Genomic DNA, 288,358 nt, shown 5'->3' on the forward strand with positions numbered 1-288,358 from the left:
CAGGCCTTGGGCTTCTGGCATCATTAGTTACAGGTCTGCCAAGATGCTTTGGGAAACATTTTAATTTAAATGCCAAATCCATTTCAACGAAGTCTCTCTGGTTTGACCTGTTGGGAGTTCTAGAGTGAGATGGATAGGTGCTTATTTTGGAGGGCACTGGGGAATTAGATGGTGGTTCCATAAAAAACGCCCTGGGTGTTTTTTCCTCAATACATCCCTACTCAGCCCAGGATGCTCATGATAAGAATTGCAGGACCTATGGCTGTCATCGCATTTTACTGGTGATTGGTAAACTCAGAGATGATTAGGTATTAACACAGAAAGGGGAGGGGTCCCTTAGGGTGATTATTCAAAATATCACAATTAGAGAACTTCAAAAATAAAGGCCCAGTGTTTTGCCTTTCCTCCCTTACAACATACTTGCAGGCCATTATGACTACAAATTTCATCAAGCAAATTAAGAACCGGATTTGAATTATTTGAATGTATTTTTCTGCAAAACTATCACTAGACAGAAAAAAATATTTTGAAACAAAACTAGAAAAATGAAAAGGGATGGGGCTGAATAAAATATTCAAACATTGTTGTCTATCGATGTGAAAATATTTCTGTTAGTGTGTAGGCCCAGGTTGGCAAGAGATGTATAAAAGCTTGTCTGATGAGTTAGAAAAACACGAATCCAAAAGATCAGAAGAATTAAAACAGTCCCAAGAATAACAGGAAGGTATTTGAGGTTGCTTCTAGGATAAGGGAGATATGTATATGTATGTAAAGCCATTTCCTCAGAGGCTTTTTGGCAGTTTGATACAACACCATGCTAATAAAGGCAAGGTCTTTAAGTTCACCCCCTCCCCCCATGGCTCTTTCTCCCTTGCGCTCTACGGGGGAGGATATTCCGGGAAAAGGACACACACTAGTGGGAAGAGCTTGGGTACTAGAGAAGGGCAGAAGGCTGGAGCCCGGGAGCCTGGAGAGGTACGTGGGGCCAGGCTAGAGGGGCCTCAGGTACCAAGTTGTGGAGTTCAGGTTGTCTGGCTCCAGAGATGGAGGTTCAGGGGAGGTTATTTGCACCTGCGAGCGACAGGATCTTTGTTTTTTTTAAGCCACTCTGCTTCAGGGTAGGTAGGGGGACCAGAGTGAAAAGAGACCATTGTAGAGATGCTAGTAGTATCCGGTCCCAAACACCGAGCCTGATTTAGGGTGGGACTCCTAAATCAGGAGGCATCCCCAGGGGCAAGATCAGGAAGGACTTTGGAGGAAAGGATGACTGTGATAAACCTCTGTGGGGTGACTCAGACAGCAGGGAATAGGCTCTGCGATGTCTTCTGCCCCTCAAATCCTGCCAGCCATCCCCCTGGTCACCCCAACGCCAGCATCCTTGCAACCAGTTGAATCAATTCACAGTTCCGGAGCCCAAGGGAACCGAAAAGAATCGGTTTCAGTATGTGAAAAGGGTCTGATCCACTGGGGAAGCCCAAGGGGGAGAGTCCGGTTGGCTTTTTCCCGAGTTGGGTGGGAAGGACACGAGTTCGTGTGCGCACAGTGGCCGAGTCCCTGAGCCCCAGGACTTTTGCTCTCCGCCTGCGCTGTGGTTGCCCCTCCGGACTTCGGGCGGGTGATTGGCAGTTGCAGCGGCGGGGGGTGGGGGTATCCACGACCCGCGGCAGCCGTCCGCTCGGCCTCGAGGTACTCCTGGCCCGATGACTGGCCGTGGCGACAGCAGCCGCGAAGGCGACCTCGAGCTGAGCCCAGGCAGCTCGCGGTGGGTCAGGGGGCGGCAGGGAAAAGAACTCGCGGCCTGTAGGGGGCAGTGCCAAGCTGGGGAGGAGACAGCCTTGAGAAGGGGTGGGTGGGCCCGGGCCACCCCTGCCAGGAGCTGCCCACCGGGTCGCACCGCTACCCTTGCGGCCCGGCCGCCCTGGCCCGCGGTGCGCTTCCCGCCGGCGCGGCGGGCCTCTGCGGGGACCCTGAGGGGACGTGACGGGGCTCCGCACGCGGCAGCCTCTGGGGAGTCGGGGCTGGAGAGCCCCTGGCGTCTCCGCCGCCCACCCCGGGCCGCGAGACCCTCAAGAGACGACTCCGCATGGCCAGAGAGCGTCGGGGAGCCTGCGGGAGTCCCCTAGCCCCGCGCCGGAGGCGGGTGCCTGGGTCCCTGGGTCCCCGGGGTGGGCGCCCTTGTCCCTCGTGGTGGGTGCTACATCCCCTGGTGGGTGCCCCGAGGTAGAGCGCCTCGAGCCCCTGACGTGGACCCCGGGTTACCTCGGGGTGAGCGCCCCGAGCCGCTGAGGTGGGCGCCGGGCTGCCCCAGGGTGGGCGCCCGGCCCGCGCGGGTTATTTTTGGCGCCCGCAGCGGCGCGTGTGTCGGGGCGTGTTTTCCTTCCCCAGGTGCCGGGAGCCGGGGCTCCGCCGCCGCCCGAGCTGACTTGTGTCTCTTTCTCGCCTCGCCCCTGCAGGAATCTCCCGATAATTCTGCCGCCACGACTTTAACCGTGCGTGAGGCGAGCTCGAAACAAACAGCACATCTACATTAAAAGATAAAAGAAAAGGCAGAAAAAAAGAAAGAAAAGGAAAAAAAAGAAAAAAGAAAGAAAAGAAAAGCGGAAGAAGCGGCCGAGGCGGCGGCGGCAGCAGCGGCGGCGGGAGGAGGCGAGGAGGAGGGGCCGCGCGCGGCGGCCCAAGGCGGCGGCGGGGACGCGAGGACGCGGGGACGCGGCTTTGTGCAGGCGGGTCGCGGGGCGCCCATGGCGGAGTGCGGCCGGGGGGGCGCCGCCGGCGGGGCCCTGCCCACCTCCCCGGGCCCGGCCCTCGGCGCCAAGGGCGCCCTGAAAGCCGGAGCAGGGGAAGGCGGTGGCGGCGGGGGAGGTCTCCTCGGCCACGGGCGGGCGCGCTATGACAGCGGCGGGGTTTCCAACGGAGACTGCAGCCTCGGCGTGTCCGGAGAGGAAGCCCGGGCCAGCCCTGCCAGGGGACCCCGCGGCGTCGCTCTCGCCTCGACCCCCAGCCCGGCCGCCTGTCCCCACACCCGGGAGAGCAAGCAGGGCGGCCTGCCCCGCCGGAGCAGCATCATCAAGGTAGGTGGGAGAAGGGCGCTCATTGCCCACCCGCAGCCTTCCTTGGGGTCTGTCTCTCCCTTCTCCTCGGGCGGGAGTGGTGGAGGAAGGGGATTGAAGGGGAGCCAACTGCTAACAGGAATCATGATGCACGGGTGTTTGGAGTGGTTGAACAGGGATTGGATGCAGATGGCATTTGGAAAGAATGGAGAGGTGATCCCGAATGTGCGGGGGAGCTGTGCTCATACATCCCCAGCGCAACTTGGGGCTGTCACCTCTCCCAGGATTGGCTTGGAATGAGGGCCTTGTACCTGCCTGGGCAGGGCAGGCTTTTCAGTGGAAGCCTAGGCTGGTGACAGACTCCCTGTAAGATTGCTGTTGTATTTTAAAGACAGGGGTTGTGTGAAAACATCTTCTTAAAAATCCTAGCCAATGCACAGAGAGTGTTTAATAGGCTTTTTGTGATCTATATTACAGTTAGTTGCCTCTTGCCAATGGTTATACTTGGAGAGTGCAAAATCTCCCCTCACATAATCACAGGGAGAAATGGAGTAGGTTTCTGAACATAAATGCAGATTTCCGCTTTCTTAGGCTCTAAAGCTCTGAGAGATTACAGTTCCGCACGATTTAATCTTTTGCTCGCTGCAGTAGGCAGGCCTCCAGATCTGTGGAAGTTCTTTTGGACAGTTTGCTTGGTTTTGATAGCTTTTGCACACTTTTATTTAGCAGAAAAAAGCCAACAATTGCATTGTGGGTTTAAACTCAAGAAGTAATATTAGGAGTTTGTTGGTGGTTTCCTTCTGATATTACATTTTAGTCTGCAATGTAAAAGTGAGTCTCGTGACATGAAGTAAAGTAGAAAAAAAAAATAGTTGATGAGCTAAGAAGAGCAGAGTCTTAGGCAAGACTAGCCCAGTAGGCTTGCTCAAGTTTGGAGCAAATATGAGAATGTTGCTTTCTCAAAATCAAGGGGTTATCGGGACAGTGAGCAGCAAGGCACATTGACAGGGTTGCACCCACCCTTCCTGTGGCTGATAACCCGTGGGAGAGAGGTTAGAATGTGCCCCAGTGAAGAGAGTTGGACTGGTGGTGTTTGAAATTCAATGGGACCTACAGAAATCTTCAAGTGCTCTAAAAATGTCCACTGGTGTTATCAACTTCTGCAGTAATCTTCTAGTGAAATATACCACCTTGCTACTCTATGTAAGAGGCAGTTGTGAAACTGCATTTCGCTTTGTCATGTTTGTACAGTTTATGTCTGGGTAAGGGCACAGTTGAAGGGCTTAAAGATCAAGTGTGCTAACTACCTGCAGCTAACCTTTAAACTAAAAAGTTTAAAATACCATGTCTTTTTGCTGCATATGTAGCTTTTAGTGACATGTATTTTCTTTTACTATGTAGTTTGTTTCCATGAAAGTTGCTTTCAACTGTACAAGATAATCAAACCTATTGACAGATACATGACAATTCTTTTTTTTCCTTATCAGATATTTGTGGTGATTTTGCATTGTGGTGTTAAGGAAATTTGAGGTGAAAATTTTAGCAGCCTCTCCCTCTATTTTGCGGGCCTGCTTTTGCACTTAAAATCAGTTTATTAGTGTCTGTAGTGGGATTCAGAATATAACTTAATGAGGGGCTGGGTTGTGCCTCAGTGGTAGAGCTCTTGCCTTGCATGTGTGAGGTACTGGGTTCGATTCTTGGCACCACATATAAATAAATGAATAAAATAAGGTCCATCAACAACTAAAAAATATTTTAAAACCACAAGACTATAACTTGATGAATGACAGCAGCATCTGTTTTAATTTTACACTCATGGGAGATAAGGAAGAAGGATGGTTTGTCAATGTTTGTGATATGTAGAATTGAGAACTTGTCAGTAGATATAATTTCTTCATTAAAGCTGTAGAAACACTTGGGGGAAAATGATTAATTGTTCAGAAATCACTGGCTTTGAAAATGATAGTTATATTGATACTTATATTGAGTTCTGAAACTTGCAAAGGTAATTTTCATTTTTCTAATGAAGGTAGTTGGCTTCTTGTTCACCATCATGTGTCTGGATACACAGTGCCAGGAACATAATAGATGCTCAATAAATTGCTGACTGTTTCAATGGAGGAATAATAAGGAAATACATGTGTTTTTTCCCTCTTAAGTTTCATTAATTTCTGAAACAGGTGGTTTTTGGATATACCAGTCTTGTATATGGTTCATTATCTTGTACCTCCTAAGATGACTTGATAGACACCTTTTCTCATCTTTCTTTTCAACTTGCATTTTCTTAGCCACTTGAAAATTACAAAAGTAATGTTGAAAGTTGATTTGAGTTTAGAATATAAGAAAGAGAATACTATGTTCAAATAGGTTACTAGTTGGTATGTTTCTCCTTGAATTAGTGTCTTGAAGTATCAAGATTTTAGGAATTTAGTGTGGTATTTTCTAAAGACATAGCATACAGCATCACAACAATACCTTAATGGAATATGAAAGTCTTTTTAACATATTTCACAAAGTGAATACTGCACAGATACTTTTGTCACTTGAGTGGCAGAAATTATATTTCACTTTTGTTAAGAAATAACAAAAACTTGAATAGAAACCCATGTTAAAAAAGCAATAATGACATCTTTCCTTGGTTTCCTTGTGTTCTTTCTAAAGGATTTTAAAGAGTGAATGCAGTCAGGTGGTTTATGAGTAGAGGTGGGAGTAGATTAGTAAGCAAGGTGGTAATTGGGGACAGGGGAATAGCAGGGAGCAAAAGAACAGAGGCTGGTATTTTGGGGATTGTATGAGTTGAAACATCTGGCTCATGCTCCTTTGCTAGCTAGCTTCCATCTTCATTAGCTGTGGATTCCTAAATCAGAGCCTAAATGTGATAAACAGTAGGCAAAGAAAGGGAATTATTGCTAACACATAGGACATATGCAGAAATACACTTTAGGCTGATCAGAATTATATTTCTCATTTAAAATAATTTCTTTGGTTCTTCATCTGTTTTGTAAATATGGCATTGAGTAAGAAATTGTTGTAAAACTCCATTTTCTGCCAAGATAGATGCGCAGAGCTATACTAAAACAGCTCTTTAGTTATGGTAACAGTGTTGATGAAAATTCAGAGTGAGCAGCCTTGTGGAACCTTTCACAAATAGCTTGAGATGATAAATAAGTCATGGAAATCATCATCAGACTTTTAAAAAACATTTCTTTAGCTTATTGAAAGTAACAATAGACTTTTAAGATGACTTACAAAGGCCCATTACTGGATTTTTAGGGAAGAAGCCATTACGTTTGGCATCTTAAGTAATCTAGTAAACGCAAACATCACTTTCATTTTCTTTTTCCATAATTCACTTCATCACACTATTCAATACAATCTATGCTTTATTTTGAGACAGTTAATTTGGTTAATTGTTCAGATGGCATCCATTTTTTACAAATAGCTCTATCCTTTAATTAGAGAACTTGATCTAAAAATACGAAGTAGCATTTTAGGGCTTAGATTTCTTTTTAACTTCAGGAAAAAAATGAAGTTGAAATGTTAGTTTGGATGTTTTATTTTAATCAGAACTAATTAAATATTTTGGGTGATCCTTTTTAAAACATGATATCATTACATACAGTAAGATTTGTGTTGTCAATTTTTAATGTTCTTTTTTTTTCTTTTTTTCTTGGTAATAGGGATTGAACCCAGGGTCGCTTTACCACTGAACCACATCCCCAGCCCTTTTTTAAACAGTTTTTATTTTGAGACAGGGTCTCATTAACCTGAGGCCGACTTTGAATTTAAGATCCTCTCTCCTCAGCCTCCGGAGCTGCTGGAATTACAGGTGTGCGCCACCACACTCAGCTCATGATGTCAAGCTCTGTGAGCTTCTAGAAACACATAAAATCACCTAATCCCCACACCACAATAAAAATACAGAGCAGTTTCACCACCTAAACCCCCTCCCCAAGGTCTCTTTTTAGTCTTCCCTTCCCATATCACCAGGCAATGGCAACAATTGAACTTGTCTTTTTCACTACATAGGAAATGCAGCCATTGCATTATTTGGGTATTTAGACACAGTAATGCTAGTGACCATTTATTAAATACTGACTACATGTAAAACATGTGAAAAGTGCTTACCATAATTCTCTGAGTTGGTCCTGCACCAACCACAGAGGCTAGAAGAAACCAGAGTTCAGGGAGGTTAACCACACATCTAAGGTGCTGGAGCTGGTTGCCAATCCTCCCTTGAATAGACTGTGCTCCAATGCCCTCCACCTTGCACTTGCTGTTTAAATTTTCTATGTTAAGTGAGGGAGCACTGGTGGTTTGGAATACCCTATTTGGTTTTCTCCTTTAAATGTACAGGCCGTTGGAGAGGGAAAATAATCTCTTTCTGCTGGCAGAAGAAGTTGACAGATAATATAGCCAGGCAGCTGTTTTGTCACCTGTTGTTGCTGCTTGACTAGGCCATCCACCTTCACAGAGCCAAAGGTTTGACCTTGTTCAAGGTGGCAGCTCTTGCTTTTCTTAATATCATTATTGCCATTATCATAGTATCATATTGTGAAGAAGAAACACTCCTACAATCTTTTTACCAACATACATACATATGTCTTGATGCTGGGATTCCCCAATACCGAAACAAGCAGACTTTTCCCATCTGTTATACACATTCAAAGAAATAATGAAGACTTATGTAGGTGTATTATATTAGCCCATGTATTAAGTACACTGTTTGCATACAAAACTTGCCTGTGTTTACTAGTTCTGCACAGATATCAAGCCTTCCATGACCATTTTTTAAATTGAATCTTAAAAATATGTGCATTAGACTTAAATTCTTTTGCATGGGAGAAACAGGCAGTTGTTTGTGGGCATGTTGTAAATCTTAAACAACAAGTAGCTGGATCACAAAGTGAATTTTTCTGGATAGATAGGCAGATCCTAATGGATCATTTAGATCAGAAAAATCTAATGGCTGATTGGCACCTGTCCACTTGACTTTGTACTGATGCATTTCAGACCACATAAGATAACTGTTGAAAGATCAGGGCATGGTTGCTTGTTTAAAAACCACTCAAAAAGCTTTTGTCACAACTCAAGAGTTCAGTTTTCAAAAATAATCACAGTATATTAATTTTCATATGCAAAATAATCTGCCCTTTTTGCTTTTCCCTTCTCTCTTTTTCAACTTCTCCCCCAAAAGGATTGCATTTGATTTGCATTGTTTTTCACCAGATCCGTAAAGACAGCTGACAGGAAATTGTTTGTTTTATTAATTGCTGATATTGGCTACTTTAGTTATTTTCTTAGAATGTTCTCTGCCAGAATCAGTTCACTTCCTTTTATAGTTTTGTGTGCTCTGCAAGGGGCCTAAACTAGATTATTATTATTTTTTTCTTTTTTTATGCTTAAGTTGTAATTGCCTCAGTATTCAAGAAAACAGGGCATGTTGTTTACAGCCTAAATGCAGATATAAGTGAAATATGAATGTTCATAGTTTCATAGTTTCTCTTCAGACTTTTTACATATTGTCCAAAAATAGTTGCTCTATTCCTTATTAATACTAATTTTGGTATGCCACTATTTACTCATTTATTAGACCTTTAGGTTAGTTTAGATTCCTTTTTGTTCTTCATTAGTGGGATTCAAATATTTTTACCAGTGGGCCACTAGATCTGAAACTGTTTGCAAGCCCTTGCCAACTTTTTTCTGTTAATAATATAATGCTGAACCAGGAGGGTTGTGCTTGGCATAAAGGTGTCAGTCATGATGTAAACTCAAGTCAGAGTCACCAAATAAGTTTTAGTCATACTTATTTTCTTCATATCTGAATAATTCATTGACAGTGGTGAGAATGGTTCAGCCTGCTGGCAGGATACTTGGCACCTGTGCATTCCAGAATGGCAGAGCAGGACAGGCAGCTGGGTTCTCTCTGGCCACTAATGCTTGTTCACATGGTAGGGTCAGTTAAGTAAAGCATATTCTAGCTAATTATCTTGGCTTGGCTGTCCCTGCCGTGGAGGACTATAACCAGCATGTTGCATGTCTGCATCGTTCAGGAGGCAGAATAGTGGAGGGAAGAACAGAGGGTTTGGAGTTAGCTGCTTGAATTAGATTCTGGCTCCCCTTCATCTTTTCTGTGTAGCCTTGGTCAAGATACTAAGGACTGTGTGTCTAGTTACCCAACTCTAAAATGGTAGACTAAAACCCCATCTCATAGCATTGTTAAGATTAAATAAGACAATGTGTGATCAGTGTGTGGCATGTAATCACCACCCAACAAGCATTATTTAATATATTTTTCTGATCTTTAGCTTCACTTTAGAGAGCATCCTGAGAAGAGCAGACTCTCTTAGTTTCATTTGAGTTGGAGATCACTAGCACTCTTACTCCCATTTTGGAAGTTTCGTCTTTTGAAATATGCAGAATGTGCTAAGAGACATTTCCCAGATATATTCCATAGATGCTCTCAAGGATGATTTGTTGAGGTGCATTTTTGAGTCTGATACTTCAATACAATGGCACACATATGTAAATAGCCCCAACTACACGACCAGAGAGTAGTGATTTGACCAGGAAAATTCAGATTTACATCTCTGGTCATGACAAAATTATTAATAGTGCTTCCTTTCATTCTCAAAGGTGCCCCAGTTTGGATGATAAATAATATAGTCACTATAATCTTCTTTTTACAGTCTCCATTACTACACATGCTGGATCCCCATGAGACTGTTTTCTATGCTGAAACTTAGCCTTTATATTCCTAGCTCTCTTTTCTAAACTTGGAATGCTTTTTTTCCCCTTCTAGCCATGTTTAAGGTCTTCCTTGGTTAATCACCTCTCAATTAAAATAAAGTGTTTCTTTTTCTGTCTTCCAGACATAACGCCTTTATCTTTCTGCTGCCCTGTTTTCCTTTGCTTCATAGACAACTGCATCTTTATTCACCTTGAGTTTATGAAAACATCTAGTTTAATGTCTTGTGGAAGGCATATTTTTAAATATGCATTTGTTGAATAAGTGTGTGAATGAATGAATAAGTAGAAATGAATGCCAACTCATTTAATGAGGTTGATGAAGATATTATTTAGACTCAACTCCAACTGATTTTGTTTGGAATATAAAACTCTCTGGGCTCTGTACTTCAAAGGAAAAATTTATTTCATATGAGTAATTTTGAAAACAATCAAAGGAAAGGAAATAACTTTATTTAAAGTTGAATCCAGGAGTTTGGTTGGTTCTAGAATTATTGTTCTACAAGGTGTTAAGTGGTTTGCCCATTTTGTGCTCCTAAAATAAAAGTGGACCTTTGAAAATTTCTTTTGATTTGTGTATTATATATCAAAATTGAAGAGTATGGCAAGAAAGTGTTATTGTTTTTTACAACACTTAATCTCTTTGCTGGTATTCAGTTTCTTTAAGTGACAGGTATAGGTTTTGCTTTTTAATTTTTAAGGAACTAAATTACCTAAACTTTTATTGTCACTAACATTGGATTGCCAACTGGTATTCATTGTTAGTGCTGTAGAATTAATAATAAAAAAGAAAAAGGAATCCAAAGTGCTGATACATAGAGTGGCTGAAGTGACATCTCTAATCCCTTAGCACATTTTGTCATATGCTATTTGAAATTCTGCGCTTTGTTGCAATGCAAGGATCGGGTGAAGAAGAGACACGCAGAAATATTTTGTACTTATTGTTTTAGTCACCTCTCACCAGAACCTGCAAGGAGACATTATCATTCCTTTTATAGACTGGAAACCCATTCCACAAGTTTTGAGAATTTCCAAGCAAGGTCACAGAGCTTCTAAGAGGCAAAGCCAACATTTGGACAAAATCTGTCTGTCTGAAAGCCCATGTTTTTTATTGGTCTACCACTCTCTTCTATTTCAGCTTCTGAAATGTATTTTTGACTTTATTTGTTTTTTTTTCTCCTCTTTGCCCAAGCCATTCTGGCTCCTTAATCTTAGAAATTTCTACCAATCCTAAACTAGAAGACTAATTTCTAATTAGATGAATTTGGCTTCTTGTGGCTGAATCTTGGGGTGAAACCAACATGAACCTAATAATATGAAGCCATAGCCATGGTCTTGTCAGCCATGCCCCAGGTTTCTGTCTGCTCCACAAATCAGGACTTTGACTTTTTCCTTTCCATTCTCCTTTGATAGATTATAAACCCTTTTTAGGGTCTCATTTTCCATTTTGTTTCTTTATTAACATAAAGTTGATTTATAGTTGTATACATTCTAGGGTTGTAGAAGGTAAAGAAGGTAATAGTGAGTAACATTTTACTTTTTTCAGGTAGATTTCTTCTAATGGCATCTATCTTATTGTTTTGGAATTGTCTAATAATTATAGAATAATATAATATAGCACATTACTGTGGAGTTAGTATTCATGTATCTTTTTGGAGTTGGAAATTGCAAGTGTTAACATCCCAGAAATTAAGCAGCTGAGTTTAAAAGTGATTAATAATGTAGATTCATGGGATTTGAAAAATGGAGTGAAACCATGTAAAATTCTTTTGTAGTTAGAGATACACAAGGCCATCCTGATTAGTACATTTAGCTCCTAGCTATGGTTGAATTCATTTATTTGCATATTAGCATAACAGAATTGGAAAAAATTGTTATGTAATACTGCAGTATGTGTGTATTAATAGAACAAGATGTGGTCTTACAGATAGCTATTTTTGTGGATTTATTTTTTGCTATAGATAGCTGCATGCATACACATGCTGCCTTGTGCATGCATATACTCTGAAAACTTTGTTTATAAGTAGTAGAGATCAAGAGCTAACCAAATAATATAGTGGTAGATTGGCATGAGCCCTGTCTATCTGGTGAGAGATTGATAGGTAGCAGGTGTCAGCTTTATGAATTGAAAATGCCCAGGAAGGGGTAGGCAGTTTTTCTTTTTTCTTAGCATTGCTGATGAAGCCTCTGTTGCTTTTGACCAATTAGTGTGGCCACAGAGGGATAAGTGACCTTGTTTGCAGCTACCATTAGAAGTACAAGCCCTATGACTCTCCCCATATGGTTTTCTGCTGCCTTTTTTTTTCCATCTTCTTCTAAACTCTGGTATCCTGTGGGCATAGTAGATGTAATTTTTCAAATTGTTGTGCAGTTTAGTATTTATTCTTGAAGAAAAATAAAGTGAGTTGCTTTGATTTTTATTCCTATCAATCCATGCTAGCAGTTTATATTTTAAATGCCAATAGAATCATTCAGATGTTTTCATATTGGAGCTAATAGAATCCCTGATGAAATGCCAGTTTTAAGGATGTGTTTATCTTGGGAGTATTTTGTGGTTTGTTGAAAAATGTTTGTATATTCTTTCACTGCTGTCTCTAGTTTTTGTATATCTTCATGAATAATGTTCTATACATTAAAAAATACTATTAGAAATAGAACTGCTATGTCATAGGATTTGTGTATGTTCAGCTTTAGTAGATATGATTAAGCAATTTTCCTAACTAGTTAAACCAATTTATATACCCACCAAGTTATGTGAATTCTAATTGCTCTGAATGTACATATTTGGTATTGTCAGTGGTTTTATTGTTTTGCTTTGTTTTTTATTGTAACCATTGTGATGGCTGTGTGATTAATTGTTCCTTATTGTGGCTTTTAAGCTGAGTTTCCCTGATGACTAGTGATGTTGAGCACCTCTTCATGTGTTTCTGGGCCCTTTGGATGTTCTCTTTCATAAAAATGCTTGTTCAAGTCTTTTTGCTCATTTAAAAAATTGGGTTTTTAAAAAATTTCCTTGTATCACTTCTTTACATCTTCTGGATATGCCTTTTGTGTGGTATAGATATGAAAATGTCTTCTGCTGGCATGGTACTTGCCTTTCCATTGTCTTAAAGGGCATCTTTCAATGAGTAACAATTTTTAATTTTAGTGAAGTCCAGTTTATCAATATTTCCCCTATGGTTATTACTTTGTGTCCTGTTTAAGAAATCTCTACTTAAGACCATGAATGTATTCATTTATTAACTTCTACAGCCTTTATTGCTTTGCTGTTCACATTTATATCTACATTATATCTGGTTTTTATTTTTATGCTTGGTGTGAGATAGGGGTCCAGATATCCTTTTAACATAAATATTAAATTAATTACTTCAACACTATTTATTTGAAAACATTATCTTCCCCCCACTGCACTACATTGGCCCTTTGTTATAAATCAAGTGACTGGATACGAATACATGTGGGTCAGTTTTGCCACCACTGTTTATTTGACTGTCCTTGTGTCCATTCTATCCTGTCTTTCCTATTAGGTATATGCCCAACAGAAGTTATTACAGATGTGTACTGACATGTGTGAGTACTTTAGCAGCATTAACTGTAATGGCCCCAAATTGGAAATAGCAACCAAATGCCCAGCTTATAAAATAACATATTATACAAAGGAATACTATAGAAAAAAAGAAAAGGCCAGAAAGAAAGAAAGACAAATGATTGTTCTATGCACCACTGAGTCCCTCAAGCATAATGTTGAAGGAAAGAAACTGGATACAAAAGGATATAGTTTTTTTACTCCACTATATAAATTTCAACAGCAGACAAATTGATTTGGGGTAATAGAGTAGTTACATTTGAGGTGATGATTGAGAGTGGAATCCAAAGGGCCTTTTGAATACCAATATTGTTTGGTTTCTAGATTTGGGTGGTGATTCCAAACTTGAGTTTAATTCATAAAAATCCATCAAACTGTACACTTAGGACTTTTCTGGACACATGTCATATTTTGCTAAACAATTCATTGTTTAAGTCAACTTATTTAATTTGATTATTTAACTTCAATCAAATTCAAATACTTACCAATTATTTCCACAGCACTATTTAGGGACATGCATTTTACTGTTTGCTACTGTAAAATGCTACTTTCCTTGGGTCAACATGTGAAAGGTGCTTTTGCTGCAGAATTTCTATAGAAGAGGAGCTGCAGATCTCAGCCACAGGGTCACTAACTGTCTATCCCCTGCTTGTGTATGAGGAAATCTGCTTGAACCCTGAGCGAGAAGGAAGAGAGGGGAAACTTGCTGGAAATCCATGTGTATACACTTTGTATTCCATGGCATGGAGGAAGAACCTCCCTAGGAGGAAGAGTGTGCAGAAAGAACTACTTTGACAGAGGCACAAGCACTATTTCTAGAGAGATGTGATTGAATATTGCAACGTTACAGAAATAAGTTCTTCCATTTCCTTACCATCTCATCTTGCACTTACATGGCACATTTTACATGTAATAAAAATGCTGTTTACTCAGAGAAGATTGTACATCTGCATTTGCCAAAGAGGCATCTCTTAGTAAGGGAGATTTATACTGGGAGATAGAGAACCAGTCTAGGGATGCTACAGTCCCTTTGCATGCTGTCTGACAGGCTGGTTTGGTGTCATGACCTGTGGGGTAAGTGTATACTTTCTAAATTCTGGAGCATTTCTCTCTTGCAACATAGATCCTTGTGGTCCAGAAGAATAAACATTGGATTCCCAGAGCATCCATAAAATTTTTTATTGGCTGCAAAGCAGCAGCATAAAAATTTCAATTGTCACATGTTTGTAGCTTTAGTTACATGGTGAGTATTTGACTGTTCACCTTGGAGATTATCATTATTCCTATTTATTCTCTTAGGTCATTCTTTTTTTCTCTTCCAAATTAACATGAATGAATCTTCTAGCATAGAAGCTTTTATGTTTCTCCCTTGTCTTGAGTAGATACCAATGAAGAAAAGTGACTTAGTGGGAATGCTGAGTGTTGGGGGACTCCTGTCTAGTGGCTGCAGGAGCACCCACAGTTTGGCAGCTGCAAAGGTGTTCTTAAGCTGTCCTGATCTTGACTATGACCTGCTTTTTAAAATATACACCTTTAATAGGAAGTTGTATTTATTTATATCTAAATAGGAGGCATAGTAGCAAGGAGGTTTAACATTCCTTAGGAGGAAGTCTACAAGCTTTTCGTGAAAATTCAGAACTCAGTAATATTTACTAGGTTGAAGAGTCAGGTTTTCTTTCCTCCAGAATCTTTAGCCAGGTCTTCTTACCTGTCTTTGTTGAAGCTATTTGAAAATATTTTTAAATTGTTAAACAGGCCATTTGTCTTAAAGTCAAATACTCACCGTGTAACTAAAGCTACAAACAAGTGACAGTTGAAATTTTTATGCTGCTTCTTTGCAGCCAATAAAATTAAAGAATAGCTGTGATTTGTGAGTGCTCCTGTGAGGGGCCTGGAAGCAAGAAAGTGCAACAAAGTGAGAGAAATACGATCCATAGCAGGTACTCTGCTGGCTCCTCCCCGAGGAGTCCATGACAGGTGATCACAGGGCATACATGTAGCTGTCCTCATCTTACTGGTTGCCACACAGCAAGGTAAAAACAAGGAGAACGATGACTTAGAATTCTCTCAATCCTTAGAAAGCTCCATCCCCCAGGGTAACTCTCAGGCCTGTCACTCCTGGGAATATCTGGGGCCACTGGATCCATAAATTATATACTCTAAAACATTGCTTCCAGGGCTGGGGTTGTGGCTCAGTGGTAGAGTGCTCGCTTAGCATGTGTGAGGCACTGTGTTCGATTCTCAGCACCACATGAAAAACAAATAAATAAAATAAAGGTGTCTATCTACAGCTAAAAAAAAAATTAAAACAACAACAACAAATACTGGGCTACACATCAAAAATCATATCATTGTATAGCTAAATTGAGGAGATTACACCCAGCTGTGGAAGGGGTGTAATAAGTTCAGGCCCGCAGTTCCCTGGTACACACAAGGGCACAAGTTTCAGGAGGCTATGCTTTCAGGAAGGTGGATAAAAGAGAGAGAAAAGGAAAGGTACAGTAAGCTCTGAGCTACTCTGCCTCTTCCACTGCTGAGGAGCTGCCTTTCATGCAATGAGTCTAACCTAGTGAGGGATTGAAGTTGGGCTCTGAGGCATGCCACAGATCTGCGGCCATTGTGGAAACAGTAGCAGGCAGGTCAGCCTGGCATATGGATGGACATGAGACTTAGCTAGAATGGAACATCTCATGAGTAAGAAGAACAATTAAACATCCACCTCCACACATGGCTGTTTTCATATGCAGAGAGGACTGGCAGTCTAACCTTTAGCTTTTCTGCTGCATCAGAACAGAGCAGACCTTTGGGTTTGTATTTAAAAACAACAAAGGAACATTAAGTTGTTAGGGAAGCTGAACTCTGAATTCTTATGCAGAGGTTCAAACCAGGACCAGAACGCCAGTTCTGGTGGCTGGGGAGCTGGCCTGGAGTCCAGGAGCTGCAAGTGGAGAGCCTTGGGCTCTGAAAAGGACCGTGCCTTGCTTATACAAAGGTTAAATGTGTCAGGAGGACTCTGTGTTGTCCTTTCTGCTATAAAAAGTACACAAATTCTTGTCTCCAAGATGTTTTTGTGTCTTTTGAGTACCTGGGCAAATACTTTTTGCATGACTGATGTGTTAAGTAAAACCCATATAGATCTTGGAAGGATCTGTTTGTCTCAATGACTTAGTTTCTTCGATTTTATTGTTGATTCAGTTCTTTGTGTGAGAAAGATCTCTGCTGTTCCTAATAAAGTTATTAAACTACCTGTCTCCCTTCAAAAACTCTATCCTATTGTAAAATTCATATTTAATTTTTTCCCCATCTCCTATCATCCATAATTTTAAATTGTTTTCTAATACTCTTTGGCTTACCTTACTTGAGTATCGTGTTTGATTTGATATTTTTGTTCACTCTGGCTTAGGTTTACTTGTTATTTCAAATGGAAGCACTTAGCCACAGGTTGTGTATCCTCCCCTAGTCCATCATTTTTATCAGCTTTCAGCACTGAGAACTGGTGGGTTGGCACAATTGTTTTAGTCACTACTAGGAGAGACTCACTGAGTCTTCATCTCAGAGTCTTCGAAGATCTTGTTACTGAAGTAGCAGTGACTGTGATACTAAAGAAAATAATCTCCATTTTCTTTTTTGGACAGAAATACAAATTCAGAGACAAATTCAGGAGGTCTGTTATGGGAATGAGAATAATTTAAACCCAGTTATTTCTGTATGTTTAGTATTTTCAGTAGAGTTGAACAGTCAGTGAAAATTTTAGTTGATGAAATTACACATTATCCAGATTTTTTTTATAATATTTATTTTTTAGTTTTCGGCAGACACAACGTCTTTGTTTGTATGTGGTGCTGAGGATCGAACCTAGGCGGCACGCATGCCAGGCGAGCATGCAACCGCTTGAGCCACATCCCCAGTCCTACAAATTGTCCAGCTTTTTTCATAAAAAAATATCAAACTGAGAGGAAAGATGATCTAAACTTTGTATCTAGCACGTACTTTGACTTTTAAGGATATCAGTTAAACTCTTATACCTCACTGTTTGTTTGTTGAAGTAAAGCTGTATGTATACTCTGCTTATTTCATTAAGGCAGTTATCCTATTCTGAAGCAAGATGTTGTGAAAATGTAAAATAGTGGTTACAATGCTTCATAACAAAAAAATAATAATCTGGCAAAGTTCATTTGTGTGCTAAATACACCTTCAACATGCATACTTCTTTCATCTCTACAAGCCACTTTTAACCTCAACTCACTGTACTCTCACAATGATCCTGTGTGGTAGACAGCATTGGTAACCTTCATTTTATAGGTGAAAAAGTTGAGGCTTGTGTGTCCAAAATTGCAAATAGTCACACAAGATGTTAGCCGTGTTGAGCGTGGACCTAGGTCCCCTCCTTGCCATTCAGATCCCTTCTCACATCTTATACATCCACTGGGGAAGGTGGCACTTTTATTCCTCACCTGCTGCATTTAGCAAGACACAAAAATAGAAATCCAGGGTCATCAAAAGGAAATCTTGAGGCAGCATCCATTTGAGGTATGAACTGTTTGGTCCTTTGAAAAAAACCAAAGAGTTGTTTTTCTGCTTTGAAAGACAAGTTTCACGCCTTGGTTATGTGTCACTGGCCCATTATTACATAGAAAAATTAACTGCTCCACATTGCTTATTCCAGTGAGGCAGAACATCTGTGTGTCCTTGAAGTTTAAAAAAATTTATTCATGTACAAATTTATTTGGCAAGTCAATTTATTTGTTCAAAGAATGCAGCAATATCTAGCTGGGCCATCCTGGAAGCCACCTGTTGTCTTGAGAGTCATCTGGAAAGTGCTGCTCCTCAGTGACTAAAGACTTTTAAGACTAATAACTAAAACTGCTGAGGCAGTTCTTTTCACATGGCCTCATGACCTAGGGTGGAGCCAGTGCCCCTTAGGCCAAGGTCACAGGCTGTCCTCTTCAGGGAGCTTCACAGAGAGAAAGAGTCCACTCCATAGTTCATAATTGCGTCCCTGACATGGGCAGTCTCTATACAAGTGGGTGACTGTTGGAAGGAAGTATATGGATGTCCATCCTGTCACTGCCTTCTCACCATCTTTAGCATGTGGTTTTTCCCTCTTGTTCTTTACAAAAACCCTTCATCTTTTGTATTGAGACCTGCACTTTGGGCCTCCCTCTGGTTACCAGGGGGAACTGTCTCTCCTTCCTCCTCTTCCTGTGCTCCGGATCTCATCCCCTCTCTCTTGCATTTGTCACATTTCCATCCGTTCCTGTGTCTCCCTCACCAGTATGTAAACACGCTCACATTGATAAAAACAGGAAAGATAACAGTAACCTTCCCTATACCCTCCTCAGTTCCTTCTCTCTCTCTTCTCATTTGCAGCTGTATCTTTTTTTAAATTATTTTTTAGTTATGGATGGACACAATACTTTTATTTATTTTTTTTTAAATTTTTTAGTTGTAGATGGACACAATACCTTATTTTTATTTTTATTTTTTTAATGTGGTGGTGGGAATCGAACCCAGTGCCTCATTGGTGCTAGGCAAGCGCTCCACCGCTGAGCCACAACCCAGCCCTACAGCTGTATCTTGAAAGAGAATCTGTGATCTCCTTTTCTTTTATTCTCTTCTTTACCCTCTCCCACTTGTGAAGATCATCAGGGCTCCTTTTGCCGCACAGTTAGTGGCCCATCCTCCTCCTCCTCCTCCTATTCCAGGCCTCATCCTAGACCACTTTTCAGTTGCCCAGGTTGCAGTTAACCATGGATTCAGTAATGATTCCCAAGTTGATGTGTCAGCTTAGATTTTTCTCTCCAAGTTCAAAGTACAATTGTCCCTCTAGCAATTCACCCAAACACCTCACTGTAGCATATCCAAATCTAGTCTTCTCTCTCTTATCCTGTTCCCATTCTCCTATCTAGTTCTTTTCAGTAGTTATTTATTTTGGTAGATGGCACCACCATCCATTCCCTTTTTTTTTTAATGGCCTTTGAATTAGTGTGGGTGAAACTGGGAGTATTTATTGTCTGAAAGGAGTTGACAAACTCAAGAAATTATAGCAAGCTCATTTTTCACAAGAAAATAAAAAGCTTTGACATTTTTTTTTTTTTTTTTTGGTGGGCTGGGGATCGAACCTAGGGCCTTGGGCATGCAAGGCAAGCACTCTACCAACTATATATCACCACCCCTGTATTGACCTTTTTTAAGAGAGATGATCAGTTCTGGTATATGCTGCTTGCTATAGTTTGGATGTTGAATGTCCTCCAAAGGTGTTAAAGCCTTGGTACTCAGGGTAGTGCTATTAGGAGCTGGGGCCTATTGGGAGGTCTTTAGCTCATTGGGGTGTGCTTTTGAAAAGGATTAAGGCCCTTCCTTTTTCTTTATTTGCTTCCTGGCTATGAAGTAAGCAATTTGTTCCCCTAAGTGTTCCCTCCTATTGCTATCCAGCATGCCACCAGAGGCCTAAAGCAGTGAGTCCTCCTGATCTTAGAATGCAGCCTCTAAAACTGTGAGCAAAATAAACCTTAAGTTAATTATCTCAGGTAGTTTGTTATAGTGATGGAAGCTGACTGATATATTGATAATAAATTTGAACAAGTACATGATTTTTATAGCAAGAACATGAGCTGAACTGAACTAAAACAATGTAATGCTTAAGTATAACTTTCTAATATTCAGTCTAAAATAGTTTGGAAGGAATCATACAAGTATGTAGGGGCCGATCTGCCTTTACCATTAATCTCCATTAATCTTTGAGAGTCTCTTTTCATCATTTGCCATGCATTGGTTCACTTAAAATTACAAAGCCAGGTTTAATTGGGCTCTGGCTCAGAAACATTTGTTTCTTATAGGAAAGGAGTTACAAGTTGGGAATGAACATATTTGCATGCCAAAAAGGAACAAGTTTAGAGCATTTTGAAAAGGAGTATTCCCATGAATTTCTTTTTTTTTTAATATTTATTTTTTAGTTCTCGTCGGACACAACATCTTTGTTTGTATGTGGTGCTGAGGATCGAACCTGGGCCGCACGCATGCCAGGCGGGCGCGCTACCGCTTGAGCCACATCCCCAGCCCCAAATTTATTTTCTTTTAAGATTTCAGTTTTAAATTTGATCATCTTTAATCTGAGGTAGCACTTCTTGTCCTAGGATCTATAAATTACATTTTTTCCCATTAAGTTTTTTCTTGTCACTTTGAAATTTATTTCCATAAAAATCCTTTTTTTTATGTCAGAGATGTTAGTAAGCTGTTTTTCAATAGGTATTAGGCATGCTACAATAACACTATGCATGGTCTAGAAATTGCCATTAAGGTTATGGACATCATGTTATGGGCTAGTTTACTTCTCCTTTGATAAGCACTTAGCAGGCTTGTCCTACCATATGATTATAGATATCAGTCTTTTCTTATATTGGAAAAATGCTAAGAAAGCAAAGTCCATCAGAGCCTCTGACCTTCAATTTTACTTTCATTACTGAATATGATGAGACACAAAACCCCAGTGCTGATTTTACAGCAGGGATCTTGCCAGTGAAAGTGTGGAATCAGTAAGAGTTCCACCATGTCTGCGGATGGATGCTCACATGTGAGAGGACAGAGTTCTGAAGGCTCCTCCAGGTTGTGTGTCACATGGCCAAGTGGGAGAAGTCCCACCCAGTGGGAGAGACACTGTAAAACTTTATTTCTGGGAAATGGTCAGCCTGATTTTGTAACTGAATATAGAAGAAAAGACTGGAAGTAGATCATTAACATGGCACCATTTACTCAAGATTGCCGACGTTTCTGATATTCTTCAGCAGGTTTTTGGCAGGACAGACCCCTTTAGCTTGCACCTTGGAAAGCCTGTTGGTATCCTTCATTATAACCTCCTGGTGGTTTCATCTGTTATGTGCATGTGGGGACCTTCAAAGAATATCTTTTGTAATCTCTTTTTGGAAAGCATAGTGTCCACGGACACCTTTGAGCAATAGAACTGTGATGGTAAGAACTTGTGAAGGAGGGAATACTTGGATGTGAGACTGCTAATGTGGCTTTGCTGTTTTGGTGAGAGAAGTCCCATGTGTCCTGGGAACTTGTAGCATTCTATGTCTCTGCTCAGTTTTGTTAAGCCTGCTGGCCAGTAATCATGAAAATTGGTGGATGCACTTACTGACGGCACAGTTGTCAATTTGGCCAGAGTCACAGAAGTGAATTTCACTCCTTATTCTTTCCAGAGGTCTTAGGAAAAGAATCAGAAGAAGAAGAAGACAAATTCATTTTGTAAACACTGAGGTTTAGTGGTTTTTAGGAGAACAGGTGTGTGGGTGGATATGTAGGCTGTGGGGGATGGTTGGGGCATGAGAGAATGGCTTACCTGTGCTTTTAAAAAGGGAAAACTTTTCACAGGGAAGAGCTTGCTGATGGGTCAGCTGATTTGGTGGCTTTCTGGTCCTTTGAATGAGGTCTTATAATTCAAGGCTTTACATCACCACTATGGATGCTGCTGAAAAACCAGGGATGCTTTAACCCAGCTGCCATCCTGGAAGCACAGACTGGAAGCAGACAACCAAGTGCATATACTAGCCTGAGTCAGGAGTGGTACAGCCCTGGAAGTCTCTTTGTAAGCAGAAGCCATAGACTCCAGGGAAAACTACAGAATGTTTTTGAAGGTTATTTTGGTTCTGACAACCTCCCATTGAAATGCAAACTGAATCCTTTCCTTCGTGACACAGACAGCATTGGTGGTGCCAGCTTGCCACAGAGGGCCCCAAGGATGCATGGGTATGGGGGACTGGTGCCGCAAGTGAATGTAACCAGAAGAGATTTGGGGAATTTTTAGACTGCTCCACCCCTGCCATTCCTGGCCTGGCAGAGTGGTCTCTGATGCTTCACTTGGTATTACATGTCTCCTTTTTATCATTAAAACCAAAACTAGAAGTCAAAGACTGGGCCCCAGTTTCAACCTCTGTATCAAACCAAAGTAGCAGGCTTCTAATGAAATTTTTCTTTTCATGTAAAGTATACTTTCTGTTTTATCTACACAATTTTGATTTATTTTTTTGAGGAGTAGCCATTTAATTATTTATAAAAATTTTAAAATCTTCTATGTAAAGGAAATGAATTTTCAACTGTGAAATTGTGTGCAAAAAAAATTAATCATATGCACGATTTTGTGGGTATGTGCATATTTCTGAAAAGTTTTCATCTGAATTTCAGAGGGATCTGAAACCAAACAAGGAACCAAATAATTGATTCAGAGAAAAAATCTGCAGTTGCAGCAGCTCCAGCTTTTTGTTTAAGCCTCCCCAGAAGATGTACAGCATGTAGGAAGCTTTTTAATTTTGCACCCCTGTCTTTGGGGAGATTGGAGGAAGACAGGATGGGAGAGGGGCCATAGACATGGAGGAGCAGTTGCTGCAGATGCCCATAACTCTTCCTACTCCAGTCTAGCCGTATTTGGCTTTGCCAAGGATAATGTGGATTGGCCTAGGGAAGCTTCTGGGATAGAAAGGGCTTTATATGTAGTTGGGATGACTTTCACTGGCATAGGCCATTTTCTGTTTGTGAATCCATTCTTCCATTAAAACAAAAACAAAAGTTATATTTAAAAGATAAATGTAATTAATATTACATATTAAAACATTTTATTTGTTCTACAGATCTTTTTTTCTTCTCATGTGAAAGAAATTAAAACATTTTCATGTACACTTAAAAATACCATAAACCTCAGTTTGACATTGTGCTTGCTGTGCCCAGTAGGCCCTGCTGTGTACAGACCATCTTCTGATTTTTCTTTCTACAGTATAAGAGGAAGACATGGTATATACAAATTAATATGTTCTTTTCACTTCTAATGTATTATTTTTAATACAAAGTTGAGAGAAGTCATTCTGCATATTGTGAATTTTAATTCTGAAGAGAGAGCTTTGCATTAGTTAATATGTAACTTGTGTCTTCAATTTAGATTTATTGTGTTGTTAATGTGTGCCAACACATTCATTAAAATTTTAATCAAATTTGAGTTTTTAAAATTAAAATTTTATTGTATTAACATCAGTAATGAATATTCTACAAAGTTTGAGAAGGTTTATCTTTCTAATTTACAATGGAAACTATTTTAAGCCTTCTTTCTAATTCAGTTTTGTGAATGTGTAATATTTTTACATTAAAATTATTTTCTAAAATAAATTAGCTTTATTTAAGAACTTACAAAAGTCTCTTTCCAATTCTAAGATGTTTTCTATGAATTCTTTGAGTAAAAAAAATCTATTTTAAAAGGTAACAGGCCATAATTTGTGACTAGGAAATTTCAGAGTGGCCAGGAAAAGCATGCTAAGAATAGAAACTGTGTTTATTTACTCTTTGCTCCACCCAATCCAAAACACAGCCATGTGGTTGCAGACTTGGGGAAGGCCAGTGGTGACTAGGAAAGTGGTTTCCCCCACTGGTTGCGAGTTGAAGAGATCATTCTTAACTTCTGAATCCTGTTTCCTTTCCTTAGTAACTCAGATAAATTATTTCTTCAAGCTCTTATCTGAACAGGAGTTTGACCACATTAACTTAGTTTTCAGCTCCTTATCATCCTCCTTTTTACTTATATATTTAATCTAAACTTTGTCCCATGGAAGGAAATTTTGAGATTATAGATTTTACTAATAATTATACCCAGTATATTTTCTGTTTTCTGCTATTCTTTGTGATAGTCTAAAATGATGGCTACTTATTTTTTCACTGTATTAAAAAAAAAGTCTAGATTGAGAGTTTGGTTCTTGAAGGCCTATCACCTAGGAAAGACACAATTTTATGGTACTGAATGTCATTTGTTTCAGGAATTCTGAGAATCCTGAAGAACCACACAGCTAATGCAAAAAGCCATCACTATCTGATAGGCAGCCCATAATACCAGTGTTGAGGCAACTACACATTTTGTTAGTCCTTTGCTTGAAGCATCTCCCACTGTTCCAGACCTCCTGTCTATACATTGTAGCTTTGTTAACTCCATGGCAAGGTATTAGGGAATTGAGGAAGCTGGGTTCCACAGAGCACTGGTTCAGAGGAAGCTTAATGCTTAGGCTTTGGAGTCAGTTAGCCTGGGTGTGAATCCAGACTGGAGGTCACACTAGACTTAGTTTTCTCATCTCTAAAATGAGGATAATGATGAGATTGACTTCATTGGGTTTTTGTGAAAATTAATTGAGTTCATGCATGTAAAGCATAATTTTCAAGAATATTAGAGATTTATTTTGGATTAATTTGCAGATTAGCAAAAACCAGAACTTACTTCAGGAATCATGCCCTTCAAGTAGAATTTGACCGTTTGCTGTTCCTATTTTTATATCACTGCGTGAAAGAAATGAGTTAACTTAATCATATTTCGATCCATTTTACTTCAGAACATGCTTAATGAATCATCACATTTTTATTCTGATAGCTATTAATTTTAATATTTTATCACCAATAATGTTTAAGCAGATTTAAGTGAAAACAATATTGTGGGCTGATTTGGCACTATCTGGCTGTTATCCCTACTGTATGGTTGACTCCTTCTTTTTTGTTTCTTTTCTCTCACTCTTGAAATGTTTTATTATGGGAAAAAAATAGACACAAATAGAAAGAATGGTATAGTGACCCTTTTGTACCCATCACCTTGCTGTAATAATTGTTCTCTCATGGCTAGAGTTGCATCCTCTGTACCTGCACCTGCTTATTCCTATCCGATGTTATTTTAAAGAAAATCCCAGGCATCAATTTATCCATAAACTACTTATGCAAATGACAATATCATTATTATGCCTAGATTAATACTAATTTCCTAAATGTCAAATATCCAGTCAGTATTAAGATATTATCTCACTTATCTTTAAAAGTCATAGCTTTAACCAAATTACTGTTTAATTCAAGATCCAGATAAGGTTCTACATAATTTAATTAGTTAGTGTGTCTTAAGTGTCTTTTAATCCACCTCCATGTCAGTCAGTGATTGCCTGTGGACAGCAGGGCATAACATCCCTGGGGTAGTTGTGAGCTGTTAGCAGCCAATCCTTTAGCACTGGAGGATTTGGAGAGGGGATCTGCTGCATTCACTACTTGAGGGAAGTGGATGGAGAACTTCCAGGCAAGGGAACAACATGGGCAGAGACCTTAGAATGGCATAGCACAACATGTTTGCTGACTATCTTAAAGGGAGCCTCAGAGTGGAGATGTGGGGATTAAGGCTGTACCCCAGCTTGTGATTTATTATACATTTTTAATGCAGAGTTGGAAAGTAACTTATTTATTCAAATAAAGATAAAGTTGATTAAAAAGCAATGCAGCAGAGACTACATGAACTATATTGTCTATCAACTTACATCTATTTTTGATAATGTCTAATTTAGAAAATTATGGTAAACTATGAGAAGTATTTTGGCATCTTAAGTAGATATTTGAACAAAGTAGTCTTCAGCCTTCTTTTTAATTTTCCTTTTATTGTAAAAGTAATGTTAATATATGATGACATTCCAGAGGGAAACTATGTTTATCACTTTGTCCCAGCAAGAAACTATGGGCGCTTATGCTATTCATTTGCTGTACTTGGTATAAAAGTAGAGATATTGTGCTAAGTCAAGAGATCAGGATTTCAGGGCTGGGGTTGTGGCTCAGTGGTAGAGGACTGCCTAGCCCGTGTGAGCACTGGGTTTGATCTTTTGTACCATATAAAAAAATTAATCAATAAAATAAAGTTATTATGTCCATCTACAACTAAAAATATTTTTAAAAAGAGATCAGCATTTCAGTGTTTTTTCCTAATACATTTAAAGCATTTAAATAATTATTATAATTTGTTGATGCTCTTGGACTGAATTCTTGAGTGATAACTTTCTCAACATACAGGTTTTTATTTCTTCTTGATAGGGAATTCTAGCTCTGCCACTTACTTTTTTTTTTTTTGGCAAGTTGCATACTTTCTTGTAGTTTCCTCATCTCTTTAAAGGGAATAATAATTATAGTGTTCCTCCAGAGGACTTCTGTGCACATGCTTTGGCACACCAATGGAAAAAGATACCATTATTTGTATTCTTACTAGTAATGTTTTCTTACTAAATATCTTTCAGGATCATTGATTTAATATGTCCTAAGAAAATTAGGAGCCTTTGTGTTTTCTGTAGTTGAAATTTCCACATTACAACTCAGATGTTCTTCTTTTGTATTCTCTAACTCCCTTTATATTTGGTAATAGATTTAATATTGCTCTGGAGTTCCCATTCCTACTAAAAGGCATGGTTGTGTCAAAAATAATTCTGTCTTTTTTGGTTAAAATGGTCTATATTTGTTAAATATTTAGGAAATTTAAAGTTCAGGGTGGTTTCTTTCCTCTTTAAGAGATCTTCCCTTCCCGTCCCTAAGAAACAATAGAATTGATCTGACATTATTGTTACTGACCTTGGCCCACTATAATATCTACCTATTTATTAACATGTACCTACAGATCCTCCCTTCCTCCTGTTAACCGAGATGAACTAGCTAGGGTCTTATCCAAAGCCAGTCTCTCCATTCAGGCAGATCTCATCTCCTCTTGCTTATAGAATTTCTCTCTGTCTCCCCTGTAGCACCAGTTTTCATTCTCTAACTGGATTGTTCCCATCAGCATTGAACATTGTGACATGTCTTTCATGTTCTCTTGATGTCATTTTTCTTGCCACCCCAATGTCTTGCCCTCCTTTTGTAGCAAAAACAACTTGAAGAGTTGTCCATGTTCTCTGTCTCCATTTGTTTGCTCCTATTTATTTATTTTAAATATTTTTTTTAGTTGTAGATGAACACAGTTCTTGATTTATTTATTTTTATGTGGTGCTGAGGATTGAACCCAGTGCCTCACACATGTGAAGCAAGCACTCTACCACTGAGCCTCAGCCCAAGCCCCTCTTATTTATTTTTAAACCCACTCTTTTCAGGTTCTCACTTTAGTGTTTACAAGGGCTGCTTTTGTTGAGGTCACTAATAGCCCACGTACTTGCAGCCACCAGTCAGTGTATCCATCAGTCATGTTCAAGATAGCTACTCATTTTTCATCTCACTTGGCTTCTGGAGCTCCCTCCTCTTCCACTTTCCCGCTTGTCTCACTTTGTTATTCCACTTTGCTGATTCATCTTTTTCTCCTTGATCTTGGCATATTGGAATGATCCTGGCTTTCTATAACCTGTTCTTTACTATCTGTCCATTCCCTTTGATGATTTCATCCTCTCTCATGGCTTTAAGTGCCATCTGTAGGCCAACCAGTCCCAAATTTATATCTCCACGCCAATTCTCTTCTATGCTGCAGGCATGTATATCCAACTACGACTAGATCTCTTCAATTATCATGTCTCAAATACACCTCTCATTTTCCCCAGCCCAGCTTGCTCCATCTGTGGCCTTCCCTATCTTAGTTTGATGTCATCCTTCTAATTGTTCAGGCCTTGTAGTCATTCTTAACTCTTCTCTTTATCTCATATACCACATAAATCTTATCAAAAATACTTTTGGCTCTATTTTCAAAATATATCTACAGTCTGACAATGGGATAGAGATATTATCCCCATTATTAAATTAGTAATGGGCACAGATCTTGAATGCAGATTTGAATGAAGATTTATCAGCTGCCAAAGTCTTCACTATTATTTTATATTAGTATATTTTTAAAAAGTTTACATGGATAATTATTTTATTTTAATGTCATAACAATAATGGGAAGGTAGGAAGACCATTGGGAACTAAGGTACAGAAAAATAATATTACAAAGTATTTTTAGAATTTACTTAGTTTGTCTCCACAGTTCTGAAAATTTTAAATTGAATTATGTATTAGACTATGGTTTATTTTCAACACCCAGTCTTTAAGAAAGGCAGTTAGGAACCTCCTTCTCCAATTAGCTAAACACCTACAGCTTCACTTTTGTAGATTGTAGGTACTTGACTCCTGAAGTTCATGCAATTGCAACCTGGACAGAAGGAAACCTAAACTTTCTCCAGTGACTGTTAGGTATTCCTTGTGATCAGTTTTCATGCAAAATGTAAATGACCTTATTTTTTTTCATTCCTTTGTTTTTGTAAATAGTATATGGTTGCCTTGCTTTTTAGCGCAACAACAAATTATTTTTGTTTTAAAATATTTGATCTGTATTTGAATTTATGGAAACACCCTAGATGTCAGTTTTTAAAAGTGGCCATGTAGTGTTTCAAAATTGTATCAAGACTGTGATTGATCTTAACCCAAGAAGCAAAAAACAGATATGTAAGGTTTTAAAGTGATGAATTTTGGTATTGATGTGTTTGGACATCTGCATCCTCATCAAAAAATGCACCCAGTTGGGTAAAACTGAAGGGCCATCTGGTATCATTTAGAAAATATTACTTGTTAGTGGTTTAACATTTGTATAGTGGTTTTACACTCAAGTACTTTTATTTCACAGATTGGAGTTTGTTTCTCTCTGTGTAACACTTCACAGGTTGTATCAGTTTGCTTTACCATTTTTCTTTGAAGGGAACTGAGACCTATTCTGTTGTACAAGGTGATGAGCAACATTGTTCAAAAAGCCAAAAATAGATTTGTGGGCTCCTGACTGTGAGACCAGGTGCTCTCTCCACAGGGTTATTCTGCTTCCTTTGAGTTATTCTGCTTTCTTTGCTTTTAAAAATGTTAACCCAGGGGTTGGGCGCATAGCTCAGTGGTAGAGCACTTGTCTAGCATGTGAGAGGCCTTGGGTTCAATCCCCAGCACCACAAAGAAAAATTTAAAAATAAATAAAAATATTAATGCACTGTTGAATTATTGTTGATTGTGAGTTGAATCCTAGTTAGATCTATAAGTAACTCACCCCTTAATCAAACCAGACCAAACAAGACTAATTGTACCAGTTTAAACAAATGCTTCTCAAGGCATTGGTGCTGGAAGATGGCTTCCTTCTACCAGCTGACTATTCTCTTGGTTCCCCACATCTGTCCTGTTCTTTCTAATGCTGGTACCAGGATCCTGTCAACACCATATGCTTGGATCATTACAGGAATTAACTTCTCTTCTTTCTGTTCCTCTCCTTTCCCCCCAAATCTTTTCCCACAGTTTCCAGATTGGTACTCCTACAGTACTACTTTGTAAAATTCCTCATGCAACAGTTCTGTGATGCCCTTTGCTTTGAGGCTGAAGCTTTGATCTTCATTCTGGTTTCCAGAACATTCTCTTTCTGTGCTCTGTGATCCACCAGGATCCTCTTTGTTTCTCACCAACCCCTTCCCTATCCTGGTGAAACTGGGCCATGAGGCTGGGGGTCTTTTACGTCTTTATTCTTGTATCAGGCACACTGTTCTAGAAATGGCTTTCTTTCCTGTTTGTCAGTAAGCCTAGCCCTTCTCTGGCGGCATTTCTCACCCATTGGCTGGAATTTTGCTTGTCAAAGTCTTTAGCTAGAAACACTGTTCTATGAGCTTACAAATATCTTCATTTTAAAGGTAGGCTCACTGCCTGGTATGGGCTGTAATGTAAAGTTTTTCTTAATCATATTATCAGATTATGCTAGGATTCCATTATGATTAGTAAGCAAATAATACTATGAGGCTTGACTATTGTCTGATATGTTCTTTTCAAATAAAATCATTTTATATTTGGCTTAAGGAAAACAAAGTTTAAGTTTGGTCAAAGATTTTATGAAATGTAAAGTGACCTTGTTCTGAGAAAGGGAAATGAAATTCGATTACTTAAAAAGATATAAATATATATGTTTATATATAAATATAATTGTGTATGTAAAAACAACTTTCATGTAGCCATTGTTTTTATGACAGTATGGTGCTAATCATTTTGAATAGAGTACTTGAGGTGCTGGATTTAGAGATTCATGATTTTGTGAAAGAAAGATCTGCCTGGACATTTGTTCCTGTTTTAAAAAAGTATAGGAAAACTTTTATTTCAAATTATTGAAATTCAGGGACTGTTGTAGTATATTACATCTACCATAGTGTTTTTCTTTTTAAAATGTTTTCTCAACTCTATGATATATGAATTTCCAGATTCCTGTGATACTATGAACTTTTAGTAACTATAGTATGTATTGTCATAAATGCTTCTAATTTTGTGACTGTAAAATGCAAACCTCCAGGGCCAACTTACTTGTATTTAGCCAATGTTTACCATATTCCTTATTTTTGTTTAATGCAGAAATTTTGGGATATGCTATTACTTATGAGATATTGTTTTAGTATGAGTTGGAGAGAAAGTAGAGAAAAAATTAAGGTAAACTTTCATGCGGATAATAAAGTAAATTTTATATGTGGAGAAATATATATAATAGTGAGCAGAGGAAGGAATTAGGGAACAACATATTCAATTAAATTTTCTTAAACACTAATATTTTTTAGGAGAAAGATGAATTTTCAAAGGATGCATTCCTTATATTAATCCATCATTAATATTAGTAATTTGAATTAGATTCTCAGGAGACATTTACTGTTACAATCTGACATTTTTTTCAGTGTGTACTTCCTGTTTAGGTTATTGATGTTCCATAATTCTTGGGTTCTCTTGGTTCTAGAAGCAGTTACTTCCCGGCCGTTTAGATCTGTTCTCTTGTTGTATAGGTAGAATTCTTTGCCGCCCTAGTATTTCTTTTAGTTTTATGACTTTTTCCTCGTATTATTCAAACAGTCTTTCATCTCTTGTAACTAGGAAATTCATTCTCATTAATTTAGTTTATTCAATTTTTTTCTCCCAAATTTATCAAACTGTGAAAAACTCATTATTTCTGAAGAGATTATTTTGAAATTAGCTGGGTCAGGTCAGGTTTGATGTAAGGAAAAGGATGATGCCCCTACTATACCCACCCACCTGCTTACTCAAAGCTTTGTAAGTGGGAGAGAGGTGAGGTGGGAGGAAAGGTGAGAGGAAGGAGGGACTGCCCATTCAGCTTATGTCTCATAAGCTTGGAATGCCTAGTAGACATAATAAATAAAGTCGAGGGCGAACTTGCTCGCAATTGAGGAAACAATTCATGAACATCTAAAATAGTCTGCTAATGGTTCCATTATTTTTAATTAGTTAAATCAAAGCATATTTGGTAAGAGCCTGTAATGTTGAACAAGCATTTTGTTTTGATGTGATTAAAAGGTTTTTTTCCTTTTTGCAGATGACAGCTTCCTTTAATACTGTTGCAATAGGATTAAGAGAAGTACGATTGACTCAGTAAACCTGCCATACTGGAGAACAGTCACATTAGAGAAGGGATGAAGGGAATGTGGAATATAAGATTATTCAGCCTCTTACACTATGAATAACGAAAACTTTTGCTTTTAAACTAGGAATTCCTTACATCTTTTGGTCAAGAAAATTTAATACCCCTTGTTGAGTGAGAAATTTGGTGAAGCTAATGAGTTTCAGTAGTGAACCACTTACTCCCCACATCTGTTGAGAAAGTCTCTTTTTCAGCCTGGAAGAAGGAAAATAAGAAAATGGCCCGTTGGGAAGAAATGGTTGGGTATAAAGTAGTTTCTCCTTAAATTATTTATTTTTTTTGAAAATGTATTCTTTTTAGTATGTACAACACCAGGATATGCCCTGACATAACCACAAAAGCACGGAATACAACCTATTCCAGTTCAGTCCTCAGCACTACCCTTCCACTCCCTCCACCCCACTAATCCCTCTTCAGTCCATCCTTAAATTATTTATGATGGAAAAATAAATTCTGGAGCTTGGCATTCAAATTTGTTACTGCCCAAATTCCAGTAATAACTTACCACCAAGAGCATCTTGTATGCTGAAGAAAATAGCCTAAAAGAAGTTAGCTCATACCATTCACCTAAGAAAGCAGTGGTTTTGTGGCATCAAATGAATGTGCTTTGTGAAACTATATTGATAATCTCTTTTATTTAGAGGAAAAATCCAAATAGCTGATTACGAATATTTGGAATAATTTTGACATCAAGCATTTTAAAAGACTTTAATATACATGTGTTATCAACAAAATTTTGAAGGAGAACAGATAAAGATAGTTAAAATACTTGACTTTTCCTGTTTGGTATTCAGGATAAATGATAAATTATATCTTAGGCTTTGTCTTTCTCTCTCTCTCTCTCTCTCTTTTTTTTTGGTCATACATTATCATTTGTCATCAGAGAGCAAAGGAACAACTTGTATGTTCTTTATCTTCCCTTTTCCTCTGGCCTGTGTTCTTTGTCTTAGGAGCCCCTTGGAGACTCATAGTTTCCTCAGTAGGTTGCCTGGCAGTAGCTGGAGAATAAGATAGCTGTGCTATAAAAGGCTCTTCCTTCCATGGCCCAACCTTTTCCTGGTACTTAGCCCCTTTCTGTCTTTTATAACCTGGACATGCACAGGACACAGTCCCATTTTGTAAGGACATGCATCCTCTGTGTACCAGTGAATGGATCTTTTTAATGAGAGCCAGGTCTGAAGGGTCTTTTCAACCTTCTGGTCTGTCTACCTAACAAATAAATATAAGAATTAGTGATTTTCCTCAGTGGTAATGTAGTCTTAGCAGTTTGTTTTTGTTTTGGGACAAAACATGCTCTTCTGGTTATTTACAAACTATATAACCTTGAACTTAGCCACATCAAACAGTGACTATGGATTCTGTGGGTTTGGCAGTTTGAACAGTATGTCAGAGATGGCTTGTCTCTGCTCCCTTGTGTCTGGGGTCTCAACTGATAAGATCCAAATGACTGGGGTGACTTAGACACCTGGGGCTTAGGCTGGAGGGTCCACTTCCAAGCTGGTTTTGTTTCTCACATATTAGGCACCCTTGCAGGGGTTAATGGGAAGATTGGGTTCATCTGGGACTGTCAACCAGAGTGCCTACCTGAGCCCTCTCCAACATGACAGTCCAAGGTATTTGAATGTCTCCCAGGTAGAAGTTGCATGGCTTCTTCTGATCTAGCCTTAGAAGTCACATTGAGTCACTTCCACTAATTCTTTTAGTTACAAGTGAATCACTGCCCAGCCAAGATTCATGGAGAGGGGAATGGGACCCTACTTCTAGATGAGGGAGAGGAAAGTTCACAATGAAGATCATGCAGGATGGGAGATATTATGGTAGTCATCTTGGAAACTTGTGCAAAAGGAAAACTGCAGACATCGATATTTTGATTCCATAATGCCAAATTTCCATTTTCTTATATGGATCACTCAAATGTCTAATTATTTGAAAATATAGCATTAGGTAGAAAAAATTGGGGTAAGTGCCTAAATATTCTCCTCTTCACCTGTGTGTGTTACCATCTGACATATGACTTTTTATAACTGTGTGAATCAAAGGAGGACTGTTTAGCATAGTCTTGGTTCATACCCTTAATCTGAAAAACTAAAATAAGACTATAAGATTGTGTCAGGTGAGTATAAGGACGAACAGATTGTCACCATAAACTTTACAATCGACAAGGCATTCAGCCAGGAAAATGAAAGGAGAGAAATGCTGAAACAATAGAGATTTTTGTGTGTTGAATGAAAATCTTATCATTTTAGTAGTTTGTTATTGAAAAATTGTATATTGATGACACAGAAAACTTTATTAATCACAAAATTCAATTTTGAGTATCAGTGGTAAAACAGTTCCCTTCTTTTTCTGTTTTGTGATAGATCTCTCTTTATATATGAAAACAGTTAATTTTAGAAAATAGTAGAAAGACCCAAGAATTAGATAGGAAAATAATCTCTTTAGGTAATATATGAAAACTCTCCTTATCTCTTAACACCTGTGCTGATTCTAAATGCTATTTGTATTCTAAATAGTATGCCACAGGGAGATGCATGTTGGGTTTGAGCATAAACATTGTTTTACCTTAATGGTGATGGTAATTGGGCAGAATTGTGTTCCAGAGGCCACAGAGTTATCATAACTTTCTGTACTGGAGGAAAAAGACTAAGCAAGCCCATATCACAAACTGGGTAAGTTACTTTGCCTGGCTGTCTCAGTTTCCTCATCTTTAAAGTATGGGGTTGAAATCCTTCCTAGTTATATCATTCACTGTGTTGCTCTTTGCACTTGCTTTGCACTGAAATAAAGCAATTCTAAGGCAGCTCAAAGTTAATATTAAATATACGAGTACAAGGGTCATTTAGTTAAGTCTCAGAGTGTTTATAAGTCCTCATCACTTTATACTTGGCAACATATATAAACTGGTATTAACTAACCCCAAAAGTTAAACAGAAATACCTTAGGAAAATTCTGGATGAAGTAAGTCATTAAAAAAGACATTGACAGATATATTAAATTTAGAGCATTTACAAATGATAATACTTTAGAAATTTTTTATAAATTTGCTAGGTTTATTCATTTGAATCCAAAACCTAAATTTATTTCTTTGAAACCAAAATTTGAATCACTAAATAAAAATTTAATAGGAAACAGTGCAATTGAGGTTTCAACATTTGTTATATTTTTCTGAGCAGTACCTTTGAATACTAATAGCTAGCTTGAAGTCTAGACATTGCATTATTTTTATAGTGTTTGGTTATAAGATTCTAGGAATTTTGCCCAAGTTTCCAATTTATTGGTGTAATGTTCATCATATTTTCTTGCTTATTTTCATTCCACTGCATATGTAGTTATGTCCCTGTTTTCATTATTGGTATTGTTTATTTGTATTTTTTTCTCAATTAGGTGTGCCAGAGGTATATCAGTTTCACAAGCTTTTTAAGAACCTACTTGTGACTTTGTTGACATTCTGTATTGCTGTATTGTAGTCCATTTCAATTTCATCAATTCCTGGTTTTGTCTTTATTATTTTCTTTGGCCTTATTATTTCATGTTTTTTTTTGTTGTTGCTTGTTTCATTGCTTTTTCTAAAGTTTTACAGTTGTATATTTAGCCCTTCAATATTTTGCCTTCCTTCAGGGTATAAATTTCACAGTTCATAGCTGCCTTACAAGAAATGTGTACTTTTTTGACTGACCTTTTCTGGAGTCTGGTTGAAGGGAATCTTTTTTCCTGAAAGTGCTTTCCTCAGAACAAGAAAATCTTGAGGGGAGCTGTAATCCCAGTGCCCGGAAGACTGAGGCAGGAAGACCATGAGTTCAAAGCCAGCCTCAGCAACAGCATGGCACTAAGCAACTCAGTGAGACCCTGTCTCTAAAAAAAAGTGCAAAATAAGGCTAGGGATGTGACTCAGAGTTCAATCCCTGGGTATCCTCCCCCCACCCCCCACCCCCCCCAAAAGAAGAAAAAAGTAAAAGAAAGTTGCCTTAGGAAGTAGTGCACATGAGAACTGTTATCAAAACAGTTCTGTGACTATGGACTTTGGAATAGTCTTTTCTGGAAGCTGTGGGGCCATAATTAGTAAAGCAGTTAAAATTCAAGCAAATTATAAAATAATGAATGCCCATATTTGCACCATAGATATACATTTGTCTAGAACTTAGTCACCAGAATATACCCTTGTTAGTCCAATCCCCACCCCCACCCCCTGTCACTGCCTCTGAGGGCACGTGAAAATCAGGCAGAGATCCTATGTACTTTTTAAATTAATTGAAATAATTTGTCCATAATCTTTTGTTAATGATGCCATTTATGGTTTAGTTACTTTATCATCTGTAGGTGTCTTCCACAGGCAGCCTATGAATGTGATAACTTAAATCACTGGATTATGGATTCTAGATTTTGGAGAGGCCTGTTGGTTAGAAGACAGTGAGGCTTTTATTGATTGAGTGGCTTTATAATATCGTTTAACTTTTTAATGTTGCATGTATTATATAAAATGCTAAGCTTGATATGTTTTTCTTATTTTGTAGATGATATGATAATGCATTAGCATTATATTAACTGCTAAGTTTATTCTTCATAAATGTGTTATTTTTTGCTTGCTATGATAAGATGCTAGATTAATTGAGAACCTGAATAACTGGAAAATCAGCAAAAAGTTGAAAACTAGTGAGGAAGAGAAAGTGAATGAGAGAGAGCAAGAGAGCAAATGCTTTAAGCCCCAGGAGAGGCTGCTGCATCCTGGCTTGGCTGTGGAGGAGGTAGAGAGGGCTGGCCTCTAGGGAGGGCAGGAAGGGAAAAGCTTGTGTGTTGTTTTTATTTATTTTAAAAACAGATTCTCTTCTCATTTAATAGGAAGCCATCCATTTTCTCAAATATGTCTGTATTTGTGTGTGTGTGTGTGTAAAATAATCACTACTGAGAATACAATTAAATATTTTGCGTATTAATTCTTGAGCACCAACCACAATTTAAACATTTGTTTTGGTAATCCCACATTTATAATTTTTATTTGTCTTTGACCTTTGGAAGAACTTGTGTGTGGTGGCTGACATTACATTTTACCTTTAATTAAAGTTTGAATTAGGAATTTTATTCAGATGAACAGAATAGCAAGGCCATTTTTAAAAAGGTGTTTAATATTTTCACTTAAAATAATCCTATTTATGGGGCTGGGGATGTGACTCAAGCGGTAGTGCGCTCGCCTGGCAGGCACGGGACGCTGAGTTCGATCCTCAGCACTACATAAAAAAAATAAAATAAGGAAGTTGTGTCCAATGAAAACTAAAAAATAAATATTAAAAATTCTCTCTCTCTCTCTCTAAAAAAAAATAATAATAATCCTATTTTTCCTTTGGTGCTAGGGATTAACCCAGGCCCTTATATATAGTAGGCAAGTGCTCTACAAGCCTCAGTCCTTTAAAACATCTTTAGATGTTACATGCTTAATTTGTGGGCCTATCCCACATAGTAAGTTGTCCCAGAGGGCAAGGGGCAAGGACTTCTTCTTAACTGTGTATTTATAGCAACAAATACTTGCTCTATGCTAGGTAGAGGAAGAGACTGGCCAGACATTCTTAGTTACATCTTTTAAAATGGTTTATTCCAAATTAAATTTGACTTTGAAGAGAATCTTTTAAATAACCAGTGACAAGTAGATAGTTTGGTTTTAATTTATTCATCTGCCTTCTCCATCTAAGGTATCTGTCTCTATCTATATTTATATATTTATCTCAAATATAGTGAGCAAGGGGTCAGGGGAATGATGATACATTAGTGACTTACTTGCTTAATTGTGCACCAGGCACTTGGAGAACTGTGAGTTGGTGAATCTCACACCCATTCTTGACAAGCTAATAGAACATCTAGTAAAGGGTAAAATCACTGAACACTTGAGCTGGGAAGAATCTTTTGAGGAAAGCAACATCCGGATATTCCTATAGTGGATCCTATTTCACTAGGCTTTCAGCATTCCTCAAAGGCTGGGTCAGGATGAGGAAGAGAAAAACAGGAGATGTGCTGTGCTGCCTATGTCTTAGAAAAATGTGAAATAGAATTATGGCAGACTTTGAGAAAGCAAAGTTATAAATGTCCAGAATATTGCCTCTTCATTTTCATATACAAATGCAAGATACTTTTTAAAGATAGGTTAAATCACTTTAGCATCTTTGCTGCTGCCCCATTTCTTTTAATAAGGTAAATATCAAGGAAGAATTTGATTATGAAGGGTCCAAGTAGAACTATTCTCTAAGTAAGGACACAGGAAGTATAAAGATAATTGTGTGGAGGAATTTCATCCAAAAAACTGGAAGCTGTGGGGAAAAGAATGTTGAAGATGCTTTGATTTTAATAGATTGGTTGAGTTAGGCTTATTTTTAGCAGAACAACAACAAAAGACAGGAAAGAAGAAAAATGTTGCATGCAACTATTTAAAAAGAATGTGATACCACAAAAGCTATTTTTAATCTATGTCAGGGTAGGAAGAAAATTTAAACTTTTTAATGGTTATGAACTTTTAAAACAAATTCCTATGAAGCAGAATCTTTACTGCTCGAGAAATTTGGCCCTACAGGTTTTTTTTAATGTTAAAACTTATTCAGGAAGAATTTTAGTATTCAGATTTCAGCCCTGTGATTGAGAGTTTGTAATAGAAATGTTCAGAAGAGCCTATTTTAAGCATGTGATGTCCCTCAAAGCTTTAAAACAATTCTGAAATTCTATAAAGCTCTAAAAATGGTAACTTTAAAGATCTGAAATCTCTTCATGCTTTTTAACTAGAAGGAACCTTCTTTGATAATGATTATATCCTTTAACTCTCATGAAAGATTGCTTTCTTTATTAAAATAAATCATTTCCAAGACCTCATTATTATACTATCAGTTGCTTTCGAGGGGACCTATCCATATATTTGTTTATAGTTTTTAAAAAAGAGCTCAGGGGCTCAGCTTGTGGCTCAGTGGTAGAGTGCTTGCCAGGCATGTGTGAAACACTGGGTTTGATTCTCAGCACCACATATAAATAAATAAATGTCCATTAACAACTAAAAAAATTCTAAAAAAAGAGGACTCAGAAATGATGATAATAGGTGCCTATTAAACATATCCTGTTAGGTGTGCTTATGTCAATATACCAACATAATTGGCATAGGGCAAGTAATGTATCTGTAAATGGGCACAAAATCCTTTACTAGTCCATCATAATTAAAATTAAAATGCTATGCTTTAAGAGAAAAAGTCATTTCCTCAAAGAGGAGTAATCAAAGTATAAGGTTCAATAAAGGACAGCCCTGCTCCACTTGCCCTACATCAAAGCTTCTGTTAATATTTATGACAAAGCAAAAAGCTTCTGGAGGCAAAAATTAGTCTAGACAACCCTAATTTTCCTACCAATACTCATTATAAAAGTGAAAACTCATTAAAGAAAACAATATCCCTTCTATAATAAATATTGAAATTATAGCAAACTTATTTTTAAGGATGAATTTAAAAGATTATTAATTGTTAGAAAACATTTCAAATATCAAAATTAGCTCACCTCTCCCTATTCCACCAACCAGTGATTAAAATGTGATTTATGTTGGACTTCTCCATAAGACAGGGGATAAAAGACTACAACATCCACAATAGGATTCTCAGCCTTTTGTATGCTACTAGAGAGATAAGGCAGAGACCTTGGTCCACAACAGTGGCTGATCGCCACCCTTTGATTTGAGGGTGGAGTTGGGCAGGAGAGTGTCATGTCAGATGATCTGGCAGTAAAGAGTGGGAAAGACCAGGGAGGCAGTAGCGGATAGCTATAAAAGGAGCAAAAGAGCAGAATCTTAAAGGCCAGGCTGCTCAGATGAAGGCCTGAATTTCTGCCTACCATTTCCCCCTTTCATCTTGAGGATCCTTAGCATATGTTCTGTTAATCTCACCACAGCTCACTGGACTTTTATTCATTCACAAGGCATTCTATTCTATTAGATTCTATGTTGGTAACCCACAAATTTCGTAGACTCTGTTCAATTTTCTTCATTCCTTTTTCTTTCTGCTTCACAGACTGGATAATCTCAACTGACCTATCTTTAGATATTCTGATTCTTCTGCATGTTCAAATCTGCTGTTGAGCCCTCTAGTGAAATTTTCATTTCAGTTATTATACTTTTTAACTCAGAATTTCTGTTTGGCTCCTTTTTTTAAAAATCACTTTTATCTATTTATTGATATTCTCTATTTGATGTGGCATCATTCTTGACATGATATTCTTTAGTTATTTGTACATGATTTCCTTTGAGCATATATAAACTAGTTAATTTGAAGTCTTTGTTTAGTAAGTCTAATGTTTAGGCTTCCTTAGGTGTAGCTCTTATTAATTGTCTTTTCTCCTGAGCATGAGTCATACATTCTTGTTTCATTACATGCCACATAATCTTTTATTGAAAACTGGACACTTTTAATTTACTATAGCAACTCTGTAAACCAGCTCTCTCTCCTCACCAGAGTTTCTTTCAGTGCATTGCTTTTTGTTTGGCTTATGACTTAGCTGGGCTGTTTTGTGAGTCTGTATTGTCTTGTCATATAAGGCCATTGAAGCCTCTTCCTTGGCAATCAGATAGTGATTTCCATAAATAGATGGGGAAATAAAAGCAAAAACACCATCTTTCCAGTTGGATTCTGTGTGTGTGTGTGTGTGTGTGTGTGTACATGATTTAACACTTAGCCAGGCAGTTTACAATTCTTAGTCTTCACTTCCTGTTTATGAAGAGCCTGAAGGTCAGCCAGAGATGAAAGTTTAAAGTTATTTCAGGTCTTTCCTGGGCATGTGCTCAGCTCTAGCATATTAAATTGCTCTACAACCTATAGTCAGCCTGTTTGTGTCAGTTCAGGGTTATTGGCCCCCAAAATGAGAACAATAGATTTTACCCTCAACTCTGTAAAGGTTGCTGCTGTTTCCAGAAGCAGTGTGAAAGGCAGTTTACCAGCATTGTTTAGTATAAGTCATTGATTGGGAGTAACTGTGATATGCCTGAAGCAAGTATTTTTTTTTGGGGGGGGGGTTATTAACATATGCCTCTAGGTCAGAACTTAAAATTTTACTCACTTTACTTCATTTATGTGTAAATCTATACAATACAAGGATGAATTTTTTGTTGTTATTTGGCTTGGTTTTTTATTAGATGTGAAATGACTCAAGTCAATATGTCTAACCAAAATATCCACTTAAAATTCCAGAATCCTATTGGCATATATATATTAGCCAACTCAAGTTATAAACATGTGCTTTATGGTTCATTTTCTTTAATGCAACTGTCCAACATGATTTTTTTATTGAGGTATTATTCACATACCATAAAATTTACCTTTTAAAGAACACAATTCATTATTTTTTATTATATTCACAGTTGTACGACCATCAACACTATCTAATTCCAGAACATTTTCATCTCTTTAAAAAGAAGCATCTTGCTCATTAGCAGTAACTTCAAACCCCTGACAACCACTAATATATTTTCTCTCTGAATTTGCCTGTTCTGAACATTTCATATAAATGGATTTTTACAATGTATGGCCTTCTTTCACTGACTTTGAACTGACTTCATTCACTCTTCTTACTGTTTTAAAGGTCTATCTATGTTGTACTTTAATCTTTTTGTGGTTGAATAATATTCCATTGTAGGGTATACCACAGTCTATTCATTCATAAGTTAATGAACATGCATGTTATTTTCATTCTTTTGGGTATTACAAGCAAAGCTACTACAAACATTTGTGCCTAATTTTTTGTTTGGACGTATGTTTTCATTCTACGCAATTCCTGAAAGTGTTGATGGGTTATGTGGTAGCTCTAAATAGCCAGATAGTTTTCTAAAGCATTCTGCTTAGAAGGTGACTGTTTCTAGTTCACAAAGCAAAGGAGTGGGCCTTATAAGTTCACACTTGTATAAATGATAGATATATTTTAAATGCTACAATTTTCAGGGAAAATGTCTGCATGAAAATAGTAAAAAAAAAAAAAAATTTCTTTTGATCCTTCTCCCCAGGGCTTCTTTGTATTACCTGCTGATTCTTCATGATAGCTGGCATTTCTGCTTAATCAGCTTTAATTTGTTCTTATACAAACAAAAAGAGACCTGTCATTCATAATCATAAGTAGGCAGATTCAACAGCTGGCTCTGCCACTTCCTAGCATTGTGACTTCGAGGAATAAATGCCTTTCTTGAAAAACCTTAGCTTCCTCCTCTATAAAATGGGATTAATAATAATGCCTACTTCCAAGTGTTCTTGTAAGTATGGGAATGAGATCATGTAGGAAAAACACGCATCTGGCACTTCCAAGTGCTCAATAAGCTTTAACTATTATTATCATTATTATTACTTTTATGTCATTTTTTAACTGCAAGAATTTGCTTTGGAAAAATGAATAATGTTTTAAAGTACAGTGATACTACTTAGAAATGAAATTTATTTTAATATAGCAATTATTTTGCTTTAACATATCAATCATATTTTTAACTTAGCAAACAAAGTCATTTACAATAAAAAACTTTTTTTAAGGTGGAGAAATAATAGGGTAGCTATAAAATCAACTTGAAATTATTGTTTGGTAGTTATTCATTATATCCTTAATAAGTGTTAAATTAAAACATTTTTTTCCTTTTCTTCTTCCCCAAGGCAAATGAAATTTTGAACAATTTTTTAAGTTAAAATGAAATGTTTAAAAAATCATTATTCCTCTTAGCACTTCTTATAAATTATTATTTAAGGAAGAACTGGGTGAACTCTTCACAGAATGTTTGCAAAACATTTGATTGCACAATATGGTGTCAACTGTCACATTTCCCTTTAATTTTGTTTGCTTTTTTTTTTTATAGCTAGTGACCAAATAAAGTGAAAATTTTCCAGTTGTATTTTTCACATGCTATAGTGCTACAAATATATAGCAAATAAAATATTGACAACAAAATGCAAAATTTAAGCATATGAAATAAATAACTGAAGACAAAAATGAAAATAGCTCTGAATATTAGTAGACATAATGATCAAACATTTTTTGTTAGAGTAAAAAGAGTGCATCCTTGCTCTGTCTTTGTTCTAAATAGGATGTTCCATTGTCTACATCTGGATCATCTTGTTACAATAAAGCTGTAAGGGATTCTGATAATAAAGCTTGGTCTGGCACAGGGTTTCTCAACCTAGGCACCCTTGATATTTTGAGTTGATCTTTCTTTGTTGTGTGAGCTTTGTTAGAATATTGAGCAATATCTCTGGCCTCTCCTCATTAGACATCAGTAGCCTCTTCCCCATATATACCATGAGAACCACTGCTCAAATGTTTGTCAAAGTGTGCACCCCTTGGAACACCACTCAAACTTAAGGGAGTCTGGGGTCCCCAAGGAAGAGAAGATTTTGTGTTCAAGTAAGTTTGGGAAACCCTTATCTAAACAACATGTTGTTAGAACTTGTAATGTACTACTTGTTATGAATTGCCAAGGGGAGAATATGCAGCACGTCCCAACTTATTTGACCACAGTTCCTCTTTTAAAGGGCAGCTTGCAGGGTGGATACCTTTCCATTCCCCCTTTTCAGCTCCATCATTTTCCAAATGGGGAAATGGAGATCTAAGGATGTGATGTGATCAGCCAGAGGCTGCACTACCTAATTTTATAATTGCCAAGGAAGCACCTACCTCATATCACTAGCTCCTGCATTAAGCACTGAGAAGACAATGACAGTTGACAGGATAGGCAAAGACCTGGTAACTACAGCAGTGTGGTTAGTGCTAGGAGGGAGGCACTCCTGGATGCTGAGAGAGCACTCAGGAAGAACGCTTAGCTTGAATTAGGTTAAGGAGCTGAATCTGTGTTGGACATGTTGAAGTGGAGGCATCTGTTGGAGGTATCAAGTGTGGGTGACAGACTGGCATAAGGGGCCAATTTTGTGTTATATTGCATAATAATTGAGGAAGGGACTGGATGAGAGCATCGCAGGGATGAGAAGCCAAGGATGCAGCTGTGGGAACATCAATATTTACGGATACACTGAGGAAGAGCAGACCTAGAAGGAGATAGAGCCAGGTGAAGGGCACAGTGTGATGCTGCAGAAAGGAAGCTGTAAGCTGTAGTGGTTAAGGGCTTGGGCTGCGGAGCTGCAGGTGTGTTCAGACCCTGCATGCCTAGCTCACAAGCTGTGTGGCATTGGCCACATGTTACCTTATTTCTCAAAGGCCAGATTTATGAAAGGGGAGAATTTATAAAATTGGAGGATCTACTTCTTCAACTTGTGAAGCCTAGCTAAAGTATGAAAGTATGGAGTCCTGTGCTTGGCATAGAAAGAGTGCTTGATAAATATTGGGTGATGTTATTATTACCAAATAAAACAAGGACTCAGAAACACTTAGTGGAAGGTGTGGATAACCTTGGCAGTGGAAGGATGGTTCAAGGAGTGAGTAGGAGGTGCAGCAGTAGAGCCTGTGAGTTTAGAAATTTTCTCAGTTGTGAATGGGATGGGGAGGACTGTTTCTGGAGAGTTGGAGTTTGAGGACAGGTTTAAAGGGAAACAGCAGGAGAGACTTAGGCAAGAGTGCCGAGGGTCAGAAGCCAAGAGAGATGGAAATGGTGAAGCAGAAGCTCATAAGAGCAAAGAGACAGAGATGCCTAGGAAAACAAGGCACTTGGAGAGGTAGGCAGGAGGCGATCAGAGTCGGGAACTAGGGAAGAAACTCCTTTGAACTAAGAACTTGCCTTAGAGCGTGTACAGACTGCTGGAATTGAGATTTGTAGGTTCCTGAAAGTCAGGGTTTAGTGAACCATTCTGACATTCTCTCTATAAAAATAATGAATTTTCAAATCCTCGAAAGACAAGGAAAGAGAAGAGTCTCCTGAGAAGACAGGCAAGAATCAGAGCATCTTCATAAAGTTATGAAATACCTTGTGAGTCACTTTGGAATTCAGACTCACTCTACAGTCATTCTTAACATTAAAAAAAAAAAAAAGCCCTCAAACTTAACTGTTTTGAACTATAGCCATTGTCTCTTATTTTGATTTCTATGTACATAGATGTATATGCCAGCATTTCCTCCTTCTTTGCTAGCCATTGATAGATTGTTTTTCTGACTAGTGATAACAGACCCTTCCTCTTTCCCAATCTCCTTTACTGACCAGGAGGAATTTCCACCATCCTAAAATACTGGAGGTCTGGGGAAGCAGAGTCCTTCTGAAACTTGAAGAATGCTCTCCCTTCCCCGATGTAGGCACTGTCTGAACTAGGAAGGCTGTCTGCATGAATTTAAAAAAGAGCATGGGCAGACCGCTGATGTGTTGATACTGTGTGTGGCTGACAAGTAACCTGAGCTCCTTGGGCGTAATGGACTTTTCCTTCGATTAAGTACGGCATGTCACCTCCTCAGGCTCTCAGAGACTCTGCAGAAGGCAGAAGCCTCTCCACACACACACACACACACACACACACCAAAAAAAAATACTGTGGGAAGTGACTTGCCCAGGGATGCAGAAGAATCATGTGACACTTAATTTAGAATGTCATTTGTCTGGCCAAAATTTGCCTGGTGTGTCTTCTGTCTTGGGACCTCGAAGAGAACTCTTCTACAGTAAATGTTCCTAGTTTATTTCCTTTTCTTTTAGCCCAAAAAAATATATAATGTGGGTGAGAATATGCTTTTGATTATTTCTCCATTAACTTGAGGAACTTCGGTTCCTATTTTTGTTCCCCTCATCTTGAAGACAGGCAAGATTTCATGAGTAGATGGAAGAACACCCAAATTTGAGGGAATGCTCCAACAACATAAATACTTGTGGCTGAGAGAAAACAATGGCCCTCCCTCGACTACTGTGGGGAAGATCTAATATTGTGAACAGCTGTGTTTGAGAGTTTCCTAATTGTTATTTATTCTATCTGTAGATCTACAGTCCCACAAATGTATGAATAGGACCTTTGCTGATCATATCTCTGTGTTTTGATCAGAACTCTGCTACAAATAAAAGAGCTGTAGTGCATTGTTTTCTTAAACTCCTGGGGCTTTACCACAATTCACTGATTTTTTTTTTTTCCTTTGATACAGCCTTCTTCAGCTTCTGTTCCTTTCTAAGAAATTGAACCAAGAGTAGTAAACAAGAGATACTTTGGTGAACTTCCTTGGGGACTACTCAAATCTGTGGACCCTGTCATCTCTCCTAAACCCAAGTCACTTATTTTCTTGGGCCTTATGGAAGGAACTCTTCTACAGGTGCCTGAGATTCAGTGTGTTCCAAATGCCTTTCATAATTTTCTCCTGAATTCTGTTTTTTCTTTATGGCCTCCCAAGAAACCTGGGAACCATCTTTATCTCCTTGTTAGCTTACCTCCAGTGGCCATGGGGTTACTTCATTTTCTGAGATGGCCGTTTAGGGTGGTCAGTCTCTACTGGTTCCTCTATAAATGCAGCCGTCCCCAGCCCAAGAAGATGAATTCACCACTTCCTCTAGATTGTCATTTACTTTTCTACTCTACAAGTCATGAAAAATTGTTTGGTAATTTTTTGTTTTCAGGTCTGGTTCTTCTGCTAGATGATGAGATCTTGAAAGTAAGAACCCAGTTGGTATTTAGATCCATGTCTGGCACATATGTAAGCAAAAGTATTGGCTAAATTAAATTGACTTGAAACTGGAAAAAGATATGTGGAATAGAAAAGGAGCCATTAAGTAACCAGTATTATCTTTTGTTTGATCTCTTTTTAGCATTTTATTTATCTGTTCCCTCTTGTTTTTCTTACTTAGGGGATAAAAACACATGAAAAAATCTGTTCCTCTAAAAATAATTTTAAAATTACTTTTAGGGGATAGGGTAGTCTGGTTGCATTGTCAGTGTTCTGTCTAAATGCGATTTAATTAATTCTTATTGACATAAAGAAACAGAAAAGAAAATCTCACAAATATTGTTTATGGAGAAAAGGAACTGGAGTCTGAGGGGCCAGTTCCAGTTTGATTCTTGCCACTTAATTACCTGATTGAACCCAGGCAAGTATCCAGTACTGGATATTAATGCATTTTACACAGTGAAGACATAGAGTAAATTCTAATGTAGAATAAGTTGTTTTGTAGGTTGAATGTTTGTGTCCTTCCTTCCCCACCATTCATATGCTGCAATCTAATCCAAAGTATGATGATTCGTAAATCAATCATGAGAGTGGAGCTTTGGTGAAAGGGATTAGTATTCTTGTAAGAAGAGGTCTCTTAACTAGCTTACTCTCTTTTCACTATGTGAGGATTCACGGAGAAGGTAGTTGTCTCCAACATGGAAGAACGCCCTCACTAGAATTCAACCACACTAGCACACTGTACCTTGGAATCCCCAACTGTGAGAAACATATTTCTGTTGTTTAAAAATCCAGTCTATAGTTATAGCCATCAAAACTTAAGGAGCTCTCAGTTAATGTTTAGTTGAACCTGAACTTAGATATGTCTGATAAACCTAGATTTGAAAATTATTCTTCTAAGTGGTTTATGTAGTATCAATTATAATCATATGTGAGGTCTCAAGACTAAGTTTTCAGTATCTTTATTTCAGCTTAGTAATTTTTTTTGGTAATAACTTATGAATATTATTTCAATTGATGGCTCCATGAGACAACTGGGCTGAATCTTTCATTTTCACTTAATTTTTTTTGAATATTCATTATTCTTCTCCAATGTTTTGGATAATAATAAATTAAGGGTACCCTTTAAAAAATTAATGATTAGATTTAACAGCTTTGTTTTAGAGGTAATTTATTTTCATCAAGGGATTAGAACAAGAAGTAGGATTTTCATAGTTATTTTGTTAGGAATTCTGCAGAATTTGCTCTCTGCATTGTAATTCTCCTTAAGGAAAGGTCCTTCTCTCCACAGTCAGAAGCTGGCTTTCCTGGGGAGCATGATGCATGATACCCAGTCAGTGCTAGCAAACATAGGAGCTCCAGAGCCTATTATGTGTCTTTAAGATGTAGGAAAAATAAACCTCAGGCATGAATTTTAACTTAGTTGTGGATGGAGCCTGGAAGCCAGTACTAATTAAGAGGAAAACAGCCCCACCCTCTCAGTCCTGCCATGATGGCTGAGCCAAATCAAAGAGAAAGAAAAAGCCCATCAGAGTGAAGGTTTTCTCTCTTTTATTTCTTCTTTTTGTTTTCTTTAGTCCCTCCCTTAATTTTTTATAGTAATATGAGCCATGAAATTAGAATTTATAGTTAGTATTTTGTTCTGCACAAATTCATAGCTTTGCTTTTCCTTTAAAGCTGATTCCAGCACCACTTTCAGAAAAGAAACTGTCCTAGTTTCACATTGCCTCTAAGAAAATGAAATGTACTTAAGTATAGTTAAACAGCAGGCGTATATTGTAGAGTGGCTGCTGCTCTGGACATTGGGGTGAAGGACTGAGAAAGAGGAGCAAAGTTGGCCCAAGAGAGGAGGCAGCAGTCCCCCAGTGAGATACTGGAAATCACCTAACAGGGAATATGGCACTACTGCTGCCATTGGGCACCTTCATTCAAGAGTTTTCAATTTCCAATTTCCAAAAGAGTTCAATTTCCAATTCTGAAATTGTAGGGTTTTTGTTTTGTTTTTGGAGGGAGGAGGAGAGTAGCCTTTGTGCTTTATATCTAAACAGTTTTGTCAAACATTTATACCTGTTTACTTACATAAAAATCAAAATAAGCCATTATTGAGATATGTAGTGTACTAATAAGGCTGGATGGCAGATTATACAGGAGATTATACATTCTTCCTCTTCATTCTAATTATTTCAGTTGATGGCTCCATGAGACAACTGGGCTGAATCATTTTCACTTAATTTTTTTTTTGAATATTCATTATTCTTCTCCAATGTTTTGGATAATAATGAATTAAGGGTACCTTTTTAAAAAATTAATGATTAGATTTAACAGCTTTGTTTTAGAGCCACCTAGCTTCCCTCCCCCACAAGACAGAGTCAGTGCATAAGCCAGGATATGTATGCATGGGCCTGCTTTTTTTTTTGGGGGGGGGAGGGGTAGGTACTGGGGATTGAACCCAGGGATGCTTAACCACTGAGCCACATCCCCAGCTCTTTTAAAAAATATTTTATTTAGAGACTGGGTCTCACTGAGTTGCTAAGTGCCTTGCTAAGTTGCTGATACTGGCTTTGAACTGGAAGTGATCCTCCTGCCTCAGCCTCCTGAGCCACTGGGATTACAAGTGTCTGCCACCACGCCCAATTTGTGCCTGCTTTTTATACCAATGACAGCATATCATAATAATTGTCCAGCACTTCACTTTCTTCTTTTTTTTTAACCTTACATTACTTCCTGATGCTTTTTAAGACAGTACATAACTGAGTTTCTCATTCTTAGGGCAGCACAGTACTCCATTGTATGTTTGAATGATTTACTTAACTAGTTTCCTCTTGAGGAAGATTTAGATCGCTTTCTATCTTTGATTATTACTAAAAGTGCTAGACTAAAGGAACTATTTTTAAAATTCCCTTCTTAGTTTGTGAAAGTAGACCTATAATGTACTCTGTTGATAGGATATATAATTTGCCCAAGATAAAAGAACAAAGAGAACCATGTAGGATCTCTGCTTCTAAAACAAAGAAAAATCACATCCATAAGACTTAAAGGAGGGGATGAGGTTGTGGCTCAGTGATAGAGCGCTTGCCTAGTATGTGTGAGGCCCTGGGTTGGATCCCCCATAACACATAAAAATGAACAAATAAAATAAAGGTATTGTGTCCATCTACAGCTAAAAAAATATTAAGAAAAAAAGACTTAAAGGAGAACCAACAAAGATAAAAGAATCATTAAAACTGTCTATAAAATGGATAACTTCAATACATCAGGCAACTGCCCCCCCCCCCAAAAAAAATGTTCTGTGGTACAGGATAGTTGGATATGTCATGTGTAAAGGAAATGTGATTGGTGGTGTGGACTCAGGGGGACTCTGTGTAAGAACAAGGGAAGGAGCTGGCTATTGGGCTTACTAAGAATTTTATGTCCTCTGAGAAGACCACCAGTGAGAAAGCTGACCTGAGATGCCTATAAACTAATGACTCACAGCTAAACGCCTCATTCTAATGTAGTGTGGTCAGTGCTGTGAGTTTTGGATAAGTGCAATGTGCAGTGGACAATAGGTACCTAGCTGCTACATCTCCCTAAAAAGGCTGACCTCAGGGAGAGCCTACTAAGCTGAGCACCGAAGAATGTGTTTTGAGGAGGGTAGGTAGGAAAGGGTGGAATAGTGTGAGAAGCCATGTTCTAGGATAGGGAATAGCAGTGCATCCAGAGACCAGTGCAGCCTCTTTGAGGATCTTCAAGTGTGTCTGTGTGGGGTGGGGAGATGAGGCTTGCAAGGTTATTAAGGGTCAGGAGAGCCATACCTCTCCCCAAGCATTAAGAAGTTTAAATTTAAAGCTGTGGGAGGCTGTTAGAGGTTTTTTTTTTTTTTTTTTTAACCAGGGATATGAAGTTATCTGACTTCTGTTTTTAATATTTCACCCTGCCAGGTGGAAAATGAACTAGAAAGGGATATGACATTATTTAGGAAACTGTTTCCGGTAATCCAGGTGAGAAGTGATTGTGACCTGCATTGATAATGATAATGAGGGTGGAGAAGTAGGAGTTGAAGAGCCCTTGAGGCTTCGGACTCATCAGGGTGTAGTGGTTGTGAGATTCCAGTGTAGAGGCAAAGAGACAGCCCTCTCATTGCTCAACTTTAACAAAACCATATAAGCAGTGGATTATTCATGCATCTTTATGAACCTCTCCATTATTTCTTTTGGATAAATGCTGGAATGAAATTGCTGAGTCAAAGGAAATAGATTTTTGAAATTTTTTAATAATGTAATCAGAATGCCTCCAGAAAGGCTAATGTATCACTTTTACATGTCTACTAGCAATTAGGACTCTGCTTCAAGCTTACTGTTATTGCTATGAATTGACACTAATTTGATACGCAGAAAGTACATCTTTTTTGATGTTTTAATTTGCATTTCTGTATATTCTGGTTTGGTTGAAGTTCTTCATGTTTATTGACTATATTTCTATGAATTGTATATTTCCAGGATTTTTTGTTGCTTATTTTTTTTTTGAGATGTTTTGTTTTCTTGATTTCTAATTGTTTAGTCCTTTGTTTTTTCTATTTGTTGGAGCATTTCTCTAGCTTGTTATTTTGTTTACTTTTTTTTTAAACTTAGGGAATACTATAACACTGAATTGTATCCCCAGCCCTTTTTATTTTTACACTTTTTTTATTTTGAGACAGTCTCCGTAAGTTGCTGAGGCTGGTCTTGAACTTGCAATCCTTCTGCCTCACCTTCTCGAGAAAGTGGGATTACAGATGTGTATCACAACATCTGACTTACTTTTGCTTATGTTATTTTATTGATCAGAAAGTTTTTTTAATGTAATAAAATGTTTTTCTCAGGATTTTTGCCTTTAGAGTCAAGAAAGTTCTTTCTCAACCCCAAGTTGTATAAATTTTGGGATTTATATAAGTATTTACATTTATTTCCATTTTTTACCTTTAAATCTTTAATTTTTTAGACTTTTTAAAAATACAAAGTATGTTTTATGAAAAGTACTTTTTTTTTTTAGTTTCCAATAGTTTAAAAAAAGGTAAAAAGTATATATTTTTTGTGAACCCCAAATCAGGACAACTTGGTATAATGAGTTTTATGCAATTTGTGTGAAGGAGACAGTCTTTGAAATTAAATGTGAAAATATTAGAATTTTGGAGGCATTACTAGTTAAACATAGTCAAAAGAATAGAATGTTTGAAATCTGGAGTTTATGAGAAAATCCAGGTCATAAAACATTGCCAATGGTTTGTGTGGTTGCAACTTAAAGTTCAAAATTATCCTTCTGCTTTGAAATATAATTAACATTGAAATAACTTTTCAGGTCCATGGTAGCTATAATCTTGGTCCTTTTGGAAGATTCTTTTCTATACAGAACATACAAGATGACCATTGGTGGTACCAATCAGAACAAGACCAAAGATGGTAGAGTCTTGACCCAAAGCCTCACAATGACTTAAGGAATCTTAGGAAATAAAATGCCACACTCACTGACATTTATCATTTGACAGCAAGATAAACATTTTCTAAACATTTAGAAAAATTTTAGGTACCTAGTGGAAGTTTATTTATTTATTTTTTAAATCATAGAGCTTGATTGGGTTTTCCTGAGAGAAAGCATTGCCCTGTTTTGCCTGTTTATGAGAAATTTTAGAGATTGAAGCCTAATGATAGGACTGTTTTTATGAGCTTGGCTCAGAGGGGCTGTGTTGTCCACATTTAGCATGTACCATTGGCTCTGAGTGAGACCTTGGTTCCTAGTAAACGCTGTTTGCAAGAGTGAGGTGGGGTTGGGTGGCTTTCAGGCCACCCAGAATGCCATGTGTATCTGTTTGATAAACTCTGTGGTTCATCTGTTCTGTGTTTTTGCAGGCTAGTTTAAAAAAAAAAAAAAAAAAAAAAAAAAGGTGGAAAGAAATAAAAGCAAACAAGCAATCATGATGTGTTAAATGTTTATCTTTTTACTTGAATGTTTGGAAAGTTGAAGTGTAATTTCACTCCTGAAAGAACAAAAAGTTGTATTTTCAGGGGGGCATAGGTTTATTTTTTAAGGCGGTGGGCTAACCATGAAAGTGAATATATGACTTTGTAAATACATTTTTCTCATTGGGCTATTTTTTTCAAAAAGCAAGGCTGTAATTGCCTACTCTTGGCATACAGAGATCAGGAAAATATGGATGTTGGTAGTCATTTTTTTTTTCTTAAATGGCATGGGTTTTCTCATGTTGTCCAGGTGTGAGTATTAACCCTTAAATCTTATCTTTATGGCCCAGGAGTTTTTAGCCTCAGCATCATTGACATTTTGGGCTGAATAATTCTTAGTGGTGTGGGTCTGACCTTTGTTATTATAGGATGTTTCGTGACATTACATTACTGGTCTCTACCCACCAGATGCAGTGAATCTTCACCCCAGCCCAGGCAATTAAAAAATGCCCCCAGATATTGCCAGATGTCCCCTTGAGGGCAACCACTGATATGATCAATGCAGAAGAGGTAAGATTGGTCAGCTCAGAAGTTATGTTTGACTTTTAAATATATGGTCTACTCTCAAGTCAGATAGTAGTCTTCAAGGTAAGAATAGACTGCTAGAAGGAACACTTTAACTAAACTTCAATTAAATTTCATAGCACTCAGAGTCACTAACCAAATTTGTTGTATTGAAAATGAAGCCAGTGAACTGAGACCTAAGGACATGCTGAGAGTCTGGGAGGTGATTTTCTAGAAATAGTGTTCTCAATTCATACCAGGTAAAGGGCAGGAATCACATGGTACTTCTGTGGTGAATCGGTTATGGTCATTACGTTTAGTCGTTTGCCCTGCTAATGGCCTTAACCAAAGGACAGGAAGCTTCCTTCCTAAGATGTTCATCTGCACTTCTCAACTGTGCTGGCCTCACAAGATTTGCTGGCTGTGGCCTTCTATGGACAGTTGACCGATTCAGATGAAACACCCACCTGCTGTGGAAAATCTGGAAAATAAACCAAAGCCTGTAACTAAACCCTTGCTTGACTGCATGTTTTAATGACTACAAGTTATACACTTGACTAGAAATTAGTGGTGTGTGTTTTTCTTGCATATGGTTCACTGTTGCTCTTTTTAAAAGATGCCTCCTTTCATTAACACTGACAGTACAGATCAAACAGAAACTGAAACAGCCATGTCCCAGACAGTCTCTAGCAGTGGATGTTGTACTTGCATTAATTTTGGATAACAGGTTATGGTTTAAAATTTAATTTTTAAATAATGCAATAGAAATTGCTTATGAGAAGTTGGTTTGAAAGGTAGTAATTGAGGTGTAATTTGATGTTCCGTGTTCAAATGTACTTGTCTTACATAATTTTTAGTACTACTTTCAAGCACAAAACTGCCAATATAATACAACATAATGCAATGTTAATTCATTGTTAAATGTACTTTTACTAATTAACTGGAGTGAAATATAAATCTTCTGCCAAAAACATTGCCTTGCTTATACAGGACAAACAGTTAATCATGTTTGGATCTGTTTTTTTAAAAGTTTTGATGATTTTACAAAGCTTTTGGATAATTAGATTAAGATGAACTGTTTCTGTGCTTTAATTCATTTTTAAAGGACTATAAAATAATAATTAGAACTTAGATTTATAGTCAACTTCCAGTGATCATTTCAATAATCACTGTGTACAGGGGGAAGAGAAGGTATTATAGAAACAGAAAAAGCATTTGGAAAGAAATACAAGAAGCCTCAGCTCTCTTTACCCTCTGTCTAACTTGTAGCAGGAGTGGACCAGCCTGTGGGAGGGGGAGCCAAAGCCACAGCTTGAGAAAGCAATCCACTTGTGATGATCGTTTATTAAGATTTTTTTTTTCTAACAGATTTTGATTGAAGCTTGTTTGAATACATTTCCCAATGAAACCGTGAATTAATAACCCATTTTTTGGTTGTACATATAGTGCAAAGTAGCATTTAGAAGCATTGTCTCAGCATACTGGGATTTGTCATAGCTGGGTTCCTTCTTGGAAATACCTGGAGCAATGAAACGTCTTTTGGACTTCTTCTCCCTGACCCCTTTCTCCTTTTGTGGTGTCCCACCCAGACACACTTGAGTTCTTTAAATCAAGGATTCCCATTCAGTTTACAGCTTCCATATTTGTTCTATTCTGTTTATTGTGTCCATGTTTGTTCTGGAAACAAACACTGTCATTCCCAAAATTAGAGCAAAATAATTCAGGAACATGAGGAAAAAATATACAAGTGTTTATGGGAGGATATTAGTTTTATTTCTAATTTTTGAAATTTACCCACTAGCTATATGGTTTCCCTGAATCATCTTATCTTATATTTGCCTAAATATATACATTTCTAGGAATATTGTGAATCCCTGATTTATGTTGTAGCTTCCTAAAATCAACTGAGGCCCACAGATACCTGTGGGCATGCTGGGAGTATAATTCCACTGTAGGTAGCTGAGGGTGAATGGGTGGTCTCTCACACTTGCTTGTCGTATTTTTTGCTAAGGCAAGAGTCTAACAGTTGTTGGGATTTGAATGGATCCAAACCAGTAGTGTTTAGTCTTCTAGAGCTTCTATGTCTGTGCTGATTTAGAAACATATAAATCTTTAGCCTGTGGAGTTTTTTCCTTAAATGCTTATTTTAGAAAAGTCTGTTGGTTGAATTTATTGGTACATGAAACTAATGAGGCCAGTGTTGTGAGTTTGAGCCCTGCTTCTAACACTTGGCCAGATTTCATGATTACATTGTTCTGCTTCAAAAGAGGTGGTCTTCATGGTGGGCAGATCCAAAGAGAGCATTTTTATTCCACAGTTACTTGTGGAGGTCTCTTCTTCTGGGCAGACGTTGGTAAACAAGACAGACCACAAATACATAAAAAAAGAGGAAGCTATCAAATGCTGCATGCAGAGTATTCAAACTAGGCAAAACAATAAAAAAGTAAATTTTTTCTGGAATAAAATCAATAAATATGGAGTAGGCCTCAGCACAACAAAAATGATAATAGAGTTGTAGAGCCTCTGAATGCCCAAAAGTCCAGAGTCTCATTCTTTTCACATGACTCAGAATATTAGAGACAGCTTTCATTGGGGTGATACTTTTTGTTATTTTCACTCCATTTGTTTTCCTGCAAATTAACACATTCAGAAAACTTCAACAAAATGTTTGCTTCCAGGACAGTATGGAAGAAGAAGAAACAGAGAAGCTATTCCCATCTGGGGGGCTTGGGGGAAGCAGAGGGAATAACCTAGAAGCAGGTTGTGAGTGGTACCTGATGTCTTCAAATCTACAAGAAAAAGATTATCCTATAAACAAACAAATGAAAAGCCACATTTGCATTCAAAATCCTAAATGAATATGGTTTGGAGGAGACCACAGAAGATAAGAAAAGGATTTGTTAAGTGACAGGAAGACAGGGAATGACTGGATTACTATCTTTTGCAAAATACCTGGGCAGCACCCTCCTTCCTTTCCCTGAACCGCAGTGGCTGAGATGTCCATTCAGTAGACCAGAAGCTCCATCTGAGATCTGGCCCTTGCCCATCTGCATTGTCCCTTTTAACTCAGCTTCTGAAAGTATTTGCTGCTCACATCCAAAAGCAGTCCTCTCCCTCTGTTTAGTGTCCTTCTTGTCATTTTTATTGAAGGAAAGGTCAATTCTTCCCCCACCTTCTTCTTACCATCACTCTTCCCGTGTCCCCACAATGATGTCATATTGTGCTTGCTTTTGCAAAGGCCACAACTAAGTTCCGTGCTGTAAAATTGGGTTCATTTAAAATTGGCCTTGGCATGAGATTGATGAGACTTGAATCTTGGTTCTGCTACAAAACTAATTGAGTTACATCAGGTAAGTTATTCTGTAAGCCTCACATTATAAAATAGGATGAAATCACTTCTTTTGTTATAAAGATCAAATGTGATAAAATATGTAACATACATAATATAATATATAATGCACTTAGCATGGTACCAGCTTACAAGAAATGCTTCAGGAGGGATGGCTGCTGCTCCTCCTTCAATGATGTTCTTGTGGTCCCTGCCTCCAGGTCTGCTTTAGATTTTGAAGGCTTGCGGGCCTGGCCATGCTGAAGACCCTTGGCTTTCACATCTGTACTCTGTAAGTTTGCTTCCCACCCTGTCAGTGGCTTTCTATCTCTTTCCAACATCCTTGTCCTTTCTTGCTCCTGAGAGGAGGGAGCTCCCATGGGTTCAGTCTTTTGCCTCATGTTTTTCTTACCACTTTTCCATCCGTATTCACAGTTTTAACTACCTTCTGTGTGCTTGGGACTCTCAAAATTTATCTCTCTTGCCTGCTGACATACCACTGGGATCCCCCTGTCCCCTTTACTTATGATATGTTAAAAATATCATCACTTCTCAATTCTACTGTTGCATTAGCCTCTTACCTAATCTTTTTTCCTTCCTTTTTTTGCCTTCCTTCATTTTAGCTACCACATATCTAGAGTGGTTTTGGGAAAAGGTAGATCAGGTGATTCTCTGTGATAAATTCTTTAGCCAAGTGCCAGGCTCCTCCCCCAGACCCTGCCCCTATAGTGCCGGCCACAGCACCTCTTTGTGACACTCAGGACCCCTCTTCTGGATCATCTCTACTCACAACTCTGTCAGCGCCCCTGCATCACAGGTCAGCTCTGGAAGTATCCCATGCCAGTGGATCTGCTGAGCACACTGCATGCTTTTGCTGGGCCTGGAACATCTTTTCTCCTTTCTTCACTTGGCTCACTTTTATTCCTCTCAGCCCAGACTTCATCTCCAAAAGGCACTCTCTGAATCTGGGCAGCTTCAGGGTCCCTCTGTTCTCCCATGGCACCATGTCTATTTCTCAGTCTGTAATTGTGATCCATTTTTTGAATATTTTTAAAATTTATTTTTTAGTTGTAGTTAGACACAATACCTTTATTTTATTTATTTATTTTTCTGTGGTACTGAGGATCGAACCCAGGGCCTCGCATGTGCTGGGTGAGTGCTCTACTGCTGAGACACAACCCCAGCTTGTTATCCATGTTTAAAAAAAAAAAAAATCCAACGAAACTGAACTGAACAGACTAGAAGAAAAAATGCTATTTTGCATGTGTGTGTGTATAAATGTATTTGGGTTCCTGAATAAACTCTACGCTTTATTCAGGGTCACAAAGTTTGGAAAATTCAGATTTGCCCTTCTCTGTTTATGTTTACTTACAGATTATAAGCTCCTTAAAAGCAAGGACTGTCTATATATTTTTTAGCCTTTGTGTTTAGCCAAGTGTATAGTCAGTGAAAAACTTGTTAAATAGAATGTGCTTTATCTGGAAGAGCAAAGGTGAGAGAAAATTGAGGAGTTTGTGAATTCCTAGGATGACATAGGTGAGTGTGTTGGAAGTTGCTCCTCTGAGTCTCCTTGAGTTACTAATTCCCCTCCCCTGGTCTGAAGTCTCCTTGTCCTGGGGTGCAACTGAGTCTGTACAGGAAATCTCAAGCAAGAACTTGCTGAGGAGGATCCATAACCCTCTTTTGTTCAAACATATGTGAGCTGGTAACTATTTGTGGAGAAAACCAACCCTCTTATTTCTTTGGAGACTGAGTTCCTGCCACATCAGACTGTGTCAATGGCTTTTCTGCAGCCAGTATAGCAGAGGAAGGAAAGGGCAGCAGGGGGAAGGTTCCAGACCATCTTTCCCTTATATTTTCCTACTGGCAGGTCAGAAAACAACCCTGAAGAAAGAGGAGTACATCCTTCCCTCCAGGGTCACTGGTGTCATTCTCAGAACTGAAGCACAAATGAAGTTGGGGGTCAGGATGATCCTTCATGGTGGCTCCATGTTTCCTGTTGCCTTCCTTGTTGTCTTGGCAAAGAGCCAGGTGTGACTTTATTACCTTTGCTGCTTTTCTATTCTGAGTCATTCCATTCTCATTTACAAGTATAATATTTGTTCTCAGTGTTTGTATTGCCTGCACTTGTATTTCTGCCATCTTTTTCTCTGTGTTTTTCTTCTTCCTTGCTTCATCCCATTCTTTCCTCCATTCCCTAAAAGCAAAAAATAAAAGAAACAATCGTAAATGAAACTTGTAAGGAGAAAGATAAGTTATTAACCATTTTTTACTTCATTTGTGGACCTGCACTTCATAAAGGGAAAAAGAGTTTGTTTTAGTGTTATAGAACGCACATTAGAAAATGATAGTGGTCCTAACAGGGCCATGCCTTACTTATCTTCATCCTTGTAGGATGTAGCATAGAATAACAAGCTTAATAATGGCTTGCTGTCCAGCCAGATTGAATTAATAAGGATTAAGTATGATGCTGAAACTGGTTTTTGGTTGGCTTTCCCTTGAGCATTTTCTCTGCTCTCTCTTTCATGTCCTTAGCTGCCTCCTTCTTTCAAACATTATTATTGGTGCTTTACTTATAATCCTGACACCTTGACACAAATGACAATCTTGATAGATGTGATTTTTTATACCTTTATTTTATTTTTTTTATATGGTGCTGAGGATGGAACCCAGTGCCTCACACATGTTAGGCAAGCTCGCTACCACTGAGCCACAACCCCAGCCCAACAGATGTGATTTTAAAAATACCAGCTGAATAATATTCTTGCACTTCTGAGATCAGACACTTTATTTGTGAAAAGTTGCTTCTCTGAGTCTCCATGTGTTGTTAACTGTGAGAACAGTTATCTTTTGAACCAGCCCTAAACCCTTTCTCTGACATTGGCTTTGTGAGAGTTACTTGGGGTATTACCACAGCCACCTGCAAGAACTACAAGAAAGCTGGAATGCCAGCCAATTCTGAGAGCCCTACCCATGAGAGGAGTTTGAACAGCAAGTTATAAAGGAAATAGCTTTAAAACACACTTTCTTCATTGGCAATAACATTATTTTTCAGGCTTTACAAACAATGCATATTTACTATAAAAAATCAGACAACACAGAAAAGTATTAAGAAGTGAAAATCATACTGTCTGTCCTTTTTAGTGTATATTCATCTAGACTTTTGCTTTTACACATAATATGTATAACATTTTAAAAGATTATTCTAAAATTATTATTATTATTATTCTAAAAAAAGCAGTGTAATACAGATATCTTTGCATATAATCAGTGTTAATTCTATGTCATGGCTTTCTGTGGCAGAAACAACAGGTTGAGGGAGTATGATGGCCTTGCTTGCAAGTTCTAGGCTGTAGCACTGGGTGGAGTGGGCTTCTGTAGTAGGCCTCCGCACTGTGCCCAGGCCTGGCTACCAAACGATGACAGGCCAGTGCATCTTGGCTTGCAGTGCATCAGGCCCACCAGGCCTACATGGGAGGTTCCACGCAGCTGCGGGACGCATTTGCCGTCTTCTCTCCAACCCACTGGGCTACCATTCTGCTGCTCCACCACTCTGCTGCTGCTTCTCAGCTGGGGCCAATAGGCTGCTGCATGGCTTGGCAGCCAGGGGAGTCATGTCACTTTTATCATCTAACATGCCACGTATTTCATTTGTATTTTTAAAGTTTGTATTGTTAATTTCCATGAGAGCTGAAGTATTTGTCTGATTTATTCATCATATCCACAATACCTGGAACATTGCTTGGCACATATCAGGCACTCCACAAATATTTCTGAATGAGCTAATGTTCTTTTGGCTCCCTTCCATTCTCACACTGTCCCTTTGTGCTCCTATAGCACCACATTTCTTGTGGTTCTTAATGCATTCTGAATTTACTACAGTTTGTATGTTGACTCTCCCCCCATAGGCTATAAATTCCTTGAACCAAAAAAATCTTCATCTCCCTTCTCTCCAAAGGTATCCTGTCTATAGAAGGTGCTCATAAATGAATATGTTATAGCTATTGACATTAGCAACATTCATATATCCATCCTGTTCCTCTTTCTTTTTCTGTCCACAGCAAATCTGTAGACCTTGAGCTTATAGTTACATTTTATGAATGGAGTGGAAGCCTTTCTGACCCTATACCACTCATCTCTTCCCTCCACCCCCTGCAGGCTCACTGATGGTCTACGCACTCTCTCCTGCGACCTCCTTCCCTTGCTCTTAGAGCTCCTCACTAGTTATCTCTTAAGAGTTTCATTCCTTTTCTTTCTTCTACCCTCACATCAGTCCCTTTGATGTCCCACAGATAGTTGTTACTAACAAGGGAGGAAGCAGTGCTAGTCTGTAAATGTTAGTTGCCAGAGAAACAGTAGAACATGTAAGAGCAGCAGGCATCTTGTCTAAGTTAGGATCCCTTCAAACTGAGGTGGCCTTTGTGGAACTAGAAAGATTTAGATGGATTATGGACACCTGGAGGGGTTTGAATAGAAGAAAAGGAAGGGGTTGAGGTAGAAGCAGGCATAGCACCTAGGTCCTCTCCTGGGCCCTTCAGGATTCCCCCAGAGGACCATTTCTAGTCTTCATTCTCCTTCAGTTAACATTATTGTTTTTCATGAACTAGATTGAGTAAGAGGATAAAAATAAAAGTATTAGAAATTATTTTTTAATTGAATTTAAATTGTTTTCTGTTTGATTAAATTAGCAGTATTTTAATAGTGATTTTCCTATCCTTTTACGTTGGCTGCATATATCATTTCAGTTATGTATTAAATGGGTTTATATAGATTAATCTTAAATTATAAGGACTATTCACATTATAGTTTTTATGAGAGAATAAATTTGGGACATGGAAACATTTGGAATAAAATGTAATGGTAGGCTGTTTTCTTATCATTGTTTTAAATTATTTTTCTTGTTATGGCTGTATAGTTTACTTGCCTATAGTGAAATACAGTGTGACTTCTTCCCTTTGATTCCATAGTTACTCTTAAATAACTGATCAGAAAGTTCTTAAGTTTTTAGTCCTGTCATAAACAACTTTACTTCAAATTTCTTATAATAGCACTTAAAATTATTAATAGTTCTTTTCCATCTGCCTTTTAGTTGTATAATAATTAGGTAGAGCCTTTCTTTTATATTGATTTTCTCACATAAAAAGAGCAAATGAATGAATATAAGATTAAAGGTTTATTCTTATAAATCATCATTATTTTGTGGGGGAGCTCAACCTTGCTAAAATAGCAATAAATGAAGATGTTCCTAAGCTCTCTCATTTGTTAGATGGGACCATATAAGATGTGAGCTCCTTAGGAGAAGAGATGCTGCTTATGACTTTGGAAACATACTCAGGAAATGGTGCTGAAGGAATAAAGATTTGTACTGAGACTGTCAGAAGGACCCATCTGAAAATCCTCTGAATGAACACATCCTATTATCTGTCTGGTATGTGCACTCTTGGAGGGCATTTCATTATATTCATGGGGGTAGAAGTGTTTAGAAATAGAAAATTCTCTGCTTTTTAATTGTTTTATCTCCAAGTATTTTAGTATTTCAAATAACTTATGAAAATTCATTCTAAGTCAGATTTCAAAGTATCTTTGCCACCAAAATGTTCATAATTACCCTAGTATTATAGTTTGGCTCTGGACTATCCCCCAAAGGATACTCCACAGTATTGAAAGCTTGGTCTCCAGCTGGTGATGCCACAGGGAGGTGGTGGAAACTTCAGGAGGCTGGGACCTAATTGGAGGAAGTAGATCCTGGAGCATATCTGGAAAGGGAATATCTTGACTATGGCCCTTTTCCCCCTCTGTTTCTTTGCTGCCATGAGGTGAGCAGCTTTCTTCCTCCATGCCCTTCTGCCATGATGTTTCCACTTTACCACAAGCCTAAAAGCAGTGGATCCAGTTGGCTGTGGACTGGAACCTCTGAAATTATGAGCCAAAATAAAAATTTCCTCCTTCAAGTTGTTATTCTCTCGTATTTTGTTACAGTGACAAGAAACTGACTAATACACCCAGAGTTTGGCAAGAGTTTTGTCCTCCTTCCCCCACTACATTTCAGAAAGCCCTTTCTCTTCAGAAATTCTAATAAAAAACTTAATTTCTGGCCAAGATATTTGTCCAGTTACAAAAATTCATTTCTTATAATTTAGCATTTAAGATATGATTAATTTGGAAGTTAATTTGGGTTAGTATGATATCCATAAATTTTTATTTTTTATATAAAATGGATCATTTGATTCATTAAGGATTATTTGTTAGGGATGAATAAAGAAAAACATATACTTTAATTGTTCTACTTTCTAGATTAACTATCAGACATTTACATAGAAGTGCTTAGTTTTTCTTAGAAAGCATTTTGACTTCTTTAGGAATTTTTTGTTTTGTGTTGTTTTAGATGGACATAATACCTTTATTTTATTCTACTTATTTTTATGTGGTGCTGAGGATTAAAACCAATGCTCACACATGCTAGGCCAGTACTCTACTACTGAGTCACAAACCCAGCACCTTCAGGAATGTTTTTAATAAGATTGTTCTTAATAGTCTAAAAACAACCGAAATATAGTTGAATAGTAAAAACAACCCAAATATACATAAACTAATGACTAAATAAATAAAATATGTAAATCCTTATTGTGGAATATTTTTCGACAATAAAAAGAAATGAAGTACTGATACTTGATGTACTGGGAATGAACCTTAAAAATATCATGCCGAATAAAAGAAGCCAAATACAAAAAGGCTATATGTTTATGATCCCGTTGGTATGAATATAGAACAGGACAACCCTACGGAGACAGAAAGTAGATTGTTGTTGCCTAGGGCTGGAGTGGGTGTTTGGGGGCATGGGATATGCTTGCTAATGGATGTGAGGTTTATTTTTAGGGTGATAAAAACATTCTAAAATTGACTTTGGTGATGATTATGGAACTCTGTAAATATACTAAAAGTCATTTAATTGTACACCTTAATAGTTGAATTGTGTGATGTGTGAATTATATACTATATATTATATATATATATATATATATATATATATATATATATATATATATATAAAATATATATATGTGTGAAAAGCTGTTAGTTTTTTAAAAAAAGTGTTAGTATTCACTCACTGGTTTCAGTAATGGAATGGAAGAGATTTTAGAGGTATGTAGCATGTTCAGTGAGAGAGATATAACGTCTAATGAGTAAGTGAATTTATTATCAACTGAGTAAAATTATGAACATCTCTTTAAAACTTTTATTCAGGTGAGAAAATGATAGAGAACAAATTCTCTATCCCATGAATTTAAAAATATCATTCTATTTATATACCAGGGAGCAAATCTCACAGTTTGAATGTACTAAGTATACTGAATGAGTTTTTGAAAAACTCTACTATGTTTCACGAACATATCTAAAATATTTCTGCTATTCAACTTAGAGATGAACTTGCCAACTGGTGTCCAAGTCAACTGTATTACCATAGTTTGCCATAAACCATGAAAGAGCATCCAAGCAATACAAGTTTTGGGAGGATTTGTGGTGTTGGTCACTTAATAATTAATTCTGCTTATATGAAGGAGAAATGAGAAATAAGCATATTTCACAAAATTTCTTCCCTGGAGGTCTCTAGAGAGTACTTGAGCTTCTTTCTTCTTTCTGAGATGCAAAGACCGCTGTTGGCATAAGACAATTGAAAGTGGTGCTCTCCAGATGGAGTGCATTAGCACAGCACCCATCTTCAGGATAGGCAATGCTCATGCTTACATACTTTAAATGGCATTTTTAATTCTATTAATAACTTATGAATATGTTAATGTAAAAAAATCCATACTTTATAGATTCATCTAAAATTGTCTTTGACCATCACTTAATCCTATTTCTTTCCAGAGAGGACACTACTGTTTGGTGGGTGTTGTCCTAGCCCCCGAAGTCTCTTTTTCTAAGTATTTAATAAATACACCTATGTTCTTGTGGAAATATGTAGTTTGGATGTGTGGTTTCTCAAAGAAAATCTTAAATAATAATAGCATACCTTATTTTTCTACAATTTCATTTTTTTCCCTTAAAAATATATCTTGGAGAGCTTTTCATGTCTATTTGTGTAGGGTTCTACACCATTCTTTGTAACTGTTGCAGAGCATTTATTATATGCACATATTGCAAAGTATTTGATGTTTCATAATTGATTTAACTGTTCCCTTCTTGAAGGCCACCTAGTTTTTCTCTTATTATTTGCTATTATGAGCAATTAGGCAGTAGAAACCTAGCACATGATTGCTTGCAGACATGCATGTAGAAAGCTTTGGGATAGAAAAGCAAGGGAAAGAATTGTTGGGTAGAACGTGCGCTTTCATATTGCCAGGCTGTCCCTTTGAAAGTCCCACTGTGTCCTCCTACTAGCAGTTTCGCTGCACATCACCATTACTGGATGTCATCAACTTTTCTGTGGTTAAAAAAATATCTCTTGGGATGGGAGGTGTAGCTCAGTGGCAGACACTTACTTAATGCACATGAGGACCTGGGTTTGATCCTGAGCACCACAGAAACAATTAAAAAAACCAAACAAACCCACAAGTTCTTGTTTGATTTGCATTTGCATTTGCATGAGACTTATGAGGCCGAAGGGATTTTTCATGTTTAACAGCACTGTTACTTCCTCTTCTGCAAGATATCCTTAAATATCCCTTAACTCACTTTTAAATATTGGGTTATCTATTTCTTATTGATTGATGGGCATTCTTTCTATATTTGGAATGTTAATCTTCTGCCTCATATGGGTTGTAGAGGTCTCCTTCCTCAGTGGCTTATCTTTAGCTTTGTTCATGGTGTCTTTTGTCAGGCAGAAGTTTTAAACTTAAGTGTAGTCAAATTTGTCTTTCCTCATGCTCAGCAACTCCACCATCCTTATCTCCACTTTAATTCTCTGCCATTGCTCTCTTGAAAGTCTTGAATTTTCATTTTTTTCTGGGCCACACTAATTATGTAGTCAGTCCTACTTGTGTGTTATTTTAGGTTTAGGTCTTTAATTACTCTGAAATATTTTTTGAGTATATGATTTATATGAAGAAGAGATTTAATTATGTTGTATTTTTATTTTTTTGCAAATGGACAGCCTGTTATTTTGTTGAGTAGATAATCCTCTTCCCGTCCTTTGGGATGCACCTTGATTATAATTTGAATTCCCTTGTATTCAATAGATGGTTCCTCGAGTTTGTGTTCTGTTCTGTCAATCTGGTCATCTAGCCCTGCACGGGTATTATGCTGTCTTAATTAGGGTATCTTCACATTTTTTTTTTTGTAGTTGTTGTGATTTTGTAGGGCAAGACTTTGTTCTATTGGAAACTGCCTGAACTCTCTTATCTTCATTTGCTTTAATTTTTTGTATTAGTTTCTAAGATTCCTTGAAAATTTGCAGACTTGTCAGGGATTACCTTAAATTTATAAATTAACATGGGGAAAAATAGCATCTTTATTATATTGAATCATTCTGTTTAGGAACAAGGCTTGATGTCTTTCAGTAAAGTTTTATGTTTTTTTTTTCCGTAAGAGAATTGCATATCAGGCATTTTAAATTGTTATTTTTTAATTTTTTTTAGTTGTAGGTAAGACACAATACCTTTATTTTATTTATTTATTTTTATGTGGTGCTGAGGATCAAACCCAGTGCCTCACATGTGCTAGGTGAGCTCTATATCGATGAACCACAACTTTATTTCTATTTATTTTTTTCTAGTTGATTATTGCTAATATACATAAGAGCTCATGAACTCTGAGTTTGGTGTTATATTTGATCTTGCTGACATCCTTGTAGATCTAATGGTTTGCCAGTTGTTTCCCTTGGCTCTTCATGTAGGCAGTTTAAAAATCTGTGAAGGTAGTCTTGTATCTTTCGTACTAATGTGTGTATTTTATATTGCTTTTTTCTTGAGATACTACTTTGGCTTATACAAATCTTATTCTTCAATTGAGAAGCTTCTAGTCTTTCATTATTAAATAAAAAGTTTGCCAGTAGTTTCTTCTAGACCCCCTTTTTCCAATTAAGGAAAACTTGTATTTCTAGTTTGTTAAAGAGTTTTGAAATGAATGTGCTTTGCATTTTATCACATCCTTTTCTCTGTGATGGTTAGTTAATACAATGATATAGTTTTTCTCCTTCCATTTTTTCATGTATTAATTGCCCTTATAGAATTTTCTCTCATAAAGTTACCATTACAATTCTGGAATAATTTCTCATTATTCTTGATATATCAATTAGCCAATATTTTATTTAGTCCTTTTGATTCTTTATTCATAGGTATAAATTATCATGGTGTTCTTTTTGTGTTTTGTAATTTTCTGGTTTAAATATCAGGATTATGCTAAACCCTACAATACACAGGATGACTTCTCCTCCACCCCTACATAATGATTCTATATAGAATGTCAGGAATGCTAAGTTTGAGAAGCCCTGTGCTAGACTCATGAAATAAATTGAATGTCATTCTGTTTTTTTTTCTTATGTTTCTGAATTATTCATATTACAGAACTTACCTGTTCTTGGAAAGTTAGGTATAGTTCACCTAAAATGACCTGAGTGTGATGCCTTTTAAAGGAATAGGTATTTGACTACTTTTTTGATATTTTCTAAACTATCTATATCAGTGGCTTTCTTTTCCTTGAGCTAATTTTGGCAGTTGTATATTCCCGGGAAAAATCTCTATTTTGTTTATTATTTCAATCATATTAAAATTATTTTATAGTACTTGAACTTAAAAACTAATTTTATTATCCTTTTGAAATGTATTTTGTCATAGGTATATTGGCTTTATTTGTTTTTGCAAATTACCAGATTTGGGTTTTATAGATCAATTCTACTGTCTTTTCTTTCTTAAATTTTCTGTTCTATTTATTTATTTTTTCCCCTTTTATAGCTTTTGGAATTGAAACTGTCGGACACTTTTCATTTTATCTTTTCAACAGACCTGTAAGCATGTAAATTTTCTTGAGTACTACTTTTCCAGTAGCACGTAAGTTTTAGCATATAGTACAGTTAGTCATTTGTAAGCTGTTGGTGATTTCCACTTTGATTTTTTCCTTTAACCCAAATGATTTTTGTAAGTATTTTCCAAATTTCGGCATGTGTAGAATTCTTTTGGTTGTTCATACCTATCAGAGAATTTGGCCAGTATGTTTTCTGTTTCAGGAATTTCATAGGTACTCCTCAGTAGCCTGGTACAAGACCATCATTTGTGAATATACAAAAAACTAAAGTTTGCTAAATTATTATTCAGATGCTCTCATCTAATGAGACCATGTACATGTCATGTCCTAAGAAAATGAAGAGTTACCTATGCATATATGGGGATGTATGGAATAGATTATAGAAACCTAAGGACTTGGTATTACAAACACATTGTTCATTATTTTAAAGTGAAGAACCTGTTTAACTATTCCTGTTCAAAACTTTGAGGAATTTATTTGACCCAAGGAAATACTCACAAATATAATGGTGCTTTTCTACATTATTTGTAATAATGAAAAGTAAGAAGTAAATCTCATCTAAAAACTGTTAAATAAAAATCATGTTTTTAAAAGAATAATATTTTGAGGAAAACTATTTCCGTTATCTTTATTTGATAGAACAAGATATAAAATTGAATATGGTATATTATATTTGAGAGAAGCAATTAATGTATATTATGTAATGCAGATAATAAAAGTTTAAATTATCTCTTGAGTGATAGTATAAATTATTTTATTGTATTCTTTATATTTGTGTATAAAATTATCTCTAATTTTTTGTATTTGGCTTATATATAAAAAGTATATATATTTGTATATTTTTTTCTAAATTTTTACATTAATGGTTTATTTTACAATAAAATTTATGTCTTTGGAAGCATCTTTTGCCAAATAATTTACTTTGTCATATTTGTAGAGAACTGAAAATCATGTGAGTACTTAACAATTAACATTGGAATATCTAATTATAAAGCCAGAATTGCTTCAAATGATCATAGCGGATTTAATCAGATTAAAATTATATCAAATGGTCAAAAAGAACAAGGACTGATATATTTTTTTGTTAGAGAGTGCAAGAGGGGAAATAGGTATTCCTGTGACTGTCAGCAGTAGTATTGGGCAGTTGACTGAGGGTAGTTTAGCCATACATGTTAAAGTTTTGAGTATATTCTTTGACCTAGAAAGTTCTTTGCTATGCATTGACCCTGTAAAAGTACATAAGGACTTCACTGGGTCTTGTTTATAATAGGGAAAAACTGGAGGAAAAATAATCTTAATATCCATCAGTATTGGAATTGCTTAAATAAACTGCTTTATATCGAAAAAAAAAAAAGCCTTAAAAATAAAGGGGAGTTTTATAAGTAAGAACATTAAAAACTGTTCACGATACATTATTAAGTGAATAAAGAAAGTTGCAAAATACTGTGTATAGTATGATCCTATATTTGTAAAATAATGGGATGCATCTAAACTCATACATTCATAGACGATGCATTGAGAAATATATAAAAGAAATAGTTAACCGCACCTACCTGTGAGCAAAGGGCAAGACATAGGTGACTTCACTTTGTATATTATTGTTATTATTAAAATTTTTATAATAAACATGAATTACTTCAAACACATTTTAATAAAAATAAAATTATAATCATCATTGTAATCGGACACTACTTATGAATTTTCTTTCTGTGTGTGGTAATATTCATAGCTGTGTAATAAGAATGTAAAATAGTTAGGATCATTGCCCTTGAGAAAGTAGTTCTCTAAAATTCTTTTTTAAATAGGTATAAGACATTAATGTTGATGGGCAAGGTGACATATGCCTAAAATCCCAGCAGCTCATCAAAGTGGCATATGCCTAAAATCCCAGCAGCTCAGGAGGCTGAGGCAGGAGAATCGCAAGTTCAAAGCTGGACTCAGCAACTTAGGGAGGCCCTAAGCAACTCAGTGAGAACCTGTTTCTAAATAAAATACAGAAAAGGGCTGGGGATGTGGCTCAGTGGTGATGTGCCCTGGGTTCAATCCCTGGTACCGAAAAAAAAAAAAAAAAAAAAAAAAGACATTAATGTTATTTTGAATGGATGGTAGCATGATAATTAATTTGCCAGAAGTCAAATATTTAGAATTTAGTCATTTCTGACCGGAGTGAATTATTGTTGATTTCACTGAAATTTATTCCAAAAGTGGGATAAAACTTGTCTGAGAAAGAAATTAGATGGGGAAAATTAGTAACTTTAGTGTGAACTTTAAAAAAAAACCCATTTGATTTCCTGTGGAACATAATAAAACTTGTAATGTTTGCACCATTGTATCTTTTATAGTAGATATAGAGATAAGTTCAGAAGCATTTGTAATTTATGATGGGTCATAAGTATCATATGGTGAAAGAGATCCAGGACAAGTATTTAAATTTTGAGTTGATACCTCATTTTTGTGTAATGTGCTATTGAACTTTAAGATATCTGTTCACATATATTAAACTATGATTTTTGCTTAGTGGCATTTACATCTCTGGAGCAGTTCTTTTATCCCGTCTTTAAATACATAGCCATAAATTTTAACTAAAAGCCAGGCTAAGAAAAGGATGAGCAATAAACCATTAATTGTATGTAATTATGAAGCTAGATTTGTTACAGTGTTTGTAGAAATGTCACATCAATTCAGCTTAGGTACTCAGTGTTTTTTTTTTTGTTTCTACATTTTATTTCTGGTATCTGGAAGTGTACTTTGTGTATAGTAAATGTGCAAATAAGACTGTAATAAAGTAAATTAAAAGTGTAAGCAAAACAATTCCATCTGCAGTGTATTTCCTAAAACTTGGTAAATAGGTTAAAGCCACTGTCTTCTTTAGGATCATTGGCTTATAATTGAAATAAGCAATGTTTTGAATGATTAATCTACATTCATGATACAAAGATCAGAAAGAGGAAAAAAATATATAACTACTGATCTGAAACAGAGATGCCAAACTCTTTGATATAAAAAAATAAAATCCGTGTGAACAGCTTCAAGGTTTCTACTTTTCAATCACTTCCCAAGTCAGCCTAAGTGTCTGTGTTACATTGCTCCACACCTCTCAGATCTCAGCTGGTACTTTGTTTTTGGTGTGTATTTGTTTATTGGACTGCTCAGAATGTATGCCTGAGTCAGGGGCAGTGAAACTGCCACATGAGGCTACTGGTTCCCTTTAGCTTTGGCCCTGTGAAGCTCAATTCTGTGATGCTGGACACCTTTCCCATAGCTCACTCCCTGTTTCATTGGGATTAGGTTTCTTTCTACTCTGTCTTCCACTTCCAGAGCTTAGAGTCCTGCTGCATTCAGCCTTATGGACCCCCCGACTGTCTTTGGCTTGGTGTGTATCCCCCAGCTTCCCAACCCTGCCCCAGTGCTAGTCCCTGCTCCTGTGCTTTGTACCATCTTCTTACCCTCCACACCCTTGCTTCCACCTTTCTCTCTCCAGGACCTTTGGTCATTTCCTTCGAATTCAGAATTATTCCCTATTGTAATGTTAAGTGCCTCTTGGCTCTTATTCTCTTTTGCTTCTTTTGTCTACATTTTATTTTTTATTTTTATGTGTTCTTTTTAGTTATACATGACAATAGAGTCTATTTTCACATATTTATACAAACATAGAATATATCTTATTCTGATTAGGATCCCTATTTTATTCTAATTAGGATCCCAGTCTTGTGGAATACATGATGTGGAGATTCACTGTGTTGTATTCATGTATGTACATAGGAATGTTATGTCAGATTCATTTCACTGTCTATCTTATTCCTAACCCTCTCCCTTCCATTCATTCCCCTTTGTCTAATGTATTAACTTGTATTCCCATCTTGCCCCCTGCCCACACTTGTTGTGAGTTAGCATCCATTCATGAGAGAGAACATTTGACCTTTGGTTTTTGGGGATTGGTTTATTTCACTTACATGATAGTCTCCAGTTCCATCCATTTACCAGCAAATGTCTAAAGTCATTCTTCTTTATGGCTAAGTAATATTCCATTGTGAAAATCACATTTTCTTTATCCATTCATCTGTTGAAGGGCACGTAGGTTGGTGCCATAGCTTAGCTGTTGTGAATCATGCTGGTATATATATTGATGTGGTCTTTTCCTTCTTTTTACTGCCGATCATGTTGAACAAGCAGCCAATGCCTGCTGTTTAAACCTTTCAAACCATTTTCCTTTCCACCAATCTACTAAACTAATCCTTTCTTGCTCTGGCCTTTCAGCAGCATTAATATTGCATTAATGTTGCTGACTATGTTATTCATGAAAAATTGTTTTTTCTTCTTGGTTTCTCACACTATCCATCCTAATTCTCTTCCTAACCTCGTAGCCAGTTCTTCCCAGCTTGCTCAGCTGGTTACTTTTCCTTCTGCTGTCTAATTGTAGGCATTCATCGTGGATCTGCCCTTATGCCCATCTTCTTCTTTATTGGCATCTTCTCCTTTGCAGAGCTCCCATAAGCAGCAGATATCACCTTTTCCATCATGGTCCTGTCCCTGCATACTTACCTGACTATCACTACTGTGCCCCACCTAGTTAATGATCATTAATTTTGGGGCATCACAGTTTGAATACTTAGCAAGTTGATAAAAGGGAAATAAAATTTTAGTAGAATTATCTGTATTCAACCACACACCAAAAGTTTCTTCTAATAGCATATGTCAGGGCCAAGCATTCTTGGATTATTAAAAAAAAGAATGTTTTCTAAATGAAATTTATGCTACTAAAATGTACATCCCCTTGTTTCAGTGGAAATGTTAAGCTGTAGATGTTGGAAGGAAGGTTAGCCTGAGGAGTGCAGCAACGTCTACAGCTTAATATTATTTTGTGCCAGAATGTTAATGCTAGGAAGTGTCTTGGAGATAGCCCTTTTCACAACAGACACCAACAGAAAGTTAGGGATGGATCATTTCAACAGCTAGCAAATGTTGAAGCTGGGACTAGAAGCTTGTGTTCTCATATCAAATCCAAAGGCTTTTCTGCTGCATATTTCCCTATACCCCACTCATTTATTCATTCATCACTTACTTAGTAAGCATATTTTTAAGGCTGTGCTAAGCAATGAGATACAAGAAAGAATAAGACATAGTCCCTGGCCTCCAAAGAACTTAGTGTATTGGTGAAGTCAAGTTAATATGAAGTTGAAATAAGTAGGACATGATGTGGAGGAAAGCCTTTTGGTTTTATGTTGTTTTGTTTGAAGATGGAAAGAACTGGAGGGCATTTAATGCTGAAGGGAGCTCTTATAGTAGGGGAGATGATGAAGATTTGGGTGAAGGGTACCTGGCAGAGTGATGTCTCTTTGAATCCTGTTGTGAAGGGAATGGGGTCCAGAATAGGAAGGGGCATTAGCCTTGGATCAGAGAGGAATAGCATTTCCAACCAGAATGCAACTGGGAAAGGAGAACCAAGAGCTGAGGAGGCATTCCCATCTAATGCATTCTGTTTTCTAGGTGAAACAAAAGATAAGGTCATTGGGTGAGGCTGAAGATGGTGGGGTAGGGAAGGAGATGGAGAAGAATAAGAAAGAGTATGCGAAACACCCATTCGGGAATTTGTAGATTCTTGACCTTCTAGGAATGCAGGGAGCAAAGTCATCTATTACCCAAAGAGGGCAAAGGCGGTGACAGGGGACACCTGAGACTGCACCCATGGATATAAACAGGACAGGAGGGATACTATGTGCAGAAGGGGTTTACTCACAGGGGTGAGCCCTGTCACTTTGGAAGTGCTTTGGGATGCTCAGTGTCTTAGCTCCTGCCAGGAGGAATCTGGGTCTGATGAGCAAGGTGAATGGCAGTTAGGAATGCTCCAAGATCCACGCAGGCTATGGGGGAAGCTCAGGAAGCATGGCAGCCAGGGGCAGATGAGGGAAGCACTGCCTATGGGGATAAGTAGACATTCTCCTTTTGTGGCAGTTGAGGTATAGGGAGTAGAGGGCTGGTTGAAGAAATGAAGAGGACAGGATATTAGAGAAGAGGCTATTTTAAAAGAGAATGAGTTTGTAAGGTTATGGTCAGTTGATTTAGTCTTGAAATGGAGTGCTAAGCTAGCGCAGATACACAGTTAAGGTCTCATCAATATGAAGCATCTCTGTCCTTGAGTAATGGCTGACTTTAGCTGCTCCACATGCTCCATGACCCTACTGCTAGGTTCTCTGGATTGTCATTGCAATTAGGAGCCTTATCTAGAATCTTGGTTTTATTCTTTTCCCAAGACCTTTCCATGTTTGATTCTTATGCTATAATAGTTCTTCAGTATAATAACTCAAAGTCAATTGTTTTTAATAACCTAACTATAATTAGTGAAGAGAATTAAAGGATGGGCTATCCTCATTGGTATTTTCATAATCCTTTTCCTGCCCTGTGGCATTGCCTGCTACTGATAGCATCCTATAACTTAATATTGTAAGAATGTGATGCAGTGAAATTTAAGTGTGAAGGGAGCAAAAGCAATTAAAATTGCTTTGAAAAATAAAACTAAGAGCACCTGACATGAAAAAAAATTTCTACAGTCCTTCTAAGCCAAAAAGCTGTAGTGAATAAAGGATTTAGGAAAAATGCCTGAAAGTTTTAAATCTCCTTCTCCTTATTCCTAAAGATAACTGGACATAGTAGTAAGAAGTCAAGAATATGTGTGTATATGTGTGTGTACGCACACCCCCACATATACACACATATAAATATTTGAAGCAGTATGTTTTAAAATTTTAAAAAAACAGGTTATCATAGTCACAAGGATGAAAAAATAGCTTCTCTTAGAAGAAGGTTAAATTGGGTAGGTGTGGCTAAGATATTTTTTCACCCATGAAAGCAGTAAGGAATAGTTTAGAGTGTAATTGATTGTTCTAATGTTTATTGAAAGATTTTGACTATTAGAAATTTTAAATAATATTAATTTGAGGGGTTATATATTTAAGTTTTAATTATTTGGTACTTTTGGAGGTGTATAGTATTAGTGCATGGATAAACCTAAAATATTTTTGTCTTTGCATTAATTACATGAGTTGAACATGGATCTCTCTCTCTTCTCTTTTCTCTCTTTCACACACACACACACACTCACACACTCACACACTCACATAAGGATCTGTTTGAAACAATATATCTTATGAAACTTTGAAAAAAGTAGCAGGCTATCATATTCATGAAGATGTAAAAAATAACTTCTTAAAGCATTTGAGAGAAAATTTTATATAAATTACTAATATTATAATTAATAAGTAGATAATAAAATCAGATAATAGAATTGCATTTCCTGGGCCTTCACCAGCAACCTATACATACTTGAGGTTCTATTACTACTTTTTGTTACAATTATGTTTACTAGATATTTTCCTGCCCTTATGACTGAATCCTTTGAAAGCAGAGAAGAAGCAGTCTTATTTAACTCTTTGTCTCCAGCAGGCACTCATAAAAGTGCTCAAAAGGTTTACACACAGATTATCAAGTGTTCAGATAACCTATGACTTAGTACTTCTGTTATTGTCCCCATTCTACAAGTGAGTTAACTGAGGCTTGAGAAGTTTGAGCAGCCCCTGCCCCTGCATGCTTTTAAATGTCACACTACTCCTGGGTGGCTGGTCAGGAATTTGAATCTAGGTGCCAGACTCAAAAGCCCACTGAGCAGTATTAACTATTGAACAGGGGCAGAAAAGGTATTGCTCATTTTTATTTTTCTGAGATCTAGCACTGTGCTCTACATTGTTATTGATTTTAAGTATTTGAAATAAAGGATGAAAAAGTTATAAAACTCGAGATTACCCAAGTTTAGCCAATGATTTTTAACTACATAAATGTCTAGAAATTTCTATATCCTTTAAGTACTTTAAAATTATGTTTAAGATAGTAAAGTGGAAAAAAATGACTCTTAAATGACTTTTATTTCTAAAAATGCTTAGAAACTCACAGTGTGATCAGAAAGAATCACCAAGAGAGTGAGAGATTTTCAGCTCAGCTGCCACTGCACTGCTTCACTGTTCTATTATGACCTTGGGCACTTAACTTTTCGCTCAGCAATTTTTTTAAATTTAGGGTCTGCCAGATATCCTAGCCTGTGCTAGATATTGGCAAAATGAAAGTGTTATGATCATGTTCTCATAGAGCTTCTAGAGAGACAGTCATTCATTATGTAATGAGAAAAGTAAGTGTAAAACTGCAAAAATGATAAGTGATAGGACAGGTATATGGTGTTGAGAAAACACATAATAGGAGAATTAGACCTTACTAGGATATCCAGACAGGGATAATTAGTCTGGAATCTGAAGACCAAGTAGGAGTTAAACTCACCAAAGTGAGAGGAGGAGGGAAAGGCCTTCCAGGCAAATGGAACCATGTAGACAAAGGCTTGGTAGATGATAGAGCTTGGGGAGTAAGAGATAGAGTGGTGGTGGGGAGAGTTAGGTGTGACATGAGTTGGGACTTGGGAGGTAGAGTCCTGTCCTTGCAGGGCCTTGTGGGCCATCCTAAGGAGTGTTCTATCTGGAAAGGAAAGGGAGAACATGAAAGAGTTGTAAGCAGGCAGACATCAAAATCAGATCACATGACTGTAGTGGCAAAAAGATTAGAGGACCTGGCTGGGTGACTTGGCAGGCTAGGAGGCTATTGGAGGAGCTCAGGGATATGGATGTGGATGGGTTTGAGTGAGCTTTAGGAAGCAACATCAGAAGAAGAGAAGAAGGGTGGGTAACTCAAAAATGGTTCTGGGCTACTGGTAAATGGATCTCACTAATATAAAGCAACACTTTCACTGGCCAGCTATCCATTTTGCTGCCTCCTGAAGTAGTGGTGTCTTTGAGATCACCAAGAAGAAATGTCAAGGAGGCACCTGGATGCACATGTATAGATGCACATGTACTTGTCATGTGCTCTGGAGAGCTCTGAACTGATGTCTCCCAGAGGAACATGATCCTTTCTGCCTGAGTCCCCATAGTACTTAGTACCTCTTTCTGCCATTTCTATTTTGGATCTTGGTTGTCTTTTCTGTGCTGTATATCATTTGCTAAGTGAAGTCTAAGCCTGAAGTTTTTGCTCAGTAGCACTAAGATTTAATACCTTTGGAAATGCAGTTATGTCTCACTTTGAATAATAGATGCTTATTGAATAGTCTTGAAAATTGCCCTCATGAGACTCTTAAGTGTATAAGGAGGGAAAGGGCTTAAGTCAATAGCTTAGGCACTTGGAATTTCTCCAAAGGCTCCTGCATCCATCTGGGTCCACTTCTGCTGCTATCCCTTTTCCCCAATCATAGGTTTTTAATGTGAGGTGACCCACTAAAGTAGAGCAAAGGGTACTTGCTCCACATCTGACTTGTATAGTCAGAGCAGTGAGGCATAGAGAATTCTACCCTGGGCTCCAAGACTGAAAGGTCTCAAATAATAAAATGTGTTTTTCCCTCAAGCCTCAGATTTCACTGAGGCAGAGGTAGATGATAGGCCTTCCATAAACAGGCTGGAATTATGTTCCCATTCACTTACTGATGGCATAATTCAGTGAAGCCCAGAATCAGTCAGGTTTCAGGCCATTGGCTCTTTTAGGTTGTGAATTCAGCAACTTTGCAAGCTCTAGTATGGAATACAACAGCAGTTCATTAAGAGCTTTCATTATAATAGTTTTAGATTCCCATGAAGGACCAGGCTTCTGAATTACAGGGTCCAGATGATATGGTTTTCTTGACTATTCAAACTGGCAGAAGGGTCTGAGAGGCCCATGTAGGGCTTCTAGGCCATGTGAGGCTGCGACACAGGAAGATACTTGAGGTTCTTGCAGGTGGCTGAGGGTGGGGGTGGGGTACTCTCAGCTGAACTCTGGAGAAGTTCAGAATGACTGAATCAGGAAAAGGAAGCTTCTGGACCAAACTCTACTGACTGTTTGGGGTGAAGAATCACACTGGGTGTTGTGTCCTCTCCTTGGGAGACAGACCTCTTCCAGAGTCCACTTTCTGGCAGGAAAGCTCCTGCCAGTCTCACAGGAGCCCTGGCTTACCTTGGAGCCATCTTATGTGATTGGGATCCTGGGGGTAGACTCTGTGACAGTACCTGACTGTGTGTCCAGACTTGTTTTAGAATAAATTGGTAGAAGAGGAAAGGGAGTGTTGAACCCTAACCATCCAGGTTATTACATATGAGAAGGAAATGGGCAAGGGGACAAGATATATAGTACTCAAGCACCTATTGAGAGAAAGGAGGATGGTTATAAGAGATCACAGTCCAGATCACAATTGTATTATAGTGTGCCAGAGAAACCAAACCAAGGGGGTATGCATGTGTAAACAGAGAAAGAAGTTTATTTTAATTTTTTTTAGTTGTTGATTTACCTTTATTTCATTTATTTACTTATATGTGGTGCTGAGAATCGAACCGAGTGCCTCACACATGCTAACCAAGTGCTCTACCACTGAGCCACAACCCTAACCCAGAGAGAAATTTTCAATGAATTAGCTCAAGAAGTTGTGAGTGCTAGCATGTCCAAGATACATAGGGCAAGTTGGAAGCAGACTAGAAATTCAGTAAGAGTCAGTGTTTCAGTCTGAAATCCAAAGTCCAGAAACTCAGGCAGATTTTATGTGTTTTTATCTGGAGACAGAATTCCTTCTTCAAGAAATGCAGTCTAGGTTCTCAAGGTCTTCAACTGACTGGATGAAGCCCACGCACATTGTACAGGCTAATCTGCTTTGCTTAAAGTGAATTTATTATAAATATTAATCATACCTAAAAATACCTTCATATCAACTTCTAGATTAGTATTTTACAAACAGCTGTATACCATGATCTAGTCAAATTGACACACAAAATTAACCATCTCAACAATGCCCTTGGAGCTTTGTCATCTGTTAAAGGAAGGAAGATCACAAAGGGAGCTTTTCTTCCTACCCTCTTTGGGGAGCTGGGGAGAGGAGAATATTCTCTTTTTTGTGCAGCCTTCTTACTTCAGTCTTTAGCTATTTCTTGAACTTTGAGTCTGCTACACTAGGGTGGCATTTGGGTGGTTGACTTATGCTAGATTACCCTTTTTTGAAAAGACTGCCATAATTGGTACCAAATAGAGTCCCAGATTCTTGGTCCTTGGTTGGGGCCCATCTATCTAGATGGAAAAACCGTAAGGGTAGATAGAATCCATGTGTGTTCATCTTGGTAGCCCCACAAAGTTGTATATAATGGACATTATTAATTTAAAAAAAAATTAGTCTTTCAAGTTCACACAAGGCCCCATGCTAAGTATTCTAGGTATTGGATAGCCATTGAATATATATTTATTGAGGGAATTAGTTTCACATCCAGATGATTTTTGTAGTTGCTTTTTCCCCTGATTAAAGGTCAATGATTTCATACCATGTCATAGGACATGGTCCTGTAAGCACTTACTCCCTGGATAGCATTCATAGGTCCTGTTATTTGCCTTAGTTTACCTTTCTATGTTAGCTCTTGCTAGGGGAGGGCCCACAGCCTGCACTCAGGCCACACCAAACTCAAACTGGCTGCCCTTCATGGTTGCCCCAGGTGCATTTCCATGCTCAGGATGTTTGTTCCTTTTACCAGAAATGTCCCTTTATGCCAGTTCCCTCCATTTTAACTCATTCAGACTCTCACAGTGCTCCATAAATGTCTCAGGACACACCACTTTGTATTTCTTATAACCTCTATAAGATAATGGAGGGCAGATTGTGTTTCATTACAGATTGTGTCCTTGATTAGTACTTGGCATTTTGCAGGGGTTGATGAATTGCAACTTGTTGATGTCTCCAGTGGTCTCTGTATTACCTTTGATACATTTCTTATTTCATCTAAGCTGCTTGAACAAGGTATCATAAACTGGGTGGCATATAAATAAAATAATTCTATTTCTCATAGTTCTAAAGGCTGGGAAGTCCAAGGTCAAGGCATCTGCAGATTTGGTGTCTGGTGAGGGCTACTTTCTCATTCATAGATGATATGTCCCTTGCTGTATGCTCAAATGGTGGAAGAATCTCCCTCAGCCTCCTTTATAAAGGCACCAGTTACCTCCTAAAGGCCCCTCCTTATACTGTGATCACATTGGGAGTGAGTTTCAATAATTGAATTTGGGGGAGACACATTAAAACAAAGCCAAACATACATTAGGAATGTGTTCAGCTAGTACATTATTATTTTGAGCTGATTATCCAGTTTGGGGACTACATCAAACTCTGCTTTTTGCTTTATATTTAAAATGCAGTTAGAGGATAGGAGAAATGATGACCCTTCTTTTTATTTGTTGATAAAAGAGAAAAAAAAGAATTTTTTTTTTAAAAAAAGGCCTTTAAAGGTTTAAAACAAATGACTACAAGACAGATTAAAAATTATTTGTGATGTCTTTACCTTTGGGAACCATTTTTTTTAGATACTCACAAATTGATTAAAGTGTTTTTTGATCTAGTGGCCCATGATAGCAAATCATTTTTCCTGTTACTCACAGTTCTATGTCAGTGAGTTGCCACTTTGGAACTCCTAGTCCTATCAGAGAAGGAAAGAAGTAGGAAAAATATAATGGAAAGTAGAAAAGGGGATGGTTTGGACCCTGCCTTTTATATTTTATATTTTAATTTTTATGTTTTTGCAATTTATTAATTTTGAGTCTAGACACTCTTTCCCCATTAAAAGGGAAAAGAATGTTCTAACTGGAGAGGTACTGGCTGCCACAATGTTCTTGGGGATGTAATGATGTAAGGACATTCTTACAAGCTCATTAGTTTTCTGGCCATAGAGGCATTGGCATGCTCAGATGCCAGAGGACATTGTGTCAATGCAACAAGCTTGGAATCCTAGCAACAAATTTAAATGATGGAGACTTATTGAAAATGACTCTTTTCACATTAGGAAGTTTTGTTGGCAGTGAGGAAAGCAGATCTTGCCTTTTGCCAAAGCATAGGAAAACTCATATGTAATTTTCTTTAGTCAGCCCTTGTTCTTTTAGAACTTTTGGCTGATGCACAGATACTTGCCATGAAAAATAACTCTAAAGAATGATGAAGTCTTGTTTTGGGAATGTTTACTCATTCACAGCACCAGAGGTTTGTTTTGTTATTGTTGTTGCTTTTTTGACTATGAGATGATAAGCCTCTGGACTACTGTAAGCCCAAATAGGAATCTCTAAATTTGACTGACATTTCAAAATCAACTGATGATATTTCTTATCCACTTTAGGCCACGTTTATTTTCTGATTAAAAGCCTCAACTAAATCTAAGGCGTGAAATCCTCTTTCTTTCAATTTTCAAGGATATGTTTCCCTCTCCCCCCAGGGTATTTTGCATACATGAACTTTTAGATACTCTGTTTTCTTCATTTTCAAGCATCCTCTTTGATGCTGTAACCATAGGCTGCTTCAGATTCTTGGTGAGCAAGTAGAGCACACATTTCTAAAAATATGTTTTCTGGTTAATAGTTTCTAAAAATATGTTTTCTGACAGAAGTGGTGCAGAGGTAATCTGAAGCAGAGAATGCACATTTGAAATCTGGTTTAATACGAACTTTGAAAAGTTGTCAACTCTTGTTACAATTGCCATGATTTGTATTTACTGGAAATGTGTTAATTAAATATTATAATACTGAAATATGTTGATCAATTGCAAAAATTAAGGAAAGACATTTTCCCCAGTTTATTTTATCCATCTTAACTGAAGTGAATTTATATCAATTTGTTTTTAATTCATTTTTAAAATCTCAAATAAGTGTTTGATATTGAGGAATTAGAAAAAGAAAGCCAACGGTAAATTGTGACTTCATTTTCAGTGTCTCAGAGGAATGAGTGAGTTTAATTTTAGTAAGGCTTTAATTGGAGTTAAAAATAGTAATAAAGTTTTCTATGAGTGTGGATATTGGGATCAGTTGTAATTGTTCTATCTTCATTTGTGTGTCTGTGGAAGCATCTTCTGAAAGATTTGTTTTATTTGCAGCATGGTCAATGACTGTTCTAGAAGATTAACTTATTTACTAACTTTCACATCTTTAAGGTTTCTTTTCCTAAGAAAAAAGTTATTGTCATCCTTTTTATTTTACAGTGTTCTTTATAGCAGAACTATGTTTAAAAAAATTTCAGAATTTAGGTTCTGAAAGTCTCTTCAAGGACTTTTGCTTGCTTAATTTTGCTGGGCAGTAAAAGAAATGTAACCCTGTGTATTGCTGTTTGTGGTTTTTCTGTCACAAAATTCAGGGTCTAACTATAGCAGTTTATTAACCTCAGGTGTGTGATGACACCTTGCCCCAAATCTTCTTCTAGAGACTCTGTTTACTTCTTCTTAAAGTATCCTCTTTGATGCTGTAACCATAGGCAACTTGAGATTCTTTGTGAATAGGTAGGACACACATTTCTAAAAATATGTTTTCTGGTGAATAGTTTCATCTTTACGGAAATGGTGCAGAGGAATATCTGAATCTGAGAACGCATATGCTTTATGTCCAAAAACCCAGAGTCATTAGAAAAGTTTACAGCACCTGGGAGGCAGTTCATAAATATCTATCCAGTTGAAGCTAATACACCACATAGCTCTTTCCCCAAACCATAAATTTAAACCCATTCCCCATTGTTTTTTGTTTCATTCGTCCTCCATCCTCTTTTTCATTTTACCACTTTATTTAGACTTTTGCAAATTTTTAGGAACTGTGGTTTATTGTCCTGAGAATTTCAGGAGAGCTTCTAAGCCAGTGGCCACAGGGCTTGCTATTTTTGTCTCCTTTTCTTGCTGTGGGTTGTCTTTGTGTTTGGGTGGAGGGGTGATGTTTATCATCATCAGTGCAGAAACGCATCAAAACCCAGATATGTGGCTCAGAGCCAAGGCAGGAATGTACTCTTCTGGGTAGAAGGTTGTTCAACCATTTTGAACTGAGAGGTAAGCATCATCCTAGAAATAGACCGGGATGGGTTGCCTGGGTCTGCGTGATTTCATTTAGCATTTGGTGTCTAGCCATTGTGCCCTCCCTTTCTCCTGTTCTTAGGAGCCCCTTGGCATAGGGAATGTGACTCTTTCCTTCACAACAGTGAGTGCTCCTGCTCCATTCCAAACGTTCTTCTGTCCTTTACTCAGCTGTTCTACAACTGTATATTTTCTTATTAAAAGAAAAAAAATAGGGGCTAAGATTGTGGCTCAGCGGTAGAGCGCTCACCTAGCATGTGCGAGGTCCTGGGTTCGATCCTCAGCACCACATAAAAATAAAATAAAGATATTGTGTCCAATTACAACTAAAATATTAAAAAAAGAAAAGGAAAAAATAGAAAAGAAATCCATATTCTTAGGGGCTTATAGAAGTGAAATTTCTTCTTTTGTATTTGACTAACAAGTGTATTTTTATGTCTATATAACTTTGTCTTCCTCCATCTATTTCTGTATTATATGTAAATAGTAATTGGTTAATCTACCATAAATGGGCTTTTCCTTTGGATTGTTTTTCCATGTCAATAGTCTATTTTAATCTTAAATTTTTCATATTAAAGACAATATAAAGTATATATTAAAGAACATTTTTTGGAAAAAAAAAAAAAACACTCAGCTGTGTTGTACCTCTCCCACACACTGAGTTCACTACAATATAATACCTTCTAGGTGAACATATATCTAGTGGAGCTGTTGTTAGAGGATAGTTTTTTTAAAATTTTTTTTCAGTGTTTGATTTGCCTTGATTCATTCAGTCTCTAATCCATTGTCCTCTGGATTTATAAAATAACTAAGTCTAAAAGTATATCATTTGTGGTCATGTTCAAAGGAGAGCTAAGTGTTGTGGGGACAAGTAGCCCACATGGAATAAGAGCAGTAGTTCTTTAGAACTGCTTCAACCGTGTGAGGTGGCAAGAATTGTCAACACTAAGTCTTTTACAAACCTAATACTGAGCATTGCAAACCCAGAGGATTTTAATAGGGACACAAAAGGCCCTTTATACTTCATCTGAAAGGTATACTGAAATACTTACAAGATATCACTGGAGCAGATTCTTGTTCCTTAATTAATGTGGAACGTGCCTAAGGCTTTCAGTGCATTTTGCAGTCACATTTTCAAATGTAATGATTTTTTACTTCATTGTGGGTCAGTAGCAAACTACATTTTTCTGTATATTGTGAAGACAGTTAAAATATGAAACCTATTTATTTTCAACCATTTAGGTAGACTGTTCTTTATAGACAGGAAATGGGATCATTCTATTGTTCTGCCAGAAGCCATGTTATGATGTCTTTTGGTTCTTGAATGTGTGGAAGATATTTCTTTTCTAATATACAAAGCTTAAATAATAAGCCCCCACTGACAGATACTGATACTTGTTTTTAGTAAAAATGAGGAATTATATAAACAGAGTTAATTTGTTTTTTTTTTTAATTCTGTTATATTTAAGGAAGAAATAAGGGTCTAATAATTCCAAGAATAAAAATAACTTGCCAGTAGCTATTTTCAAGATTTCATCTTTTCCACTTAGTGATTCTGCGTGGGAGACTTGTAATTGGTTGTAAAATTCTGGAATTTGGGGAAAATAAGATTTTATTAAATAATCAATCATTTCCCTAGTTCCTTGGTTATACGTCTTTTGTCAGCAGGAGTGTTAGCTTTTTTTGTTTCCATGTGAATCTTTCCAGAGTTTACCTCATTTGATTAATCTACTTGGCTTCTGAGTTCCATGAGTTAGAAAATGAGAGTAATGATAATTCATAATCAATGAAGGAAGTCACCAATATAAAATAAAGGTTATTACTTAGGAATCAGACCCATTCCTAAAAATTTCAAAGATAGATTGATTACTTGAAAGAAACTAGGGTTAACTTTTCATGAAGTACAAGTACAAGAAGGTCAACGCCCTGATTTCCGGATGTATGCTTTGCACAGAGAACTTTTCATGTAATTCCTCTTATTACTTCTCTTTATTAGAGGGTGGGGTAATTGCATATTTTAACTTTTTCTAGGCTCGGGATTTTGGGGAGGGTTTCTCTGGACCTTCAGGCTGGGAATGATGGTTCCACTCTTGAGTACCTACAGCTCCCTGAGCATGCTTCTGCCTTTGCTTCTAATCTTGTAAACTTTCTGCCATCTCCACTCCACAGTAAGACTTTTAGTACTTCCATAGTACCTGGCTCCCAGTGTTTGATAACTGTTTATTGATTTGAATAAAACCAACAGCTAAAAACTTAATGCTAAAATAGAAAACAAAGAGCTGGCTGTCTTAGCTGTCTGAAATTAACAGTGTACTTGACTACTGTTAATGATGTTGGGCTACTTATGTCTTTGTCAGTGTGGACAACTTTCTTAGGCTCCTGAGTATACGATTTCTTTGTAGAAGGTAGATCACATCTGCATTTGGAAGTAGATATGGGATTCAGACATGATAATGCCTGTGGTTCACCCAACCCTGGGCCTCGCATGCTCTAGTTGTTTACTATTCTAGTTCCCTCCTAATCCTACAGTTCTTCCTCTAATGTGATCCATAGATGAAAGAACCTCAGGAGTTCTTCATCCCCACTGTTCCCTGTTTTGAGGATGGTAGGTATGTTGTTGTTAAAGCTCTAATGGAGAAAGAACAAGTGATAACCTGATAGTTAACCCCAAAAGTGTCCCTGTCAGAGAAGCTCAGAATGAAGAGTGAGGGTATTTGTGGTCCCTCAGTAACCTTTATTACTGTAACTCCTGAATATTGATAAACCCTACAGGTTTCAGATTTACAGTTAATGTATCTGTTTTAGAAATAGAACAGACATTCAGTATACAGAAAGCTATGTATTTTTAAGAGGAAGGAGACTGACCTTTATGAGTCCTGAGTGACAGATATTTTTTTCCTTTTGTCTTCATTATTTCATTTGACTCTCATAGCAACTGTGTAGAATAAATTATTATATTTGTGTAGTGGATGAGGAAATGGAAGACGGCAGGACAAATCTAGTAGCCGTGGGTCATCTGCTACTTGAGGGCAGAGTTAGAATTTGACTTGGGTCTTTGAAATTGTCATCTTTGTCCTCCCACATTTGTTGAATCATAGACAGGCGGCACTGTGAGCGCTGGAAGGCCCTGCTGAGTTCTGCTTGGTAACCTCAGAGCCCTTCAACGTCTGGCACATAGCAAGCTAGTCAATAAATATTTACCAAGTGAATGAAAATCACAAGTTAAGGTAGAAAACTAATTATTTCAGTAAGTGTCAGGTTGTCAGCATATGAAATTTGTCATCTTTATGACATTGTTGAATTACTGAAAAATGTGACATTTATTAACACAGGCTCTTCTCAAAGTAGCTAGATAGCAGCTTAAAGATCTGTGTTTAGAATTGGACAACATGTGAAAAACTGATACAAAATAAAACTTAAAATATGTCAATAATTTTTTTAAATTACTAGAGAGACAAATGCTGCCTCCAGAGAAAAGTCAAGTGATTCTAAAAGATATTTAGAATAACATTGAAAAAGTAATAAGATAAAATTTGATTTATCTATATTCCCCCAAAGTTTACATGTTCAAAAGACACCATTATGGAGATTTCAAAAAGCACTATTTATCTTCATGTAAAGGGCAGCACAAACAACTTTCTTTTTAATTGAAAATTAAAGTAAATGTAATAATTTAGAAAGTAATGTACTCTGACTGTTCTTGGCTAAGTAAATGAAGCTATTGGTTATATGTTTTGCAAGGATTTTGATGATGAAAATGTAATAGGACTAACTGAACACCGGTATTCTATTAGTAACCCTAGGACCATAGATTTGTCAGGTCTGAGATCTGATAGAAGTTCTACTAGGTTGAAGAAATCAAGTTTTAGTTAAAAGAGGATTTTTCACTAAAGATAAAAAGGCAAAACTACTGCCATGGAGAGTCTCTTCCTCACTAGGTTGTATTTGATTGAACTTCAGTTTCCTCCTCCTCAGTAGACAGGAGCTTCAGCAGGGGAGCCAGACACATTTCAAAGACATGTACCTTTTAAATCCTTTGGTCAAGGTATATTTAGAACTAACAAAACCCAATCCTGTGATGGTGATGGAGAAAGCTTTTTTGTTTTCCCCACAGAGAAAGTTCACTTCCAAGTAAGTGCCTTTAGTGCTCCTTGACTTTTCCTTAGAAGTCCCTTTCACAATTTGTGAAGATAAACCAAGTATTTTGCAATTTTATAGAGCTTTAGTTGAGGGCAGCCATTTTCTTTTCTTGAGGGGAATGGATTGCCTCTTGAGTTTTATGAAGACGCATCCCTGATGAATGGCTATCGTCTGAGTCTTTCAGTGGCCAGCTAACTTGGTTGTCAAGAGGAACTTGACATTTATGATTTCTGTACCCTGGGTTGAAAGAAGCTACTGTAGTTCTATAAACAGTGTAATTTTGTGGCCTTTGGAACTACAAATTATTTTTAAGTGGTTTTCCTGACTGAGCAAGCTGATTTGTATCAACTAGGTAAAAACAAAATATAATTTGCATATATTAAGCCTTTAAAATTTGAAGCAAAATGTGTTTTTAGTAATACTGAGAAAAAAAGACATTCATCATTTTCATAAATTACCTGATTGTAATATTAGTTTTAAATTCTTTTTCAAGTTGTCTGTGGCCTAGCATGCATTATAGCTTCTCACATAATCTCAGAAATATGAGGTAATTTAAATAGTATTTGATGATTTGTTGTGATCATTTATTATAACTGAATTTGGGGCCCTTTTTTTTAAACTTCTCTCTCTTTCTCTTTTGGAGGATGGTTAACTTTGTTCTCTGTATATATAATGTATCTTTGGGGTTGATTTTAGGTGAATGTGAGAATTTTAGCAGTGAAGTCCATTTGTGATTTTTAAGGTGTAAAAGTCACAAAAATGTTATTTCTTTAAAAAATGTGTATTGAACTTGCTTACATTTATGAGCAGTAGCCCGTCTTTCTAGCTTTCATCCATGAGTTTGACGAATATTTGCTGAGTGCCTGCCTTGGGCAAAAAACACCACACTAAAAACATCAGGGGGGAATTTGGAATTAAAATGTGACAAGTTCCTGCCTTTAAGGAGCTTATCATCTAGATACACACTATCTGTTATGTTATCCATTACTCCCCCGTGGTTATTGAGCAATGAAATGTGCTTAGTCCAAATTGAGATATGCTATAAATGTAAATTATACTGTATTTCATACACTATGACGAAAGAAAGCAAAACATCTCAGCTTTTTTATGCTGATTACATGTTGAATTGATAATATTTGGTATATTTTGAGCTAAATAAAATAAATTATTGAAGTTTATTTCACCTTTTCCTTTGTATTTTTTAAAAAATGTGGTTACTGGAAAATTTAAAATTACTTACATGGCGTTATACTTTTATTCACAACTGATCTCCAGGGGTGTCTCTGCTTCCTTTCCCATGCTGGCTCTAAGGGAAAGTATCCATCTGCCCAAGGGTAATTACGTATTTTCTCCACATATATGTGTTTTATTCACAATAAGCAATAGTAGTCAGAATATAGCAGGATATGAAGTCAGAGCATAGGATTTCTTATTAGCCCTTTAATTAACCCATTATTATGTAAATACGTGGCTAGACAAAACAGTTTTTTTCTTTCACACTATGACAAAAAAATAAAAATAAAAATAAAAAACAGTAGAGGTGCTGAAACCATGGTTCCCAGGTGCTCAGACAAGCCAGAAATAACAAGAAAGGAAAGAGGCCAGAGGGAGAGGAGAGCCATCCCTGTGTAAGGATGATTGCTTGAAGTGCACAGAAAGGGGTCAGAGAAGCAGATCTGAGATCGTCACTCTGCGGGGAATGATGTAGACAGAAGAGATGGCTCTGATCAAACCCAGGCAAAACACATTAGAGGAAAGGATGGGAACGATGATGAGGGTAATAACACAGGCCACGTTAATTACACTTGACATTTCTCGAGGGCATCAAGACCTTGAGTAGGCATTTCTACATTATCTTGTTTAATTTCTACAGCGATCCTAGGAAACAGGACTGTGATGGTGGACCATGTTTCTTGGGCTGCTTATTTGTTGCCAGAGCTGAGCCGACAGCCTGGTCTTTTTACCGAGGTGCTCTACAAAGGGCTTCCTGTGTTCACTCGGCATAGCCTCTGCAGTGATGGGCAAATAAGCAAAAGCTTCAGAGACATCCCTGACTTCCCTTTTGTTATAAGAGAACCAAGTGTAAACTCATAGTGAATTCTTTGACAGCTCTGCGTAGTTTTTACCATTTAGATCCATAATATTAGCTTGAGGGTTAATTTCAAGTAAACTACTTTTTCACTGCTCAGTATAATTCTAGTAAATAAGACTGAGGGCTTGTAAATGACTGTTGAGTCAGCCTCTCCAGGTGCTTTCACATTTATTATCTCCTTTGTGTCTAACCAAACCCCATAAAGGAAAGGCAAGTAGTTACTTTCCACATTTTATAAAATTAGTAGCTGAGATTTTGAGAGGTTTATTGACCTTACCAAGACCACACAGCCAGTAAGGGAGGACCTGAAGAAGATTTCAGATCTGGCTGGCATAGAGGACAGGGCCAGGCTGGGGAAGGGGCCAGGCAGAGCCACCTTCAAGACTTGCCTTTGCACTTAGCAGCTACAACTTAGCGCTGATCTCTCAGAGGTCCAACTAGAAAAACGATGCTTAAAACATTTAATTTAATCAAGGGAATTATACAGATGGTAGAAGAACAAAGAGGCCAAAAAGGATTACTAAAGCCACCAGAAGTTGTCAACAGTAGAAAACTATCCCTACCCCAAGGCAGAGAGACAAGGAGCAAATGGTGGTACCAGAGCCCAGAGGCATTGGGAACCTCAGAGGGCCTCTACTGGAGACCCTCTTGCCTCCTCTGCAGAGAGAGGTCAGAGAGAATCACCAGGCGTCGCCATTCCCCATGCCCAGCTCTCAGTCCACTGCCAGACCCTTGTGGGTGTCCCTAAGTGGGCATTCAGTAGACTTGGGATCTGAGAAAGTCCTGTGCAAGGGTTCCCATTCTACTATACAGAGCAGAGAGAGTGTGTATAGGGAGGAACCAATCTGCCTGGAAGACCTATTAAATCTCAGAAATGGGGGCGATAGGTCCTGTTTCCCAGATTTGAGGACTCAGAGAGATAATATTCATAAAGCATGTATATGGAAGTAATTCAACAAAGGTTGGCCCACCTCCCTGTCCTAGGAGACCAACTACAGTTAGGGAGACAGTAGTTTCCATGTGGCTTCAAATGTGTAGGAATGTGACATAGCCTACTTGTCTTTCTGAGTACTGTGAGCAATTAGATTTTCTTGATCATAGATTTTATTTTCTACCCTTCATTCTCTTTGGAATTTTCTTCTTTCTTAATTAATTCATAAAGAAAAATTAATTCATAAAGAAATCCATTACATTTTATAAATCAAGGAACCTTCCAATTTTGTTGGATGGAAGTGGGCTACAAGTGTGAAGATTACCCAGAGAGAGCTGAGATAGGCCTTGCAGAGAGTTGCTTTGCTCACATTCCTAGTCCTAGCTTATTTTTAAAAGCACTTGGTCTCAAATTATAGTCTTATTCAATTAAAAACTGCTCTACAGTAATGCTTTCAAAAACACAACTAAATTACTTTAAAAACAAATTTATAATTGGAATAAAACATGGTTCAGCTAAAACTCCAGCTCTTTCCCGAGGAGAAAATGTGATTTCTGTGTTGCCATTATAATTTCCAATAAACCTGAGTGAATTTTACATCACATTTGGATTGCAAAGAGGAGGGAAGATGCATGAAATTCGATTTAAAAAATAAACTTTTTTGCTAATCTAATTTTTAGATGCATTTTTAAAATGCCATAAGCCACAGACTTAGAAATCTTGCAAAGAATTTCTGGACTTGGAGCATTGTATTTTGAGGTGACCTTGGGATAATTGGAGAGTCCTAGCTTGTCAATAGTGACATAGCAGTAATGACATCATGTATATATATAATACACTTATACGTTGACTTCTAAAGTGAGATCTACAATACATATGCATATGAACAGGGCAGGGTGGTAATGGACATGTTTTGATCCCTAGAAAAACTGATCAGTGACTGTTAAGAAGGTCAGCCACCAGCTTCTTTAGCCTGCATGGCACCTCACTTTTTTGTTTTAGCACCAAGAACTCACACCCAGTCTCCTACAGCCTCCTGTCAACTATGTCCTCTTTGAGAAGGGCTTCCCTCCCACAGCCTGTCTTTCACAGTGCTCACACATGCCTCTGTTATCACATCTAGCAGATCACAAGCCCCATTTTATGTATCTTTTTTCTGTTTCTAGAATATGCAGGCAAAATTTCAGTGAGATATTCAGGAAGACTGTGGGAGAGACATGATCTGAATGGCAGATCTGAATAAGTATGTGAGGAGGCCAGGCCAGTGCCTGCAGGGCTGCGCCTCATGAGAATCATGCAATAGCAAGACTCTATACAACTAAGCAGGTGGTGGTGCTGTGATCCCTGAAAGATCCATGCCACTCAAAAGGGAATTCTAGCCAGCAGCTACTAAGAGCTCCACTCTAGCCAACCAGGTTAGGGGTTTGGTTAAGGGTCCATACCCAGGAAGGGCATAGCAGAGAGAGAATTGTAGCAGCCTCAGGAAGTAAACAAGAAGCAATTGTAAGCATTTGGGTTATTCAGTGGTACACAGAGCTCCTTGTCCACCCAGTTCAAGGCAGTAAGACTAAGCTCTACCTCATGAGTAGGTATAGATAGGAATGTGGTTTGGGTAGGATGAGCTTCCAGATTGGACAAGGTGAGGCCTTCAAGTTGGAATTGTCTTCGGATTGGAAGACTAGACCTGCCTGCCTGCATCCCCTATACATAAATTTCCTGACACTTTGTAAAAACTTACGTTACTAATAAGGTCACTTTCAAGTAGGGTGACCATACATTTTGGTTTTCCCAGGACAGTCCCTGTTGTTATGACATATTTATTAATACCTACTTTCACTCTCATAAGCAGCCACTTAAGACGTCATTCTACCTTGAAGAATATAATCTGTCTGATGCAGAATTCTGGTATCCTTGTGTTTTTCCTTCTGTCAGAGTTTTCTATTGGGTGCGACTTCATTCCCAGTATCCTGTCTCTTAAGAAGCTTGGGCTTTAGCAAGTCAGCGTGGAGGAGTTGCATAATGGACTGAAAGGTCAACTTCAAAACTCAGGAGTCAAAGCCCAATTTAGAACTGGTAGTTGGTAAGGGCAGCCTGATTCTTAGAATAAGCATGGAATCCACTTATTAAGGGGTTTTGGTGATTAGTTTGCAAGTATACTCAGAATTAGTCCTTTTTTGGAAAAAAAAAATCTTCTGGGCAGCTTAAATGAAATAAAATACAGTATAATTAAGTGTGGCATTTAATCTTACATTATAATACCTTTATACAAAACCTAAGCATACCTTATAAATGCCTATATTTCATTTCCTTTCCCAAGCTTCCTGAAGCATATTAAAACAAAGCCCTTGGGCTGGGGATGTGGCTCAAGCGGTAGCGCGCTCACCTGGCATGCGTGCAGCCCAGGTTCGATCCTCAGCACCACATACAAACAAAGATGTTGTGTCTGCCAAAAACTAATAAATAAATAAATAAATAAATAAATAAATAAATAAATAAATATTAAAATTCTCTTAAAAAAAACACAACAAAGCCCTTTTACTTCCACCTTTTAAAACTGAAGTTAGCAGTATGTACTTTGTAGGATTATCTTAAGTTTCTTGGTTTTATAGTCAGTACAAAATAGTGTAGAGACCCTGTTAAAAGTGTGTTCTTTTATATTATTTAAAGCATGATCCATGTTCAGGAAGTTGCATTTAGAATGAATTTTGTACTTGCTGCAGCTGCATGGCATTATTTCTGCATTTGTGACAAGTAGTTTTCTCTCAAAAGTTGGGACTTATAGCCAGGAAGGCTAGAAACTGTGATACAAGATTCAATGAAGAAGTTGAATTGCTTTAGTCACTGGCAGCATATGCCATTGAAAATTCATTAATGATGAGATTTTGCTGGTTTTTAAAACTGCTTTTCATTTTAGTTTGATGAGCTAATTAATTTGGAAGAGACTTGTGGTTTTAAAAAGGTATATGATGATTCAGAAAAATGGCAGAAGTGGACCTTTTACAATCCAAATTGGCATTGCTCTATTTTGCAAATGCTCTAGTTTAATCGCTGGAGTCTCCTGGATTCCTGCCATGTGGTCATTGACATTTTTATTGATCTCTTAACCCAAGTATGGCTTTTAATTTTTTACAAAATGGGGCTTACCGTGGGCATGACATAAAGTAGGCACATATTGATGGTTTAAGCCAAATAGATGCAAAGATGGTGAAGGCATGTCTGTGCCACTTCAGCAGAGGAATTGTGTTAGGAAATATTTTATTTGCACATAACACTTCTAAGTAGAAGAGCAGTGGGTTTGGAATTTACTATGATTTTTAAATATTTCAATAGTTAAAAAATAGAATTGCAACAATACATTTAGAGATAATTTTAACTATGTAAAAACTTGATTTTTGTTTTCTTTGAGTAATAGTAAAAATTGGATCCAGGGGTGCTTTACCACTGAGCAACACCCGCAGTGCTTTTTATTTTTTAATTTGGGGCAGGATCTTATTAAGTTGCTTAGAGCCTTGCTAAGTTGCTAAGGCTGGCCTGGACTTATGATCTTCCTGCCTCAGCCTTCTGAGTCACTGGGATTATAGGAATGTGCCATCATGCCTGACTACAAAAACTATTTTTAAAGTTTACAGACATCTCTGGTGTTTTAAATGGTGATTCTTCTAGTGATAGTCTTTGCGTTCATGCAGTCCTTCTGGAGGGCAGACAAACTGTGTAACACTTGAACAGCATATAGCCTTTAGCTCAATTTTATTAAACTGTTAAGGTAGAAACAAAATAAATACCTACACAAATGAGCTGAAGATTTTTGAAGTTGTGAAAGGAATGAGGCTTTTTCCAGTTGTTGACCTTTTAAAACAGGTGGTAAGTTGTATTTGCCCACATAGGAAAAATGCACATGATTATCAGTTTCATACACGTTTGTATTTGTTCTGTCTGCCGATAGGAACATGTGCTCCCAGGCTGCAGAGGCCTCTCTGTGAGAGGTGCTTTCTCTCCCACAGAGGCTGGGTAGCCTCGCTCTATGGTATTACCCAGGACTCACATCCAGACTCTTCTTGCTTGCTTCCCTTCATCCTACCCCCAGACTCCATGAGCTTCTTCAGACATTGCAGCCTCTTTCCTATCTCATATCTCTTTATTTGCAATTCCCCAGAGAGTCAGTCAGAATTGACTTCCTCTTCCTTTCCATTTTCCATCAGGGTTCAACTCAAGAGTCTTTTCCCAAGGACTTCGCTCCTTCAGAGAGCAACATTCCCTCTCTCCTGTACTGTTAATTTTCCTTTTTTTTTTTTTTATGAGGTAAGTCCCTTCAGCATAGAAATCTGCTCCATTATCACCAACCTAAACAAAGGTAGGCTCCTTCTAACTACCAGTTCATTTCCCAAGTTCTTCTTTCACAGAATGATCTATATCTACTGTCTCCATACCTTTATCCCTTTCTCTCTCCAGCACCCTCCTAAGGCCTTCTCACCTGTCACCCCAAAACTGCTTTTGCCCAGAACCACCAAAGAACCCTGTGCTGCCAAATTTCAAACATACCTCGCCAACTTAATGTAAAAGAAAGCATGAAAGAAGGATAAAGGATCAAAAAGGCATGAGACATATACAAAAGAAAAAGTAAAATAACAGATATGAATCCCAACTATATCAATAACAACATTAAAGGTGAATGGGTTAAATAATCCTATCAAGGGCAGAGAAAGACTGGCTTTAAACAAAAAGAGCCAACTATATGCTTTCTACATTTTAAATTCAAAGATGCAAATAATTTAAGTAAATGGATGGAAAAAGATATACCATGCAAACAGCAACCATAAGAATATACTTAAACTGGGTGTTATGGTACATGCCCATACTCCCAGTGACCCAGGAAGCTGAGGCAAGAATATCACAGGTTCAGAGTCAGGGTCAGGGTCAGCCTCAGCAACTTAGCAAGACCCTTAGCAACTTAGCAAGACACTGTCTCAAAAAGAACTGGGGATTGATACCATTGATACTTAATACCACTAAACTATTCACTGAGAAGTGGCTAATATTATAAATTTTATGTTGTCTATGTTTTATGTTATTTAGTTTGCTACAATTAAAATTTTTAAAAGTTGCTATGAGGGGCTGGGGTTGTGGCTCAGTGGCAGAGCACTTGCCTTAGCATGTGTGAGGCGCACTGGGTTTGATCCTCAGCACCACATAAAAGTAAATAAAAAATAAAGGTACATCAACAACTAAAAAATATTTTTTAAAAAGTTGCTATGATTATTCTTCATATAATACATTGGAAATCTAATATTTGAAGTTTTGTATTTTAAGTCACTCTGTTTTTAGTGTTTTAGTTGTGGACTCTGAAAGAGAGGTTGCATTACTAAAATCAGACACTATTTTTTTAAATCTATAAGCATGATCTTGTGCTTTTATGATGTATTGGACAACTCTATGTCTAGTGTGGCATTAGGCTCAGCAAAGGATTTAATAAGCAAATAAATAACTTTTTAAAAGGTGAACTCTGCTTCTTAGTAGTATATGCCCCAGTTGAGAAAGGAAAGTTCACAGATTTCATAAATAGGGTTTGTGTTTAGGGAGAAATGGGAAAGATACAAGCCTCTGAGAAGAGTCTAGAAAGCCAGGCAGGGGACACAGGAATTGCATGAGATGCCACAACAGGTTCTTCACACAGTACTGTAATGACCTCTGGCTTTGGGATTCTGGGAGCCTGGACAGCAGGAGGCAGCATGTGAGCCATGCTACAGAGTGAGGAGAGTTTTGGTGATGGCTATGTGAGTGTCTGGGTTAGTTACTCTGCTTCTCAAACTCATTTATAATGACAGTAGTTGACAGTACCTGATATGGTTGGTGTTGCTGCTCAAGGCACAGGAGATTCAGGTCTTCTGGTGGGCACGTCTGATACCTCATACACCTGACTCAGTGCTTTCCCGACTAGCCCCTCCCTTCTAGTTCAGTTTTCCAACTTCTAAACGTACATGTGTAGCCCAGTTCCCTCATCTCTGGGTTAACAGAGGTCACTATCATACTCATGTCATGGGATTGCTAAGTACATAGCAACTGTAATGAATAAGCTCAAGGTATGTACAGGATGATAACAAATTCCTGGGCCAGAAGATTCAGACAGGATAACCATGGGTGGGAATGGGCCAGCGAAATAAGGAAGCTAGTCAGGGAGACCAAGTGAGTTTGGTTTCAGAGAAATATGGAGAGATCCAATTTATAAACCAAAGCACAGAGGATATGTTATTGAAAAATAAGTTTTGTCAATGATTTCTTTTCATTGTAGCCCTTTGATAGCCAATGAACACTTTGTTCCTAGCTAAAACTAGTTGTTGGAACATTGACCAGTATTGCTGTAGAGCTATAATTATTTGACTTTCTGATAAATGTAATAGAAAAAAATTAATAGTAAAAGTTGAAAAAATATTGGCCTGACTTTGCACTTTCAACTTTATATACTATTTTGCATCCCCAAACTCTCTTGTACAGAGATTTTTTTAAAAAAATTCTTATTGAGAACTTTAATATAAAGATTATATAATCTACCATCTTTAATTTGAAGAAAGAACAAAATTATTAGTGTTTTTTTAAAAAAAAACAAACAAAAAACAAATACACCTCTTCTTAAACAGCCATTTTTTAAGCTAAAGAATTAACTTATTTTTGTCTTTCTAATAATTCCAAGGCAGTCCTTGGCTTTACTGAAATTATGAATTGATTGAAAGGAGTTACTGCTCTGACTACCAACTTGGTGCAGCCAAGGGCTTCTAGTATGTAAGACAAGGTCCATTCTCTTAGAAAGTTCACTTTCTACTTAAGGAGATAAGACTAAACCACATAAAACAATTAGAGAACTGAATAAGACTATCATTAAATGTTTAATTATAGGGTAAGGACTATAACTACTGTATGAGTTTAGAGAAGACCTACATCAAGGGTTGAACTAGTGTGGGCTCATGAATGGATGAGAGATTTAAAGAATATGTTTCGGAGAGCTGAGTTTCCTTTTCATGTTGTTTCTTTTTTTGGTTTTCTGATCTAATTGCTCCCCCCACCACATACACAAATTTCACATGCATATAAACAATTGAATTAAAAAATTTTCTCAGTTAGAAAAATTGAGAATACTACTTCTTCAAATATTTCTTTTGCCCTATAGAAAAAGTAAATTTTTCCTGTAAGATTTAAAAAATAAATTGCTTTCATAATAAATTGCCAGTGTGCGATTTTCCTTAAGAATTTAAATTTTAAAAATATGGAATTATTAAAATTTATGGTTGAAAGAGCTACTATTCTTTATTCACTGGGGTGGATCTGACCCAAGGCAATAGCTGCATCTGCAGATGGATGAATCTCCATGATGCTTTTCTCCTGACTTCTAACTACCCCTGGATTGCTGTATTTTTTGCCTCAAACCTCAAGCAATACCATATTTAGGGATTAAAAAAATGAGGAAAATATACTCTTCTTCCAAAGCTATATTGAAAGCATGAAGAATCAGTACAGTTTAGGGGAGAAAAATAGTGATTAAGAAGTTACTCTTTGAATTGATTAAATGTGGGCCTACACAGTCACTTTATGTGATTCAACTTGGGTACCTTTCAAAATTCAGTACAATTTACTAGAAAGTTATTAACAATTAAAGTTATATAATAGTTCTATAGTGAAGGAAGCCAGCAGGCTCTATAGTGTCTGAATATGAAATTACCATCTACATTTTGGAGAAACACCCATAGTTTTCACATAAAATTGGGCCACTTAAATAACCATTATTATGGATCATAAATTAGAATACATTAGCATCAATATTTTCACTGGAATGTAGTCTAATTTATTGGAGCTCAGTGCTTTCACTGTTAAGTTTTTCATTACTGGATAAAATCAACTGATTTTATTGTAGTTTACATTGGACACAGATGTAGATTGTGGTTTTGTAAATTTACTTTGAATAAATATTTCAGTAGTTGTGAAAATGTTTCAACTAAAGAGTGTTGTCATGAAAGTGGTATTGTTTAATTATAGTCCTCTAACCTCATAATTAAAGACCTCATTGTTTTAAAGGCAAATGTAACTCATCACATCACACAATTTGGAAGCTTTAACCTGACACCAAAAGTTTGATTTTACAGAAATAAGAAATTTATTTTCTTTGTTACTATTTTGAACATCATAGGTTTATCTACACTGCAGTTAGAATTGACATGGAATATGAAGTAAAAGGAATCATCTGAATAAGTCTGATGACAAAGTATTTTGATTGAAATAGTTTGGTTATATTTTAGACAAAAAACATGGGGGTTATGAGGATCTGTGTTTCAAATTCATAGTACATGTGGATACTTATAAGTGATTTTAATTGTAATTTTAATTAAATTGATGGGATTTAAAATTCATACAGGAGTGGATTACCTATTTGTTCCCTAGAGATGTGGAAATTCAGCCTCTTGAAGCTTTATTTTGAGAGGGCATCTGGCTGTCTTTGACAGTTTCCCATTGTATATCTTGGGCATCGCATCCATTTGGTTATGTTCAGAAGCTCTGGAGCTGCATTAAGTAGTGACCTCGTTTAAACACCATTCATTTGGTTTCTTCTGAGATAAATTAACCTTTGACAAATCCTAAATGGTTCGAGTATTGCAGTTACATGTTTATTATGGTATTTGTTTGTTTGTTTGTTTCACAAAGAAATAATGTCAGCCCAAAATGAACTTATTTATTTAACAGGGTCTATATAGGCTATTAAATGCATTAAAGAATTAAGTTGAAAAAATGGACAATAATACATGACTAGATGTATTATTCCATATGAAGATGGAAAGTAAGAAATATCTGTCCAATGGGAATGTTATTTTAAAAACTCGACAACATCAGAGATGATGAATACCAGGCACAAAGTTCTTGTCAATGTGAACTGATTTGATTATTATAACAACTATATAAATTAGGTATTATAAATAACATATGAAGGACAGGTATTATTTTGATGGCTATTTTACATGTGGGGAAACTGAGGCACAGAGGACAGATATACAGTGCTAGCTTATGTTTTGTGGCCCACAGTATTTCTGTGGATAATTCCTAAACTCTAAAGTTTATGAACTATTGAGCTAGTTTGCTCTACTTTGGTATGAACAAAAACATTTCATGGCTATCAGTGTCTGTATTGATTTTTCTGTTTTATTAATAAAATTCTACTTTTATCTGTAAATTATATAGTTTGCTTTCCTTTCCTCTCAGTTTTCATTTCTCTTGGATAGCCTTCACACTTCCATTACAACTCTGTAAAACATCCTTTTCCTTGATGCTAATGTTTAACTCTAATGTGTAGCTCCACCACTGAGCTACAACCCCAGGAAGTGGTAAACTTTCCTTTGTCTTCTAAAGTTTATATTAACAGTTTACAATCCTACATTTTTTGGAGGAAAAGGGATGGGTTGTGCAGATCACTTCAGAATCTGATCCCAATCGTGTGGACCCTCTGAAACCAATCTGTGACCCCTCAGAGACTAATAACTGGGTTAGAAACATCTTTGTCTTTGAAAGTAGAGGGAATTTCAGGGGTTTCAAAGAGAATAGCTTTCCCACAGAGCTATTTATAATATGTAGTACATTTGCAAGTTGCTGGTCAAGTAGACAACCTGTGGTTCAGTATAAATAAGTGAATCACTTGTAGTCCATCTGATTGATAATTCTTATTTGTGTTTATTTTAAAAAATATTTTTAGTTGTAGATGGATACAATACCTTTATTTTTATTAATTTATTTATTTTATGTGGTGCTGAGTATTTAACCCAGTGTCTCATATGTTTGAGGCAAGTAAGTGCTCCACCACTGAGTCACAACCCCAGCCCCTCTTATTTGTGTTTCTATGTATAAAATTTTCTTTTTTCTCTGGCTGCCAGAACGCTTTTCTCCTTTTATTTGATTTTCAGCAGTTTGACTTTATCTAGTTCTGTGCATGTGTGATCCTGCTTGATCTAATTTTGGAAAAATTGAGAATACTACTTCTTCAAATATTTCTTCTGCCTTATTGTTACTCTGCCTTTTCTTACTGGGGCTTCATTTTTGCATATGTTGGTCAAATTCTTGGGTGCTCTGATTGATTGAGAGAGATAAAATTTGTCTCTTTGTGTTTTAATCTGGATAATTTCAGTGACTTATCTTCAAATTCACTGATTCTTTCCTTGGCTATGTTTAGTTTACTTATTAGTACATGAAAGGAATTCATCATCTCTAATGTTGTCAAGTTTTTAAATTAACATTCCCATTGGATCATTTCTTATAATTTTCATGTTTTTTTGTGAAAATACACCATCTGACCATGCATTATTGCCCATTTTTTTTTTCACTTAATCCTTTAACACATTAATTATAGTTTTCAAGTCTTCATCTAATAGTTCCAGCCTCTGAGTAACCTCTGAGTCTGGTTCTATTGATTGCTTTATATCTTGACATTGTTTTTTTTTCTTACTTTGTTGTGTGTTCTATAATTTTTATTGAATGCTACATGACGTTTTATAAAGACTGAGATAAATAAGATTTATTTTCAGAAATGGGCATGTCAGGTCATTAGTGCTGGAGAATTTGAGTCAGGTTAGTAATTGAGCTAGGTTTGGATTTTGAATTGCCACTGTTAGCTTCAGTTGCACCCCTAGCTTCAAATTCCTCTACTGGTGGGCTACTGTCAATCTGTGTTTTGGGTGGGGGCTAGGGTTCTGGAGGGCTTACTCAGTGTTCTTGCTTTACCCTCAGCTTTTAGCTGTGATTGCCTGTGTCAGAGAGGTGTCTGTTTCCATATTCTTACTCTTTCTGTAGTGGTAGACAGCTTGTTCTTCAGTGCTAGGCTTTCAATGAGGTCCTGGGAGTTTTTGGTCTCCTGGACTAGTTTTAATCTTAGGCTGTGCTATACACCTGGGCCTTAGGGTTGGGCCATCTCTGCCTTCCTTCCCTGTTCCATGTAGCAGCACAACTCTGCCTGTACCAATATTGAATTTGAGCAGGAGATAGTTTTTTGCCCCTCCCTGGTCTTATCAGAGCTCTACTTTCCTTGTGCAAACTCCAGAGTCCAAGAAGTTTCTATATCCCTTTGGACAGTGGACCTTTGCCTGGTTCTATAGGCAGATGGATTTTGCTTCCATCCTTTTCCTAGTTGCTCTAGGAGAAAGGACTGATGGCCTTTCCCCAGGGGCTATGTCTTGCGCTTCATGAGAAAAGGGTTGAAGAAATGGGCAACTTTACACTGCACCCCAGGAGTAGCCCTCACCTCCTTCATGCCTATACCCAGGAGAGGGGCTCTCCTCCTGCTCCACCTCCATTCTTTCTCAAGTCTATGTGTGGAGAAGCCTACCAGTGGGAATTGGCCTTGGGAACTCTTTAGAATTTTAATTGTTTTCCTCTAATGGGCAACCAGTTTCTATGTCCTGTTTCTCTTTAAACAGGCATATCATTTTTGGGAATTCACTTCCCTTGGTTGCCTTGTGACCACAGCTCTGACAGAAACAAGAGACGTCATGATATTAGTTTGTCTGGATTTTTCTTATTAGTTTGTAAGTGACATTGTCTTTTGGCTTTCTGTATCGTAAGCCATAACCTGAACTGCACTTACCCTACTTCATGACTTTTACACTTATCTATTTCCAAGCCAAGAGCAGATCTGTAGCTTCATAGACTTCTTGCTAAACCTGGGCATTGGTAAGCTTTTGGAATACAGAAGAGGACATCATAGAGGAGGAGGGCTGGCTGAGGAGAAGCATCCATAGGCCAAGTAGCTTTCTATTACTTGCACAAAGGACCAGAAGTGGCGCTTTACTTTTCCCCATTTAGCACAGTAGGCCAGAAGCTGCATTTGACCTAGCTTTTCTTCAACTTGTTTTATTCTTCTAAGGTTCATCTTATTTTATACAGTGACCTTCAGAGTGACGGTTTTTTTTTTGCTCTAGATACTCCTCTTACCCTCTGCTCATCTTGGAGAGCACATCAAAGTTTTAAAGATGTATGGAAAACCTTTCAGGGTAACCCTGCAAGGTAACCCTGATATGCCCAGCATGACTTATTCTTTCAATTCAGAGTTATTGTTATTGAGATAAAGAAAAGTCAGGCCTTGCTGTGCTTGTTTAATAGACCTAGTTCTTTCTTGGGATTTTTTTTTTTTTAAATGGTTTTGTTTTGTAAAAGTCACAGAAATTTCTTTAATCCAGTGTTTATTAGCTCTTTTAAATTCTAGACCCCCTTGATAAACATACAAACCCTATATCTTAGTGTTTTTATTTTTTATTCAAATGAAACAAACAAACAAAAAAACTCCAAAGGAACCAGAGGACAAAGGGCTGTTTTGTTTTCATCCTACCCCACTTTTGATATCCCCCACTGCATACCTAAATCAGTGTCTAGACTTGGTCACTATTTGGCAAGGGTATTAAATTTAGCTATTGGTACACCATCTTTGCATGTTTATTTAGGAATAATCAAATACAAAAATGGAAACAAACAGTTTTGAAGTATAGAAGACACAAGAGGCAATTACTTCCATCAGAGCATTAACTCTGTACGCCTGTAGACAGGACTCCAATCCTGCATATCAGCCTCTTTCTTCTCCAGAGTGAGCTAGATCAGTTGTATCAGTGGTAAGTACTTTGTTGCCAGTGGAAGAAATGAGGCCCGCTTTTGTTACCTTATTTCAGAATGAAAACTGATGAAATTGCTCATGGCTGTTTTAAGAAATTGCTGCTATTTAAATATCCAGATGAGCTCCTATTTTTAGCAACAAACTTCTGTTCAATAAGTTGGTTAGAAATCTGTATGTTTTTCATTATATATGACTGCTTCCACTTTAGTGCTCAACATAAATTCGGTAAATATTTTTTATTCATCCTGAATTTGCTGTGATACAGAAAAGTTTCCTTGACCTCTTTCTAGCACATCATTTTACCTAAATTCATTCCTGGCACAATATTGTTATATTTTAAATAAGTGTTGCTTAATATGTAAGCAACATTTTAGGCTTCTTTTCAGTTGTAAAATCTATGATTCTTTATCAAGGAATACAAAATTTTAGCGTTTGGTTTTCTTCTAGTCCAGACCTTTTTTGTGTACTTTTTCTTTTGATACCAGTGGGGCAGCAAAGATGCCCTGCGTGGCTGCGTTTCCATTTTGTGGTATTCACCATCCAGAAGCATTAGGTGATGAGTGCAAACTCACCATGTAACAGCCATCTCTGAGAAAGAACTTACTTAAACCTTGAAAAAAGTATTTTGAGACACCTCCATCTCAGCAGAAACCTGTGCTTTTTCCTTTGGTTCTAGGTAATTAGTGCATTCACACACATGTAGTCGTTTGTGAACATTTTAGAATTGAATTTAAACTAACTTGAATTACGATCAGATGCCTGGTCACTGTTGGGCTGAAGAATGAAAGCCAAGTTGAAATGAGTAGAACTGAGATAAAGATTCCAAATGTTAGGCAGTTTGGGACCCATTCTCCTGCCCCTGAACTCTGATTCTGTGTCCCTCTCACACAAGTGCTTCTGTCTTCCCTTCCTTTCTTTTTGCCATGGGGGACCAGATGGCCTACTTCTCTAGTCGTCATATCCACCTGTTACTCCCAGCCAGAGATTCTGGTCTATCCAGTGACCTGAGTGAAGCTCGCACCTGCTATCCTCTGTGTTGGTCTCTAAGCAAGCACACTCTTCTATATGAGTTTTCTAATGGCTTTACTGCTAGTGGGAAGGGAGAAACAGATTGCTTCATGCAAACCTTGGTGTGCTGTGGAGAGGACAGCATTGTTGTAGCCAGCAGCATATGGAGGGGGAGGAGGAGACAGGAGGTATCTGGTAAGGGGTGTCCCTGCTGTCAATATATCAGCAGTGCTTTGGTGGCTGTCAGGTGCTTGTGTCTGCTTTCAGTAACCAGAAGTCCAATCAAAGCCTGGGCTGGTTTGTGAAAAGAAAAGCAATGTTCATAAAGGAACTACCTATTCTTAGCATGCTGCCTGTCCCACAGACATGGGTGTGTTAGTGTGTATGTATGTTGTGTGTATTAGCCAACTTTGCTATTCAACTTTTTTCTCTTAATTAACAAACAGACCTATGAATTTGTAATGAATCAGAAAGTGGTAGTAGAATATTAATCAGTGTGTATGATGGCGGAATAAAGGATTACAGTGCTGAAAAAATACTAGATGTTTTAATGGATCAGTGATAAACACCTCCATTTATCTTTGTGACTTCTTTTTACTGGTGGCACTTTGGAATATAATTTATAAAGATTATGAAATTTCCTTACTAAGTTAGTGTGTTGCCTTTATTAAAGGTAAATGTGTCTTCTTAGACATAAAGACATCCTTCATTCTGAAAAATGGGGAATTTATACATTTTTTGTGCCCTTATGCATGGCTGATTACAAATTTAATTTCATGCCAGCTGACTTGAATAGACAGAATGCAATCTATGCTTTAGGGATTTGGAATAGCTATAATACAATATATCTTATAGATACAATTAGCACAGTTTTTACCACTTTTGCACTTTATTGTTCTGAGGATACAGTTATGAAGAAATACTCTGCCTGGTGGCTTTTATGTTTTATCTTGGCACTCAGATAACAAAAGCCTCTGTGGTTCATTTTGAAACTTTGAGGGAAATGATACCCATATGATTTAAAGTTTTAAGTTTAATTATCTTCTGCAAATTGCTTTTGGAAGTATAGGTAGTCAAAAAGTAAAAGTGGTTTTAAATTTTAAACATAGAAAGTAGCATAATGGTTTTATGAAATATAGAGGATTTTATTCAAAATAGATGCTATCCAGAACAGGAAAATCAGAATTGCCTTTGTAAAATATTTTGCATGCTTTTTTCTTTATTGCCTTGAAAGTTATATAATCCCAACCCCCACCCTTTTTCCCTAATACAAAGGCTTACTGAAAATTTATGATCTCTGTCTCATTACAGATTTCATATACCACCTGAGAGGCAATATTGTGTTTTAAGTTAAAATCACAAAAGATGTTTTGAGGTCATTTGAGCAACTCTTTTTCAAACAAGAAAGGTATACATATGGGAAGGTCTTAAACAACACAGATGTAGATGCCAATCCTTAAGTTGGGAACCTCTTTACTCATGCAGGAGAATTGAGGAGTACATTATTGGTGGTGCAAAGTTGTTTGGAAATAGATGCTACTTGAAGTTTTACACTTGGGTAGTGATAATAACCTATTTATATTGGAAGTACTTAGATGATATTATTCTCAGCATCAGCCTGGTACACACTAGTAAATTTTAATAACCCCAACTTTAGAATTTCAGAAGTACCCCCCAGATATAATAAAGATCTCCCCCTCAGACCTAATACAGTTGCAAGGGTAAAACCATATATCTGAACTATTTAGGAACATGACTATTATAAGACTCCAAAGAGTCTTTTCTGCTGGAATTCCAGTGTATATCCATTGAACACACATTTTAATAGTTGATACTTAGCACTTTCTTGTTATGTGTTATAGAGTCCAGAAATAGCCCAAACATCTCACTGAACCCTAGTGGCCAGGAAATGATTTTCAGACTTAATAGTGTATATCCCCATGATGTGAGGTGCTGCCTAAAATGCCACTTCCTGATACCATCCCTATAGAGCTGACATCCTAGAGTGCTTAGGAATCTACAATTAAATCAGATAACCCAGAGAATTCTAAGGTAGATGATCTGGTGACAAGCTGTTAGGACACACTGATGAAGGAGACATATCCCCTCTCAGGACCTGCTTCATGGAGTTGCTTCAAGACCTGTGCAATTGTACAAGCCCCACGCTCAGAAGGTCCCCATACTTGACTTAATGCTCTTCTGTTATCTTCTAGAAGGTCTTAATAATTTTTGAGTAGGACTCCTACATTTTCATTTCTCTCCAGGCCCTGAAAATTATGTAGCCAGTTCTATATACAGATTTCATTGTATGTTACTGAAATCGTGTTCCTTGGCAAGAATGAATTGAAGGTATTTGATAATGATTTCTTATCTGTTGGTATTGGGCTGTAAACTCCAAGGCTACTTCTGAGCTTTAGAGGTGAATGAGTATCCTTCACCACAGGACCCAGAATAGGAAATCCTTATATTAAATTTTAATTAGTAATCCTGAACACAGACACCCATGTTTATGTTATTCTAATCCACTTTTTTTTTCCCTCCCAGGATGGTACGAAACAGAAAAGGGAGCGGAAGAAGACTGTGTCGTTCAGCAGCATGCCCACTGAGAAGAAGATCAGCAGTGCGAGTGATTGCATCAATTCCATGGTCGAAGGTTCAGAACTCAAAAAGGTCCGCTCCAACTCTAGAATTTACCATAGGTATTTTTTACTAGATGCTGACATGCAGAGCTTGAGGTGGGAGCCATCGAAGAAGGATTCTGAGAAAGCCAAGATTGATATTAAATCCATCAAGGAAGTGAGAACAGGAAAAAATACAGACATATTCCGTAGCAATGGCATTTCTGACCAGATATCTGAAGATTGTGCATTTTCAGTCATATATGGAGAGAATTATGAGTCACTTGATTTGGTTGCCAACTCTGCAGATGTTGCAAACATCTGGGTCACGGGACTGCGGTACCTAATTTCTTATGGCAAACATACCCTCGATATGTTGGAAAGTAGCCAAGACAACATGAGGACTTCTTGGGTTTCACAAATGTTTAGTGAAATTGATGTAGACAACCTTGGACATATAACTCTGTGTAATGCTGTGCAATGTATCAGAAACCTCAATCCTGGTTTAAAAACGAGCAAAATTGAGCTCAAGTTCAAAGAGTTGCACAAATCAAAGGACAAAGGTGGCACAGAAGTCACAAAGGAAGAATTTATTGAGGTTTTTCATGAGCTTTGTACTAGACCTGAAATTTATTTCCTTTTAGTTCAGTTTTCAAGCAATAAAGAATTCCTTGATACCAAGGACCTTATGATGTTTCTTGAAGCAGAACAGGGTGTGGCACATATAAATGAGGAAATAAGCCTTGAAATTATTCACAAATATGAGCCATCCAAAGAGGGCCAGGACAAGGGCTGGCTGTCTATAGACGGGTTCACTAATTACCTTATGTCACCTGACTGTTATATTTTTGATCCAGAACATAAGAAGGTCTGTCAGGATATGAAGCAACCTCTGTCTCATTACTTTATAAACTCATCTCATAATACATATTTAATAGAGGATCAGTTCCGAGGTCCCTCTGACATCACAGGATATATTCGGGCTCTTAAAATGGGTTGCCGGAGTGTCGAATTAGATGTATGGGATGGGCCAGATAATGAACCCGTAATTTACACCGGCCACACTATGACCTCTCAGATAGTCTTCCGCAGTGTCATTGATATTATTAACAAGTATGCATTCTTTGCTTCAGAGTATCCTCTTATCTTGTGTTTAGAAAATCACTGTTCTATTAAACAACAGAAAGTAATGGTTCAACACATGAAGAAAATTTTGGGAGACAAGCTCTATACCACTTCACCCAATGTCGAGGAATCTTACCTACCATCCCCAGATGTTCTGAAAGGGAAGATACTAATCAAAGCCAAGAAGCTGTCCTCAAATTGCTCTGGAGTAGAAGGAGACGTTACTGATGAAGATGAAGGAGCAGAAATGTCTCAGAGGATAGGGAAGGAGAACGTGGAGCAACCCAGCAATGTGCCTGTGAAGCGATTTCAGCTTTGCAAAGAGCTGTCTGAACTGGTCAGCATCTGTAAGTCAGTTCAGTTCAAGGAATTTCAGGTGTCATTTCAGGTTCAGAAGTACTGGGAAGTCTGTTCCTTTAATGAAGTGCTTGCCAGCAAATATGCCAATGAAAATCCAGGGGACTTCGTAAATTATAACAAGCGTTTTCTTGCTAGGGTCTTTCCTAGTCCGATGAGAATCGACTCCAGTAACATGAACCCTCAAGATTTTTGGAAATGTGGTTGTCAAATCGTAGCCATGAACTTTCAGACTCCAGGGCTGATGATGGACTTGAATATTGGCTGGTTCAGGCAGAATGGAAACTGTGGCTATGTCCTTCGGCCGGCCATCATGCGGGAGGAGGTTTCCTTCTTCAGTGCCAACACGAAAGACTCTGTCCCGGGAGTCTCCCCTCAACTTCTTCACATTAAAATCATCAGTGGGCAGAACTTTCCAAAGCCCAAAGGATCAGGTGCCAAAGGTGATGTGGTGGACCCTTATGTCTATGTGGAAATCCATGGGATCCCTGCCGACTGTGCAGAACAAAGGACAAAAACAGTGCACCAGAATGGAGATGCACCCATTTTTGATGAGAGCTTTGAATTTCAAATCAACCTGCCTGAGCTGGCCATGGTGCGCTTCGTAGTGCTAGACGATGACTACATTGGGGATGAATTTATTGGTCAGTACACAATTCCCTTTGAATGTTTACAGACGGGCTACCGCCATGTCCCCCTGCAGTCCTTGACTGGAGAGGTTCTTGCTCATGCTTCTTTGTTTGTGCACGTGGCCATCACTAACCGAAGAGGAGGAGGGAAGCCTCATAAAAGGGGCCTTTCCGTGAGAAAAGGGAAGAAATCCAGGGAATATGCATCTCTGAGAACGTTGTGGATTAAAACTGTGGATGAGGTGTTCAAGAATGCCCAGCCCCCCATTCGGGATGCCACAGATCTGAGAGAGAACATGCAGGTACGTGCTCATGGTCAAGTGTTCACTCAATGGTTGTTCTGCTGAGTGCATGTCCACAGCTTAGGAACGAATTGGTCTTTTTTTTAATGAGTATATTTAATTTCAAATAATATGTAAATTTCAATTATTATTAGAAGGTTTGCCTCTAGTCTCATTTCTTATCATTTAAATTTCCAGAACTACAATTGTTCAAAATATAATGGTTAGAATAATCTAGTTTTGTTGCTTCGTTGCTCATCCCAGTTCCTGTTAAGGACTAATTCACAGTTCCTATTTTTTTCTAATAGTATGCATTGGAATCTGATATTTCTTGGTTGTAACACAAGCATATGACCCCTCAAAACAAAAAGGGATATGGGTTACAGTAAAAGAGCGCCGTGCTCCTGGCCTTTCTCGTGGTGCTGCAGTGCTGGGAAGATAGTAGGCCCTTAAATGAGTCAGTGTGTTTGCATATTGACCCGTCTCTTGATTTTAGAGGCTTGCTAATTGTTTAAGTAAAAAACATGTGGTGTCTCTATTTATTGAAGTCGAAGGTACAAATGACTTCTGAAATATATAATAGCTGAAAGCAATCAGTTAGGAACTGTGTATTTAATTAAGCATGTCTACAAGCCTAACCATGTGGTTGAGCCTCTGTGTGAGTGATGCAGAAGTGGACAGCAAAGACCCGCCACACAGAGGTATCGACACTAGCCAGTCACAGTATGTTTGGTACCATGCGTGATAGGTGCTCTGTTTGGTCTGTTTATTTTTAAATGATTGTTATAAAAATGACATCAGCAGTAAACTCTGGTTCAGAAAATGTACTGTCTAAATGCTTTTCCCATCTACCAATTCTGCAGATTCTTCATGAAGAATAAGCCCTTCCTGTAATAGGGACATATATTTTCTTTCTCTCAAGGTAAAAGCATAACTGAGATGTGGAGGGCTTTCCCACTACTGAGGGTACAAGTGTTGGGTAAACCCTCAGCTCCAAGCAGGACACACTGTCCCTTGCCTGGTGGCTGCTGGAGTGTATGTGCCACAGAATTCCCCTGGGGACCTGCCAAAGCCAGAGCATCATCTTTTCCAGAGCCTGCATCTGCTCTGAATCCGACAGCCCAGTGGGTGGTGATATTTGATGGTTGCCTGCTGTCACGGGCAGTCTGGCCGCAAGCATGTAGCAGTGAACCAGAAGCCAGACCACCTGCCCTCAAGGGACTTGTCCTGTAGCTGGGGGTGGGTGTTGGAAGGGGAAACAAACAGTAAGTACATGAATATACAAATAGGACAACTGCAGATGCTGTGAGTGCTATGAAGAAAATAAAACAGAGAGGTATGCTGGAATGATCAGACTCTACTTTATATATCACAATAATGATTTATTTTTATTCAGTCATATCAAAGTGATTTTGAGTGAAATTACTTATAGTTTAAAACATGAGTCTGTTTCCTCCTCCATAACATGGCTTGTTGAGAGGATTAAATGAGGTAATGTGTAATACATATGCCCAGTATAGCCTAGACTTTGGAAATGCTCAAAGAATGCCAGCTCCTGACATTTTACAGTGTTGAGGGTTTTCTTTAATGGATATTTTAATGAGATGCCTCTGGTGATTAGAACACAAGAGAGTCGCTGTTGTGATGGTCTACGCCTGTAGTCCCAGCCATTTGGGAAGCTAAGGCAGGAGGATTGCAAATTTGAGGCCAGCCGGGGCAATTTAGTGAGACCCTGTTTAAAAATAAAGGGGGGAAAAAAAAAAACAGGACTGGGAATGTAGCTCAGAGGTAGACTGCTCCTAGGTTCAATCCCCAGTACCGCCATGTGGGGGAGTGGTTTGTGGGGTGGGGTGAGGGTTACAGTGGAGAAGGGCAGGGGAGTTGCCGTGGAGATGCTAAAAAGGGAAAGGCAAGGGGAACCAGGACCCCTGCTGGGCAGACCCTGCAGTGAAGAGCAGCTTCTTCAAAGGTCCTGTAAATTTGGAAACTTGGTATAAACAGGTGATATTTCTTTCCTTTCCTTTTTGGGTGGCTGGTGTATTTGATACTTGTTTCAAACCGGATTTGATTTTTTTTTCTTAATCTTTACCTTTTCCATATGCAGAGGCCATTCTTTTTATTTGCTCATACTTGCATATAAATATTGCACTACTGTGAACTTTGATCTGAAAAAAGGCTTTGACCTTTGGAAGAATTCAACTTATTTACATTTTCAATACTTTTGATAAATTAGTATTACAATTGTCTGTAACCGTATTTACTTAGGAAAATAGTTATTTTTTCCAAGCATAAATAATTATTAGCCAATTCTGTCATAACATTGCCAATAACTTTTATACTAGGTTCCAATATAACCAGTTATATCAAGTATAATATCCAGGAGAAATTAATTAATTACCAAGTGCCTCCTTTTTTGCCCTTTGACAGAATGCAGTGGTGTCCTTCAAGGAGCTGTGTGGCCTGTCCTCAGTGGCCAATCTCATGCAGTGCATGCTGGCGGTGTCTCCCCGCTTTCTGGGGCCTGATAACAACCCCCTGGTGGTCCTGAATCTCAGCGAGCCATATCCCACGATGGAGTTACAGGGCATCGTGCCAGAAGTTCTGAAGAAGATTGTAACGACTTATGACATGGTGAGTGGTGTTTGTCCCATCGTGTAGGCTGGTGCCAGAGATGTCTTTAGACAACATGCCATATGTCCTGAGGAGCTCTTGCTGAAGTGTGCGTTTTTATTTCATGCTTCGTTTGTCTGTGTCGGAGAAGTAACTCCCCTAGCCTTTCTGTAATGGAAAGAGTTTAATGTTTTGTTATTGTTTTAGAAAGCAGGATTCATTCAGAGAATTACTTGCTCACTTGCTTCAGTTGGATTAAACATGAGTTAGCTTCTCAAGAACTATGTCTGAATTGATTTCTAAAGGATGCCTTATTTTCTACATATATGTCATAAAGAATTTTATCTCCTCTTGTAACCATCTATTGATTTCTTTTGTTTTCATATCTCAACCTAGTGAAGATGAGAAATTCAATTTAAAAAATAAACTTGGAATACCAGAAGGGGCAGGTGCTGCATCTCATTATTCTACTGCATGATGGTTTCCTTCTTGCAGCAGCTGCTCTGAGACACCTGTGTTTGTCATCAGCTTAATGTTAATGAGGTATCCTCAGGACACCTAGAATATTACATTTTTGCACTTAAGGTCTGTCTTATATTTTCTTTTTTTTTTTTTAGTTGTTGATAGATCTTTATTTTTATTTATTTATATGTGGTGCTGAGAATCGAACCCAGTGCCTCACACATGCCAGGCAAATGCATTACCGCTGAGCCCCAGCCCCAGCCCTAGTTCTGTCTTGTATTTTCTTAATTGCATTTCACTGTTTTTGTCCTTTATGATTTATCATAACTCTATGAGAGAATTTAATGGGCGAATAGCACCTATTTCAGGCTCACGATGTAGTTAAAGTGATCAGAACTCACTGTGTATACTGGTAGTGTCTTGTCAGCATGTCAGGGTTAAGCATAGGACACTCCCCTTCCAGATAGGCCAGTTTGACATCCTTTACCATTCAGGGTAGTTGGGGGTAAAATTCTCATCCACCACCTCCTCCACTCTAGAAGCCCAAGCTAAGGCCACAGAGCACTAGGCTTTCTCTGATGTAGCTTACAGTGCTCAAGGACCAAACAAGATTGGCATCATATATCTACACTGAAACGTTTTTTGAAAACATTTTTGACTGTTTTCATAAATTGGTCTGAAAGTGGTAGATTAGAGAGATTTATGAAATTAAAGGGAAAATTAAAAACACTTCAGGTCAGCATTTTCCATACTATTCTGAGGAACCTTGGTTCTTTAGGATGTTAGTAAATACCACATGGGGAGATGGTTCCATGATGAAGTACTTCAGGGAAATACTAGTCTGAACAAAACTGATCAGATACCATTCTTATAGGATTTCTCGGAGCCTTATCTTTCCTGGCACACTGTGCTCCAAGAGGGCAGTGGACATGGATAGTTATCTTTCCTGGCACACTGTGCTCCAAGAGGGCAGTGGACATGGATAGAGCACGCCCTATTTCACATGTTGGCTTGACCAATAGACTCCTGTTTCCAAAAACAAAAGTTCTGAAGAACACATTTTGGGAAATGCTTCTTTAATCTTTGAGTAAGTCGGGAAGTACAAGCCAGAAGAATGTAATTGTTTTAAGCAATTTATTAGTTTATTACCTCCTAAAAAGGTGATTTCAAAGCTATTTCCCCATGTTCCTGTGAAGCAGGCACACATTGTAGTGGCTGCTCATATCCTCTCCTATTTCTAGCTCAGACTTCGTGGAAACACAAGAGATGTGAGGGACTGAACACTGGACACCGTGGCAAACTACAGGGAGAGTCACCCACCCTGCAGAAAGTAGGAAGACTAGGGTTAGGTATGTCTGATAACCCTTGAGTGATGCTGGGTGCCAGAGGGCTACAAAGATGAGCATGAATGGCCTCTGTCTGGGAGCCAGCCAGTCCACTAGAAAATGATGGAGGAAGGACAGAATTGCCATAATAGGCTCATGCTGGGATTTCTTGGGAATAGGGAAAATGGAAAGATAGGAAAAAGAGATAAAAATGGAGAAATTTGAAGTAATTTGCCACGCTGTGAGCTAGACTATGCAGTTAGTTGCTGATTCCAGGTTTTATGGGAAGATGTCAGAGAGAAGTAGCTGATGTTTATAAGTGAATGCCTTTATTTATTTATTTATTTATTTATTTTAATTGGTGCTGGAGATCAAACCGAGGGCTTTGCATATGTTCAACAAATACTGTAGCACTGAGCTACACCACAACTCTGTAAATGCTTTTCTAGCTTGAGCCACAAATAAAAATCATAAACCTACTTCATTGATCATTTCAGTGACAGTCATATAGTAACGTTTCTTCACTTTAAGGTTTTTGACAGGGACTTCCTGACAGCGGAGTGGGGGTCACCATGTAGATGATGACATGGTTGACTGGCGCTGAGTGTAGATCAGAGTAGAGTTGAAAGCCTGGCTGAACTCTTAGGGTCTCCTTAAAGCTCTTTAAGGACACAGAGACTGCCACAGCACCCACAACTATATTTGGCACAGGAATTGCTCAATGTCTCCTGCCCCTTCCTCTTCCTGGACTAGTAGATGACAACACTTATTGCATAACTCTTGTTTGCATCTAACTATATTTGTGTTATTCTAGAAGGAATAAGCTTGTTTAAAAGTTTTAAATTGTGAGACTATTCTTTTCTCATGTTTAATTGAAATAGCTGTGCTGCTTGATACTCCATGGTTTATAGATTTGTTTTGTTTTTAATTCCTTCTGGTAAATTTATGTTATAAAATATTTAAAATTAAGTTCAAATTATTGCTGCAGCAATATTATAACTCTTAGAATATTTTATGGACTTTTTTAGTGACTTAATAGTTTCTCACCTTATGACAATTAATTAAAGCTAACTAGAATAGGGAAAACGTTGATGGGAAATGTATTATGGTCGTGGACAGTCTGTAACTTTAAATATAGCTCTTTATTTTTTATAGTGTTATATTGAGCTTGGCCCAAAATTAACCTTAGGAGAAAGATCTTATTTCTTTGTTGACTTCCCATTTATAATTTGAAGACTTCAAATGAGAAGTAAGAGTGGGTTGAGAAATCCCTGTCCAGAGCGCCTGTGTTGTTGTGTGACTGTGCTGCTGACGCTGGTCCTGCTGAGGACAGTACTGTGCTGGCTCCCATGGATGAGCAGGTGTGTATTGCTGCCATCCAGACTGAGATTGCTTCTCATTTTATACACTCTGGATAATGAAATGGAGTGTCATAAATGTGCCAGTTTCTTTTTGAAAAGGGGGAATGCAGATCATGAACAGAGAGCAGTGTGGAAGCCAGCAATGAGGCCAGAAAGGCAGACCCATGCACACAGTGTGGCTGCACATCCCAGTTTTCCTAGGATGGGTCTTGTTCATATATACCTGTTGTTCTAGAATAATTGTTAATCATTCTCTTGTTGTCTCTTGAAAATATTCCTATTCAGAAGAAAAGGAAAGAAAATTAATCTTTAAAACTTTTAACTATCCCTATTCAGATGGTCAGTTGTGTTGTCACCTACCCATTGACCCTAGATTGTTCTTATGTCTCCTGTGATTACCACCAATAGGCAGACTTTCAAAAGTCCTGATTGTGGTTTTACCCTATTTGTGATGTCCCCCATGATGTTGCCATGGAGTGGAAAAGAGCTTCATGTTAGTGGAGGTTTACTGGGTAGACTGGGCCTTTAAATGGCACTTCCTTGTCTCCATGGTCCTGGTGTCCGTAAGTACCTCATCCCATTTCTTAGGGACTAAACCTATGAGGATTCAGCTTATTCCTCTAGGTCATCTGGACTCCTCCAGTCTACCCTCCCTGATTCTTAATGGAAAAGATCCTTGAGTCCCTTTATTCAAACCTAATATTTTCAACAGATGGGGAATGACTTCCAGTTATTGATCAGTATTGCAATATACCATATACATTATTATGTCATACATCATGACCAGATCAGAGAGTTGTGCTTTTTTACTTAAATAATTGATTTGGTTTAGTTAAGATATCATATTGGTTTCTTCTGAAGTGGAATATAGTAAAAAAATTGAATTTGTTTATTTTAACAAAGCATATAAAATAAGTAATACTTGCATTTTCCTTTTTAAATATATATATATATTTTAGTTGTAGATGGACACAGTTCCTATATTTATTTTTATATGGTGCAGAGGATCAAACCCAGTACCTCACATGTAGGCAAGTACTCTACTACTGAGCTACAACCCTGGCCCAAACATTTGCATTTTCATTGGTGAAATCTACGCTTATTTACAAACTCTTATTACATGCAAGGTCCTGAGCACTCATCCAACAACACATATTTACTGAGTACCTACTGTGTACCAGGACCTGCATACTCTGTATAATGTACAGTTTTCTTAAGGATGGATCAGTACTGTGTTTCAAATGCACCCCTATCCTCATCAATATAAGAGATCCAGTTCACCATCTTTTGAAACTGAAATTATTTTTACCAACCTTTTCTTGTTGATGACAGTGAGAAGTCAGCGCTCTAGCTATCTTTGTTTATTAGATCCAGATTTACCATCTGCTTTAGACTTGAATTAATAAAATTTTTATGAGGTCCATACTAACACATGGGGACCAAGGAGTCAGCATTCTTGCTCTATAGAGAGAAAACATTGGGAATATAAAGGTTTTGTGAAGTATTATATTTTTTTTAAAGTTTTTGCAACTTTTTTGATTTTGTTAGTTTTTCTATGATATGAAATATGCTTTGATCAATGTAATGAAATTGAAGATGAAGTTGTAGGTAGTGAAAAAGCAAGAAAAAGAAAAAGTAAAGATGATGAAAGCCAGTGCTGTCTTGCAGGCATATGGTGGTTCACACACTGTGGCAGACTCTTGGGCAGCCCCTACCTGTTTGGAGGTTTTACACAAATTCATTCTTATCACCACTGTTCCTTTGTTTCTACTTTCCATTTGCAATTAATTTGTTTTGATCATTTCCTTGCAACTTAACAAAAATCTTGGTTTTAATTACCTTCAGGTTTAATTAAGAGAGCATACTCTGAGGAACCCATTTATCTAGTACAGAACGGTAATTTTTTTTTTTAAGGGAGGAACAAGATGCTTTGTCTAAGAGGATATAATTTGCACTCTGTTTTTGTGTAAGTTGCTGAGTAGTCTCTTCTAACACATAACTTTAAATATTTTTTAACTAAAACAAGGTTCTTTAAATAAAATATGTGAAATGAAGACTGTTTCTTATACAGAAATGTTGGCAATAGGCAAGTGGCATTAGGAACATTCTGTTTTGTGTTGGTGGTATGGTTTCATGTACTTTTTCTAGCCACTGCTTAATGCAGTAAGGAGATAAATCACACTTCATAATTAATGGAGCCTGTTGGTCTGGACCAAGCCAGAGATGATCTGCAATAAGGTTACTATTGATCCCCGTCTCCTTTGTGGCTCCTTTTATCACTCTCCTGACTCAAAACTTGACATTAAAAGCTTCTTTTAATTGGAGGTGTCAACTTTACCAACTTTTATAACTGTGGAAAAAAGGTCAGATAGAATATTATGCTTTGGGATAAGATTGAGCTAAAAAAAAAAGAAGGAAGGTAAGAAATGGAGGGAGGAAGAGAGGGAGCAGTGGTGGAGAGCAAGGGAAGGAGGGATGGAGAGAGGATGAGAGAATGCATCCTGTAGAAGGAAGATCAGAAATCCAAGGGCTATAGATCAATTTGTTAACTAGAGATATTCAGTAAATGTTTGCAAAAGAATTCTCTCTAAAATCATCAAAATAATACAGCTGAGCTACTCCAGAATGGTTTCAGTTGCTAATGGAAAAGAAAGAAACATTAAAAAGGTAGAGTGTGATGATGGCATCATTTTATCATCAGGTCAGATGGAGCAGGCTGCCACAGGGTAACCAGTAGCAGGGAGGTTTGGAAATTTTTTAAAGGTGGTGCTTCTAGGCTGCACAATGGTGATTACAAGATATTATTTCCAATCCAGTTTTTCTATCTTTACATGTCTTCTGGGAAACCATTGAAGAACACATATTTTAAAAGTATTCGTACACATACACACATACATCAGATATGTAAGTAAGGAACAACTGGGGAAGACTAGAATTTGGGGGGCTGGCAGTCCTCTTGAAAAAGAGACTTCATCATGTAGTAGTTTTTGACAGATAAGTTTGATACCTCTCCAAGAGGACAGCAGTGAAAACCTTGATGGAATTCACAGTTTGTCAGATGGTGTCCCTAGAGAAGATATGCTCAGTCGTACTAGTTGAACATCCATAATCCATAGTCCATATCTGCATGCTCTAAAATCCATCCTGTCAGTGCTCAAAAAGTTTCAGATTTGGAGACAGTTCAGATTTTCAGATTAGGGATGTTTCATAGGTGAAATCTATGCAATTTTTTTTTCTTTTTTGGTGGTGGTAGTGATTGAACTTGGGGCCTTGCATGTATGAAGCAAGTATTCCACCGCTGAGCTACACTCACAGCTCCTCTGTTTTAGATCCAAATCTGAAACACTTCTGGTTCCAGGTATTTTGCATAAGGGATAGTCAGCCTGTGTGAAGCAAGCCACTGTATTGTCTGACTCACCCTCAGCCTGATTTGAAATGTCTAAGTAAACTAGGAACCAGTAGTTGGGTGCTGTCCAACCATTATCGTGAATAAGAAATGGGAGCCTGCTGTTGGCACATTTTCTTAGGTAGATTTCATGTGAACCAAGGCTACCTGGAAAACAGCTGCAGGGCACTGTTTTGGGGTCGTGTATTCCGTAAGGTCTCCACTGTTTTATTTCTCTGTAGAGAGCCTTTGTATTGCCTTTTAAGGGGGCATATTTTCCAACATTTTGTTTCCCTGAATCTGATAGAAAACAGCTATGGAATTTATTTGAAACCTAAAACTCAAGAAAAGTCAGAGAATTTCTTCCTAAACTTATGCTTTATGCAAAATAACCCTACTACATTTTTAATAAAACTAAGATTGCTGAAGTACTATAGTCTTTTTTTTAAATGAAAAAGCAGAGAAATTGCTTCCTATCAACTTCCACAGTGAATATTAGATTTTGCTCTTGTATAATTCCTTCAAAATCTATTTTTGATGTTCTTTCTGTCTCTCTTTCTCTTTTTCTGTCTTTCTCTCAATAGTGGGAATTGAACCCGGAGATGGTTTACCACTGAGTTATATCCCTAGACTTTTTTATTTTGGGACAGTTTTGCTAAATTGCTGAGGGTCTTGCCTTGTTGCCCAGGCTGGCCTTGAACTTCAGATCCTCCTGCCTTGGCCTCCTGAATCACTGGAATTATAGGCATGGAATAGCACCACCAACTATGACTTCTCTTCTTTATCAGATGTGTCTTGTGTTTGTTTCTGCAGTGTCTGAAGGCACATCCAGAGTTGTTTGCTAAGTTCTCTTTTTTCTCTCTCCAGGACATTACAGGAAAGGACTTGATATGACTTTGCAATCCTGTACTTTATGGGTAATACATATATTTCTTTTTGGTCAGCCATATGCACTGGCAGTTTTTCAAAGCTGTGAGGAGGCCTTGAGCTTCCTTACCCCAGTTTATTCAGTGATCCCTTGGTCTCTGCTAGATGCTAAGCTGCCGTCTTCCCATCTCTGGGGTCCTTACTCTAGTACCACCCTTCATCACCTTCTGCCTGTGTGATGGTTTGAGTTCAAACTTTACACTCCACCCAGGTGAAAGACAAAACATAGCTATCTTATCTCTCTTAGGAGGTAGGTATTTCTAAATTTCTGTTCTGTTTGGCAAGCTAGATCTGCATTAATTTACATTGCCCCTTTGGACTGCAGGCTCAGCTCCTTAGGTGCAGCAAGCAGTCTCAGTCTTCCTCTTCTTTTTCTGTTGGCTCTACTGTGGCTGTCTGGAGAAGGTGGGGTTGCATGAGTCTTCTTTTTGTGTCCTTGTCAACCTGCCCTGGAAAGCTGGCTGTCTTCCTCTCTTCCCCTCCACCCCCATCTTGGCATGAGACAGGCCTTGTGGTGGAGCTAAGGGCCTCTGCGTCACACACACTGCGAGAGGTGGGCTTCCAGCTTTCTTTCCACTGCGTCTTCCCTCCTCTGCTCTGGAAGTTGTGCACCCCTTGCCTTGCCTTTGTGGGCAGAAGGGAAATCTCCTCACCCTAGGGGCTAAAACTGCATGATCTATGGGCTGTTTCTTCATATGTGAAGATAACTAAGAAAATAGTTTCTTCTTGATATATCCTGGCTTTTAAGGCTATAATTTTGGTAGGAATCTGGGTGAGTAAAAATCAAGTTGAATCTTTAAAACTGAGAAATGTCTTTGTGTTTGTAAGTTACTCATTTGTCACCTAAGCTCCAAGACTCATCCTTTGAATGAGTGGAAAGCTCCCTGGACAACATGCTTTATAAAATATGCCAACCTGTATGAAAATAAATATCCTTTTTACACTATTGCCATTGAACCTCGGTGATTGCTGAAGCACCTGCCTTGCAGCCTTCCCCTTCCTGCAGCTCAGCTTCTGAATTCCCCTAAAGACATTCTCCTTGAAATTTCATATAGAGGAAGGCCTGGGTGTTTCAGGGAGGAGCCAGAAGAAAGAGTGAGAAGTGAAGGTGTCAAGATGTAGGCCAACTAGGATTAGATTATCATCATTGAGAGAAATAGAGCCAATTGCTTTTTAGTACCTGACTGTGGTTGTCAGGTAAGTGACATTTTTCTTAGAGCATCTGGGGAAAGTATCATACCTTTGGTGCATTTGGATTGATGAAGCATTTGTATAAAGCCTAATAATTGCCAAGAAGGGGGAAAAAAGAAGCTGGTGATAACAGGATTAACTGAAAATGTGTGCCTCATGCCTATATTCTTCTAGCAATTGAATCTTTCCAACACAAAAATTTTTTATTTGCCATTAGAAAAAAACATCAAAAACTACAAGTAATATACAACCCTTAAAAAAAAAGAGATTTTTACAGCATCCAGAATCTGTGTGCTATCTCAAAGTTTGTAATTATTCTTGTAGTGTCTGCAAAATGGTATTGTCTCTGCATCCAGATTTGTGAATTGTGATTTTCCTCTTTGTGGAAATTTTTTTCAAACAGAAAAGCAATGATCAAGAAAACAAAGATCCTAATTGCCTTGTAGTGTACAGTAATTTGTGTATCTTTACTTGTGGTGTTTCTGAGTTCCCTATCCTTTCAGAGTGACAAAAATGAAGACTAGCTGGCCTAGAACATGCAATTCAGAGCTCATGAATCATCCAGCCTGTTTCTCCATTGTGTTTGGGGGCTACCTGGCTCCCTGTTACCTTAGACCCAGAGGAGAGCCATGTCCCTTTTTGATACTCCTACCTATGCTGTTGGCACAAAGGTGGTTGTGCCAGTACTTGCTGGCTTCTTTGAAAGAGAAATCGATGTATTCATCTTTATAAGCTTGCAGAGGCCTGTGATAGAAACCTTGGAGCTCCCCAAGTGGGCTCCATTTCAAAACACCAAGCACTGTCTGGTCCACACTAAATGGCAGGACCCATGAAGTGTACCTTCACTGTTTAATTGTCCTAATAGATTGACTTCTAACCAGGCGGGGAGGGGTGAAACCCATGGTACCTACATTTGGCACCAGAGGACCACATAGAATTCAGGATGCTTTATAGCCAGTTAATGGAGATATTTTGCCTGAATGATTATTTTATCAGTGCTGGCTTCAAAGTGTGATCTACAATTAACTAATACGAATTACACGCATTGGTACTCTTTAGAAATACTTGTCTTTTGTCAGATTCACCAAAAGGATGAATCATTGACTATTCCATTGTCTCATCATTGTCCACGTTTAGGTTAGAGTTTAGAAAACAAATAAGTTTTAGTCATAAAAATCATATTATATATTTATTTATTTGTTTATTTATTTAGATTTTCTGTATCATACCCTGACTTCATAAATCTAAGGTCCATTCATTGGGGATTGATGTAATCCATTGCCACCTCTTCTTGTGTAGTTTAGAGCTACATGTGCTTTTTCATTTAGAAGTTCAGCAGTGCTGGAAAGATTGAAGTTACATCAGATACTTCTATAAAAACCATTAGTGGTCGTACATAGATTTATGTACGGGATGATGGACATGTACTTTGTAGACAAGCAGTCACATTTTAGAGGACAGCTCTTTAAGGAATGAAATAATTTGGATGGAGTGTTACCTATAAAAATGAAGTTATTGAAATAACCAGATTATATGGCAAATCATCTATTTCAGAATTGTTTTTGAGCCAATGTAATTGCTGACACCTTCTCAGGCCACTTTCTGGCATCCTTTTTGGGCAAGGGGGCAGAACTAATTTTTGACCACATTTCCTATTTCCCTGGTCATGACTTGAAAAACATTTTTTTTTAATTTAAAAAGGCTGTTTTCCATAGTCTTTTAAGAATTATTATTATTAGAGCTTTATGGTTATACATAGTAGTTGGATTCCTCATTACGAACTCATATAATGGAAATCAATTTTGGTTCATGATCCTCCTTTTCCCTCCCATCCTTCTTCCTCTACTAGCCTTCCTTTCACTTGTATATTAATTTACATTTGATTGTTTTTTATGTAAATCTTATCTTCTGTTCCCCCTTTCCTTTATTTTACTCTAGTTTCTGCAATGAGGAAAACATTTGACCTTTGAGTTTCTGAGTTTGGCTTATTTTACTTAGTGTGATATTCTGTATTTCCATCCATTTACTATCAAGTACCATAACTTCATTCTTTTAAATTGCTGATTGGAATATCATTTATTTACACACACACACATATACATACATACATATACACACACACACATATATACACATACATACATATATATATATATATATATATATACACACACATATATATGTATGTATATACACACACATACATATATATACATATACATACATATATATATATATATATATATATATATATATATATATATATATATATAGTGGTGTATATATATATTTTTCCCTTAATCTATTGACAGGTAATCTGGGTTGATTCCATAGTGTAGCTATTGGGAATTGTGCTGCTGTAAACATTGAAGTGCAACCTTTTGGATAACAAGGGAGTAACTTTTATTCACAGTCAAATGTATTACTATAAAAAACATGTAGTACTTTAATAAAGCTCTGAAGCCCATATTTTGTTGATAGGTTTCATTTGACCTCAAGTTCATAAGAGAAATGAAATAGAGCCTTGCCTGTGGGTTCTTTGTTTCTCAGTTTCACTTGAGTGTGAAGACTCGTCCTCACCCTCACCCTCACCCTCACCCTTACCCTCACCCCAACCAGCCTTCTCAAAGCAGCATCCTGGCTGGTGACTCCCTTCCGCATGCTCACTGGTCTCCAGTGGGGTCTGTGGGAACCACCACTGTACTCTGTTTTGATGGCACCTGTTTCTCACCCTTTTCACTTGTATTCCCCCAGATCACTGAAAAATAACTGCCACTCCCACTGCTGTAGTAGTCACCTTTAATAGCAGAAAGCTGGTTTGACTGCCAGAAGAATTTATCAGGAATAAAAATAGCATTTAATAATGGTTTTAAAGTCTTTTCTAACTTAATTAGGGCATTTTTAAATCCTGACCCATAACAAAATTACCCTCACAGTAAACTCAGTGGGTGGACAATATGATGTATTAAGAGTTCAGTTTAACTTTACAAGCTTAATTACTAATTAGCTTAAAATAGTATCTTAAGAAGTTTAAAACATTAGTATTAGCAAATCTTTAGGGCTAAATGTTTTCTATTTTTTATATGGAGGATTCATGTAGGCAATCCTTCATCTACTGTATAGAAATCCTTAATTCAAGGATTTTCTTTTAAATCAGTATGGATGTTTCTAGTTTTCTTTCTAATTATTACATTTCTATAATGGAAAGAGGTCAAATGAAATTAAAGCATAATTTATGTCATTATATAGCATGAAAATAATTTTAGCTTTTAAATCAGTTACCTGTGCCAAAGCAAAATAAATTCTATCTTTGTGAATGTAAGTGGCTACTTTCCTGTTTAGCTAAATGTGAGTAGAATGGCACTCAGTAATTTTTAGTTGATTCCCTAAAACTAAGCCCTTCTTTGTTGTTGTATATTAGAATTCTCCATAACCAAATTTTTCTTTTGCATACACATAACAAATGTTCATCCTTCAAAGGTACTAACTGAGGCAGGAGGACTGCAAGTTCAAGACCAACCTGGGCAACTTAGCGAGACCCTCAGCAACTTAGCTAGACCCTGTCTCAAAATGAAAAGGTTTGACAGTGTAGGTCAGTAGTACAGCACCAATCTCATGGACCACAAAAATAAATAAACACATGCACATACTCTAACTGCATTTGATTTTTCGCGTTGTTTTCTAAAATGTGCATGTAGCATATCAGACTATATCTTGGGTACTTTTTAGTTGAATATCATCAAATGATGTGTATCATGTGACATTTTAGAGCAGAAGTTGGGGAATTCCTGCTTTTGCATGGTCTGCAAACTAAGAATGATTTGTACGTTTTTAAATGATTGAAAAAAATATTTAAAGACATAAAAATTATGTAAAATTCAAATTTCAGCATCCATAAACAAAACTTTATTGAAGCACAACCACATTTATCAAATATTATTGATGACTGCGTTCTCAGTAGTCTAATTTTCTATGATGGCAGAGTTGAGTAGTTACAACTGAAATGAAATCTATGTCTAAAGCTTACGATATTTCCTATCTGGTGTTTCACAGATAAAGTTTGGCAACCCATCAAAAAAAAAAAGATGGATCTGGAAAAAAATCCTTAGGGTATTTTGATACATTGTTTTCCAAGTTCACCTTTTCCAGATTAAATTATGATTGTAAAGGTTTTTCTTTCTTTTCTTCTTTTTTAATATATTCACTGCATTTTGAATTTTGATCTGGAGAAACGTGATTGTAATTGTTGAGGGAGGAGTGTGTCCTAAAAGCCTAATTATCCTCTCCTGGAAAAAGCAGTAAGCAATAATGTTGTGAGCAGGAACCTGCAAAAACAGGAGGTGGAAACCAGAGGTAAGCCAGTGGAAATTAATGTGTATTCTGTTTTTTTTTTAGTATCCACCAGATAAGCATGATATGTCAGTAGAAAATGGTGACAGTCAAGCCAAGTTTCATGTGATAATCCAATAAAACTTGTAACTAATGTAGCTTCACACATATTTATCGATATGTATAATCATGTGTTGCTGCTTGGCAATAGGCATTAAAAATGAGTTGGTCAAAGAATTGAGTTTAAGTAATGCTTTACGTTTAAGTAGTGAAATATCTCTTGGGGTGGGGTGGTGAAGGGTGGGGTGGAGAAAGGGGAATTGGGTGGGGTTGGTAAACAACTCTGCAGTGCCTTTGAAAACCCCTACTTTGGTTTCACTGCCCTACAGACAGGGAGTAGGGCTTTCTCTCAGATTACTAGATCCAGGCTTTGCTAACCACACTGTGCTGTCTAGTAGAGGAAGGGTTGCTGGAGGAGGCAGAGACCAATCCTGTGAAACCCTCTCCCACAGGGAGGAATGGGAAAGATGCTCTGAAGCCCCCTGGAGATCCCACACCCTGCTCTTGTTTATGCTTTTCTTTCTCTTCCCTCACCCTAATCTGAGCTCCAGAATGGCAGGGCACCTGTGTGTCCTATCCACCCCTGTGTTCTCGGCACCGACAGTAAGCGTGGACATGGCAGACACAAAAAATATTTTTTGATAAATGAATAAAAATGACCTTGATCTCCTGGACACAGATTATCAGGTGTACTTCCTATCCTCTGTCTCTGTCGCATGTGTGCCTCTGTTTTCCCCAAACTCTTAATTTTTATTTGTATGCACACTAAAAAGCTTTTTAGGGGAGGGTCTGGAGGCTGAAGAGGTGGCAGGAGGGGGAGTAGCTACCTTTCAGTCTTAGTATTAGATGGAAGTGCTCACATTGTGCAGCAGTGAGGGGCATCCTCTCTGCTCCAAGAAATGAGGATGACCGAGGTGCTTGGGCAGCTCCAGATGCTCCCCAGGAATGTGAAGCCAAAGGCAGAGGAGGCAGCCCAGGGAACCCGTGAGAGGAAAGCAGGCACAAGTGTCCCCACTCCCACGTCATGTACCCCTTCTTCAGACTCTTGAAGTCATCCTGAGCTTTGCTAGAGGATTCTGAGTCCTGTGTGAATTCTCCCCTTAAAAGCCCTCATATACTTAAAAGGAAGTAGTGAAGGCTAGAGAAGTGCAGGGAGAGGAGGAGGAAAAGGTGAGGACTCCTACTTACCTGGCCAGGGTGGGAGAGCAGCCTGACAAGGAAGCCACTGTGAGGTAGAACCACCCCTCATAATGTATGCTGTATTTTATGGTTTTCCAAGCATATTAATAAATGAATTGTTACATAACTTATAGTCAGAGTCTCTGGTGTGCAATGATTTTAGCCTGGGAACTGGGAGTAGAGGACAGGAGGAAAATCTCAGGTGGGCATGGGCTCCTATTGGGCCACGCAGAGACATCTTTGAAAACCAGGGAGCCCCTTTCCCCCAACGGCAGAACCACCCAAGCCCTAGCACCCTCTGGCTCTGGTGAGTGAGGCATACTACGCTCCTGTGCTTCTGGGGAGGGAAGGAAGCCTTGACCCCTCCCTACCTCAGTATCTGCCAGCTCTGCCCCCACATTATGAAATCCTCATCTTCCCCCTGTCCCACCTGCCACTGTGAGCTGGCCCCAAGGACAACAGAAGATCTACCCTGACACATTTTGCAAAGGACACGTCTTAATAAGTACAATAATGAATCCATAGACCACCTAGGTAGGTGTACAATAGGTGTGAACAGCATGTTGCACAGATTGTTTTTACACAAGGACATAGTATTACTAGAAATTAGAAGGTGAAAGAGGACCTTCCATGCACCTTAGGAAGAAGACAAGTAGTTTTGTTTTGTTTTATAGGGCAGTGGGTCCTGGGGAGTAGCAGAGAATATGAGCCCTGATAATGAGACAGACCCTTCTCTAGAGAGGCCATGGGCAAGTCCATTTCTTTATCTATAAAATGGGCATAGGGCCACCCCCTCAAAGGTTTGTGAGACGATATGTAAGTAACATACATAATAAAAAAAAATGCTCAGTAAATGGCAGTCATTATCCGTTTTCAAAAGCTAGAAGCATGCAGCCCTTGAAGCTTTAAGCCCTGTACATATATGCTTATGTTAGCATCACTCCAAACTCCAGAGCAACAGTCAATAATCAGCATGTGTTTTGCTTTGTGGAGAACATGGTGACTCCATCTCATAAAATTAGGTTTAAGGTCCAAAGTAAAAAGCAGAAGGGAGGTCTTCCCTTCCATCTTGCTGGGTCAGTCATCTTCTATTCAGAGGGGAGGATCCTGGGCCAAGTGTGTGTGTGGTCAACACTAGGAAGCATGCCTGAGATGGTGCAGGAAGTACTCCATCAGCTGCCCAGTCTTCCTTCTTCTCCAGCAATACTGTGGACATTCTGCTGTGCCAGAAGATATTGCTTTTCCTTATGGAGAAGTCTCCAATTGCTTTTCTGTCTTAACTAACATCTATATTTGGTTATCACAGACCTGAGAGAAACTAATGATACTTTACAATAAGACTATGATTGAATTACCTTCTGTTAATTAGGAATTTCTAAATCACCTTTATCCCCTTGGAGAAAAGACTTGATATAAATAGGCAGTAATAACAGTAGTGCTATGTTTAATTCAAATTGTATCTTTTGAAATTTAATTAATTTAGTAATAACAGTTTTAAACGAGCATGTCAGAACTCTAAATGGTCCTTAGTGACTTGAAAGAGTTAATATAGCATCCAGAAGTTCCTAAACACTCTCCGGAAGTAGCTTGCTCTCTGAATAATTGGGTTTAATCAGCTCAAGTTCCCCTTTTTCTCCTGCAGGAGTAGTTCAGGCCAGGATGTGAACCATTCTGACTAGTTCTTTTTTTAAAATTTTTTTTTAAGTTGGTGATGGACCTTTATTTTATTTATTTGTATATGGTGCTGAGAATCGAACCCAGTGCCTCATGCATGCTAGGCAAGCGCTCTACCACTGAGCCACAACTCCAGCCTCCTGACTAGTTCTTTAGAGACACCTCTCTCCATGTAAGATGTAACCTCTCAACTATCTTAAAACCTTCCAAGACTGGGGAAGACATATTGGACCTGGCCTGCCTTTGCCTCTTCTGAGGCAGGTACTAGAGGCAGAAGCCAGTGGACCTAGCATCCACACAGGTCTATGTCTGGCTATCCACAAGCCCTGTGGGAAGTCCCTTCCAAATTGCTAAGGCCCTTCACTTAACCCTCATCCCTTCCTCCTCTTGTGACCATAGAGGATATTTGAGCACAATGTGCACTTAAATTTCCTGCCACCTTAGACCGTATGAGAACTTCATGTAAGCACAGTTAAGGGAAATAAGAGGCGTTGTCTAGTGTGACATGCCTGTGGGCCTGGTAGATGATGTTTGTGCATGTACATCCTTGAGTTAACCCTGGTGCAAAACAATTCTGCATGTGCTAACAACTATTTACCATGTGCTGTAAAGTATTTACTTTGTGCAAATATTGGGACAAGGCTTTCCACAGTAATTACATAAAAAATGATATGTTGCACTCCAAGTTCTTCCCAGAAAAGATATCTGGTCATATAAGACTGATCATAAAATAGAGGAATAGAGGATCATTATAATTTAAGGACACAAAGATTTACTGTACAAATGCTCTCCATATAGAAAAGCATAGCATGATGAACTACTACATGAACTGGTAGAAATTATATAGCTTTTCTAGGTGGTTTTATAATTGCAATGGAGTTCCCTTTTATAGTAGCTTAGGTTCTGTTTTTGTTGCTGAAATCTCAACATTTTTTGTTTTCCTTCTATAAATATCTTACTATATAGGTCCAAAAACAGTACAAGATCAAATCCAAAATTCTTTCCATTTTTTGAAATTGTTTATTTCCTGAAATAAGATGAAATAACATTTCTAACTTAAGTTTTTGATTAAAACAAAACTAAAATTCGAAATCCAGAAATTATAAAAATTTGCAAACAACTTATAGTAGAGTAAACATCTGAAGTCTATAAATGGACTTCATAACTTAATCTTTTGGTGCAGTTGGAGCTGCTGGTTTTCCAGAGCCCTTTTCAATTTTCCTCGAGCTATTTTGTACAATGGAGCTTTGCCAGCCCCTGGTCTATTTAAATATGTCTGGGACCACATGGAGACTTCCATTAATGCCAATTCTCAATTAGGCTAGAAATAGGAGTGAATTCCTTTTAAATCAAAGTTGGGTTTTGTTGTTACAGTTTATTCAGTTGCTTGCATAAAATAAAAATTTCTCATCTAATCTAAAATATAGTTGTTGAGATAACTCACCCTGGTCTAGTCACTGATTAACCCCTATACTCTGTCTCTGTGATTCTCTTTTCTTTTTTTCTCCATTTATTCCTCTAGAAGTGCAACCCCCCACCTCTTGCCCAATTCCCTCTGTGTTGTGTTTCCTTATCTTTGCCCCTTTCTCCGCTTCTCCCTGCCTAGCAAATGTGTATTACTAAGGACTTCTAGTGGCTGCATCTGGAAGTGCCTTACAGAAATACCCACAAGCAAAAGCAATCATCTATCCAGTGTACCCTGAATGCCAAAGCAACTGATAGAGAGTAGGAACTTAGGGAATATGTTGGTTGTTTTGACTACAAGGTACTATTTGTGTTCGTGAATTTTATGCTTAATCCAAATGACGGTTTAGGTGAGATGAACGGCAGTTCAGTTCAGAGACTGCACTTGAAGTTTTATCTGTAGAATACAGCCCCTTCTCAGTGTTTTAATATAGTTGTATATTAATTTAGAATGGGAAGTGATAGAGACACTGATTGTGATATAGCAGGTGTTTTATAATGTGAAAATCTCCTTAATACCATGTGACTTGTTATTTTATAGGAGTTTATCTGAAATTTAGTGCATATTAGGAGAGCCACATTGACCCCTGGGGACCACCTAGCTTTGAAATGAGCTTTATGAAATGTTAAGAACATATTGAAGAGGTAAGGAATTCTTGGCTTTCCAAATGGAGACCCTGGGTCACTCATAACTCCTAATTCACAGATTTCTGTAGCACTTGGCATCTATTCTCTGGCAAAGAATGATTGTTAAAATAGTTGAGTACAGTGTTGAGGCAGGCTTATGCAAAGTTAAAACCATGCTTTGGTTGAATATGATAGAAACTGAGAATTCACTTTATAATAAAATTGCATAGGAGAATTTTGTTTAAAAATATCCAGAAAGATTTTTAAAATGCTGTTTCCTTTACAATCAGTGCTGGGATAAACACATGTTTTGAAAATGTGAAATTTGTTAGAATGCAATTGATACATCAGGGCATAGTTGGAACATAACTCAAATTTCTTATTTGCTTGTGCACACTTTTGTCCATAAGAACACTAGGTAACCAGAAAATGGTCTGGGGTGAACTGAGTGTACATACACTGCACCCCTCAGAAGTCTACTAGCATCTTTGATTCACTGAGTGTATGAGCTATATCCATCTCTATCTTGTATAATAACTTTCCATTAGATTTCAGAGAACACCCCTTCTGCCACTTCACAGTAACTCATAAGCGACAGCCCTGTCAATGCCCACTTCTAAAAGCGACCTGCAGATATTTTTCAAGGTAAAGTGCCACATTTATTGTAGTATGTTTCATTCTTTAGCCATTCAACATGCGGAACTGTAATGTTGCTTTTGATTCCTGTCTTTTTTTAAGTGTTACTTCAAAACTTTTACTATTGTGTCCTTGACCTTTTCCCCTAAGAAGCCCTATTTTTTAATTAAATATTTGCTTTTTAGTTATAGTTGTCAATACCTTTATTTTATTTATTTATATGTGGTGCTGAGGATCGAACCCAGGGCCTCGCACATACTAGGCAAGTGCTCTACCACTGAGCCAGAGTCCCATCTCCAGCCCTATGTTTTTTATTGCATAGTTTTGTATATTGCCATGAATTTTAGGAATGCATGAGTAGCACTATTGCAGAACTATCAGTACTGCAATTATATTCTCCATAAATACCCAAGATCACCAAACGATCAAATCCAGAGCTCTTGATATTGTGGATTCCCTCTCCTTCTAGAAACTCTCTCCTCACACATCTGTTGATGTTTAATATCCTTCCTCTTTCTTCCCTCTGATGATTCCCATACCTCTCTTTTTGTTCCTCTGTCTACTTGTTAATTTGAGTGATTCTGGAGCATCACCATGATGCTCATTTGTCGTTAAAATTCTTCCCTCAGTAATGTACATATTCTTTCAACTCAGCTGCCAGCACTGTGCAGAAAATTCTCAATTTTCCAAATGCCAGACCCAGACTATACCCAATTTTTGGTTGAACTGGAGGATCTCACAAGACTTTCTTCAGCTCACCTAAGGTGGAAGTCTACATCCTAATGAGTTGACACATTTAAGGCCCTGGGAAGTGCAGTTTTCCCTCTATACCATCTTCAGCTCTCCTTCCTGTGCCCACAGATCAACTTGAGGTCACTCTCTCCTTTAACAATCTCTTCACTTCTTTTCTTTCCCAGTGTGTCTCTTGTAGAGCAGTGGCCTTGTCTACTCCCTGCCCCCACTTCCATGTTTCCTGCCCCTCATTGCTTCTTTCATACTGATCATTCATGGTTCTAAAATTCTGCTTTGATGACAGCACGCCTCTGCTTTAAACTGTCAGTAGTTTGTGATGAAACTCAAATACCACAGTGTCCAGTCCAGCCCTCTGCTCCTTTTCTGGTCAGATTCCCCTTTTTTCTTCTAATGTGAATTGAAACACCAGAGAGCTGAATGAATTTTGCAGTTTTAAATCTTGCCATGCCTGCAACAGGATCATGTATGTAGTAGCACCCAAATGTCCTTCTTTCTTTTTTTTTAACCTTTATTTTTATTTACTTACTTTTTTAATGTGGTGCTGAGGATCAAACCCAGGGCCTCACATGTGCTAGGCAAGCGCTCTACCACTGAGCCCCAGTCCCCAGTCCCCAGATATCCTCCTTTCAAAGTTTGTTAACAGTTCAGGCAAGTCTTTAGGCTATCTCTGTAATTTTATTTTATATAGGTTTTTTCCTATAGTTTTATATTATTTGAATAGTGAAAACTGGGGAGGTAGAGTTTCTCTAGAAAACCAGGACACCTTGCTCTGGAAGCAATTGGTTATTTAGAAAGTGTTTTCATAGTGAGCCTGCTGGAAGGGATGATAACCACAGTGCTTGGTGACATGGCAAACCTCAACCCTTCTGTAGGATCCACACTCTGCTCTGCTCTCCCCTGTACAGCTGGATATGACCACAATCCTCCACCAGTGTGGGTAGAAAGGGGAGCTGGGTTCATTTGCAAAGAGGCTCCCAGGAATAAGCCTTTTGTACCCCAACTCTTTAATATTATGTTCAAATATTAAGTTATGTTATATTTTCTCACAATAACTTTATAAATGGTGCTGCTCCCATTAGTTCAAATGTAATATTTTGCTGTACTTTGAGCTGCACTAAAAGAAAGTTTTACCTCTGAATTTTAGTTTAGAAGTCCCAGATCCCAATGTTCCTCCATTTGATTCTAAAATTCTTCACCCACGCAGGGATAAATTATTATACAGTGTTAAAAAGAAAAATTATTATTAACACAGAGATGTTTCTTTCAAGAACACAGAACAAAAACACCAAAGCTTACAAATTCCCGAGGGAACTCTTCTCTTACTTCCTCATTCACTGCATTAGTGAACTGATTCACTTCCCAGGGTTGCACAGCGTGAGCTAAACAATACCTGCGACATCCAACTTTAAAACCTGTCTTAGTCCATTTGTGCTGATGTAACAGAACACTCCAGACAGAGTTATTTATAAAAACTGAAAATTATTTTCTCACAGTTCTGGAGGCTGGGAAGCCCAAGATCGAATGCCAGCATCTGGTGAGGCCCTTCTTGCTGTATCCAGACATACAAGGTGGAAGGGCAAGCTTCCTGAATACTGTGTGAACCCCTTTTATAAAGGGCTGTCTCCCATCCACAGGGCAGGAGACCTCATGGCCAAATCACCTCTTCAAGGCCCCACCTTTAAATATTGTCATATTGGCAACACCTAAATTTTCAGAGGGGACATGTTCGAACTACAGCAGAGGCTGCCATTCAGATAATTCTGATTAATTACTGTCTTCTGAAGAGCTCATCCTTAACTCATGCTATTTTTTTTATTCATCCCTGGAGACCTGAGGCAAGTTCTGCTCTGGTCCTGCTCAGGTCTTTCTTGAGCTTGGCAGTACCCAAAGCCACACCTGCCACATGTCCTAATATGGATCTCCAAGATGGCTTTGGCAGTCGAGGGGCATTCAGTGGTGAGAGCCAGGTACACTCCATCATTGGCATGTTTGAAAACGATGATATTTACTTGAGTTGGGGAAGATACTTACCTGTTATATGTCAGGTAATCATGGAATCCATGGCAGAGAATGAACCTATTCTGCTGTCTAGTTGATCTAGGACCTCTTCAACTTTGCAACTTCATTAGAAATAGCTACAACAGAAGCAGCTGCACATCTGTGTGTTAAGTACAGGGGCAGGCAGAGGAAGGAGTTAGAAGGTGGGGATTTTCTATCTGAAACTGAGGTCGGCACAAGATAAAGGAAAAAAAAATATCTAGAGCTCATAAAAATGTTGCCACTAAAACTTCTTTCAACAATAACTGAAAATTACTTGCAAACTACTTTTATAATTATTAACAGAATCTGTGTTCCTGAGATGAAAAGAATTGTCTAAAATCAGATATAAGATCCTTTTGTAAAACCACAGAATTGCTTATTCTGAAAGCAAAATTTTCCTGGCTGATAAAGCAAGTTTCAAAACAGAAAATATGGGAGGCAGAGGCAGGAGAATTGCAAATTAAGAAGCAAACCTCAGCAACTTAGTGAGGCTGTAAGCAACCTAGTAAGAACCGGTCTCAAAAAAAGGAGTGAAAGGGAGTGGCTCAGTGGTTAAGCACCCTTCAATTTAATCCCTGGTACCAAAACAAACAAAACCCCAGAAAATAAAGAAGCTGTGTATAGAAACCTAGTAACATATTAGTAAAGTTTTTCTCAGAGCCCTGTCTATGACAGAGAAGTTTACCTTATGCTAACATGGGGAGATACTTTCGAAATGCAGCATTCTTATGAAAAGCCTTTGGTTTTCTTCCAGCTTAATAAAATATAAATTTTAATTTTAATTTTGCTTTTAGTTGAAACTTCCTTTTTATCTGCTTGAGTCCTGTATGAAAACCTTGTATTAGAGTTGATCAAATTTATGAAATGGGTTTCTAGGCTATGTTAAAACCAGAGATTTTTCCTAACACATTAGTTCCAGAAATTTAGGAGGTACTGCTAACAGGTCACTAATGTAAAATCCATTAGCAACAACTGTATAAATGCATCTTGCACTGAATAAACAATTGTGCCCTTGTGGTGAGTTCTTCTGGTTGGCACAAGGGTGTCTGATTGCTGTGCCAAGACTTGTACCTATGTGCTTAAAGGGGATTGATAAAAATAATTCACTTGAATTAATGCAAATAATGCTTTAATAGTGCTTGAGTTTGGGGAAGATACTTACCTAGATAATCTGACATAGCCACTCTGCTTGGCCTTGCATGCTGTTGACACACTAATGTAGCATACACAGAGATAACAAAATGAAGCCATTTATTAACTCATGTTTGTTGTTTTGTTATTCCTTTGGCTCATCTCCTGATATTATTCCCTACACATTTGCTTTCATCTAATCTGAGGTGCTTATTCTAGTAGTTTCACATTAAAAGCAATGATTTTTCTTTTTTATAAAAATGAATTGCTAAGAGGGGCCAAGTAATTTATTTATTGCTGAATTTTTCTTAAAAAATTTGTTCTCTCAAAGTGGCATATAGAAATATTACTTGAAAAAACTGGGATTGGGGAGGGTAGCTTAGTGGTAGAACACTTGCCTAGTATGTACAAGGAAGGCTATGGGTTCAGTCCCCAATGCTGCTTAACTAATTATTTTAAGAAAAAAGGAAAAAACGACTGAGAGCCAATGACGGTAGTTAAGATGATACCGCCATCTGCATTACAAAATTACCCTCTGCCTTTTGTGTCCTTCTGGTTGAAATGCTCTTTCCTCCTTACTATGCGGTTGCTACTCATGTGTCAAGAACTATTATGGTATTGTGTAGAAAGCAAAGCTTTGAAGTCAAATGGAATACCAGTTTCATCAATGATTAATTCCAGTCCCTTTGCCTATAATTACAGAGACCTGAGGAAAGTGACTTACTTTCAGTGTTCACATCTGTAAAACTAACATCTTATATGCCCACTTCACGTGGATAATGCTTGTTATAAAGTAGCAGACTCAGACAGAAAGTGCTCCCTACTAGATCAACTGGCCCCATGCTGCCCCTGCTGTGCCCTCAGTGCCATGTTCTCTTCCTTTAGTGGTAATTGTCAGCTGAATAAAAGGAAGACATCAGCCAACTCTCAGGAAGGAAGGCACATTGCTTCACCCTTCCCTTCCTGCACTCTAAACTTGGTGCCCTTGCAGGAGCTCACAGCCCAGAGTGCTTCCTCAATAAGAGGGTCTCTTACACCCTAGGGGAATTTACTAATACTGCAGGGTTGAAAATTAGTAGTTGGGCATACTTGCACAGCTGAATTCCCAGGAACTTGGAAGATTAAGGCAGGGGAATCTCAAGTTTCAATAATCTCAAATCTCAACAATTTAGTGAGACTGTCTCAAAATAAAAAAAAAAATAAAAAGGGCTGAGGATGTAGTTTGGTGGTAAAGCAAACCCCTGGGTTCAAATCTCAGTACTGAAAAAAGTTATTGAGGATTAATGAGCTCATACTATGAACAAGAACTCTAAACTGTCTACCAAACATTAATTTAATTACAAATAGGTACCCGATTTATAAATCTGTACCCCAAAACTATAAAAAGATATAAATTGTCTGTTACTCCTTTCTAAGGAAATTGTGCAAATATTTAATAACAAGTATGACAAAGTGAATCATCTCTGCTAAGGACTGGAAGTGTTTTCTTCCTGTCTTGTCTAAGTTAAGTTTTGCTGATTGTTTACCATATACCTCCCTCTCCTATCTGGTTCCCTCAGGAATTCCTAATATTGTCTGTTAATGTCTGTTCCTATTTACTTCCAAACCTGAAAATGTCTTCTTACTTTGTGTGTTCTACACCCTGGTGTATTAGCCATCCACATATTTTATATCTTGCTCTTAAGAAGGGAGTGGGTAGCATAGTCATCCCCATTGTTAGGAGAGGAGAACACATCCTTTGGTGGGCATCAACATGGATGCCATTACACCACAAGTACCCCACCAAAGGGCTGTGGCTGAAGAATATTCAACTTTACACCCTCAAGAGCTTACTGGCTATAGTAGCAATGCTGCATTATGCTGTAGTTAATTTGGGTTCGTCTGGGTTCATCTGTCTTCTTTCTCTACCATACTCCCAGAATCAGCAACCGTTCTTTATTCAGCCTCAGCACTTAGCTCAGAGTCCCACACTTAAGGGGCCTCAGTAAATGATCCTCCATGTATTGCAAGGTGCAGGAGGCAGACAAACTTCCCTGTCCACACCCTCGATGTGTCTCTCTTAAGCCTTGCATATATTTTACAGCTGAGAGGTGCATAATTATTTAGCCTTTGGTGATACTTTTCTCCGGAAGATGCTTCTGAGAATAATAATGTGATTTGTTGTTTCTCTGAGCTTCATCACAGCAGGCTTTCCAAGTAAAACTAAAATTAGTAATGAGTGTTGGAAACATTGCCAGTGAACATATGAAAGGAAGTCATGCTCATTCATCTAATTTTGGGCTACCAGAACATGCTCTGCCAGGCCTCCTGGGTAAATGGGGAGTCAACCGTGACATCTACCATGTGCAAGTGTCTTCCTGGAGCCAGTCATTCCACGCACATCCTTTCATTTAATTCTCACATTATGAGGTGTAATGTCTTTAATAAGCGCATTTTACAAATAGGAAATTATGGTTCTGTAAGATTAAATGTTCTCCTGGATGATAAAACTAATGAATAGCAGAATCATAACTGAAACTCATATAAGCCCTTTCTGTTGCTGTTACCCACCCCTCCATGATTTGCTTTGCCCACTCTTCCCTGGCAGATGATCTACGTGTGTGAGAGCTGGATGCTGCCTTTTTCTTCTCCATTGCTTTTCTATTGCTCCTGTCCTACTCTTTTTGCTTCATGACTCAATTCATTTTTTTTGCTTTAATTTGTTTTTCTTTTTACTGTATTGAATGATGGAGGCATGACTGGCCAATTCATTGATACTGAGCTATGACAACTACCATCCTTGCTTGAAGAAGTCCTTGCCTCTTTGTAATTCCCATCTGGCTTGACATCAAAGCTGAAAAAGGTTACTGATGACGGTATGAACCTTTTCAGTATGCAAATTTGTAATGGCACAAATGACTTTATATCAGCATGATAGAGTTTTTAACTATTCATTTTTATCACTGCCTATTCAATATGTCAAGCTGTAAAGTAGAATATTTTAATTTACAGTAATGACTCAGATCTTGAAGAATGAATGTGAAAATACTGAGTTCCAAGGTGCAAGCCTTACCTCTAGGCTATGGACTCTGTGTGTGTGTGTGTGTGTGTTTTTTTACTGGGGATTGAACCCAGGGGTACTCTACCACTGAGATACAACCCCAACCTTTTTATTTTTTATTTGAGGCAGGGTCTCACTAAGTTGCCCAGACTGACTTCCTCCTGCCTTGGACTCCCCAGTCTCTGGGATTACAGGTGTGCACCATCACAGCCAGCTTAGGCTATGGAATTCTTGAAAGGGACTATATCCCAGTTTATACCTGGGGGCTGCCGTTAGTAGGCGCTTCCTGAATAATGAAGACATATTAAATTTTGATGTTCACTATGGTTTTTTTTTAGAATAGAGGAAGCTTTTGATAAATGCTGTTTGACTAGCTTAAAGAATCTTTTGCACTACTAAGAGGCATGTTGGATTATACTTCAGTTTAAATAAGGATAACTAATAAGAATGGTGTTCTTTAAATTATACAAATAAATCTACATATATTGAGTTACTATAAAATAATTACTCTGGTAGTTAGTGATAAAAGCTATAAATAAAAACAAGACAGAAAGTAAAAGAATGGGTAAGTGTTATTTAAAATAGGATGGTCATGTAAAATAGGTGAGTAATATTATAAAGAAAAATATTTGTAATTAAAATTAGCAGAAAATTAGAATCTATACTAATCAAGTGTCATAATTGCACCCATTTGAGCTCAGAGAGTTGAATCTGGCCATCTTTGTTTTTATATTGTGATTTTAGAACCAATAAGATTACTTCATACAAGTCTTTTTCCTAGCTTTTTGTTGAGTAAAATCATTAGTCAGATGTGCCCTGATGCTTTCTTTTCTTCAAGGTTTGGCTCTTAAAACAAGCACATATAATTTGGAACAAGACATCAAAACTATTATTTTTTTTAAAAAAAGAATGTTAAGAGGAACATTTAAAAATGCCAGGGATTTTTAGTTATCATTTGTGATGAATGGCATCACATAAATGCTGTTTTGTAAATTCTTATTTTATGTTTTAATCTAATTTTCAGATGAAGATGATTTGACTAAATGGGTGAAATGTGTAGGTGTTAGAACTTTCTATAAAATTAAATTGAATATTTTGTTGAAATGATGACCAAAAATATGATTTGAAATTCAGATTGGATGAGCACACATTTTTATTTACAGGATTTCACAATGAAACTGGTTTAATTACACGTAGCACATAAACCTATCCACAGCCTTGTATAAGTTGTTATGTAGGGAGCACGATTTTATCACTTTTCACCCACAGTTTGAACTTGAGTCATGAGAGGTCAGGCCTGGTTGCCATCCTCAGGTGTGATCTCATGTCTGGATGTTTCCTTTACAGATGATTCAGTCCCTCAAGGCATTGATTGAAAACGCGGACTCTGTGTATGAAAAGATCGTGCATTGTCAGAAGGCAGGTAAGTGAAAGTTTCTTCTCTTTAAAATAAAATTAATAGCACCATGTTCTTCCCCCAGAACTATGTTATCTTTTTTGATACTTTATCAAGAAAATCAGATAAGAACATCATTTTTCCATGGTTAAAGAAAATACTAATTCACTGGTTCTCAACCGTGGATAACAAAACTAACCTGGGGGGAGCTCAGAATACATCAACATTGGTTCTGGAGTGTGAGCTGGCATTAGATAGCTGTTAAAAATGCCCAGGCATTTCTAATGTGCACCCAAGATTGAGAACCCTGCACTAATCTTGTCTTCAGAGTTACCTGGGCTGCACAGTTACCTAGCTCCTGCCAGTCATCCGTGACTCTCTAATACATAGCAGGATAGTGAGGCTTGAACAGAGAAACGATGCTTCTTAGGAAGTAGAATGGGTGCCAATTAACAACTTTTTAATGCACTGACATTTTTAAGTACTGATAAATTATTAGTTTAATACCCAAATATTAGTCCATGTTATAAAATTCTGCTTATATAGACACCCATCTACAGATGCCTCTTGGCTTAAAAGGGATAACATCCCAATAAACTTATCACAAGTAGAAAATGTACCTGACATCATAGCTTACCAATACAGTGCATTAGAGAGCATTGGTTCTTGACTCTCAGGATTGAGTGGCTGACAGGGAGCTGGGATTGGCTGCAGCTTCCCAGATTAATAAGAAAGTACAGTGCCATGAGTCCAAGAAAATATTCAAATTCAAATTTTGAACTATGGATCCTACTGAATGCATATCACTTTTGCATCCTTGTAAAATTGGAAAATAACCAACTGAACTGTCACAAATTAGTTAGTTTTAGCTGTAGTAAAAAAAAAAATCAAGTACCCTAGATTGCAATAGTAACACATAAAATAGGGTGCTTTGAGTTCTTCACTTTTGAGTGAATGCCAGTTTGGAAGATTCTAATATGTGGAATATTTGTGAGTCTATTAAATAAGGAGATCTGTCCTTGCTTTCCAGGGTTTTTTGGTTGCTATCTTTAAAATCAAGAGACTATACATTTGCGTGGCTGAAAAAAATAGTTATCTCTTATTTCAGAAATGAACAAGTTTAAAATAAATTGAAGAAAAAGATATATGCTAACGATTTTCTCTTTTGGTGTTTATTGAAGGAATATTCATGTTAGTGGCCAGTCAACAAACTACAAACTCCTCATCTTGTTTTTCTTATCTTGTGAGCAGAATATTGTTAGCAAAATGATCTTTCTACTTTTAGTTCTTCCCAAGATGATTTTCCCTACAATCTGCAACTAAAACATTTGCTGTAGACACCATTCTTATCATATCACTACCATGGTCTCTGGCATCACACCTGAGCTCCTAATTTTACATGTAAGGTCATTGACCAACTGGTCTATCATTTTGCCAGTAGTATATAAAATTTATTAATTATGACATCTGTTCATTCATTGAATAAATGTATGAGCTTCTATATGCATAAGGTACTTCATAGCTCCTGCATATAAAAATATGAAAAAGGTCTTTGTATTTTTTATTGCCTTCTAGAACCTTCAAATCAAACAGGAGATATAAAAGTAAATAGTCTATATATTATTAACTGTGTATAACTCAGGAGTCTCAGCCAGGTTTGTGAGGCATGGGGGAGCCATTGATTTTTGAGCAGAACAAGGAGGGACACTGAGCTGTAAGGTAGTGGATGTAATAGCTGTGTACAGAGAAATTTAAAAGACAGAGCCTGATTGGAAGGCTTTTGGCAATAGTTGAGGAAGAGGCCTGTGAGCACAGTAAGGAAGGAAAGGAGGCAATGGTGGGCCGTGCCCGGCTCCCCTTTAGGCTGCCCTGCTGCCTTCCCATTCCATGTGTGCTCCTATTTCATTGCGTTTCCACAAGCCACCCCTCTGGTAAGAGTTCTGTCTCTATCCTCTCTGCCACTCTCTAGTACTTTCCTTCTTTAATTTGCTTCATTCTTCCAGGAGACCTTCATGATTCTTGGATTTATGTTACTAAGTCATTCTGTACAATCCTTCAAATAATGTGTTTGCTTCAGTTGAGAGAACTTTGTCAGTTATTGTGTATTTTATTAATGTGTTCCATCTTCTAAATAGGATAATAACTTCCTGTGGCACCAAGATTGTATATTGAGTTACTCCCTGTATTTTATCCGTGACATCTGTTCCAACATTCTGTGCAGAGTAGTGGCTCGAATATTAACTAACTAAATGTGATTTGACTTGTATTAAGTGCTTAATTCTGTTGAGCACATGTGTGAGAAGTGTGAACTTTGTGGAGTTTTTTTGAAAATAACTTTTTTTCAGAAAAAAAAGAATTGATTTATTAATTCATTGGTCACTGTTAATCCTTTACAACTCCATGGGCTTGTGAAATATGATTATTTCTAGTATAATATGGCTTTAGATTGTTCTTCTGTTTGATTTCAGTAAGGGATATATTTGCTTATTGGAGTCTTGTCTAGTAGGGATTTTTCAGGGTGAGTGGGGCAAAGTAGTGGTTCCAATTGCCCTCAGCTTAAAGATCTTTAGAAACTTGTAAAGATTATCTTTTGGTTTCACAGTTATTCTGTAATGCCTTCACAGTCCTTCTGTTACCTCCAGTACCTATTTTAGAGTCCCCTAGTCTTTGTTTCTTATGTTTGCAGTTATTGTAAGGACTTTAGTCATATTTGTATTGAGCTCAAAAGACATTTGCACAAGATTTTACTTTTGATAAATAATTGCTATTCTGCCTACAGACTTTTCATTTTGCAAAGGAATATATAGGTCACCAAAGTGCTTGCAAGAAAGGATAATTTTAGAAGTATTCCTAATGTTGAAACACAAATTTATTTGATAAAACTTTATTTAAGGAATTAAATGTAAATAAGGAGTCAGACACCCACCCCAAAATCACATGCTAAAAAGTGCACCAAGTTTGGGCAGGTTCAGACTCCTGGCTATATAATGGAGTTTTTATGTATATGCCAGTGTTAAGAAAAAGAAAAAAACGGGGCAGGAGAGGCACTTAGCAAGGGAAGACCTTCAGACAGGCTATGCTAGGAACCTGCAGGCCCTAAGAGATAGATTACCAGGAGACATCTAGAGAAAACAGTGGGAACAACTTAGTGATGGACAGTTGGGACATTCTTCTCAGAAATGAAGCTGGTGCACAGAGGAGTGGGGGTAGAAGGGAAATATTAATAAGAAACCCATATTCCTAGGAATATGAAGGATTCAGTGACTAAGAAGAATGATAAAAGATAAGACAGATTGAGAATGGAAGAAGTGGGGTGGACAGGAAGGAAGTACAGCCATGGAACCCTTGACCTTAAGAAGGGGAAGGACCCCCCCCCCCTTCTTCTGAGGTAATAATAAAATTGTGACATTTAGAGAAATTCTAAGACAGAGAGGAGCATTTTCCACTGGAAAGGTAGACAAGGAAGTAGTCCCCATAGAATGCCAGCTTTGGGGTAAGGGTACAAAAGAGGGGATTCAGGACAGGGGTAAGAATATGGGAGCATTTTTTAAGAGTCAGAGGTGAGGCCAGGCGTGGTGGCTCATGCCTGTAATCCCAGCAGCTGGGAAGGCTGAGCAGGAGGAGCTCAAGTTCAAAGCCAAGCTTAGCAACTTAACAAGGCCCTAAGCCAGTCGGTGAGATCCTGTCTCTAAATACAATATGAAAAAGGACTAGAGATGCAGCTCAGTGGTAAAGCACTCCTGGGTTCAATCCCTGGTACTCCACTCCCACCAAAAAAAAAGTCAGAGGTGAGCAGTGCCAGACTAGATGCAGCAAACAGAAAGGAAGAAAAGGAGTCGTGTACAAATAGTCAGAAATACAGTATTGATCCAGTACAAGGAGACTAATTAAATATTGCATCCTGTAGGAGTGATGTGGGATGAAGGGTTCTGTGCTTCCTGTGAGAAAGATGAATAAGTAATAAATAACACAACTATTCAAGAATGAGTATGTATAAATTAATAACCCAGATAAATACACACACACACACACACACACACACACACACGTCATTCCCAAGTAGGTAACAGGTAAGGAACACATGAAGAGGAGCCAAACAGGAATCTGCAGAGGATGAGGGATCACAAAAGTTCCTTTTTTAAAGACTTAATAATCAACAATAAGATTTGCCAAATTCTTTCAGGGAAAAATCTTTTCCACTTTCTAATACATATCTTTTTTTCTCTCTTAATGGCCAAAACCATAGCCTCTTTGAATTGTAATTTTTTTTTTCCTCTCATCACTAAATTGATCTGCTTCCTGAAGGATAGGAAGACAACCTGGAAGGAAACCTAAGCCACTTTGCTTCACTGAGCTGGGCATTTTTATCAGGTGATTTTAAATGGAAATAAATTGTTCTCCAGAGGAGAATAGAAAGAAATCAATGACACACTTCCTGCTAAAGAATTAACACATGTTTAATTTCCACTTCCTTCTAAAACCTCATTAAAATGACAAGTTTTTTTTAAAGACACAAATCCATAAGGACAAAAACAATGGCGGCAGCAAAACATATATCCACACATTATTATTACTGTGTGTATATATGTGACTGCATGACCAATGTGATTCTGCAACCTGTACACTCAGAAAAATGAGAAATTATATCCCATCTGATTCAAATGTATGATATATCAAAGTCATTGTACTGTCATGTGTAACTAATTAAAACAAATTTTTAAAAAAGACACAAATCCGTAAGGACAAAAACAATGGCAGCAGCAAAACTCTGAAAGCTGAAGAACAGCTGAGCGAGTGATAATTGACTGAATAAGTGATAATTGACTGAGCTGCTGAGTCAGGAAAGCTGGCAGTGATAGGGAGGTGTTGAGGGGACTAACCATCAACCTGCTTAGAACAGGGTCATGCCAGGTACTTCTGGAATTGAGGGTAAGATAGGAATAATAAGAGAGCAATCTGAAAGTTGGATTAGGAAGCAATTAGATCCATGTGTCCTGATAGCAGTGAAATTTAAAAGAGCAAAACTCTTAGCTTTCATGTGGGGAACTTAATAGGTAATGCTTGGAAAAGACCTACTTTAGCCTAAGCATGTTGCTTACAAATAGAGACATACCCACTGAAGGAGAAAACGAAATCAGTTAAAGGGGTGGAATGTGACTGCTTCTGAGGAGGGGGAATTTGTGACAATTATTTGGCTCTTTAAACGGTGCACATGCGTAATTCTGATCAAAATAGAAACCAAAGTGAAGAAGAAGAAAGGAGAAAGGAAACAAGGGACAGAAGCTGCCACAGGAACCGAGGTTCCTGGAAATGTGGTCCACACCCACAAGCCCTGGAGACTTGTGGTCTGCAGAGGGTTCAGGGGCACAGCCAGACAGCAAGGTGTGTGCTTGTGCTGCAGGTGAGAGCCCGGCCTTCTTCTCACAGGGGAACTGGCTCTGCTGTTTCTGGATGACTATGACCAGGGAGGATCAAGTTCCAAATGAAAGAAAACGCAGCCCCTGGCCTCTGTGAACATGGCTTTTTTTCCTGGAAGCTCTAAGGTATTCTCTCTCTCAGGGCCCTGGTTGCATCATTTCCAAGTGGGACAAAAGATAATTTTCTGGATAATGGAAGTTTTAATTAAAAATACCTTAATTTTTATCAGTTTAATATAAAACTTTTAATGATGGATCCTATCCACCCCTGCTTTCTTAAGTTCAGTTTGCCAAAAATTATTTGAAGTTTTGTGTCATCCTGAGACATACACATCTATGGTGAGGCTGCAGCTTAGTGCAGTGCTTCCCCCGAGAGGCCTTTGAGTTCTGAGACCCGCTTGCTATGCCTGTTCACCTCCAGTCCCTGTGTTAATAGTTTAGTCCCATCTCCTTTTCTTCAACTATTACTTCCTACTGCTAATCAGTACTGTATTTCTGACTATTTGTACATGGTTCCTTTTTTTCCTTTCTATTTGCTGCATCTAGTTAGCTGCTCAGTTGACATCTCCCCCATGACCAGGCTTGATTGATTTGTCTTACCTAAAACAGTACTATGTGGAGAGAGTGAGCAGAATATCAGGCCAGACCTACCTGATGTGCGTTTGGATGCTCAGATCTTTTCAGTTCACTTCTGTTCTGTTCTTTTTCTTCCCTTTCTTTTTTGTTGTTCTCTCTCTCTCTCTCTCTCTCTCTCTCTCTCTCTCTCTCTCTCTCTCTTTATTTTGCAAACTCCTCAGATCTTAGAGTGCTCTTAGGACCTGAGGTTACCAGATAAGTAACCTGTCACTATCATCACTTGGTTCACTGACATCACTATCCAGCACAGCACAGTAAACAAAATCTTCTGTGAGATTCATTCTGAAAGTACTTCACAAGTGTTCTCTTTGAAAAGATTTGCAAAAGAAAACCCAGGAGACTTGTAACTTTTGTTTTAGTTTATGTCAGAGTGTTTCTCCACTGTTATACAGAAGTAAAAGCTTCTTTCTTTCCTGGGAAGCCAGAGACCCAGGTTCTTCTGCCCTCTCTGCCATGTGTTGCTGTGTGACTTTAGGTTGATCACTTGACCCCTCTCTGTCTCATTTTTCTTCTTCTAAGGGGCATGTGATTTTCTGATGATCTATAGGTTCTAAAATACAGAAAACTAAGATCAGTAGCATAAGCAGCAATTTTGTAATGGTTTGATTACAATTACTTTAAAAGATTAGGAAGTGGTGGGGGCTGTAGCTCATCAGTAGAGCACTTTCCCAACAAACTGAGTGAGGCCCTGGGGAGGGGTGAGGGTTGAACAAGTCATCACGTACAGCATCACAAAACACATAACTGCAGCACATCAATGTGAACCTGAGGGGAGAGTTCTTAGCTTAGAAAGTAAAGAGTGAGTCCTCTGAAGGTGAGACCTCAGGAACCCGAATCAGACTCCCCAGCCCCTTAGGGGAACCTAGTAGGTGTCCTCAGATCTAAATAAGGTAAAGGATCTCACAACATCTCTCCTCCTAAAGATTGCATGCTGACCCATCAGCTCCTTTTCTAGGCACTTACTAATTAACTAGTAATTAGTGAAGCTATGGGACGTCAAGAGGTGGCAAGATCATCAGTGGTCTCCCTCTCTCTTCCTTCAAAAGGGAACTTCATTGCTAAAAAGGAAGCACAGAAGAAATTATCTTAGTAAAGGTGACAATTCATCCAGGGCAAAAAAAAATGGTCTTTAGAAACCCCACCTCACCACCCTCTGTCTCCTGTACCCATCCCAGTACTGCTAATGACACACACCTATAATCCCAGCTACCTGGGAGGCTGAGGCAGGAAGATCATAAGTTTGAGGCCAGCCTGGGCAATTTCACAAGATCCTGTCTCAAATTAAGAGCTGGAGGTGTAGCTCAGTGGCAGCACTTGCCTAAGCATATGCAAGGCCTGGAATTCCATCCCTAGTAGCACAAACAAAAAGATACTCCTTCGATTTTCATACTAATAGTATTCTTTCTGAGCGTGATCAGAATGTCCTAGTGATGTTTATTTAAAATGCAGTTTCTTTGCATTATCCCCCCTCCATATTGAATCTTTGGGGATGAATCTCCAGAATTTGGAAATTTGGAAACGTAGAAACTTTTTCCAGGGTAGAGCAGAGCCGTCCCCCTTTCTGATGCATGCTTTGGCCCTGTGTCTCTTTCCTCTGCCCTCAAAGGGACCGAGTTGACTCTCAGACTCAGACAGGTGCTGGCTGCATGATTGGAGTGACAGCCAAGTTATCTTTCTAGAACAGCAAGCTTCTTCTTTGTAACGCAGCTTTGACCAGTGAAATTTCCCCTATGCTACAAATGAATGTGCAGGGAGTTGGGGGAACACTTGACCTTCCTGGGGAACCTTTTCTGTGATCACATCCCAAAGCTGTACTCTCTTGTCACATCTTCTTTCATTCTTCCTTTGTAAACCCACAGTCTCTGAAAGTATTCTTTTCTTTCAAATAGCAACTCTCAGGATTGTTTCACTGCTCTGTTGGGGAGGTTCAGAAGTGACCCTCTCTATGTAGGCTGTTTTAAACTCTAGAACTTGCATTTAAAAAACTGCTTTTTTGGCTACTTTTCTTTCTATTATAATTTTCTATTACAGCTGAAAAGAACCAACAGTTCAAGTAAAGTCCGCAGACAAAATGAATCACCTTTTCCATACAAATACTAGAAAGTTTAGAAGGCTCAAAATATATAAAACCTGATAGATATCCTCAAATATTGAAAATAAATTAGCCTAGATGATCTCAAAGAACTTTTCTGCTTTCAAATGCTATAGTCTGCAAATCCTATAATCTAATATAAATACATAGGGAATTATAAAAGGCAATATATTAGGAATCAGGTAAAAGGGGAAAAAAGCATTCTAAAAATGTTTTAATAGTACTTAGAAATAGATCTTCTTAAAACAAGGAATTTAAAACAGCTTTAACTTCTATTCTTTTGTTATAAGTCATTATACTCATTGCAGGGCATGCTGTGTTGATAACACATTAACATAGTAAAGAAGTAGCACAGTCATGTATTTGTGGACTGTGTTCCATGACAAGGTGTTGTATTAATTACTCATCCAAGATTTTTAATAAGATGAAAGGTCTCTGCTATCAGGGAACATGAAAGGAGTGAGTGGCACAGATAACAGGTGTAAATGAAGCGTGAAGGAAGGAGCTCTCCCTGAGGTTTTGTTGGCAGAGAAGAGGCTTTGAGCTTGGGGCTTGAGGAAATATAGGATTCATATATGTTAAGCAGAAGGACATGGCATTTTAGGTAGGCAAAGCTTAGAATTCTTCATCATGAAGGTGTGCTGTCAGTATGCATGAAATATATTGTCCTGGCTAAAAGGAGATATTTGATCAGGAAATTGTAGAAACTAGGGTTGGAATTCAAGTTGGGCTTAATGATTCAAGCCTCTGATTCAAGGCTAAAGCATTTGGGGTTGATTTTCTAGGCCAACCTTTCCCAAAATCTAATTCAAGGAACATTTGTCATTCTCTTGGGCAAAGGATTTCATCATTAAATATCACAATACAATTTACACCCTTTAGAGAGTCTCAGTGCACACCAGCATGCTAAATGTCCTCCAGTTTAGTTCAGTATGTTCCAAACTTATTTCGTTACAAAGCCCTTCCTTGCTTTGAGTTCTCTCCGTCAATGTCTTGAACACTGAGGAAACTGTTTTAGGCAGCGGGGCCATGAAATCATTCCCCTCGGGGAATCTGATCAACTTTCTTTCTTCCTGTGTGTTTGTGTTCCACTCTGTATTTCCTGAGAGAGATTGTGGAGGCCTGAAATGTTGGCACAGGAAGAGTTGGTGGCGAGGTCTGTTTTAGGTGTGGTATGCAGATCACAGGAGGGTGGTCATGCAGAAATGTCTGGTGAATTGTCAAGAGGACCTAAAGTGAAGCTTGGAATGGAGATATGAGGCCAACAGGTTGAACTGGCTATCATGCAGATGGAAGCACTGCTTGCGGAATGAGTTCTGTCAGGAAGAAAGGACAGGCAGGAGATTCAGAAAGCCCTGGGACACGAATGAGACTGATTCTGAACCAAAGGTCTTCTCCTTCAAAACTTAAAATCATCTCACCATATCTAATCCCTTATCCTGCTCTAATTTGTCTTTTTCTATAACAATCATTATTTTTAAAAATATTTTTTAGTTATACATGGACATAATATCTTTATTTTTGTTTACTTATTGTTATATGTTGCTGAGGATCAAACCCAGTGCCTCACATGTGCGAGGCAAGCGCTCTGCGACTGAACCACGACCCCCCATTATTATTTTTTTTAATATTTATTTTTTTAGTTGTAGTTGGACTCAATACCTTTATCTTATTTATTTATTTACTTTTTATGTGGTGCTGAGGATCAAACCCAGGGACTCACACATGCTAGGTGAGCTCTCTACTGCTGAGCCACAACCCCAGCCCGCAATCATTACTTTTTTTTAACATACATATAATTAACCTATGCTGGTAGATTGATACCTGTCTTCTTCCAGCCAGAACACAAGCCTCAAAGGCAGGAAATCAGTTAATAACATCCAAGCACCAAGAACAGAGGCTGGCACTCAGAAAATGTGTGTTGAGCTGAGCTTAATCCAGGATGCTGCTGTTATCTGTTCATGCATCTAGTCAACAGACATTGGTTAGGTCCTTACTCTCCTCCGATCAGAAGCTGGGGATACCAAAGAAGACACGGGCCCTGCTTTCAGTGGACTGTGGGTGGAGTGTTGAAGAGAGGTGTGTAAGAGCTTCTTGCTGCCACCAGAGTGTGAGTGGAGTAGTGCGTGCCCTTTTCCACAGCCCTAGCCACACTAAGGAGGGTGCTCTGTTTGGGGGTAGATAGTTGAACCAGATTCAAGGCTGGAGTGGAGTTGAGAAGGTGGTTTGTCTAAGAGCCAAGGCAGGTGAGCTCAGGCTCCAGCTGGAGGGAAGATCATGTGCAGGGCAGTAAGGCCCATGCTGGCAGCAGTGTTGGCCACGTGGAGCATCATGTGGCCAATACAGGAGAAGCAAATGAGGCTGGAGAGGCTGGCTAGGGTTTTTAACAGAACATCAGACCAACAAACTGGTGTGTTAGACTGAACATAAAGAATTCTGTATGACCAAATCAACATTCTGATGATCATGCTGACAGGATTTTTTGCTGAATTGGAGTGGAGTGGGAGGAGAGAAAGAGGGGCGTAGTAAGACTGGATTGTTTGTGCTGTCCTGGAGGGATGGAGCTACTGTTCATAGAGATGGGAAAGAGGATGGCACACATTTGAGGGGGAAGAGCAGAGATTTGTTTTTGACAAGTTAGATACCTTGTTGACTTCCAAGTGTAACTTTCTGGGGTGAGGTTGACACTAGAGGTTTAAATTTGGCAGTCCTAGCACAATGGTGCTCTTTCAAGCTGGAAGATTGAGTTATCTCTCAGGTAGAGAATAAGGAGTCCTGGCCCCCTTGTGTTCAGATGCTGGGGAAATGCAGAAGAACTTGCACAAGTGATTGAGGGGCAGTAGACAGAAGGGCAGGATGAGACTTGTATCTTCCGTGGGTGGAGTGAATGAGGTATTGCAAGAAGATGCCACTTTTCTCTGTCAGATCCAAACTGCATGAGAGTCTTCAGCATTCCCATGAGAGACTTCATTGTATCCAACTCATGAAGTCTCAGTGAGAATACAGGGCAAACCGATAACTGTCTCATGAGGATGCATGTAAGTTGGGTCCATGCCTCAGAAAGGCCAAATGACAAGTTATAAGAATTATAAATTATATATACTTCAAGCCAGCAATTCCATTTTTTCAAGAGTTTTTTTTTCTACAGGTATGATTACATACTTTACCATGTACAGTTTTCTTTGTTAATACTGAGAACAACCTAAATGTTCGACAGGGGATTAAATATATTTTATGATATACCCTTATGAGGGAACATTGTGCTACCATGATAAAGAATAAAGAAGTATGTGTGTACATGTGTTCACACACACTGCAGGTATATACATCTATAAGGAATAACTCATATATACACATATCGGTAAAAGTATAAAAACATGAATTTCAAAAGCAAAGCAAAAGAAAACACTGTGTGTTATTTGTAAGTATTTGTTTTAAAAGCTGGGAGGGGAGAATAGCTGTGTGATGTGAGCACATCACTCTCTGGAAGAAAACTTGGGATAACAGTGGGTTCCTGGCAGGAGGAGATCTAGGGGCCTGGGAAATGGGAAAGAAAAGACAATGCCCTGTATACCAGTTTAGACTTTTTAACTTGTTGAACCATATGAGTATATTATCTGTTGAAAATTCAAATAAAAAGAGGTGTAAAAAAGAAAGAGAATCGTGTATGGGGTACAGTGATAAGGGTCTTATGTGTTGTGGTGATTGTGCCAAACTGGGAGAAGGGAAGAATTGATGTATGTGGTGATCCAAGCAAAAATACTCCAGGCATACAAAAAAAAATCTGTTTGTTTGTCTGTTTGCAATGCTAGGAGATCAAACCCAGGGCTTTGTGTGTGCTAGACAAGTACTCTGTTAAAAAAAAAAAAAAAGTACTCTGTGCATTATTGAAGAGGGGTTTTATATTGTATTTCTGGATGAAATTAAATAAGGATCTTGCTAACACAATTCCTCCTGGGATTCTGCCCTCTGGAGTCACATAGCCATGGGTTGAGAATGGCTTGACGGGTCCCACAAAGGACCAAGAGTGATGCAGCTTCAGCTCACCTAGATTTACCCAGATGGAAATGCTGGCAGGGAAAGAAAACCCTCCCTCGGGTAATTCATTCACAAATTGTACTGCTTTAGGCTTGGCATCACACAGATCTTGTCATCCATCTGGGTTTCAGGGCTATATTTAAGAGACCTGGTTTATCTATCCCGTCTTGGGTGGAATGGGATTTAACAGTTCAAAATCCATCTTAAAAATAATGTGGCTTTCCTTAATGCCAAGATTATTTGGCAAGAAGGCCAAGAAAAAGAGACTACCAACTGGAACTGTTTGAAGAGAACTAGGCTGTCCACATCTCCCCAAGAACAAGGGTGAAACACTCCCACGTCAGCAGTGTACCCTCACTCTAGACCCCTGGAGTCTGGGGCAGAGTGTTTACAAAGGCTATTTAAACAGGCACTATGTGGGAATTGGAAAAAAGTGATCCAGATTATCCATTCTTTTGTTCTCTGGATAGTATGCTACCACAATACTTTGTGCAGACCATATTAGATCAGTCCTTTTAATACTGTTGGTGAATTGACCTCTTGAATGAGGTTCCAAATAAACCTGTGTCATGTAGAATTCCATCTTCTAGGAAATATCCCACAACACCAAATTTAGGGAATTTGAAATAAATTAGAATTATAAATATCTAATTATTCTGTCACCATCTAAAAGGTTTACCTTTTGCCTTCAGTTTTTATTTTTCAGCACACACACAGATGTATTTCAACTGGTTATTTATAATAGAAGAGCTTTTTAGGAAAACAAATTTTCAGCTGAAAAACGAATCATTATCTCAATTAAGATTAGTAAGTCTCTCATGAGTGTTTTTCTTAATTACATTTGCTTCTTAAAAAGTTTAGCCATGTGCAACATGATGTATTTTAGATTCATATCATTTAGATTGAGAGAATCCCAACCATAATGTTTGAAAGGTCATCTGCTTTACGTCTGGCAAGGAAGCATGGCATTCATTTCAGTTGGAAGATGAGGCGATGCCATAGTTCTGCCTTGGCCCCACCTCCCATTTAAAGCAAAAACTGCTTCTTCGGATTTTTTTATTATATGTATCATGCTTTTTATTCTTAGGGCTGATTAGATTTCATCTAAGTTCGTTATCTGTGATAGGCAGCAAGAGAACTTAATAGACCTGGAAATTTTTCTTCTGCACATTCGAGGATAGTTACAGGCAGTTGCACTAATGTTCTGAGTTAATTACATCATCTTGAAGACTTTGAACTCATCTATTAATTTTCATAAAACATGATTCTTTTTTGTCATTAAGTTTTAGTCTCCTCCAAACCCTTCCAATATTTAAATTACAAAGTACTTTGAAATAGTAACTAGAAAACTATGTGAAACAAACATCTTCATGTCAAAAATTTGGGCTGTTTAGATTTTAAAGAAATAGCAAAGAAAGAAGTGCTAACTTTCCAAAGATGTTTCTGTACATAAAAATCCAATAATGTACCATCATGTGGCCATACCAGTTCTTAAAATTTAACACTGTAGGTATAAATCAAAAGTTAAATAACTTGTTCCATCCCCACCACAGACCTAGGCCTGACTTTGTTCTTCCTCACATGATCTGTATCTTGCATTCCCTTGAGACTAGAATGGAATTGAACTCTTATAGACATCATCTGACCTTAGGTTTTCCATTGTCCTTCCTCTGCTGTTTGACAATCTACTGTTTAATGCCTTGGTTCTCAAGTTATTTACCACCAAGGAATTTGAGCAAGTTTTCTCCTTGGTTAACATCCCAGAAGAAAAATAGTTCACTGCTTTTCCTTAGGATCAGAAGCTAAGAGTCTTGTAGTCAGAGGAATCTAATTGTAGATTCTTTGGCACAAGACAACCAAGGCTCAAAGGCAACCTTTCTTCAAAATAGCAACATCCCAGGCCCAGCCAGGTCTATGTGTGAGACACAGATCATTTGCTGATTTCTAAGCATTGACTCATATTTCTGTATACTTCATTGGATTTGTGTAATATGTTGACAATCTTCAAATGTTGATACTTTTAAATACAATATGTATTTTGACTGTTAAATAATATATCACATTGTAATTGTGTCATTCTGGCTAGTGGACTAGTTACCTGGTTACTGTTGGTTTTCAGCTGAGGCTTAGTAACATTTAAAGAATTCAATTTCTTTGCCCAAATTAAGTGTTACCTCTTAGTTGAAAAATCATAGAATCTTAGTTCTTTTCCCTTTCTCTTTAACAGGTGCCCCCAGATATTACATTTTACCTTTAAGAAAACTTGGATGAGACCAAGTCTTGTTTGAGAATTGAATTTTATAATGCCATTTAGTTCAAATCAAACTAGTATATGGGACATAGACTAAGAAAAATTATATAATAAAAATGATAATTTTACTAAACAATTAGCTGCAAGATAATGAACAAGTGTACATGACTCTGAAATATACAAATTTATGACAAAAATGTGCTGGCATAGTATTTGGAAGATATTGGAAACAAGCAGGGATATAGATCTTGTTCCTGAGAGAATACCCTACGTCTCATTCCCTCATCATTACTGGCCTGGTTTCTATCTCTGAACCTGAAGATTGCTCTCACAGTGGGAATTCTTATCAGCGTCACTATTCAGCCACGGCAGCATCCACATGATCCAGGCTGCCTGTTATTTTCCCCACGTCTGCCTGGTAGCTTTCCACAAGTCTGTCAGGCAGTGCTTGGGCCATGTAAGCTGAGAGCCACATCCTGTAAGGACATCAGGACTCTTTGGGCTTAAGCTCATATTTTAGAAACTTCTAAATTTTGATTTTGCTGAGGATCATCACAAAAGTAATTTTTCTCAGGATCAATAAAATTCCATTTATTTTCAGAACTGTGTAGGTTTTTCTTAGCTGTGATTCATCCATAAAAATTACTTATGCTTTAGAGCTGGAAAGCTCTCAGTTTCAGCCCCTAATGCTGCAGACGAAGAAACAGAGGCTCCATGGAAAACCTTGGTGTGTGGCAGCAGAACACTATATTTCTCATATTTAAGAAAGTGTTTGAATGGAAATCAGCACAACATATAATCAAGTGACCTGCACATAGTATGTGATCAGTAAATGATAGCCCTCTAACTTGTCTGCTAAGGGAAAGATAGCAGCTCTGTTCTGTCCTTCTGACTTGCAGAGAAGGAGAAGCTGGTTTGGGTAGTGCTGCATCTTCCCATCCTTTTAGATCTGTGGGGCTCCACTTGGCAAGCATCATTAAGAGCCTGCTTGTGAGGGCTGCTGCTGTGCACTGCAACCATCTGAATCAACAGTCCCCTTCCTGAGTGCAGGGACTGTCACTCTAAAATAGATGCAGTATAGACAGGCCTATAAAACATCCACTGATAATGAGCAAACCTGGAACATGCAAAACAGTCAGGTATTTACTTGGTGTAAGTGCAAAGGAGTGATTTCATGCCAGGGTTTTCTAGTGTAGTTAATAAGAAGGAAGGAGGTAGAACTACCTTCTGTAGGCTGACTAGAGGGAGAGCCATCAGAGGGGCCAGGTTTTGTTTCTGAACAGAGTAACACAAGGCTCTGGCATCAGGGACGGAGCACCAGTGGTTGTGATTGAGCTGTGCCAGTTGCTCCAGGGCCTGCATCCTAGGCTCTGGCTGTCAGCTTGTCTGTTGAGGATAGGAGCTAAGCAGAGAGCCCTCCCTAATCACAGCTCAGCATCCTTACTACTCCACTCAGGACACCATGGCTAGCAAAGGCCAGCACAGGGAGTGATAAAGGATTCTGTCTCACTCGTTATGTAACTTTCCAATATAGTCAAATATTTAACAGTTTTGCAGTAGGTATAAAGGGCATTCAGCTCTATCATAGAGGAATTTAATATATTTCTCATTTTCAGTCTAATCACTTAAGTAAAAACATAGGATGTGGGTTTTCAGAAATTTAAACTTGTTTATTACTTTTTGATTCTAATATTAAGTTATTTTAAATGATCCACTATTTGTAATTTATCATGTAGAGTTTTACATTGTACTCTAGAATCTTCCATACATAGCATGTTACCTAGTACAAAAATCCTAATTTGGTATTATACCTAGAGTTTATTTTGGCATTGAATTTTAAAAACCAAGTTATTGTAGTTTCATGTCATCATTTGAATGCTGTAGCCATCTTTACTAATGCCTGTAAACTCAGCCATTATGTTCCAAAACAAAAATTTTAAAGATGTTTTTATGGAAGGGTTATGCTAATAATATATGCACTAGTTTCCATTCCCAGTTTGCTGCCTGTGCTTCTAGAGTCTGTAGCTTTTTATGAAGTGTTTCTCATATTTAAGAAAGTGTTTGAATGGAAATCAGCACAACGTATAATCAAATGACCTGCACATAGTGTGTGATCAGTAAATGCTAGTGGCCTGCCAATTAGTACTATTACTTCAAGAATCAAGAATTGGAGTTTCAAAGCCAGAGGCATTGTGGCCCCCCTTTACCCCTGCCAGGCTCTCTGTGATGATGGTGAGAGTGAAGATGGTTGGGAGTGACCTGATTTATAGCTGGAGCTGAGCACTGCAGGCTCCAGACTCACTGTGGTGAAGTTCACCATAAGAGGGTACCTTAAGATTAACATTTCTGTTGGTGATATACTCTAGAAATGGTCATTGGTGTGGACTATGTTTGAGGATTCCCCCAGCTTTCAGTTCTATGAGTAATAAATATTCACAGGCTGTTTTCTTGGAAGTAGATGTACATCAGTGTCAGGGAACAGCTGCCACCAACAATATATCAAAATAGAAATTGATCAATATCAAGGAGCAGATGCTGTGGGATTAGAGGAAAATATCAAGCAACACGTAGAAAATGACACAGGAAGCAATGAGGACACAGATATTCCAAAAGGCTATATGGATTTAATGCCTTTTATTAACAAGACTGATTGTGGATGTCTCAATGAAAGCAATGAACATGATTTTGACAACTGTTTACAAAAAGACATGACCTTCTTGGAAGTTGACTATGATGAACAGCTACTTATTAGTGTGGCATTCAATCAATCTGTTAAGCTTTATTCTATGAAATTTTAAGGGCCAAATAATAGTCAGGATCCTAAATATGTAACAATTTTATCCACCTACATCAATTTTTATCCTTGAAGAGGAAGAAAGAAGTGAACCAACTCAAGCTCTGGAGCTGACAGAGGATGATATCAAAGAAGATGGCGTTGTTCCACTTCATTCTGTTGTTTTAGAGTTAACAGTGTAACTGTATTTGTTCAGTCTAATCAGGGTAAAGACGAAACAACAAGAAATCCATATTTTACTGTCATTGGTACTCCAGTCCAGGCAACAAATATGAATGACTTCAGATGAGTAGTTGACAAAAAAAAAAAAAAAAAAAAAAAAAAAAAAAAAGGAGAAAGCCACTAAGGTACAAAACGTACTGGAAGACCTATTGCAATCAACTTTGCAGCTCCTGGATAATTGCTTGATTCTCTCCAGAGACTGTCAGTGTTTCGTTCATTGCCATTACCAATAAATCATTGCTTTTGTTCAGACGGTTTCCCTAGTCTTTCTGTTATAATCTTGATACATGTAATTGTAAATAAAAGCCACTGTTTTTGCCAAGCTTAAAAAAAATCAAGAATTGCTCTTATCATCCAAAATGATGAGATCTTTTGTATCAATATTATGGATATTGAACAAGTAATTGCAGAAACAGAGAAGTATTCTGAAAATTCCACATGACAAAGAAATTTCAACTAGTAGTTTAGTTTTACCTCTTGAAGTAAACTTTTTTTCTTAAGTTTCATGTTAGAGTCCTTTTAGATAAAAGTGAAACAAGAAAACAGAACAAAATCTTGTGCAAGATAATTTGAAAACAAATATCTGTATATGTAAACCAGAAAGTCATTAGAAAGAAAAACAGTAGTGTCCTCTCCTCCCTCCTTCCTTCTGGCCTTCTCCTCGCTTGTCTCCCTCCCTTCCTTCTGCAGTGCAGGCTGAGTTGACCAGTTCATAATTCCTACATCTTCAGTCTTGCCTGTCTGATCCTGGTAAGTCACTGGTGTTTCACCCACATGCTGTGGGTTTTAGAATGTTAACAATGTGGCTTCCAGTATCTCAGTCCCCTCTCCTCACTCTTAGTTAGCTTTCCTCAGAGTGGACCCTAGCATTTCTGCTAGGAAACCTCCAGGAGTACTTGTGAAACATGTTCATGCCTGGGCCCTCCGGACACCTCCTGAACCAGAATCCCCAAGAAGTAGAGAACCTGCATTTTCAATGGGCACCTCCAGGGATCCTGCTGTGCGCTGAGGTTTGAGATGCACTCTAGAGTCTCCCTGACTTCCCTGCAGAGCCTGTCCCCATCACCCTCTGGCAGCTCCTCCAACCACATTACCACTCATGCAGCCAGACACTCTGAAAATTCTCTGGATTATTGTAGCAGCTTCCCCTGTGCTTATTTGTCTGCTTTTACAGATTCACACCTGCAACAGGCCCACCCAGGGTTCTGCCCAGCACTGGTTAACCCCCACCCTGGTCCCCATATCTCTTCTCCTTATAATTACAGGAAAATGAATTTTGTAGCAGAACAGTTGGGCTTCTTTGGAGGTGGGTTGTGTGACTTAAGAACTCCTAACCTTTTTGCTTCATCTTGTTTTTGCCAGTTACTTTAAGATTTACTCTACTGTTTAGACAAATAATGTGGATTACCGAAGGAAAAGAAATTCTGCTTTTAAATTTCTTGATAAGATAAGGACCTTGTTTTGTCGGGTTCATTCTTTGCTGTAAATAATTTGAAACACAGGGAGGAGGTTACTGAACTCCAACCCAAACAAGGTCTTTATATTTACTATTGATGTTAAGACCCCAGAAGGCCTCCTGTGACTTATTAGTTTTTGTTTTTTTTTTTTGTAATTTAGTACCAAGATATAATGAATTTTCGTCTTAGATGTATTATTGATTCTTCTTGTTAACATGTATGGACTAATTCAGTTCAAATACAAAAAACTCACTGTATCTCCTGTGTTCTCTAAGAACTGGGCCAGCACTTGTCTAATGGCCCTTGTACCATTCCACCTCATAGCACAATTATTTTATACCATAATCATATCACCAGCTCCTATTAAGAACGGAGATGCTTTTGTTTAGGTTTGGTGGTTGGAAAGCCTGGGGCACTGGGCTCAGACAAACCAAGATTCAAATCCTTCCTCATTTCCTTGGAAAGTTCTGTAGGCTGTCTCCATATTCCTGACAAAGTACATGTAAGTGCCTGGCTGTTGTCCTGTGCTTTTCTTGGTTGTGTGTCCTTGGTCCTTGCACTGGACTTTGCATGTCACTGTTAACAGAGAAAGGTAAGATTCTGCTCTATAGGTCAAGGGGAGAAACCTTTTCTTTGCTTAAAAAATAAAATCAGTATATGCTTCCAATCAGTGGATTAGCTAAATCCAAGCCAGTAGATTTTCAAAGATTGACCTCTAAGATTAAAGATGTGTAAGCCAGAAAAATCAAATAAGGAAATAAGTAACAATGGGACACATAGTCTTAGTTTTTAAAATTCTGGGTTTTATATAACATTTTTCCAGTATTCAATTCATCACTTTTTCATGCTCCTTTTAATTTTGAATTTTGTTTTAAGGGCTGGAAATGAACCCAGGTCCTTGTATATCTGTATCACTCAGTTCTGTATCACTGAGCTACACCCTTGGTCCCCCATTATTAAAGATCTTCTTTAATAATATACTGTACTTCCCTGTGAAAATTTTATTGGACTATAGATATTTTAAGAGGGGTGAAGTAAGGGGGAATTGTTTCATCTCTTTAATAGACATGTAAAATATGAGCTTTTTAGATACTTAGGAACACATGCAGCTATATTCATTTGTGTATATATTTCCACATTTCTTCCTTATCCATATCCTTTTTCAAAAAATCATTTTAATCATGTTTCTTCTTCAAGTCTCCAATCCTTCTCAAGGCAACTTGTCCTTATACTGCCTCTGGCCCTGGTTCTTTCTGTCTTCTGAATTTTCTTAAAGCTGCTTTCTTAAAATCTAGGATGCATGAGTGTCTAAGCTCAGCATTCTCCACTGTTCCATGCTTATATTATCTGTAGGTTCTTATGCGCTAGTTGGAGTTCAGCCCAGTGTAGCAGCTCCTGTCACTGCTCATTACCTTATGGCTAAGGAGGAGTTATATAAGATAAAGCTATCAGCCCCCGGCAGAATGAAGCTTCCAACCACATACCTGGTGGTTGAACAAAACCCTGCTATTGTTCTGTTACACCTGTGTGCCAGTTTTAGAATGTATAACAAGGAAGTATCTGGCCAGGTACTCACAGTCTATGTTCCTATGTTAATGTCATTTACATGTCTCTTCCCAATTTCTTTTCCTCTGTGACATGCTGTCCTCAGAGTTTGCTGCCTTCTTGTGTACAGAGTGCTACTCCCCCGCCGCTTCTCTCCTCCTGTCTTTTCCCTTTCCTGGATTCCAGTCACGGATTTCATCCACCATCTCATGCCTTTGAGACCATGCTGCCTCCTGACTGACAGAAGTATAAACATTATGAATATTAAGGATCATATTTGGAAATCCAGATCTCTTCCAAAACAGTAATAAAATTTAACAGAAGAGGCAGCATATTAGTGCCTTATCTTTAGGGTCCCAACTGATGGGTGAGTCATTGCAGTCCAGTCTAGGGAGCCTCCCACATGTGAAGAGGGGGAGAGGGAGAGAGAGGGAGTGTGTGGTTCAATGCTCCAGCAAAACCCATGAGTTTTAGAAAAGATTGCTGGTCATTGTTTTCATTTTTTCTTTTTGTTTTTCTTCAGTCTGTTAAGCCAAGTATATCCAGTGAAAGGAAGAACTAGACATAGGGGATGCAGCTCGCCATCTGAGCTGGTCACCTGCATTGGGATGCGGGAGGATTAGTTAATCAGGTTGGGGTGTCTTCAGGTACCATCATGAGCAAAAGAGGAGTTGGAGAAAAGGAGAGCTGGTCAGTGTGCTAGTTTCCTAGACAATGGAGTGAACTTTACTCATCACTGTTCTTTCTTGGAACCAGTGAGGTTCTCATGCCTTATTAGCATAACAGGAGGTTGGACCACAGTTCCTATCAGAGAGAGAAGAAAATAGAAAATACAGTTTATTATCTTTATCCTACATGTATTGACCTTTGCTTGATGATTGAAGATTCTAAGGAGTAAAGTTGCTATCAGTCACCATGTAGAGTTGCTTTGAAATGGTGTTGCATAGAAAAGGAATTAGAAATGGGAATGTTTAAGCAAAGAGTAAAGTATCAAAAGAACAGAGAAAATGCCTTGTAATAACTACAACAATTCCACATTATATAACAGCAAAAGATTTGGAACAACTCTACATCCATTGGTAGGGGACTGGCTACCTAATCACCAGCTCATCCACACAGTGGGGTCTCTGGAGCTGTATATAAAGAATGAGCCAGGGCTCTCTATGCTGACACAAGTGATCTCCATTGTTCAATAATGAGACAAGAAAAGCCAAGATCCAGAACAGTATACACAGCGTACTGCTTTGTGTAAGAAAGGGAGGATTCTGAATATGTGTACAAATTTACTTGCACTTGCACAGAGAAACAGTACAAGGGGAAGATAAATTTAAAATATACAAGAAGAGGAGGGATCAAGGTAGAGATCAGGAAGGAAGCAGGACTTATCTGAATACATCTTGATGTGTATGTATGTAGTTCAGCTGTGGAATTATGTCAGGTTTTGACTTAATCCTAAAACAAATTACAACCAAAAAAAAGCTCATGTGTGCACACACACATGAGACTTAATTGAACCTGAGTTACTTTGTTAATGATATAACCCATAGATTAAAGAATTATTCCAGAGGATTAGAAGATGGTGGCGAGGGGAGTGCATTGCCCCCTTGTGCCGCGTCACTGTGTGGGAATGACACGTCAGGGTGGCTAAAGGCTATCTTGTTAGGAATTTCCAGCAATAGTGGGGTGCTCCGGAACCTGGAGGAAGGATTTCCATCGCACGAGGATCGGCTATGGGGACTCAAACGCGAGAGATTTGTCGCATGGAGGGTAACACTGCTTATTCAGCAAATCGCCCCGCGGCTAGAGTCTGCAGCGCGCGCTGGGAAACGAGGAGATAGCGGCGCAGGGATACAGCGCTGCAGTTTCTGCCAGCCGTGCAAGCACGGTACTCAGTGCTGAATTCTGGGTTCGAGACGGGGGAAGGAAGCGGTCCATTTCGGTTCTTCACACCGGTCAGACCACAGAGGAGGCCAGCGGCCACCATCTTGGAGAGCTGACGTCACCATCCCTGTTTTCGACTGACCGCAGCTCATTCAGCCATAGAACAGGTAATTTCAGGCTGCCATTCGCCTGCGGCTTGCAGACAGATTACTCAGGCTCAGTGCCTGAGTGCTTCTTGGAGCCTGCTCTTATCAGAGCATACACCAAGCACGGAGCGGCCGAGTTCCGGCTCCCGGAACTGCCCTGGCCCAGGGCTAAGGAGCCCGCGGAAACTGCTTCTTGGAGCCTGCTCTTATCAGAGCATACACCGAGCACGGAGCGGCCGAGTTCCGGCTCCCGGAACTGCTCTGGCCCAGGGCTAAGGAGCCCGCGGAAACTGCTTCTCAGTCCGGGTCCTGCTGAGGGCCGGTCAGAACTCACCCGTTGCTTTGGTTACTCGGCAAAGGGAACGAAATGCTGCCATTCACATAGGATACCAACATGGCAGAGATCTGATGTCATCAGAAAGCGGCGGAGGAGAGAACTTCATCAATACCAGCGGCGACAGAAACAGTTGGTCTCCTGGTAGGGTGGGTGAGGCACAGACACCCAAGTCTCTCTCGATTTGTCGTCGAGCCAGAGGGGAGGACCCTAATTGGAGAGGGGGTGGAGCGGAGCCGCCACCCGCGCCCACAAGGTGGGCAGACCCGCAACCCAGTGGTACACGGGCGTGGTAGGAGGGGCAGGGCAGAGCCGCCGCCCGCGCCTGCAAGGTAAGCAGACCTGCGACAGACTGGCGGGTCAGGCCCAGCGGCCTGCCAGCGTGGTACACATGTCACCCCAACTGGAGTAGGGGCAGAGCAGAGCCTTCGCCCGCGCTCGGATCAGGCCCCGCCGGTGTGGTGGTCACGTGACCCCAATTGGAGTGGGGGGCGGAGCGAAACCGCCACCCGTGCCCGCAGGGTGAGCAGACCTGCGACCAACCTGCAGATCAGGCCCAGCGGTCCGCAGGCGTGGTAGGAGGGGCAGGGCAGAGCCGCCGCCCACGCCTGCAAGGTAGGCAGACCTGCGACAGACCGGCGGATCAGGCCCAAGAGCCTGCCGGCGTGGTACACACGTCACCCCAATTGGAGTGGGGGCAGAGCAGAGTCGCCGCCCATGCCAGGAACAGGCCCAGCGACCTGCCAGCGTGGTAGTCATGACACCCCAATTGGAGTAGGGGCAGAGCAGAGCCGCCACCCGTGCCCGAAAGGTGGGCAGACCTACGACCGACCAGTGGGACAGGCCCAGTGGCCTGCCGGTGCGACAGACACGTCACCCCATTTGGAGTAGGGGCAGAGCAGAGCCGCCGCCCGTGCCCACAAGGTAGGCATACCTGCGACCGACTGGTGGAACAGGCCCAGCGGCCGGCCGGGGTGGTAGGCACGTCACCCCAATTGGAGTAGGAACAGAACAGAGCCTTCGCCCGCGCCCGGAACACGCCCAGTGGTCCGCGGGTGTGGTAGACAAGTCACACCAATTGGAGGGGGGGCAGAGCAGAGCCGCCGCCCGCGCCTGCAGAGTAGGCAGACCTGCAACCGACCGGCGGATCAGGCCCGGTGGCCTGCGGGCGTGGTACACTCGTCACCCCAATTGGAGTAGGGGCAGAACAGAGCCGCCACCCGCGCCCGGAACAGGCCCAGTGACCTGCCGGCGTGGTAGTCACGACACCCCAATTGGAGTAAGGAGAGAGCAGAGCCGCCGCCCGCGCCTGCAAGGTAGGCAAACCGCCGCCCGACCCTGCAAGGGAGACTTTTCAACTATACAAGAGCAATATAAATATATAGGGGAAAAAAACATTTCAAAAACACAACAGTTTCACCAAGCAGAAAGAAACGCAAGCAGTATGAAAAGACAAGGAAAGAAAGGACCACAAGCAATGCAGGTCAACTCAACTTTAGAAGAGGTAACAGCTGCAGCAGATGGAATGTCAGATAAAGAATTCAGGATATACATGCTTCAGATGATCTGGAGTATCAAGGAAGACATTAGACAGCAAAATCAGACAATGAAAGATCACTTCGACAATGAATTACACAAACAAATCCAGGAAGCAAAGGATCAACTATACAGGGAGATAGAGGTTATAAAATACAAACAAACAGAAATCCTAGAAATGCAGGAAGCAATAAAGCAACTTAAAAACTCAATGGAGAATACTACCAGCAGAGTAGAACACTTAGAAGATAGAACATGAGACAATGAAGACAAAGTATTTCAACTTGAAAAGAACATAGACAGCTCAGCAAGACTGTTAAGAAACCATGAGCAGAACATCCAAGAAATATGGGATAACATTAAGAGACCAATCTTAAGAGTCATTGGGATACAGGAAGGTACAGAACTCCAAACCAAAGAAATGAGCAATCTATTCAATGAAATAATACGAGAAAACTTCCCAGACTTGAAGAATGAGACAGAATCCCAAATCCTAGAAGCCTACAGGATGCTGAATGTGCAAAATAATAAGAGATCCACACCTAGACACATTATAATGAAGATGCCCAACATACAGAATAAGGAGAGAATTTTAAAAGCTACAAGAGAAAGGAAGCAGATTACATTTAGGGGTAAGCCAATCAGGATAACAGCTGATCGTTCAACACAGACTCTGAAAGCTAGAAGATCCTGGAATAACATATTTCAAACACTGAAAGAAAATGGGTTCCAACCAAGAATTGTGTATCCAGCGAAATTAAGCTTCAGGATGGAAGATGAAATTAAAACCTTCCACGATAAACAAAAGTTAAAAGAATTTGCAGCTAGAAAACCATCTCTTCAAAACATCCTCGGAAAACATTACAGGAAGAGGAAATGGAAAATAACAATGAAAACCAACAGTGGGAGGTAGGACAGTAAGGGGGGGGGAATAATCAAAGAGGAAAACAAACCATGTTTAGTAACATAAATAAACAAATATGGCTGGAAGAACAACCCATATCTCAATAATAACCCTAAATGTTAATGGCTTAAACTCACCAATTAAGAGACACAGGCTAGTAGAATGGATCACAAAACAAGACCCAACAATATGCTGCCTACAGGAGACGCATTTGATAGGAAAAGACATACATAGGCTGAAGGTGAAAGGTTGGGAAAAATCATATCACTCATATGGACTTCGAAAACAAGCAGGAGTGTCCATACTCATATCAAATAAAATAGATTTCAAGCCAAAGTTAATCAAAAGGGATAAAGAGGGACACTACATACTGCTTAAGGGAACCATACACCAACAAGACATAACAATCATTAATGTTTATGCCCCAAACAATGGTGCAGCTATGTTCGTCAAACAAACTCTTCTCAAGTTCAAGAGTCTAATAGACCACCATACCATAATCATGGGAGACTTCAACACACCTCTCTCGCCACTGGACAGATCTTCCAAACAAAAGTTGAATAAGGAAACTATAGAACTCAATAACACTATTAATAACCTAGACCTAATTGACATATATAGAGTATACCACCCAACATCAAGCAGTTACACTTTTTTCTCAGCAGCACATGGATCCTTCTCAAAAATAGATCATATATTATGTCACAGGGCAACTCTTAGACAATATAAAGGAGTAGAGATAATACCATGCATCTTATCTGATCATAATGGAATGAAACTGAAAATCAACGATAAAAGAAGGAAGGAAAAAGCATACCTCACTTGGAGAATGAACAATAGGTTACTGAATGATCAATGGGTTATAGAAGACATCAAGGAGGAAATTAAAAAATTCTTAGAGATAAATGAAAACACAGACACAACATATCGGAATCTATGGGACACATTGAAAGCAGTTCTAAGAGGAAAATTCATTGCTTGGAGTTCATTCCTTAAAAAAAGAAAAAACCAACAAATAAATGATCTCATACTTCATCTCAAAATCCTTGAAAAAGAAGAGCAAAACAACAGCAAAAGAAGTAGAAGGCAAGAAATAATGAAAATCAGAGCTGAAATTAATGAAATCGAAACAAAAGAAACAATTGAAAAAATTGACAAAACTAAAAGTTGGTTCTTTGAAAAAATAAACAAAATCGACAGACCCTTAGCCATGCTAGCGAATAGAAGAAGGGAGAGAACTCAAATTACTAGCATACGGGATGAAAAAGGCAATATCACAACAGACACTTCAGAAATACAGAAGATAATCAAAAATTATTTTGAATCCTTATACTCCAATAAATTAGAAGATAGTGAAGGCATCGATAAATTTCTTAAGTCATATGATCTGCCCAGATTGAGTCAGGAGGATATAGACAACCTAAACAGACCAATATCAATTGAGGAAGTAGAAGAAACCATCAAAAGATTACCAACTAAGAAAAGCCCAGGACCGGATGGGTATACAGCAGAGTTTTACAAAACCTTTAAAGAGGAACTAATACCAATACTTTTCAAGCTACTTCAGGAAACAGAAAAAGAGGGAGAACTTCCAAATTCATTCTACGAGGCCAACATCACCCTGATACCTAAACCAGACAAAGACACTTCAAAGAAAGAAAACTACAGACCAATATCTCTAATGAACCTAGATGCAAAAATCCTCAATAAAATTCTGGTGAATCAGATACAAAAACATATCAAAAAAATTGTGCACCGTGATCAAGTAGGATTCATCCCTGGCATGCAAGGCTGGTTCAATATACGGAAATCAATAAATGTTATTCACCACATCAATAGACTTAAAAATAAGAACCATATGATCATCTTGATAGATGCGGAAAAAGCATTCGACAAAGTACAGCATCCCTTTATGTTCAAAACTCTAGAAAAACTAGGGATAACAGGAACATACCTCAATTTTGTAAAAGCAATTTATGCTAAGCCTCAGGCTAGCATCATTCCGAATGGAGAAAAATTGAAGGCATTCCCTCTAAAATCTGGAACAAGACAGGGATGCCCTCTCTCTCCACTTCTGTTCAACATAGTTCTCGAAACACTGGCCAGAGCAATTAGACAGACGAAAGAAATTAAAGGCATAAAAATAGGAAAAGAAGAACTTAAATTATCACTACTTGCAGTTGACATGATTCTATACCTAGCAGACCCAAAAGGGTCTACAAAGAAACTATTAGAGCTAATAAATGAATTCAGCAAAGTGGCAGGATATAAAATAACACGCATAAATCAAAGGCATTCCTGTATATCAGCGACAAATCCTCTGAAATGGAAATGAGGACAACCACTCCATTCACAATATCTTCAAAAAAAATAAAATACTTGGGAATCAACCTAACAAAAGAGGTGAAAGACTTATACACTGAAAACTACAGAACCCTAAAGAGAGAAATAGAAGAAGATCTTAGAAGATGGAAAAATATACCCTGTTCATGGATAGGCAGAACTAACATCATCAAAATGGCGATATTACCAAAAGTTCTCTATAGGTTTAATGCAATGCCAATCAAAATCCCAACAGCATTTCTTGTAGAAATAGAGAAAGCAATCATGAAATTCATATGGAAAAATAAAAGACCCAGAATAGCAAAAACAATGCTAAGCAGGAAGTGTGAATCAGGCGGTATAGCGATACCAGACTTCAAACTATACTACAGAGCAATAGTAACAAAAACAGCATGGTACTGGTACCAAAACAGGCGGGTGGACCAATGGTACAGAATAGAGGACACAGAAACCAATCCACAAATCTACAACTATCTTATATTTGATAAAGGGGCTAAAAGCATGCAATGGAGGAAGGATAGCATCTTCAACAAATGGTGCTGGGAAAACTGGAAATCCATATGCAACAAAATGAAACTGAATCCCTTTCTCTCGCCATGCACAAAAGTTAATTCAAAATGGATCAAGGAGCTTGATATCAAATCAGAAACACTGTGTCTGATAGAAGAAAAAGTTGGCTACGATCTACATACTGTGGGGTCGGGCTCCAAATTCCTCAATAGGACACCCATAGCACAAAAGTTAATAACTAGAATCAACAAATGGGACTTACTCAAACTAAAAAGTTTTTTCTCAGCAAAAGAAACAATAAGAGAGGTAAATAGGGAGCCTACACCCTGGGAACAAATCTTTACTCCTCACACTTCAGATAGAGCCCTAATATCCAGAGTATACAAAGAACTCAAAAAATTAGACAATAAGAAAACAAACAACCCAATCAACAAATGGGCCAAGGACCTGAACAGACACTTCTCAGAGGAGGACATACAATCAATCAACATGTACATGAAAAAATGCTCGCCATCTCTAGCTGTCAGAGAAATGCAAATCAAAACCACCCTAAGATAACATCTCACTCCAGTAAGATTGGCAGCCATTATGAAGTCAAACAACAACAAGTGCTGGCGAGGATGTGGGGAAAAGGGTACACTTGTACATTGCTGGTGGGACTGCAAATTGGTGCAGCCAATTTGGAAAGCAGTATGGAGATTTCTTGGAAAGCTGGGAATGGAGCCACCATTTGACCCAGCTATTCCCCTTCTCGGTCTATTCCCTAAAGACCTAAAAAGAGCATGCTACAGGGACACCGCTACATCGATGTTCATAGCAGCACAATTCACAATAGCAAGACTGTGGAACCAACCTAGATGCCCTTCAATAGACGAATGGATAAAAAAAATGTGGCATTTATACACAATGGAGTATTACTCTGCATTAAAAAATGACAAAATCATAGAATTTGCAGGGAAATGGATGGCATTAGAGCAGTTTATGCTATGTGAAGCTAGCCAATCCCTAAAAAACAAATGCCAAATGTCTTCTTTGATATAAGGAGAGTAACTAAGAACAGAGTAGGGACGAAGAGCAGGAGAAGAAGATTAACATTAAACAAGGATGAGAGGTGGGAGGGAAAGGGAGAGAGAAGGGAAATTGCATGAAAATGGAAGGAGACCCTCAGGGTTATACAAAAGTACATACAAGAGGAAGTGAGGGGAAAGGGAAAAATAATACAAGGGGGAGAAATGAATGACAGTAGAGGGGGTAGAGAGAGAAGAGGGGAGGCGAGGGGTGGGGAGGGGAGGGGGGATAGTAGAGGATAGGAAAGACAGCAGAACACAACAGACACTAGTATGGCAATATGTAAATCAATGGATGTATAACTGATGTAATTCTGCAATCTGTATATGGGGTAAAAATGGGAGTTCATAACCCACTTGAATCAAAGTGTGAAATATGATATATCAAGAAATTTGTAATGTTTTGAACAACCAACAATAAAAAATTAAAAAAAAAGAATTATTCCAACTTCAACACAAAAATTTTACTATGCATTCTCAATAAGATATACTGTAAGGGCACACACAGAAAAATGCTGAGAGTTTTAAGTATGTCTAGCAGTCTTATTATTAGTAGTTGCATTGCTATGGCTAGGAATTAAGATTTTTTTCTACATGAGAGGAAAAAATAAACATAATATTTTAAATGTTATTTTAAAACTCTGAATTAAATTTTTAGTAAGCTCTTTCTGTTAAAAAAAAATATATACGTGTCCTAGATCTGTCTAGTGAAAAGACCTTAGAAAACAATAAAAACTCAGTTAACATTGAACACCCTGATTGTGGAAAGGAAGGTGTCTTTTCTCCCTCTCTTCTCCTTCTCCCTCCTTTCCACCCACTCCCTCCCTCCCTCCCTCATACACATGCATCATGCATACAGTTTCCTTGGGGGAAATAGCTAGCTCCAGGCCTGAGATGGGAAATGTATTTTAGATGGGTGAGTCTGGAATTTCTTGTACCAGAAAGCAAGGAAGGTATCAAAGGCTAATTGGTGATTTCAGTAGGGTGTGGGAACCAGTTTGAAGGGTTTCTATTGGCCAAGGATGGGAGGATTGACTATAAGGGAATATGCAAAAAAAAGTCTGAGTTATAATGACTACAAGTAGAAGGACCATCATACCCTCTCCCCACTGCTCCCCCCTTATCATTGCAGTGAGAAACCTCTTTGATTATTTTAAAGGATGCTGGGGAGTATTCATTTGATCAGGTGAATCCTGGTTAAAGTTTCATAATATAAATTCAAAGTTTAGAGTTCACATCCTTCTCCCCAACCTCTCCCCTTTATGACAGGCTTGGTATCTGAGCTCATATTGACCCTCACTGGGATGGGAAGTTCCTGAGTTTGCATTCTTTGCATCCCCAGTAGCCAGCATTATGTTCTTAGTAGAGTTGAAATCTATCTTCTCAGATTTCAGAGACCTGGGTTCCAGTCCCTGCTTTTCTTCCTTCTCCCTGGGCAACCTTCCTCTCAGAAGCCATGTCTCTCTTCTCTGAATTACAACCCTGTAATAATAATCATGTATCCTTCTGCCCTTCAGAACTGACTCTAAGATGCCTTCCACCTTGTTGGAACCATTTCAGTGTTTCCTCCCTATTACTACATTCTTCCATGGGAACGATTATTAAGTGCTATTAGCAATTGAAATTGTTTTAGCTCTGCCTAGAAAAATGAATATTGCTGGTTCATTACCACAGACTGGATGGCGAAGTAATACGCTTTGTCTTTTTTATTTCTTTCAGCCATGGAATTCCATGAGCACTTACACAGCATAGGCACCAAGGAGGGTCTGAAGGAACGGAAACTACAGAAAGCAGTGGAGAGCTTTACCTGGAATATCACGATCTTAAAGGTATCTACAGAGTTGTATCTGAGGGTAATAGTGCTGTAATTGTTCTCTGCTTGCCTTTCTATCTCAGGATTGTTGTGCATTATCAGCCTTTGAGGCTATACAGCACAGCACAGAAATCACAGTGACAACTCTTCCCCTATAGAGTTCATGGGTACAGTGGCTTGTCACTGGGGCTCAGAAGGAGCACACAGGACTTCTGGTAGACAGACAAAGACTTCATTTTATCCTGGGAGCATTTTAAGGTGCATAAATGCCCATTGGTATATGTGAAGTAGAAAATACTGATTACAGAGGATTGATTGGGAAATTAAAGATTCTAGTCATTCAACTGTCATTTCACACTTTAAAGTGTAATCAGAGCCCTAATGTTAATATGAATCCAGAAAAAACAATAAGAGGATTGGGTAACGTACAATCCAAGGAAATGCATAAAGGAATTGCCATTTGAAAGAAGTTTTCCTTTAAAGGTGAAGTTGCATATGTTTCTCTCAGCATGCTGCTTTTAAAAATTGACTTGGGTTACTTTTATTATAAAAACAATACATTTTTGTTTTAGAAAATGTCAAAGGCAATAAGCAAAGGTGCACATAATCCCACCATCCAGAGACAGTTAGTGTGGGTTTTCTGCCATACATTCTTCCAGTATTTTTTTTCTGTGCTGGATTTAATGTGACATGATTTTTTAAATAACATAGTATATGTACCTTCAAACATTTTTTGAGTTTTTATTCCAGGAGTTCTTACTGTTCTTCTTAGTGCTTGAGGATACGAATAATAACAACACAGGACAGTTATTTCATCCTGGATCTTGGACAAGTAAATGTAAAACTGCTTTCTGCTGTTCACCCTCCAAAACTTTATGCTCATTTGAATTTGAGACTGTAAAGACATTATCATAGCTGCCTCTTTTAGTCTCCTCACTACTCCTCCAGTTTAGAGATCCATTCCTGCCACTTACAACAGTTTTCTGATTTGATTGTGTAAAAGGTCCCCTTCCAAAGCTAGCGAGCTTGCATTTTCTCATGTTAAACCCCTACTCATTTTATAATTAAAATCATTTTCTTGACTTCTTCAAGCACTTCCCTTCCTACACATGTACTTTTTAAATACATATATATCAAGATCTTCTGCTTAGAATTTAACTCCAATGGTTTGCAGTTCTGTAAACAGCAGAAACAAGAATTTACAATGAAAAGGGATTTGGCGTTACAACTTGCTGACTCACCCCCTTTCAGGGGTGGAGAGTATACCACACATTTCCTGCAAACCTCAGGAAAAAATAGCACAGAACTTTAAGCCCTGTGGTAGGAACAAATGCTCATTTTCCTTCTATTTTATATAGGCAAGTAGAGGCCTAGGACCAACTTTCCTTGCTCCTCAGTTTGGTCTGGGAACCAGCAGTGTGAGGTCCCTTGGGAGCTTGCTGCGTAGCAACAAAGGGAAAACTTTCTGTCACCCTCTGAAGGCTGGCTGGAATGAACTAATGGTAGATAGATCCATAGAAGGAAAGGTGTATGCATTCCTTTCCTGTGCCCAGGACAGTCATGGGAGTGTGATTACCCAGTAACCCAGGGACAATTTTGAGGGGTACTAAATGATTTTAGGTGAATGGGAAAGAATTGGAGGAATCTATGTGTCCTTGCTGTATGATGGAAAGGCTTTCCCCTTATCTGTTTCTAAAGTTTAAACTCTGTTTAGAAGAACAAGTGTTCATGGGGTCTGACGTGTGAGTTTGCTCTGAGTTGGGCTGTCAGCATTTCCGTGGCCGGAGGGAATAGAATGCCCTGAGTTTCTTCCTCCATTTATTCTTTGCAGTAAACTTGGAGAGGTAACATCCCTTTGGGGCTACCAAGTGGTGCCTCCTGGTGGTACAGAGGCTAGGCAGGGTTTGAGTTAACTCCAGATATGGAAGAGTAGAACAGGAAGACATGCTGAGGGAGCTCTGGCACAGTGAGGCCAGAGCATGGGCATTATCTGGGGTGCTAAAAAATGTACTCTCCTGAGCCCCACCCCACACCTACTGAACCGAAATATCCAGGAGTGGAACCCAGGAATCTTCTTGCCTCTCTAGTTCCTCAGGGAATTCTTAGGCACACTAAAAAATATTGAGTACCATTGCTATAGAATCTATAGAACTCATTGGAACCACAAAGGAGGAAAAGTGACAGTGTTAGTCAGCTTTTTGTTACTGTGACAAAATACCTGAGAGAAACAGCAGAGGAAAGATTCATTTTGGCTCATGGTTTCAAATGTTTCAGTCCATGCTTAGTTGACTCCTTGCTTTGGACATGAGGCAAGGCAGAATATCATAGTGGAAGGGCGTGGTAGAGGAAAACTGCACACTTCAGCCCTCAGGGCAGCCCTGGAAGCAGAGCTTGCGGGGCTGAGGATAACATATAGTCACCAAGGTCACTCTCCCAAGAACCTCCTCCCTTCAACTAGGTCTTACCTCCTACAGTGTCCAGCACCTTATGGTAGTCCATTCAGCTATGAATCCATCAGTAAATACATGGATGAGTTTAGTGCCTTTGTGATCTAATCATTTCCCAAAGGTCCCACCTCTGAATATTGTTACATTGGGGATCAAGCCCTCAACACATGAACTTTTGGGGAACATTCCGGATCCAACCATCTCAGAATGTAGGGCTTTCAGTCCCAGACATACCAGGGATTCTGCTCACCCTAAGAAGAGGCACACTGTTGGTAAGAAAGTTCATAGGTCTAAGGATATTCATCCTATTGTTTTTTAATCTTGCTTTATTTTATTTTATTTTTTGGAAAATGGTTTAAGATACAGAATTGAACAAAGGAGAAATAAAATCATTCAGGGTCATCACATCCAGAATCATTCACTACTAACAACTTGGCATACATACTTATTTTTTTTTTATTAAATAAAAAGCATTGATTTGTTTTTATAAATGCATATTTATTATAAAGAATTATTTTATTTATTTATTTATATATTTTTTTAAAGAGAGTGTGAGAGACAGACAGAGAGAGAGAGAGAGACAGAGAGAGAGAGAGAGAGAGAGAGAGAGAGAAGGAGTGAGAGAGAATTTTTTGATATTTATTTTTTAATTTTAGGTGGGCACAACGTCTTTGTTTGTATGTGGTGCTGAGGATCGAACCCGGGCCGCATGCATGCCAGGCGAGAGCGCTACCGCTTGAGCCACATCCCCAGCCCCATAAAGAATTATTTTAGTATAGAAAATATAAAAGTATTAAAAGGACTTTAGATCCTCCCTCTAATTAGAACCTTCTTTAAATGTGAGTGACCTTATTCCAGGAAGATTTTCATACGCAGCATATGTGTGCACGGATGGGTGTGTGGATGGAGATGAGTATGACTGAGTTTGAGTCACATCTTTTTTCATGTTGTTGACATTTTTGAAATTGTTATCTATCTCATAGTCCATGACATCTTTGCATTGTGTCACAGTTACAATGGCAGTGATGTTCCTTTTTTGGAGTGTGACCCACCCACACACACTTCCACTTGCTTGTTTGATCCAGCCCTCAACATAAAATCATTATTTTTTACTTCTTTGCAAACCTCATTAAGATATAATTTACATAAAATAAAATTTTCCAGTTGTAAACATATAATTTCATGATGTATAATGTATATATAGTCATGTAGCCTCCACCACAACTATGATAGAGTATTTCTGTCACCTCCGAAGGTTTCTTTGGGCCTCTTTGTAATAAAATCCTTTGTGTTGGTAACCACTGATCTGATTTCTCCATATATATTTTCACCTGTTCCAGAGTGTTATATAAATGGAATTATATAGGATGCAGTTTTTACTACGTGACTTTTTTCATTTAGCATAATGCTTTTTAGATTCATCCACATGTTTCAACAATCCATTCCTTTTTATTGATGAATAATATTCTATTTTTATGGATGCAACACACTTTGTTTATACATGAATCAGTTGATGGACATTTGGGTTGTTTCCAATTTTCAACTATTGTGAATAAAGCTGCAAAGAACATTCACATACAAGTTTTTATATGGACATATGTTCTTATTCTTCTTGGGGAAATATCTATGAGTGGAACGGCTTGATTGTTTGGTAAATGTATGTCAGATTTCATAAGAAACTGCCAAACTACTTTAAAAAAAAAAAGTCATTTCCTATTTGCATTCCCCTCAGCAGTGTTTGGAGAGTTCCGATTGCTTAGATGATCCTTGTCAACACTTGAAATAATTGGTTTAGCCATTCTAGCAAATGTATGAAGGCTGAATATCTGTGTGTATAAAAAAATTATGATGGGTCTTGATGTGGTTTTATTTATGTTTCTTACACTTGAAGTTTGTTTAAATTCTTGGATAGGGTCTGGGGATATGGCTCAAGCGGTAGCCCGCTCGCCTGGCATGCTTGCGGCCCGAGTTCAATCCTCAGCGCCACATACAAACAAAGATGTTGTGTCCGCCGAAAACTAAAAAATTAAAAGATTCTCTCTCTCTCTCTCTCTCTCTTTTAAAAACAATTCTTGGATATGTGGATTTATAACTTTAAATAAATTCGGAAAATTTCAGCCATTATTTCCTCCTTCGATTACTCCAGCTCCACATATATACTGCTTGGCATTGTCCCATGAGACACAGATGCTTATTCATTTGTGTTTAAGGTGTTTTCTGTGTTTAAAAGAAAATGTTGGCGGTTATACTGTCTTCAAGTAATTAATATTGCTGTCTTCTATATTATCTAATATGCCATTAATCCTGTTTTTTATTATTTTTTAATCCTGTTTATTATTATTTTTTTTAGTTGTAAATAGACACACAATATCTTTATTTTTATGTGGTACTGAGGATCGAACCCAGTGCCTCACACATGCAAGTCAAGTGCTTTACCACTGAGCTACAGCTCCAGTCCCAGTATGCTATTGATCTATTTCACGTATTTTATATCAAATTTCATGCATCTCTCCTCTTTAAGCTCATCAAATCCTCTGACTTCTTGAACATGTGTAATAGGCAGCCTAAAGCTACTTCCTCCTCTCCCCTCCTCTGAGCTTCAAACTCCAGCCACCATGGCTTCCTGAATTGCAGGCTCTGTCCTCTGAGCCTGTGGGGCTGCTGGGTTCTGGGCCACACCCTTCTACATTATTACCTGGAAACCACACAAAGTGTGCGACACTCTTTTTCAGGGTTTTTGTTTGTTTGCTTATTTTTTGTTGTTTTTTAGTACTGGGGGTTGAATCCGGGACACTTAACCACTGAGCATATCCCCAGCCCTTTTTACATTTGATTTTGAGATAGGATCTCGCTAAGTTGCTTAGGGCCTTATTGAGTTGCTGAGGCTGGCTTTGAACGTGGAAGCCTCCTGCCTCAGCCTCCTGAGCCACTGGGATCATAGGTGTGTGCCACTATGCCTGTCATTCATGGCACTCTTGGTATCCTTCTCTCGGATGTCACTCTTGTGCTCTCTGAAAGCCATTGTGTTCTGTATTTTGTCCTGTTTTTTAATTGTGTCAGCCCTATTCCTAACTTTTCCAGTGTCACTTTCTTCCCACCATCTGCCCATAATGTCTTCTGCTACTCCAGCAAATAGAAGAAGAAAAGAGAAGGTCACTTACTCTGTTCATATCCCTCTGGTTGGGTTGAGTGTTAGGGAGAATTTTGTAGACTCTAGTGACTTGACAATATAGGTACTGTGAGTTTTAAAAGTTTATTAAATTATGTTATATCCTTTTCTTAGTTTGGTTGCTCCTTGGTAGTTTTTTACCTGAGTTTGTTTTTGGCTAATTTTGCTGTTTGGGCTCCTTTTGTTGGAAATGTGGGATGGGAACTCCAGTGCATCTTCATCCCTCCACCATTATCAGAGCTCCTCTACTTTCATTTTTTCATTTGCTAAAATGCTCGCTATACTGGTGGTGGTGCTCGCCAGGCCCACTGACTGCCATTCCTAAGATGCTAGGATCTCCTAAGAAGAGTGCAATTTTCACAGGCCTGCTCTTCGTTACCAGGAGCAAAAATTCACTTAGACTAACTCACTGAGGAGGGGTGAGAGATTCTGGCTTATACAGCCCAGGAAGGGCAGGAACCTCCAGGAACTCTGAGACCAGAAACTACAGTCCAGCTTCACATAGTTAGGAAGCTGTTGGAACCCCAGTGGCCCCAGAAGAGCTGCGTCTCTGTGGCCAGTGCTCTGCCTGCTTGTCTCTGTGCCTCTGCTCAGTTCTTCTCCCTTCTGCCAGCCCATGCACTGTGCCCATTGGTACTATTTTGGAACTTTTTCTTGCCTTGTTCTGGCCCTGACAGTACCATATAAGCTTTTATTTCAAGTGCTCAAACTATTTGTCTTTCCTAGCTTAGCTCAACCATTTAGCTCCAGACTGAGCAGTCCTAAGGTGTGTAAGTCTTCTCTTGTATCAGGGCTCCTTGGATCGAGCCCTCCCCCTACCTCCATACACTGTGTCCAGGAAGATCTTGTCCTGTAGCACAGAAGCTGGCCACCTTGAGTGGCTATTTCAGTTCCCTACTGCTGTTTAATAACCCACTTCAAAACTAGTGGCGTAAAATGATTTCTACTACTTTTTCCCATTATTCTGTGTGCTCACTCAGCCACATGGTTTTGTGCTTCATGTGGTATTGGCTGGCTCTATCCTGGGGCATAATTCTGCTGGGACCTCAGCTGGGCCTGGAACATCAATTAGGCTTTACCCACATGACTGGCATCTCATCTGGGGTGGCTGGGCTTTCATAGCGTCTGTATCACATCTTAAAGTAAGTTGATTGCAGCCTAAGATGTCTCCAGATGAACTGCTGCCAAGCCAGCTCTCCCCATCCTGTGCCACTCTGCCCTCAGAAACCAGACTGACAAGGAAATCCTGCAAGTAATTAGAGATTTGTTCTCTTCGGAAGCATAAGACTTCTGCCAAAAATGAATCAATAAACCAGATGGCGTTGATCCCAACATTGAGCTTGGTTTTTATTTTTACCTGAGGTGTAGTCTTTACCTTGAAGACTGGCATTTGTTTCCTTTCTGAAAATCACTACTATGGTCTGTGGACTGATTGCATTTTCTTTTTTTTTAGACTTATTGACACTCATGTCTTAGTTATTTTATTTTGCTGGGAGCCATTAGCCAAGTAGGTATGACAATTTCCTTGCCAGCGTACCCCATGTTGCTGACATGTTGCAGCGACATTGAATGTAGGTGACCTTGCTCAAGGACCAAGGCAGATTAGGGTGTTCCCGGTTTTAAGATAATCCTGTTTAGGGCGTTCCCAGTTTAGGTTCCAGGTTTAAGGTTTAAGATTATTCCTGCTGGGAATAGGGCGTATCCTGCTGCCTGAGTTCCCCTTGAGTTCTCATGGGATTCAGACAGTATATTTTGGAGATAGAAGCCCAGTGGAGGTGGATTTGGGCAGAGAACGTGGACTTCCCCAGAACGTGATTGTAGACGGCTGGTGTGAGTTCGGCTACGAGCCACCACACAGCTTGTAGATTCAAACAGCAACTCTTTATTCCCGAACTCACACCAGCCGTCTACAATCACGTTCTGGGGAAGTCCACGTTCTCTGCCCAAATCCACCTCCACTGGGCTTCTATCTCCAAAATATACTGTCTGAATCCCATGAGAACTCAAGGGGAACTCAGGCAGCAGGATACGCCCTATTCCCAGCAGGAATAATCTTAAACCTTAAACCTGGAACCTAAACTGGGAACGCCCTAAACAGGATTATCTTAAAACCGGGAACACCCTAATCTCCTTGGTCCTTGAGCAAGGTCACCTACATTCAATGTCGCTGCAACATGTCAGCAACATGGGGTACGCTGGCAAGGAAATTGTCATACCTACTTGGCTAATGGCTCCCAGCATCTCCCCCCTTCTGATTAATTAAACAACAAGCAATGTGGCTTAAGGACCGTGCCTGGTAGGTTGTCCAATTCAACATATGGTTCTTACCCGTCATCGGAAAACTGACCTTTAGGCGTCAGCCTCCTGTCTTAGGTTGATACCACTGCAATTGAATCATACCCGTCACTGACTACCGGTCCAGCATACAGCCATACTTGTGGATAGGTCTATGCACCAGTGGGGGGGTGAGGTTCTTTGCCTCACCTCTGTTGGCCCCCAAATTTGGCCTTGGTGCCAGTGGGGGAGTGAGGTTAATGTGGCTTATGGACCGTGCCTGGTAGGTTGTCCAATTCAACATATGGTTCTTACCCGTCATCAGAAAACTGACCTTTAGGCGTCAGCCTCCTGTCTTAGGTTGATACCACTGCAATTGGATCATACCCGTCACTGACTACCGGTCCAGCATAAGCCATTGGCCCCCAAATTTTAGACCATCACTAGCAGAAGGGAGGAGGATACAGAAATGCCACGACACCAAGCCAATTGACGGCTCCTTGGGAAAAAATTGCATCACTGGTGACACCATCAGCAAAGATATGTCAGCACTACCACAATTAACATGGGGTGCGCTGGCAAGGAAATAAAAATTGCATCACTAGTGACACCATCAGCAAAGATATGCCAGCATTACCACAATTCGCTGCACCAAACGATAGTTACATAGTCCAGGCAAGTTCTGCAAGCAGTTCAAAGCAGAGGAATCTATCAATATGTCCATTTCCTCCCAAAATCCGTTTCCTCCCAAAGTAAGTTGACTCTTTGATTGAGCATTACTTGTTGAGTTCTTCACCGGCACTGGGATGGAGATAGGAATTCTGGCAATGATGCTAAAGAGACATTATCCTGAAAAGAATTATTAAATATAATGAAAAGGAAAGGTGAAAGTAAACAAACAGATCTGTTAACCTACTTTAAAAACAATCCTTAACAGCCTTTTACCTAATTTAAACTAGTAAACAAACAGATCTGTTAACCACCTTTAAAAACAATCCTTAACAGCTGTTTACCTAATTTAAATTAAACCATTTAAATCATGTGAATAAAAAAAAATAATAATAATAATTCGGATCCATTTTTTCATGAGCGTTCCTCAAATAAGAAATATGGACATACGCACATACAGACATACAACACAAAACACAAGAGTGTACACAAACGTACAACACATAAGAAAATAGTAAAGGCCTTGTAGCTTTACCTAGGTGAAATCTCCATTGCAATGTTTAAAAACTCCACAGTCAAAAAATAAAACTGATCAGAAAAACATTAACCTAGGTTTGTATGAGCTCAAAAAATAAAAATAGAACCTTATGATGTGGAAAAATGCAATAATAAAATAGCTATTGAAAAAAGCATCCTGGTTAATCACTGTCGCAGATGTAAGAATGGCCAAGCTGGAGTTCTGGATATCAGCTGTTATGGATTTGAGTCAAATCATCTTCTTTTCGATCTGTAGAGACTGTTTTAGTTAATCTCTCTGGAATCCAAATGGGCTGCTGTTCTCCCTGTGGAAAAACACAAACAGACCCCCGACTCCAGACAATCACTGGGTCAGGACCTTTCCATTGTCCTGTTAGAATATCTTTCCAAAGTACTTTAGGCTTATGTACATTTTTTGGATACATATGTCTTTCCGCAGCACTAAGTCCTGATGAATCCAAATTTAAAAAGTTTAGAGTAAAAAGCGTTATTTTAAGTTTATCTTTGGGGGATATATACCCCTTTCCAATTCCCTCTTTTTGCTTTAATAAGTATGTTTTAATAGTTTGATGAGCTCTTTCAACTATGCCTTGTCCCTGTGGATTGTATGGGATTCCTGTTATATGAGTAATACCAAATGATGAGCAAAATTGTTTAAAAGAGGTAGAGGTATAGCCAGGACCATTATCGGTTTTTAACTGTTTAGGAACGCCCACAGTGGCAAAATTTTGTAAGCAATGAGCTATAACATCTTTAGTTTTTTCTCCGGCATGAAGGGAGCCCATCAAAAATCCAGAAGAAGTATCGACTGTAACGTGTAAATATTTTAATTTTCCAAATTCTGGCAAGTGTGTGACGTCCATCTGCCAAATATGGTTAGGTATCAGTCCTCTAGGATTGACTCCAAGATTAACTTGTGGTAAAAATGTCACACAATTTTGACATTGTTTTATTATATGTCTGGCTTGTTCCTTAGTTATTTTAAAACGCTTTTGTAAAGTATTAGCATTAACATGAAACCTTTTATGAAAATTTGTAGCTTCTTCAAATGTAGAGAAAATATGTATGTCATGTGTAGTTTTATCTGCTAAATCATTGCCTAAACTAAGGGCTCCAGGCAATCCTGTATGTGCCCTAATATGTCCTATGAAGAATGGATCTTTTCTGTCCCAGATTAGACTTTGTATAGTGGAAAACAAAGAGAAAACAGTAGAAGAAGGGGAAATCCTACCAGCATCTTCAAGAGATACTATAGCATTAACTACATACTGACTATCAGAAAATAAATTAAATACAGAATCTTTAAACATCAAAAAAGCTTGTAAAACTGCATTAAGCTCTACCTTTTGAGCTGATTGTTTGGGTACTAAAAATGTAAAAGTTTGATCTGGGGTAACTACTGCTGATGTACCATTATTAGACCCATCAGTGAATATATTTGGAGCATTCATGATAGGTGTTTTTCTTGTCATTTTAGGAAAAACTACAGGATGCTTAGACCAAAAAGACAACAAAGGATTAGATGGTAAATGATTATCAAATGAAACATTAGATTTACACATGATTATTGCCCAAGTATTTAACTCATTAGCTAACTCATCAATTTGATCCATAGTATATGGAGTAATAATTTTATTGGGAGAAATTCCAAACACTCCCTTTGCTGCTTTTATTCCTTTGAGTATTAATTGTCCTACAGCCTCAGGATACCTAGTAAGAATAGTGTTAGGAGAATAAGATAAATGTATCCACAATAATGGACCTTCTTGCCAAAATACTCCTGTAGGAATATTTTTTGTTGGTAGTACAATAAATAATAAAGGCAAACTTATATCAATTCTATCCAAATGCATATTTTCCATATATGTTTCAATAATTTTTAATGCCTTTCTTGCTTTAGGAGTTAACATGCGGGGTGAATTTGGATCTGATGGACCTTTTAGAATATCAAATAAAGGTCCCAACTCTCCTGTTGGTATACCTAGATAAGGCCTTATCCAATTTATGTCTCCCAATAACTTTTGAAAGTCGTTAAGTGATTTGAGTTGATCTACTCGTATTTGAATTTTTGGTGGACGGACCATGGTTGAGGATAATAGAACTCCTAAATAATTAATTGGAAAATTTAATTGTACTTTATCTATTGCTATCTCTAGATTATAATTTTTTAATAAGTTTGTAAGTGTGGCATAACATTCCAGCAATATGTTTTTATCTTTATGTGCCAATAATACATCATCCATATAGTGAAATATTTGTAGTTCAGGATTTTGATTTCTAAGTGGCTGGATTGCTTTGTTAACATATATTTGGCACATAGTTGGACTGTTAGCCATCCCTTGAGGGAGTACTTTCCATTCATATCTCTGATCAGGACCTTCATGATTTAATGCAGGGATAGTAAATGCAAAACGTGGACTATCCTCGGGATGAATTGGAATTGAAAAAAAACAATCTTTAATATCTATAGCTAAAACATGCCAGGTTTTTGGCAAAGCAGACAATTGAGGAATCCCTGATTGAGCAGGTCCCATAATAACCATCTCATTATTAATGGCTCTTAAATCTTGCAATAATCTCCATTTACCAGATTTCTTTTTGATGACAAAAATGGGAGTATTATGGGGAGATATGGAAGGTTGTATATGTCCTTCTGCTAATTGTTATTTGACCAGATCATGGGCTACTTGTGTCTTTTCTTTAGTCAGGGGCCACTGAGGAACCCACACTGGTCTTTCTGATTTCCAAGTAATTTTGATTGTCTCAGTGGCCCTTTCTGAAAATCCAACCCATGTCTGTCTGTTCCTTGATCTATTTGTACTGGTGCTGCTATACCTTGCCCTTGTTTTCCTAATCTTTTTTCTTTCCTAAAGCCTTGTCTAGCCCTAGTAGTGGGCGAATTAGGATTGATGTTATTTGTTAATGTCAAACCTAATTGATCTAGGACATCTCGTCCCCATAAATTTATAGGAAGATGATCCAATAAATATGGCTGTATAGTTCCTTCACATCCTTCAGGATCCTTCCAATCTAATATCATAGAACTTCTATGGGGATTAGTCGCCACTCCTAGGCCTCGAAGCGTTTGAGTGGCTTGTTGTAATGGCCAATGTTTTGGCCATTCTTGACGAGAGATAATGCTAAGGTCAGCTCCTGTGTCCAGTAGCCCATTAAACTCATGACCTTGAATATTTAGTTTTAGCATTGGGCGAGAATCTAAATTTAAAGACAACATAGCCCAATCTACACCTGTGGAGCCTAATCCCCTGGAACCTCTTTCTACACTATGACTAGGAAATTTATTATGTAGGCTGGGTATTATTAACAACTGTGCTATTCTATCTCCAGGTGAAATTACTGATATACCTCTTGGAGAACTAGCTATAATTTTTATTTCACCTACATAATCGGGATCAATTACCCCAGGACTTATCATAAGTCCTTTTAATGTAGATGAACTACGTCCCAGTAATAAGCCTACTGTTCCTTGGGGAAGAGGTCCTTTTACTCCTGTGGGAATGATTTGAACTCCCATCTCTGGAGTTAATACTGCTCTGGCAGAGGCGCAGATGTCCAACCCTGCGCTCCCTCGGGTTTGTCTGATGAGGGATTTAATGGACAATGTGTCCTGGGCACTACCCTGATGGTGTTGCTGGGATCCTCCACTGCCCCGTATATTTGTGGTTGTGGGCCCCGGAGCATTGGGCCCCCCTGTCCGTTTTTTGGCAATGGAGCCTGATGCCTTTCTCCACGATATCTTGGATAAATACCTGGTCTTTGTCCGTTTTTTGATAAGGGAGTACCTTCTATGGTGGTTTGAGAACGGCATTCATTAGCCCAATGTCTCCCTCTACGGCATCGTGGGCAAATACCCGGTATTCTATTCCTTTGATGCCTACTTTTGTTAAACCCTCCTCCTATGGGGCAATTCCTTTTAAAATGTCCTGTTTGTTCACAATCATAGCATGTTTTTGGCCTGGCATCTAAAGCCTGTTGTACTGCAGCTGCCAAGACTTGCCCTTGTTCATTAATATCTCTACATAATTTAATATATGTGTTTAAATCTTCATGTCTCCATGGTCTAATAACCTCTCTGCAGCAACGATTTGCTTGGTCATAAGCCAGTTGTTTTATTAATGGCATTGCTTGTTCTGTATCCCCAAAAATTTTGGCAGCCGTTTGAATTAGCCTATCTACAAAGTCAGCGTAAGGTTCATTAGCTCTCTGTATTACCTTAGATAGCTGACCTTGTAAATCTCCATGTCCTTGTAAAGTCTTCCATGCCCTAACTGCGTCTGCAGCAATTTGTGCATATATAGCAGGATCATATTCAATTTGTTGCCGTTGACCCTCATAAGGTCCTTTTCCTAACAACATATCTAGATTTCTTTGAGGGTAACCGGCTGCTGCATTTCGCCTAGCTGTCTCCGCGCAAAATTCCTCATTGGCAACCTTCCATAACAAATATTGTCCTCCATTTAGTACAGATTTACACATGCTAGCCCAATCTGCTGGCGTCATGTCCAAGTTAGTAATGGACTCGACCATGCTTACCGTGAAGGGAGCTTGGGGGCCATAGGTTGTTACAGCCTCCTTTAACTGCTTCACTGTTTTAAAATCTAATGCACGGTGAATTCGCTGCCCTCCAGCCTGTTCAAGTACAGGGCATGCTAATCTTTGAGGTCCTGTCTCAGGATCCCATTTATCAACTACGGGGTTTGAGGGCCACTCAGCTGTCTCCATCGGTGGGGCTGTTGGTTGAATTACGCCCTCTTGTGATAAAACGGAGTTAGTAACAGCCTCCTGTTGTGGCCTTTTTCCTAACAACCCCTTTTCCTTTAAATTTTCTTCCTCTGTCTGACTAGCTCGAGAGACCTTCTCTTTTGCTTGATCTAAAATGTCTTTCTCCATGGTCTGAACCTCTAACAATTTACTTAACATCTTTTCGGTTTGTTTTTTACTAATTTCTAATCTACTATAAAGATAACGCAACCCAATAAGATAGCACAAAACAAAGCCGAAACTGAATGAAACAAAAACGGAATAAAAAATCATTGTATCAATTTTCTCTTCCTCAGGGCCGACAAACTTCAAACCTTTAGTCAACCATTTTTTCCAGTTTGCCTGAGAAATTTCTAGGGATAGGCAGCTTGAAACAAAAACAAGATAAATCAAAACAATAACACATTGTTTTTTGAATTGGTCACCCATTCTTTCGCTCTTCCTCAGGGGCGAGCAATTTCACTTACCTCTAAACTTCAGAAGTTCCCCGTACGGGCCACCAAATGCCGCAGTCTGGCTGGGCACACAATCACGAGCCACCACACAGCTTGTAGATTCAAACAGCAACTCTTTATTCCCGAACTCACACCAGCCGTCTACAATCACGTTCTGGGGAAGTCCACGTTCTCTGCCCAAATCCACCTCCACTGGGCTTCTATCTCCAAAATATACTGTCTGAATCCCATGAGAACTCAAGGGGAACTCAGGCAGCAGGATACGCCCTATTCCCAGCAGGAATAATCTTAAACCTTAAACCTGGAACCTAAACTGGGAACGCCCTAAACAGGATTATCTTAAAACCGGGAACACCCTAATCTGCCTTGGTCCTTGAGCAAGGTCACCTACATTCAATGTCGCTGCAACATGTCAGCAACATGGGGTACGCTGGCAAGGAAATTGTCATACCTACTTGGCTAATGGCTCCCAGCATTATTTATTGGTGATGTCATGTGTTGCCAGTTTTCCTGAAAAGCAATAATTGACTGAAAGCCATCTCTCCTTTTAGTGTGTGAAAACTCAGAATGGTTCAGGAAACACACTACAGTAGTGCTCACCATTAGGCAGGCCGCTCTTCCTGATCCATTTAAAACACAGAAAAACCTCAAGCATTTGGATCCCTCTAATGTGGAATTTGTGATTACTCAGCTGATATTTGATTAGGCACAAGGTGTGCTTAAAAGAGTAATAATGTGAAGGAAGTGCTTACATGTGCACTGTTGTTCCTAATGTGTCCAGAGTCTCACAGTCCTGGTCCTGCTCATCCCCCAGCCTCCTATCCCTCTCCACTTCCTCTCCTCTGACCCTGGTCCCTCTCTGACCTCCTTTTTTCTGTGCTTATGTGGTGGCTCACTTCTGCTATCAGGAGACTCCAGTGACTGCTCCTGAAACCCCCATCCCACCTCTGCCACCAGAGCAACCATCTAGCTCTGTGCCAGTCCAGGCCCCCTCCTGCTTCAGAGTGTACCGTAGCTCTCTCCATGAGCAGGTCTGTAGCAGGGAGAGATGCAGAGTCCAAACTTAGAAAGCTTTGTGGTCTAGAGGACATGCTGCTGAATTATGGCTGGGCTGCAGAGCATTGTTTCCTAGAGTCATGGAAAGCAGCAGGATTCTCCACAGCCCCCCACACCTACCCAAATCCTTTCCCGCCCTTCTGTCCAGGCCCAGCTCTCCATCTTGGTTGAAGAAAACAAAACTTATTTCTGAGGAGAATGGCATTCCTTCTAAATTTAAATTAAATTGAATCTTATTTTTGAAAGTTAAAATTTTTGACAGTCATACAATTATTGGCAAATTGGGAGATGACTGTAGGTGTGATGAGAGCCCAGATGTGGGCAAAGTGTATGGGGAGAATCCAAACTTGAGGATACTCCTCAGACAGACCCACCATCCTCCCATGATCCACTGCTGCATTGTACAACTGAAGCATCTCTGGATTAAGGAAAAAAAATCAAGGTCCAAGAGCCACGTTTACAGTGTGTTCTTTCCACTCTCAGCCAGCACCTCATCCTCCCCAGGGGTTCTGAACCCCGTGGGGTGGAGGCAGGGTAGAGGAAGGCACCCCTGCTGTGGTGAGACCAGTTTGCAGCTTGCATTGCAGCCCTACTGAACAGAAGGGGAAGCCACAGGAGAGAAAAAAAATAATGATGCACTCCAGCAGTTCTCACGTCCTGTAGCAAAGCATGGGTCCTGTTGCTGTAGCTTGAGGTGATTCTGATGATGGGGATCTTTTTTCATGTGTAAGGTTTATTAAGACATCAGCAGGAAGTACGCCTGACCAAGCTAGGAGGGCTTCCTTAATCCTGATTAATGTGCTAGGTCTTAGCTGGCCACAAAAGGCCTCTCAGAAGGGGGGCCATCAAAGGATAAGAAGGGGCGATTTGCAATCTGTAGCCAAGACTCCCATGGCCCTCCCTGCTTTTGTTCACGCATTCCTCTTCAACATATCTGACTCAGACATCTGTATTTCTGTTTCTGTATTTAACCACAGGAAGATTGAATTGTCTACACAATATGTTGATATGCTGAGTGCCTTAAAAATACAGTGGAGTTCCTACTTTGCTTGCATGCAACATGTGGGGTTCAACCCACTATGGTTGGAGGTCCCACCATTTAGTTTATCCAAAAGGAAAACAAAAGGTTCTGTGTGTTTCAATATAATTTGCTATTTAGACTCTGCCTCAGGCAAGGTCCCTAATCTCCTTAAACTAAATTTTCTCATTATAAAACAGGGATAGTAGTAGTGTCTTCTCAGAATTAAGAGACTGTCATGAGAGAATCTTCGTAAGTGGCTTATTACAGTGTTTGGCAAAGCAGTCACTCAATAAATAGTAACCAGCACTCCCAGAAGGCTTTGCTGGTGCATGTGCCTTCATATTTTGTTTTTAACATATTTTAGGCTTAGGACCATAATTACTTTTATAGCCCTTCTGAGCCAATCTGAATTGTGGTTGTAAGAAATGTACTAAATCATTTCCACAGCATTCCTTTTTTAAAAGACTTTTATTTTTCTAGAGCAATTTTAGGTTCACCGTAAAATTGACAAAAAGGTTCAGAGACTTCCCATATCCCACCCACACACCTCCCTATTAGCAACCTCCACCATAGTGGTGCATTTGTCACAGTCAGTGAATCTGCATAGACACATCATTGCTCAAAGACTATAGTTTATGTTAGGATTCACTCTTGGTGTTGCACATTGAATGAGACTGAACAAATCTATAATGACATGTATCCACTGTACTTTTTTTAATTAATGTATTTACTTATTCATTCATTCTGTGGTGCAGGGGATTGAATCCAGGCCCTTGCACATGCTAGGCAAGTATTCTACCACATAGCTGCAATCTTAGCCACCGTTTTTTTTAAATTTATTTTTTATTGTATGTATTTAAGGTGTACAACTTGATGTTTTTATTGTGTCCATCATTATAGTATCATGCAAAGTATTATCACTAATCTAAAAATCCTCTGTGCTCTGCCTATTCATCCCTCCCTCTAATCCCTGGTACCCTACTGATGTGTGAACTGCCACCATGGCTTTTACCATAGCACTCTTGAAGGAGGTTTGAGCATTTGGCCTGAGATTTTTAAATGCTTATGAAATACATGGTTGGGGCTGGGGTTGGGGCTCAGTGGTAGAGCACTTGCCTAGCACATGTGAGGCTCTGGGTTCAATCCTCAGCACCACATAAAAATGAAATAAAGATAATGTGTCCACCTACAACTAAAAAATAAAGATTTTTTTTTAAAAAAAGAAATACATGGTTAAAATATATTCCCTTTGTATGTGAGTCTCCCATCACCTGAAAGTGACTAACCACAAAATATTTACTAAAAGGCCATGTTTGTGACTGCTTGCCATTAACTAGACAGATAACCAATGAAGAAATGACAACTTCCTGGCCACCTGGCTTTCATTTCCTGTCATGAAATGTGTGTTTGGGCTCACAGGGTTCTCTGGTTTTAGTTGCAAAAGACACTCTGCTGAGAGACAGGAGAAGAACCCTAGACTTGCCTGCCATCGTCTGAGGGTTCCCACAGCCTCTTGGAGACTTACAAGAAAGATAAAGTAAAATGATTTAGTTGGGAAAATCAGATGCATGCAAATCCAGTTGCCAAGGAAGGACTGAGTCGTGGGTTGGGATGGGCCCACTCAGGAAGGCAGTCTGTTTTCCTGGTAGACCTTAGAGCAGCCCCAGTGTCCGCCAGAGTCAGCCTCAATCTGCTGTGTTTCTTACTGTGTTCCCAGGTAGATAAGAAAGCCAGAAAGGAGACAGCTAGTCCATACTCGCCTAGGTGAAGCTTCTTAGGTTGGAACCTTTGGCAAAGCCCAGGGCAACTCAGAAGTCAGTGTAGACCCCAGATATGGAAAAGTCAGAACTAGACTCTGATGATTTACAGTCCTGTTTGCATCAAAACAAAAAGACCTGAATACTTTTGTGCTTCCTTCAAACTCCCAAATGTACGGTATGAGTGTCCACTTCTTTCTCCTCCCTCTCATTACATGGAATTTGGAAAAAGTGTCTGCTGGCCCCCAGGGAATGGCAGATGGCTGTCTTTGCTCTCTGTAGCTCCACGCCATGCGGTCATTGCCAGGGCCAATTGTAGAGGTCAGGGACAGCTTCGCTGGGTCACTCATCTCCACAGTAAGGCAGTTCTGTTTTCCTCTAATAGATAGTTTGACAAAGGGGCTTTGAAAAAATTAACTGGAGTATCTAATCCCTATTGTTTTATCTCCAGATTTGGATAAAAGCAGTGAATGTAATTATTAATTTTGGTTCCAAAAACTATATAGCACTAACAGATGTACTTTGAAATATTTTTAATATATTAAAAACCGAAGTTAAATGTAGTGACACATGCCTGTAATCCCAGCTACTTGATGCCATCCTGGGCAACTTAGCGAGAACCTATAGCAAAACAAAATTTTTTATAAAGGGCTGAGATGTGTGTAGCCCAGTATGGTAGAGCACTTGTCTAGCATGTGCAAGGCCCTGGGTTCAAAGAACTGAAATAAAGAAACAAAAGCAAACAAAAAAAACTAGGACATCTTTTATAATCACACAGAAAGTTTGGTGACTAGCCAAGTGTTGAGTACAGCTGGGACACCAGCTCTGGGGTTTGGCATCTGCCATTGTATATTTCCTGGCTGCTCCTGGCCTCTGATCCAATCCCAGGTAAGACATAGGCACAGCCAAACTCAGCAAGAGCTGCTGTGGTGTGGCTTCTGCCTTTAGAGATGTATTTTAAAGATACTTTCTAAGGCCAAAAGTGAGAACCTTAAATATTTTGACCTAAGGTTGTTATAACCCTTTCAAGATGAAAACCAAATCAAATAAATTACAAAATTCAAAACAGAATGTGTGAAACTGAATGAGGTTTGGGTTTTTCAACTGAAAACATTGCAAAGCCAGCTTGTAGAAAGATTCTTCTAAACTAGACACCCTATGTCAGTGGGTGGCAGTGTTTTAAATAGCTTGTGCTCTTTTGAAGTCTTTTGAAGCAATGACATGTAAGCATTGCTACCGCAAACACCACCACAACCTTCAGAATTGTCCTTCACTCATGATCGATGTCAGGCAGGTAGTTTTAGACACACGAACAGAATAAAAGTGGTGGGGACCAAGTTTAGCAGCTCCCCAGGTCTGGATGTGTTGCTTGTAGCGTCCTTTGGTGTCACTTGCATAATGGCTGAATGCCTACCTGTTCTGTTGGAAATACCATCACAACTTGTCTGAGTTTGGGAAACATAAAATTCATCCAAAGAGCTCTGTTGTTGTCACATTAATTATCCCACACCATCTGGAGTTTTTGTTTTAAATAACCTATCATGTGGTAGATCTATATATGCTGACATAGTAAGGTTACCAAGACGTGGCTTCTGGTGAGTACAAAGGGAAACCAAAGAACAATGTAGATTACTTGATACCACTTATATAAAAAGTAAAATATCTATTTATAACATATATACAAAGAAGGAACGAGAAAGATAAAACATGGTTGGGGTGGCAGCTATGGGTATTTAAGAGGAGATTTTCACATTTTACTTTAATTACATTCATTCCAGGAAACAAAAATTCCTGCTCTCATGGAGTTCATGTTTAATGAGAGAGACAGACAATGAAGAAAATAACAGAGTATGTCAGATGGTACTATTTGTTGTAAAAAAACAAAGCAGGAAAAGGGTAAGGAGAACCATGGGTACATGGCGGAAGTTCTAATTTTAAATAGAATTGTGTCAAGGTAGATACCACTTTAAGGTGATTTCAAAGTCAAGACATAAAGGAGGTAAGGGAGTGAGCCTTGTACATTTTTAGACAAGAGCCTTCTGATCAGAGGGAGCAGTTTGTGCACAGACCTCGAGGCCTACCTGGAGAAGACCTGCTAAGTTTGAGGTACATTGAAGAGCCAGTATAATGAAGGCTGAGTGAACAAGGCAAAGAGATGCAGGGAATGAGGATGGGCCCTGGGCAAGAACTTTGGCACTCACTCTGAGTTACTTGTTGAGCCACTGAAGAGTTTTAAGAAAAGGGAAAGGTATGTTCTGACTGTGTTTCAATTGGAACTTTCCGCCTGTCATGTCAAGGAAGACCAGTCAGAAGGGTACCATCATAAACCCAAGGAAAGATTATAGTGCCTTTGACTGTGGTGGTGGCAGTGAGGGTGATAAGAAGTGGTGGTAACCTGAATATATATGTTTTGAAGGCTGGGACATATATAGGAACTTCTGATAGGTGGGGTAGAGGATGGAAGAGAAAGAGAGGAGTCAGTGATGACATTTTGATCCGAGTGACTACAAGAATGGAATTCTCTACCATCTCCTCCAGAAGATAAAGGCAGAGTGAATACTTTGTAACTGATTCTACAAGGCCAGCATTACCCTAATACCAAAACCAAAGACAGTATAAGAGAAGAAAGTTGCAGGCCAATATCTCCCAGGAACATCGACACAAAAATCCTCAAAAAATTAGCAATAGTAATTCAACAATGTATAAAAAGAATCATATATCAAAACCAGGTGGGATTTTTCCAAGGTATGCAAGATTGGCTCAACTTTTAAAAATTGATTTGTGTAACCCATCACATCAACAGGCTAAAGAAAAAAAACATGATCATAACTAGACACAGAAAAAGCAAGGGACAAATCTAACATCTGTTCATGTTGAAAACTCTCAGAAAATTAGGAATAGAGGGGAACTTCCTCAACTTGATAAGGATTGTCTACAAAAATGTGAAACTAGCATCATACTTAATGGAAAGAAACTCAAAGATTCCCACTAAGATGAAGAACAAAGCAAGGATGTCTCCTCTCACCATTCACCACTGTTGTGAAGACTTTCATGAGTAAAACTAATGAACTCTGAAAAAAGATAGAAAGGAAATAAATAAATGGGGAAATGTTATAAAAACTCAATACTATCAAGATAGTATTTCTTCCCAACTTGATTTATTCACTGCAATCCAATCAAAATCCCAGTGAATTATTTTATGGATCTGATAAACCAGTTCATATGTAGAGGCCAAAGACCCCAAGTAGCCTATACAATATTGAAGGAAAAGAACAATCTTGTCAACAAATGGTGCTGGAACAATTGGATATCCACACACCAAAGACTGAATCTAGGCACAGATCTTACACCCTTCTCAATAATTAACTCAACAAGATCATAGATCTAAAGGCAAAACAGAAATTATAGAACTAGAAGATAACATAAAGGTATGGCAATTACTTTTTTAGATGCACCACTAAAATAATAATCCAGGAAGGAAAGAATTGGTGAACTTGACTTCATTAAAACTAAAAACTTCTTCTCTGCTAAAGACAGTGTTAAGATAATGGGAAGAGAAGGCACAGATTGGGAGAAGATATTTGTAAGACATATCTGATGAAAGACAGCTTTCCAAAATATACAGTTTCTCAAAACGAATTCTCAGTTTCTTAACAATAAGGAAATAAACAATCATATTTTAAAATGGGCAAAAGCCTGAACAGACCCTTCCCCAAAGAAGATACATTATGAAAGTAAACATGAAAATAATGTTTAACATCATATGTCATTAGAGAATTGCAAATTATGACACAGTGAGTTACCACTACACACCTATTAGAATGGCCAAAATATAAAACACTGACCACAGCAGACATTGGCTAGAATGTGGGGGCACAAGGACTCTCACTCAAAGGCCAGTTGGTGTATAAAATGGTAGACACTTGAGAAGGTAGTTTGGCAATTTCTCAAAAACTTAACATATTCTTACCATATGATGCAACAATTGCACCCCTTGGCATTTACCCAAATAAGTTAAAAAAACTTATGTTCAATTGCAACTTTTTTTTTATAACTACTCAAATTTGGAAGTTACAAAGATGTCTGTCAGTAGGTGAATGGATAAACTGTAGTACATTGGACAAAGGAATATTATTCTGTGCTGAAAATAAATGAGCTATCAAACTATAAAAAAGATATGGTGGAACCTTAAGTCCACCTTGCCAAGTGAAAGAAGCCAATCTGAAAAGACTGAGAACAGTATGATTCCAACTGTGGAAGAGTCTGAAAAAAAAAATTACAGTAGAAAGATTCAGTGGTTGATAAGGGTTTGGGTTGAAGAGGTATGGGAGGGAGCACTCAGCAGAATGTAAAGGATTTTTAGGGCAATAAAACTACTCTGTCTGCTACCATAATAGTGGATACACATCGTAATACATTTGTGCAAATCTATACAGCACCACGTAAGAACCCTAACTTAAACAATAGACTGGCTGACACTGATGCATCATTGTGGGTTCATTGATGAGAACACACACGCCACTGGGGCGTGGGATGTCAGTGCTGCAGGAGGTGCATGTGTTGGGAAAGGGTAGTATGTGAAAACTCTGTGCTTCCTGCTCTGTTTTGCTGTGAACCGGAAGCTGCTCTAAAAATAAAGTTTATTAATTTAAAAAGTAATACTTGGAATTTTTAAAACACAAATGAATTATGTAGTTACAATCTACTAAAACTATGAATGCATGTAGCGATTTTGCTTGTGAAGGCAAATAAGCTCTTTAATAAGAAATTTTATTCCTGATACAATGTGCTGCTGTGTTAAATACAGAGGCCTCATAACCAGTAAATGTTCAACATGTGAGTTCAGTGACAAGGAGGAATGAATAAAAATGAAGCTCCTTCAGTGAGACTAAGCCTTGCAACAGCTATTCATAGTCACTAATTTAAGGTCTGTATAAATCAGGAAAGTCATGAATGATAAGTGGTAAGCAACAAACCACTCTGTGGATTTGGGCCTCGTGGTGGTTTAAAATCACATTGCAATTTGGTGTCACCAGCAACTGAAATTTGATTATAGTCTAGTTGCCTGCCAAGGTAAGGCCTTACCATCACCCTCTGTAAACAGCCCCAAGCTCTGGTTATACAGGGACACTTTAAAGGAGCTGCACTTGGGAGGCAGTTAGTAAGGAAAAAAAAAGGAAGAGAGAAAGAATCATGACAAAGAAAATGTCAAACTATAGAGCAATTATAAAGAAAACAGGAGAATAAATCGAAAACCTAAGAAGGGGAAGAAAAACCATGAACAAGGAGAGTAAGAGAAATGGAAAGGCCATAGTGTGAGTAGAAAGAAGTGTTAATGGAAGGCAGGTCAAATTTGAAAGGAAAATAGAACAAAAAAGCAAAGTAAAAGGAGTGGAATCTGCAACAGGAACACTGTACCACACTGCATCGTCTCTTCCACCCTGCGACCTTAGAGTCATTTGCTGATACCTCAGCTCTGAGGTTTTCAACCAGGGCTGCCCCCAGTGCACCCTCCCACCAGGAGAGAGCTAGCAAAGACTGCAGATGTTTTCAGTTGTCACAGTTGAGGGGGTGCCATGCTACCTAGTGAGTAAAGACCCAGGATGCTGCTAAATATCCTGAGATGCACAGCACAGCTCTCACCCACCCCTGAAGAATCCTGTGGCCTCTAGCTGAAGTGACGAGGCTGACAGATTGCGTTGGTCCATTGTCAGCTCACATTCCAGGCTCCCAACAACTGTGCTTCTCATCTGTCCACCTTTTTCTGACCTGTATACATGTCAGGCTAAATCCATGTCGAGTCAATGGTCAGACCTCATTAGAAACTAAAATGGGGCTAAGGACGTTTATCCAGAATGAGAATCCTTTCTGTGTTCTTCTTTCAGCAGATGCAGCGAGGGCCTGCCTTGGGCTCACCACTGCTAGCACTCTTAGAGGCTACCTAGGCTCAAAGACCAGACTCCACATATTAGTGGCTGTTGGAGTGAGGGGCTGGAGGGGAAAGGGAGGTATGTGACTGTAAAGTCATGGTACAAGGGATATCTTTATGGTGAATTACTCCTGTGTCTCTGTTGCAGTAGTGGTCACATGTGATAGAGCCTCATGGAACTTTGGGCTCATTGCATCAATGTCTGGGTCCTGGTGCTGATATTTTATTATAGTTTATGTGGGGTGTAACCATTTGGGGGAATTTGGGGAAGGAAATGCAAGACCTCTCTCTACTGGCTTTGTATCCTTCTGTGAATTGGTACTTACTTCAGAATAAAGTGTTTCAAAAAACAAGCCTTTTTTAAAAAGGGGCTAGGTGGGGGCATGCCTCTGATCCTAGCTCCTCCAATGATTGAGACAGGAGGATCACAAATTCAAGGCCAACCTGGAAAAACAACCAGCTGGGAATGCACCTCAGTGGCAGAGCACTAGCCTAGCATTTGAGAGGCCCTGGGTTCAATTCCAGTACTGCAAACAAAAACAAGATTGGCCAAACAATGAAAGATATGATTTTAACTGGGATAGGCAGGAATAGCTGTTCAGATTTCCCAGTGGAAAGACCTGGTTTTGTATTAAAAGTGACCTATTTGGATGCAGTGCCAATAGGAAATAAATGTGTCCTCTTGTGGAATCAAAATTCTCCTCTTTCAGCAGAAGATCTATATTGTAAAGTCTAGCAGAAAAGTCGTGTCATATCTAATACTACTCAATTGCATGTTTCATTACAGGGACAAGCAGATCTTTTGAAATATGCAAAGAACGAGACTTTGGAGAACCTGAAACAAATCCATTATGCTGCTGTTTCATGTGGACTGAATAAACCAGGCACTGAGAACACTGAGAAACCACGCCGGAGCCTGGAAGTCATACACGAAAAAGCAAATGATGAAACTGGAGAATGAGGAAGCTGCCTGTCAATCATTATGGAGTTTATAACTCTAGGACCAATCATAGTCAAACGAGACATTGGCTTTGCACTCCCTAACGAGAATAATATTTGGGATTTTAAAGCACAACTGGAATATCTAATTGCAGTCTATTAAAACTGTGAATGTATGTAGCAGTCTTATGTGTGAAGGCAAATAAACTCTTTAACAAGAAATTATATATCCCTGGCCCAAATATGCTATATTTGTATACAAAAACCTCCTAATTCAGTTCCAGTGTGAAGAACAGATTGTTCCCTCTAGTTCTCTTGAGAAAAATTTTCCCAAGTGAAAATAATTTCTTCAAATGATAATGGATTGGATTGTCAAATTAGTATTTATTGGTGAAAAAAAAAATCTAATCTATTGCTTTTTACTTATGTGTGGTTGCCAGAGTTTCTGGGTTATAGATGCTTTGGGTAGCATGCTTGCTGAGCCATAATTACTGAGGAGAATGTAAGTGGGCAGGTCCCCTGAATCCCCAGGAACCCCGGAGAGCCACCGAGGACCTGGAATGTGCAGTTGGACTGAAGCTCCCTGGCTGAGGATATGCTGTGGCAGCACATGATCAACAAATGATGCAAAAGCAACTAATCTGAAAGTGACACATTGTAAATAGTTTCTCCTTGTATGAAGTAGTGTTCACATTAAAGAGATGTTTTATGATATTTCTCCAACAGCAGTACCTGCTTTTAATGAAATTTTAACATTTCTAGTTCAAAATTGTCTATTCTTGAGTGGCTAGTTTATTGTTGAATGGATCATTATGTGCTCAAAATAAGCTACTTATCTGGCTTGACTGTGGTTTTAGTAGGGTTTCAACAGCATGGGGAAGAGGCAGTTGACTGTAAAGTGAACCCAAACCCCCACAGCCGTCCCTGTAGGGCTCCTGGATTAACCCCCTAGTAAAGGACACCTCAAAATCAGGCAAATAGCAAATTGAACACAGCTACAGAGCCTGGAGCTGATAGAGCTTTCCTACAAGTCTGCAGGGGACAAATCCCCGTATTTTTTTGTTTTTCTGAAAAAGTCTTATTTCCCCTTCACCTCTGAAGGGTACTTTTACACCAGCTGAGATTTTAATCCAGGCTTTTATTTCCAAAACCAGTGAGACTTCATGCTACTTTCACAGAAACCTAATTACTGCTTCTCCCAAACCAAAATTGCTTTCAAATCTGGAAGACTAAAAGTTCTCAAAAAATATTCAATGGCCCCTTTTTTCTGTCCAGTGATTCAGATATGTGATCCTGGTACCTGTATCTCTTTCCCAGCTGGGTATCTCAGTATTATGTTTCCTCGTGGTTAAGGAGATACCCAGGCAGGTATAGTTCAGTTACTTTTCCCCAGGCTCCTGAACATCCTCTTAAAAAATAATTCCTTTGCTCAATTCCTGCCATGTACATTCTAATAGAATACTTAAGCTAAGGTACCCATTTCCACTGGCCCTTCTGTAGATGTAATCTTAGTTAGAAAATTAATTCTACCCACTACTTAGAGAATAGTGCAGTTCCCTGCACATACCAGCAAACTGCCAGCCAACAACATAGGCTCTTGGCTTAGAAATGAGCTCAGGGGGAAAATGGAGAGAAAATAAAAAGTAGACTTATAGAATAAGAAATAAAATAACACATAACTGATTTTTTTGAAGCAATCCTTGAACTCAGTTTAAAGAGAAAATCCAGAAATCATAAGAAAATGACTTAAAATATAGTGAAATTGAAAAAAATGACTACATTTATGATGATGGCAGATATTATCTAATACATGGGCTGATTGATAGCAAGGCACATGTAATTTGTTGTGGTTTATACAAGTTGAGAATCAGTACTTTAGAACTAAAGGAGTCGATGAGATCATTCAGTCTTCTCCAGATGCAGAAGTTGTAGATAGAAAAATAAAATGCATTGTCTGATGTCACAGACTCTCTTAGGGGTCCTGGATTTAGTCTGGGGCTTGCTCCACCTTTCCATGCTAAAAAGTTAACCTTGTTTTGATCCGTCTCTTCAGAGGAGTAAGCCCAATGATAAGAAGTAGTCAGTGGCACAGGAGTGGCACCCCAAGCTGCAGTATACCTCCCGTTTGTCTAGATCCTGCCCCAGTGAATGCACTATCTGTCAGTGAAGATGAGGACCCACATCAGCAGAGCAGGAATTCATGGCCAATTGAGCTGTTCTGCTCCTCTTTCCTCTTTCAAATGGAAACAGAAAGCATTGATCAAACTGACAAGGCCACAGTTCTGATTTATGGGCCTTCATAAACAGTTTTCTCTTGCAAAGGACTGACTGGCCCACCCTGGATTGAACCTATGGAGGCTTTATAATAACCCTGCTATCAAGTGAAGGTGAGATCCCAGCTCCTGGGTTTCCTCAGTTGAGAAAAAGGGTAACATGCTAGCTTACTTCCATCATTTACAGTCCTTAAATGGAGAACACTCATATAAGGTACTGGAGATGAAAATGATTCCCTGTGCGTTTGACTAGTGTGTACATTGTTCACACTGTATACATACACATACACAAACACACACACACACACACACACAAACACACACACACACACTGTGCATCACTCCCAATTAGGGGGATGAGTGATTAGAAGTAGCGTGGAAACAACTGGTAAATCTACTGAGGCCACAGGAAAATGAAGAGTTGGACAAAAATGTGCAGAAACTCGCAAACACCTGGTGAGTTTCCTGGGAAATAAAAAGTCCCATTGACAACATATCGAGCCGGTGTCAGGTTTCCAACAGTCATGTTTTTATCATGCCCACAGAGCAAATCTTGAGGCCTCTGTGAGTGCACTAAGTACATTCTGCCTCTTTTGCGCATGCTTATTAAATTTATCCTCTCAGTGATGTAAGCCACAGCAGGTGTTGTCTATTTTTTGCTTTTGGCAGCTGTGGCTTCTGAATTGTGGGAAAGAAGTCTTCTAAACCCAAATGGTTAACCTCCTTCAGGGCAGTGTGATCCGGGGTCAGGGCACAGGGTGGAGTTCCTCAAGGGTTGGGTGTTAGAAATACCCTAGGGAAGCTGCCCTTCTTCACCTGCGTGGAGTTAGGCTGTTGGCCCTGAATGGAAAAAACCATCTAGCATGCGAAGGTTCTATAAGCAGTCTTCCTTATGAGACCTCATTCAGTATATTGAGATAGTAGAATCTTTAATCAAGAGTTGCATTTATTTATTTATTTATTTATGTGTTTGTTTGTTTATTTATTTATTTAAAAGAGAGAGAGAGAGAGAGAGAATTTTTAATATTTATTTTTCAGTTTTCGGTGGACACAACATCTTTATTTTATGTGGTGCTGAGGATCGAACCCAGCGCCCCGCGCATGCCAGGCGAGTGTGTTACCGCTTCAGCCACATCCCCAGCCCTCAAGAGTTGCATTTATAATGCAAAGTTTACTATAGCCACAACATAGCTCTGCTCTACCCATTCAGTGAGTGAGGGTGACAAAGTGGGTAGGTCTATCTACTGCCATGAACAGGAGTTGCTCATGTTTTGATTGATCTTTAATATGAGCAGAGTGAGTTGGGGGTATTTTCTATGGCTTGTTTGACAGTGAGACTCTTTATTGGGGCTGTGTGCCAAGGACTGTGTTCAAAACACTTTGCATATATCATTTTGCTGTGATCTGGATCTGAAATGCCCCCGCAAGGCTTAATCCCAGTTTGACACTTGGAAGGTGGTGGGGCCCAGGGGATGGTCATCAGGTCATTGGGGGGGCGTACGCTTTAAGGAACCTCCTCTTTGCTGCCTGGATGCCATGGGGTGAACAGTTTCTTCTATCATGATGTACTGCCTCCCCATAGGCTGAAACCAACTGTGGACTGAAACCACCTGTGGACTGAAACCTCCAAAACTGTGAGCTAAAACAAACTTTTCTTTCTTTTTTTTAAAGTTGATTACCTCAGGTATTTTGTTACAGTGATGCAAATCTAACTGATGCACATTTCATCCTCAACAACTAGGAAGGTATTTATCTATTATCATAGGTGAAGAAATGAAGACTTTAGAGAGGTCATTTAACTTGACTAAAGTGATATTCAACACAGACTTTGAACCAGATCTGCCTGCTCCGATGCTATATATCCCAAGCACTCTGCTATACTCACTTGAATTACAAATACATATATCACCTCTAAACTACAAGCTGGGTACTGTATTGTAAAGAACAGTTAGGCAGTTGGCATTTTATTCTTTTGTGATGAATGTGAGCTCCTTAGGAGATTTATCCATTCTGATTTTGTGAGCTTGTTTTGAACGCCAGGGATTCACTCAACTAACACCGACATAGTCCCAGCCCCAGTGGAGCTCACAGTATGGATGGGAATAGAGACATTCATCCAAATAATTACAAAGACAAAGGTACAATTAAAAGCCATGGGAGATGCTGTCAAGAGGCTGCTGGAGCACATGCTAGCTGGGCACGGAGGCGAGTGTGCTCAGCCCAGCTTGCTTCTGTAATTGAAGAAGAATTTTTCAAATGCTTTCCCTCGCAGGGTTCTTGTGAGGACAGAATGACGTGGTGGTTGTTCTTCGTTGAAGTGCTTGTAACAGTGCCTCACCTCCTGCTATTCACTGTTACTGAAAAGTGGGACTCTAACAGAGTTTAATGGGGGACCTCGCCTCTCTAGGGAAGGTAGATCATCTACTGCTCTGTAACTCAACCCCCCAAACCTAAAATAGTCACTTATTAATTCCCATGACTCTGTGTGCTGACTAGGATCACCTTGTGGAGTTTTTATTTACTTGGTTGGTTTTTCAGTGCTGGGGATTAGAACCCAGGGCCTCCATATGCTAGGCAAGTGCTCTACCACTGAGCTACCCACTGTCCCAACCCTTCCTCAAAGCTCTTTTTTGGGGGTCTTTCAAAGCTGGGGCTTCAGCTATCTGACTGGGCTAGACATGGCAGATGGCTCACTCACAGGGCTGTGGGCAGGGAGCCTGGCTGGGGCTGTGGACATAGCATTACACATGGTCTCTCCATATGGCTTGGTCTTCTCCCTGGGTTGCAAAAAGGACTGTCTGAAGAGTGAGCATTCCAGAAGACCCACACGGAAGCTTCTAGTCTTCCTGAGGCTCACTGAGGCTCTTCTCAAAAGCCTCAGCATGTTGTCTCTGTCCTGTGCTGTTGGCCTGCCCAGGTTCAAGGGGATGGAGAACTTGACTCCTTCTGTTGACGGAGGCAAGGTCATGTCACAGAAGAGGGCATTGGAGAGCAGAGATTGTTAAGGCCATCTTTGGAAAACACAAGCTGCCACAGAAAGTTCCCTAAGAAGATAGCATCTGAGTGAGATCTGAAAGCAAAAGCACCCTCCCTACCTTCTCCCCAGCCCAAAGGAAAAGGTCAGAAGAGTGTGAGCAAGTCAGACAATTTACAGTGAGAAACCCGCCTCCTGCAAGGCCCTAGGCACAGGCAGGTACAGCATCCTGGGCACCTGCAAGTGGCTCAGTGAAATGGAAGCACAGAGAAGGAAATGGGGAGAGAGGGTGGGAAGCAAGTAGTGTGGAGGGCGTGGTAGGCCTTGTAGGGGAATTTGCTCTTCTTTTCCTAAAAGGGTAGTGCCATTTAATTTGATTATATTTAATCTACCTTTTATTAACTTTAATTACAAAAAATTCAGTCATGTTCATTGTTACCAAAAAATTCAGATTATAGGTAATTTAAGGTAAATTAATTTAAAGATAAATTAAGAAGTGCAGGTGCCCTCACATTGCCCATCTCATGGAGATGCTCAGGTGCTACCAACAAACGCCCACCTCCTTTCTCAGAGAAGTTCTGACCTTCTATACCTACCTGTCAAGGAGAGCTGTGACTCTCCCAGGGCCCGAGCAGTCAAAGCATAGAGTCTTAAGGGGCAGAACACAAAAAGCAATGGCTAGCAATTCAGTTTTACCAACTAGAATAATTTTTTTATTTCATCGAAGCTGCAGGTGTTAGGTAGAAAGTTAGGATTAACAACTTGACAACATTTGACTCTCTATTGGAATGTGTTAAAACAAGTATTTCCTCTTTAGAAATATTTTTTAAAGTCTCACACAAAACCTTAACCCCAAATTGTCAAATTCCTAAGAATAGCCCACCATGGGCACTGAGATGCCCTGGAGGGATGAGCAACAAGACCTGATATAGATAATAAATATTTGAGGCATCAAGGAGGAAACGAGATGAAGAGTCAGACCTCCCCCATCTCCTCAAGATTCAGTGCCAAGAGCTCCCCATGCTCCATCTTCTCTAGTTTTGATTCTTTGGATAATCCTCTCCCACATCCCAGGCCCGTGATGTACTACAGAGCTCTCCACGACAACAAAACATCTGTATCTGCGCTGTCCAGTATGAAGGCTGCTAATCACATGGGGCCATGGATTTAAATTTTATGTTAATAAAAATGTAATGAAATTTAAAAAAAATCATCCAGCCCGTCCCTCAGACTAGCCATGTTTCAGTAAGTGGGTGGCCGCATGTGGCTACCAGAAGTCACAGAAGACAACGGAGAAGGAGCGGAGCTTGTGGGGAAGAGGGCGGAAGAGAGCTAGGCCGCGTGTCCTGGTCACCTCACAGCTCGGGAAGGAGGCAGCAAAGGAAAGCCGAATGGAAAGGTGAGTGATGAAATAAATGTCCTAAGATGCCATATTACATAATCTGAGACCTGGGGACACTGGAAGGTACGTTACCAGAGGAGAAAACCAAACTCAGAGCGCCCTGACCCAACCTGCGGATGGGGGAAGGGGTGGCAGAGAGGGAAAGGCAGGGACAGTGTTGGCCTGTTAATTCACCCTCTTAAAACTGTGGGAAAGACGGACAAAATCTAAAATGCAGAAGGCTCCTGAAAACACCACAAAGAGCTTAAAAACCAAACCAGGAAAAGAAAGCTGGGGTGGGGGCCGGGGGCTCAGGGTAGAGCCCACAGCCAACTGGTCATCCTCTTAAATCCGCCTGGCGTCTTCCCACCCCCGCACAGCTGCAAATGAAACCAGAGAGAAGTCCCCTGCAGTGGGACCTCTTAAGAATCCAGCCAGAAAGAACTTCTAGAAGGACCACTACTAGCTGTTAATCACCGAAACCTTCCCCCACGCTGCACCACGAACAAGGGGAATGAAGAGGCTGGAGGGAACTGATGCCAGGGAACCCAGCAAGCTCCGCTCAGTCTCTGCCACCCAGGCAAGGGCGGGAAGCTCTGCACAGGCTGCCTGCTTGCCCCCTCTACTCAGAGGGCACAGTGGACAGCTTTGGCCTTGAACAAAAGAAAGTGGATTCATCAGGCCCCAACCACTGGTACTGGGGGGAGGTATCATGGGAAGCCTAGGGATAGTCCCCTGGATCACAGCATGATATCAGGGGGACCTGCCTGAATATCTAGTGACACACAGAGGCAGAGGGAAACTGCCAGAGGCTATACACAGGAGAAAGGTGCTAATACCAACCTTAATAGGTGCATAGCCTGAACCTTGAACACAAGTGGCAAGTGAAAGGGCATATTGTTTAGATACTTGTGGAACTTTGCACTACAATTATGGAGCAGAGGAAATCAATGCCCACCATTCACAACCTGGGGCAATAGAAACTAGAATCAAGGTGACTACCAGAGACCCTTCACTATAGTACCTCGGAGAGCAAATGCATCAGGGTGAATATTACTGCATCATACCTGTGGAAAGTACACAACCAGTGTTCCTGCACACACAGATAGCTACCAGATCTTCACTACTGTGAAGAGGATCCAGTAGAGAGGAACAGATAAACCACTAACCCACAGCAAATATGGGCACTTCAGAGCCTGCATCCTGAACTTGTGCAACATTAGAGTCAGCCAACTCACAACACTGTTCCCTCTGAGCTGTCAGCTGCAGGCCCCAGAACTGACAAAATAGAAGCTACTGGTAAGAGGTTTATAGCAACTAGAGACCCACAGCCAAAGATTAATGGATAGCTGCTAAATGTCCAAACCCCAATGAAACCTAAACCAAGATTGAACAAGAATATTTGTCACCTTGACATGGTACACTATACACACCTCTAATGTCAACTTTGATCATATAAGGAACTCCTTAATTTGAATGACAGTTGTTAACCCAGTAGCCAACATTGTACCTCCAACCCATTTGAATGTATTTCATTTAACAGTTTAAAGCATTAATTGGAATCGATCTTCCTATGTTCCTCGCTCTAGTTTATACCTGCTTCTCTTGCCCCCATCCCCAACTCATCCTCTTGCACTATCCACTATCACCTTAAATAAAATCCATCCATCTATTTTTCCTTTTTACCTTGGTGTAAATTACCCTTTTATAGCTCTGTTCTCCCCCCCTTCTTTTTCTTCTCCCATTTTCTAATCTTTCTCCCTCCCTCATTTTTAGCATGCACTTAAGTTTGCTAAATCTAACTTACTTTTTGACCTGTTCCAGAACTTTATTATAGATTTATACTTGAATTTGAGGAAACACAGAGAACAATTGCAACAAGTTTTTGTTCTTAACAAGGTTAAATAGAATGAGGGTTGCCTCAGAAGTGATTATAGTAAATAGGGCTCAGTGGTGTCTCTTTGAGTAGAGCTGATATTGGGATCAGCAGAGGTCACACAATGCTTTAAAGTATCGTAATCTAGATATCCACCCAAACCCAGGGTCTTAAAAGAAAGAAGCTCACAAAGTAGTCCTTCACTTAAAAGAACTCAAAATGATACTGATAAATAGATGGACATATGAACAATATGAAAAAGCAAGGGGAAAAATTATTTCAAACAACCCATAATACTTCAACAACAGACTTCATTGACATCACAGTGGAGGAAAACACATAGTTAAAGTATTCTATGGGCTAAAGACAATATAAGGAGTGAAATCAAAGAAAAAATACTGAAAGTGTAAGATCACTTCAATAAAGAGAGATTCTGAAAATGAATCAAGTGGAAATCCTCAAAATGAAGGAATCTGGGGCTGGGGTTTTAGCTCAGTGGTAGAGTGCTTGTCTCTCACATGTGAGGCACTGGGTTTGATCCTCAGCACCATATAAAAATAAATAAACAAAATAAAGATATTGTGTTCAACTATAACTAAAAACTATTTTTTAAAAAATGAAGGAATCAATAATCAAATTAAAAATTCAGGGCTGGGGTTGTAGTTCAGTGGTAGAGCATTTGCCTTGCATGTGCAAGACACTGGGTTTTATCCTCAGCACTACATAAAAATAATGTGTCTATCTACAACTAAAAAATATATTTTTAAAAATTCAATGGAAAGCATTACCAATAGATTAGACCACTTTAAGGATAGATTTTCAGGCCTTGAAGACAAAGTGTATAGTCTTGAAAATGTAGTTGATCATTGAAAAAAAAATGTTAAGAGACAATGCACAGAATATTCAAGAAATCTGGGATAACATTAAAAGGCCAAATATAAGATTCATTGGAATAGATGAAGGCTCTGAAACAAAGTCTTTTCAATGAAATAATATCATAACATTTTCCAAATAAAGTGTAAATTCAAATATACAAGACCTATAAAATTCCAATATACAAAATCACAACAGATCCACTCCAAGACACATATTATGAAAATGCCTAACACAGAGAATAAGGATAGAATTTTAAAAGTTGCAAAAGAAAAAAATGACTGGTCATGTTTATAGGCAAACCAAACCAAATTTCAACTGATTTCTCAACCCAGACACTAAAAGCAATGAGGGTTTGGAATAATATATACCAAGCTCTGAAAGATAATGAATGCCAACAAAGAATACTATAACCAGAAAAATTTTAAACTTCAAAATTGAAGATGAAATAAAAACCTTCCATGATACAAAAAGTTGAAATAATTCATAACTATAAAGCCTGCACTATAAAACATATTCAACAAAAATTTTCAAGAAGAAGAAATGAAAAATAAAAATGAAAACCAGCATAGAGATGCATTGCACCAGAAGAATAGTCAGTCAAAGAAAAATCAAACCAAATTTAAACACTAGAAATAAATCAAAATTGCAGGAAATAAAGACCATTTCTCAATAATAACATTGAATGTAAATGGTCTAAACTCTTAAATCAAAAGATATAGGTTGGCAGATTGGATTTAAAAACAAGACCCAACAGCTGGGCACAGTGGCACATGCCTGTAATCCCAGCAACTTGGGAGGCTGAGGCAGGAGGATCCCAAGTTCAAAGCCAGCCTCAGCAAAAGTGAGGCACTAAGCAACTCAATGAGACCCTGTCTCTACATAAAATACACATATAGGGCTGGGGATGTTGCTCGGTAGTCGACTGCCCCTCAGTTCAATTCCCAGTACTCCCCCCCAAAAAATAAAACAAAACAAAACAAAAAAACAATGCAGTCTACAAGTGATTCACCTAATGCAAAGATATCTACAGACTGAAGGTAAAAGGATGGAAAAAAACACATCACTCACACGGATATTGTAAACAAGCAGTGGTTACTAGTCTCATATCAGACAAGGTGGACTTCAAGCCAAAATTAATCAAAAGAGACAAGGTCATTTCATACTGTATAAGGGAATTGTGCATCAAGAAGATATAATGATTGTAAATATTTATGCCCCAAACAATGGGCATCTATGTACATAAAAAAAAACCCTTCTCAATATTAAGAATCATGTAGAATAAAATAAAATAAATACTGAGTGACTTTAACATGCCTCTCTCATCACTGGATAGATCATCCTAAACAAAAACTAGTAAAGGTTCTATAGAATAAAAAAAATACAAGTAATAATTTGGACTTAACAGACATCTTTAGAATATTACATCCATCAACAACTGCATTCATTTGCTTCTCATCAGCACAGGATGCCTCTCAACAAATGAATGAATAAAGAAAATGTGGCATATTCTGTGTGCTGATTGTCATGTTCTGATTTGGCTCTGTAAAAAACAAAATGTGGCATTAATAACAATGGATTATTACTCAGCCATGAAGAAGAATGACTTTATAGCATTTGCTGGTAAATGGATGGAACTGGAGAGTATTGTGCTAAGTGAAATAAATCAGACCCAAAAAGTCAAAGGTCAAATGTTTTCTCTGATATGCAGAAGCCAATCCAAAATGGCAGGGGTCGGGGGATAAATAGAAGAAAGATTAGAGGAGGAGAGAAAGGGGAAAGAAAGGAAGGGAGGAGGGACGGGAAAGAGAAAGTCAGTGGAATGTATGTGACCTAACTTTCCTATGTACATATATGAACATACCACAGTGAATCTCACCATCTAGTACATCCCAAAGACACTAATTAAAAAAAAAAAAGTAAAGGGAAGGGAAGGAAATAGAGAATGGGAGGAAGGGAAGGAAAGGGGAGGGAAAATACTGGGACTGAATTAGAACAAATTATAGTCCAGGGTTTTACAAATATGTCATTGTATATTCTGTTGTCAATATAACTAAAAAGAACCAATAAACAATTAATAAAAAAAAGAGGGCTGGGATGTAGCTCAGTGGCAATGCAAAGCCCTGGGTTCAATTCTCAGTTCCCCCATCCCCCAAAAAAAGACAAAAAAAAAAAAGAATGTGCATTTACCTCTGTGTTTTGCTATTTGGGAGGCTGAGACAGGAGGATTGCAAGTACAAGGGCAGCCTGGGCAACATAGTTGTCACTAAAGTTGTAGCTCAATGGTAAAATGTCCCTGTGATCAATCCCCAACATGGTCCCTCCAACAAATAAATAAATAAATACACAGACAAATAAATAAATAATAAAGAATTACCCGGCATCCGGCCATCCAGTAAAGCAGGAAAATAACTTAAATCCAGAAATTAAAACAAACCCAGAACTGACCTTAATACTGGGATTAGTAGATGATGATATTAAGCCACTTATTATACCTATATTTCTTATGTTTAAAAAGTTAGTGATGATATATAAAATGTGTAAATTGAACCTCTACAGATGAAAACTTTAATGTGTGCGATGAAAAAATACCATGGATCAACAAGTGGATTTTGCTAAAGAAAAGAATAATGAACCTGAAAGCATAGCATTAATCGAAACCATCCAAACTAAAACACAGACATCAAAGAGAATGAAAAAAAAATAGTTAATTCACAATAAATAAGTAAATAAATAAATGAGCAGCATCAGTGGCTAGGAGAAACTTCAAGTGGTCTATGATGTGCAGCATTGGGGTATCAGAAGAAGAGGAGACAATGAACCAACAGAAAAGATAATTGGGAGAAAAAGTGAAACTTGTCCCACATCGATGAACACAATAAACTCACAAATCCAGGAAGCTCAACAAACCCTGACCATAAGACACATGAAGAAAACCAGACCACGACACATAATCAAAGTGCCCCAAGCCCACAATCATAAAGGAAAAAAAAAAAACTTAAAGGCAATTGAAGAAAAGAAAGACATTTTATACAGAAGAACAAAAATAAGGATGACTAAAAAGAACAATCTCCCTAGATTACTATACACAACCAAAATATCTTTCAACAAAGCCTAAATAAAAGATATAAAATATGTACAAAAGTTAAAGCAAGTCATTAGCAACAGACCCTCGTGACAGACAGTTTTTTAAAAACTGATGCCAGATAAAATATGGATCTGCGACAAAGAGATGAGGAGTACTGGAAATGACAGCAATATAAATATGTTTTTAATTTTTTCTTATTGATTAAATTTCTTTAAAAGATAATGGGGGCAGGGTGTAATGAGGCATGCCTTTAATCCCAGCAACCAAGGCAGGAATATCACAAGTTCAAGACCAACCCAGCAATTAGGGAGAGGGAGACCCTGTCCCAAAATAGAAAATAAAAATGGCAGGGGATGTGGCTCAGTGGTAGAACATCACTGGGTTGAATCCTGGTTCCTCCCTCCAAAAAAGATGATTGTTTCAAAAATAATAATGCAGTGTGAGGTTTTTAACATGCAGTATGACAATAATAGAAGACGAAAAACTTTATGGAAGAGATCAACCCACTCAGCCTTAGAAGGAAGAAATGGTCTATTATCCTAAGTCTCTTCCTCTGGGCTGTACATGTTGGTATATGTGAAATGATGTTATATAACTTAAAAGCAGGTAGATATAAATTAATATTTACTGTTAGCCTTAGGAAAACACTAAAATAACAAAACAAAGAGTTATAGCTGATAAGCTGACCAGGAGGTGAAATGAATAATAAAAAAAAATACTGAATGGAAGGCAAGAAAAGAGGGAAAGAGAAAAAAGAATAGACAGGACAAATAGAAAGTAACTGGCATGATTAAACACAAAGATTTCATGAGTTTGACTTTAGCATAAACAACATCTACTCTTCAAAAGATCTAAGAAAATGGAAAGTCAAGTCATAGACTGGGAAGACATATTTGTAATACCATATTTGACTTATTTCCAGAATATATAAAATCCCTTACAACTCAATAGTTAGAAAGCAAACCAATATAATAAAAATCATGGACAAGGCCAATTAACAAATAAAACATAATGGTGGCCAAGAAGCACATAGAAAGCTGCTGATCATTACGGAGCATCAAATGCTAACTAAATTCACAACACACGCCACTCCACACCCAAGAAAATGGATAAAATTTTAAGAAATTGACACTGCTTCATGTTGCTGAGAACGTGGAGCAACTCTTAGAATGTAAAAATGTCACCATCAATTTGGAAAACAGTTGGACAATTTTTAACATAGTTAAATTTAACATCTAACCTGTGAGTTAACAATTCTAATCCTAGGCTTTCTGATGAGAAATGAAAATTCCTGTCCAGCATGAGACTTGTGTAAGAACATTCACAGCAGCTCTCTGCATAATGTTCAAAATTTTTTTTAATATTTATTTTTTAGTTGGACACAATATCTTTATTTATTTATTTTTATGTGGTGCTGCGGATCGAACCCAGGGCCTCGCACGTGCTAGGCAAGTGCTCTACGGCTGAGTCACAACCCCAGCCCATAATGTTCAAATTAAAAAAAAAAAAAATCCTTTGAATTATCCAAATGGCCATCAGTAAAACAAAAAACAAACAAACAAAAAAACGGATAAACAAATTGAGTTATATTGATAATATGTTCAACTATAAAAAGAGTAAAGTAACTGCAACAAACGTGGGTAACTAAAAATACACTGTGTGAATAAATCCAGGTGCTGGAGAGTACTTACTGTATGCTTGCTTTTATGAGGAGTTCTAGAACTGGGAAATTAAGACACAGTCACAGAAATGGCATCAGTTGTGGCTGAGCTGGGAGCTGACCCCAAAGGGAACTTTCTGGAATGATGCCAACGTAAGGTAGATGGGTCACGTGCACACCAGCTGTGGTGATAATGTACTAGCTATCTGTGAAAATGCATTGAATAGCACATTTGAAATCTGTACATTTTATCATATGTAAATTACACCTCAATTAAATGTGTTTTACATTTTTAAAGGGAGAATATAACTTAAAAAACTAGGAGAAACTATTGGGAGTGGGAGGAGGGAGAAGGGAAGGTAATATATTATTATCACTCTTATTATATCATGCCATTCCCTGAGGAAGGAAACCTTTCCTATTTCTTAATTATGTAATTTGTTACAGCTTATTTTCTTTTGAAGACTGTTTTTCTTCTGAGCCCTCTGATTTCTTGCTTTAATTTGGACTAATTACTTGCTATGCTTGCTACACAGGTTGTATTCTGGGATTCATTTTATTTCTTACAATGCTTAGATTGACTCTATTTCACTCTTAGTTTCTTCTTCTCCTTCTCCTCCTCCTTCTTTGTAAATTTGTGAATCATTCTTTCAGAGGGTGTTTGTAAGAAAGCAGAGTTTGAACCCTTCCATGCTCAGAACTTTTGGACTTTGTTCTTGGATTTGATTGAAAGTTTGGCTGGGCATCTAATTCTAGGATGAAAATTATTTTCTCTTGGAACTGTGAAGTATCACTACATTTTCTTCTAGTTCCACTATTGTTTGTGAGAAGATGGATAACTTTGATCATATTCCTCTGTAGGTAATCTGCTTTGTTTTCTTGAGAACTTCTTGAATTCATTCTTTGCTTTTGCTGTTCTAAAATATTGCAGTTTATTCATTCAACAAATATTTACCATAGATATTGATTGCCAGGAACCTTAGAGGCTGGAGATAGGTCTGTAAGACCCCTGCTCTTGTGGATATTTGGTACAATAAAATGTAGACAAATGAATAGATGAGATGCCTACGTTGGGAGAGGTCTATGCAACAGGGGAAGAAGATAATGATGATCTCAAGCAGGATGAGGAGACCCTTCAGATGAGGTCGGGGAGGGGGTTCTCCCTGAGGTGACAAATGAGAGATCTGGGGGAAAGCACTAGAAAAAAAGGAAACATGATTCCAAAGAATCAAGGTGGGAGTGGACTCTGAGTGTTTGGAGACAGAAATTTGCTGGGGTAGCTGAAGAGTTAGGGAGCAAAGCCGGAAGGGGCAGGAGCTGAGACCCCAGAGGCAAACAGGAGACAGCATCTGCAGAGCTCACAAGGGGTTCAGATCTTATTCTAAATTAGGGGGTACTAAGATCTGATTTAAATTCAAAGGGCCCTCTGGCTGTGGTGTGTAAAATGGATTCATAAAAAGCAGGAACAGGGAGGCCAGTTAGAGGCCATTGCTCTAACCCTGGCCCACAGCAGCTGTGATTTGGGGTGTGTTGCATTAGAGATGGGGAGAAGTGGTCAGGTGAGGGTCTTAGTTGGATGCTACAGGAAAGAACATGAAATTAAAGACCCCTCAGTTTCACTTGAGCACTTAAGTAAGTGGTGGGCCATTAACCAATAGGGAAGTCTTGAGGAAAAGAAAAAAATATAATATTTTATTTGGAAGAAAAAAAATAGAGTGGTGTTAGGACATAACTAAGTAGAGATTCCAGATGGACCTGTGCAGTCTGTGCCTGTGTCAGATATCCAGGCCAGGGTCTTAGGTCTGAGTGCATTCACCATGTCAGTGGTGTGCAATGCCCTGCTTGATCATTGATGGGCCGTTTTGAATTTTATTTAACTTTTTTGATGAAGCTGCAGATCCAACCCATGGCCTTGCACATGCTAGGCAAGCACCCTACCACTGACCTTACCAGCCCTGAAACCTTTTTTCACGATGTCTTGTGTGTCTTCCACACTTTTTTTTAAAAAACTGTTTATTTCGTTATAACCTTTCCAATTCTGCTGACCTTTTCTTATTACAGGGATGTTAAACCTCCTGGTTTGATCCAAAGGATCTCTTAACTTTCCTTCATTTTCCTTATCTCTTTGTGCTTTTGTGCCATGTCTTTGGAAGGTTTTTTGACTCTTTTTTGTCTCACAATGATATTGATTCATGTGATGTTGCTTTAATCCTTTTTCCTTTCAAGAGCTCTTATTTTCTGGTGATTGCTTCTTTTTTATGGCAACCTGTTCTTGTCTCATGATTGATATCAGGATTCTGTTTGTATTCTTAAAATGTTCTGTCTCCTCCATATATTATTTCTTTTATGGTCTTGGTCCTTCTCTTTTGTACTGTTTTTCATGGAAAGTTAAGAGGTCATAGTACTCTCTCCATTTTTATGAATGAAGAACTACTTGCTTGATCTGCCTGTCTGGAAGGGTTTTCATACAAGTGGGCTGCCCTGTGGGCCTTCCCCCACCCCCACTGGCAGCAAGGGAATGATTTAGTACATGGAATGTGTCCAGTATCAACACAAGTAGGACCTGGAAGTCTTGAATGCTTTTAAATTTAACGGCATATGAACTCTTTTGAAAGATCAGTAACGGTTACCCCTCCCTGAAAATGTACATCTGGATAAGTGTTACTAGTTATTCATTACTGTTTTTGAGGCATTGACAGATTAGTAATGTTTGCCATGGGTGTGGGTGGGTGGGGGAGGCTCATAGCAAGAGGTCACCAGGCATCGTTCTTACTTCAACCCACAGAGCTGTGAAGGATCACAGTTCAGAAGTCTGTCGTTCAGCTCCAGCCTGAAGGAGATGTTCATGGATAGATCGTGGGCCCTCGAAGCAGTGATTTCAGTGAATGATAATTCATGGTTAAATGTATGTGAACTTACCTTGGTCTCCATTTCCAGAGTGCTGACAGGAGGGCTGACCAGAGAGGAAATCAGTTTGAGCAAGAAGTAGCCACTCATGCATTATTAGTCCTAAAATGTATGTGTGTGTGTGTGTGTGTGTGTTTAGGCAAGTGACCCTAATACAAGCTACATGCAAGTTATTTGTGGAATCTTTATACCTCTGTTACCTCCACAGGTCTGGTTAACCAGAGTTAACTGCATTTGACCTTATTTTAATGCTAATATGACAGACAAATATTTATTGACTCTACAGAAGAACCTGAACAGGATGCTGCCATTAGCAACTTGGAAAGACAGAGTTGAATTTTTTAAGGACACTTTAGTTTTAAAAAAGAACATGAATCAACAGATTTGGTATCCACAAAGGTAAATGAGGGCAGTGAACACAGGAAGAACAAACAGAAGAACAAACAGTTCACAACCAAGATGGGCCAGACCTGATTCATCCATGTTGAACAGAGTGGCCATTTGGGGAAATTGCAGTGGGTCACAAGATTCACGAGTCACTGAGATTGAGTTTTAAACTAGAAATATCCAAAGTGAAATGTGATGGTGTGATAGATGATGACTAGGAGGGAGAATGGGCAAGAGCTGTAAATATGAATGCTTCTAGGAGCCATGCTGGTGGGATCAATGTGTGAGACAGACGGGAGCACAATAAGAGGTGCTGAGGCCTGCAGCCAAATGCAGAAGAAGTGTCACTTCTGAAGACAGTCTAATTCAGATTTTGTTTAAAAACCACATAGTAGTCAGTCATGTGGAGTTTCTCAGACCTCATGGTACACCCTATGTTTGGCACCGTGAGCAATTAGCAGCCCCCGTCTTCAGACCTACTGTTTAAGGCAGTTGTCCACTATCAGGCTACTTGTGAGCTGTGATAATGCTGATAGTTAACAAACCACACTGCTCTTGTGGTGCTATGTGTTCACCTTCTCACAAAGGGCAAGGGGGATATTCTTAAATTCTCAGTTCCTGGAGGAACACACCCAAACATAGAAATATACTAAATGTAAATACATTCCATCAAGTGACTGTCCAGGAAAACATTGAGGAGACTCATCTGAGGAATTGTGATTTCATTACTGTTCACTGTGAGGGTCTTTCTCCTCAAGTATGAAGGCGAACCTGAGGAGGAGTCCATTGCAAGTCAGCAGAAGTTTCAGAAGTAGCTCCCTGAGGCTGTGTTAGCCAAGTGAACACAGCTAATTAATTAGCAGCTGGCTGATGTCAGCAGCTACATCCATGAAGATCGTCTGTGTTCTCCAAGTCAAGGAACATGGTGGTTTAGAACTAGAAGCACCCCGACCCCAGGAGAGCTGCATGGTAACAGACCATCAGGAGATAAGAAGACACATTGCAATTAAAACTGAAATCAAGATAGACAATGGCTTCTGTTCTGGGGGCTGTGGATGAACTCTAAGTATTGCTGGATGGATGGAGAGAGAGAGAGAGAATTTTGAAATCTATTTTCTGAAATTTCTATTAATTATGTAATAGGTTGTAGAAACTGGATAAAATATGAAAAAGCTCCTACTAACTAGAGCTTAGCAGAAATAGGATTTATAAGTCCTTTTCCTCTTTTCTGCAAAGGAAGAATGATATGTTGATTCAGAAAAGGAGGAAGTGACCAAAAAAATCACTTTTGATATAAAAGCATTGTCACCAGGGTCTCCATTTAATTTGGAGAGATAAGTAGAAGGAAAAGAACGGCCCTGGCTGGAGTGGGGGGGTGTGTGGGGTGCAGATCCTTCCTGTTCTTTTCCTCTCATACCTCCTGTTGGTTGATGGCATTCTCTATAATCAGGAAATTTTGCAAAATTGATATGAATGATGATTAAATGGAAAAGTCAAATTTATGTCTTATAGATTTAGGTGGGCTCAGTGAGGCTTTGGAAGCCTTGGGTTTTGCTATCTCCATAGGAACATGTGAAGGGTTAAATGCATCTCTCTTGGGCTTAAGTAAATGAATTGGTGGCACAATATTATTTCAGATCATTGGGTTGATCTAACCCAGTATCCTTGTCAAAATGTAGAAACTAGGCAGGAGAGACTTGGAGGACAAGTTCAGTTCAAGGCACAGGATCAGCCAGGGTCAGGTATAAGACCAGACTCTAGGATTTCCAGTTCCAGCATCAGTTCTCGTTCAGCTCTGATCTCTTCATTTCATGTAATTCTTGAGATTATGCCTAAGAGCAATTGCATTTCTGATGTACATTGTACATTGACCAACCCATTTGAAATTGCCAACCTACAGGCTCCCCTAAGTATTCATCTACAGGTTGGCAACTTCAAATGGGTTGATCAATGTAATTTCATATGTGAGGTGCACACTTAGGTGTTTTTCATTCTGCATGAGAAACAGAACATTTTGGATATTCTGAACCCAGCACCTGAACAATAGAAGAATGGTGAATTGTATGGCAAACTTCACTTCCCTGAAAGATTGTGTGTGTGTGTGTGTGTGTGTGTAGTGATCTAATCACGTCCCAAAGACCCACGTCCTAATACTATCCTTTGGTGGTAAGAATTTTAACATATGAATTTGGGGGAACACAAACATCCAGATCATAGCACCTACGGTTTAAATATACCATAGTTATATCTTCATTTAGGAGTTTTAATTTTCTTAGTACTATAATAGAAGAATATTATTTCTGAAAATTACATGGTTGAAGCAAAACTCATATTATCTGGTATATCACTTAAGCCAGAAAGTTGAGATTTGGGGTTAAAAAAATAAAAAGAATCCTAACACCCTTAGCATATACAAATTTCTTTGTGCCATATAAATTATATCTACTTTTAAAAGAACTCTAGAAAACATGAATTTTATCTTATGCAGAGAAAAGTTAAGTCCAGCTTCTGAATATATCAGAAAAAGGCTGACAGTGTCAACAGATAAAATACAGCCAGAAAATGCTCATAAAAATTCACCTTCATAAAGTAAATATATAGATGGATTTTATTGGCATATGTAACCAACAGAATAAAACTGTTTTCCATCTGCAACAAGCCAAGTTTTCTCAAAAAATGAATCTGTATAAAAATCATCTTAGATACAGATACAATGGATAAGTGAAGATAGTAATGAGGACAGAAATATTTAGGAAAAAAGTATCAAGAAGTAAAATGTACATATGACATGGGTCCTGGGATTCTGCATTTTCAAGCTCCCAAGCGAAGCCCCACTGCCTGAGGACCATACTTTGAATGACAGGGTGTGGATACTATCTTGATTATACTAAATAAGTACAAAAATTAATTTACCAGTAAGCTGTAAAAAGCATTTACATGTACTAAATGATTTTCATTGGGAAAGTAGGAAGTTTCAGGAAAATCGAGTATATTTGTAAGTGCAAGTATATGACATTTATAATCACTGTTAACTTACCACAAACTTTGGTGATGTCTCGTGTTCATCATAACTTGTGACAAATCATTAGTAAATGCTCATGTACCCTAGATTTTTCCTTACCAGAAAATGGGTTCTTGTGGGCAGGAAAAGATTCCTCCAGGTGTCCCCAGACTTGCAAACAGATGAGGGTCCCCTGGGGCCTCAGGCTGACCACAGAAGGGCTGTGTGGAGCTACCAGTACAGGAGCCCTTTGTCTCCACAAAAGGGAGTTAGGTGTTATCATAGGAAAGGAAAAAGAAGTAAGAAGGCACAGCTCTTCCAGGATCCCACCTTACTCCACTATAATTCTGACAGATCAGGATTTTGCATAAAATAAAGTTTGTTCCCCTAGGTATTCATCAAAGGAAAATGAAAACATATGTCCTTGCTAAGACTTGTACACAGCGACTTTGTTTATGATAGCCCCAGACTGGAAACAACCCAAATGGCTTTCAACAGGTAAAAGGATACGCAAGCTTGGTATATTTAAATAGGGGGTGCTATGATCTGGATGTTTGTGTTCCTCCAAATTCATATGTTAAATTTTTCAACCCCAATAGATGGTGTTAGAGAGTGAGGTCTTTGGGAGGTGACTAGGTCACAAGGGTGGTGCTCTCATGGGTAGGGTTGGTGCCCTTATAAAAGAGGCACCTTACAAGGAGAGCATTCTCACCTGCTGAGATGTAATAAGCAGCCTGCCACCTAGGAGAGGGCCCTCACCAGGACCACACTAGCACCCTGATTTCAGAATGACCTCCTCCAGAACTGTGAGACATAGATTTGTGTGGCACTTTGTTACGCAGCCTGAACTGACTAGGACCCTGGGCCACTCCCCAGCACGGGTACACACAGCACCAGGGCTCCTCCTGACAAGCGTTGAACAAAAGAAACTGAAGCAAGAAGCACATGTTGAAGGACTGGATTGATTGGAAGGTCTAGAACAGGTTGCTGCTGAGGAGTGAGAACAGGTTGGGTGTGACCAAGGGGGACTTTCTGGGATTGTGGAAATGTGCAATGTCTTGCATAGGGTGGTGGTGATGTGGGTATATCCTCTTGTCAGAGCCTTGAACCATACACTTAAAGGAAGTTACGCTGTAGATTTCAAAACTGAATGTATGAAAAAGGAATTTGGAAACTATAGCTACTGCATAAGGAGAGTCAGGCCTGAAGAGGCCACCTGACTGCCCCGGAGTGATAGATAAGGGTTAACCCAGCCCTGTTACAGCTCTTCTCCACTCTGTCCTCGCAGCCCTGCCATTTCTGAAAGCTTCCATCATTTTCTTTCTGGGAAACATACTTTCCAGACACTTGGCTGGAGTTTTTGGATTCAGACTGATTTCTCCTTGAGGTGGCGTCCACTCCTCACTACGCAGCATACACGAGGACAGTGGTCTAGAAAAAAATGGTTTTGTAACTTGGAAACAAGGCCACATACCTGCCCTGCTCAGCCAGGGAGGCTCTTTGCTCCCACAGGCCTTAGGCAATTTAGTTAAACTGAATTTTGTAATTGAGCTGGGCTGAGCTCTGTAATCACACAATAGATCTTTATAGATGGAGTGGGTATGTCCAGCCCCCAAGGCTGTCTGTCACATGCACTCTGCTTCCATTCTGGCCAAGAGCCTTCTGTTTTCATCACCTAAGTGTTTTTTGGGGACTTCTCTCATTACAATATCTCTGACCTAGATGTAATGCATTATGTGGAAGAAATATACTAAGCATGCTGACTGTGATATCCCTGGGAGGTCCAGAAAAATTCCCCCTGGATACCAAGGAACAACAGAATGTGTCTGTCTGTTGCCTGTTCCCCTTATAGAGGTAGCCAGTGTTCTCTTTCCCCAGCACTTAGAATAGTGCCTGGCACATACAATTATCCAGTAATAATTGCAGAACTGATGGAGACCCTATGACATCTTCACTGGTTTATTGATTAGAAAGAACAAATATCCTATCAAAAGCATGCATTTATGAGTCATAGTTTATTTATGGGATTTTTCATGCCAGCCTGTAGATGTATCCACATGATGAGTGGTAGAAAGAGCATCCAGGCAGAGGGCAGAACACGTGCAAAGGTTCTGTGGCAGGGAGAGCTCAGTTGTCTGCTGGGAACTGAGAGGAGATAAGCAAAGACCATAGCAGCACTAGGAGACTCTGGAGAGAAAAACAGGGAACAGATAACTTGGGACCTTGTGGGACAAAATTTCTTGGTAAGGGCTTTCAGTTTTATTCTAAATATGATTGGGCAGATATTGAAGCTATTAAAGTGCTTTAAGGGTATGATCCAAGCTTTGTTATAAGATTTTTTTTCCCTCCATGCAAGGAAAAAGAATTGCAGGTTGTCAGCATTATAGAGGGAGACCAGTCGGGTGCCGCTGCAATTATCCATGGCGATGGTGGCCTCCATTACAAAGGTTGCAGTAGAGGTGGAGAGAGGAGGGTGCATTCAAGGCAGAAGCTGGCAATAAGAACTTTCTGAGCAATTGAATGAGTAGGGTGAGAAGAAGGAGGAATAAGGGATAACTGCTAAGATCCTAGCATGAGAAATAATACATGGCAAACTAAGCAATGAACACATTTTGGAAGATTGGGGGTTCTTTTTTGGATAGGTTGGACATGGAGATGTCGGGCAGTTGTCTAGGCACTTGGAAATATGAGCTTGGAGGAGTGTCAAGGCTGGAAGGACAAATTGGGAGTCGTTATCATCTACATGTGGCATCCACAGCTAATGGAGTTGTCAATAACACTGCAGAGCAGCGTGGAGCTGCGAAGAACCTCAGCATTTGGGGCCGACAAACAGCTCCTGGTGATTTCTCACCATTTACTTCACTGTGTTCTCTACATGTTATTGGCCAATATTGTTTTGAGTGACTTTCACACATATCTTTAAATAGCCTGTGAGATGTTATATATGAAGAATAAAAGGTGTCATTTCAGAGGCTGTGTAGGGACAGGAAATAGCAGAGGCTCTCCCCATCAAAGACATGTTACTGGCACCATTTGTATTTCCAGCTACTTTCCTCATCGATATTGCTATGTGGACATGCCCCCTGCAAGGTGCCAGACCCACATGCCCAGAAGAGATTGAGTGGACTAGACACCCAGAAGGGGGTGAGGTGGAGCTGTGCTCCCTCCTGTACCTACAGCTCAGCTGGAGCTGGCAGTGGCTAATGATGTTCACAGTAACTGCTCTCATTTGACTCCCACTCACCAAGAACCAAGTTGTCGCCTGGACCTAGCAGAGTCTGACACCTCAAAGAGTTTTCAGATTTAATAAATGCTGTTCAATGAATGGATGCATGCACACATAAATACAAGAACACTTTAAGTCAAGATAGGCAGTTAAGCAAGTGTTTTATCCTACCACTGCCTAAAGTTATCTGCCCTGTCACTCCCACACCAAGGGACGCGTGCAAGGAAACACTGCCTACATTTATTCTTCTGATTTCCAGATTTTGACATCAGATTGCCTGGGTTTGAATCCCACCTCAGTCACTGACTGACTGAGCAGCCTTGTGCAATTTGATGGACCTTGGTTTCTTTACCTGGGAAACAGAAATCACTGTCATGCCCACCGCAGAGCGATGCTGTGAGAGCAGCATGAGCTCACACATGTAACATGCTCAGAACCAGCCTGGCACGTTGTTAGCGCTGAGGAGATGTTAGCTCTTATTATCCTTATTGTTATCTTACTATGCTTATTATTACTCTTGTTCACTGTAGCTCTTTCATCAAGGATCAAAGTCAGCCATCAAAGCAACTCTTGCTCCAACTGTCTGAGCCAGAAAATAGGCCCAGAGGTGGCAGATGTGATATTCCAAATGATTAGCAACTGGCCTAGCACCCTATAGATATACTGTAGTGATATTAGATGGTGCCAGCCTTGGGGGGCTGGCGGATGGCACACTGCAGCCAGCTAGGGTGTGAGCTCAAGGATCAGGGGCCCCTTCCTCCCACCAGGTCCAGGCCTGCTGTGGCCAGAGCAGTAGAGGCTGGGGCAAAGGAACTGTGGCCATGCAGGCAGCCCCAGGCCAGGCCTTGGTAGTAGGAGGACTCAGGCCCAGGGGGAGTTCAGAGCAGTGGCTGTTTTCTTAATCCTAGCAATAGGTCTGATCATTCTACGGTATATCTGCTGACCTCAGCCTGTGAGGACAAATTGAGCACTGAAAAAACCTACCTCCAGTTCCCGGACTGTTCCCACCATCACCACCTACCAACACTTCCTGGCCACAGTCTAGTCTGTTGCTACTCATTTTTCTGAACTAAATCAGCTCAGCTTGAAAGAGTTGGGAGTTGAACCAGCACTTGTGGGGAACTCACACTTGCCACCTGATTCTTCTTATCTGTTAGGACCCACAGCACTCAGGGCTCCAAAGACCCTGAACCATCAAGTTGACCTAGGGCCTGGCTGGTGGACCAGCTCTGTGTCCTGACATCTGAACTAAACCTTCAAGGGTTAGTAGGTCCCCAGCTACTCCTTGTTATATAACCAAAAGCAGAATGCAGAAATAAATTGTAATACAGTCAAACAATAGGCTTCCTTAGAGAAATGAGAGTAAATAAAATACCAAGACTCACAAAATAGGTATCGTGCAGGTATGATGTTCAGAGAAAGAAGTAGACCCCAAAGGCCACCCTCACTCCATGCAAGGGGTGTGTTTTCTTTGTGCTCTTCCTCTCTTCCTCTTTGCTGTCTCTGGCTTCCCGCTCCTCCAGCTTCTTCGAATCCCTCTCACTGGCTATCCTGGAGGAGCATTTGATCACTCCTGCAATTCTGTTCATACCAGCTGGGGGCCCTGCTTTAATTTGGCTTATTTTTGGTATGAAGCTCCAGATCAGTGTCCTAACTATGGGTGCAATCATGTCACCCTTGCTTAAAGCCATTTAGTGGAACCCATTGTACCCAATCTGAACTTCAAACTCTGCCATGACCTAAAACAAGGGCTGGCAACTTCAGACTGTGAGCCAAATCCTGCTTGTTGTCTGTTTTTTGTCAGTAAAGTTTTACTGGAACACAGACATGTCCAATGTTTGCAATTTGTCTAGGTCTGCTGTGTGTCAAAAGCAGACTTGAGCTGCTGGGGTGGAGACCATAAAGCCCATAGAGCCCTTGAACATTTGCCATCTGGCCCTTAGTAGAAAACATTTGCTGACCTCTGATTAGAAGGTCTCACAGGATCTGGCCACTGTCACCCTTCCAGCCCTGGGTTCGTCTCCCTACCTCATGTGCTCCAGCTACACACCACATTCAGTGCCCCCTGGGGCCTGTCCACTGGCTCTTTCTCTGCCAGAAATGCTCCGCAGCCCTCCCTGTCATCAATATTGTCTCAACCCTTATGCCCCTGAGGATCCCTGGCCACAGGCTCCCACCCCTCCCTCTAGCGCCCTGGCTTACTTTGCGCCTTCCAAAGATGCGTTTACTTTTCTATTGACTGTCTCCTCCAGTAAAAATGCAAACCCCACCATGGCCAGGACTCAGTCACCCTCATCCACTGGTGCACCCTTGTAGTACTTGGTACCCTGACCTGTTATGGGTGTTCAGTAGATACGAGGCAAATGAATGAAGGAAGGAATAAAGATTTTCTAAAAAGGCAATACTGAGCAGTGGAGATCTGGAGTAGCAGGTGTGTTGTATGAAATGTTCTTTCATCTGATGAGCACACAGATGATCACACACGGTGCATCTTGCTTCCCTTTGACCGTCTGTGCACCAGTGGTCTTATGCCCATTTCACAGATGAGGAAACTGAAGTTCAGAATCATTGGATGAACTTGCCCACAGTCACACAGTTAGTAAGTGACCAAGCAAGATCAGACCTGTCTGAATTTAGTACTCACCTTTGCCCAGTTGCCCTGCTCTTGAACTCAGCCCAGATGGCCTTGACTCTTGCAAAGGCACCTCCCCTCTCACAGAACTTCTTTCTGGGCCAAGAGGACACACACACCCCATCTGGCAGATAACATCTTAGAATCTGAGTCCAGGCTGCACATATGCTATTGATCTGTTACCCTCATTCATTTTTTTAAAAATCCAAATAAAAATGAAGCCCAGCAGTCAATCTGAATTAATTAGCTTTTCTGGCAGCTGCCATCTGAGAATTAGGAATTATCCTGAGCCAATAAATTCTAACTGATTCTTTTTTTTTTCTTGTGGTGTCAGATTGGATTAAAGGAAATGTTGTGGGTAAAATTAAATGTTACGCCTTTCTTATTGCTTCAGTTGCCTGAAGATAAATGCTTTTCATGATGATAAATATACCATAAATTCTTGTAACAATAACTGAAATTCAAATAAATAGGCTGTATAACCCCATGGGACAGTAATTTTCCTTTTATAGTCAGCTTATTTACTGCTTATTGAAGAGAATGCCTGGTCGTTGCCTTTGAGGGATTTGAAATCCAATGTTGGTCTGGATTACTTAAGGAAAGCCCCAAGCCAAGCACCTGTCTACATCTTTGATTGTCTGTACTTTATTAAAAGGTTACAAGTCCACAAAATTCATGATCCTGAAGGCTGGAGAGGGCGTGGGTGAAGTAAGAGAGGAAAAAGAGGCAGGACCCCTGGGAGCTGCACTCTGACCTAAGCCACGCTGGTTCAGCTCATCATGCCCCAGATTTCTCTCTTATTAAATGTGGGTTTTAGTAGGTGTCTTGCATCACAAGTGCAGCCCATTCCTGAGATATTAAGTGTGACCATTTTAAAAATGGACAGAACTCACTCCTGCCATCACATGAGTGACTTTGTCCAGTGTCCTAATGAAGCCAAGCCCTTGTCCTGAAGCTGTGGAGTGGTGGCCCAGGGAGCCTGGAATGCAGGCAGCATGCAGAGCCTGCCAAGCCATCGAGGGCCTGAGCACCACAGGCAGGGTCCCATCCAGTGGAAACACCTGCTCCACACAGCACTGTAGCCAGGAACCCAGAGCATCTACCATCCGGCTGACCTGAATGGAAGTCCAGACTGAAGGGTTAACCAATAGTGTTAGTGCTTTTCCATCTGACTAGCATAAATTTGGACCGATAGCATTGACCCAGTGCAATATGAACTCCTAGACTAGCACACTCAGGCAGCAACTTCCATTAGCTTCCCTCTCGCTCCTCAAGAGTGGTTTCCATCCTTCACACTTGAATAAGTCCTGCTCCTTTCACTCTTGCCTTTCATTGTCCTATTGGAGACAAGAACCTGGAAAGAAGTTGGTGGTGGGGTCTGGGTGCTGGGATCTGTTGTAGCACTGGAGGGCATAGGCTGCCACACCACTTGATGGCAGCGGAGAAGAATCTGGCTTTGCTGGCTGCACCCTTGGCTGCTGACCCTATCACGCAGGCTTGCACAAGCCCCACCCACCCGCAGAAGCAGAGAAAAGAGTTTCTTCTCAAACTCTAGTTTCTCTAAAGCCATTCTGCACACCATATCCACAAATTGAAATGACAGTAAGGGGTAGAAACATCAGACATTGACACTGGTAAGGCAAATGGTCCCTGCTTTCAGTGAAAAGCAAAGTTTAACCAATACACACATTTCTCAATATGTAACAGTGTGTTGAGTTGGAAGTTTTATATATATAATGACTGAATTTCCAGAGTGAAAAAGTCCAAATTAGGTGACAGAGAACCAGACCTCTCAAAAAATCACTGAAGAGATCCCAAATGATTGAGAGACTTAAAAAGTGAGATAAGACTTGAGGAGAACTGTGTGGGGAGAGCTGCTGCAGGTTGGGAGTCTGCCTGTACTTCCCGGCAAGGTGGGATTCAGGATCCAGCCAAGGGAGAGATGTGCTGCTCAGCTATGGCTGCCTAACAAATCACTCCAAAACCCAAGAATTTGTTTAGCTCACCAGTCTGCAGATTGGCTGGGGATTAGCGGCTCTAGGATGGTCCCCTTAGGTAGTTGCAGTCAACGGCTGGGTCAGCAGGCCACTTCTGATTTCTCCTGGTTCGCCTGTGTGTCTGGGATGAAGAGCTGACTCAGTGTTGTGCTTGTCGTCTCCCATTCCTGAGAGGCGAGACTGAGTTGGTTCACATGATAGTGGCAGGCCCCAGAGAGCAGCATACAGGGACTCTTCTGGTCTACACTTGGAATGGTACATCAATATTTCCCATGCCTTCTGTTGTTCAGAACAAGTCACTAGACTAGCCCAGGTTCAAAGAAGATAGGTCCCTAATGGGAGGAATATCAAAGACAGGTTGGAAAAGTGTGTGGCCAAGGAAGGAGATTTGCGAGGTTTTCATTTTTATTTTTTAATTACACATGGTTCACATTTATTTCTCTTAGCACTGTCAGGAGCATAGAGGGAGGAGTCTGCTGCAGGAGGGCTGCAGATCAGAATAGGCAAGGAAGAGACAACCCAAACCCGGGCTGTGGGCATTCAGCCCAGGCAGCGTGGAGGCAATGCGCACCCGGGATCCATTATTTTGAGCTGTGCTCACTGCACCACCCCGTGCCCTGCCCAGTGCCTTCCATTCTTTATCCAGACCAGAAGGGCTGTGCCACCACTGCTCTCCACACCCCATTGCCCATGGCAGTCTCTGGTCTTCTCACACAGGGCCAACTAGGTTCAGGTGTCTGGCTCCAGAAGTACAAAGTCACCATATCCATGTAGAGCAACAGGGCGAAGACCAAGACCACCAAGAGTCCCTCAGTGTTCAGCATCAAATGTCATTGCCATATTTTACCATGCACAGATTCAGGAGTTCAAAGAGGCCTTTAACATGACTGATGAGAATAGAGAAGGTTTTTGTGAACAAAGATTTGCATGATACGCTTGTCTCCCTAGGGAATAATCCTACTGATGCAGACTTTAAGGCCATGATGAATGAGCTCTGGGGTCCATGTCTGGTGAGAAGTTAAATGACACAGATCTCGAAGATGGCATCATCAATGCTTTCACTTGCTTTGATGAAGAAGCAACAGGTGCCGTTCAGAAGAATTAGCTGAGAGCTGCTGACAATGATGGAAGACCAGTTTACAGATGATGGAAGTGGATGAGCTGTACAGAGAAACCTATTCTATGGTGTCTGTTTTCCTATGGACCATGATGAATATGCCAATTAGGATTGTGCTCATAAAGACCACCAAGATGATCATAAAATATCCAGGGTAGGTGGAGACTGGTGGTCTCTGAGGCTGTTCGTGCTGATGCTGGTATTTCTTCCCAGTACTCTGAGAGTGACTGCACTCTTCCATGGAGATCTTCCTGAAATATTGTACCCATTCCTTGTCATTCTTCCACTTCTCCTTGTGCCCTCTGCTCTAGGATTAATCATTGTCCACCTCGTGTACATCACTTTAAAACAGAGGCATGGCTGTTCATCAATACTGAAGTTCCAGAATGTACCAATGCATTTCTCTCCATCTTGCTGACAAATAACCTTGGCCTGTAAAGTGAGATGACCCTGGGTCTATTTTTCTACAGGTCCATATCAAGCAGGATCACTCTGAGCTCTTGCTCCACTTCTGCCAGTGTCTAGGTCAATTCTGACCATGTTTTGTGGTGTTTACCCCTTTTGTCACTGTCAAAATGGAAGGAAAGAGGTCTCATTAAGTGCTGTACTTCACACCAGGGCTGTCCAGGTGTGGACTGACATTTGACAGTGAAGTTGAGGCAAAGAAAGTTGAGGGTATAGCTCTAGAGGTTTCCAAACTATGCAGGTTCTGTGACAAGGGCTGTCCCCTTGGCTGTGTCACTTTAAGGTCAACAACAATGGAAGGAATCAGAAGGTTGTAAGTTTGAAGCCAGGCTCAACAATTTAGTGAGACCCTGTCTTGAAAATAAATAAAAAGGATGGGGACATAGTTCAGTGGTAGAGTGTGATTGCCTAACGTGGGTGAGGCTCTGGGTTCAATCTCCAGAAGGAGAAGCCAAGAACTTTGCACTGGGACAATAGAAAAGATGCCTGGAGGGCATCTCAGGAATTGGCAAGACCCCACCCATGGCAGGCTCAAAGTGTAAAAGTGTAAAACCATGCAAACTCCTTTCAAAGATATTTGTTTGGGAAGAGAGCCCCCAAGCTCCCAGAGGGTCACCCAGGCAACTGTGAGCCTCAAGATACCCATTTCTGCCTGAAACATTCAGATGCAGCTGTGGTTCCAGTCAGATCTTGGCTTCCACTACTTGATGCTGGTTTTGCAGGTTTGCAGAATGGGAGTTATGAGGGCTGGGGTGGTGGCTCAGTGGTAGAGCACTTGCCTAGCACGTGCGAGGCCCTGGGTTCAATCCTCAGCACCACATAAAAAATAAAATAAAATAAAGGTAGTATGTCCAACTACAACTAAAAAATGAATATAAAAAAAAAAAGAATAGAAGTTATGGAGTCATAGAAGCAACTACCAACATTTCAAAGGAAAGTCTGGGAGGCCATGCTATGTGGCAGGGTCCCTATGAGCAACCCTAAAAGGGCAATGCATGAAGCTGTGATGGAGACTCCAGAAAGTTAGAAGTCCCAGGGACCCAAAACACCTGCACAGGGAGGCTGCAGGCAGCAGCAGCAGGAGGGCCAGCTGGAGAGAGGCCATGTGGGCTACAGCTAGCAAGGTCATAGGGATGTGGCTGCCAAGCACTTTGCAGCCCACCCACATCATGCCATAGTGTACCCTGATGCCTGCACTTGAAGCTGTAGGATTTAACCTTTGTGTTGCTGGGTTTCAATCTTGCTTTGGTCTGATTCCTCCTTACTATTTTCCTATTCTTCTGGAATGGGAATGTTTACCCTGTGCCTCTGTATCTTGGAAACATGTAACTTAAAAAAAAAAAAAAAAAAAAAAAAAAAATATATATATATATATATATATATTTATTTTTTGCAGGGATTCACAATTTAGTTTGTCTTGAGTCTCAGAGGAAACTTTGAACTTGGACTTTTGAGCAAGGCTGGAACTGTTAACACTTTGAAGACTTTTGGAGATGGACTGAGTGCATTTGGCACTGTGCAATGGACATGAGGCTTTGGGGTCCAGGGCTGGAATGTTATGGTTTTGATCTGAAATGTCCCTCAAAGGCCCATGTGTTAAAGGTTTGGTCACCAGCCTGTTGGTGCTATTGGAAGTGGCGGAACCTTTAAGAGTTCTGGTCTGCTGAGAGGAAGTTAGGTCAGCGAGGGCGTGCTCCTGAAGGGGTTATTAGAACCTTTGCCCCTTCCTGCCTCCCTCTCTGCTTTCCAGCCACTGAGAGGTGAGCGGCTTCCTCCAATACTCACTCCCCGCCGCGATGTAGACGTCTCCACAGGTTTGAAGGCAGCAGGACCATGTGACCATAACCTGAAACTGTGAGTCAAAATCAGTCTTTCCTCTGATTCCGTTGATTTATCTCAGGTATTTGTTACGGTGATGGGAGCCTAACACACTGAAATACAGAGATGTGATGGCTGGTTCTTGAGCAGATGTACTGTCCTATAAGGAAGTCACTACCTATTGAGCACGGTAGAGCTACACACCAGCCTGTGACTGCTTTCCTTCGCACTCATTTGCCACGCAGAGAAATTAATCAGTACTCATTGAAGCCTGTGGTGCTTGCTCAGCAGTGTTGGTCCCATCTGGAAATTTGTTAGAAATGCAAAACGTTGAATCTCACCCCAGACCTGCATTTTATCAAGATCCATAGGTAACTTGGGCAGTATGAATTTGGAGTAGCAGTAGCTTGAGCTACTGCCATTGGAGGCGGGCGGGTCCCAGGTGAACTCAGTCCTAACTAATGTACCTCCCCGCTGGGGGGGTTAGATGAGATCAAGGTATGGCACCTGGGCCTGCAGTGTGTAGCTAGAGTTACTGAGTTAAATTGCCGTGGGGTGGGTGCGGGGGAGATAGGTTCCATAATAACGTATAGGTCTATGGCAATATTAGCATCTGCCACTGTATGCCCAAGGACATCCTCTAACTCAATATGAAATCTTGGAGATGAAAGGTGCAGCATTTGTTGAGTAAGAACTTGGGATGTTTTGCAGAAGCCATTGTTTTGGGATCAGGGACAGGTCTCAGAATGGGCCTTACAGAGCCTGCCTTGGGGCTTGACCCCAAATGATACAGGCCTTTGGTGGGTGGGCGGAGGGACTTAGACTGCTGTCATTTACAAAGCCCTTTGAGTGGGGTGGCATCTGAGGGACACAAAGGACCCTCTTATACTGTGTACTGGCGTGAGAACTGCTGAGTCCTGGCTCTGGGGCCAGTCTCCTGACTGCAAAAGGGGAAACCTTCCGGTTGGTGGTTGGCTCTGCCGCTGTGCTTATCCCCAATTTTCCGGCTGGTCAGGCTTCATCTCTCCTGTTACGTGCTTGACAGAGCTCTCCTCAGTGCCTAATTATGGTCTGAAGGACAGAGTGGCCTAGTTTTACTGGGATGCAGGGAGCCTGCTAATGCAGGGGCTGTGGCCGTGGTGTGGACTGTTGCTGGGGAAGGATGGAAATTTTTTTTTTTCGTTTTTAAAAATTTTATTTTTTAAATACATGACGGCAAAATGCATTACAATTCTTATTAACATATAGAGCACAATTTTTCATATCTCTGTTTGTATATAAAAGTTTTGAGTCAGGAGGTAACAGGCAGTCCCAAGGTGAGGGGCCCTGCAGAAATACCTGAGCTCAGCCAAAGCAGAGAGTTCCCCCTAAATTGGAAGCCAAGAGCTCCCTAAGGCTGCAAGTCCCCTGCGTGCTTAATCTGAGGCCTAAGCAGCCCCACCTCCACCCTTGGGCTGGCAGGCAGGTGCTCGCCACGCCCACACAGCACGGGTGCAAACTGTACTGAGCTCCTGGCCCAGGTGTTTCTATTCAGGCTCTAGCTGATTGGTCCTGAACAGGTTACTTCACTTTGCTGTGTCATAACTTTCCCTCTGTAGTGGAGATCATAGGGTTGTTATGGGAATCAAACGAGTTGAGCCCCATAGAGCCCTCTTCGGGGCCTCAGTAAGTCATGGTTGCTGGCTTTGATATTACCAAATCGGCCCTACCCAGGTGACCCACACTCCACTCTCAGGCAACCCTGGAGCCGTGCATAGATTGGGGGCACCTGTGAGGAGCCCGGGACGTTGGTGCGTGGTTTGCTGGTGCACAGCAGATACTTGCCAGAGACTCTCTTTCCATCTTAAACTTTTGGCTCTGTCTTCTGAATGCCATGGATCACTTATTGGGCAGCAGAGGAGCTTCAGGTAAAGTTGGACACCATGGGCTATGGTCATTTGGGCCACATCCACTGGCAGGAGGAGAGCTGGCCAGGAGTCAGTTCAAGTCAGGCCCTTTGATTATCAGGTGAAAAGAATTTAATAGACATGGGGGTTAACCATGCTAGTGGCCAAGATCAGAACTGGCCCTAGACCTTGAGGCAGAGTAGGGCAGGGCTCTGCCACCAGGAGGACAGTTGTGCCTGCAGCTTTTGCAGGATGGGTGCAGGCAGCCAGGAGGGTAGAGTGAGTGGTAAGGAACCCCCTTTTTTGGTAAAGTTCCCTTAATTCCATAAAAACAAAGGGAATTCTGTTTTTCAAGAGCCACAGATCCCTTAATTAGCTTTCCCTGTGAATTGGGTTCTTATGAAGGTTCCTTGGGACAGAGTCTCAGGCCCTCAAGCAGCAGACCCTCCTCAAGGAAGTGTCTTGCGGAGCTGCTGCCCCTTCCAGGGTCCTGTCTGCTGTACAGGTCTCTGTCTCTAATCTTTTTTAAATTATTCTACTTAAGTCTATTGTTGTCTTGTAGGCAATGCTGACATCTTAGCATAGGAAACATCATCCTGGTTTATTTTTTAATTGTCGATGGACACAATACCTTTATTTTTATTTATTTTATGTGGTGCTGAGGATCAAACCCAAGGCCTCGAAGGATCTATCCCTCCCTAAGTGAGCGCTGTACCGCTGAGCCACAATCCCAGCCCCTCTTCCTGGTTTTTAAAGTAGGAATTCTTTCAGTGGTATTTTTACCCTGGGGCACAGAATGGGAGGCGAGGACCATGTTGGCTTGGGCCACTGTTTTCCCAGCCTTGAGGAGAACCACAGAGCATTGCATCTGAGGGCAGGATGGGGACAGGGAGGGGAGGAGGGCCGTGCCCACAGATGGGTTTTGCCTGCAGCAGTCCATTCTTTCCTCCCTCAGTAGTGTCCCAGCTCCTCTGGAGACTCTTTGGCTTGGGTTTCTCCATAAGCAGACTCTGAGACCAGGTTTCACTTAGAAAGTCACCCTGGAAACTCCAGAGGGAGTGAAGGGGGAAGATAGGGAAGGGAAGGATGTGTTTGCAAGCCTTTGCACCTGCAGTTGATCCCCTGGGGAGCTCCAGCCACTGGTGTCCAACACTCTTGTCACCTCAGCAGGGATTGCAAGGCTGGGTATAACCCAGCATGTCACTGGCCCTATTCATTCATTCCTGCAGGGGAAAGCCCTGAGGCAGAGGTATCCCAGTGCGGGCAAGGAACATCCTTCTGCTTGGAGAGGTGATGTCTGTGAGCCGAACAACTAGCATGTTCTGTGACCCTGAGTCTGGGCAGCCAGAGGACCTAGAGCTTGTCACTGAGGGAGACCAGGAATTTGGCTGGTTCCTTTGGGGGAGGGAAGGGCCTATTTACCGACCTGTTCACCTGGAGGGAGTGGCCCTGCCATCTGGCACCCTATTAGAAGTGGTTGCTTTTTCATGAAGTCAACTCAGGAAATCAGGCAGAAAGATTATGGTGGTATTGATTGAGCAGCTCATTTAAAAAAATATATTTGAATTCTTATTGTGGAGAAATATACATGGATTAAAATGTACAATTTTAACCATTTTGAAGTATACAGTTGTATGGTATTAAATACATCCACATCATTGTGCAGCATTTTCTCATTTTAAGTTTTTGCATTTTTATCCTTGGGAAGAGGGCACCACACTGATTTATTTTTCTTGGCTGTTGGTATGTCTATTTACATGGCAGCCCCCCCCCCCATGTCTCCCTGGTCAAGGAGCTGGAAATACACCTGCGTGGTCCTGAGTGACCTGTGCCATGGGCGCTTGTCCACACACAAGCAGCCAGAGCAGCCCGCCTGGGACAGGAAGGAAAGCACTTCGTTCCAGGCTTAGGGAAGGGCAGGGTGCTGGCCGTGCAACTTCTGTGGCATGGGGCTGGTGGTTATTTCTAACCCTCAAGTGGTGCCTGCTGTCTTTGGTGCTGTGTGTCTGAACCTGCAGCGCCACCCTTTTCCTGGCTTCTTGAAGGTGGCGATCTGTTGAGACAGAAGCTCAAGTCATCCCCTGATGGATTCGTGAGCTTTATCTCCACTGCACTGTTGAGCCCAGGGCTCTGGGCTGCTTGGTGGGGATTGCTGGGTGCTGAGAAGTGGGTGGGATCTTGGCACCTCTCTGGAGACGTCGTGCCTGTGGGCAGCTTTTAGTCATGTGCTGTGTCCTCATGGGGCCTCCCAGTGCTGCCGGTGAGGAGGCTGGGGATATGCAGCTGCCCCCTCTGTGCACTTATTTGGGGAGTCTGTTCCGGGTTCCACTTTAGGGCCTTTAATTTCTCAAAGCTCCTTCTGAGCAGCGTCTGGGGTAGGATCTGAGGTTGAGGGGAAGGTTATCGGCTCATGAGGAGCTGTGTGCATTCAATCCTTCCAGCAGTTCAAGAGGCTTGCCAGACATGGAGGCCCGGTGATCTCCCTGTTTAGCTGCCAAGGAGTTTTCTGTTTTGTTCTGTGGATTTTAGGAGTCACTCTCTGTTTCTTTCTCATCACTGTGTATCTCTCTACATATCTCTGTCCCTGTCCCTAACTATCTCTGTTTCAGTGTCTGAATCGCTGTATTATTCTCTCTCCTTTCTGTCTCTCTTTCTCTCACTCTCTTCCTATCTCAGTCTCTCTGGCCCAGTCCAGAGAACTTGGCATGGGGTCATGGGTGAGTCAGGGCTACTTAGGAAGGCCAGCTGGTTGTGTTCTGATGAGAGACATCCCTGTACTTCCAGGGGAAGAATCTGGCCATCCATTCTGTCCTAGACCCCTCTGTCTCATGTACCCCAGGGGGCCCCTTGGGGAGCTCCAGCCACCCAACCACCCACCCTGCCACCAGCCCCATTACTGGGCTGTCCTTGTGCAACACTGCATCTGTGCTGTCAGGCTGGGTCGGACCTAAGGGGGAAGAAGAGGAGCACAGGACATTTTAGTTTCAAGAGAGATTTAGGATTTATGTGCAAATAGTTAATAAAGAAAATACTGTATGGGGCATTTTGCTAGTTTATTTCAATCCCTGACTAGTGCCCACAAAGCAACGTGAGAGATCTTATTGGGAAAACTCTACACTTAGGGGTCAAAGACATTCACGGTTACTTATGCATTCAGTGGCATGGGGACTGACATGCCCACTTGGAAGCAGCCCTGGTGCCCCAGAGACTGAGGGCCCTGCATTGCCGCAGTCTGGCTGGGCACACAATCACAAGCCACCACACAGCTTGTAGATTCAAACAGCAACTCTTTATTCCCGAACTCACACCAGCCGTCTACAATCACGTTCTAGGGAAATCCACGTTCTCTGCCCAAATCCACATCCACTGGGCTTCTATCTCCCAAAAAATACTGTCTGAATCCCGTGAGAACTCAAGGGGAACTCAGGCAGCAGGATACGCCCTATTTCCAGCAGGAATAATCTTAAACCTGGAACGCCCTAAACCTGATTCTCCTAAACCGGGAACACCCTAATCCGCCCTGGTCCTTGAGCAAAGTCACCTACATGCAATGTCACTGCAAAATGTCCTATTTCCACGAGTCCTTCCACTAAGCAACATGGGGTACGCTGGCAAGGAAATTGTCATACCTACTTGGCTAATGGCTCCCAGCATCTCCCCCCTTCTGATTAATTAAACAACAAGCAATGTGGCTTAAGGACCGTGCCTGGTAGGTTGTCCAATTCAACATATGGTTCTTACCCGTCATCGGAAAACTGACCTTTAGGCGTCAGCCTCCTGTCTTAGGATGATACCACTGCAATTGGATCATACCATCACTGACTATCGGTCCAGCATACAGCCATACTTGTGGATAGGTCTATGCACCAGTGGGGGGGTGAGGTTCTTTGCCTCACCTCTGTTGGCCCCCTAAATTTGGCCTTGGTGCCAGTGGGGGAGTGAGGTTAATGTGGCTTAAGGACCGTGCCTGGTAGGTTGTCCAATTCAACATATGGTTCTTACCCGTCATCGGAAAACTGACCTTTAGGCGTCAGCCTCCTGTCTTAGGTTGATACCACTGCAATTGGATCATACCCGTCACTGACTACCGGTCCAGCATATAGCCATTGGCCCCCAAATTTTAGACCACCACTAGCAGAAGGGAGGAGGATACAGAAATGCCACGACACCAAGCCAATTGACGGCTCCTTGGGAAAAATTGCATCACTGGTGACACCATCAGCAAAGATATGCCAGCACTACCACAATTAACATGGGGTGCGCTGGCAAGGAAATAAAAATTGCATCACTGGTGACACCATTAGCAAAGATATGCCAGAATTACCACAATTCGCTGCACCAAACGATAGTTACATAGTCCAGGCAGGTTCTGCAAGCAGTTCAAAGCGGAGGAATCTATCAGTATGTCCATTTCCTCCCAAAATCCGTTTCCTCCCAAAGTAAGTTGACTCCTTGATTGAGCATTACTTGTTGAGTTATATTCATTGATGCATCAGTTTATACAGTTTACTGTGATAGCTATCATAGAAGCTGTAGTTTGGTTTTATCTTTGTCTTCACCGGCACTGGGATGAAGATAGGATTTCTGGCAATGATGCTAAAGAGACATTATCCTGAAAAGAATTATTAAATATAATGAAAAGGAAAGGTGAAAGTAAACAAACAGATCTGTTAACCTACTTTAAAAACAATCCTTAACAGCTTTTTACCTAATTTAAATTAGTAAACAAACAGATCTGTTAACCACCTTTAAAAACAATCCTTAACAGCTGTTTACCTAATTTAAATTAAACCATTTAAATCACGTGAATAAATAAAAATAATAATAATAATTTGGATCCATTTTTTCATGAGTGCTCCTCATATAAGAAATATGGACATACGCACATACAGACATACAACACAAAACACAAGAGTGTAGACAAACGTACAACACATAAGAAAATAGTAAAGGCCTTGTAGCTTTACCTAGGTGAAATCTCCATTGCAATGTTTAAAAACTCCACAGTCAAAAAATAAAACTGATCAGAAAAACATTAACCTAGGTTTGTATGAGCTCAAAAAATAAAAATAGAACCTTATGATGTGGAAAAATGCAATAATAAAATAGCTATTGAAAAAAGCATCCTGGTTAATCACTGTCGCAGATGTAAGAATGGCCAAGCTGGAGTTCTGGATATCAGCTGTTATGGATTTGAGTCAAATCATCTTCTTTTCGATCTGTAGAAATTGTTTTAGTTAATCTCTCTGGAATCCAAATCGGCTGCTGTTTTCCCTGTGGAAAAACACAAACAGACCGCCGACTCCAGACAATCACTGGGTCAGGACCTTTCCATTGTCCTGTTAGAATATCTTTCCAAAGTACTTTAGGCTTATGTACATTTTTTGGATACATATGCCTTTCCGCAGCACTAAGTCCTGATGAATCCAAATTTAAAAAGTTTAGAGTAAAAAGCGTTATTTTAAGTTTATCTTTGGGGGATATATACCCCTTTCCAATTCCCTCTTTTTGCTTTAATAAGTATGTTTTAATAGTTTGATGAGCTCTTTCAACTATGCCTTGACCCTGTGGATTGTATGGGATTCCTGTTATATGAGTAATACCAAATGATGAGCAAAATTGTTTAAAAGAGGTAGAGGTATAGCCAGGACCATTATCGGTTTTTAACTGTTTAGGAACGCCCACAGTGGCAAAATTTTGTAAGCAATGAGCTATAACATCTTTAGTTTTTTCTCCGGCATGAAAGGAGCCCATCAAAAATCCGGAAGAAGTATGGACTGTAACATGTAAATATTTTAATTTTCCAAATTCTGGCAAGTGTGTGACGTCCATCTGCCAAATATGGTTAGGTATCAGTCCTCTAGGATTGACTCCAAGATTAACTTGTGGTAAAAATGTCACACAATTTTGACATTGTTTTATTATATGTCTGGCTTGTTCCTTAGTTATTTTAAAACGCTTTTGTAAAGTGTTAGCATTAACATGAAACCTTTTATGAAAATTTGTAGCTTCTTCAAATGTAGAGAAAATATGTATGTCATGTGTAGTTTTATCTGCTAAATCATTGCCTAAACTAAGGGCTCCAGGCAATCCTGTATGTGCCCTAATATGTCCTATGAAGAATGGATCTTTTCTGTCCCAGATTAGACTTTGTATAGTGGAAAACAGAGAGAGAACAGTAGAAGAAGGGGAAATCCTACCAGCATCTTCAAGAGATACTATAGCATTAACTACATACTGACTATCAGAAAATAAATTAAATACAGAATCTTTAAACATCAAAAAAGCTTGTAAAACTGCATTAAGCTCTACCTTTTGAGCTGATTGTTTGGGTACTAAAAATGTAAAAGTTCGATCTGGGGTAACTACTGCTGCTGTACCATTATTAGACCCATCAGTGAATATATTTGGAGCATTCATGATAGGTGTTTTTCTTGTCATTTTAGGAAAAACTACAGGATGCTTAGACCAAAAAGACAACAAAGGATTAGATGGTAAATGATTATCAAATGTAACATTAGATTTACACATGATTATTGCCCAAGTATTTAACTCATTAGCTAACTCATCAATTTGATCCATAGTATATGGAGTAATAATTTTATTGGGAGAAATTCCAAACACTCCCTTCGCTGCTTTTATTCCTTTGAGTATTAATTGTCCTACAGCCTCAGAATACCTAGTAAGAATAGTGTTAGGAGAATAAGATAAATGTATCCACAATAATGGACCTTCTTGCCAAAATACTCCTGTAGGAATATTTTTTGTTGGTAGTACAATAAATAATAAAGGCAAACTTATATCAATTCTATCCAAATGTATATTTTCCATATATGTTTCAATAATTTTTAATGCCTTTCTTGCTTTAGGAGTTAACATGCGGGGTGAATTTGGATCTGATGGACCTTTTAGAATATCAAATAAAGGTCCCAACTCTCCTGTTGGTATACCTAGATAAGGCCTTATCCAATTTATGTCTCCTAATAACTTTTGAAAGTCGTTAAGTGATTTGAGTTGATCTACTCGTATTTGAATTTTTGGTGGACGGACCAGGGTTGAGGATAATAGAACTCCTAAATAATTAATTGGAAAATTTAATTGTACTTTATCTATTGCTGTCTCTAGATTATAATTTTTTAATAAGTTTGTAAGTGTGGCATAACATTCCAGCAATATGTTTTTATCTTTATGTGCCAATAATACATCATCCATATAGTGAAATATTTGTAGTTCAGGATTTTGATTTCTAAGTGGCTGGATTGCTTTGTTAACATATATTTGACACATAGTTGGACTGTTAGCCATCCCTTGAGGGAGTACTTTCCATTCATATCTCTGATCAGGACCTTCATGATTTAATGCAGGGATAGTAAATGCAAAACGTGGACTATCCTCGGGATGAATTGGAATTGAAAAAAAACAATCTTTAATATCTATAGCTAAAACATGCCAGGTTTTTGGCAAAGCAGACAATTGAGGAATCCCTGATTGAGCAGGTCCCATAATAACCATCTCATTATTAATGGCTCTTAAATCTTGCAATAATCTCCATTTACCAGATTTCTTTTTGATGACAAAAATGGGAGTATTATGGCGAGATATGGAAGGTTGTATATATCCTTCCGCTAATTGTTGTTTGACCAGATCATGGGCTACTTGTATCTTTTCTTTAGTCAGGGGCCACTGAGGAACCCACACTGGTCTTTCTGATTTCCAAGTAATTTTGATTGTCTCAGTGGCCCTTTCTGAAAATCCAACCCATGTCTGTCTGTTCCTTGATCTATTTGTATTGGTGCTGCTATACCTTGCCCTTGTTTTCCTAATCTTTTTTCTTTCCTAAAGCCTTGTCTAGCCCTAGTAGTGGGCGCATTAGGATTGATGTTATTTGTTAACGTCAAACCTAATTGATCTAGGACATCTCGTCCCCATAAATTTATAGTAAGATGATCCAATACACATGGCTGTATTGTTCCTTCACATCCTTCAGGATCCTTCCAATCTAATATCATAGAACTTCTATGGGGATTAGTCGCCACTCCTAGGCCTCGAAGCGTTTGAGTGGCTTGTTGTAATGGCCAATGTTTTGGCCATTCTTGACGAGATATGATGCTAAGGTCAGCTCCTGTGTCCAGTAGCCCATTAAACTCATGACCTTGAATATTTAGTTTTAGCATTGGGCGAGAATCTAAATTTAAAGACAACATAGCCCAATCTACACCTGTGGAGCCTAATCCCCTGGAACCTCTTTCTACACTATGACTAGGAAATTTATTATGTAGGCTGGGTATTATTAACAACTGTGCTATTCTATCTCCAAGTGAAATTACTGATATACCTCTTGGAGAACTAGCTATAATTTTTATTTCACCTACATAATCGGGATCAATTACCCCAGGACTTATCATAAGTCCTTTTAATGTAGATGAACTACGTCCCAATAATAAGCCTACTGTTCCTTGGGGAAGAGGTCCTTTTACTCCTGTGGGAATGATTTGAACTCCCATCTCTGGAGTTAATACTGCTCTGGCAGAGGCGCAGATGTCCAACCCTGCACTCCCTCGGGTTTGTCTGATGAGGGATTTAATGGACAAGGTGTCCTGGGCACTACCCTGATGGTGTTGCTGGGTTCCTCCACTGCCCTGTAGATTTGTGGTTGTGGGCCCCGGAGCATTGGGCCCCCCTGTCCGTTTTTTGGCAATGGAGCCTGATGCCTTTCTCCACGATATCGTGGATAAATACCTGGTCTTTGTCCGTTTTTTGATAAGGGAGTACCCTCTATGGTGGTTTGAGAACGGCATTCATTAGCCCAATGTCTCCCTCTACGGCATCTTGGGCAAATACCCGGTATTCTATTCCTTTGATACCTACTTTTGTTAAACCCTCCTCCTATGGGGCAATTCCTTTTAAAATGTCCTGTTTGTTCACAATCATAGCATGTTTTTGGCCTGGCATCTAAAGCCTGTTGTACTGCAGCTGCCAAGACTTGCCCTTGTTCATTAATATCTCTACATAATTTAATATATGTGTTTAAATCTTCATGTCTCCATGGTCTAATAACCTCTCTGCAGCAACGATTTGCTTGGTCATAAGCCAGTTGTTTTATTAATGGCATTGCTTGTTCTGTATCCCCAAAAATTTTGGCAACCATTTGAATTAGCCTATCTACAAAGTCAGCATAAGGTTCATTAGCTCTCTGTATTACCTTAGATAGCTGACCTTGTAAATCTCCATGTCCTTGTAAAGTCTTCCATGCCCTAACTGCGTCTGCAGCAATTTGTGCATATATAGCAGGATCATATTCAATTTGTTGCCGTTGACCCTCATAAGGTCCTTTTCCTAACAACATATCTAGATTTTGTTGAGGGTAACCGGCTGCTGCATTTCGCCTAGCTGTCTCCGCGCAAAATTCCTCATTGGCAACCTTCCATAACAAATATTGTCCTCCATTTAGTACAGATTTACACATGCTAGCCCAATCTGCTGGTGTCATGTCCAAGTTAGTAATGGACTCGACCATGCTTACCGTGAAGGGAGCTTGGGGACCATAGGTTGTTACAGCCTCCTTTAACTGCTTCACTGTTTTAAAATCTAAAGCACGGTGAATTCGCTGCCCTCCTACCTGTTCAAGTACCGGGCATGCTAATCTTTGAGGTCCTGTCTCAGGATCCCATTTATCAACTACGGGGTTTGAGGGCCACTCAGCTGTCTCCATCGGTGGGGCTGTTGGTTGAATTAAGCCCTCTTGTGATAAAACGGAGTTAGTAACAGCCTCCTGTTGTGGCCTTTTTCCTAACAACCCCTTTTCCTTTAAATTTTCTTCCTCTGTCTGACTAGCTCGAGAGACCTTCTCTTTTGCTTGATCTAAAATGTCTTTCTCCATGGTCTGAACCTCTAACAATTTACTTAACATCTTTTTGGTTTGTTTTTTACTAATTTCTAATCTACTATAAAGATAACGCAACCCAATAAGATAACACAAAACAAAACCGAAACTGAATGAAACAAAAACGGAATAAAAAATCGTTGTATCAATTTTCTCTTCCTCAGGGCCGAGAAACTTCAAACCTTTAGTCAACCAATTTTTCCAGTTTGCCTGAGAAATTTCTAGGGACAGGCAACTTGAAATAAAAACAAAATAAATCAAAACAATAACATATTGTTTTTTGAAATGTTCACCCATTCTTTCTCTCCTCCTCAAGGGTGAGAAATTTCACTTACCTCTAAGCTTCAGAAGTTCCCCGCACGGGACGCCAAATGCCGCAGTCTGGCTGGGCACAAAATCACGAGCCACCACATAGCTTGTAGATTCAAACAGCAACTCTTTATTCCCGAACTCACACCAGCCGCCTACAATCACGTTCTGGGGAAATCCACGTTCTCTGCCCAAATCCACATCCACTGGGCTTCTATCTCCCAAAAAATACTGTCTGAATCCCGTGAGAACTCAAGGGGAACTCAGGCAGCAGGATACGCCCTATTCCCAGCAGGAATAATCTTAAACTTGGAACGCCCTAAACCCGATTATCCTAAACCGGGAACACCCTAATCCGCCCTGGTCCTTGAGCAAAGTCACCTACATGCAATGTCACTGCAAAATGTCCTATTTCCACGAGTCCTTCCACTAAGCAACATGGGGTACGCTGGCAAGGAAATTGTCATACCTACTTGGCTAATGGCTCCCAGCACCGCATAGCCAAAGGAGGCTGAGGACCCAGTCAGGCTCCACCACACCCTTTTCTCAACTGGTTCACAACACCTTGCCGGGGTTAGGTCTGGCCTCGGGGCCCAATCCAGGACTTTTCTGCCATCTGACCTTGCCTGGGATACTCACAAAAGCAATGAAAGCAGAGGGAAACCAGTTACTTCATGATACCTGGCTCTCCCTGCTGAAGGCCCAGCACTTGCAAAGCATGCAGTGAGGCTGTGAGGTAGAGTGGCAGCTTGGCCTGCAGAGTTCAGAATGGGGGTTAAGAGGGTCTGTGAAGGGTGCTGAGTAGTGGGTGAAAGGAGCAAAATAGTGCCTTAGGTTGGAAAACAAACCTGGCAGCTCTGGCCTGGGGTGCAGGGTGGTCAGAGGCAGGATGGGCAGCTAGAAGATGGACTCAACCATGAACTGTAGCCTGCATGAGCTTGCACATACCTAAGAGGTTGCCATCTGACCCCGTGACCCAGTACTTGGCGGTGTGTGTGCATATGTGTCTGCGTGTTGGTCTGTGCCTTAGGGGATCTTCCACTGAGCTCCCCCCTCTGGCTGTCTCCCCCTCCTACCCCTTCTTGCAGTCCTTCCCTCAGAGAGCCTCTAGAAAAGATGGGCCCATCAAATGGATGGGTTTATTTTTAAAAATTGAGACACCTTTGTACATCCGTATGGGATATGTTACAAAAAGTTCAATACCTGCCTATCATGTGCAAGTCAAATTGCAGTGATAAGCACTTCCATCTCTTCAAACATTAATCATTTTTATGTGTTGGGAATTTCATATGCTTCTAGTCATTTTGAACACATCATAGATGGTTTCAACCAACGGTTATGGTATTGTGCCATAGAAAGCCAGAACGACCCTCCCCTTCATCTGTGTTTTGTTTGCTTTTCTAACTTGTGTCCATTCCCCCTTGCCAAGCTCTAGTGACTGCTGCTCCACTCCATTCTTCTTTGAAATCCATTTTTGAGTTTCACAAATGAGTGGCAACATGTTATTTGTCTTTCCATGTTTGGCTTATTTCACTTCACATCATGGCCTCCAGTTCCATCCATGTTTCTGCAAATGACAGGATTTCATTCCTGTACATGACTGAATATTATTTTATTGTGTGTAAGCACCACATTTCCTTTATCCATTCATCTCTTGATGGGCACCTAGGTTGGCTCCATATCTTGGCTATTGTGAATAATGCCTCAGTGAACACGGGAGTGCAGGTATCTCTTTGGTATAAAGGTTTTTTTTTTTTTTCTTCAGGCGTATGCCCAGTAGTGGGATTGCTGGACCATATGATAGTTCTGTTTTTAGTTTCTTAAGGAATCTCCATACTGTTTTCCATAATGGCTGTGCTAATTACATTTGTTCCAACAGTGTAGGAGAATCCCCCTTTCTCTGCATCTTCCCATCTCTAGCTGCTCCCCTTCTCAACCCCACTCTGAATCCTTCCCCAGAGACCCCACAGAAAAGGAAAGCACATAAAACAGCTGGATTTTTTTTTAAAAATTGAGACATGTGCACTTTGTCTTTTTTTAATCTTTCTGGTGATAGCCATTCTACCTGGGGAGAGATGATATCTCATAGTGGTTTGATTGGCATTTCTCTCATGATTAGTGATATTGAAAAATTTTTTTCATACTGGTTGGCCATTTGTATATCTTTTGAGAAGTGTCTGGTCAGATCTGTAGCCTGGTTTTTACTTAGATGATGATTTTTTTTGGCATTTAACTTTTGGAGTTCCTTACTTATTATGGGTATTAATCCCTTGTCAGGTGAATGATTTGTAAATATCTTCTCCCATGCTTTAGTCTCTTTTGGGGGAATAGGGAGCATACTGGGTATTGAACTCGGGGATGCTCTATTACTGAGCTACATCCCCAGCTTTTTTATCTTACATTTTTATTAGAGCATCATAATTATACATAGTAATTGGGTTCATTTTGACAAAATCACACATGCCAGGAATTTGATTTCAAGCCCCATCCCTCCCTATTCTTCCTCTCCCATGGTCCCTCCGCAGTTCTCCCTGCTTTATTTTACTTGCTTTCTTCACTTCTTAAAAGTGAAATTCCCTTTGGTATCTTTTTATATGAATATAACACGATTTCATAAGTTCATTCCAATTATCTTCTCCTTTCCTTCCCTCCCTCTTATTCTCCTAAATCTACTCCACTGATCTTTCCTATATTTTTATGATATCCCTCAAAGCCTTCTTTCCCTTATTTTGCTCTAGCTTTCACATATGAGAGAAAACATTCTAACTTTGATTTTCTGAATCTGGTATATTTCACTTAGCATGATTTTATCCATTTCCATTAATTTACTGGCAAATGCTGTTATTTTTTATTATTTTATGGCTGAACCCATAAACTCCATTGTTTATATATACCACATTTTCTTGATCCTGTCATCTGTTGATGGGCATCTGAGTTGATTCCATTATTTGACTATTGTGATTATGCTGCTATAAACATTGAAGTGGCTGTATCACTATAGTGTGCTGATTTTAGACCTTTTGGATAAATATGAGGAGTGGTTCCACTCCTAGTTTTTTAAGAAGTCTCCACACTCCATTTCCATAGTGGTTATACTAATTTGCAGTCCCACCCACAATGTGTAAGTATACCTTTGCCCCTACATCCTGGCCAGCATTTATTATTTGTGTTCTTGATAATTGCCACTCTGACTGGAGTGAAATGAAATCTTAGTATAGTTTTGATTTGCATTTCCCCGAGTGCTGGAGATATTGAATGTTTTTCATGAATTTCTTGGTCATTGTGTTTCTTTTTTTTTTTTTTTTTTTTTGAGAAATTTCTGTTTGGTTCTTCCCCCCCCCCCCCATTTATTGATTGGGCTGTTTTTGCTTTTAAAATTATCTTTTAATTTTGATGGAGGTTGGCCTTGAACTTGTGATTTCTCTAAATTGGCCTCTCAAGTAGTTGGGATTACAGACGTGAGCCACTGTGATTGGCTTTCAGGTTGTCTCTGTTGATTGCTTCCTTTGCTGTGCAGAACCTTCCTAGTCTGATATAATCCCATCTGTCCATTTTCACTTTGCTGTGTGTGTTCTGGGGGTCTGATCTAAAAATAAAATCATTGTTTATACCAATATTCCAAAGCATTTCCCCTGTTTTCTTCTGGTAGCTTCAAATTTTCAGGTCTCCCGTGTAAGCCTTTGATTCATTTCAAGTTGTTTTCTGTGTCTGGTTAGAGGAAGGAATCTGGTTTCGTTTTTCTGCATATGTATGTACAATTTTGCCACCACCATTTCTTGAAGAGACTGACATTCTTGGTACCATGACAAAAATCATTGCCTGAGCATGTGTGGATTAATTTCTGGGCTCTCTATTCTGTTTCATTGGTCTATGTCTGTTTTTATGTCAGTACCATGCTGTTTTAGTTACTATACCTTGTGGCATGTTATGAGGTCTGATGTTATGATGCCTCCAGTCTTATTTTATTTAGAATTGCTTTAGCTATTCTGGGTCTTCTGTGGTTCCATCTGAATTTTAAGATTTCTTTTTTTGTGTGTGAATAAAGTCATTGGTATTTTGTATCCAATCTTTGGGTAGTTTGGTCATTTTCACAATTCTTATGATCATGAATATGGGATAAGTTAACTTCTTTCCAATTTGGATGTCTTCTCTTTCACTTGCCAAGACTTCCAAATTAAATACTAGTACGGAAAGTGGACATCTGGTCTTATTCCAGATCTTAAGAGGAAATGCTTTCAGTTTTTCCTCATTCAGTATGATATTGGCTGTGAGTTTTTCATGATTAATATTTTGAGGTATGTTTCTTTTATATCTGATTTGCTGAGAGCTTTTTATAAATAAGGGATGTTGAGTTTTACTGATTGATTGTTCTGCATCTATTGAGATGCTCAGGTTTTAACCTTCATTCTGTTGGTGTCACATTTGTTGATTTGTGTATGTTGAATCATTCTTGCATCCTGCAATGAATCCCACTTGATCGTGGAGTATGATATTTTTTGATGTACTTTGGATTCAGTTTGCTAGTATTTTATTGAGAATTTTTGCATCTGTGTTCAACAGCATGTGGGTCTGCTATTTGTTTTTTTGTTTTGGATTTTTTTGGCACCTTTGTCTGGTTTTGTTACCAGGACAATAATGGCCTTGTAAGAAGAGTTTGATGAAATTCCATTTTAAATTTGTGAACTAGTTTAAGAAGAATTGGAATTAGTTTTTCTTTAAATGTTTTGTAAAATTCAGCAGTAAAGTTATCAATTTCCAGACTTTTTTTTAAAGATGGGACTTTTAATTACTGCTTCAGTGTCTTTACTTCAATATCATATTCATTATTGATAGGTGCATATGTTTTTTTTTAATTTTTTTTTAGAGAGAGAGAGAGAGAGAGAGAGAGAGAGAGAGAATTTTAATATTTATTGTTTAGTTTTTGGCGGACACAACATCTTTGTTTGCATGTGGTGCTGAGGATCGAACCCGGGCCGCACGCATGCCAGGCGAGCGTGCTACCGCTTGAGCCACATCCCCAGCCCATAGGTGCATATTTTATGTTCCTTTTTTGTTCAGTTTTTGTAGGTTGTATGTATTCATAAATTTATCCATTTCCTCTAGGTTTTCCATTTTTTAGCATATAATTACTTACTGTTTCTTATTATCCTTTGTACTTATTAGTTGTCTCCATTTTCACCTGATTTTATTTATTTATTTTTATATTTTTAATTTTTGAGGACCAGGGATTGAACCCACAGGTGCTTAACCACTGAGCAACATCCCCAGCCCTTTTTATTATCATTATTTTTTAAATTTTGAGACAGGTGGTCTTGACAAATTGCTTAGGGTCTCACTGAGTTGTGGAGGATGGCCTTGAACTTGGAATCTTCCTGCCTTAGCCACCGAAATCACTGAATCTTCACTCTTTTTCTTGGTTGTCACTTTTCCTTTGAGAAAAATCAACACTTTGCTTCATTCATCTTTTGTATTTTTAAAACTTTGATTTTATTTCTACTCTTATTTTTATTCTGCCAATTTTAGATTTAGTTCTTTTCTAAGTCTTTGAAGTGCATTGTTAGTTTGCTTATTTAAAACATTTTTATGTTTTTTTTGATGTTTGCATTTTCTGGCATAAATTTCCCTCTGAATCCTGTTTCTGGTGACATGTTGTCACCATTCATTTGTTTCAAGAATTTTTAATTTCCCTTTTAATTTCTTCAGTTATCTGTTGCTTATTTAGGAACATGTTATTCAATTTCCATATATTTGTATATTTTCCACTATTCTTAGGCAGTTTTATTCCGTTGTGTTCTGAGAAGATATATAATATGATTTCATTTTTTAAAAATGTATTGAGACTTGATTTGTTGCTCAACATGTTATCTACCCTGGAAAATGTTCCATGTGCTGATGAGAAGATTGTGTAATCAGATGTGTTAGATGAAATATTCTGTCAATGTGTGTTAGGTCCATTTGCTCTATAGTATGGTTCAAACAAACATTTCTTTATTGAATTTCTGTCTGGATGATCTGTCCCTCGAGGAAAAGCGGGTGTTGAAGTTCCCAGCTGTGCTGTGTGCACGTGTTTACAATTGTTCTATATTCTTGCAGGATTGACCCTTTTAGCAATATATAATGACGTTTTTGTCTTTTTTTTTTAAAACCGTTTTTGACTTAAAGTGTGTTTTATCTGATATATCACTACCTCTGCTTGCTTTTGGTTTCCATTCGCATTGTGTATCTTTTTCCAACCCTTTACTTTCAATCTATGTGTATCTTTACCAGTGAAGTGAGTTTCGTGTACACAGCATATAATTTGCATTTGATTTTTTTTAATCCATTCAGCCAGTCTATGTCTTTTGATTGGTGAATTTAATCCATTTGCATTATGATTATTTTTGCTAGGTATGAACTGACTCCTGCAATTTTGTTGTTTTCTCCTGTTGTGTATATTTTTTGGTCCTTTCCACTACTTTTATTATTTTTGTGATTTAGTCATTTTTTGTCATGCTAGGTTTGATGTCTGTTATTCCTGGTGAGTTCTATATATGTATGTGTTTTCATGATGGTAGCTATAATATTTTGTTTCTAGTGTAGGACTTCCTTAAGTATTTCTTGTAGGGATGTTCAGACGTTGATGAATTCCTTCAGTTCTACTTATTTGGTATATGCTTTATTATTAATTCATGAAGGGCAGTTTTGCCAGGTAGGATATTTTTTCCCCCTTCCAGGACATTAAATATATTATTCCATTTTCTTCTGGCCTGCAGGGTTTCTTCTGAGAAATCTGGGTATTTCCTTATGCGTATCTGGACCCTTCTCTGTAGAATTCTCTCTTTGCTTTATACTTTTGACATACTGATATAATATACTTTGGTGAAGGTCTATTTTGGTTGAGTCTAGTTGGGGTCCTTTGAGCTTCTTGTATGTGGATGTCCATATCTTTTTGAAGGTGTGGGAAGTTTACAGCTATTTTTTTCATGAAATATATTTTCAGTGCTTTTCTCTTTTTTTCCCTCCTTTTGAAATTTCCATTATGCAAAAAATTTGTTTGCTTAATGGTGTGCCACATGTCTTGTAGGTTTTCTTCATTATTTCTAACTCTTCTTTTTTTGTCTGACTGATTTAATTAAAAAGACCTGTCCTCAAGTTCATAATTTATTTATTCTGTTTGTTCTAGTCTGTTGTGGAAGCTTTCAGTTATATTTTATTTCATTGATTGAAGTTATTAGCTCCAAGATTTCTTGATTGGTGGTTATTATTATTTTTTAATACTATCTCTTTGGTGGTTTTCTCACTCATGTCCTTAATTGTTTTCATTTCTTTGTATTGTCTATCTGTATTCTCTTGCATCTCACTGAATTCATCTTCTAGTTCCCTGGAGCTGCAGGATGCTGAGGAGTCTGTCCTCTTCCTGTGAGGTGTGCATTTGCCCAAGGCTTCTGATGTCCTCAGTGGCCTGGTTGCCAGCCCCTGCAGCCATGAAGGTTACAGCTGGGTTCTGGGGGTTAAGGGAGGCCCAAATTGTGTTCCTTCTTTGGATCAAAGCAGCTGCTTTAATAGCAGTCGGTCCCATCAAACTGGACTTAAAGCCTGTGAGGATTGGAGTTCTTCTGCAGTTGGGACTGATGGTCTGCTGCTGTGCCGGGGTTCCTGGTGTTTCCTGCTGACCTTTTCCTGGCAGCATGCCATCCCTGCACCCTTCCCTGCCAGGGAGGCTGGGCGAAGTTGCAGTTTGCTTTGGTCTTGTCTCTAGGTTGGCTTTCCATCTCGGCCCTTCATATTATTTAGGGTTCCCATCCTTCCTTGCTGATTTCCAGTGTTCTCCCTCCACCATCTTCTCTAAATAGTTTTTCCTTCGTTGCCTGGGTTATTTTTGTTGGTAGAGTTACCCACAGGGCACCTTTATTCAGCCATCTTGGATTCACCAGGGCAGCTGGATCTTTGAAAGCTGGAAGAGGGGACAGGGTTCTTCCACCTCTGAAGGTGAGGCTGCAGAAAGCTCAGCAAATGCCCTGAGGGGCTTGTTTACCCCTCAGCTTTATTCACCACAGCTGTGAATCCTGCCAGGTACCCTCAAAAGGAGAACGGAGAAGAACCAGATAGGTGCTTGCAGTTCCTTTCCATTAGCATTGTAAGGAAGGGCTGCAGACTGCAGTGGTGGGCTAGCCTCACAGAAGGGACATGGAGAGAGAGGATAGGCAAAATAACACCTGCAAAATTCTCTTCATGGGCAATCCTGGGCAGGCCAAAGGACTCCTGATGCAAAACAGAGATCAGTGATTGCCTCAGGTGAGGTGATGGGAGGAAGTGACCTGGGGACATGAAAGAAATTTGGGGGTGATAGAAATACTCTTTATTTCTGTGGCTACATAGATGTAAATATCTGTCAAACCTCATTGAGTTGAAACTTTTAAGATCTTTATTTATTTTTTAAATTTTATATATGTCAGTAGGATGCATTAAAATTGTTATTACACATATAGAGCCCAATTTTTCATATCTCTGGTTGTATATGAAGTATATTCACACCAATTTGTGTCTTTATACATGTACTTTGGATAGTAATGATCATCACATTCCACCATCATTTCTAACCCCATGCCCCCTCCCGTCCCCTCCAACCCCTCTGCCCTATCTAGAATTCGTCTATTCCTCCCATGCTCCTTCTCCCTATCCCACTATGAATCAGCCTCCTTATATCAAAGAAAACATTCAGAATTTGGTTTTTTGGTATTGGCTAACTTCACTTAGCATTATCTTCTCTAACTCCATCCATTTACCTGCAGATGCCATGATTTTATTCTCTTTTATTGCTGAGTAATATTCCACTGTGTATATATGCCACATTTTTTTTATCCATGCATCTATTGAAGTGCATCTAGGTTGCTTCCACAGTTTAGCTATTGTGAATTGTGCTGCTATAAACATTGATGTGGCTGTGTCCCTGTATATGCTATTTTTAAGTCCTTTGAGTATAGACCAAGGAGAGGGATAGCTGGGTCAAATGGTGGTTCCATTCCCAATTTTTGAAGAAATCTCCATACTGCTTTCCATATTGGCTGCACCAATTTGCAGTCCCACCAGCAGTGTATGAGTGTACCTTTTCCCCCACATCCTCGCCAACACTTATTGTTGTTTGTCTTAATAGCTGCCATTCTGACTGGAGTGAGATGAAATCTTAGAGTGGTTTTGATTTGCATTTCTCTAATTGCTAGTGATGAGGAACTTTTTTTTCATATATTTATTGATTGTGCATAATCTACTGAGAAGTGTCTGTTCAGGTCCTTGGCCTATTTATTGATTGGGTTATTTGTTTTTTGGGTGCTTAGCTTTTTGAGTTCTTTATATACCCTTGAGATTAGTGCTGTATCTGATGTGTGAGGGGTAAAGATTTGCTCCCAAGATGGAGGCTCTCTATTCACCTCACAGATTGTTTCTTTTGCTGAGGAGAAACTTTTTAGTTTGAGTCCATCTCACTTATTGATTCTTGAATTTAATTCTTGTGCCACAGGAGCCTCATTAAGGAAGTTGGGGCCTAATCCCACATAATGAAGATTAAGGCCTACTTTTACTTTTGTTAGACACAAGGTCTCTGGTTTTATTCCTATGAAGAAACTGTAATAGCTCAGCTCCACACCACAAGATAGGAAGACACACAGACAACATGAAAAAACAAGGGAGGAAAGTGCCCCAAATAAACCAGGACACTATAATAACAGAACCCACGGACATTTATGGGTGTTGATTTTATAAACAGTCCTTGATCCATTTTGAGTTGAGTTTTGTGCATGGTGAGAGATAGGGGTTTAGTTTCATTTTGTTGCATATGGATTTTCAGTTTTCCCAGCACCATTTGTTGAAGAGGCTATCTTTTCTCCAGTGCATGTTTTTGGTGACTTTGTCTAACAAAAGATAATTGTAATTTTATGGGTTAGTCTCTGTGTCCTCTATTCTGTACCATTGGTCCACCCACCTGTTTGGGTGCCAATACCAGGCTCTTTTTGTTACTATTTCTCTGTAGTATTAGTTTAAGGTCTGGTACAGTTATGCCACCTGCTTCACTCTTCCTGCTAAGGATTGCTTTAGCTATTCTGCGTCTCTTATTTTTCCAGATGAATTTCATGATTGCTTTTTCTATTTCTGTGAGGAATGTCATTGAGATTTTGATGAGAATTGCATTAATCTACATAGTGCTTTTGGAAGTATGGCCATTTTGATAATATTAATTCTGCCTATCTAAGAGCAAGGTAGATCTTTTTATCTTCTAAGGTCTTCTTTGACTTCTTTCTTTAGGGTTCCGTAATTTTAATTATATAGATCTTTTACCTCTTTCGTTAAGTTGATTCCCAAGTATTTTATTATTTTTGAGGTTATTGTAAATGGGGTAGTTTTTCTCATTTCCCTTTCTGAGGATTTGTCACTGATACACCGGAATGCCTTTGATTTATGGGTGTCGATTTTATATCCTGCTACTTTGCTGAATTCACTTACTAGTTCTAGAAGTTTTCTGGTGTAACTTTTAGGGTCTTTAGGTATAGAATCCTATTATCAGCAAACAGTGCCAATTTGAGTTCTTCTTTTCCTATGTGTATCCCTTTGATTTCTTTTGTCTAATTGCTCTGGCCAGTGTTTCAAGAACTATGCTAATTAGAAATGGTGAAAGAGGGCATCCCTGTCTTGTTCCAGTTTTTAGAGTGAATGCCTTCAATTTTTCTCCATTTAGAATGCGGTTGGCTTGGGGCTTAGCATAGATAACCTTTATGATGTTGAGATATGTTCCTATTATCCCTAGTTTTTCTAGTGTTTTGAACATAAAGGGGTGCTATATTTTGTCAAATGCTTTTTCTGCATCTATTGAGATGATAATATGATTCTTATGTTTAAGTCTATTGATGTGATGAATTACATTTATATTTTTGTATGTTGAACCAACCTTGCATCCTTGGGATGAATCCCACTTGATCATGGTGCACGATATTTTTGATATGTTTTGTATTTGATTTGCCATAATTTTATTGAGAATTTTTGCATCTGTCTTCATTAGAGATATTGATCTGAAGTTTTCTTTTTTTGATATGTCTTTGCCTGGTTTTGGAATCAGAGTGATATTGGCCTCGTCAAATGAGTTTGGAAGTGCTTCCTCTTTTTCTATTTCATGAAATAAATCAGAGTATTCATATTAGTTCTTCTTTAAACATCTTGTAGAACTCAGCTGTGTATCCATCCAGTCCTGGGCTTTTCTTGGTTGGTAGACTTTTGATGGTGTCTTCTATTTCGTCACTTGAAATTGATCTGTTTAAATTGAATCATCCTGATTCAATTTGGGCAAATTATATGACTCTAGAAATTTGTTGATGCCTTCGATATTTTCTATTTTATTGCAGTAAAAGTTTTCAAAATAATTTCTAATTATCTTTATTTCTGCAGTGACTGATGTGACATTTCTTTTTTCATCACATATGTTAGTGATTTGAGTTTTCTCTTTCCTTCTCTTCGTTAGCATGGCTAAGGGTTTGTCAATTTTATTTAATTTTTCAAAGAACCAACTTTTTATTCTATCAATTTTTTCAATTGTTTACTTCAATTTCATTGATTTCAGCTCTGATTTTAATTATTTTCTGTCTTCTGTTGCTTTTGGTGTTGATTTGTTGTTCTTTGTCTAGGGCTTTGAGATGTAATGTTAAGTCGTTTATTTGTTGACTTTTTATTCTTTTAAGGAATGAACTCCATGCAATGAGCTGTCCTCTTAAAACTGCTTTCATAGTGTCCCAGAGATTTCGATATGTTGTATCTGTGTTCTCATTCACCTCTAAACACCTTTTAATCTCCTCCTTGATGTCTTCTGTAACCCATTGTTCATTCAGTAGCATTTATTTAGTCTCCAGGTGTTGGAGTGGATCTTATTTCTTATTTTATTATTGATTTCTAATTTCATTCCATTATGATCTGCTAGAATACAGGGTAGTATCTCACTTTTTTTTACATTTGCTAAGAGTTTCTTTGTGGTATAGTATATGGTCTATTTTAGAGAAGGTTCCATGTGCTACTGAGAAGAAAGTGTATTCTCTTGTTGAAGGATGTAATATTCTATATATGTCAGTTAAGTCTAAGTTATTCATTGTATTATTGAGTTCTATAGTTTCTTTATTCAGCTTTTGTTTGGAAGGTCTATCTAGTGATGAAAGATGTGTGTTAAAGTCACCCACAATTATTGTGTTATGCTCTATTTGACTCTTGAACTTGAGAAGAGTTTGTTTGATTGTAGATGCTCCATTGTTTGGGGCATATATACTTATAATTGTTAAGTGTTGTTGGTGTATGGTTCCCTTGAGCAGTATGTAATGTTCGTCTTTATCCTTTTTGATTGATATTTTTTTTGAAGTCTACCTTATTTGATATGAGGATGGAAACCCCTGCTTTCTTCCACAGTCCATGTGAGTGAAATGATTTTTCCCAACCCTTTACCTTCAGTCTGTGGATGTCTTTTTCAATGAGATGAGTCTCTTGGAGGCTCCATATTGTTGGGTCCTTTTTTTTTTTTTTTTTTTTTTTTTGATCTAGTCTGCTAGTCTGTGTCTCTTGACTGGTGAGTTTAGGCCATTAACATTCAGGGTTACTATTGAGACATTATTTGTATTCCCAGCCATTTTTGTTTATTTTTGATATTTAATGTGAGTTCGTTTCTCCTTTGATTAGATTTTCCTTAGTGTAATCTCTCCCTCTGCTGATTTTCATCATTGTTTTTCATTTCCTCTTCTTGGAATATTTTGCTGAGGATGTTCTGTAGTGCAGGTTTTCTACTTGTAAATTCTTTTAACCTTTGTTTGTCAAAAAGGTTTTTATTTCATCATCAAATCTAAAGTTTAGTTTTTCTGGATATAAGATTCTTGGTTGGCATCCATTTTCTTTCAGAGCTTGGTATATGTTGTTCCACGATCTCCTGGCTTTGAGGGTCTGGGTTAAAAAATCTGAGATACGAACTGGTCTCCCCCTATATGTGATCTGATTCCTCTCTCTTGTGGCTTTTAAGATTCTATCCTTATTCTGTATGCTAGGCATTTTCATTATAATGTGCCTTGGTGTAGATCTATTGTAATTTGGTGTCCTGTAAGCCTCTTGTATTTGGTTTTCCAATTCTTTCATCATGCTTGGGAAATTTTCTGATATTATCTCATTGGAGATATTGTGCATTCCTTTGGTTTGAAACTCTGTGCCTTCCTCTATACCAATCACTCTTAGATTTGGACTTTTGATTCTGTCCATAATTCTTGGATTTTCTGTTTATGGTTTCTAACTTTTTTCATTGTGTGATCAGCTTTATTTTCCAGATTGTATACTTTGTCTTCATTATCTGAGGTTCTTTCTTCCAAGTGATCTAGACTCTTGGTTATGCTTTCTATTGAGTTTTTTATTTGATTTATTGTATCCTTCATTTCATTAATTTTTTTCAGAGTCTATCTCTTGAAGTAATCTTTTGCTACCCGTATTTGCTCTCTTATCTCATTGTTGGAGTGATCATTTTTTGCCTGTGTTTGCTCACTTAGCTCATTCTTTAACTCACAGATCATTTTAATTATGAAGCTCCTGAACTCCTTCTCTGACATTTCATCAAATTCACTGTCCATGGGATCTGGTTTATTTGGGTACTTTCCTCCCTTGTTTTTTCATGTTGTCTATGCGTCTTCCTGTCTTGTGTTGTGGATCTGAGATATTACAGTTTCTTCCCTATATTCTTGAGTATGTGCAGATTGTCTATACCTCAGCTTGATGTTGGGTTTCCAGACCCTGCTGGTGACTCTCAATGAATGCTACTGCATCCTCTTGTGTAAGTTGGAGTGTGGATCTGGGCCGCTGGGCTGGACCTGCTGATGGGAAGGGGTGGTCCTGCACTAGAGGCTAGGCTCTGGTGGGTGTCTGACACCTGCCTCCACCTGGGGGTGGGGTGGGCCAGGCCTGCTGTGTGCCTGGGACCATCACAAGCAGGAATGGATAGATCTGAGCCACTGGGTTGACCTCCAGGGGTAGTCTGCTGGTTGGAAGGAGCAGTCCTGCACCAGATGCTAGGCTCTGGAGGTGTCTGCCCTGCCAGGGGAGGGTTGGACCAGGGTTACTGAGAACCTGGATCCCATGTGGGCTGGTGTGGGTGGTCTGGCTGGATCTCAGCTCCCTCTGTAGTCCACTGGTCAGAAGGGGTGGTCCTCAAGATCTTTAACTTCTTACTCAGTTAAAAAAAAGGCTGCCAATTAATTTTAAAAAAGAAAGAAAAACAGGAGCAGAGGGGCTGGGGTTGTGGCTCAGCAGTAGAGCACTTGCCTAGCGTGTGTGAGGTGCTGGGTTCTATCCTCAGCACCACATAAAAATAAATAAATAAAATAAAAAATGTTAATTCCTTCAGAGCTCTTCCTGCACCCTAGTAAGATAACTTGCCCTTGTTCTGACCTGTTGCTAAAGTCACCTGTCCCAGGAATTGCCCTCCCTGCAGGGAGTTATAAAGATGTTAATGTGTCCTGAGCTGCTCCATCCTCCCCTTCTTCCTTCCATCCATCCGCTGCTTTTGGCCATCCCACAGGAGCATCTCCTGGGCCTATCCATGTCTGCAGGAAGAAGAGAAATAAGGGGAAGAGAGCAGGAGAACAAAGGAAGCCTAGGACATATAAAAAGGGCAGAACATCTTACTTCTTCTGATACCGGGATACCAGCTATGGGCTTCTTCTCCCTCCCAGGAGAAGTCTGCTACCCCTTCTAAGTAAACTCTGCTTTATATGCTTGCCTTGGCATGCTTCTTTTTTTAATATTTATTTTTTAGATACAGGTGGACACAATATCTTTATTTTTTATTTTATGTGGTGCTGAGGATCGAACCCAGTGCTTCATGCATGCTAGGCAAGCGCTCTACCTCTGAGCCACTAACCTAGCCCTTGGTGTGCTTCTTTAATGTTATACTTCAACACATGGGGAAGCAGGAATGGTAATTGGCAGTATCAGTGGGGTGAGAGCCTGGGAGTGAAGCCTGAGGTCCCCTGGCTCATCCATGTTGGTGTCTGGCTTAACCCCAGGGACCTAGCTTCCCAGGTGTTAAGCTACTGGAAGTCCTGATTTTCAAACGATTTTTTTAAGGATTGACAACTAAATTTCAAAACTGAATGAACCTCACAAATCACATTAGGTCTCATTGCAAGTTTGCCATCCCTTCCTTAAAATTTTGTCTTTGGAGCGTGTCAGATGATGTCAGGGTTGCAGGGGGTTTCCGTGTATTTGAGAGACACCACTAAGTCTTGATGCGATTTGATTTTATATTGATTTTATAACCGACCTAAGTGGGGCTGAGTGCAGGCAGCCATCTTGGGCCAGTCATGAGGAGTGGTGGGTGCGTTGCCATTAGAGGTCCTGTGAGAGGGGCTTCAGAGAGAACCTCCTTTCAGAGCATTTATCATGTGATTCTTCTGCTGTGATTTGGGAGAACTGGCGGGTCTCTGGTTTGGATGCCAGAACCCTAGCAGGACTCCCCATGAGGAAAGCTGGGCCCCTTGTACAGACATGGCCACTGCGGTCTCTCGGGGAGAGAGTGAGGTGGCCTTTCCTGCTGCCCTTGTTTCAGCCTCTCTGACTGGAAGCCCCAGGGTGGAGGGAGCCAGCCGGAGTCGACAGCCTGTCTCTGCCAACTTACCATGAGACCCTAGACAAGTAACTTCACCCCTCCATGCCTCTGTTGTCTCTTCCCTAAAATGGAATAATAGTTCCTGCCTCACAGAGTTGTTGTGATGACCAAATGAGCTCAGCCCTGTAAAGCGCTCACAGCTCCAGCCCAGAAACCTTGGCTAAATGGGCCTCTCCCTGCTGGGGAAATATGCTAAATATAGATGGAAGTTAATGAAAAAAAACGCCTCTCCCCGAATAAAAATGAGTACCCACTCTCAGTTTGAGTCACCTTAGGTTGATAGTATGGAGGTGGGACAGTATGGGCTCTGTCCTCAGAGGAAACATTTCATCCCAGATCGGCTCCACACAGTCCATGGCCACCTGCAGTCCTGGGCTTGCTTTTGGCTCCCTCCCTTGCTCCTCGCAGGATCAGAGCTCTGTGGTTCTCCCACTCAGGGCTGGTGTCCCACCCTGCCTTGGGCTTGGCTGTAGGGCTTGTTTTGGTTTTGAAGCTGGCAGGGATCTGAGATGCTTGCTTCCCTCTCTGGCAAAGCTGCCATGGCCACTGAGAATGTGCCCTGTCCCCCTCCCTCACGGCTGCTGGTCCAAGGACACTGACCTGGAGAGTTCTTTCCTCAACCATCTCATTGGATCTATGACTCTCCAAGGAGAGGGGCTTGTCATCCCATTTTGCAGATGAGGAAACTGAAGGCTCACTGGGGGTGCAGGACTTCGACCTCCGTCACTCCCCTGTTTGGTGGTACGACCTCACCTGACTGGCCTCACGGCCTTGGGTCTGAGGCTGGATCTGAGGTGCCCCAGCAGGACTTTCTCCTCACAAAAACCACATCCTCTCCAGTAGACACAAGGGGTTCCCAGCTCCGTGTTAAGGCAAGGCAAACTGGGCGCCCACACTTTCCTGCTTGGGCAAACTGGGGCAGTGAGTCAGACTTGGAAAGCAAGCACTGACCCCAATGAGTTTAATTAAGTGGTTTTTGTCTGGAGTAGAATGAGCAGCTCCTGATTGTCACAGGAGGTTTAGAGATTGACACTTGATAGAAGGTAACTTCATTGAAAGAGGCTGCACTTCACAGATACAGCTCCCACGCCCTCAGCTCTCCAGAGGAGCCTGTTTGCTGGTGCAGATGGTGAGGGGGTGGGTGAGGAATCCCAGGGTGGGAGAGTCTCAGAGGCCCTGGGCCAAGTCCTCAACAGCAGACCTGTCCCTAGTGCACAGAAGGTCAATCAAACTCCCAGACTCTGGGGCTGGCAATGTGGTGGGGGTGAGATTTGTACAGGTGGAGGGCACGGAGGGTGCATGGAGGCAGGAAGTGACTAAGAACTGGCCTGTCACATACCCACATCGAGGAGGGTAGGAAAACTGCAGCTGCTTAGGGGAAAGTGGTTTCTCACATGAAAGTTGACTGAATCTCTGATGTGTCACAGACCTGCCTCCTATTCCGTCCTTACTGTGACCCCTGCAGGGATGTATTGCAACTCCTGTTAGCTGATAAGGGAACTGAGGCTCAGTGAGATTAAACTTGACCAAGACATTCTGCTAAGAATCACACCTGGGCATGTGTGACTTCAGAGCCAGGCTCTTGGGGAAAGTCTGATTCCAGACTTGTTTCTACCTGCTGTGTAGACATAAAACATAAGTAGCCCTGGCTCATTTGCAGCTGGGATGTGTTGCTTGAAATTAATAAAATGAAGCCAGGTGTGGTGGTACATACCTGTAATCCCAGCAGCTCAGGAAGCTGAGGCAGGATGATCCTGAGTTCAAGGCCAGCCTCAGCAACTTAGTGAGGCTCTAAGCAACTTAGCAAGACCCTCTCTCAAAATGAAATATAAAAAGGGCTGGGGATGTGGCTCCGAGGTTGAGTGCTCCTTGGTTTACTCCTCAGCACCAAAATAAATAAATAAATTTGAAAAATGGTGCTGTGTTTACCTGGCATCAGGAAATGTGGAATTTTTCTTTCTTTCTTTTTTTTTTTTTTAATGTTTTTGATGGTGCTCAGGACTGAACCTAGGGCTTCATGTACATCAGGCAAGATCTTTACCACTGAGCTATACCCCCAGACCTTCGGAATGTGGGATTCTTCAAGTCAATTTGTTAAACTTACTATTTGAATCATTTTGACTTCTGTCAGTCAGTAGTTTGAGGTGTCCTAGAAATTCCCTTTTTGGGCCTCTATGATGCCTTCTGCCTCTGGACTTCTGACCCCACCTCACTTCTTTGGCTGGATTAGGGCACATCCTGATGTCTCTTGGGATAAAATTCACCTTTACTGGTTCACTTCTTCCTCTGAGTGACAGCTCTTTTCTTGGATGAAATTCTCCTTCAAGATGTGTGGCCACTGAGCTCTGTACATTCTACAGTTGTATAATATTCTGGTCGTTTCCTTACAGAATCATCTGCATTTTTAAACTACAGGCATAAGACGAACTCATTGGGTCACATCAGCACTTACAAAAATAGAATAGAATAAAATAGGATAGAACAGAGGAAAACAGTAGAAGGCAGCAGAATCACAAGGCATCTCTGTAGCATGAGGAAGTCTCATGAACCTACTTCAGGGGTGTGTGTGTGTGTTTGGAGCTCAGGGTGTGGTATGGCTATTGACCAGTGGCCACATCTGTGGTCCTTTGTCTATAGGGAGGTGCCATCCTGCCAGGATGACCATACCCAGACCCCTGGGGGACTTGCTGTCACCAGTAGAATATGATTGAAATTGACATTTTGCTTCTGGGTTAGTTTGAGCCCGACATCCTCTGAGTCCTAGAGGATAATGGAGCCTCACATTGGCTGGGTCCCTGAATCACTGTGTGGAGGGGAGCCAGGAAAACCAAGCAAACGTCACATGGACATTCATGAGAAATGAGCATTTGTTGTAAGGCACTGACATTTAGGGACTCATGTATCATATAGTAGCAAAAGTAATCCTATGTATACATCATATTTTTTTTTTTGGGGGGGTGCTAGGCATTGAACTCAGAGGTGCTTAACCACTGAGCTACATTCCAGCCCCTTTTTTATATTTTATTTATAAACAGGGTCTTTTTGAGTTGCTTAGGGCCTTACTACGTTGCTGGGGCTGACTTTGAACTCCTGATCCTCTTGCCTCAGCCTTCCAAGCCACTGGGATTACTTCTTACCGTGGGTTGTGGTTAAAAAAAAAAAAAGTTTGAAAAAAAGAACAGTTCTCCTCTCAATCCCTTTATTTTTCAGATGAAGAAACAGTGTTGGGGTGGGGAGTATCTACCCATGGCTCCTGGGTGAGCAGGAGGGGAGATGCCATGAAGCCAGGGTTGGTTTGTTCCCAGGGAACCCAGCAGAGCTGACCTGGGTTCTGGACTCCCTCCCAGCACAGTGTGCCTCCCCTCCCTAAGCCGCCTCCGTGGGGGTGGGGTGGGGGTGGTCTGACATTTGCGCCCTGCCTGTGGCCTGTCCTTCCCAGAGCAGAGAGGGCCATCTCTGCCTGACTGAACCAGCTCTCACCTGGCTTCCTGCACAAGTTCTGTGGTTAACATCTCTAGCTGCACAGGACCAGTGGACTTTCTCTGAATCTCTGAGGCTCAGGATTCTGAGAAACCCAGTAGCAGCCTTGCCACCCACCACTGTCACAGCATGGGGTGAGTCACCTGTATGCACGTCCCAAGAGGTGCCTCCATGTGTAGCCACACAGTGGGTCTGGGACCTGTGGCTGGCCACAGTGGCTAGAAACCAGAGATGCTGTGATCATGCAGAGCCTGCCACTCCCAGGAACCTGGGTCCTGCTCCTCAGCTGCTGTGGGTGGGGGCAGTCCTGAGGGGGCAGACATTGGGCTGCTCTCACTCTGTCCAGATCAGTGCACTGTTGAACCTTCCCCATCGCCTGCTCCCTGGGTTGACTGGGCATTTGAGTTAATGTGGGTGACAGCCAGGCACAATGCCTGGCATTTACAGACCAGACCCACTCGCAACACTGCAGCAGATGGTTGAGCTTGCCCAGCCCTCCCCCCCATCCCCCCCCCTTCTGAAATTGATGTATTATAGTTGTACACAGTGGTGGGATTTGTTGTTACACGTCTGTACATGCACACAATATAGAAGTATAATTTGGCCACCATCACTCCCCAGCACTTCCCCTTCCCTCTCCACTTCTCACCCCCTGGTCTCTTTCCTCTACTGATCTCTTTCCTCTACTGATCTCCCTTGATTTTCATGAAATCCCTGCTACCCCCCACCTTCCCCCCCCTTTTCCTCTCTAGCTTCCACATATGAGAGAAAACATATGACCTTTGACTTTCTGAGTTCCATTCATTTTCCTGCAAATGATGTAATTTCCATTTTCTTTCTGGTTGAATAAAACTCCAGTGTTTATATACACCACATTTTCTTTATTCATTCATCCATTGATGCACACCTACAGTGGTTCCATAGTTTGGCCGTTGTGAATTGGGTATGCACGTATCACTCTAGTGAGATGACTTTAATTCTTTAGGTTAAATGCTAAGGAGTGGTGTACCTGGGTCATATGCCTGGTCTTCTGAGGAAACTCCATATACATTTCCATAGTGGTTGTACTAATCTACAATCCCATCAATACTGTAACAGATAGTTCCTTCTCCACATCCTCTCCAGCATTTATTATTATTCGTATTCTTGATGGTGTAATTCATAATCTTGGTGTAGTTTTGATTTGTATTTCCCTAATTGCTAATGATGTTGAACATTTTTTCATGTATTTATTAACCATTTGTATTTCTTCTTTTGAGAAGTGTCTGTTTAATTTACTTGCCCACTTATTAATTGGGTTATTTGATTTTTTTTGGTATAAAGCTTTTTGGGCTCTCTCTATATTCTGTATATTAATCCTCTGTCAAAAAAATAGCTGTCAAAGTCTCTTCCATTCTATAGGTTCTCTCTTCACATTTCTAATTGTTTCCTTTGCTGTGAGGAAGCTTTTCATTTTGATATCATCCTGTTTATTAATTCTTGACATTATTTCCTGAGATGAGGGATCCTATTAAGAAAGTAGCTGCCTGTGTGCCTATATACTAGAGTGTTGGCCCTACATTGTTGGTCTCTGGTCTAATTCCTAAGTCTCTGATCCCTTTTGAGTTAATTTTCGTGCAGAGAGAGAGATTAGAGTCTAGTTTTATTCTTCTACATATGAATAACCAGTTTTCCTTTTTAAAAAGGCATTTCTCCAATGTATGCTTTTGGAACCTTTGTCAAGGATCAGATGACTATACATGTGTGGGTTTGTCCATGTCTTCTGTACCATTGGTCTATGTGTCTGGGGTTTTTTTTTTTTTGTGTGTGTGTGTGTTTAAATGAACATGATATGTTTATCTTTACCTTTATGGGGTGCTGAGGATCAAACCTAGTGCCTCACATGTGCCAGGCAAGTGCTTGACCACTAAGCCACAGCTCTAGCCCTATGTGTCTGTTTTTATGCCAGTACCTTGCAGGTTTTATTACTATAGCTCTGTAGTATAATTTGAAGTCAGGTTTTGTGATGCCTGCAGCATTGCTTTTTTTTTATGGCTTAGAATTGCTTTGGCTATTCTAGGTCTTTTTTTTGTTTCAAATTAATTTTAGGACTTTTTAAAAATTCTAGTTCTGTGAAGAATGTCATTGGTCTTTTGATGGAGATTGCACTGAATCTGTATATTGCTTTTGGTAGTATTTTAATAATATTAATTCTGTCTATCTCTGAACATGGGAGGTCTTTCCATCTTCTGAAATCTTCAGTTTCTTTCTTCAGTGTTCTATAATTTTCATTGTAGAGGTCTTTCATCTCCTTGGTTAGATATATTCCTAGGAATTTTATTTATTTATTTGAGGCTATTGTGAATGGCTTTGTTTTCCTGATTTCTTTCTCAGCAGATACATTTTTTGGTGTATAGGAAAGCTATTGATTTTTGTATGCTGATTTTTTGACCTGTGACCTGCTACTTTGTCTAATTTGTGTATTAGCTGTAACAGTCTTTTGGTGGAGGCTTTTTTTCAAATCTTCTATGTATAGGATCATATCATCTGCAAACAGTGATAATATGACTTCTTTCTTTCCTATTTTTAATCTTTTATTTCCTTCTCTTGCTTAATTGCTCTGAGTAGAATTTCTAGCACTGTATTAAAAAGGAGTAGGAGCATGGACATCCTTGTCTTGTTCCAGATTTTAAAGGAAATGCTTTAATTTTCTCCCCCATTTACTATGAGCTTGGATTTGGGTTTTTCATAGTCTTTATGATATTGAGGTAGGTTCCATCTGTATCTAGTTTCTTCAGTGTTTTTATCATGAATGGATGTGGATTTTGTTAAAAGCCTTCTCTGCATTGATTGAGATGATTTAAGGGATTTTTGCCCTTAATTCTACTTATATGATGAATTAAATTTATTGATTTGCATATGTTAAGCCATCCTTGCATCTAGAACAAAACCAACTTGGCCACGATGTGCAATCTTCTTAGTATGTTGTTGAACATGATTTGCTGATATTTATTGTATATTTTTGTATCTATGTTCAACAGGATACTGGTCTGTAGTTTTCTTTCCTTGATGTGTTCTCATCTGGTTTTGGTATGAGTGGGTGATACTAGTTTCATAGAATAACTTTGGAAGTCTTTCATCCCCTTCTGTTTCATGGAAAAAAATCGAGAATTATTGGCATTCTTCTTGAAAGGTTTTTGTAAAATTCAGCTGAAAATTCACCTGACCTGGGCTTTTCTTTGTTAAAAGCAGTAATAAAAAGCTTTCCATCTCATTGCCAGTTACTGTTCTATTAAGGTTTGCTGTGTCGTCTTGATTCAGTTTCTGCAGGTCAGATCTGTCTACAATGTATTAATTTCTTCTAGATTTTCCAGTTTATTGTAGTTTAAGTTTTTGAAATAGTCCCAAATGATCCTTTGGGTTTCTGTGATGTCTGTGGAAATCTCTCCTTTCTCATCTCTAATTTTATTAATTTTGGTCTCCTTTCTTCATCTTTCTTATTTTTTTTAAAGTTTGGCTAAGGGCTTATCAATCTTGTTTCTCTTTTTAAAGAACCAACTCTTTGTTTCATTGATCCTTTGTATTGTTTACTCTCATGTTCATTGATTTTTGGCTGCTCTCTCAATTATTTCTTTCCTTCTACTGAGTTTTGGAAGTTTGAAAAATATTAGAGCTTTAGGGTTTTTTTACATAGTGTTGGGCTTCATCCCAACACACTCATTGATGCATGGAAATCAGTTTCATTCAAGATCCCCTGTTTTCCTTCTCATCCTCCCCACTTCTTCCTCTAGCCTACTAGATTTCTTTTCACTTATCCATTAATTTATATTCGATTGGTTCTTTATGTAATCTTAACCTTCCCTCCCACTTTCTTTATTTTACCGTGGCTTCTGCATATGAGAAAAAGAAAACAACATTTGACCTTTGTGTTTCTGAGTTTGGCTAATTTTACTTTGCATGATATTCTCCATTTCCATCCATTAGCAGCAAGTGCCTTAACTTCATTCTTTTTAATGGCGGAGTAGAGTTGTGTATAGACCACAGTTTCTTAATCTATTCATCCATTGACATCTGGGTTGATTCCATAATGTAGGTATTGTGAATTGTGCTGCTATAAAACACTGATGTGGCTGTGTTGCTGTAGTATGCCAATTTTAGTCCTTTGGGAAAAATGCCCAGGAGTGGGATAGCTGGGTCATATGGTGGTTCTATCAGTAGTTTTTTGAGGAATCTCCAAATTGCTTTCTGGAGTAATTGTACTAGTCTGCAGTCCCACCAACAATGTATAGGTTTTTCTTCCTCCTCACAACTTCGCCAGCATTTATTGTTATTTGTGTTTTTGATCATTACCATTCTGACTGGAGTGAGATGAAATCTTAGTATAGTTTTGATTTGCATTTCCCTAATTGCTAGAGATCTTGAACATTTTTTCATGTGTTTATTATTAGCCTTTTGTGTTCTATTGAAAGGTTTCTGTTTAGGTTTTTTGCCCATTGATTGGGTTGTTTTTTGGTGTTAAAATTTTTTGTGATCTTTATATGTTCTGGATGTTAATCCCCATCAGACAAATAGCTGGCCAAGGTTTTCTCCTATGGGCTCTCTCTTCATGTGCATAATTGTTTCCTTAGCTGTGCAGAAGGCTTTTAGTTTAATGGTGTCTCACTTACTGACTGTTGGTTTTGTTTCTTGTGCTTTGGGGGTCTTGTTAAGGAAGTCTGTGCTGTCACTTGTGTGATGGAGTGTTGACCCTATGTTTTCTTCAAGCACTTGTAAGGTTGCTGGTCTAGATCCTAAGTCTTTTATCCATTTTTGTTTTGAGTTTTGTGCAGGGTGAAAAATAGGGGTCTAATTTTATTTTTATACATATAGCTATTCAGTTTTCTCAGCATCATTTGAAACAGTGGCTGTCTTTTCTCCAAGATATATTTTTGGCACCCTTGTCAAATATCAGATGGCAATAGGTTGGTAGCTTTGTCTTGTGTTTTCTATTCCAATGATCAAGTGGGTTTCATTCCAGGGATGGAAGTTTGGTTCATCATATGCAAATCAATAAATGTGATTCATTACTTACACAGAATTAAGAACAAAAATCACATGATAATCTCAATAGATGTAGAAAATGCCTTTGCTAAAATCCAGCACTCATTCATGTTTAAAAAAAATACTGGAGAAGCTAGAGATCAAAGGAAGTTACCCCAACATTGTAAAGGCCATTTATGACAAACCCAAAGCCAACATCATACTAAATGGAGAAAAGCTAAAAGCATTTCCACTAAATTCAGGAAGAAGACAGGCTGTCCACTCTCACCACTCCTATTTAATATAGTGCTTGAAACATATATCAGAGCAATCAAGTAAGAAAACGAAATCAAAGGGATACAAAATAGGAAAAGAAGTCAAACTTTCTCTGTTTTTCACCTAGAAGATGAAAAAAAATTCACCAGAAAACTTCTAGAACTTATAAATGAATTTAGCAAAGTAGCAGGATACAATATCAACACCCATAAATCAATAGCTTTCCTATACTCCCAACAGTGATTCAGTTGAGGAAGAAATCAGGAAAATCATCCCATTCACAATAACCACAAAAAATAAAATACTTGGGAATTAATCTAACCAAGGAAGTAAAAGAACTCTAACATGAAAATGATAGAACATTGAAGAAAGAAGTTGAAGTCCTTAGAAGATGAATTCCATGTTCTTGGAAAGGCAGACTTAGTATTGTCAAAATGGCCCTACTACCAAAAGCAATATACATATCCAGTGCAATCCCCGTCAAAATACTAACGACATTCTTCACAGAATTGGAAATAACAACTCTTAATTCATTTGAAAGAATAAAAGACCCAGAATAGCCAAAGCAATACTAAGCAAGAAAAGTGAAACAGGAGGCATAAAATACCTGATCTGAAATTGTACTACAGAGTTGTCCATAATCTTCAAGATTTTCTAGCTAATTGGAGTATAACTTTTAAAAATAGGGTCTGATAATCCTTTGGATTTCACAGGGGTGAATCTCTCCTTTTTCATTCCTAATATTGTTGATTTGCTTCTTCTCTTTCTTTAGGTTAGTTTGGGTAAATATTTATCAATTTTCTTTCTCTTTGAAGAACCAACTCTTCATTACATAGATCCTGTGTATTTTCTAATTTTCAATTTCTTTGATTTTTAGCTCTGATCTTATTTCCTGTCCTCTACTGGTTTGGGGGCTAATTATTTTTTTTCTGTAGGCCTTGAGATTTAGCATAAACTTATTTGGGATCTAATTTTTTAAAAAAATATTTTTAGTTGTAGATGGACATAATACCTTTATTTTGTTTATTTTTTATGTGGTGCTAGGGATGGAACCCAGTGCCTCATGTGTGCTAGGCAAGCGCTCTACCACTGAGCCACAACCCCAGCCCCTGGTATCTAATTTTTTAATGTAGGCACTCAGTTCTCTAAATTTGCCTCTTGGAACTGCTTTCATACTGTCCCAGAGATTTTGATATGCTTTGTTTTGATTCTGTTCATTTCTAGGAATTTGACTTCTGTTCTCATTTTTTCTCTGATCTGTTTTTCATTTAGGAGTATTGTTCAATCTCCATGAGTTTATGTAGTTTCTACTGTTTTTCTTGCTGTTGATTTTTAGCTTAATTCCATTGTGATCTGATAGAATACATGGGATTATACCAATTTTAAAAATATTTGCTTTGTGGCCTAGAATATGGTATATTTTGGAAAGAGTTTCATGCACAGCTGAGAAGGTAAATTCAACTGTTTTGGGCTGGGCTATTCGATACATGTCCATTAGGTTCATCTGATTTATGGTGGTATTTAGGTTGGAGATATCTTTGTTAATTTTTTATTTTGATAACCTTTCTATGCTAATAAGGGTATATTGAAATCCCCCAGTATTATTATGTGGAATTTAATTTCATGGAGTATTTTGTTTTCATGTAATTTGAGGCATTGACATTTGGGGCAGGTTTACTATGGTTTTATCTTCTTTTTGGATTATTACCTTTACTAGGATGTAATGACCTTCTTTGTCTCTTTGGATTTTTTTCCTTTGGCTTGAAATTAACTTTGTCAGATAGGAGAATAGCTACTTCTGCTTGTTTTCTTGTACCATGTGCCTGGAATATTTTTTGCCATCCTTTTACCTTCAACCTGTGGGTATCTTTGCTCATAAGATGGACTCTTGTAAAGAGCATGTAGTTGGATTTTGTCTTTTTGATCCACTCTGCTAATCTGTGTCTTTTAAGTGGGGAGTTGATACCATTAACATTCTGTATTAATATGGATTTTTTTTTGTGGTTTCTTGCCATTTTTTTTTTGCTCTATTTTATTCTGTCTTGATTCTCATTTAGTATATTATTCTTCTGTTGAACTTCCTCTGTTTGGGAACTATTTTTTAGTTTCTTTCTGTGAAGTTTGAGTTTTCTTTGTTGTGCTGGTTTGGTGCTCCTGAATTCTTTTAGTTTATTCTTATCATGGAATACTTTTATTTCCCCCTCAAATTTGAAACTTGAATTCTGCTGGGCATAGTAATCTTTGCTGACAGTTGCTTTCTTTTAGGGTTAGGAATATATCATTCCAGGCCCTCCTTGATTTTAGGGTCTGGGTAGAGAAACCAGAAGTGAGCTTTATTGATTTGTCTCTACATGTGACCTGATATTTCTTTCTTGTGGCTTTCAATATTGTTTCCTTTGTTAGGCATTTTGATTATGATATGTCTTGGTGATCTTTTCATCTGGCTGGGTCTACTTGGGATCCTATAAGTCTCCTGTATGTGGCTATCTATCTCATTTCTGATATGGGAGAAGTTTTCTGTAACTGTCTATTGTTCTTCATGCCTTTAGTTTATATCTCTGTGTTCTCTTCTATCCCTATGACTCTCAGGTTTGGTCTTTTAAGGTTATCCGAGAGTTCATATATATATTTCAGTCATGTTCTATAATTTTTCCTTTCCCTACCTTCTGTGTATTCAAAATCATTTAGCCTGTTGTCAATGCCTGAAGTTCTGTCTTCGAGGGATGAGGTTCTTTTTTCTACACCATCTAGTCTGTTATTGATGCCTTAAAGTGAGTTGGTAATTTGATTGATATTATATTTCATTTCTGGGAGTTTTGTTTGGTTTCTTTTCACTAATTATATTTCTTTATTAAAATGGTCTTTCATGTCCTGTAATTGTGCTCTTATTTCCTTACTTAGGTCTTCTTTTAGTTCATTGAACATTATAATAATTGGGTTTTAAAAAATGATCTTTCTCTGGGATTTTGTCTGTTTCACTATCGGTGGGTTCCTCTGTTGGGGGATTGTGGATGGGGTGGCAGAGATTTGTTTGCCTGTTTTCTCATGTTTTCAGAGATCCTAGTCTTGTGCATCAATTGAAGTGGATTCCTCTACCTCTTGTTTGGTTCATGTTCTTTTGTATGCAGTTATCTTATTTGTTCTGGGACTTCTCTCTGTTTTTGATGTATGAGTAGATGCCGAGGGGTGGGACCTGAGTTCCCTCTCTGATTGTTCCTCCTTGTTGATGGTTTGGGGCTTTTTGTCTCCTCCCTTTAGGTAGGAGTAATATGAAGGGATGTTTAGTTCTGCAGCAGAATCTCTAACCTGTGAACTTCTCATGTACCTGTAGTAGGTTCCCAATACCTCATAGAATGGGGGAAAATAAACAATTGTAACAACTGTTGCAAATAATAAACACTAAACAGTATTAAAGTAAATACTCAGATCCTTCTATGACATCTTCAATATTATGTGCCATCAATAAACAGGAATGGTGGGTTCAGCAATTATTAACAGTGAAAACAATAACCACAAGCTAGCTCTGGATTTAAAGCAAGTAGCGGGTGTCAGCTGTATCATCCACAGCCATAAAGACTGTATTAGTTATTAGTGGTGGGGGCAGGGTTATATAAACAATTTAGTTCTAACTGATGGTAAATATACAGTTAATTGGGTGGGGGAGGAGGTGTGTTAGGAAGTTAGAAAACACTTTGCAATTTCAAAAGTGAACAGAGAATGCAGAAGTGCAGTAGCAGGTGATATTTATACAGAGGGAGGGGAAAAACAGAAGAAGCATAGTATTGGGAGAGAAGGAGAAAGAACAATAGAATTAGGCTGATAGCAAGAGAAGATAAGAAAGAGAAATAAGAGAAATACATGAAAATAAAACAAGATCAAACTAAAATGTACAGTTCAAACTAAAATGTACAGTTCAAACTAAAATGTACAGTTCAATGAAACTGAACCCTCACAAGACAATGCTAGAAACAGATAACTACATTAAAAAATGCTAAATATGAGATAACACAAGGAAAATAAGCACACATATATGCTATCTATATTTATTTATATATCTCTCTCTATATATATCTCCCTGAAAAAATTGGGACAGCAAGAATGTCCACCCCCGCCCACCTTGGAATAAGGAAAAAATATATGTAAAAAAAAAAAAAAATCTGTTAACTTGGTGTAGACTGAAGGGACCTTCTCTGCTGATATAAGTGGTCAACATATTTGACCAGAATGGGTGGTCATTGTCTACATTCAATTGTCTTTCTTATCAATTATTCTTGAATAAATTGATAGAATAAGAGGTAGGGTATGTTAATCTTTCTGTTATTATATTGCAGAGTTGCCCAATGGAGTGGCCTAAGATTGAAGCTATTTCATAGAAGACTCAGTTTCCCTTTCTGCCAACATGGAATGGGTTAGGTTAAGATGTACAGCCAGTTTGTGGTTTGACCTTCATACCAGATCCGTGCACTCCCAGGGTACCACTTCTGCAGTGTATTCTGTGAGGGGGTAATCTGGCAGGTGGTGCTGAGATCTATTTGGGCCTCAGGTCTAGTTATGCTAGGTTGAAAGTGCCTTCTTTGGAGACATTAGATTGGTCTGCCCTTAGAGATAGACTTTGGCTGATCACTTCTGTGGGTGTGGTTCTCAGGTGCCTCCCAAGAAATCCCATTATAGGGCGGGGTGGCCAATTCTGCACAATTTTTTTTTTTTTTTGCTGAGTTCAGCTTCCCAGGTGTAGTTCCTTAGTGTATTCACCCATGTCCTTTGCTGTTCCAACTCGAAGTAGAATCACTCCATGCCCATGTATCTCACATTATTCCAGACACCACTTGGTACCTCATTAGGTGCCTGCTGGGATGGTTTGTTCTTTTCAAGGGCATTGAGATGCATCATTAGGTTGTTTATTTGGGATCTTTCTGATTTTATGTAGGCACTCACAGCTATAAACTTTTCTCTTAGACCTGCCTTCATAGTGTCCCAGAGGTTCTGGTATAGTGTATCGCTATTCTAAGGAGTTTCAAATTTTTTCCTTGATTTCTTCTATCACCCATTCACAATTCAAAAGTGTATTGTTTAATCTCCATGTGATCATATAGTTTCTGTAGGGTTTCATTGTGTTGATTTCTAATTTCATTCCATTATTTGATAAGATGCAAAAAATTATACTCTTTTTTTTGTTTTTCACTAAGAGTTGCTTTGTGCCCTAAATTATGATCTATTTTTGAGAAGTCTCCATGAGCGGCTGAGAAGAAAGTGTATTCAGCAGTTGTTGGTGGAAATATTCTATACATATCTGTTATGTCCATTTGATTTATAATATTTTCAGATCCAAAGAATCTCTACCAAGTCTATGTCTGGATGACCTATCTAATGTGAGAGAGGTGTGTTGAAATCACCCAGTATTATTGTACTGGAGTCTGTTTGAAGCTTCAATTTGAGTAGTCTCTTATATAATTAGTTGCACCTGCCTTTTGGGGCATAACTATTATATCTTGTTGGATTGTTCCATTTATGAATATAAAGTGATCTTTGTCTCTTCTGATTTATTTTGATTTGAAGTCTGCTTTGTTAGATACGAGGCTAGTTACTCCTGCTTGTTTTGGGGCTCCATTTGCATAGTATTTTAATTTCTGCCCTTTCACTTTCAGCCTGTGGCTGTCTTTGCCTTTAAGGGGCATCTCTTGCAAACAGCAATATAGTTGGATCTTGTTTTCTGTCAGCCTTTTCCCACCCCATTTCACAGATGGGGGAAATGGAGGTTCCCAGAGATGACTGTCTTGCTCAGTGTCCCCTCTTAATTGGGAGAGTGGCTGGACAGTGCTCTGGCATCTGTAGGGTGAGGCAGGATAGCAGGGCCCACATGTCTGGACACTAACATCTCTTCAGATGCCAAGTCACTCTGGGCTCCCTTCAATTTGTGAGCAGCCCTGGGATTGGATCGAAGCTGGCCCGACTCTTCCCTAGGATGAGGTTTGAGAGTGGAAGCAAAGATGACAAAGAGGCTTAGGAAAGGCTGGTCTTTGAAACCTGGGGAGAAAAAGGGCTTCCCCTCCTGGGCCCCTGGGGTCATCTTCTCATCTTCTCTCTACCCCTGCCTCTGCCCATATTACAGTGTCCCAGCTCGGCACCTGAGGGAGGCTGAGAAACTGTCTCTCTGCCTAGGAATTTAATTTTTATCTGGGCTTCCTGGCTAACCTCCGCCACAATAGTTCCCATCTAAAAATTCGCACGTGCATTTTCTGGGCCCTGCCTTTCTTCCCCATTGGACTGAAACTCTATGAGGACAGAATCCTTACAGTGAGTGACAGAGACTCAGACCTCTTTTCAAGAAGGGACATGTAAACTATGAACTTAGATATGAATATATTTATTAGAGAGCGAGGAAAAGGGAGAGGGAGGAAAGGGCAAGGAAAGATGTATGGTCCTCAAATGAGAGAATTTTGAGATGAATCCTGCTAGTTAGGAAAGTTGTACCTTGCTGCACAACCATCCAACCCAAAACTTAATGGCTTAACATCTCATATGTTTGCTTGTGATTCTGCAATTTGGGAAGGCTGCAGGGGGTACAGCTTTTTCTGTTCTGCCCAGTGTCAGTTGAGGTAAAAGGATTCACTTTCAAGATGGCACACTAGGTTGTTGTAGTCTGTTGGCTGTTTTCATGTAGGCCTGCCCACAGAGCTGCATTGGGCTTCCTTGCAGCTTGGTGGCCAGGAGCCAAGAGACAGGGAATAGAAGCTGACAGTCTCTTGAGGCAGGGTACTGGAAATTGGTATTGCATCACTTCTTCCTCCATATTATTCTACTGATTAAGGAGTCTCAGAGCTGAGATTCCAGGGGTTCTTGATAGGAGGAAGGTGTCAAAAGTTTTCAGATTATTTTTTAAAACCATTACAGAAGGCTTCCTGGAGGTGAGGAGTGGGCAGTTACCGCTCAGGTTTGGATGAAGTCTGTAAGCTCTGCACTGTGGCTATAGCAGCCTTAGTCCATCTCAGGACCACTGTAGCTGCCTCCTGCCCACCCTGGAGAAGTCCCAGTCAGTGCCAGAAGTGGCCCCAGCAGCACTTCAGTCTAGTATGTGTTTCTGGGCCATTGCCCTCCCCATAAAGAAGTGGAATTTGTTCTCCCTTTCCTTGAAACTGGGTGAGGTTGGGACTACCTGAATGAATAGAATGTGGAAGGACTGATTCCATGTTTCTTCTGGGGGTAGGTTATAAAAAGTGCAAATTGCTTCCACCTAGCACTCAGGTGTGTGCTGCTCTTTTCTCCCCCTCCATATACAGCTTAGATATCTAAGTGAATAAACTACATCTCAGCTTTTGAGTCTTCCAAGGCCTCACAGAGCAGGATACCCGGGGGCCAATCATCCTCCTGTTCCCTGCCTGAGACCTTGACCCAAAGCATAATGAATGGTTGCATTAGTGCATGGAATAGTTTACTGTGCCGGCAAAATGAAACATAATATTGGGACCTCCACAACTCAGTCCCATGGGCAGGACGTGTCTGGTGGAGCCTCACTAGGGAGGAGTGTGGCCACTGAGCTTGCTACTTGCCAAGTATCAACAGGATCAGTGAGCGGGCACATGGGTGGAGGAAAGAGTTTGTGTGCATCTTTGGCAGGAGGGCCAGTGGGGCTGGAGCAAGGAGCCGTCTTTTCTCCAGAGGGCTGAGAGAAAACTCTTGGTCTGATCTTCTGATCTGCTTTTAGGTTAGTTGAGCTGGATGATTAGAGGAACAAGGTTACTGGCCAGACCTGACAAGTGGGACCAGGCCTCCTCTGCAGTGGGATGGGGGTGGGATCTGACCAAGCTGTGGGGTGGACCAAGGACAGGGAGGCTGCATGTGGAGCTTGAACAGCTGGCTTGAACAGATGAACGGGACAAAGCTGAGGAGGCAGGAGGTGGCACTGCCTGCATTAAGGGCCAAGAATGTCATTGACAGTTCCTCTTTACATCATGGCCTTTGCTGGCTGCGCCTCCCTTGGGAGCATTATGAGGGGCCATCCTGTAGCCCCATCCTCCGTTCAGTTATACCTTGTTCAATATCCCTTCATTTCTATGAGTCTGAGAGACATGGGAGGGTTTCCAGGCTACTTCCTGAACTACAGCCCATGAGTGCACTTTGCTGAGTCACCAGGGGTTTGGTTCATCAAGTCCTCCATGGGGGGCCAGCCCCCATTACAGCAAATGCTGGTGGGCAAGTGCAACCTATTTGGCAGTCATAATTCCACACTTCAACTACTTGGTAGCATTTATTGTTTTTTTTTTTTTTGAAGTGGGAGTCCCTGTCACCCCTATAGAGCAACAGCTGACTTGAGCTAGCCTAGCCCTTCCACCTGAAGCCTCGGGGCTCCCTCTAGGCTGGGATTTTTTTTTCCCCAGTGCTTTTTCCTTATATAGAAACATCTCTCTTCCACCCTTTCCTGGCAACTTCAGGGGTATTTTATGTCTGAACACTCATGTAATCTCACACTCTGAGGTTGTCCATTGGAATTTGCTGGAGTGAGATAACGGATGTCGAGTGGATCCTCTGGGTTGTGGAGCTGTCACTATGTCCAGAGCCCTTTCCCTTCCTGTGAGAACTACCATCTCTTCTCACAAACAGATGTGGCTCTCAGTGCAAAAGTTTCTGATGACACATATACATCCTCAAAAGGCTATGGATGCTGGCTGTGGCAGAGATAAGTTACAAAATAAAGGTGGAACTGTCAGTAGCTCTTCCTAGCAGGGCACTGTTGGCCATGGGTACTGCTCATTTATGGGAGTTGGCAACTAGGTGGTTCTGGAACACAGAGGGGCTGTCCTGGCCCTTAGATGGGACTTGAGCAGTCTCTGTGCAGTCTCCTGACCACAGTGGAGGGAAAGAGCATCTCAGCAACCCCTCTTCTGCCAGGATTCTAAGCTCAGTCAACCTGATACCTTGGCCGCTTCCTGTTTTCTCCAACCTGCTGGGGTGAGCCAGGCATGTCTCAGGAGGGAAGGAATGTTAGTTTGAGTTTCCCAGAAGCAGATCCTGAGAGAAGACTCAGAGGGAAGGCAGCCAGCAACCTGAGCTTAACCTTGCAGGGGAGCTGTGGGAAAACACCAGCACTGGCCTCAGGTGGTCAGTCCCAACCAGGGGCTAGGGCAGCTGCACTCACAACTGACCCCCAGCTTTCTGTCTAGAGCTGTGCGGGGTGATTGGTTCTCTCATTTCACACCAGGAGCAGCAGTTTCCTGGGACTCCAGCCAAGTCTCCAGAGAGGGGTGCATATAGGGCAGGATGAACTGTAGCACATCAGTCTTGAGGTACGTGGGCAAGGTACCCCAGGCCCCATTAGGGGAGCATATGTGGTTGTCACTGGCCTGAGGAAGTTGGGGTAACCCTCACTTGCAGGAGCCCTCTGAGAGGTGGACCAGCCCCTCCACAGAGCCTGCAGGGAGCTGTGGCACACAGGCAGAGAAAGTGTCCTGCAGTCTGGGGCTGGGCCCAAGCACCCATTCTTAGGAGCCACTGGCTTCCTGGCTCTACAAAGGTTCCTCCCCTAGCCTCCACCTTTCCTGGCTGTCCCTTAAGCATGCTTTCGGCACCACTCCTGTGTCGTTGCCCTGTGCTGAATGTTGGGCTAGTAGGACAAACTTGGTGCTGTGGGAGTGGGAAGGGGTGGTAGGCTTTTGGGGTGGCCCCCAAATGGCCTCTTGAATTAGCAGGCAAAGCAGGAGGATTGTCTCAAGAGTAGCCAGGCCTCTGGGGGGTGGGGGAGGGATGGCTGTCAATGGAAGGGGTCGGACTCTACCCTGTCCAGAATCATCCTTAGCTGTCCTGCTTTTCTCTATGCTACATGCTTTAAATCAGTTATCCCCTGTGATCCTTATCACCCCATGAAATGGGTGACTACTAGAATTTTCAGTTTGTAGATAAGGAATCCGAGGCCCAGGAGGATAAGCAACTTGCCAGAGTTGGAGAGGATGGCAACTAGTGTGAGTCCTGGGTCTTCTCCAGGGGGTAGGTGAGACCAAGACAGTGCTGAGGCTGTGTGACCTCTGCTTGGGGGCTGGACCATGTCCATACCTGCACTTGACCTCAATGTGTGTTCACCCCACCTGGAAAAAGTCAAGCTACACTGTCAGTTTCACATTAGTCTTTTATTATAACCGTATTGAGTGGGATCACTTTGCCAAAAGGATAAATCGTTTCTTATATCAGTATGAGTTACAGCATAAAGATGGATGAGAAACATGGTATGTATGCTGTAGAGGGCACTACTGGGAATTTTATAAATCAAGTGAATTATGCCACTGAGAGAAAAGTTATCATGACAACTTTTTATATCAACATGGTCTCCAGCCTGCTTACATGAACTACTACCACTAGAAGAAGCTACTGAAAGTTAACACCGACAAAGTGATTTGGCCAGTGAGAAGGAGCCTGGCTGGCCAGTTGCTGTCCCTGTTCCTGCAGCCACTTCTCCCTGCCCCAAAGCTCCCTGCTGCTCCTGCACTGAACACACAGGGCAGAGCCAGGCATGTGTCTGCTGGGGAGGAGCAATGGAACCAGCCCTGCACTCACAGGATAGCCATTCAGCGAGCTGGAGACTTAAGTCCTTCATACATTCTCTTGTTCTGAATGACCCGTACGGGTGATTCTTAAAAAACAAAAGTGATAACCTGTCATGCTGTCTCCTGATAAATTTGGATCAATTATAACTGTCAGAGCTTTATGTCTACTCAGCATCTCTGACAAAGTAAAGGCAGTGTTCCTGCTAGTGGCAGGCACCTAGCTCCATGGCAGCTTCCTCAGTGCTGCAAAGGATAGTGCTCTAGAGTCAGCCCAGTCACATGTGAGAGGGCAGAGCACATTCATTCTGCAGTGCTGTCCTTCTTTACAGATTGCAGTTGGCACTGAACATAAGGGGGAGTTCATCCTTGCAAGAATAATTGAGTATAGCTGAATGTTTAAAGTGTTATATGACCTTGGCATACATACAATATAAGGCAAAGTAAGCTGATTTTCTTCCTCTAGTCTGTAATGCACAGATAATTTTAATTCATTTCTCATTAGAGAGGAATGCATGAAACACATGGGGACATGTATAAAAAAAGTGGATGACAGCGGGAATTAATCTAAGCTTAATGTATATAAAATGTAACTGCTAATAATCACAACATGCGAGGAATTCCACTGATTACCACAATTGTTAAAGAAAAACAAAAAGGTCTCATATGTCCAAGATTAAAAAAATATATAAATGTAAGTACCTGATAAAATAATAAAAAGGAACACATTCTTTAAAAAGGAACACATTCTTTAGCACTGTAACTAATAAAAAATGCAAATGATGTTCACCAAAGAAAAATAAAAAAAAAAGTCACTTAGAAAAAAACACTACTCCTACATTGCTCTACCTCTGAACCTGTGGGGTGGGGTCTGAGGCTGGTGCTGCACTACAGGCTCCCCTCCTACGTTTCCTTTGAGAAGGGAGAGGGCTCACAGAGGCAGCACCTCCGAATGCTCCTGTGGCACCAGCACAGAAGTACAGGATGGAGAGGACCCTCCCTTAGCATATGTACAGGGCTGAGAGTTTCTGGTGATGATTAAATGCCCAGCCAATGGCAGGGAACCTTCTTGGCTTGGTGGGTGGCAGTGGCTCTTGTGTGGCCAGTGACACCCAGCTATCCCTCTATTTCCCAGGGCAAAGGAGATGTGGGAGTGAGCAGAGGACAATTCTGTACTTCCTAGAACTGAACTTCTGACACCTTCCCAAGTCCTTTATGAGAAAGTGACCCCTGCACAGATGTGAGGCTGCCCACTGCACAAAGACCTAGAGCTTACAAAGTGTCGCCACAGGGACGTGCCCCGGAACAGTTTACTCAGAGGTGCTAAGAGGACCAGACTCAGGTACCAGGGAGCTAACTGGTGCAACTGTTAAGCAGTTGCCCAGTCATGGAAGGACAGACACCCCACCATCTGGCCAAACCAGTCATTAACCTCACATTGCTGGTGAGAGGGGATTTCTGTTAATTAAGAGCAAATTGTAGAGCTAATTAGAACCACCTCTGCAGTAGCTGACTTGAGAGTCATCACCATTTTCTTAGAGATCGAGTGGGAAATCATGTCATTATTACATTTGCTGTAGAGAAATATATGGTTATCAGTGGGAGGGACATAAATGGAGTCTTCTTTCAGACTTAGCTTTTCATTTAAAGTTACCATGAAGACTGCCACTGCCATCTGCTGAGGAGAGCCAGGCCTCCCTGCAAGGGCTGCTCTTTACTCTGGGAAGCAAAACAGGCCCCATGTCCATCTGCAGTCCGTACTTGTCCCTGGCAGAGTACCTGCTCAGGTGCAGGGGAGAGGTGTCCTTCTTGGGTCCTTTTCGTTTACAGAGAGAAACAGCTTAGGTGATGCTGTGTGTTCCTAAACTGCCAGCTGAGGGAGCTGGTCTCCAATCTGTGTTGAAGCCCAGGAAAGTACCAGTATATACTGTCAGACCTGGTCTTGGTGGTGGTGCCCAGGACACAGGAGTTCATAGCTGAGCACAGGCCCTGCAATTCCTTCCTCCCTCCCAGGGAGGAAACATCCCAGCACCTGGAATGTTCTCTAGGAAGCCCTGCTCCCTAGAGAAAGGACTCCAGGTCCAATTCCCTGTCACTGCTACCATAAGGCCACTAAGGGGTTCTGACTATAGATAGGAATAAACAAAGCTTTCCCCCTTTACTTCTCAGTAAAATACAGCTCTGAAACCAGAGACACTTTGACTGAAAGATGTGTATCCCTTAGAGTCAGGGTCACTTTTTTTTAAATTCAAGGATAGTAATACTCTTGCAACTTATGAAGTCAGTATAGTAAAGATAGCTTAAAGTGACCTTGTTTTCTGTAAAAGATTCTAAAAAGTAAAATATAATTGTTTAAGGAGGAACTATAAGGCCAAAATCTACTTAGCCTGAGGATTCTAAATGTCTTCTTTAACAAATCAAAAGAATCTTAAAAGTTGTTTTGAGGTATGGTGTAATTTAACTTTAGACCCAGTTTCTAGAAATCATAACTTTGAGAGGTCAGTAATTGAGTAATGGGTTTTTCCATGTCCTGGAATCCCTTGTTCTAGTTCATTCTATTGCACTTGGCTCTGCTATATGGCTTCCCTAGGTAGGAACTAAGTAATATGAGACAGATTTCTACAGAGAAAGCACTCTCGATATCAACTACTTTCCCGGTGGCTGATGCTTTGAGGGAGGGAAGCTGTCCACCTCCTCCTAAAGGTAACTGATGGCATTGTCAGACACTCTCAGTTGGGGAGGAGAAGTTGGGGAAAAGTGGTTCTGATTGTGGCTTGGTCTTTTCTCAGAGTATGGTTCTGGGTACTTAGTCTGGCTCTAATTCAGAGCAAGAATTGGGGTGGGGTCAGGTAAGGGCCCAGAAAGTCCTGTCTGCATTTTTGTGAACATAGGTGTATTTGCTTCTTTCTAAAGGGTTCCAATGGGCTGTACCAATGCCAAATGCATGCTGGGGAAGCAGCACTGGTTTCAGAGGGATCTCCCCTAGGGAGGCCCCTGAGGGGGAGACTGGGTCCCTGTGGTCAGATGTCCAGGGGGCTCACGATGGTGAAGCCAGAGTCCTTGCTGCTGTCGTCATCAGGGCTGGAGCTGGGGTTGCTGGAGGATGCTGAGGCTGGGCCCATCAGGGGATCTGAGAACACCAGAGGAGAGCAGGCCAGGGTCCGGCTTTTCCCAGATGTGCTTTTGAGGGTGCGAAGAGGCTGAGCCTGACCTGAGAAGTGCCCCTTGGCACTGCCCCCCTCATCTTCTTTTGAAACCAGGATGAAGTCATCAGAGCCCCCTCTGTCGGGGAGCCCAGGAGTTTCTGCAGAAGCCTGTGAAATAGAGAACAGGTGGATGAAAAGAGAAACTAGCCAAGAACAGGGCAGCAGGCCTTCATGAAAAGCCAGGCTACCTTGCCCCAGGCTCTGCCTGGTTCTCTGCTCTGGAGCCTGGGCACTTAGCAGCAATACAGGGTCATGAGCATGTTGCAGAGCCCCCGAAGCAGAGTGCTGGCTTTCCTGGGTTCAAAAACAACCCCCCCCCACTTTCTCCTCGATAGGCTGCCTGGGTTCAAGGGCAGCCCTACCATATCATGTGGGACCTGAGTGCAAATCTCTTGGTCCTCCTTAAACTTCAATTCTCTCATCTGTGAAATGCGGATAAGGACACTGTCTTTCTCGAAGTGTGTGTATGGGGTCACAGTGAAGCAAGGTGATGTTTGCAGATGCAAACCTACCAAGACTGCTCCTTAATGGGAGCTGCCACATTTGGAGTGGCTTGACTACCACCTGCTGCTTCTTTCCTCATACATTCCTCAGTGGTAGCTCCTTGAGGGTATGCATGTCAGTGACTCCTGAGGCAATGGTGGTAGGTTCTATAAATAGGAAAACCCAAGAATGGCAAGCAAGTGCCAGGTGAAATGCCAAAGGTACAGAGAGAATCACTTTAGTCTACAATTATCTTCCTCCTTAAGATAAAAAAAAAGCCACTCATAATTGCTGAACTAATCCATGAACACAGATAGAGGTTTTGGGTTAGCAAAGTTATAATTTGACCAAGGTTGTCCAATGCCAGCTAGCAGAAAAGTGCTTTGTCTAGGGTGGTGTACATTGACCCAGTACCCATGCCTGCCTACTCACCCACAGCATGGGTGGAAATTAGTGCAGGGTCTAAAGAGATACATGGAGCCCCTTGGCTGGAGGTGCCCCCAGGGCCTCCTGATTGCTGCAGCCTAGGCCAACCCTGGGTTGTGCAGAGCCTGGAGAGGGAGTTAGCAGCACTTACTGTCAGGTCTATTTTCAAATTTCATGTCTTCCTCAGTAATATAGGGGGTGAGTGGTTAGATAATGAGCTAGGGGTTTCCCATCTCTGACACTCATCGCCCTGTGAGGCAGTCAGCTCAGGAGCCTGAGCACTCTGCCTTAAAATCGCAGCAGGCCCTGCTGTTCCCCACTTCTAACTCTCAGGCTAATGACATTCTGCAAACACATCCATTCCTATAAAGAGAAGCAGCATGTGATATTCTGGGAGAAAGGGACATGATTGAAAATAACACTCGCATAGAAATGTTTGATAAAGACTGTTCTTTTTCCTGAGTTAGAGGGAAGGACATCAAATCTCATCCCCATTTACTATCCTGTGTATGGGGCATTGGGGAGAATGTTGCTGCCCTAGAGTGGCATTCCTCCTGCATACATCTTACTCTAAGCACCCAAGGCCACAGGAGTCAGCGCGAGGCTGCAGGTCTAGCCTCCTACTCTCACAGCGGACACTTTGTATGACTGGGTCCTGCACGTACATCAAGAGAACCTTGAATTCTTATAAAATGGGTTTCTGGTTGGAATGCTATTTGGTAGAGCTTGTCTTAGGGTGGAAATGAAAGAGCATGTACAGTACATCCTACTTCTCAAGTGGTACTGCTATTACAGGGATAGCATGATCACCTACAGTGGAGACAGCGGAAAGGCTTTGAAGAGGGGGGATACTTTTCAAAGCCCTTCCTTGGAAGTAAAGATGGTTCTTCCCATTCTTCTGATTATTTGGCTTGTTTCTTCCCAGGTCCCAGATACAGGTTGTGGACTGGCTTAGACAGTGCAAGTTGGCTGACAGGGCCTTGGTGATCCCTAGTCTTTTAATTGTGTTCTTTTTTTAATCCTCCTTTCTGCCCTTAATATTACAGATCCAGAGAGGGGCCTTGGGCTCTTGGCCAATATCACAAAGCAACTTCAAGGCCTCCACTCCACTGCATTACTTCCAGTTTTTTTTTTTTTTTTAAATCTAGACACCAAGATGGATTCCTCATGGCTTTCCATAGTGGTCTTTACTACAGCAGGTACCCTGGACACCTAGTAACTTGGCAGAGCAAGCCTTCAAAGTTCCTACTTGGGAGCTGGTTCGTGAAGCCCAAGTTTTTATCTTAATGTTATAGACATTTGGAGTTCAGTTATTGGGTCACTGGGAATTCTAGTGTTCAGTGCCCACATGTGGCTAGGAGCTGCTATTTTGTATAGCACAGATAGACAACATTCCATCATTAGGAGACATCCTATAGGCTTCTACCCTAATCCTGATTTCACACTATAAAATAAAAAGGATCAAGGGAATAGGGAACCATGTGTTGTGGTCCTGGACAGTTTTAGGTAGGACCAACAGGTTGAAGAACTTTTCTAATTGTATAGTACCTACCTGTTACCCTTGAGATGGCATGTTCCTGACTGTAGCCAGCATTCCCTGCCTCTACTCAAAAGCCCTGAGAAGGAAAGTGCAGATGACTCTTAGCTTACAGTGCAGGCTCATGCAGGAAGAAGGTGGGTCAAGGTTTCCTGACTGGGAGACCCCTGATCAGTCTTCTCCAGATCCTTGTGCTTTGCTGCAGAAGGCCCCATGGACTTTTTTTTTTTTTTTCCTGATTTGCTTGCCTCTCTTCCTGATCCTACAAGTTTTCAGTTACAGAGGCCAGGGAACAGTGTTAGGGTCTTGAGATATTTTCTGGTGATGCATTCACATGTTAGATTGGTGATGGGCTGTACCAAAGATGGAATGATTTTGTTGTCTTGGTCAAAATTATGTCTAAGGAGAATGCTTCCCTGTTCTCCTTTCTCTGGTCAAATCTTTTCAGGAGCACTAGTTCTTAATAAGCTGCTAAATATCACAGGGAAGGGGCCACAAGGGGACTAGGCAGAGAAGCTCTTCTCTTTCACTTGGGGGATCTTTAGGTCCAGGAAGGGCCATCTCAGCAGCAGGTGCAGACGAGAAGTATCTCTTGGATGCTGCACCCAGGTGAGGCCCTGCCAGAGCGAGGGTGCAGGGCACTTCCTCTCATATATCTCAGCTGGCTCATCTTGGGGATGCATGTGGGGTCCAGCACCTGTGCTTACAGCGGTGAAATTGCTACCTTCCCCTGATGACTGCCACCATCTTCCAAATTCTTTGTTGCCCTTTGGAGAGGACCGTGAGGAACTAGCCCAAACTGCCCAGTCCCTCTCTAGAGGTGACCTAATATAACCTTGCCCATTACAATCTTGCTAAATTCTCTGCCCTGAGGGGTTCTTGCCTGCCATATTAAATGTGCAACACAGGAAGAAGCATGGTCTGTGTGTATACACATGTGATGACAAGTGCAGGTTTCTGTCTCCCCAGTAAAATACCCTGCTTCCTTTGCCTAGAGAGCCACTGCTCTGGGATCCACCCAGTGTTCTCCTTACCTGCTCAAGTGAGAAGCCTTTCTTCACTCTGATCTCCTGTTGTACCTGCTGCCATCCTGGCTGACTCAGCATCTCTGAACATTTTGTTTGCAAGTTCTCCCCAGCTTGGTCAGTAGTGCCAGACTCTTGAGTTGGCTAACAAATTTGTAGTAACAGAGTTCAGGAGACCCTTAGTCAGGCAAGCTCACACAAAGGTCAGCTAGAGCTCAGTCCAGGCTGAAGGGGAGGTTGGTAGGGGATGCCTGAATACAGAAAGCTTCAGTACAGAATCCTTGGCATATCTACAGCAAGGCAAAAAGAAATCAAATCCTAGAGCTCCAGAGGGAGCTATGGCTTTTTGATAGCTGAAACACCTGCTCCCAGTTTTATAATTTTACAGTTTCAATGCTCTGAAATCCTTTGACAGTGGACTAAGTTAAAAATTTATTCCAGGTAAAGATTTGTGGGATCTGCATTCAGAACAACCATTTTGGACAGCCCGTGAGGGTGTTTCCATCACTGATGGATGTCTGGTTATTTGTCAGTGACTAAGAAACATGGTCTTTGGCCACAATACATTTCTCCTGTGTGACCAGGAGAAACGGTCTTGAGGATGGGTTCCTAAATTGCAATAGTATTTTGCAACTAGATCTGTAAGAGGAAAGAGAAGTGGTATGAAGTTCCCTATGGACAGTGCTTTATGGCCTTATATCACAATCGGGGACTCCAAAAGAAATATAAATTAATCAGTCTTCTTTGACTAAGAAGAGAATAGTCCTCTACCCTCCTGAGCCTCAACCCCCTTGTCTGGAGGACTCTCCCAGGACCTCTGCACCTAGCTCATCCTCAAACCTATAAACACACCTCTTCCTGACGGCAACATTAGACATGGGACCAATTATAAACCAGGAAATGGAGTTCTTCCCTCTAATGTATGTACAAGTGCCTTTCATCACTAGCCTTTATAACTGGAAGGCACATGGCCAAGGTCTGAGGCTGACCCAGGAAGGTTTGTCACTCTCATAAGGGGTATCTTCACAACCCATAACCTCTTGTGGGTGGATATTCAAACCTAACTGGAGAAGAAAAGTTGGCTGTGTTAGCAGAGGCAAGAAAGCAAGCCAGTAAGCTAGAGGGCTGGACAGCCAGATCTGGAGTCCCTCCTAACCCCAACACAGTTGCAGGGCGAGTCAGAGTGGAGCACTAGGGGTGCCAGAAGCTGGCCAACGCCTAGTTAATTGGAGAAACTGAGGGAAATTCAGCAGAGGCCAGATGAAAGGCTTTCATGCGGAGGGTGGAAAGAATGTCTTCAGAGACACATCCCATGGATTTCTGAGGGGGGACAGTAGCCAGACAGTGCATGGAACCTACTTCATATCTCAGGGTATTCCTGATATCTGGAGAAAACTCCCAAAATTGAATGTGGGTCCAGAAACTAACTCTCCTCAACTTGTGAATATTGCCTTCAAGGTTTTCAACAACAAATAAGGCTGAAGAAGATGAAGAAGCAGGCTGCCCTCCAGGTAACCCTGAGGGAAGAAAGAAGTCACTGTGGGTAAGTCTCCCTTTCCTCCAACACGAGACATGCTGGCCACCAGCAAAGCTGGGACTGAAGTAGTGTGCGTTTTGCAAATTGGAGGGATATTGAAGAGGGAATACCCAAACTGTCTCATGAGGGTAGGGGACAAACCCAACTGCTATTACCTCCCCTCACAGAAAATGAAGATTGATGAAGTCAAAGAGCTCCTTGATTGGCTACCAAAAAAGGGTTTATTGAGCCTGTGTGTGTGTGGGGGGTGGTTGCAAGGTTTTAAAGCACTCATTCCTGAGTGTCCCATTTCCCTTTGAGAAAGAGGTTGGTTAGCCAAACTGGGGCCAACAACTCATCTTCAGCAAGATAGGATGGAAGTACAGGTCCCCAAGAGTCCTAGCATTGAGCTTACAGCGCTGCTTTGTAAAACACCAATAATACCCAAAACTGTCCCGACTCAAATCAAACCTAGGTCTGCAAGGATAAGTGGGAAGAACTATCAGCCAAACCAGTAAAGTTTATCTTAAACAAACCAACAGCTGGCCTGAGTAAAACAATCCCCTCTGGCCATGGCTAGAATCAAGCCTGTGCTGAATCCTCAGGCAGGAATTTTTTCATGGCTCTCAGTTGTGGAGGCAAGGTTAAGGGGCTGCACCAGGTGATAGTCTTCTTGTTAAACAGGGTTTAAAGAGAGCCCGCAGATTGCCCTCTATTTCTCCCATCCTGCTGGTTAAAAACCAAGGAAAGGAGAGCACAGGTTATTCAGGACTGACTGGTAATTAGTGAAGCTGTGCAGACATGCACCCTGTTGTTCCCAGTCCCTCTACCTTATGTTCTACCTTAATGTTCCCAGGACTATAAGTATGACATCGTTCTAGACTTAAAAGACATTTTCTTTTGTATCCTGCTGGATTCTGGGACCCAGGAGTTGTTTGACCTCTCTAGATCCCCTCATGGGAAAGCGAAACAATAGTACTGCCAGACAGTGCTCCCCCTACACAGAGGAAACAAAGCAAGCTTCAAAATGTCTCCTGCTTAGGAGGGTGGATGACAGGCAAGCAAGGTCGCTAACAAAGGTGGTGTAGGTGATTATACGACTGGCTTCCTGGAGTAACAAGGACCCCAGACTTAAAGGAGATCTTATGTAAAATGAGAACAAGGTGTATATTACCCAAAAAAAAAAAAAAAAAAAAAAAAACTTCATTCAAACAAGGCTGCCTGTATTCTCATTGGCTAAGATGGTACAAGCCAGGGATGCTGCCTGGAGAGGACCTGCAATGCCAGCCACCCTTGGAGGTCCGAGATGTATTTTAGATGGAAGCCTTCCCCTGTGTAACAGAAAAAGCAGAATTTAGAAAATGACCTTGAAGCAAAAATAGGCCCACTGTCACAGCTGGATAGATTTCCTTCAAAGATAGTGCTGGTGTTTCCCAGATGCTTGGAATACAATGGAGATAGCATGGAAAGGACCAATTGCAAGAAAACTGAGTAAAAGCCAGGTGTACACCTGTAATCCCAGTGGCTTGGGAGGCAGGAGGATTGTGAGTTCACAGTCAGCCTCAGCAACAATGAGGTGTTAAGCAACTCAATGAGACCCTGTATCTAAATGAAATACAAAACAGGGCTAGGAATGTGGTTGAGTGTCCCTGAGTTCAATCCCTGGTACCAAAACACCACCAACAAAAAACCCCCCAAAACGAGTACAGTTCCTGGAAGCTGTTTCTCTGACCTGCACTGAAGCTATTCCTAAAGGGAAGCTCAGCCTCTTTGAGATGTGGAATGGAAATCCTTTCCAGGAGCCAGTGGTTCTGATGTGGAACCAGAATTGGCAATAAGATACAATGAACTTGGGGCAGGTGATGGCTACCTTTCATAGATAGATAAACCTCAATCTTCCTCTTACCAAAATATACTTCCATCCCTATGAATTAGGGGGTTGGATATAAGTCAGGATTCCCTGAAGACCCAGTGAACACAACTTGTACTGGGTGTTAATTTTATTCACTACTCACTCTTCTCTTAAATTGTAAGGTGTAATTCCCTGGATTCTTCACACAAGACTAAAGAGCATCCTGGAACTGGAAGACTTTGGATGAGCCTGGAAATGCCCCTCCTATAGGCTGGGACCCATGGAAATGAAGATCAAACAAATAAGTAAAGCCTAACAACAAATGATCTTTCTACTTTTCTTGTTGGAGCGTTTGTCTTCTAAAATAGTTAGGCAGACACTCTATACATGATTTCCTTCTTGTTATTATTGACATAATTGTCTGTTCTTGGCTACATTTTGCCAAACCCCAGCAAACTAACTGTTATGATTTCAGGGTATAGTTCTTTCCATGTGAACACAAGGGCAGAAAAACAATCTCCCCAATCCTGGATAAGGCAGGAATTTAATGGACTCTTGGATATGTTACCCAAAACCCTTTTGACCACCCTGACTCCTCTGTTTTACCTGTGATCAACTTTTCCATGGTTCTTAACTTTACTGTGTACTATGATGAAAGACCCATTAAAGTAATGCACCAAGTAAGGGTAACCACCCGAAACTCCACATATCCTCCCTTGGTTTTGAGTTCTGCAATATACCCCGAGGCTATAAATTGTCCTGAGCCCATCAATACTGCTGTAGTCACTGAATTATTTAACATATTTCCCAATAACAGCTCAGTTAGATTATCTGTAAGGGAAAGCCAACAATATGAGGCTCTGGCTTTCTGGGAATACCTGGATTGAGCCTGCCAAGGAAGTAACAGAAACCTTTCCCTTTGTATGGACTACCTGAGACTCAATATCTGGAACACTCAGAGTCCACAACCTCCTAACATAAATCTCTAGAGGTTTGTTCAATAACTCCAGACTCTTACCTTGGCTCCCAACAAACAGAACACTGACCAAGGGCCACCAGTTACATAACCCTGGTTTAAGCCAATTCTGGAGACCTTGCCCTGGGACTCAGAGCTCAGTTTAAACAATTGATTGGGAATCCCATATGCTGACAGGATACCTGCTTGTTTGGGGGGGGGGGGATCTGAAGGAGCCCCAGTGAGCATATACATGGCTGAAGGGAGCAGTTTTTCTCCACCTTGGATTGAAATCACGAACCAAAACAAATCTTTCTTCTCCTCAGGTACTGAAAACTAACACAACCAGGAAGATGGATTCTGGTATACATTCAGTAGAATCTTCTTGCCCTGGTGGAGGTAGGAGCCCATAAACTTATTAGGTATTCTTTCCAGGGTGTTAATCATGTCTGGGCCATCTCCACATAGCAAAAAGGAATAGAATCCTTAGTAATCTGGTTACCAGGCACTACCTTAGCTTTGAACTGTATCTGAGAAAGGAGTTTGTACGAGCATGGGTACTTTCTTGTTGTTCTTATAGTAACACTCCTGATGTTGAAACGTACCTTGAGAACACTGTGAAACAGGCATCCTGGCTTCAACAAATATTCCCAGAAGCACAAGGAATAAATGACTGGTTCTCAGAATTGCTTTCCTGGATCCTGGAGGGTGTTAAGTCTGTATTTTCTGGGCTAATCAAATTAGGAATGTCCATTTTACTGATCTTATTTATGTCAGATGTGCTTCAAAATGCTGCAGTAAAACAATTGCACAGGATACTTCAGCTATGGTTTTACTGATTTTGTTCCTTCCTTTGACATCAAGTGACGTTCACTCATCTAACTCAGGAGGAAGGTGTTCCACAAAATGATTTCCCTCTCCCAACTCTTCATCAACAAGGAGTAAAAGGTATGGGTGGGGAAGTTTTGTTAGCTGTTACACAGAAATTTTAAAGTCCAGCACCTGTGTTTGCAGGAGAGTCCAAAAATGACAACTGCTAATACCCTTCAGAGTGTCTCTCTCAATAAGGCTTTCCACTGAGTCCACAAGGAATTGGCTTAAACCAGCCAAAGTAAACTTTGTTCCTTATAATGCTAAATTCTCATCCCTGGAGGGGTTCCTGCCTGCCATTTAAACATGGACTCTATGAAGAAGTATGATCTCTAATTGCACATGCACAGGAATATGCCCGCCTCTACAAGTCTCTCTGGTATGAATAGGCATAATCTTCACAATAAAACTCCCTTGCTTCCTTTGTTAGGAGAGCCTCTGTTGTGGGTGTCACCCCTGATACTCTCCTTATCTCCTGTTTATGCTTTTGGGCTCTGCATTTACCAACGGGGGAACTCATTGTGTCCATTACAGGTCCTTATAAATACCAGAACCAGGAATGACCGTTCCTGGCTTAATATAATAAAGACATTTTAAATTTAGTAAATCCATTAGTGTTTGTAAAGGTTTTTTTTTTTTTTTTTTTGGGGGGGGGGGTTGAGGGTCTGTAGTATTTTTACACATTCACCTAAAAATAATATGTTAAGTTTGGCATGGTGGTACATTCCCATAATCATAGCCAGTTCATTGAGACCTTGTCTCAAAAATCCCCAAATTTCTTATTAAGAATGGTGGGTCTGTGCTCTATTTGAAAAGTAAAACAGCTGTGCAGAGAAGGAACTAATCAAATTGAAACCTGCACTAAGTAGCTAGAATTGCTCCATGACAAATAGCTTTTACAAGGTTATGCAGAGTTCTTTCTTAAGGCATATCTCCTAAGCTTCTGGATGCCAGTTTCAGATAAATCTTTTGCTTACATTCAGGATGAGATATCTAAACTGTTATTTCAGATATAGGAGGGAAATAAAGTATAGTGAGCTAAAACTTACTGATGCGGGCAGGGAATCTGAAAACAATACCTGGTGAGCTGGGGGCCTTCTCATTGCAAGAGGAAGAGGTGGGATAAAGCATGCAAGGAAGTGCTAAGATCCTCTCTAACTGGATTCTATGTTAGAACAAATCTACATAATACTGAGACCCAAGAGCAGCAAACTATGGTCACGTCTGGCTTCCAGGCCTCATCCACAGAATGCATTTTTAAAGGGTTGTTAGAATATGTGGTAGGCCAATCCTAATGTTTTACTGTCTGGCCCTTTCCAAAAAAAGTTTGCTGACTCCTGTCTTAATGAAGTTCTTCCCAATGAAGACAGATGAAGTAATTTTGGCAGAACAAGTTCTAGCCAAGTGAAAGCATTAGGAAAGCAGGGATAGTACTTCCTGTGCTAACAGAATGGAGGCAATTAAGATAGCTGTCTTCTCTTCTCACAGAATAAGAGCAGCTCTTGCTGCCACATGTGGGTTTTTTCAGGTTGAGCACTGCAGAACTCTAGTTCATCATTACCCTTGTTAATGGCACCACCTCTGGAGTGTACAACCTGTACACAGCATCCCTGGCTGGGGCTACGTGTGGTGTTTTATTTAAACTTCACATGTGGTAATCTGAAACACTTTGGTAGGATTTTTCTTATTCATAACATTGAAGAATTTCTACTCAATGTCAGCCCATTCACATAACAGCATTGTACCTGCTTGGTGGATCCAGGAACTTGTTCGTTCTGGCCCTGGCCACTGGAGCAGTAGTGGTCATCTGCGATGGTAATCTGCTCATTTTCTTCAGCTTCCAGTTGGCTCTGGTTGAAACGCAGGGAACCTTTTAGAATGTCTTTGATCTATTTTCAAAGAATAAAATAAAAAAGATGAATGAGTTTGTATTTAGAGTGCTGGTTACATCTCCTATGTTTAGACTTGTCATTGACCTTTTTATACAGCAGTTCCCCCTCATCTGTGACTTCAGTTACCTGTGGTCAACAGGAGTCCGAAAATATTAAAGGGAAAATTCTAGAAAAAATAAACATTGTTGACTGTTCTGAGCAGTGTGGTGAAGTCTCTTGCTGCCCCTTCAGACAACCTAGAATGTAAATCATCTGTACAGCAAAATCATGCACGGTCCTATCACATCAGCTGTCACAGTATTAGAGCACCTGTGTTCAAGTCACCCTTACGTAGGAGTATCCAGCATGCCTACTCATTCACATAGGTGCTGTCTCTTCTCACAAGAAGGGCAAATAAAATATTTTGAGAGAACACTTTCAAATTACTGGGATTATAGTATAAATTATCCTATTTTATAAATTAAATCTCATTCTAGGTATTCTGAATTTAGGAAAACATAGTGCTGAACCTTACATGCAGCACATCTATAGTTTCAGACATCCCCTGGGATCACAGTATTGCCCTGGAGGTTAAGGGGTGACTACTATAGTATGAATGTTAACATTTTACTAAAAGAAATAGGGGAAAAATTCAACTTTATCAACCCTTTAAACTTAGCAATGACCAGGGAAAATTTTGTGGTGTTAATGGTCAGATTCTCACAGGGTCAGATATGTATGTCATGTCCTAAGCAGGAAGCACCATTTGCCTGCACACCTAGCTCCAGTGAACCACCTCTGAGCTGCCAGCTTGTCAGACATAATCACTAGAAGGAGTAAGGGGGGGGGGATATTAGGGTTACGGAGATACTGGCTCTAATATCATGGCATTCCATGTTCTAAGGTGCCCTCCCCAGAGCAGGCACCAAATGGGTGGCCTGTGTGACACAAATAGTATCAGAGTACTGCAAATACCTGTTTTAATCCTGCCAGGGAAACCAGAATTTGATCTTCTTTTTCCAAATTTTCTTGTAATATCACATCTTGAATATTTACTGAAAATAGAAGAATGATATTTTATGACTAATGCTTTGAGTATAATTTACATATTGCTACCTTGTAACTTTAGACAAGCCTGGGAGTTTTTCTGCCAACTTTCAGAGCAATTGTTCCCACCAGGGATGCTCTGCATACTGTAGGTGGGGAGCAGAGAGGACAGCACTAGGCCTGCATGCACAGCCTGGTATGGAGCCTTCTCTCCAGTGTTCCATCAATGTGCTCTGATAATGGCAGCTGTTATCTTTACTTCCTAAAAGTCCAGGGCATTTCTTGATGTACTACATGGCCAGCGGCCTGAAGCATTCATCCAGTCTCTAAGAGGAAACATTTTAGCTTTAGTTTCCTAGGCTGCTGGAGTTCCTTGGTATTACCTTTCTCACTAAAGAGGAGTTATCCCCAGGTAACTAAAATTAATACAATGTCTCTAAGGATTTATTAACCTCATTGCCATTTCATTTCAAAAATAAGAGGACAAACTCACGGCACTAGGGGCTGTGCTTAGGTGGCGATGCTTACAAAGTCAGCACGCCTTCAGCCAGCATCTTCACAGGAGCTGTTTCTTCATCCTCTAGGAGGTTCAGAGCCACATGAAGAGACTTTTTCCCAGACCTGACCTGAGGGACACATCCAGCCAGCTTCTGATCCTCAGAATCAGCATCACACCCAGTTACCCACACATGCAGTGGCCCTGGTGCTCCACACCCCTGAAGGATGCACACAGCCCTTTGACAGACTGTGGCTTAATGAGGTGGGATTCTTAGGGGAGCTCAGTGGGTTGAGTGAAAGCCCCCTCTTTCTGGGAATTCACAGGAGAATGTGGTGGGGGCTGGAAGGCACAATTAAAACTGTGTAATAAAGAGACCAATAAGGACACCAATTTGAAAATCGCTACACTAAGATTTACATTCATACTGCTTTTGTATTTCCTGTGGCCTTAAAAAACAGCCCCAGTTACAAAGTCTTACATGATATACTCTTATTCAACAACGCTGTCCCAGTCTCTACCTGAAACTCCTAGGTTCCATGCCTGTCCCTATAGCCACCATAGCTAATATATCACCCTTGCTTGCTCAGTGTCCAGAGGCAGAGCCAGCACACTTGTACTGAAGACTCTGCCTCCAAGTCTGTGCAGACTAGCCCCCTCTTATTGTTCAACTTTCTGCTTTGGCACTGTATCCTCAGAGCAAACCAAAGTTGACCCAAGTCCCAGTCTAGTTCTGCCACACCACCTATTTAGTCCTCTCTGGCATCATTGCCTGTAGGTGCTGCCTTCTCCCCCAAGAGGACAGAACTTCCAAGACATGCTTGCTCAGGGCAAGCACAAAATGATGCCTGAGCCATTACAGGTACACAATAAGAATTCACTGAATGGATGAGAGAATGAACACTCTTGGAACATACATTTCAAGACACTATTATTTGAAAATTATTATAAATTCTTAGAAGATTATTAGAATAGTCTTCTAAGTGAAGTAAGCCAGATTCAAGGGTTGAATGTTTTTCCTCATATTTAGGAGCCAGAGAGAAAAAAAATTAAAAAACACTGGTGGGGATAACCTCATGAAAACAGGAGAGAGAGAGAGCTGTAGAGATAGGGGATCGAGGAAGGGGAGAAAAGAGGGAAAGGGGAGGAACTAGGGCAAAGGAAGTAG

General features: G+C 39.7%; 2 protein-coding genes and 1 pseudogene across 16 annotated transcripts in view; 2 read left to right on the top strand and 1 right to left on the bottom strand.

Annotated features, from left to right (window-relative positions):
- Positions 1-2,737: 2,737 nt before the first annotated feature.
- Positions 2,738-193,950, top strand: Plcl2 (phospholipase C like 2). Of its 2 annotated transcripts, XM_027923164.2 has the most exons (6): positions 2,738-3,071; positions 105,151-107,637; positions 110,044-110,247; positions 137,158-137,233; positions 168,099-168,208; positions 193,076-193,950. In XM_027923164.2, the coding sequence occupies exons 1-6, from the start codon at positions 2,742-2,744 to the stop codon at positions 193,247-193,249; spliced, it is 3,381 nt and encodes a 1,126-aa protein (XP_027778965.1). In that variant the 5' UTR covers positions 2,738-2,741; the 3' UTR covers positions 193,250-193,950. The 2 variants fall into 2 exon arrangements, with proteins under 2 accessions (XP_027778965.1, XP_027778966.2); XM_027923165.3 differs by lacking the exon at positions 168,099-168,208.
- LOC114081709 (thioredoxin-like protein 1 pseudogene) lies at positions 147,294-154,911 on the top strand (annotated as a pseudogene).
- Positions 193,951-271,476: 77,526 nt separating the features above from the next.
- Tbc1d5 (TBC1 domain family member 5) overlaps positions 271,477-288,358 on the bottom strand; it is a 517,207-nt gene continuing 500,325 nt past the window's right edge. For 8 of the 14 annotated variants that reach the window (XM_071619394.1, XM_071619380.1, XM_071619386.1 and 5 more), the window contains 4 exons: positions 286,623-286,702; positions 285,522-285,665; positions 278,593-278,727; positions 271,477-275,220 (listed from right to left, as the gene is read on the bottom strand). In XM_071619394.1, the coding sequence (XP_071475495.1) occupies positions 274,927-275,220; positions 278,593-278,727; positions 285,522-285,665; positions 286,623-286,702 (653 nt within the window). In that variant the 3' untranslated portion in view covers positions 271,477-274,926. Of the gene's footprint in view, positions 275,221-277,573; positions 277,638-278,592; positions 278,874-281,305; positions 281,431-283,622; positions 283,699-285,521; positions 285,666-286,622; positions 286,703-288,358 lie in introns of those variants that run through there. The other 6 variants (XM_027923156.2, XM_071619400.1, XR_011709183.1 and 3 more) reach the window with 5 other exon arrangements.

This window comes from Marmota flaviventris, chromosome 1, assembly GCF_047511675.1.
Source record: "Marmota flaviventris isolate mMarFla1 chromosome 1, mMarFla1.hap1, whole genome shotgun sequence".
In the NCBI taxonomy this organism is placed as follows: Eukaryota; Metazoa; Chordata; class Mammalia; order Rodentia; family Sciuridae; genus Marmota; species Marmota flaviventris.

Bases quoted from the DNA above. Each gene is read 5' to 3' on its own strand.
- Plcl2 (XM_027923164.2), top strand. From the start codon at position 2,742: ATGGCGGAGTGCGGCCGGGGGGGCGCCGCCGGCGGGGCCCTGCCCACC. The intron at 107,638-110,043 runs GTACGTGCTCAT...GCCCTTTGACAG, and splicing joins ATCTGAGAGAGAACATGCAG to AATGCAGTGGTGTCCTTCAA. The intron at 168,209-193,075 runs GTATCTACAGAG...GTTTCATTACAG, and splicing joins GGAATATCACGATCTTAAAG to GGACAAGCAGATCTTTTGAA.